The following is a 288,358-nucleotide window of genomic DNA, read 5'->3' on the forward strand; positions in this document are numbered from 1 at the left end:
AAAAAAAAAAAAAAAAAAAACGACTCAGAAATTGATTGAAGATACTCAAAAATAAATAAGGGTATATATACTTTTCCTACAATTATAGTACGTATTTCCAAACAAACCGCCAAATCTCAAACACAGATACCAACAGTAATCAAAATATCATATTTCAGAATTGTAACTCCATCCCATCACCAAATACCAAATATAGTACCATTTAAATTTTCGTAGAATTATAGTGCACATTTCCGAAGCCACATCCATACAGGGTGAGATGAAAAAATTGCCAAATTTGGTTTTCTCCGATGAGAGAAAATTCGTTGCCCAGCAGTTTGTTAACAAACAAACAGGTTAGATGATAATGTGCACCTTCGGTTGGCCATCAGAGCTCAAGCGCCTGCCATGGTGATGGTGTGGGCCGCCATTACAGCCGATGGTTGCTCTTCGCTCGTATTAATCGACCGTGGCGTCAAAATAAATGCCGAATATTATCGTAAAAATATTCTGGAGGTTGTATTAAAGCCTTGGGCATGCAAACATTTTGGCCGCAGACCTAGGAAATTCCTACAGGACTTTTAAGGCAAGGTTCCCCGCTTCATTTCCAGCACACAATGGCCACCAAAATCTCCGGATACCAATACTTTGGACTATTGTGTCTGGAGTATTTTGGAAAGCAAGGTTGGCACTAAAACTACCAAAGTGTCGATCACCTCAAGCAAACGCTTCGCCGGGAATGGGCCAAAATACTGCAGAGCAATATTCGGGCAGCGTGTGACGGTTTCATTGGCCGTTTGAAGGCCATAATTCGTGCCAAAGGTGACCAATTCGAAAAAATCTAAACTTATTCTAAAATTTGATGCTATTTTCGACAATTTTTGTTTTGATTCAATAAAATTTAAAAAAATGTAAAAATTATGGCATTTGACTTTGTTGCAGTTTTTTTATCTCACCCTGTATAGTCCAAATATGGCACGTCGCACAATTTATATCATATTTATTTAGATCCGATACGAAATGGACAATATTGCACCATTCCTACTCCATAGAGGTTCAAAATTTGGTATATTCATAACAGAAGTCAAAATATATTAAATTATCGAACATTGGCTGAGGATATACCTCCGTCGGAAAAATCGACTGATACTTTTTATACCCTCCACCATACTATGGAGGGTATATTAACTTTGTCATTCCGTTTGTAACTCCTCGAAATACTCATGTCAGACCCAACAAAGTATATATATTCTTGATCAGCGTAAAATTCTTAGTCGATTTAGCCCTGTCCGTCCGTCTGTCTGTCCGTCTGCCTGTTGTAATCACGCTATCTTTCGAACGAATTGAGATGGAAGGCTAAAATTTTGCACACATGTTTATTTTTCCAGTGGGCAGGTTAAGTTTGTAAATGGGCCATGTAGGTCCACGTTCTCATATAGCCCCCATATAACGGTACCTCCCGATATTCGGTATTTTGATGATTTTAGCGACATTATTCAACGGAATTGTTTAAATTTTGGTATGAACATTACAGCCTAAGACAGAAAATTGTCTGTCCAGGTCCACGTCTTCGTAGAGCCCCCATATAACGGTACCTCCCTGTATTCGGTATTTTGATGATTTTAGCTTCATTATTCTCCGGAATTGTTTCAAATTACGTATTAAGAGATCGTAATGGGATCTACAGTCTGTGACAGAAAATTGTCTATGTAGGTCCAGGTCTTCATATTGGCCCCACATACCAGTACCTATATTCGGTATTTTGACGAGTTTAGGTACAATACCCACCGAAATTGTTTGAGACGCGTATTTGTAGTTCGTAATGGATGCTACAGCCTATGGCAGAAAATTTTCTATGCTGTACTTTTATTACAACTATAATTTGAATTTCCAGGAGACAATTGGTAATTGCATCTGAATCCCCATCAGAGGCCCTCATTTCAAATTTCAGAATTCTAGGGATTATCCCTAACTCACTCATTATTGTACTCTTTTCTATGTATAGATTCAAAATTTTCTATAAAAATTGTCTTACTTCAAAATTTTATTCCTATTACATTTCACTTCAAATTGGCAACACTGCTTGTGATACATTCCAATGCTCTCTATTTTCTATATTAGAGATACAGAGCGAGAGAACAATATTGAGTAACCAGGAAAGAGAACAGAACAGTAACTGTATCGCAATGTAAGTAATGGGTATAACGGTAAATGTCAAAACCTCTCACAATCAGTTAAGTTTTTAACGTCGAGTAATAAAGTTGGCTTTTCTCTCTAAGGAAAAATTGCGGAAAACGGAAAAAATTTGTCTGCTATCTCAAAAAGAAAAATTTTTCTAAAATAAAAAAAATCAAATTTCTTTAAAGAAAAAGTTTTGCTGTGAGAGAAATTTTGTTTTAAAAACTTGTAAGTTTCTTCTCGCGTAGAATAAAAATTTCAAAAAAAGTTTTAAAGTGTTTTGTTTTTTGAAAAAAAAAAGAAAATTTTGAATATTTGTTTTTACGTTTTCATAATCAAATCGATAATAGGTCTGCCTGTCTATTTGTCTGTCTACCCACATTTTCATGAAAAAGAAGGAATTTTCCCTTCCCTTAAACCAGTTTGAACTACCCAAATAAAAAAGTAAAAGAATTTTATAGAGAAAGCCAAGCAATCGAGCAAGGAACTGTGTGTGACACCAACTGAACAAAGAAAAAAAAGAAGCAAAGAAACAAAAAAAAAAAGGAAAAATAAAATACGAAACAAATTCAAATCCAATTGAATCGGGTGTGTGGTGTTTTTCTTTTCTATACTCGCATCACGTATCACATAGCGACCCCACAACCACCGTTTGGGCAGAAGGCAAGAAGCAAAGAAATAAGAAACTCCTTGGTGTCCTGTTTGCGTGTTTGAGTGTGTGTGTGTGTGTGAATTTATGAATTTTGAGAGAGTGTGCAGAGAGTGATTTGCCGCAGTTGTAGCAGTGCGCATTTGATTGTCGTCCTCCTCGCCGCCATCGCCACCGTTATTGGAGTTGTGTTAAGAACATTTTTGTTCTTTCAACGTAGTCTGAGTATACACACGGATACAATCCTCCCCAAAGGATACCAATAAACCCCCTCGCTACTACTAACAACCGCCCCCCCACCTCTTCTCAAGCGAAATACGAGCTGAAGAAGAAGCAGCAGTAGTCTCATAATATATGTGTCACTGTGCTCCATTGAAATTTGTGCCGCTGTAGTAGAACACAAAAAAGAAGCGTAACTCCACAGCCGGACAAAGGGACACACACACAGAGGGTAAGCATTAGAAAAGGATTACTAGTTAACATTTGAGTTGCACAAGCATCATCCCCACCACCCCCAAACAGCGATTCGATTAAAAATACCTTCAACAGATACAAACCAAACCAAGCTAAGAAAAAAAAAAAAATAATGTTAATGGACTTTATGCTAAAATTATGCAAATATTTAAACAAGCGTGTGTGTGTGAATGTGTAATTGTCGGTGAGAGTGTTTGCATTTTGGACAAAAAGACGACAGACATGTGGTTCAACGACCGAACGTTGGTCGGTCGGGTCGTCATCCATACAGCGTCACCTGTAAACCATCTAAAGTCAACATCACAGCCATCACCACCATCAGCAGTAGCAGCAGCAGGAGCAGCCACCAGCCATAACTATCACATGATACAGATAGAGAAACACTCTCTCACACACAAACCCACATTGAGACACTTATATTTCTGTACCCAAAATACTTTACAAAAATATATATTTTTTATGTGTGTGTTCCGAAGGCATACACACATTTGGGCAACTCTTACTACCTGCCTCTTGGCATCCATTTCATTTCAATGGTTGGAGCCACAGCCACCAGCCATTGGGGATGGCATGGAAGGCATGAAAAGCTCACATTTGAAAGATAACAATCTTTCAAAAATTTCAAATAGCTCCCCGGAGACGAATTTTGTGTTAAATGAAAATCCGTTACTTTTGCCATTTTCGAAGGCTCAACACTCAGATTTTTTCGTTTTATTGCAAAAAAAAGGGAAGTAAAATATTTGCTTCGGCAAAAATAACACTTTGGTGTAACAATTTGAAACAAAAGCCTTTTAGGAGATTTGGGATATGCCACGTGTGTGTCTGATGCTTTAAATGAGATAATGGACATAAGTAACAACGTTTTCTATTAAGTTTCCAAAACCCCCTTTTTATTGATTTAATTACTAGCCCACATTCCAAAGGGAACTATTTAATATTCTCACTCCTATGCCTAAGGCCTAAAAACAAGCCAAAAACTAGTTAAGAAGTATCAGTCGATTTAACCGACCGATATATACCCTCAGCCAATGTTCGATTATGCATACTTACATATTTTGACTTCTGCTATGATTATTAAAATTGTTGACCCCCTATGGAGTAGGTTCCGAAGGAATGGGCCAATATTGACTATTTCGTATCGGACCTAAAAAAATATAATAAAAATATTGCAACGTGACTGAATTGGACTATTTCGGTTACTTCCTTCACTTAATATGAGATAAGCGATAATTTATAGAAAATCTTAAAATGAGGGTGACTATATCTGAAGTCACCCGAAGTATTCCATTTTCATACTTCATCTAATACAGATTAAAATATTGGCATGGGTAAAAATTACAAGAAAATCAAATCATATATTCTGTATTCATCTCAGGTTTCTGGTTGAAGGAAATATTTAGATCTAACAAGTCGTAAAGAATCGCTGACTTGTTATGACCGATCAATTTATTGAAGATTGTGACCCGATCTAGACCATATTTATAACAGATCTTGTTTTGATAGAAATATTGAGATGTGTCAAGTCCGAAATCGGATGTTAATTTCGCGTTTTATAATATCCATCCATAATATCCATAATCCATGATTTCCCCTTTTTGGCGGAGGTTGCAGAGGACGGATATATCCCATATTCACAGCAGATCTTTTGTTAGTAGAAATAATTGGATGTGTAATATGGAGATAACCGGATGCTTATTTCAACAAAGTCAAAGGCCATAATTTTTACATTTTTTTTCAAAATTTTATTGAATGAAAGCCAAAAATGTCGGAAATAACATCAAATTATAAAATACGTTTAGATTTGTTCGAATTGGTCACCTTTGGCACGAATTATGGCCTTCAAACAGCCAATGAAACCGTCACATGCTGCCCTAATGTTGCTCTGCTCTGGTATTTTTTAGTGCCAACCTTGCTTTGGGAGGGTCAACATTTTTATACCCTACAACACTATGTGTTGGGGGTATTATAAGTTTGATTGGGCCAAAAATTATGTAACACCACGAAATATTGATTTCCCACATAGGAAAATATATATGGATCTTCCTATCTCACCGAGCTGAGTCGATCTAGCTATGTATGTCCGTCCGTCCGTCTGTCCATGTTAATTTGTAATCAATGTACAGGTCGCAATTATGGTCCGATCTTCACGAAATTTAAAATGGAGGTGGGGCTAGGGTCAGAATAGAACCCTATTTCTTTTGGTGATGATCGCATAATAATTAGGGGTTGAAATGGACCAAAAACTGAAAAAATTCCTGATTTTGCACTTGCTCTATAGGTCGCAATTATAGACCAATCGACGCGGAATTTCGCATGTAGCTAGAGTTTAGGGCTGGCAAGAAGCCTACCCTTTTGGGTGGTCATCGGATAATATTTAGCGGGTAAAATAGACCATATCTTTTTTGTTGAAAAAATTCAAAATTTTTCATTAAACCGCGAATATTTTAAATCCCGGCGAAATCACAAAGCCATGACAAGGTTACTTCTGATCTTTACATTGATGTTAACATCCAACAAAACGGATATATAGCAAAATATGTGCGATATATATGTTTATCAAAGAAGATATGCTTGAAAAATCTCTTATATGAACTGATTTCGACAGTTCTCATTAATTCAGAATGGCCTATTGGCAGGAAAGAAAAAACGTCTAAAAAATCGCATAAAAATATCTCTCTAAAGATGAAAATATTGGATTTGTAACATATTCTCATATTTTTTCAATTTTGTCATATTTTTGGCATATTTTCATTTTGAATTAAACATTTGGTAATATTTCTACAGCTAACAAAACTAAGTAGTTAGGATATCAGGATATCATATACAGATCGCATTTATGGCCCGATCCTTAAGAAATTTTGCATGGAGATAAGATGAGGGTCAGAATAAAAGCCTATTCTTTTTGGAGATGATCGCAATATATTTAGGGGTTGAAATGGACCAAAAAACTGCAAAATTGTCAGCAGGTCGTAATTATGGGGGTTACCGGACATTGCAAAAGCCAAGCAGTTTTGGATGGCCATCCAAAAATATTCAATGTGTGAAATAGTTTGCCAACTTTTGTAGACAAAATACGAAAATGTCCATTCCAGCGACTTTTTGGAGAATTCACAAATACAGGAAAGACGCACTTCTGACTCTTTTTTTTAACGCTGATTTCGTTGAAGAATGTAGTCAAATGTCTGTATCTCATATAGATGCGTTTCAGTCAAAAACCAATAATAAATGTTAATCTTTTGCCACTTCTGAGAGATTATAGGTCTTTGGGAAATATTGGTTCCAGATCTTGGAAGACCATTTAAGTGCAACATCTACCAATAAATTGGAAATGAGCAAATTAGTTTAAGTTTTTTTATTATTATTCGAAAATTAGAGAACGAAATCTGATGGTTTTCTTTTATTATTTGTCACAATATCTTGTGGAATTCTTTCGAATATCTCGCCTATATAATCTGTATCGTTTATTATAGTGTTGTAGGGTATTCAAAGGTCGGCCCCGCTCGACTGTAGCCTTTGCTTACTTGTTTTTAAATAATTATAACTTTTATAAAATGTGATGTCAGAGACCGATTGTCTTCAAATAACACACATAACAATATTTTTATTAACCCAAGGTCTGGTGTGAAGATTGGATATATCGGTACACTCCTTCTGGTATGTTCCCTCACAAAGGGTCAACAGTTTGAATATCCATGAATCTCAGACTTGGCACATCTCGATATTCCTATCAACACAAGATCTGTTATAAAGAAATTGGATCATTCCTTCTGGTACCTACCCCTAAAAGCGTCAACGTTTTGAATAACCGAAACGATCATACAATCCGAAGTAAGCATCCCGTTCACTTCATATTTCATACATCCCATTATTTCTACTAACACAAGATCTGCTGTGAAGATAGAATATATCGATTCACTCCTTCTGATTTTTTGAATAGCATTTTCTAACATGAAGAAGGAAACAAGAGACCCATAGTTACTTGAATTTTTGCACAAATACATTTTTTTTGGTTCAAGGACGCACCCATTTGATTGGAGATAATCGGTTAATGTTTAGATATAGCTCCTTATCTTTAATTGGGCACCAAATTTGTAATATTAACCCGAATAAGATGGTTGCATAAGCAACTAAAGCCTAGAAGCCATGACGTCAAATTTGGTTAAAAATCGGTTGAGATATATCCGTCTTTTTATTTTTCTCATTCGATTTATTATGTTTGTCCTTCACAACCGCAATATGCAGGTACAAACTTACATACACAAAACAAGAACCGCAGCTTCTATCAGTAGTAAAATATTTAGAACTGCTTGTATCTTAAATTTGGAATTTCACAAAATATTTCAAAAATTTATAGTTATTTTAATACCGAAATAACAATTCTATACTATTCCAATTAGAATATTTATACCCTACAACACTATGTGTTGGGGGTATTATAAGTTTGATTGGGCCAAAAATTATGTAACACCACGAAATATTGGTTTCCCACATAGGAAAGTATATATGGATCTTCCTATCTCGCCGAGCTGAGTCGATCTAGCTATATATGTCCGTCCGTCCGTCTGTCCATGTTAATTTGTAATCACTCTACAGGTCGCAATTATGGCCCGATCTTCACGAAATTTAGAATGGAGGATTTTGCAGTTGCTCTACAGGTCGCAATTATAGACCAATCAAAGCGGAAGTTTGCATGGGGCTAGAGCTTAGGGATGGGCAGAAGCCTTCCAATTTGGATGGTCATGGGGTAATATTTAGTGGGTGAAATAGTCCACAGCAGTTGTGTTAAATAAAAGTCAAATTTTCCATTAACCGCGAATATTTTTAATCCCGGCGAAATCACAAATATACGAACAGGTCAACTCTGACCGTTACATAGATGCCGACAGTAAATATATCGGTTATATATAGCGAAATATATACAATGTGTATATACAAAGAAAGGGGAAGTTAGTTAGAATGCTTATATCTCAAGAATGGTTGGACCGATTTGGACAAATATTGTCAATTCAGAATGCCCTCCTGACATAAAAGTATAAAATCTAAAAAAATCGCAGAAAAATATGCTAATAAAGATGTTAATATAGAATTTGTAGTATATTGTGACATTTTTTATTTTTTTCATATTTTTTATCGCATGCGATTTTTTCAATTTGACTTATAATATTTTGTAATATTTTTTCACCTTACAACACAGGTTGGGAATATTATATAAGTATTGCAAATATCGTCCGATCCTCACGAAAATTTTCAGAAGGGTAGGGTTGGGCTCAGAAGGGCTAAGCCTATTGTTTTCAAAGATGTCCGCAATATATTAGGGGGTTGAAATGGACCAACATCTTAAAATTTTCCTGATTTTGCAGCCGTTATAAAGGTCACTAATAGAAACTAAAGGACTCGAAATCTCGCATAAAGTTAGAGTTAAGACGGCGGGTACAATGGACCACTAATTTTGTGTGAAAAAATACCATCATTACATACAGGCGATATCCGAAATACACAAAAGGCGAATTTCTGGCTTTTTTAATGCAGATTTCGTTGACGAATATAGCCAAATATCGTAGACAAGCAAATCATATAGATGAGTCTAAATTTTAAGATACAGAGGGGCTTCTTGCTTTTGGAGATGATTGCAAAATATTTAGAGGTTCAAATTATCCAAAAACAAATGTTTTTCCGATCACACAATTGAAGCCAATCGACACACCTGTGAAGAGAGTTAAGTACAGGGAAGAATTCTAGCATTTTGGATGACCATTGGATTATATTTAGCTGTAAAATGAACTACAACAACTAACAGCCCGACGGAGTGCATAAATATTGGGCAAATGTCCCTAGTCAAAATCCTAATTTCAAAAGCGAAATCTTCCAATATGGATTTGGAAATAAGGGAGCTTCTAACATATTGTAGTGTTGTAGGGTATAACACAGTCGGCCCCGCACATCTATAGCCTTTTCTTACTTGTTTTGGCATACGTTACAGTACTCATGTGCAAATTAAGAAGCTAAACACCTAATCCTAATACAAACAAGTTAAAAAATATCAGTAGGTTTTGCCGACATTCGATTATTTAAATATATTATGACCTCAGTTATGATTATTCGAATTGTCGACCCTCTAAGTACCAAGTTTGGACTAAATCGGATACCCTTCCCTTCGAGAGTTATCGTGCGCACCAGTCAGCCATACAGACGGACATCGCTAGATCGAGGCACGTTTCAAATGATATAAAAAAAAATTGTATTTTCAGCACTATTCCTGTTCTTTCCACCGGATTTAGTACTTTTCGTGCATTATATAACACGCATTTCCAAAAGCTGTTAATTGTCTAACTCATAACAAAATTTATAAGCTTAGCATTATTACATATACTAATATTTGCAATTATATATATTTTTTTTGGACTCTATATCAAATTTAGTACTTTTAACACACTATATCCCAAATTTGGTACCATTTAGTACATTTTGTGTACCTATTGCATCTATACTCAGATCGACCGCTTCCTATATTAAATTTCAACACTCCACGGTTATCCATTTACCCAAAAACCATGTTGTACCCAATTTAGTACCATTTAGTATAGCCTTACAAGTACTCATTTCCAGAAACACCCCCTCATATTAACCCCACCTTCTAAACTTGATTCTCCTATAAAGTTTAAAGATTTTATCGCTGTCCGTAATTCTATAATTCCTAATAGCAAATTAAATGCTGTTTAGTACTATTGTCCCTTTTTTATACGTATTTCGAAAACCACCACAGTAATATCAACCGTACATATCAACAGTGACCCTACAGAACAATTTCGGATTTCAAGCATTATCCGTTCACCCAATACTAAATGTGGTACCACTTAGTACTTTTCGTATAATTGTAGAATGCATTTCCACCTCTCACCAACTCTACCAAGCAACCAATGCCAACATTTCCAAATTCCAGCTACATCCGTTCAACCCAATGATATTGTACCAAATTTAGTACCATATAGCAGAGTTCTTACACACACACAAACATATCCCTATCATATCAGCCGTATTTCCCATTCCTTACCAAATGTCAAGATTATGCCTCTATCCGTTCACATAATTCCAAGTGGTACCAATTTTTTTTTGTATTTCAGTACTTTAGGCATTAGTCGAATTTCGAAAAAACATTGGTATATCCATCCCATACAAGCTCAAACAACCGAATTTAAAATTTCAGACTTCCACCTCTATCCAAATATCAAATTTAATAAAATTTAGTACTTTTCGTACTTTTTAGTAGATATTTACAATACCCCTACCATATCTCATTCCCCATCCCACGAACAGTGCCACAAATACCTATTTTTAGATTTCTAGCCCCATCCTTTCCTCATGTACTAAATTTAGTACCACTAAGTACCTTTTTCTACAACCATTTTAACCCAACAAACTAACTGTGACCCCTATATCAACATTGCAAAATTCCAGCATCCGTTTACCTAAATTAAAAACTTAGTACTTTTTTGTGCTAAAATTTCTAAAAATTAATCACTTCGGAACGTTTGTGGCCTAGTGCTTCTGCGCATTTCACATGGGCAGAATAATTTTCACGATTGTACTTCCAAAGCCCTTAAAATTTATTCTAAAAAATCAACACAAATACTTTAGGAGAAGAAACATGAATATAATTCAGAAGTCCTCGGAAAAATATTAACAAAAGACGGAATAAATGCATTTATTATACCCTCTACCATACATAGTAGGGTACATACATTTTGTCATTCCGTTTGTAACTCATTTTACAGTACGTTTATATATAAATGGGTTAACCGACTGGATTTGGATTAAAATTGTCATATCCATTACTTATACTTCAAATAAATCCTCTCAAAGTAGGTTAACCCTACAAAAAGTTCTAACGTAAACATGGCATTAGACCCAACAAGTTGCAGATATACATACTTTTTAAATGAAATTAAAATACGGGTGAGATAAAAAAAAACTGCAACAAAGTCAAACGTCATAATTTTTACATATTTTTTTTTTTAATTTTATTGAATGAAAGCAAAAAATGTCGGAAATAGCCTCAAATTTTAGAATAAGTTTAGATTTGTTCAAATTGGTTGCCTTTGGAATGAATTATGGCCTTCAAACGGCCAATGAAACCATCACACGCTGCCCGAATGTTGATCTGCGGTATTTTAGCCCATTTCCGGTGAAGCACTTGCTTGAGGTGATCGACACTTAGGTATTTGGTATTAGTACCAACCTTGCTCTCTAAAATACTCCAGACACTATAGTCCAACGGATTGGTATCCGGAGATTTTGGTGGCCATTGTGCGCTGGAAATGAAGCGAGTAACCCCATTTTGTAACCATTCTTGGATGGCGCGTGCCGAGTGCAATGGTACTGAGTCCTGTTAGAATGACCAATGTCTGAGGCCAAAATGTTTGCGTGCCCAAGGCTTTAATACACCCTTCAGAATATTTTCGTTATAATATTCGGCATTTATTCTGCCACGGTCGATTAATACGAACGGAGAACGACCATTACCATGACTGGCTCTTGAGTTCTGGTGGCCAATCGAAGGTGCAAATTTTCAACTGACCTATATGGCAAGTAAACACGATCAGTTGGTTTGTTTACAAACTGCAGGACAACGAATGTTTTCTCATCGTAGAAAACCACATTCGGCATTTCACCACTTTCGGCCAAGCAAAGCAACTCTTTAGCTCTTTTGAGTCTATTTTCTTTCTGTTGCGATCTAAGTTCTTGCACTTTTTGGAATTTCAATGGCAATGGAATATTGCAATATGTTCAACTCACGAGCCATTTTTCGGCCACTGTGACGCGGGTTTCGATCAAGTCGCTTCTTTTCTTTTGGAATCATTTCTGCTAATGTTGCTGTTTTCTTCCGTCCACTTCCTTGACGTCGGGCTACGCTACCAGTATCACGGTAACGAGCGATGGCAAGAGACACAAAAGATTTATTCACATTTAAATGCTAGAGTGCTCTAATGATAGCCACTTGTGGTTTTCCAGCCAAATATAAAGAAATCATTCTATCACGAATAACTTTTTTTTTGGAAAATTCTCATCAAAATGCTTTTGTACGCTTGTAAACTATATAATGAGCTGTCACTGGATTAATTTTAACAGCTGTCGGGTAGGTGGCGTAGAAATGACAGCAGTCTGAAGTTGGTTGCAGTTTTTTCATCTAACCCTTATAGTTGGTATGATTTAATTCTCACAAATTTTCCATTAAAACTTTTATTTTTTATGTGAAGCTCTACTATATATGCAAAGGGTGTGGGGTATCATAAAGTCGACCCCGCCCGAATTTTACATTTTCTTTACTGGTTTTAATAAAACGCGCTGTTAAAGAATTTTCAAAGGAATTATGTAATGTTTAATAAAATTATGAAGAGTTTTTGTCGTTAATATTATATTTTTATATCAATAATTTTATAAAGACAAAACGTCGTGGAATTTGTGAGCAGATTCTAAAACATCGAACAACATTTTTTATATTTGTTTAAGGATTTTACTTAAATTCTTATTCAAGTAAGAATCACTTTACTCTCCACTACACAGTTCCAAATTTCCTTATGAAACTCTTAAACTCTACGGAAGATGTCATTGGATAATCTATTCTATTATGACACCCTTTGAGTACTTAAGGGATATGTTCTAAAGTTATAGGGACACATCACTTCCATTGCAATTACAATCAATCAATTGCTGTCTACTATATATTCCACTACTCGACAAAATTAAAATAAATATTTATTGTTTATTATTTTACATTTCTAATCAATATCCTAGTTTTATCCAAGTCCTCCTCTGTTTTTTAGTGTCCTCAGCTGAAATCGAATCAACGCGTTTCTGTGCCGCCTCACTGTTGAATCCCTGCTAGAGCCGGAGACAAGTTAGCGACAGCTGAACAGCAACAGAGCGAGTGCTGTGTCAGCCCTCTTCCGCAGTCGGTCAATATAAGTGCAATAGCAACTGCTGGGTGCGGGCGAATTTGTGCCCCACCTCCGGTAAGCCATCACGTTATCCATGTTATTCCATGTCCATGTCAATGTCATTTTTGTGTTCTTCGTTTCGTTTCGACTTGTTTTTGTTTTGCCTTTACCACTTTTTTGTTGTGCCTCATTTGTGTGTGCGATTCATTTGTTTACTGAATTCAATCAAAGAATGAACTGAAAAAAAGCAACAACAACAAAACAACACACACGCGAGTAAATAATTTGCATACATGTTTTATTTGCACACACCACACACACACATGTACACATGTGTATATAGTATTTTCTAATTTGGTTTACATATGTACATATGTATGTGTGCATTGCACACACACATACACATGAGTGTGTGTGTGTTTGTAAAAACAAGCAAATTTTCCATTGTTTATCGACATACTTACGACGCTGTAAAACTACTAATGTGTGTCTGTAATATTTGTATTTACTTAAATTTTGATTTTTTTTATTTGAATTATTCATTTAATTATCTGCACCATACGAAACATAAAAAAAACCAAATCCATTTCAGAATCAAATAAATTATGAAAATATAAAAATTGTTTTTTTTTTTGGCCAACCCTGTGTTGCAACAATAACAAAAATAAACCACTGTAACACATGCGACCATCCCCCCAATAACCATTACAAATTGTTGGCCATCATCATTACCACCACCACCACCACCACAATCACCGTCGACCGCCACTAACAATTATCACTGTTACCAGTTACCTTTGACATTTGAGAGAAAAATTGGAGATGATGAGAGATGTGTGATGTAATTCAACCTACGCTACTGTTTTGGCTCCTTTGCCAATTTTCTGATGGAGAGAAAATTATGTGTGTATTAGGGTGGGGAGGAGACAGTTTTTGAGATAATCTCGTCTACTTTAGAAAATTTTAAGGTAGTCTACCATAGACGACTTTTGAGGTCGTCTATCATAGACGACTTTAAGGGTCGTCTACCATAGACGACTTTAAGGGTCGTCTACCATAGACGACATTAAGGGTCGTCTACCATAGACGATTTTAAGGGTCGTCCACCATAGACGACTTTAAGGTCGTCTAACATAGACGACTTTTGAGGTCGTCTAAAATAGACGACTTTTGAGGTCGTCTAACATAGACGACTTTTGAGGTCGTCTAACAAAGACGACTTTTGAGGTCGTCTAACATAGGCGACTTTAAGGTCGTCTGGCATAGACGACATTAAGGGTCGTCTACCATAGACGACTTTAAGGGTCGTCTACCATAGACGACTTTAAGGGTCGTCTACCATAGACGACTTTAAGGGTCGTCTACCATAGACGACTTTAAGGGTCGTCTACCCTAAACGACGTTAAGCGTCGTCTACCCTAGACGACTTCTGAGGTCGTCTACCATAGACGACTTTAAGGGTCGTCTACCATAGACGACTTTAAGGGTCGTCTACCATAGACGACTTTAAGGGTCGTCTACCATAGACAACTTTAAGGGTCGTCTACCATAGACGACTTTAAGGATCGTCTACCATAGACGACTTTAAGGGTCGTCTACCATAGACGACTTTAAGGGTCGTCTACCATAGACGACGTTAAGGTCGTCTACCATAGACGACATTAAGGTCGTCTACCATAGACGACATAGACGACTTTTGAGGTCGTCTGCTATAGACGACTTTTGAGGTCGTCTACCATAGACGATGTTAAGGTTGTCTACTTTAGACGACGTTAAGGTCGTCTACCACAGGCGACTTTAAGGGTCGTCTACCACAGGCGACTTTAAGGGTCGTCTGCCATAGACGACTTCTGAGGTCGTCTGCCATAGACGACTTCTGAGGTCGTCTAACATCGACGACTTTTGAGGTCGTCTAACATCGACGACTTTTGAGGTCGTCTATAGTAGACGACTTTAAGGGTCGTCTGCCATAGACGACTTCTGAGGTCGTCTAACATAGACGACTTTTGAGGTCGTCTAACATAGACGACGTTAAGCGTCGTCTACCATAGGCGACTTTAAGGGTCGTCTGCCATAGACGACTTTAAGGGTCGTCTACCATAGACGACTTTAAGGGTCGTCTACCATAGGCGACTTTTGGGGTCGTCTACCATAGACGACATTAAGGGTCGTCTACCATAGACGACATTAAGAATCGTCTACCATAGACGACATTAAGGGTCGTCTACCATAGACGACATTAAGAGTCGTCTACCATAGACGACATTAAGGGTCGTCTACCATAGACGACATTAAGGGTCGTCTACCATAGACGACATTAAGAATCGTCTACCATAGACGACATTAAGGGTCGTCTACCACAGACGACATTAAGGGTCGTCTACCACAGACGACATTAAGGGTCGTCTACCATAGACGACGTTAAGGTCGTCTACCATAGACGACGTTAAGGTCGTCTACCATAGACGACGTTAAGGTCGTCTAACATAGACGACTTTTGAGGTCGTCTACCATAGATGACTCGTCTACCATAGACGTCTTTAAGGGTCGTCTGTCATAGACGACCTTAAGGGTCGTCTACCATAGACGTCTTTAAGGTCGTTTGTAAGTACCATTTTGGGGTGTTCTAAAAATCCGTCTTCGTGCCATTTTCTCTATTTTTTTTTACACCTCTAGTAATATGACGTACCCTACTACAAATTAAGGCGTTTATGTTTATTTGTGTGCGTGACCAACAAATGACGATAGTTATATATTTATGTATGTAGTTACAATCGTCCTTGATGATTTCACTCAATTCTGAATTGCTTAATGGCATCGGATTCGTTGCCATCCCCTCTTGCCCCCCTTAGGCCCCTCCTTTTGCCATGAATGACAAGCTGTCTAAGTAAATGACTGAATAGAGATAGATGGCTGGCTGGCTGGCTCGGATCGTCTGTTTACAAATTCATAAGGTTTCACTAAATACTTAATTGAGGGAGGACTGACTGGTTTTCTTTTCAGTCGTCGTCTGGTTAACGCTTAACAACCGACCACAAAAATGTGGATTGTAACACAAAAGGAAGGAGATGACTGGATTATATTTCTTGCAATTCAGCAAGTAGGGGTTATTTTCTCTATTTTATTTTCATTTAATAGAATAAAATGAACAAAAGAACACCTAGATAGGAGGATTGCGTTTATTTAGTTGCATATAACCAAGGTAACGTTATAAGTTGGGGTTATGGTTTAGCACTTTAGGTGTCTTCACGCTTAGAGACTAAAGAGTATTTTGGAAATTAGTTCGACTTTAAGGTCGTATGTAAATCGAGTTTCAGTTCGTCTACAAATGCAACTATGAGTTTGACTTGAATACGACTTGAAGTCATGAAGCCTAGGGTAGAAGTAGTCCGTGGCATGAAAATATAATCAAAATAGCTATGAAACATTTGATCAAATAGAATTGATTTAGGAATGCTAGTTCCAAGTTTTGACAACTTCAAAGGGCAATTTGGCCAATGTTCGGCTAAACATAGTTCTGGGAGGATTATGAACTATATCGACCACAGGTCCTATAAGCTCCTTTTTTCCCTTAGCTTTTATTCTCCAGGAGATGTATGCAATGGGCCAACGCCAAAATGTGCCTTATCAAAATACCGGCGCCGCTGTGAACAAAATCCTTTCCAGAACACTTCGAGTTGATGTAGTCGTTAGTATATCTTTCTGACTAGCCGGCTGGTCTACACAAGAACTTTCCAAGGTATTATAAGATGTTATATTGTCTAAACTTTGTACTTGCCACACAAGTTCTTAATTTTGTAATTAGCTTCTGAATTTTTTGAAACTTTCATATTCCAATATATCGACTAATATTAGCGCTATACCACTAAATCAACTAGCTCTTGTACTTACCCCACAGGCTGTTAAATTTTGAAAAGTAATAAATCATATATAACGCGAATATATCCAGATTTTTCCTATCGAAATATTTGTATCAAACTAAGGCCAGGTGGGAAATGGGAAATATTAGTCCATTATATACCTACCCCACAATGGGTCATCATTTCGAATGATAATCACTCGCATAAATTGTGAAACTTTTTCATGATTTTCCCCATATTATGGGATATATAAGATTACTCCTTCCGTGGCCGTGGTATTACCCCATATTGTTAAGGAAGTATTCGCAATGATCCGAATTTCCAGCCTGATAATAAGTTTATCTAATTTATTTTCGGTTCCAAGATTATGTTCCAAAATGGATTGTACTAGACTCTCTCCCTAAGGATAACATTTTTTCAAAGGTCTCTTTTAACAGGTTATTAATCAATAGAAATCTTTAAATGATTTGCAATTTCGGAAATTTCTATATCTGGTAAAGATCCCAAGTGTAACCCTTTCCAATAGAGAAAGTTATAAATAATCCTTAAAATTCTTGAAGAATAAAGTTTGTACCTGGTAGAAGGGGTTCTAAACAAATTTGAAAGACTCTCCTATTTATTGTAGACTTAATATAACATAGAATATCATCAGAGGGTCTTATGTTATAACTTTGAAGATCATTTTTTTGAATATCTTCCAGTCTTAGACAACTGTAAAATCTTTGGAAAGTTCGCCATCCATAGAAGACGTTTATTGCCTCATTAAAATAAATTTTGCAAAGATCAGAGTTTCTTTGTTTTATAGAACGCTTTCAGTGGGTATTGACGATGTGATTTTTTTTTCCACAGGAGAAAATTTTTACTATCCATGTCGTGGAAAGCCTATAAAGGAACATAAGGAAGCCCTTTTATCAATCCTATATTAACATATATAAAAGTCTTATACTTTTATTACACCTTTGAAAAATGTTTTTACTACTTGCAGTAGATCTCTACAACCTCTCGGATTCATAACAGACCTCTAGGAGTATTGTGTCTACGAAACTAGAATAATCTCTTCTAACCATAGAATACCCTCTATCCATAAAAGGCCTTTTGGAAAGCCTTTTTATTTAGAAGCTCTTTAAAAGAAAATTTTTTAAAAATACTTCAATTCATCGAAGATCGTTTGTCCGTGGACTCCGGGCGTTGGTATGAAAACTCAGCGTTTATATTAAAATTTAAATAATCTTCTATCCATAGCAGACCAATAGTAGATGATTCAACCATTGAAGATGGAGTTGTGTCAATCTAGTTCATAGTTTAGTGCACCAATTCCTAAACGTATGAGTGATTTCATAAATTCCATATCACTCATACGCAGAACCAGAGGCGGAACTAGTTCGTTTGATCGAACTAGATTGGCCCAATTTGATGACCTCTAGAATGCCTTCTACCCGCAAAACCTCTTTAGAAGGTTTTTAGAAAACGGGTATACCTTTCAAAACGCCATTTATCATAACTCCGAAATGTTCAAATTGGTGCATGAAGTGAAATTAGCTCGAATATAGACATTGAGGACATCTACGAAGTGTCCATGTCAGTTGGAGAAAATCTCCAATTCTTCTCCTGTAGATCCCCGGGGAGTATTGTAGACATTCAAAAATTCATCTAGGTATTATAGACATATAAAAGACATATAAAGTCCCTTAAGTATCCTTCAAAATCTACTATGTCCTTCGGAAGGTTTTTGAAGGTATTTCATTCATGAAGGCTCTTTAGAATTTATTTTTATAAATATAAGACCTTTAAAACTCCTATGCGCATAGAAGACCTTTAATAAAGTTTTTTCAGGAGAAGCTCTATAAAATATCTCCACAAATTCATGTAGGCGTTGAATACATATATGAAGTCTCCATGTCAGTTGAAGAAAATCCCCAATTCTCCTCCATTAGATCTCTGGAGAGTGTTGCAAAAGACATTCAAAAATTCATCTAGGCATTGAGCACATATTATAAAGTCTCTAAATCAGTTGGAGAAAATCTCCTATTCTCCTTCTGTAGATCTCTGGGAGTATCGTAGAAGACATTCAAAATGTGTTCCTTCAAATGGGGACTTTTAGAAGGGTTTCCTTTCAATAAGAACCTTTAAAAAATGCTGCATCAAAAGGTCATTTGTAGATCTTCCCTTAACGAAATACCTTAAAACGGATACAGGACCAGCCATACTAGAACTTAGAAAGCTCATTTGTAATTAGAAGGCCTTTAGGAGAAAGAAGACTTGAAAGATCGAATTTTAGGAGGCGTTTAGGAGGTATTTTCAGTATAGAAGATCGTTAGACGGCTTTTTATACCCTCAGCCATATGGCTACAGAGGGTATATATCATTTGATACGGCCAAAACGTGCCTAGTCGAAATAACGGCTTTAGACCCTAGGTCTCTTTGGACCAAATCCGTTTCAGGACATTTGTAGTCGCTCAGGCGAGGTCCGTTCGTTCGTCCGTCTGTCTGGCTGGTGCGCACGATAAATCTCGAAGGGAGTATCCGATTTAACCAAACTTAGTACATCGTAATATTTTTGTCAAACTTAGATCGAGTTCCAAGATGGAGAATATATGGTCCACTCCTTCTCGAACCTCCCCCACAAAATGTCAATATTTTCAGAGGAAATAATTTACTGCACAGAAAGAGAAAGGATAATCCGATTATGCCCAAACTTTGCAAATTCTAATATTTGTACAGGTGCGAAAATGGGTAATATCGGTTCACTCCATCAAGTACCTCCCCACAAAGGGTCAACATTTTGAATAGTTATAACTCTTATAAAATGTGATGTAAGAGTTCGATTATCTTCAAATTACACACATCCCGATATTTTTATTAAACCAAGGTCTGGTGTGAACATGAAATATATCGGCCCACTCCTTCTGGCACCTCTCCCACAAAGGGTCAAAATTTCGAACGTTCATGAAGCACATAAAACGCGAAATTAACATCCGATTCCATTCAGGCTTGACAAATCTCAATATTTCTATCAACACAAGGTCTGTTACAAAGATGATAGAGATTGGACCATTTCTTCTCGTACCTCCACCACATAGGGTCAAATTTTTGAATAATCAAAACGATTATAAAGTCCGAAATAAGCATTCGCTTCTCTTCATATTTCACACATCACAAAATTTTTATTAACCCAAGTTCTGATGTAAAGATGGGATATATCGGCCTACTCCTTTTGGTACCTCCGTCACAAAGCTTCAAAATTTTGAATATCCATAAAGCTCATAAAATGTGAAATTAACATCAGATTCCATTCAGTCTTGGTACATCTCAATATTTCCATCAACGCAATATATGTTACAAAGATGGTAGATTTCGGATCATTTCTTTAGGTACCTCCCCCAGATAGGGTTCAAGGCTTTGAAGATTTTTCGAAGAAAGCGAAATAAGCATCCAGCTTTCTTCAAATTTCACCCACACAAACATTTTTGCTAACACAAGATCTGTTTTTGAAGATGATGTACATCTGCAAACCCCTTCTAGTACCTCACCCACAAAGGGTCACTATTTTCAATACTTTTACCTGTCATAAATTGTAGAAAAAATTAGCGATTTTTCTAAAAATAAAAGTAACCAATATAGTCGAAACCTGTCACATCGCAATATTTATATCATATTTTTTGAGGTCCGATACGAAATGGACAATTGTGGTCCATTCATTCGGAACCTACTCCTTGTTTGTTTGTTGCAGATCTTTGGGAGAACTGTTGCTCTTTCTCATTCTATATATAGAAAAACCTTTCAAACGTCTGCTGTTCGCAAAAGAAGTAGGTCCAATATGCATGCAAGGACTTTTGAAGGTTTTTCTCTACGAGAGACTTATAGAAGGTTTTATTCATACAAAACCTGGTCTATGTGTGAAAAGTCTTTAAAGGAGATTATATATGAGACCATTAGAAGCCATTCTCTGGAGTGTTTTGATGGGAATGTTAGATGGGTTTTAGAAGATTAGTAACCAATTCTAAGGAGATGCCAAATTAATTCTTAGAGTTTGGTCTTTCTATATTCTTTCTATATTCTTTCGTAGCCAACAATTTGAGCTATTCAATTGGTGAACAAATGTTTTGTCTAAAAATATGTACTATGCTCCAATTCTCAATGTTCCACATTATTTCTAAGTTATAACTTTATGCTCTCCATCTTCAATGGGTCATGCCAAATTTCATTACTCCTAATGAAGCCAACTCTTTTGGCTTTAAACCAAAAAAATCTCATTTGGCATACAAAAACAGCTTCTCCATTTGATTGTCCCATTACTAACCCCAAAAAGGAAAAGTATTTTAGCTAAATATCCTTTTGCAAAACAATGGGATTATGTTACGCTTTCTTGCATCTGTATGCCATTTCATTTATCATCACACAATCCTCATCATCCTTTAAGATTCCATATTTCTCTGTCAGTGTGTGTGTGTGTTTTTTTTGTATCACACCATGTGTTAATGTTTTTGGCGGATATTAAGAAAAACAATGAGGTTAAGTATTTTGTTTTTTTCTTTACATCTTTTCATCAAAACATTTGTATATTTCCATGTGTGTGTTTCTTTCCATTATGTATAAGTGTGTATGTGTATTTTAACATAAATTTAAATAAAAAAAAAATTTACACACTCACGCCAACATGCAAACGACAGGATATTCCTCTCTGTCTCTCTCTCTCTCTCCCCATCCTGGCTGTAGTTTGTTACTATAATATTTTATTCTCATATTGAAAGAAAATATGTACTAATCGCAATGTATGGGAATCCTAAGCATATGAAATTTTAAGTAAAAGAATCCGGTGGCACCTCCCCGGCCCCTGCCCAAAAATTTCTTTAAACGAAATTTGCCGGAAGGGTCCTTTTGAACTGTCCACAACGGAATCTGAGTTTTAATGTTTTTTACCATCTTTGCTGGTGTGAATTTTCATTTGAAGTATTCCGAAAATGAGGAAATATGAAAAAGAAGAAAAACAACAACAACAATAGCAACTACCTTTAACTAGAGATTAACAATAACTGCACCTTTCTTATCAAACAAATCTTTAGTTCTTCTTTATCATTATTTTGTGGCTTTTGTCTTGTGTTTTGTCTACTATATTTTCTTATTTTTTAATTATTAAAAAACAAAACGCTTTAAATGTTTAAAAAAATAATTCGAAAAGACAACAACAATTCTAACCAAAAAATATTTATTTTTTCCAACAACTTCTGTCTCTTCCCTCTCTCTGATTTTTTTACCATTCGAATTTGTTTTTTTTTTCTCTTGTGATTCTTCAAATCAAACAAACGATTTTGATTAAATGTCCTTTTAACAAATCGTTTGTTAATCCGTCGACCCAAAAAATTGTATTTTTTTTCTTCAAAAAATCCACCCATAGAAGGAAACTAAAACCGGCACCCTGAATTTCTCATCGTTCAAGAGCAGTTTTACTTCCAATGTTAATTTCCTGAAGAGAAGGTAAAAACGTTTAAAAGAATCTACGCTTTTCTCCCCCCAGAAATCAAGTCGTACTAATTTAAAATTTCATATGGTTTGGCTCTCTTTGTTCTCTTTCTTCTCCTTCTTTTTTTGTATTTTTCTACACTGTTTTTTTATCTCTCTCTCTCGTACGTATGTAATAAAATATGACACATTTTTCCCTACAAAAACAAAACAAAAAACTCATCTAAACACTCAACGTAACGGAAATCCCTCCCCCAACAACAACAAAAATTACACCCAACACTCTCACACACCCACAGATTCAGCTCGGGGGATTTATCTTCCGAGGCTGATGATATCGACCCCAATGATTTGCCACCGGCAGCGCGTCCCATCCAGGAACAGCCAACGAAACCACCGACAGCGGTTTCGTCGGGTGGCCCACCTAACATGCCACCACCGCCGGCACCGGGCACCGCCAACATACCGCCACAACCGACGGGCAATGCACCAGACTTCTCGTTAAGTTTTGGCAAGACAACAGCCAACAATCCAACGGCCACCGCAGCTCCGCCCCGTGGCGTTAGTGCGCCCACTAGTCCGGCTAAATCGCGTGAAAGTCTGTTGCAACGTGTTCAAAGCTTAACGGGAGCCGCACGAGATCAAGGCGCTTCAATTTTGGGTATAACCAATTTAAATTTTGAAAATTTGTTTCACTTGGAACGCTTATGATTTTGGAATGCTCAATCACATAAAAAAAAACAAACTAACGTACATTTTGCACGAAGTTAAAAAAAAACAACAACAAATACTACTAACACTTTTAGCTATATACTTAAATAATGCACTGTATAATAGGCTTTATACTACACACATATCTACACATACATATGGTACTCAAATAATTTCTGCGATAGAACGAGATATGCAACATTCAAATAAAGCGAGGCCTTCGAGACGTATGTTTTGGGATAATTATCGTTTACATTGGGGGACCCCCATACTCTATAAGCAATTTTCGAATTTCGACTTTCGCTTCATCCGAAAAATTCGGGTTTTGATCCAACATATTTTCAATCAGCCAAAGTCAATATTCGAGTTTTAACTTATCAAGCGAAAATCGATATCGATTTAAAAATTTTTATACCCTCCATCATAGTATGAAAAGCATATTAAGTTTGTCATTCCGTTTGTTACACCTCGAAATACACATTTTAAAGGCCACAAAGTATATATCCGTCCGTCCGTTGCTCCAACTTCCGAACGAATTGAAGTAGATTGATAAAATTTTACACAAACGTATATTATATCTGCAGGACTTTTGGTATTGAAAATGGGCCATTTCGGTTCACGTTTTGGTATAGCTCCCCTATAACGGCACCTCCCAATATTCGGTATTTTGATGATTTTAGGGAGATTATTCACCGGAATTGTTTCACATTTATTATTTGATGTTCGCAATGGAGACTACAGCCTAAGACGGAAAATTGTCTGTGCAGATCCACCTCATTCTATAGACTCTAATTTAACGGCTACTTTCGGTATTTTTAAGATTTTTACAGAATTGTTAACTGATTTTATTTTTTGAATATTCCTAAATTCGTTCCAAATGGTGGAGGGTATTCAAAGTTCGGCCCGGCCGAACGTACAGCTTTTTTAATTGTTAATATGTACTTTTATCACCTTGTGGCAGGATCAATTTTACCACTGACGATGGGCATTTTTTAAAGACTTTATATTTTTAGACGTCACATTTAAAAATGACAAACCTTTGAGTCGTTTATCCAATAATAGCGTGTTCCTACTATAAATCCGTTGTACTGAGAACAAAAGTCGACAGAAAGACATTTCGACTTTCGCTTGAAGACAACCCCAAAATCGACTTTTCGATTTGTCTATTTCCCCCTATAAGCCCAAAATCGATTTTAGATTATTTTTATTCAAAGTCAGAGTGGAGCAATTTAACTCCGATTTAATATTTTTTTCCTTAAGGATAGATTTGTCGAAAATTTGGCTAGGCTGTACAATGTTGTAAACACAATAAGACGATTTTCCAATCGATCTTCCACTTTCCACTGTGCAATCCTAAAAAAAATCCTACCCACCAATATCTGAAGATTCTGGCTTCAGCCGTATCCCCTGGACGTTGAAGAATTGGCCAGGCACTCATTTTGATATATTCTCCCAATTCTAACTCTATCCGTACAATTAATACAATTATAGTAGTTATTTCCAAAAATAATTCCAAATTTCAGGACTTCAGCTCTATAGGTTCACCCTTATCCATTTTGTACAAAATGTAGTATTATTTAGTACAAATTTGTACAAAGCTCTCTACATACCCCAATCCTATACTCCCACAGTAATCCCAATTCCAAATTCCAGGATTCAACCACTTTCGGTTCGCTCAAATACATGTTGTAGTAAATGTAGTACTATTAACTACGAGCCCATGCCCCAATCCTACACTTCATGAGTCATCCTAATTCCACATTTCAGGATCGCAGCCGGTTCCAAATTGTACCAAATGTATAGCACATTAGTACGAATTTCCAAACATCCTATATACCCTAATGCTACACTTAAAATTTCCAAAATTACTTCCATACCTCAATCATACATACAATCCAATAGAAATGTTATTATTTTTAAATCCTCCAACATTCGGAAGAACTTGAAAATTCTCAACAAAAAAAAAATCCGTCGAAAAATACCGCTCAAATGAAAAGCTTTATATGGGGGTTATACGAAGACGTGGTGCTGGATAAGTAATTTTTTGTCATAGGCTGTAGTGATGATTCCGAACTTCAAATACGAAACAATTCCGGTGAATAATGTCGCTAATATCATCAAAATGCCGTATAAAGGGAGGTACCGTTGTATGGGGGCTATACTAAGACGTGGAATAGCATAGTCTATTTTCCGTCATAGGTTGTACTAACCGCTACGAACTTCAAATACGAAATTTGATGCAATTCCGGTGAATAATGTCGCGAAAATACTGGAAATATCGAATATCTCGGCTAGCGTTATATGGATGCCATACTAAAAGAGACAATTCTCTTCCAGGGGGTAAAATAGGGAACTGCTTGTGTGGATTTTCAGACTATTCCATTGAAAAATGTGGCTAAAATTATCGTATTATGGAATATCGGGGGCACCATTGTATGGGGGCTATACGATATCGTGGACCTATGTAGACGATTTTCTTCTAGAATAGTAAAGTACTCAGAAGAGACTCCTTGGATGGAATTTCAGACAATTTCATCAAAAAAATGTGGCTACAATCATAAAAGTACAATCATACCGTTATATGCGGGACCGTGGACCTATACAGACAATTCTCTTCCAGAGATTAAAGTGCACAGAAGGAACTCCTTGTGTGGATTTTTAGACAATTTCATTGAAAAAATTAGCTGCAATCATCCACCGAATTTTGGGAGGTACCGTTATGTGGGGGATATACGATATCGTGTACCTATATAGACAATATCGTGGACCAGGGGGCGAAGTTCTCAGAAGGAACTCCTTGAGAGGATTTTCAGATAATTCCATTTAAAAATTTAGCTACAATCATTCGAATACCGAATATTGAGAGGTGCCGTTAAATGGGGGATATACGATATCGTGGACCTATATAGACAATTCTCTTCCAGGGGGCAAACTTCTCAGAAGAACTCCTTGTGAAGATTTTCGCACAATTCCATTGAAAAATGTGGCAATAATCATAAAAAACCGAATATAGGGAGGTGCCATTTCATACATATACGATATCGTGTACTGATGTAGCTCATCTTCGAAAAGACTGATCTGTACAAAATTTTAGCTTCCTATCTAAATTCGTTTTGACTCTAGCATGATTGCAACAGACGGTCGGACGAACGGACAGGGCTACATCGTCTTAGAATTTTACGCTGTTAGGTCTAAAATTATTATTTCGATGAGCTGCAAACGGAATGACGAACTTAATGTCACTTGAGCCTTTTTTTATGGCATTTCCCATCACTTGGATCAAAACTTCCGGCTATAGGTCCTCACATTCTTGACGGATATTGTCTTTAAGAGCAGAAAGAGTCTGAGGCTTGTTGACATAAACCCGCCACTTCAGAAAGCCCCACAAAAAGAAGTCTGGAGCGGTCAAATCAGGCGATTTTTCTAGCCAGTGCAAATAGCGGAAATGCATCCTTCAGCATATCGATTGTGGAACCACATGTTTTCCAAACCCAACTCATCAAGTTGCGACAAAAAGAAGGCGTTGATCATTGTTTTGTAGCGCCCAGCATTCACAGTAACCGTTTGGCCCGCGACGTCTTCGAAGAAAAAAGGTCTAATGACTCCTCAAGCGAAAACAGCACACAATACAGTGACCTTGAGCGGGTGTAATGCCTCTTCGGATTTTCAGTGTCCCAGAAGCGTGAATTTTGCCGCTATGATGGAAATGGGTGGAAATGGGCGATTGGCGGTCAGCAGCTAACAGCTAATGCACCTCTTGCACTTTGTATGGAAACATCTTCAAATCTTGTATTAAAATTTTTCTGTAAAGACCGCCGACTGAGACACATTTGAGCGTGGCACGTCGTCTGGTCGATGTCGACGGCGTTTCCATGACACCCTCGGCTACAGCAGCAATATTCTCTGCAGAATGGATGCTCCGGGGTATGCCACGCCTCTTGTTGCGCCACTCTCTTCGAGCCGAGCGGCTAAATGTCGCAGTGTTTTACCAGTAGGCGTTGAACGGCCAGGAAATCTGCGACGAAATTCACGCTGTGCCAAAGTCACCGACCGTTTATGGGTCAAATGAATAGTCACCAATATTCCGCATTCTGGAGCAGTGTAGCGAAACATTACTTATTAACGTGTATTTCCCATGTGTTTTTTACAAAAATGTCAAAACAGAATTGACATTAGTGGCCAATTAAATAAAATTTATAGGGTAGGAGTATCTGATAGGAGGATTACTTTTGCATACAGAAGAATTTAATTAATCCATATAAAATTTTTGGACATAAATACTTAAGACTTAGAAAACACATTTCTTATCTAAACCAGTAAGGAAAGCTCAAAAGATGGGCGGGACCGACTATATGACACCCTACACCACTATGCATATTTAGTAGAGCTCTCGAAAAAAAAGGTTTTTTTTGGACATTTCTGAGCTCTATGTGATATCTGGTACAAGTTATTTTTATGGTAGAGTGCAAATTTCGAAAGTTGGAGATTTAAACACCAAATTGGATGAAACATATATATGGAGCTAGAGCTATATTTGAACTGATTTTCACCAATTTTTTAATGTTAACTTCTAGAACGAATTCGCTCCGAAGTGTAACTCTTCACTCACTTTGTGCTGAAATTACCCATTTGGTGCACAAAAAACCTAAAGTCGTACGAAGATATATATATAGGGAAGCTTTATCCAAATCTGATCCGAACTTGATGAAATTTGAATTGTGTATTGCTAGGCTGAATCTAATATCTGGTACCAAATATCATTTTTATGGGGTGTATATTAAGAATGTAAGGGACTTAAACACCAAAATCGGATGAAACATATAGATATAGCTATATCTGAACCGATTTCCACCAAACTTTAATTATTAACTTCTAGAATGAATTCGCTCGGAAGTGCAACTTTTCACTCACTTTGGGCTGAAATTAACCATTTGGTGCACAAGAAACCTAAAATCGGACAAAGATATATACGAAAGCTTTATCCAAATCTGATCCGATCTTGATAAAATTTGAATCGTGTATTGCTAGGCTGAATCTAATATCTGGTATCAAATATAATTTTTATGGGGTGCATATTACGAATGTAAGGGACTTAAACACCAAAATCGGATGAAACATATATATGGGAGCTATAACTATATCTAAACCGATTTCCACCAAATCTAAAGTACTTATTTCTATACTAAATTCGGTCGAAAGTGACAAAATTCACAATCATTTGGACTGATATTAGCCATTTGGTGCACAATACACCTAAAAACGCATAAAGATATATATATATATATGAACCGAACTTCATAAAATTTGAATCATGTGTTGCTAGGCTGAATCTAATATCTGGTAAGTCGAATGTAAGGGACTTAAACACCAAAATCGAATGAAACATACATATGGTAGCTATAGCTGTATCTGAACCGATTTCCACCAAATTTAAAGTACATATTTTTATACTAAATTCGGTCGGAAGTGTCAAAATTCACTTCATTTGGACAGACATTAGCCATTTGGTGCACAAGAAACCTAAAATCGGATGAAGATATATATATATATATATATATATATATATATATATATATATATATATATATATATATATATATATATATATATATATATATATATATATATATATATATATATATATATATATATATCTAATATCTGGTATCAAATATCATTTTTATGGGGTGCATATTACGAATGTAAGGGACTTAAACACCAAAATCGGATGAAACATATATATGGGAGCTATAACTATATCTAAACCGATTTCCACCAAATCTAAAGTACTTATTTCTATACTAAATTCGGTCGAAAGTGACAAAATTCACAATCATTTGGACTGATATTAGCCATTTGGTGCACAATACACCTAAAAACGCATAAAGATATATAAATATATGAACCGAACTTCATAAAATTTGAATCATGTGTTGCTAGGCTGAATCTAATATCTGGTAAGTCGAATGTAAGGGACTTAAACACCAAAATCGAATGAAACATACATATGGTAGCTATAGCTGTATCTGAACCGATTTCCACCAAATTTAAAGTACATATTTTTATACTAAATTCGGTCGGAAGTGTCAAAATTCACTTCATTTGGACAGACATTAGCCATTTGGTGCACAAGAAACCTAAAATCGGATGAAGATATATATATATATATATATATATATATATATATATATATATATATATATATATATGGGAGTTATATCCAAATCTGAACCGAACTTCATAGAATTTGATCTATGAATTTCTAGGCTTGTAACTGATATCTGGTGCTAAATATCAGTCCTGTGGAGTGCATATAACGAATGTAAGGGACTTAAACACCAAAATCGGCTGAAGTGCATGTTACGGTTGTGAGTAACAAATATAACAAATCGGACGAACAATATATATGGGAGTTATAGCTATATCTGAACCTTTAACATACTAACTTCTAGACTCAATCCGGGCCTAATTGCTAAATTCCATCCCATTTGGTCAAATATTAGACGTTTGCACAATAAAAGGTAAATCGGACGAAGTTATATATGGGAGATATATTCAAATCTGAACCGATTAAATTTAGCAATAGTATTTCTGAGCTGTATTTGCTATGTTTCCCCAAATATTGTTGTTACAGAGTGCATATTACGGCTGCGGAGGACAAAAATAACAAATCGGATGAACAATATATATGGGAGCTATAGCTATATCTGAACCAATTTCGATCAAATTTGGCGTACTTATTTTCAGGCCTAATTTGGGTGTATATGCAAAATTCCATACAATTCGGGCTGATATGACACGTTTGGTGCACAATAAAATGAAAATCGGAAGAAGATATATATGGGAGCTATGTCTAAATTTTGACCGATTATCTCCAGTTTCAATAGGGTTCGTCCTTGGGCCAAACAAATGATCTGTGCAAAATTTCATCTGGATGGGGCAATAAATGCGACCTGTACTTTTTTTACAAAAATACATGGACAGACGTACGGATGGACAGACAGACGGACGGACGGACATGCATAAATCGTGAATGTGATTTTATGCAGATATCAAAAGGAACTATGGGTATATCTCGTTTCCTTTTACATGTTACAAACAAATGCAGAAAGGCATAATACCCTGACCACCTTATGGTGGAGGGTATAAAAATATTAGCTACAATCATCCAAGCGATAAAGTACTCGCTAAGAACTCCTTGTGTAGAATTTCAGATAATTCCATTAAGACAGGGGCATAAAATCATCAAAATACCGAATATCGGAGGGTACCGTCATATGGGGGCCATACGATATGGTGGACCGATGTGTTTATCTTCGATCTTGACCTGCCTGCACACAAAAGGGTGATCGGTGCAAAATTCTAGCTTCCTATTTTAATTCGTTTTCGTTTTTTCTCTGGCTTGATTACAACGGACGGAGAGATGGACATGGCTAAATTATCATAGAATTTTACACTTATCAAGAATATATATATATATAAATATATATGTATATATATATATATATATATATATATATATATATATATATACATATATATATATATATATATATATATATATATATATATATATATATATATATATATATATAGATTTTCACATGGTGGAGGGTGCGCACGATAACTCTTGAACGGAGTATCCGATTTAGTCCAAACTTGGTACATCGTAACATTATTATCAAAATTAGATCGAGTTCGTAGTAGGTCCTTCTGGTACCTCCCCCACAAAATGTCAACATTTTCAAAGAAAGTAATTTACTGCACAGAAGGAAAAGGATTATTCGATTTTGCTTCAACTTTGCAAATCGTAACATTGGCATCAGTCCTAGGTCAGGTGCGAAAATGGACAATATCGGCTCACTCCATCAAGTACCTCTCCAATAAAGGGTCAACATGTTGAATAATTATAAGTCTTATAAAATGTGATGTAAGTGTCGGATTGTCGTCAAATTACTCAGATCACAATATTTTTATTAAACCAAGCTCTGATGTGTTAATGTAATATATCGGTTATAAATATGGTACAAATCGGACCACTTCTTCTGGTACCTACTCCACATAGGGTTCAAGATTTTTGAAAAACAACAGCGAAATAGGTATCCAATTCTCTTCAAATTTCACACATACAAACATTTTTTCTAACGCAAGATCTGTTGTGAAGATGATATATATATCTACCAAACCCTTCTGGTACCTCACCCACAACGGGTCAAAATTTCCAATACTTATGTCAGTCACAACTGCAAAACAAGTCTGCGATTATTTACAACTTGCTATATTTAAATATTTCTCTTAACCAGAAATCTGATATGAATGTCCAATTTATCGGAATATCACATATTTCATATACGAGTGTAGGAAGTAGACGATGTAGTGAAAATTTGGCATGTTGTAATATTTTTATCAGTCTTAGGTCAGATACGAATTGGTCAATGTTGGCCAACTGCTTCGGAACGTCCCCCATAAAGAGTCAACAGTTTAAATAATCATAACTCAAGGCGGGGGGTATAAATCTGCCATCAAAACGGACTGATACAATTTTACTTGTTTCCACGAAACTATATCAGAAGTTTGTATCTTTTCTACTGTTATGAATTTGTTGGCTGAACGAAAAAAAAAATATTATAAAAATCTAGATATCGTATCTTATAATTGTGAATATGCGAACTAGTTCATAAGTCAATGTCCTTAAAAACTAATAGTTGTTATTCTTTTTAAGTTATTTACCCCCTATACCCCCTGACCTTATTTAGGTCTAATTCATATATATTTTCAAGTGTTATCAATATATATTTTACAAATATCAATTGTTACTTAACTTAAAAAAAAATTGTTCCCAAACATACACGCTCTACAAAAATGAAATTCAAAAGAAGGCCACTTATTTGAATGTTAAAATTTCTTTATTTTTTTTTTTTTTTTCTTTTTTGAGACAATAACTAAAACTGCAATGCATGTGATACGAGCCCAAGCCCGTTACCTTGGTGTAAAATCTTAATCGAAATTTATCACTAATCATAACTTTTCATGCATTTTACACGCGCACACACACAAACACGCACATCGATAAAGGTGCTGCGGTACAAAGTGCTACCCGTGCTCCGGCCTTCAATAAGGATAAATACTTTACGCTATTGGTGCTCGATGATCACAATACGGATTGGTCGAAATATTTCCGGGGAAAACGTTTGCATGGCGATTATGATATACGCGTGGAACAGGCGGAATTCAGGGTGAGTTGTATGACAAATAATGCAATTTAAAATATTTATAATTATTTTATTATTTTGTTTGTAGGACATAACCCTACATGCCAGTGCAGAATCTGGTCCAGTGGTAACAATGGAGGTACATCGTGGTGATTCGAGGGTGAGTGCATGAAAGCAATTTAAAATCAATATTTTACTAATTTCTAATTTGTTTTTGTTGACAGATTCCACGCATGTTCCGACCAGATTTTGTTCTCATACGCCAGCCACCACGCGATGGAGCCAATGATTATCGTTCAACAATTTTGGGCTTAAAATACGGCGGTGTTCCCAGCATTAATTCATTGCATTCGATTTACCAATTTCAGGTAAGACTTTCAACAATTTTTAATATTTGTCGAAGTTGTAATTTGTAGCTGTCAAACTGATGGGGTGGTCTTTACGATAAATATTGAAACATAATTTAAGAAATATATTTAAGAGTTATGTACGACACGTATAGCAATTTATGTGGGGGTTTTTTCATATGCAGTGCATCACAAATAAATGCCGAAAACTAAAAGACATGTGTCGCAGAGTATTTCCAACGTAATGTACTTTTTGTTTTATGGACCCCCAATATTCGGGGCCTCTTTGAAGTATCACAAGAAAAGTTGTAATTTTGTTAAATTCTGTGTGCCTAATTTTCAAAGAGGCAAAGAAAAAATGTTTAAATAAAAATTTCATGATTCGAACGTGTTTGACTTTAAGCTGCAAGTGCCAGTGACATCTTTTTGCGAAAGCAGTTGAAGCTTTCAAAGTACCATAGGGTGGGCATAACCCTTATATGGGTCTTACACCAAAACGTGAACCTATATATACAATCTTCTATTGTAACGGATACCTTTTGATTTGAGGTATTTAATAGGTTTCGATGCATTTTCAACGAAATTAACTTTAAATTTACCATTTAGGTTCCCACTGTAATTTGGTATAGCTGCTGCACAGCGATACCTACCGATATTCGGCAAATGTCAACACAATTTTGCTGTAACTTGGAATTCAAAATTTGACCTACGACAATTCCTAGTTTTTATACCTTCAGCCATGCCATATGGCTAGAGAGGGTATACAGGCGAGATAAAAAACTGCAACAAAGTCAAACGCCATAATTTTTACTTTTTTTTAAATTTTATTGAATGAAAACAAAACATGTCGGAAATAGCATCAAATTTTAGAATAAGTTTAGATTTGTTCGAATTATGGCCTTCAAACGGTCAATGAAACCGTCACACGCTTCCCGATTGTTGATCTGCGGTATTTTTCCCCATTTCCCGCGAAGAGCTTGCTTAAGGTGATCGACACTTTGGTATTTTTTAGTGCCAACCTTGCTTTCCAAAATACTCCAGACACAATAGTCCAACGGATTGGTATCCGGAGATTTGGTGGCCACTGTGCGCTGGAAATGAAGCGAGGGTGCTGAGTCCTGTTGGAATGTCCAAGGTCTGCTGCCAACATGTTTGCGTTCCCAAGGGTTTAATACACCCTCAAGAATATTTTCGCGACAATATTAAGCGTTTATTTTGATGCCACGGTCGATTAATACGAGCGGAGAGCGACCATCGGCGGTAATGATGGCCCATACCATCACCATGGCAGTCGCTTGAGTGGCCGGCTCTGGTCAACTGGTCTGGCCAATCAAAGGTGCACATTTTCAGCTGACCTCTTTGGCATGTAAACACGATCATTTTGTTTGTTTACAACCTGCTGGACAACGAACGTTTTCTCATCGGAGAAAACCAAATTCGGCAGTTCACCACTTTCGGCCAAGCGAAGCCACTCTTTAGCGCTTTAGCGTCTATTTTTGGAATTTCAATGGCTTTACCCCGAGCTCATTTTTCAATATTTGCCAAATGGAATATTGCGATACGTTCAGCTCACGAGCCATTTTTCAGCCACTGCGACGCGGGTTTCGATCAAGTCGCTTCTTTACTTTTCGAACCATTTCTGCTGATGTTGCTGTTTTCTTCCGTCCACTTCCTTGACGTCAGGCTACGCTACCAGTATCACGGTAACGAGCGATGGTACGAGACACAAAAGATCTGTTCACATTTAAATGCTGGATTGCTCTAACACTTGTGGTTTTCCAGCCAAATATAAAGAAATCACACTATCACGCTTGAATTCCATCACGAATAACTTTTATTCTGGAAAATTCTCACCAAAATGCTTTTGTACGCTTGTAAACAATATAATGAGCTGTCACTGGAACAATTTTAACGGCTATCGGACGAGTGACTTAGGAAAGACACCAATCTGAAGTTAGTTGCAGTTTTTTACATCTAACCTGTATGCCATTCCAATACCAAATTTACTTTAATTTAGTACTTTTCAATCAAATGTAGTACGCTCTTCCAAACCCCTCCTCGAAATCTCAACCTCACATAACAACAGTTATCTTAATATCAGATTTCAGAATCTTATTTATATCCCTTTAACCAATGCCCAATTCAGTACCATTCAGTAACTTTCGAACAGTTATAGTATGTATTTTCAAAATAATCTGCATATTCTCAACCTCACATACCAACTTTAACCGTGATATCAAATGTCAGTATTTCTCTTCTTTAATTTTCCACCATTGCCATATTTAGTACTACTTAGTACAGTTATAGTAGGCATATCGAAAGCCAACTTCTTCTCTCAACTACATACAATAATAGTGGTATCCAAAATCAATATCAAAATTCAGGACTTCAGCTTTATTGCTTCACCCCCACCAATTTTGTACTTTTCGTACAATTATGGTACATATTTCCATAACCACATCCATATGCACACGCTACAAATGATATCAACTTTTTGATTTCAAGCATTATATGTTCGCTCAATACCGAATTGTACAAAATTTAGTACCATTTAGTACAGTTCTCACACTTAGTAGACATTTCTAAAACCACCTTCATATACCAAACTTACTTTCCAACTTTAATTCTCATACCAAATTTCAAATTTTTAGCTCTATCCGTTCTCATAGTACCGAGTGGTACCCTTTTTGAAGTTTAGTACCATTTTAGAACTTTTCGTAACCTTAAAGTTGAAAAAATCCTATGGTATATCTATCCTGCACTCCATCAGTGACTCTCATTCCAAATTATAGAATTCTAGCTCACTTCGTTTTTCTAATACAAAGTATTCAATTCTTAAAATTTCCAATTCAGCTTCAAATCTGTCGTTATTTTGGTATTTACCGATTTTTCTACAAGTCATACGTTCACTCTTTATTCGCAAAGTACCTATTAATGTTTGGCATCTACAATTGACTATTGCATATTTAAAATACTAATACTTTTTTTTCATTATTTCAGGATAAACCATGGGTATTTGCCCATTTGCAGCAGCTGCAACGCCGTTTGGGTAAAGAGAATTTCCCCTTGATCGAGCAGACATTCTTCCCTTCACCAAAGTATCTGGTAAGTTCAATTCGAATATATTCCAAAACTATTTTAAGATGTATAGAGAGAAGTAGGGCAATTAGGGCCCTTGAGGATCTCAAAGAATAAACGCTTTAAGAGCCATTGTGAGTACGGATATTAAAAAAAGCTGTTTTGTCGATTATTACTGTCCTTAGTCATGATATTCGGATTTTGAAGCCGAATCAAAAAGCTACTAAAAAATAAAATAAAAGTATATTTCAATAAAAAATCAATAATGATTTAATTAAAGTACAGCCTATAGGGATACTTATGATACCACACCATGTCTCTTGACAATCTCCACAAAACTCAAGAGGCTGTGATATAGTGCGAATTCTGATGGTTAATATACTCTAAAACTCTCATATCCAAATGGTCTGTTTATTCCTTTTTGCACCATAATATCAAGCTTCCTTTTTATATCCTCCACCAATCTATGGAAGGTATATTGACTTTTGTAACTCCTCGAAATATTTATAATAGACCCTACAAAGTATACATATTCTGGATCAGCGTAAAATTCTAAGACGATCTTGCGATGTCCGTCTGTCTGTTGTAATCACGAATTGAGATATGAGGCTAACATTTTGTATACATGCATAGTTTACCAGTAGGTGGGTTAAGTTCGTAAATGGGCAATGTCGGTACACGTTTTCGTATAGCCCCCATATAACGGTACATCCCGATATTCGGTATTTCTATGATTTAAGCGACAGTATTTACCGGAATTATTTCAAATTTCGTATTTTAAGTTCGTAATGGGTGCTACGGCCTATGACAAAAATTTTTGTTCACGTCTTCGTATAGCTCCCATATGTCTTTACCACCCAATACTCGGTATTTTGATGGGTTTAGCGACAATTTTCACCGGAATTGTAACAAATTTCGTACTTAAAGTTGGTAATGGGTACTACACCCTATGACAAAAAATTTCGTAAGCAGGTCCACGTCTTCGTATAATAAGTGGTGGGGGATATTAAAAGTTCAGCCCGGCCGAACTTAGCTTCTTTTTTACTTGCTATACCCTCATCCATTTGGTTAGAGTGGGTATATATCGTTTGATACAGCCAAAACGTGTCTCATCGAAATAATGATTTTAGACCCATGGTCTCTATAAAGAACATTCGGAGCCGTTCTAGCGATGTACGCCCGTCTGTCTGGTGCCAGCGAAGCGAGTATTTGATTTGGTCCAAACTTGGTACATTGTAATATTTTCATCGAACTTAGATACAGTTCGGAAGGTCGAAATTTTCAAAAAAAAATATTTTCTACACAGAAAGAGGAGCAATAATCCGATATGGCTCGAACTTTACAAAGCCTAATATTTGCCTCAGTTCTTGGTCAGATGAAAAAATGGTTAATATCAGTCCACTCCATCAAGTACCTTCCCCCACAACGGATCAACATTTTTAAATAAATATTACTCTTATAAAATGTGATGTAAGAATCCGATTGTCTTAAAATTTCTCAAACCCCAATAGTTTTATAAACTCAAGATCTGGTGCTAAGATGAAATATATGGGTCCACTCCCTTTGGTACCTCCCCACAAAACGTCGAAATTTTGAATATCCATGAAGCTCATAGAACGCGAAATTAAGATCTTATTCCATTTAGACTTGGCTCATCTCAATATTTCCATCAACACAAGATCTGTTATAAAGATGGTACAGATCGGGTATCTCACCCACAAAGGGTCAAAGCTTTAAATAACCAAAGGGTTCATAAAATCTTAAATAAGCATCCGGTTCTCTTCATATTTCACACATCCAATAATTTCTACTAACACAATATCCGCTGTGAAAATGGGAGGTACCTCCCCCACAAAGGGTCAACATTTTTAATACCCCTGAAGTTCATAAAACGCAAAATGAACATATGATTTCATTCAGACTTGGTAAAACTTAATAGTCCTATCAACAAAAGATATGTTATAAAGATGGTAGAGATCGGACTATTTCTTCTGAAGGTACCAGAACCCACATACGGTTCAAGATTTTAAGAAACAAAACGTTAAAAGAAAACGAAATAAGAATCCAACTCTCTTTATATTCCACCCATACAGGGTGAGATGAAAAAACTGCAACCAACTTCAGACTGCTGTCATTTCTAAGCCACTCGTCCGACTGCTGTTACAATTATTCCAGTGACAGCTTATTATATTGTTTACAAGCGTACAAAAGCAATTTTGTGAGAATTTTCCAAAAAAAAGTTTATTCGTGATGGAATGCAAGCGTGATAGTGTGATTTCCTTATATTTGGCTGGAAAACTACAAGTGGCTATCATTAGAGCACTCCAGCATTCAAAGCGTAGCCCGACGTCAAGGAAGTGGACTGAAGAAAACAGCAACATCAGCAGAAATGGTTGGAAAAGTAAAAAAGCGACTTGATCGAAACCTGGGTCGCAGTGGCCGAAAAATGGCTCGTGAGCTGAACATTTCGCAATAATCCATTCGGCAAATATTGAAAAATGAGCTCGGGGTAAAACCATTGAAAATCCAAAAAGTGCAAGAACTTACACCGCAACAGAAAGAAAATAGACTCAAAAGAGCTAAAGACTGCCGAATTTAAAAAAAAAATTGGGTGCCCAGCATTTTGTAAACAAACAAAATGATCGTCTTTACTTGCCAAATAGGTCAGCTGAAAATGTGCACCTTCAGTTGACCACCAGAACTCAAGCGCCGGCCATGGTGATGGTGTGGGCCGCCATAACAACCGATAGTCACTATCCGCTACTAATAATCGACCCTGGCATCAAAATAAATGCCGAATATTATCGCGAAACTATTCTGGATGGTGTATTAAAGCCTTAGGCACGCAAACATTTGTGCCGCACTCCTTGGATATTCCAACAGGACTCTGCACCATCGCACTCAACACGCGCCATCCAAGAATGGTTACAAAATAGTGTTCCTCGCTTCATTTCCAGCGCACAATGACCACCAAAATCTTCGGATACCAATCCGTTGGACTATTGTCTCTGGAATATTTTGGAAAGCGAGATTGGCACTAAGAAATACCAAAGTGTCGATCACCTCAAGCAAGCGCTTCGCCGGGAATGGGACAAAATACCGCAGAGCAACATTTGACCAGGGTGTGATGGTTTCATTGGCCGTTTGAAGGCCATAATTCGTGCCAATGGTGACCAATTCGAACAAATCTAAATTAATTCTAAAATTTGATGCTATTTCAAACATTTTCGGCTTCATTTAATAAAATTAAAAAAAAAAACTAAAAACTATGTAAATTGACGTTGTTGCAATTTTTTATGGTTTCTAACGCACATTTTAGCATTTTCTACAAATCATCACATTTGTCACATAAAGTGAAGGAAGCAACCAATCTGGTCCAAACCTGACACGTCGCAATATTTATATCATATATATTTAGGTCCGATACGAAAGGGACAATATTGGTCCATTTCTTCGAAACCTTCTCCATAGGGGGTCAACAATTTGAATAATTATAACAGAAGTCAAAATACATTTAAATAATGAAATATTGGCTGAGGTTATACATCCGACGGCAATAGCGACTAATACTTTTTAACTCGTTTCACCTCAGTTTCGAAAATAAGAATGTTTTAAAATAGGGAATGGAAAAAATGGAAATTCGCGAACGATATGGAATAATGTTACGAAATATTCTATAAAAAATTATTAGATTAATGGAAAGTCAAATATCGCCACAAAGTCAAAACAAGAATCCGGAAAGATAATATACTCTTAGATCAATTTTTTTAGGCATAACATTTATTTCTCTTATTCGTGTTTTTTTTTTTTTTTTGGTTTTGGTTCTTTTTATGGACTTATACAACTAGAAAAAAATAAAACATTAAAAGATATATAGAACAGTGTGGCTTGTTTGTTCGGGATACCGTAGTATTTTGTTTTTGCAAAATGGTCTGGCTTTATCCCTTTATTGTTGTTTTTATAAAAACAACGTTTGTTTATTAGTGGAGAACGATGGTAATGTTTACCAGGGGGTAAGGCAGGGAATACCTAGGTTTCGGAAAGAGCCACCAATCCTCATCAGTTCCCTTGTTTTTGCCTGGGATATTCTCCCCAGAAGTCATTTTAAAAATAACTTCTATGACAAAAAACTTTTTTTACCCAAGTGACGAGATCGTAAGCTCAATAGAAGAGGAACCAAAGAATTAAATAAAACTAAAATTCTCTTGGAAAGTCTTCTAAATCTTACAACCGCACTTATAAACATTTACATCTTTCTCCACTTGTTATGCTTTCGTTCAGCCTGAACGAAGTAGCATAACCATGTAAGTTGGTTTTGTCTGTTACAACAAAAACGCCTTCGTCGACCGTGCCTTGTCTATTAATAGAACAGTGTGGCTTGTTTGTTCGGGATACCGTAGTATTTTGTTTTTGCAAAATGGTCTGGCTTTATCCCTTTATTGTTGTTTTTATAAAAACAACGTTTGTTTATTAGTGGAGAACGATGGTAATGTTTACCAGGGGGTAAGGCAGGGAATACCTAGGTTTCGGAAAGAGCCACCAATCCTCATCAGTTCCCTTGTTTTTGCCTGGGATATTCTCCCCAGAAGTCATTTTAAAAATAACTTCTATGACAAAAAACTTTTTTTACCCAAGTGACGAGATCGTAAGCTCAATAGAAGAGGAACCAAAGAATTAAATAAAACTAAAATTCTCTTGGAAAGTCTTCTAAATCTTACAACCGCACTTATAAACATTTACATCTTTCTCCACTTGTTATGCTTTCGTTCAGCCTGAACGAAGTAGCATAACCATGTAAGTTGGTTTTGTCTGTTACAACAAAAACGCCTTCGTCGACCGTGCCTTGTCTATTAATAGAACAGTGTGGCTTGTTTGTTCGGGATACCGTAGTATTTTGTTTTTGCAAAATGGTCTGGCTTTATCCCTTTATTGTTGTTTTTATAAAAACAACGTTTGTTTATTAGTGGAGAACGATGGTAATGTTTACCAGGGGGTAAGGCAGGGAATACCTAGGTTTCGGAAAGAGCCACCAATCCTCATCACGAAAGCATAACAAGTGGAGAAAGATGTAAATGTTTATAAGTGCGGTTGTAAGATTTAGAAGACTTTCCAAGAGAATTTTAGTTTTATTTAATTCTTTGGTTCCTCTTCTATTGAGCTTACGATCTCGTCACTTGGGTAAAAAAAGTTTTTTGTCATAGAAGTTATTTTTAAAATGACTTCTGGGGAGAATATCCCAGGCAAAAACAAGGGAACTGATGAGGATTGGTGGCTCTTTCCGAAACCTAGGTATTCCCTGCCTTACCCCCTGGTAAACATTACCATCGTTCTCCACTAATAAACAAACGTTGTTTTTATAAAAACAACAATAAAGGGATAAAGCCAGACCATTTTGCAAAAACAAAATACTACGGTATCCCGAACAAACAAGCCACACTGTTCTATTAATAGACAAGGCACGGTCGACGAAGGCGTTTTTGTTGTAACAGACAAAACCAACTTACATGGTTATGCTACTTCGTTCAGGCTGAACGAAAGCATAACAAGTGGAGAAAGATGTAAATGTTTATAAGTGCGGTTGTAAGATTTAGAAGACTTTCCAAGAGAATTTTAGTTTTATTTAATTCTTTGGTTCCTCTTCTATTGAGCTTACGATCTCGTCACTTGGGTAAAAAAAGTTTTTTGTCATAGAAGTTATTTTTAAAATGACTTCTGGGGAGAATATCCCAGGCAAAAACAAGGGAACTGATGAGGATTGGTGGCTCTTTCCGAAACCTAGGTATTCCCTGCCTTACCCCCTGGTAAACATTACCATCGTTCTCCACTAATAAACAAACGTTGTTTTTATAAAAACAACAATAAAGGGATAAAGCCAGACCATTTTAAAAGATATATATTAAATAAAATTTTACACAATATTTACGACTACAACTAATGGATAGACAAAACAAATTGTTTGTTTTTGTAAAACACATGGACACAACGGATGATGCGTGTTTTTGGCACATATTGAAGATTCGCATAGAAATCTCTCCCAATTCCCTTCCCACTCGGATAACCTTTTATGGATTCATTCTACATTCGTCATATTGGACGGTTCTTCGCCAGCGACACTTGATCGTGGGGTCGCCAATTGAGAATGGTGATCGCGTTTTCGTCGGCATACAGGCACTGTAATCGGTTTCACATTTGGCAAATGGTGACCATTGGCAGGAGTTGGGTTTGGTGGGGCCGTCGAGGCAACGATTACCGAAACAGGGCGATATCTGAAATGGAAAATAATTGGTTGTTATTATTAATATTTAACTATTATTGATGCTATTAGCAACTTTATTGATCTTCTATAGAAGATATATGTAGATACAAGACCCATATGCCCTCTTCTACATATAGAAGAACTACTCCAAGTCTAAGTTTATGGTCGGAAGACTACCCATGATTCTTTATGGATAAGAAGAAATATTCTCTGCATTAGCTCACCTCACATGCACATCCTTTCTTATAGGCTCCAGTGAATCCGGTCCTCTCAATAATGCTCATCTTCTTGTATTCCTTTGCATAATGACACAAATTCAATTGATCACCTCTGCCGGCAATTATATATAGGCGACCCAGTTGCAAATTCACGCCGCACATACTGTCATGGGCAGAGGTCATAATCCGACCATGTTTCAATGTCCTCTGACCTTCAGGGGTCATCTGGAAAAGAATAGAGAAAATTTCAATATATTGAATATTCTGCAGCAAATCTTTTAAATGCAGTTTTCGGGAGGGTCATCAAACTTACTTTATAGGATTTTTTCACTTCCACCTTGTATACGATTTTGCCAGCTACCAATTTGGAGGATTTGCGCATAACCCGAATGAGAGCAACTGCAAAAAGAGAAAAGAGAGAGAGAGAGAGAGAGAGTGAGAAATTAAAGTGTGACTAATGATGGAAAAAGGCTTGTTGGACCACCATTTACAGGCCCTCCAAAAATATATGTTCTATAGATCCTGTAAACATAGAAAAAGGAATAAAATCACCAAATTCGAACATTTTATACCCTCCACCATGGGAAAACTTGATTTATGGCCAAATCACAACCCCCCACACTTGAAAGTTCTGCTTAATGGAGGGTCATACAAATATTGCATATTTTTTGAGAGAAGAACTCAAATCACAGCATATGTGGATGGGAAACTTTTGCTAGTAGCGTTTCTACATAATCAGCACTCATTAAAACTACCAAAATTTGGCGAAATAGGAGGGTAAATATGGCTAAAACATAAAAAAAATATTTGAAATCCGGGCTTGCCCTGATATAGGGATTTTACCAAACAGTGGACCGACATGACCCATTTTTTAACCAATGGTTTTTGAAGTAATCTAAAGCCCTCTATAAATTTTTAGAGCTCTATATAAAATCCAGCGAAATATATCTCCAAATATTAGGAATGGTCGAGGCTATACAAACGCCTTCAATGAGTTTGGCCTAGACCCTAGGTCTCTTTGGACCAAATCCGTTTCACGACATTTGGAGTCGATCTAGCAATGTCCGTCCGTGCGCACGATAACTCCCGAAGTTGTTATCCGATTTGGTCCAAACTTGGTACATCGTAATATTATTATCAAACTAATGTCGAGTTCGGAGATGGACAATATCGGCCCACTCCTTCTGGTACCTCCCCCACAAAAGGTGGAAATTTTCAAAGAATATATTCTACTACAAAGAAGAGAAGGCAGAAGAGAGATCATCCAATTTAGCTCCAACTTTGCAAATCGTAGTATTTGCATTATGGCCAGGTCAGGTGCGAAAATAGACAATATCGGTCCACACCATGAAGTACCTCCCCCACAAAGGGTAAACATTTTGAATAATCATAACTCTTATTAAATATGATGTAAGAGTCCGACTGTCTTAAAATTACACACATAACAATATTTTTATTAACCTACGAACTAGTGTGAAGATGGAATATATAGGTCCACTATTCCTGGTACGTCCCCCACAAAGGGCCAAAATTTTGAATACCCATGAAGCTTATAAAACGCCAAATTAACATCCGATTTCATTGAGACTTCGAATATTTCTATCAACTCAAGATCTGCTATAAAGATGGTGGAGATCAGAAGCGGAATAAGCACACAACTCTCTTCAAATTTCACACACACACAAACATTTTTTCTAACACAAGGTCTGTTCTGAAGATAATATACAGGGTGAGATAAAAAAACAGCAAGCAACTTTAGACTGCTGTCATTTCTAAGCCACTCGTCCGGCAGCTCTTAAAATTATTCCAGTGACAGCTCATTATATTGTTTCCAAACGTACAAAAACATTTTGGTGAGAAAAAAGTTATTCGTGATGGAATTCAAGCGTGATAGTGTGATTTCTTTATATTTGGCTGGAAAACCACAAGTGGCCATCGTTAGAGCACTCCAACATTTAAATTTGAATAAATATTTTGTGTTTTGTACCATCGCTCGTTAGCGTGATAACAGCCGATGGTCGCTCTCCGCTCGTATTAATCGACCGTGGCATCAGAATAAATGCCGAATATTATCGCGAAAATATTCTGGAGAGTGTATTAAAGCCTTGGATACGCCAACATTTTGGCCGCAGACCTTGGACATTCCAACAGAACTCAGCACGCGTCACCCAAGAATGGTTAAAAAATGAGGTTCCTTGCTTTATTTCCAGCGCACAATGGCCACCAAAATCTCCGGATACCAATCCGTTGGACTATTATTGTGACTGGAGTATTTTGGAAAGCAAGGTTCGCACTAAAAAATACCAAAGTGTCGATCACCTCAAGCAAGCGCTTCGCCAGAAATGGGCCAAAACATCGCAGAACAACATTCGGGCAGCGTGTGACGGTTTCATTGGCCTTTTGAAGGCCATAATTCAAGCCCAAAGATGACCAATTCGAACAAATCTAAACTTAATCTAAAATCTGATGCTATTTCCGACATTTTTTGCTTTCATTCAATAAAATTTAAGAAAATAATGTAAAAATTATGTTGTTGGACTTTGTTGCAGTTTTTTTATCGTATAGTCCAAATTTGGCACGTCGCAACATTTATATCATATTTATTTAGCTCCGATACGAAATGGACAATATTGGTCCATTCCTTGGGGACCTACCCACAGAGGGTTAACATTTTTTCTCGGCTAGACTCGTATATTGAGTATCGAAATTTCTTTTTTTCAGAGATTCCCAATTAAATTTGATCTAGAATATTTCTTTTTTTTTGATTTTTTTCCAAGAAATTGAAATTTAAGGGGAAATTTCGACGTGGATCTGAAACTTGTAAAAAAATAATTTTCTCTGGTAACAAATAAGTAAACATCGAATGAAATTTTCTTAAAAACTTTTATACCTAAATGTATGGTTTATTCTTAGACAACGACATTTTATGTTACTTTCAGGCATTAAATGGGAATAAGGCCTAACCCTAAAATCTAAAACCTATAAAAAAATTTTATGACAAGTATTTTTTGTAGAATATTTGACTTGCCATTTTAAAGTTTTTTTTTTTAAATAATTTTTTGCAAAAAGTACCAAAATGACCCCTTTGGTGCCTTGCTGGAGGGTTAACATTTTTTTACAAAAATAATCCTCGTATTGTTATTAGCAATATTACCGAATCTGAATCTATACATTTCAATTAATGCTGAAGAAGGGAAAAATTGCTCCCATATTTAATTTATACTTTCAATATATAAATTTCGAATTTAATTTGTATTATTTATTCTGAAACTCATAGTGAAATTTTATGTAGAATATTTCCTCTTTTGAGAATTTCTGCCTAAAACAAAGTTTTATGCTACTTTCATACATCAACTCGAAAAAGGATGAAAAAAAACTTGATCAAAAACAAGAAAATATTTTCAATTTTTTTGGTAACATTGCAGCAGATATTTCCTTGATGTTCTTGTTCTAAAATTATGATTTGAAGCAGAAATCCGCATTAATTCTGGTGTATTTCTATAAAATTGGAAAACGGGTTATATTCCTACACTCATTTACAAAAAGCCAATCCAATTTTAATTTAAATTGCAACGCAGACCTTTCTCTATTTGGCAGGAGGCAGGCTGTTGCTGTTACACTAGCCTACAATATCGAAAGATTTCCTTAAAAAGCAAAATTGCACATAAGGGCGTTCCAGCTTGATCCAAAATCCTCGTATTGTAAATATTCCACCACACGTTGGTCAAATTAGAAAATAGACAATATTGGATAACTCTATCTGCTAATTTCAATAATTTTTTTTTCAACAATTAGGTCATAACTTACCATAATCTGCAGTACAGTAATGTGTCTGTGGATGGCTTGGTGCGCACATACATCCCTCAGCTGGTGTGGCATAGAACATTATGGTACCGATTGCCACAATACCCAGTAATGTAAGATATCTTGTAATTTCCATTTTGTATTTATTTCACACTCCACAACAAACAGGATCACTAGAAAAAAAAAAAGAAAAAATTGTGCCAAATTAAAAAAAAATGTACTACACCATATTTTTTTTTTTACAAAATTCAAAAAATTCTTCCGATCACCAAATTACATTTGTCACTGACACACAATACAACTAATTTGCAAATGAGATTCGCCAGAAATTATTATCGAAATTAAATTGAAAAATTTTCTTATCTTAAGAAAAAGTGTTTGTTCAAGCCAGCAGATAAAAGAGATAGTGTAAAACAGAATTGAGGGTAGAGACCCCTCTTCCAAATAATTAATTTTTCGTATTTGCAGTGTCGTTGTGGCCGGCAGGAATTATACAAAAAAAAGGGTAATTAATTAAGTTTTTTTTTTTGTGAAGAGAAAGCAATAAACCGGGTAGGGAAATTACTAGTATCATTGTTTGTTTTATTTAATTGCTTTGAGAAATTAGTCATATAGAAATAGTTTAGGGCCTACAGATAGATTAGGGCCTATTAGATAGCCTTTTTGGAATAAAATTACCACGGAAATTTCGCTCGAAGTCGTTTCTCTCCCCGTGACAATTCATTATGAAATAAAGAGGGTTTCAATAAGGGAAGTTATTTTGGAATTCAAAGAAAAATGTTATTTTTATATCGACTGTTGAATTCATATTTATGAGAAAGGTCTGCCGGTCATAATGAAATTGATTTGAAAGGAATTTGCAATTTCTTTAAAAAAATCAAAAATCATCAAAATACCGTATAGTCCCCAAGAAAGTACCCAAATACAAGGTGAGATAAAAAACTGCAACAAAGTCAAACGCCATAATTCTTACATTTTTTTTTTTTTTTTAATTTTATTGAATGAAAGCGTAAAATGTCGGAAATGGCATAAAATTTTAGAATAAGTTTAGATTTGTTCGAATTGGTCACATTTGGCCTTGAATTATGGCCTTCAAAGGCCAATGAAACCGTCACATGCTGCCCGAATGTTACTCTGCGGTATTTTGGCCCATTCCCGGCGAAGCGCTTGCATGAGGAGATCGACAATTTGGTATTTTTAGTGCCAACCTTGCTTTCCAAAATACTCTAGATACAATAGCCTAACGGATTGGTATACGGAGAGTTTGGTGGCCATTGTACGGTGGAAATGAAGCGAGGAACCTCATTTTTTGACCATTCTTGGGTGGGTGGCTGAGTGCAAAAAAGGAGCTTAGTCCTGTTGGAATGTCCAAGGTCTGTGGCCAAAATGTTTGCGTGCCCAAGGCTTTAATACACCCTCGAGAATATTTTCGCGATAATATTCGGCATTTAAGGAGTGATATGAAAAAACTGCAACAACTTCAGAGTGCTGTCATTTCTAAGCCACTCGTCCGTTAGAAAGAAAATAGAGCTAAAGAGTTGCTTCGCTTGGCCAAAAGTGGTGAACTGACGAATTTGATTTTCTCCGATGAGAAAACATTCGTTGTCCAGCAGTTTGTAAACAAACAAAATGATCGTGTTTACTTGCCAAAGAGGTCAGCTAAAAATGTGCACTTTCGGTTGGCCACCAGAACTCAAGCCCCGACCATAGTGATTCCGTGGGCCGTACTTTGCGATATATCCCACTTTTACAGCACATCTTGTGTTAGAGAATATAATAGCATGTGTGAAATTTGTAGAGAACAGGAGGCTTATTTCGGATTTTATGATCGTCAAATATTTGACACTTTGTGGGGGAGATACCGAAAATGGTCCGATCTCTACCATCCTTATAACAGATCTTGTGCTGATGGAAATATTGAGATGTGCCAAGTCTGAACGGAATTGCATGTTCATTTTGCGTTTTATGAACATCGTTGATATTCAAAATTTTTACTCTATGTGTGTGTGTGGGTGGAAGGGGGGTGGGGGTGTTTTATCTAAAAGGAGCAGATCTTGTACTAGTAGAAATAGTAGTATATGTGAAATATGAAGAGAACCGGATGCTTATTTCGGATTTTATAATAGTTTTGATTATTCAAAACATTGACCCTTTGTTGGGGAAGTACCAGAGGGAAATGATCCGATCTCTACCATCTTTATAACAGATCTTGTGTTGATGAAAATATTGAGATGTACCAAGTCTGAGTGGAATCGGGTGTTAATTTTGTGTTTTATGAGCTTAATGGATATTCAAAATTTTGACCCTTTGTGGGGGAGGTACCAGAAGGAATATACCATAATATATAACATCTTTACATCAGACCTTGGGTTAATAAAAATAATGCGATGTCTCTAATTTGGAGAAAAATCAGATTCTTACATCACATTTTATAAGATTTATAATTATTTAAAATGTTACCTTTTGTAGGGGAAGTATTTGAAGGTGTGGACCGATATTGGCCATTTTCGCGCTTGACGTAGAACTGGTGCAAATATTAGGATTTGCAAAACTGGATCAAAATTGGATTATTCTTTCTGTGCAGTAAAATATATATTTTTTTAAGTTCGACCTTTTTGTGTGGGAGATGTACCAGAAGGAGTGGACCGATGTTGCCCATCTCCGAACTCGATCTAAGTGTGATAATAATATTACGGTGTACAAAGTTTGGACCAAATCGGATACAGCCAGCCAGACAGACGGACAGACATCCTTAAATCGACTCCAAATGTTCTCAAACGGATTTGGTCCAAAGAGACCTAGGGTCTAAAACCGTTATTTCGATGAGGTACGTTTTACGCCGTATCAAATGATATATACCCTCTCTAGCCACATGGCTGAGGGTATAAAAATACAAATTCACAAGCGCAAAATTTTGAGATTAAGATATTTGTGTATCTAATGTGTGTGAACACCTATTTGAAAAAAATATCAATAAAGGATCATTAAAATACAATATATGTATCAGCTGTTCATATCCGTACTTTTTCTGGTGCATGCAAAGCACTTATCACACATTGCTGGATTTTAAAAATAAAATATTTATATTCCATATGATTTATGTGAAATCAATTTTCTATTCTAAAATCAATCAACTTTTTTCATGCTGTTGCAATAGCTTTTTAACCCATTTATATATCACAGCAACATTAAGTCCCCCGTGTGTGTCACAGATGATTTCCAAACATATCGCACTCTTTCTCTCTCTCTAGTTCCCGAATTCCCCACGGACTTTGATCATAATTTCATTTGTGCGAGTTAACTTCCGTACCGCCGACAAATAAGAAAACAAGAATTATTCTGTTTTAGATGCCAAATACAACTGATGCTTTATTCAAAAAATTCTTATATTTAAGCGATTTTACAATTATTGATTTTTCTTAGAGTTAACAAAGAACAAAGGAACATAAAATCTAGAGCTATCAAGAAAAATACTTAAGCTAAAAATTTGTATTGGGTACAGTAAAAGTAAACATTTCTTTTTGGGTTATTTCCGTCATAGTTTTATTACTAGTGTTGTTATTGTGATGTTGAAGTGGAGAATTATTGCTGACGAAATAATGTCAACAATATTGGTGTTAGCTCTTTGGTGCTTATGACAATGTTGTAACTAATAATGATGTTAATAATAATGATATTAATAATAATGATGTTAATAATAATGATGTTAATAATAATGGTGTTAACAATAATGATGTTTTTAATAAATGAGGTTGTGGTTGAAAATAATGAACTTAATAATAATGTTGTTTATTGGTGGCTGTAGGTAACTCCTCCCTCTCCAGAATGAAGTGAGGGCCAAAGGGGCTTCGGATCATTTGTGGCCAGAACTTCATTATTGTTGTGGGTTATGGAGTAGATTAATTTTATAGGCTTTCTTATTACTAATATTATTGATAATATTATGATTATAGAACTAATTATACCAAATGCGGAATAAGAAATTGTTTTGTAATTGTCAGAGTCTGTTTGAAGAAATTCGATATTTGCTTTATTTTGGAATCTGTATTGATCTAGTTTGGGTAATGTTAGTTCGTCTCTTATGGAGAGTGTTGTAATATTGTTTGAGAAGCTAGTTTGGAAGGTTATTGTGCTAATGTTTTCTTGGTGAATATTCGGTTTATCTGTATACCAGACATTATTAAATAAGATTTTGCATTCATTAAAATTAATAACAGAGGAAGACTTGATTGGTAGACTCTTAGTTACGTTGTTACATACTGTGGTTATGTTTCCTATTGGAGGGTTTATAAGCACTAGGTAATTTGGTTCTGGATATATTATGTCCGTAGTTAATCCTATGTCTCTAAGGTGACATGCCACCGTTTCTTCTCTAAGCAAAATTGATTTTAGGCAATCTCTATTTCTTTCGTATTGAGTTTCATAGTTGCAGTAAAATTTTTGTTCTATTTGTTTGCATCGGTTGTCGAAAAGATAAAGGTTATCATTGTTTATTAAAGCGTATTCACCGGTTATTATTTCTAAGGTGTTATTTATGGGGGTTTTGATTATGTGTAATAATTTAAATAGTTCATTAGAAATTATAGGAATTTGTATGTCAAATATTATGTTTGTGTCGTTATAATATGCTGTCAGTTGTAGTAATTCATATATATGTTCTGGTGATATAATGTCCGTTGCATTGTTAAGTATGTTGTGTATTTCATTCAGTTCGTCAGTAGTTAATATTAATTTTGGGACGGTGTTAAGCCTTGCTAATACTACTGATTCTGCGATATCATTAAGGTGGTCGGTAAGTATATCTATGTTAAAACTGATTTGAAGTAAATTTTGCATTTGGATTATTGCATTAACCGAGGGGTTTATGGCATTTCTTGTCTGGTTTTGAATCATCATTATAGAACGTTCTATTAGGTTTTGTTCTTCATTTATGTGATTGGTAATGTTTTCGAATCTTGTTATCATTTTGTTATTTAACATCATTTGGTTTTTAAGCGTTGTTTTTATTTGGGTATTTCCTCTAGTTAAATTGTCAATGTTTTTATTTAGTTCTTCTGCATCTTTGTAGTCCATATTTCCCGTTATGAATTTGATTGCTGATCCTAAGGCATTTACAAGTCCCCGTTTTTTCCTATAATTTGGGGTTAATATATCCAATTTGGCTGAGAGATTATTCAGTTTCAGTTTCGTAGTTCTAAGTTGTGATGCTGTAAATCTTGTCTCCTCTATTCGATCCAAAGTTTGCTTTATAGTGTTAATATTGTCGTTATATGTTTTAAGGTTAATAACATGGATTAGATGTTGAAAGTCTGTGATTAATTTAGCATCGCCTAGTTGTAGTGGTATAAGTCCCTGAGTCTGCGTTATGTTTGTTATTGTGACGTCGGATTGTACAGGTACGAGCCTAAAAGACAAATAGAAGTCAGTTTATGTAAGACGTTTTCTTTTAATTTTGGCTTTATGTAGTTTTTGGTTATTTGACGTTATCAGCGTCACTTTCTTGTTTTCCTTGACTACCCTCTTTGAGAAGCGAGGGGTCATTTTGTTCCTCCCTGATTCCCTTCTGTATATTGTCTGGTTTTCAGTTAAATCTTCTGGTTCTTCCCTATTTGCGTTTAGTTTTTTTATACGTTTGTCAGTGTCCATGGATAATTTATCTTTAATAATTTTGTGTAAGTCATTTTGAAATTCTTGTAGTCTATTTAAGTAGTCATGTTCAGAGTTATAGCTTAATGTCTTTTCGAAGTTATAAGTCCTACCATAGAAGAGTTCAAATGGGGTTAAATTTGTAGCACTATGGATTGCGTTGTTATAGGTAAAAATGACTTCTAATAGTATTTCGTCGTGATTTAGTGGTATTTCTGATGACTTATACTTTTCGTAAACTATTCTGTAGGTCTCGGTAATGGTTGAATGTAATCTTTCTACGGGAGAGTTTCCTGTACTTTGATGAAATGATGTATAATGTAAGGTTATCTGATGCATTTTACAAAAATCTTTTATAATGGATGCATTAAATTCAGCGCCCTGATCACAAACAATTTTCTTGGGTATGCCGTGTAGGCTTATGAAATGTTTGAAACTTTTCAGAATTGATAGGCTATTCCTAGAGTCTAAAGAGTAAGCGGCTGCAAATTTAGAAAATTTGTCTATGATGGTAAGTATATTACGCTTGTTTATACAATAGATATCTGTGTGGATAATATACAGTGGTTTTTCGGGAATTTCAGGTTTTTGAAATTTGGGTTTTGGTGGTTTCCTGTCATATTTTAAAGTTTGGCATGTATGACAATGATTAATACAATTTTGTATTTTGTTTTTCATGAAAGGGAAGTAGTACTCTCGTTTTAAGTGTGCATATGTCTCTTGAATACCTCTATGGTTATGGTTCATATGGTATTCATTAATTATTTTGTCTTGCTCATCAATGGTTCTTATGTCTTGTAGAATGTCCATGCATCGTACTAACTTAAATAGTTTGCTGTTTGCAAAGTATTTTGAGTAGGTGCTTTGAATTAATTTAAATGTATCGTCATCTGCCATAAGCGCAGAGACTTTATTTGGTGTTATATAAATTTGGAAAATGTTAGTCAATGTTTGTTCGTCGTACTTTTCTCTACGTATAGTCTTGCGTATTTTATTTTTAAATATTGTTTCTAAGGTTATTGGTGAGCCACCGATTTGAGTTTGAAATATAATTTGAATATTAAATTCGTTAATTGGTCTTTCTGATATCGGTATTCCATCGTCAACATTTTCGTCGGAGGAATGGATTGTTGTTCCTTGTGTACCATGGTTTGAGATGTTATCAACTGAATTAGTGTTTATATCGACATGTTCATTTACAGATAGATTGTCTAATTTAATACGACTTAGTGCGTCTGCGTTAGTATTTAATTTTCCTTTTTTGTAGATAATTTCATAGTCATATTCTTCTAGTTTTAATCTCCAGCGGATTAATTTTGAATTTGGTTCTTTTAGACTCATGATCCATGTAAGGGGCCTATGGTCGGTAATTATTTTAAATTTCCTTCCAAAAAGGTATGGCCTGAAATATTTTGTCGCCCATACGATAGCAAGTAATTCTTTTTCTATCGTCGAGTAATTTATTTCGCTATTCGATAATGTACGACTTGCGTAACATATAGGCTTGTCACTACCTATTGGTCCTTGGGAAAGTATTGCTCCTAAAGCAAAGTCGCTAGCGTCGGTGGTTAAATTAAATGGTTTTGAAAAGTCAGGATATTGGAGCAGTGGGTCGTTCATTAAAAGATTTTTGCAAGTAGCAAATGTGTTCAAATATCTCTCGTTTAATATTATTTTTCTCCCTTTCTTAAGACATTCTGTGAGGGGTTTCGTTAATTTCGAGAAATCTTGAATAAATTTCCTGTAATAACCTAGTAGTCCTAAAAATGATTTTATTTGTTTTTGTGTTTTTGGTACGGGGAAAGCTTTTATGGCATGAATTTTATCAGGGTTGGGTTTAATACCATCAGTGGAAATAACATGTCCGAGAAAAGAACATTCTTTCTTTAGGAATTCTGATTTGTCCAGTTGTATCTTAAGATTGGCTGTACGTAATTTACCGAGTACTTTTTTCAAGTGTTGTATGTGCTCCTCTAAGGAAGTTGAATATATAACTATGTCATCTAAATATACAAGGCAGACTGTCCCGATCAAGTCATTTAATACATTGTCCATTACCCTTTGGAAAGTGGATGGAGCATTTTTTAATCCAAAAGGCATCCTTACGAATTCATAGTGACCTCTATCGACAGAAAATGCTGTTTTACCAATATCTTTTGGGTGCATTTCGATCTGGTGAAAACCGCTAGCTAAATCTAAAGTTGTGAAGTAGAGACTTCTCCCCAATTTATCTAATATGTCAGTTATGTTGGGTATGGGATATTTATCAGAAACAGTTTTCTCGTTTAATTTGCGATAATCTATAACAAGTCTCCATTTTTGTATATTGCTCGAGTCTAATTTTTTTGGTACGATCCATATAGGAGCACTCCATGGTGAAAAACTTCTTCTAATTACACCTTGTTGCAACATTTTATCGATTTGTTTGCGTATTTCCTCTTTGTGTATGTAAGGGTACCTGTATGATTTTGTAAAAATGGGTTTGTCGTCAGTTGTCCTTATTTGGTGTTTGATTTGATTCGAGAATGTCAATTGTTCTCCCTCCTTGAAAAACACATCTTCAAAGCATTTGCAAACCTTCAGCAAAGCTTGTTTTTCCTCTTTATTAAGATGACCGGTCCTTATCGAATCTAAAATGTCATGATTATCATTCATACAGTTGTGTTCTAAACTGAAGTTATTAACTTCGATGTAATTCTGGTCGTTGTATGGTGTCGTCTTTATTGGTTGTTCAATGTATGCAATTTTATCATGTCCAGAAGTATTAACTATTTCCACAAGGCTGTACCACTTTTTAGAATGATACAGTCCCTCTGAAATAAAGAGGTCGGAACCCAAAAAAGTCCTTGGGAGAAAAAAGCTACCATTTTGTGTGTCTACCGGTACATTAATAACAACTCTGGAAGAGCTTGGAATAATGAATTTCTCAGAAGTAAAATTGGGTTTGAGATGAATAGGTATGATGGCTTGACTTGTTACTAGAGTTTTGTTACCTAGGTCTATTTTAGCTTTGAGAAAATCTAATATGTCCAATCCTATTAGTCCATCGAAATAGTTGTGAAATTTGAAGACAAAAAATTCTGTATCTCCTTTTTGTTTGAATTCCGTAAATAAGGGTAGTTTAATTTTTTTGTCCAGTGAGTGTTTAGTTAAAATTGTTGTGATTGTAATTGGTTTGCAAGTCATGCACTCTTCGTCATTTACAAATTCTGGGTTTATGAATGATGACGATGCTCCAGTATCTATTAAAAATTTCAGGGGTCTACCAAATGGGGAGGATATGTTAATATAGGGTAATGTGTGTCCATGTTTGTTAATATCTAAGTATCCCGTTGGTGTGGGTAGGCATTCATATGAAAATTTTCATTATCAACTATTACATTTTCGTATTCCGTTCTAATACCATTATTTTGTTGGTCTTTTAGATCGTTCATGTCATTATCATCATTTTGATGATAAGTGTAGTTTTGTTCGAAGTCATTGTCATGTGTTTGTCCGTGGTAATATCCGTCTAGATCATTATGGTAAGCTTGAGACACATTGACGTTGTTTAGGTACGATGTCTGTCTCGTTTGTGTAGTCATAGGTTTTCTTAAATGACTATAACCAGAACTAACATCCATTGGTTCTGGTGGTGGTAAGGGTTTGGTCGTAAGCTGTTGCTGCCTGAAGTTGCTGAATTTGCTCTGTCCGGACCCATTGTGAGAAAAGGTATTTCCATTAGGTGCTTGAGGTCCCTTTTGTGAAAATGCATTAGTTATTGGATTATATTGATTTCTTCCCTGAGTATTAACCGTGTTTTGGAATCTATTTATATTGTTTTGTGCGTAATGGTGAATTTGTCCGTGTGTAAATCTATGTGTGTTATTCATATTTGGTTGGTAATTACGAGCAGGGGCATAATTCCGTGTATTCTGTCTATACCTTGGTTGGTAGAATGGTTGGTTGTAAGTAAGTCTTCTTGAATATTGTATATTTTGTTCCTGAATGCAGAATGTTAATGCTTCATCTAATGAATCGGGTCTCATAGACCTAATCATTGAGCCAAGGGGTTCTCGGAGGCCTATTAAGAATGCATCTAAGCACATTTTAGCGTTAAATTCGCGCCTCGAGTTTATGACATGTTTGTTAGTTTCATGAATTGATATATTATTATTTATTGCTGCCTGTAGCTCTATAACTGAACCATAAAATTCTTGCACAGTCTGATTAGTTTGTCGTAAATTGTGGAGTTCACGCACAAGGGAGGTTTCACTCCTTTTATCCGAATATTTAAGTATTAGATTCGCTTTAATTACCTCCCAAACTAACGGAGTACCGGATGAATTAAGTACTTCATTAGCTTCTCCCACTATTTTGTTTCTGATGGCTCTAAGCACTACTGTTGCTTGGTTAGAACCATCGATATTCGCTAATATTCTTAAAATCTCTTCAACGTTTTCTAAAAAATCATTTAGTTGCCTTGGATTTCCATTAAATGTTGGTAAATCTTTTACGGCATCTGGAATTTTTAATGTTTCGTATGCTTGAGAGGATTGTGACGGTTGTTGAGATTGTAGCGCCTGAGGGGCACTAATGTCATTAACGGTAGTCATTTCTTGTTGTTCCGGTATTGCAGTTAAGTATCGAATAGAATATGGTCTTGGTCTTAGTCTTCGCATTTAATATAATTACCCTTTTTATTGATTTGAGATATTTTGATTAGCCTTTTTCTTTATAATTGAAATATTTCTTTGCTTATTTCTGTTTTATATTTTATAAAGTAATATAATAGTGATAAATATTATAATTTTCTTAAAATAATTACCCTAGTATTATCATTATAAATAATTTCATTGTAGATTTCCAAGGTTTTTTATCTGCTTCTTTCCTCCGATGTGACCTGTATAAGTTGCTTGTAGATATGGACTGCTTCAGGACTATTTCTTGTTCTTCACTTGTAGTTGTTGTTTGTTGTTTTAATTGTTGCTTGTTTTTGTTTTTTTTTTTTTTTTTTTTTTTAGTTTTTTTTTTTTTTTTTGTCGTTTTTGTTACGGTTGTTGTTATTGTTATATGTTATTAACTTTTTAATTGTTATTTTTAGTTGATTTTCCTTTTTTTTTTTGATCTTCACTGTATTGTTATTTGTTTTTGTTAGTTGGTTTTTTTTTCTTGTTTTATCTGATCTGATCCACTATGACCGTATTATTTGTTGATATTCCTTCAACGATTTTCATTAAATATTTATTCCAACCAAAAAGATATTCATTCTCTCTGGATGGTAATATTTGTTGATATTCCTTCAACAAAATATTATTTATGAATTTATATATATTTTTTATTTAAGATATAATTTGTTGATATTCCTTCAACAATTTTTATTAAATATTTATTCCAACCAAAAAGATATTAATTCTCTCTGGATGGTTATATTTGTTGATATTCCGTCAACAAAATATTATTTTTGATTTTAAATATATATTTTTATTTAAGAGATATTCCTTCTCTTCTTATAGTAAATTGTTGATATTCATTCAACAAAATACTATATTGTATTGGCACTTGATTTTCTCGGTTGTACGGACGTAGGTTCTTTTTTTTTTCCGATTGTTGGCGCACGATTTTTCTCCTTAAGGATTACTTGATATACCGTCAAGCCTAATTAATTTAATATATTTTTTTTCTTCACCAAATTTTTCTAAAAAAAAATTTTTATGTCCTTTAAAGGATAGTTCACTGTTTTTTCCACAATTAACTTGTCACTGTTTTTTTTTTGGGGTTTTTTTTTCTGTTTTAAGGATACATTTATTTAATTATATTTTTTTTTTCACTTGAGAAAGACCGCACCAACAATGGCCGTACGACTGCGCCAGTTAACTTCCGTACCGCCGACAAATAAGAAAACAAGAATTATTCTGTTTTAGATGCCAAATACAACTGATGCTTTATTCAAAAAATTCTTATATTTAAGCGATTTTACAATTATTGATTTTTCTTAGAGTTAACAAAGAACAAAGGAACATAAAATCTAGAGCTATCAAGAAAAATACTTAAGCTAAAAATTTGTATTGGGTACAGTAAAAGTAAACATTTCTTTTTGGGTTATTTCCGTCATAGTTTTATTACTAGTGTTGTTATTGTGATGTTGAAGTGGAGAATTATTGCTGACGAAATAATGTCAACAATATTGGTGTTAGCTCTTTGGTGCTTATGACAATGTTGTAACTAATAATGATGTTAATAATAATGATATTAATAATAATGATGTTAATAATAATGATGTTAATAATAATGGTGTTAACAATAATGATGTTTTTAATAAATGAGGTTGTGGTTGAAAATAATGAACTTAATAATAATGTTGTTTATTGGTGGCTGTAGGTAACTTGCGCCCACAATGGAGCATCGCCAGTTAATTTATTGTTTCAATCAATAATCCATGCCATTCAATTTATTATTATCGCCAACCGCGCAGCTAAGCGCCCGGCCGCTGTCCCCAGTATTCCCCATTTACGGCGGGAATGCCAGGCAGTCAATTTCCAAATAGAAATTTGTGGGTGTGGGTATTGCTGTTTGTGCGTAAAATTCAATGAGTGAATAGAAGCAAAACAAACGCACACACACACACACACAGTGATAAGTCAAATGATAAATGAACATTAAATATTTGTCTTGCTTAGCAAAGACATATAGGTGGAGGAGGGGTGTTTGGGGTGGCGGTGGGTGAAGGTGAACCATATGTTGTTTATTTTATAGTTGTTGTTGTTTAATATTTTGCATAAACATTTGAATGTTTTCAATTACAACAAAGTAGCAGAAAAACAATAAGAGCAACAACAACAGCAGCAGCACTAGAGAGCGAAAGAGAGGCAAACAAAACACACAAAACATGTGAATATTTATTTGTATCGAAATAAATTTAGTCTTGGACGCAACAGTGTCGCACGACTTTCAATGGAAAAGAATGCGAAGCCCCTACAGTGTGTGGAATGGTATTCTGGTGTTGTTATGGCATTGGGGAGAAGACGTGGGGGTAGAAATATGTGGTCTGCAAATGTGGTCTAACAAATAAAGGCTTTTATGGGGAATTCGTGAGAATTAAATCAAACCAACTTTGACTATAGTCATAATTTAAGGTCCAGAGGACTAAATTTGCCGAGGCATTTGTGTCTTTTCAATTCGGGCTTGTATTACCTATTTGGTGCTCAATTAACTTGAAATCGGATAAAGATATATATGGGAGCTATATCCAAATCTGAACCGTTTTCGATAAAATGTGCGAAGGCATTTCTAAGCTGTATTTGATAAATTTCCCTGAATATCGTTCTTACGGAGTGCATATTACGGCTGTGGAGAACAAATATAACAAATCGGATGAACAATATATATGGGAGCCATAGCTATATCTGAACCGATCTTCACGAAATTTGACGTACTAGCTTCTAGACCAAATTCTGTCGTAAGTGTCAAATTCCATCCCATTTGGTCTAATATTACACGTTTGGTACACACTAAAAGGCAAATCGGACGAAGTAATATATGGGAGCTATATCCAAATCTGAACCGATTTCGATCAAATTTGCGAAAGCATTTCCAAGCTGTATTTGATAAATTTCCCTGAATATCGTTCTTACGGAGTGCATATTACGGCTGTGGAGAACAAATATAACAAATCGGATGAACAATATATATTGGAGCCATAGCTATATCTGAAGCGATTTCGATCAAAATTGACATACTTCTTTTCGGGTCGTATGTGCAAAATTCCATTAAGCCTGATATTACACGTTTGGTGCACACTAAAAAGCAAATCGGATGAATATATATGGGAGATATATCTAAATTTTGACCGATTATCTCCAATTTCAATAGGTTTCGTCCTAGGGTCAACCAAATGATTTGTGCAAAATTTCAATTGGATCGGGCTCTTTGTCTAAAAAAGAGTTGAAATTGAATTTAAAAAATCCACCTAGATGATTTTTCGAGGGTATGGAGGGTATATTAAGTTTATCATTCCGTTTGTAACACCTCAAAATATACATTTTAGAACCCACAAAGTATAAATATTCTTGATCAGCATAAAACTCTATGTCGATTCAGCGATCCATCCGTCCGTCCGTCCATCCGTCTGTGACAATCACTCTAGCTTCCGATGTCACTTTGGTCTGCAGGACTCTTGGTATTTAAAATTTGTCACGTTTAGGTATAGCCCCCATATAACTTTACATCCCTATATTCGGTATTTCAGGACATTCTTCATCGGAATTGTTTCAAATTTCGTATTGGCAGTTCGTAACGAGTACTACAGCCTATGACAAAAAATTGTCTATGCAGGTCCAAGTCTTTGTATAGCCCCAGGTCTTCGTATAGCCCCTTATGTTTGGTATTTTGATAAGTTTAGCGACATTAATCGCCGGAATAGATTCAACTTTCGTATTTAAAGGTGGTAATAGGTACTACAGACCATGAGAAAAAAGTTGTCGATGCAGTTCCAGGTCTTAATATAGCCCCTAAATATCTGTACATCCCTATATTCGGTATTTTGATGATTTCGGCGACGTTATTCACCTGAATTGTTCCAAATTTGTCTATCCAGGTCCAGGTCTTCGCATAGCCCCCATTTAACGGTTTCTTCCTATTATCTGTATTTTGATGATTTTTGCGATATTATTCACCGGAATATATTCAACCTTTGTGTTTGAAGTTCCTAATGGATACTACAATTTATGACAAAATATTGTCTATGCAGGTCCAGGTCTTCGTATAGTCCCTAAATATCTGCACATGAGGACATTAATTCACAGGGTGAGCTTAAAAAAAACTGCAACAAAGTCAAACGCCATAATTTTTATTTATTTTTTTTTTTTTTAATTTTATTGAATGAAAGCAAAAAAGGTCGGAAATACCATCACATTTTAGAATAAGTTTAGATCTGTTCGAATTGGTCACCTTTGGCACGAATTATGGCTTTCAAACGACCAATGAAACCGTCACATGCTGTCCGAATGTTGCTCTGCGGTATTTTGGCCCATTCCCGGCGAAGCGCTTATTTAAGCTGATCGACACTTTGGTATTTTTTTACTGCCAACCTTGCTATCCAAAAAACTCCAGACACAAAAGTCCAACGGATTGGTATCCGGAGATTTTGGTGGCCATTGTGCGCTGGAAATGAAGCAAGGAACCTCATGTTGTAACCATTCGTGGATGACGCGTGCTGAATGCGATGGTGCTGAGTCCTGTTGGGATGTCCAAGGTCTGGGGTTAAAATGTTTGCGTACCCAAGGCTTTAATACACCCTCCAGAATATTTTCGCGATAATATTTTGCATTTATTTTAATGCCACGGTCGATTAATACGAGCGAAGAGCGACCATCGGCTGTTATGGCGGCCCACACCATCACAATGGCCCGCGCTTGAGTTCTGGTGGCTAACCGAAGGTGCACATTTTCAGCTGACCTCTTTGGCAAGTAAACACGATCATTTTGTTTGTTTACAAACTGCTAGACAACGAATGTTTTCTCATCGGAGAAAAAACAAATTCGGCAGTTCAAAACTTTCGGCTTAGCTAAGCAATTTTTAGCTCTTTTGAGTCTATTTTCTTTCTGTTGCGGTGTAAGTTCTTGTACTTTTTGGAAAATGGCTTTATCTCCAGCTCATTTTTCAATATTTGCCGAATGGAATATTGCGATATGTTTAGTACATGAGACATATTTCGGCCACTGCGACGCGGGTTTCGATCAAGTCGATTCTTTACTTTTCGAATCATTTCTGCTGATGTTGCTATTTCCTTCCGTCCACTTCCTTAACGTCGGGCTACGCTACCTACCAGTATCACGGTAACGAGCGATGGTACGAGACACAAAAGATTTATTCACATTTAAATGCTGGAGTGTTCTAATGATAGGCATTTTTGGTTTTCCAGCCAAATTTAATCACACTATCACGTTTGAATTCCATCATGAGTGGCTTAGAAATGACAGCAGTCTGAAGTTGGTTGCAGTTTTTTCATCTCACCCTGTATTTCCTATATGCTTCGTTATTTCGTTTCCCTTTCATCCTGCAGGTAATGCATTCGTAGCTTATTTACATTACCTTGTAATGGGTTATTCGGTTTATGTAGTTTCCAATTTGAGAGAGGGGAGAGAAATCTAAAATAAATATAATCTTCACTACATTCTCTTAAAGAAGTCTCTTGTCAGGTTCTGATTATAGCGGAGGATTCTGGAAGATTTTTGGTTACCTACTCGAAATACTCCTTCTAATGCTCTGAGAATTAATATATACCACCGTGTTCCTAACACTGCTCGTAACATAATCCCCTTCATTCGTATCAACAACAAAAATAGATGTACAGTTGCCTCAAAGCTCTTGTTTCCATTTACATCGTTGACACCACCTGTCTGTTCCAGCCTCAAAACGTGAGATCCTAAGCAATTTTACTCATTTTTTAATGAAAACGTGTAATTAAAAAACTGCCGGAAAACCAAATACCTGTGGTCACATTAAATATCTTTCATATACAAAAAGGGCATGTCTGATCCATATGTTTGTTTGATCGTTTGTTGCACATCGACGACATGTGACGGTCTAGAGTATCTTGCGGTCGACCACAACGACAGCGACGCTGATTTTGCCATTGATTGTGCGGTTGGAATTCATGTGATGTTGATGCGGTTCCCAGTCGTAGTCGATCGGCAGATTTTTATGGCGTTTCGCATTCGGTGTGGTGGAATTGGCGGTACGCACGTTTGTCGTTTATAAACAAATCGCCAACTAAAAATATCTCAAAAGCGGACATAAAATCGGTGACGATATGTGATTTTTTGCGTTAAGCGTACAGAGCGTACGTATCGGAGTAGAATGAATGAAAGAAATTGAAATTGTTTGTTTGGTTGATGGTTTGATGGCTTGTGAGCGCGCAAAATTTATCACCGTTTCGAGGTTGACGATTTTCCCCTCAAACAACCCGCATCAAACCCGCATACATTGGCAATCATGTAAACATTTGAAATGTATTAAAAATCGAATGGCTTGAAATATGTCAAATGCTTGAAATAGATTTAAATGAACATAACGACGATGTCAGAGGGAGAATGGGGGACCTTATACTCGTTGTTTTTGTGTGGGGGAGGGAAACTGTTGGGAGCAGTTCTTAGGTGTAAATGATGACCTCTGACACCAACGAAAACACTTGTTGTTTCTAAGAGCGAAGGCAGTTCTATCAAAATGCCTCGTTCACATCTCCTCAGGCTATTGCATGGCTTTGTTGGAAAGTATCAAAAGAGTGGACCCACATGGTGCATCTTTGATCTGAACAACAGTTCGGAAAGTTGTTGTCATTCTTTAAATTTAACCCATAACAATTTACAAAATGTTGTAAAAAATCGTAAATTTTCCTAGATTTTCAGAAAATAAAGATTTTTTTTAAATTTTGACCATTTTCTAAAAAAAGAGTGGACAATATCAATCAAAAACAAATCAATCCATGTAACGCACTTCTAATTCCTGAAAAAAATGAAAATTTGCTAATTTTGAACATGGATGGACACGTATCGTTTGAAATACAGATAAAAAATCTTCTAAAAATTTGTCTGGTAAAACATATGCCAAAAATTTGTTTTCGGGAAACACCTCAGAAAGACACAAAGAAGGCCTGGAGAAGATATCCAGAAAAGCTTTATACAGAAAATCCATCTATCTACAGAAAATCTAGAAACTGTCTTCAATATAGAGAAGATGTCAGGTGCCGGATGCCGGAAGATTTTTATGTTAGGAAAGACTTCTAGAAAGAAGAGTTGGGAAAAGTATTCTGTTTATTAAAAAGCTTTCAAAAATACCTCTGGTTTTTTAACTTCTAGGACTCTAGTTTTTAAACTTCTAGGACTAAAGGAGACTTCCAAAAGTTTTTCAAGCTTAAGAAGACCTCTTAAACAATTAAAATATTTTACTTATGATAGATCTTCTCATAAAAGAAGACTCTCGATGCGACTGGTTACAAAAGAAGTCTAACGACTATTGAAACCATCGAATTTCATTTGTAATTCGTGGCATTTTAATTATAATTGAAAAGTTCCCTTTGTAATTCGAATTATTCCATTTGAAGTTAGAATTATTTCATTTGAAATCCGAAACACAAAAATTTATTTTTTTTGTTGTATTTCAAATTCAAATTATATGATATGGAGAGTCTTCTGATAATTGTAGACCTATTGAACATAAATGACTTTAGATCACCGGCAGAAATTAGAAAATTTTACAAGTTGGCAGGCCAAGTTCGTAAATGGGCCATTTTGGCCAATATCGGGCATTTTGATGATTTCAGCGACACTTTTAACGGAATTGTTCCAAATTTCATATCTAAAGTTTCGAAGATCTTAATGGTTTCTACAACCTATTACAAAAAATTATGTAACGGCACCAACCCAGAATTGTTTCAAATTTGGCATTCAAAGTTCGTAATGCCTACAGCCTATAACAGCCTATAACAGCCTATAACAGAAAATTGTCTATGCAAGTCAACTTCTTCGTATATTTCCATATATAACGGTACCTCCCTTATTCAAAACGCCGATACACGTGTCTTATATTTTTAGCTCTTCCTTCATTGTTAAGTAACCTGCAATTGAGGTCACATGGTTAGAGAAAACGTGCCTCATCGTTTCAGTACATTTGGAGTCGATCTACCGATGTCCGCCCGTCTCTCCAAACTTGGTACATCGTAATAATATTATCAAACTTATATGGAGTTCGGAGATGAGCAACATCGGTCCACTTCTACTGCCACCTCCACCGAAATTAACAAAAAAAAAATATTCTACTGCACAGAAGGAGAAAGGATAGACTTCTCTCCAACTTTGCAAATCCTAATATTTGCATCAGTCCTAGGACAATATTGGTCCACTCCATCAAGCACCCCCTCAAAGGGTAAAAATTTTGAACAATTATAACTCTTATAAAATTTGAAGTCTGACGTCTGATTGTATTTAAATTATACACATTACAATATTTTTATTAACTCAAGCTCTGATATGAAGATGGAATATATCAGTCCACTCCTCCAAGTACCTCCCCCAGAAAAAAATTATAAATATCCACGAAGCTCATAAAACGCGAAATTAACATCTTATTCCATTTAGATTTTGTACATCTCAATATTTTCATCAACACAGGATCCGTTATAAATATGGTAGAGATCGGACCATATCTTCTGGTACATCCCCCCACAAAGAGTCAACGTTTTGAATAACCAAAACGTTTATAAAATCCGAAATAAGCATCCGGCTCTCTTCATATTTCACACATCCCATTTTTTCTACTAACACAAGATATGCTGTGAAGATGAGATATATTGATCCGCTCCTTCTGGTACCTCTCCCACCAAGGATCAAAATTTTGATCCACAAAGGATTAAATAAAACGCAAAATTAACATCCGATTCCATCCAGACCTGGCACATCTCAATATTCCATCAACACAACATCAGTTATAAATCGAATTATTTTTTCTGGTACCTCTAAGCGAAATAAGTAACCAACTCTCTTCAAATTTCACACACACAAACATTTTTGTTAACAGAAGATATATTCTGAAGATGGTAAATGTATATCTGCGAACCCTTTCTGGTACCTCACAATTACAATCTGGTACGATCACAATTTTCATAACTTGCGAAACAAGTCAGTATTACTTAACAACTCACAATATCCGAATATATCTCCCAACCAGAAATCTGAGGTGAATATGAAATTTATGATTTCGCATAACATTGGATATAAATGTTCGATTTTCTTGAAATTTTGCCCATACCAATATTTGTATCTGTAGTAGATGAAGTATGAAAATGGAATACTTCGGTCGAATATATCTGGTACCTCACACACATTTTAACATTTCCTAAAAATTATCACATATCTCATATAAAGTGACTTCCTTCACTTTCACCAGTATAGTTCAAACCTGGCGCGTTGCAACATTCATATCATACTTATTTAGGTCCGATACAAAGTGGTCAATAATGGCCCATTCCTTTGGAGCCTACGTCATAGAGGGTATGTATGATTTTTAGCTATGGTCTTTTGGGGAACACCGGCTTTAACCGCTCAGGCTTGTTTCGAGTTTTGTTTTATTGTGAAGAATCTTCAGTTTCGTCTATAATTTAACTATGAATCGTCTTAGAAACGAGCAACGTTTGGAAATCTTTTAATTTTACTATCAAAATTCGTGCCCTGCACATAAGCAGAATGCTTAATTTTGTAGTAAGGATCAGTCAATGGATCAAAAGAAAAAATCACAGTTCGGTTCGGTTTATGGGCTGGTGGCAACATTGGACGATACTTCTCCAAAGATGCTGCGAATCGAAACGTAACTGAGAATTGTGAGCGCACGACAAAATAAATGTAATACTGAGCCGCTCCAAGCTCAGATTATCCTCTTCCAGATTCCTAGCATTTCCTTCCAATGTATATTTAGTATTTGGTTCTTTTTTATATCCCTCCACAATTGTATGGAGGGTATATTAAGTTTGTCATTCCGTTTGTAACACCTCAAAATATACATTTTAGACCCGACAAAGTATATATATTCTTGATCAGCATAAAATTATCTGTCGATTTAGCAATGTCCGTCCGTCTGTGGAAATTACTCTAGCTTCCGAACAAAATGAGGTAGGTTGGTAAAATTTTACTCAAATAAATGTTATGTCTGCAGGACTTTTGGTATTGGAAATGGACCATGTATGTCCACATTTTGGTATAGTCCCCACATAGCGCTACCTCCCGACATTCGGTATTTTGATTATTTTAGCGACATTATTCACCGCAATCGTTTCTAATTTGGTATTTAAAGTTCACAATAGCTACTACAGCCTATGATAGAAAATTGTCTGTGCAGGTCCATGTCTTCGTAAAGCCCCCATATAACGGTACCTCCCGATATTCGGTACTTTGTTGATTTTAGCGACATTATTCACCGGAATTCCTTTAAATTTAGTATTTGATGTACGCAATGGATGCTACAGCCTATGACAGGAGATTGTCTGTTCAGGTCCACGTCTTCGTATAGCGCCTCCCGATATTCGGTATTTCGATGATTTTAGCGTCTTTATTCACAGGAAATGTTTGAAATTTGGTATTTGAAGTTCGTAAGATAGAAAATTGTCTGTGCAGGTCCATGACTTCATATAGTCCCATATAACGGTACCTCCCGATATTCGTTATTTTGATTATTTTAGCTTCATTATTAACGATTTTTTTAAGTTTCGCATTTGAATATTGTAATGGCTAATGACAAATATTACCTATGCAGGTCCATGTCGTCGTATAGACCCTGATATAACAGCTACATTCTGTATTTTAAAGATTTTAACAGAATTTTTAAATTTTACTGTTTTGAGAATTGTCAAATTCGTTCCTAATGGTGGAGGGTATTCAGCTTTTTTTATTTGTTTTTAATTATTGATTTGAAATTTAAGATCCAATCGAAGTTGACCCGTTTTTAAAATTGTAACAGAAGATTAACACAGAGAGTTTGAAAACTTCAAGATGTTGCAAATCTTATCCGTACAGTGATGTAGCGTATAAATAATATATATTTTCAAACAGAATATTGTTAAGAATTTGGGTCTCAAAATGGCATTGCCAGAACACAATCACACACACACAAATGTATCACTTTTTGCACCTAGAACATTTTCGAATGATGCGTAATCCATGATTTTTTTTTTTCATTACATTGTTTATCTTCGTATATGTCTCTCTGGTCCATTTAACTTACCACCATTAATTTAATTACAAATATCTGTTTTTGATTTGTGTGCCGCTCCGCTTTGCCTATACCAAAGTTTTGTTTTCAATTAGAACTGATTTATTTTCACTTCACAACTTTTTTATTTATTTTTGATGTTATTTTTATTTTCTTTAAAATTTGAAGAAAATGTTCTTTTTAAAAGAAAACTAAACCAATTTCAACGGCTACAACTCTTTTCGAAAAACTACGCGACAGATCAATTGAAAATGTAACGCAAACATACAAAATTCAAAACCAAAAAAAAAAAATCCAAATCCGAAAAACTTTCAAGGAGATCCGGACACTTGTGTTTGTGGCGCGACAAGCAGGTCGTTTCTGTATCGTTGTCTAAGAAATGCACGACTGAATGAAATTCAAAGTGTTTCAGTTGTTTTTAGAGAAATTCAAAAACGTTCATGAATCGCACAGAAATTACTCACTCGCACGCTCGTGGTCGGCACCGGCCCCAAATACGTTTCGAACACAACAAAATTATGCCGCCCTCATCAAGTGAGTGGTTCTGATTGGGAGGCGGGGGTGCGACGTTGTTCTGTGTACGAATCTGTTTTGTATTGCCAATGATGATCTGCCACTGCCAATCGGCGGTAGCAGTAAAGCTTGCTCATCATTTTCTATTTGCCGTTGTTGTAGTTGCCGATGTTTTTTTTTTCTTTTTTTTTTTGAGAAAACACCAGCGCAAATATTCTCATTTTGAGAATCATTTTCAAAAATTGAGAACTGACCAGAAATGCATTTTGCATTCCACTGGTTCTCTAAGCACTGCACTCTCAGTTATGCGAAATCCAAATAGAACCAAATATGAAAATGTATCGGTAATGTCAGGCACAGTGTTTGGGAAGTGGAAAAAAATGCCAAAAATTGAATTGAATTTTATTAAAACAAGTAAAAAGTATCGGTCAGCTTTGCCGACAGATGTATAACCTCAGCCGATGTTCGATTATTTAAAAATAGTTTCTAGGTCTATCTTTTAAACAAAGTCCATGATTCTGATAATGTTCTTACCATGTTCTGTAACTCTCCGACAGGATAGGCGACCTAGAATTTTTAAAACATTTTTTGATAGACTACCAGGTCGTGGGCATCTCTATGAATAATTTTTCATGGACTGTCAGAGTTATAGATAGTAATATATATTTGAAAAAAAATAGGTTCCGAAGGAATTAGCCAATATTGGCCATTTCTTATAGGACCTAAATAAATATGTATAAACATTGCGACATGCTAGGTTTGTACTGTGTTGTGTTAATGGAAATTTTGGGATGTACCAAGTCTTGAATAGAATCGGATGTCAATTTCGCTTTATATGAGCTTAATGGATAATTAAAAAATTTTGAGCCTTTGTGGAGGAGGTACCAGAAGGAGTGGACCGATATATTCCATCTTAACACCAAACCTTGCGTTAATATAAATATGGGGATGTGTGAAATTTGAAGACAATTTGACTCTTACATCACAATTTATGAGAGCTGTAACTACTCAAAATTCTGACCATTTGTGGGGGAGGTACTTGATGGAGTGGACCTAGATCGACTCCAAATGTTCTGAAACAGATTTGGTCTAAAGAAACCTAGGGTCTAAAACCGTTATTTCGACTAGTACCAAATTATATATACCCTCTGTAGCCATATGGCTGAGAATACCTTTAACCCGGCTTTCTCTTCTTAGAGGACAAAAACTTCACAAGTTCCTTAGTCTATAGATCAGGGACGGACAAAATCAGTTCCACATCACTGCAGTAACGTAATTCTCCCAACACTTCCAATCCGGCATGTGGCATTGGAATGGCTCTAAAACAGGGCTGGACAGAGAGTCACACATTTTTGTGCTGTCCTTTTTATCACTCTCTGTTTAAATTGTTTTCAAGTGGCCCTGCCTATAAAAGACTCTAAATGTCAAGAGAACATCCTAACAGGATTTTCAACTTATAGATGATCGGTGAAATTTATTTCTATTTCTATATATAGAAGGGCTTGAAAAACTATTAGCCTATAAAATAGTTTTGAAGAAAAAAATTGTTCACCCCATAGACGATCATTAGAAGCTCTTCTCCGATTCGGTTTTTTAATTAGGTCCTTGAAGAAATGAGAAAGGTTCCCTGTTTGGAGAAAGGCTGACAGATGCGTGCCCTCAGCCAATTATCGATTATTTAAATATATTTTGACTTATGTTATGATTATTCAAATTGTTGATCCTCTATGCAGTAGGTTCCGGTGGAATGGGTCACTATTGTCCATTTCGTGTCGGACCTAAATAAATATGATATAAATATTGCGACGGGCCAGGATTGGACTATATTGGTTACTTCCTTCACTTAATATGAGAAATGTGATAATTTTTAGAAAATGTTAAAATGTGCGTAAGGTACCAGATATAGTCGACCGAAGTATTCCATTCCCATACTTCATCAAATACAATTAAAAAGATTGTTCTAGGCAAAATTACAAGAAAATCGAACATTTTTATGCAATTTTATGTGAAATTCCATATTCATCTCAGGTTTCAGGTTGAGAGAAATATTAAATTTTTCTTAAAGAAATTTAAAAAAATATATACCGCCCTCCACTCCTTAGTTTTCTTTAAAGTTTTTTTTTTATAAAAATTAAGGTCCCCCAAATGTGTATATTTCTAAAGAATTTAAAGAAATATAAACCTGGACATGGATTTTTTGAAGAATATTAAAGGCCCATAGAACAGTGTGGCTTGTTTGTTCGGGATACCGTAGTATTTTGTTGTTGCAAAATGGTCAGGCTTTATCCCTTTATTGTTGTTTTTATAAAAACAACGTTTGTTTATTAGTGGAGAACGGAGAAGTATTTTAAAAAATATTATTGACCCTCCAAACTTGTTTTTTAAAGAATTTTAAAAAAATATATTAAACGCCCTCAGAACATGTTTTTGTGTGTGTTTTTTTTTAAGAATATTGAAGACCCCTTAGCATTCGTTTAACGAATCTTGAAAAATATATAGCGCCTTCCGTTATTTTTTTCTAAAGATTTAAAAAAAAACAAGTAAAACACATTAAGTTCGGCCGGGCCAAACTTTTAATACCCTCCACCTTAGGATAAAAGAAACATTACAAGAAATGTGGCAAAAACCATTAAAATTCCGAATATCGGGAGGTACCATTATATGGGGGCTACACCAAAACGTGGACCTATAATTACAATGTTTCGCCACACGAACTAGGACCCATTATAATCCACAAATACAAATTTTTAGACAAATCAGTGGAAAAATGTGGCAAAAACCATCAAAATACCGAATATCGGGAGGTACCGTTATATGGGGGCTATATCAAATCATGGACCCATGCATGCAATGTTTTGCCACCGGAGCTGGAACCCATTATGACCAACAAATACCAATTTTTAGACAAATCCATGAAAGAGTGTGGCAAAAATCATCAAATTGCCGAATATCGGGAGGTACCGTTATATGGGGGCTATACCAAAACGTGGACCCATACATGCAATGTTTCGCCACCGGAGGTGGAAACCATTATGACCTACAAATACCAATTTTTTGACAAATCCGTGAAAAAATGTAGCAATAATCATCAAATTGCCGAATATCGGGAGGTACCTTTATATGGGGGCTATACCAAAACGTGGACCTATACATGCAATGTTTTGCCACACGCACAGGGACCCGTTATGACCTACAAATACCAATTTTCAAACAAATCCGTGAAAAAATGTGGCATAAATCATCAAAATACCGAATATCGGGAGGTAACGTTATATGGGGACTATACCAGCACGTAGACCGATATATCTCATTTTCAATACCAACCATCCTAGACACAATGCGAATTGCTCTGCAAAATTTTGGCGCTCTACGTCAAATACTGTGGGCTGCATCGTGATTTCAACAGACAGACGGACAGACAGACAGACAGACGGACATCGTTAAATCGACTTAGAATTTTATGCTGATTATGAATATATATACTTTATGGGGTCTACGACGAATATTTAAGGATGTTACAAACGGAATGACAAAGTTAATATACCCTCCTTACCAAGGTGGAGGGTATAATTAAGGTCCTCCAAACGTGGGTTTTTTTTAAAGAATTTTAAAAATATTAAAGGACCTATAATAAGTGGATTTTTTACGACGCGTCGATTACTTAACAATTTTAAAAAATGTTAAAGGTCCTCGAAGCGTGGATTATTTAACAATTTTAAAAAATGTTAAAGGTCCTCGAAGCGTGGATTATTTAACAATTTTAAGAAATGTTAAAGGTCCTCCAAACATGCATTGTTTTAAAGAATTGTAAAAAGTATTAAAGCCCTCCAAACGTGGATTTTTTTTAAAGAATTGTAAAAAATATTGAAGACCCACCACGCATTAACTATCTTTTAAAAAATCTTAGAATATAGATAGCTTCCTCCAAGATTTTTTTAAAGAATTGTAAAAAAATATTGAAAACCCACAACACCCTTTACTTTTTTTTTTAAAAAATCTTAGAAAATATACAGCTCCCTCCAATTTTTTTTTTTTAAATTTAAATTTTAATTTAAAATTTAACGTCATCGAAGTGTGGATTATTTAAAAATTTTAAACAATATTAAAGGTTATCGAAGTGTAGATTATTTAAAAATTTTAAAAAATATTAAAGGTCCTCCAAATGAGGATTTTTTTTAAAAAAAAATTTAAAAAATATTTAGGGCCCTCCAAACGTGGATTGTTTTAAAGAAATGTACAAAGTATTAAAGACCCTCCAAACGTGGATTTTTTTAAAGAATTGTAAAAAATATTAAAGGCCCTACACGCAGTAAATTTTTAATTAATTTAAAAAACTATATCGCCCACCACCCCTTAATTTTTTTAAAAATTTAAAAAAGTAATGTCCTCCAAACGTGGATTTTTTTAAGCATTTTAAAATAATATTTAAAGCCCTCCAAACGTGGATGTTTTAAAGAGATAAAAAAGTAGGGTCCTACGTGGAGATATTTTTTTTAAAAAATTTTAAAAATTTGTAAAAAATATTGAAGACCTACCACGCTTTAAGTTTATTTTAAAAAAATCTTAGAAAATATATAGCTCTCTCCAAGATTTTTTTTAAGATTTAAAAACAAATTAAGGTAAGAATTTTAAACAATATTAAAGGTCATCGAAGTGTGGATTATTTAAAAATGTTAAAAAATATTAAGGTCCTCGAAGCGTAGATTATTTAACAATTTGAAAATAAATTAAAGGTCCTCCAAATGAGGATTTTTTTTAAAGAATTTTTAAAAATTATTAGGGCCCTCCAAACGTGGATTGTTTTAAAGAATTGTAAAAAGTATTAAAGCCCCTCCAAACGTGGATTTTTTTAAAGAATTGTAAAAAATATTAAAGGCCCTCCACGCCGTAGTTTTTTTTAAATAATTTTAAAAAATTATATCGCCCACCACGCCTTAAAATTTTTAAAGAGTTAAAAAAATAATTTCTTCCAAACGTGGGGTTTTGTTTATGAATTTTAAAATAATATTTAAAGCCCTCCAAACGTGGTTCTTTTAAAGAGTTAAAAAATTAGGGTCCTCCTTGGATATATATTTTTTTAAAAATTTGTACAAAATATTGAAGGCCCACCACGCCTTACCTTTTTTTTTAAATCTTAGAAAATATATAGCTTCCTCCAACATTTTTTTAAAGGTTTAAAAAAATTAAGGTAAGAATTTTAAACAATATTAAAGGTCATCGAAGTGTGGATTATTTAACAATTTTAAAAAATATTAAAGGTTCTCGAAGCGTAGATTATTTAACAATTTGAAAAAATATTAAAGGTCCTCCAAATGAGGATTTTTTTAACGAATTTTAAAAAATATTAAGGGCCCTCCAAACGTGGATTTTTTTAAAGAATTTTAAAAAATATTATAGGCCCTCCAAACGCGGATTTTTTAAAAGAATTTTAAAAAATATTATAGGCCCTCCAAACGCGGATTTTTTTAAAGAATTGTAAAAAATATTAAAGGCCCTCCACGCCGTAGTTTTTTTTAAATAATTTTAAAAAATTATATCGCCCACCACGCCTTAAAATTTTTAAAGAGTTAAAAAAATAATTTCTTCCAAACGTGGGGTTTTGTTTATGAATTTTAAAATAATATTTAAAGCCCTCCAAACGTGGTTCTTTTAAAGAGTTAAAAAATTAGGGTCCTCCTTGGATATATATTTTTTTAAAAATTTGTACAAAATATTGAAGGCCCACCACGCCTTACCTTTTTTTTAAATCTTAGAAAATATATAGCTTCCTCCAACATTTTTTTAAAGGTTTAAAAAAATTAAGGTAAGAATTTTAAACAATATTAAAGGTCATCGAAGTGTGGATTATTTAACAATTTTAAAAAATATTAAAGGTTCTCGAAGCGTAGATTATTTAACAATTTGAAAAAATATTAAAGGTCCTCCAAATGAGGATTTTTTTAAAGAATTTTCAAAAATTATAAGGGGCCTTCAAACGTGGATTTTTTAAAGAGTGAAAAAATTAAGGTCCTCCATTGATTTTTTAAAGAATTTAAAAAAAAATTAAAGGCCCTCCATACATTTTTTTCTAAAATATAAAAACAGAAAAGAATTGTTTAAATATTCTTAGACCACTCTATATAACGCGATAATAGGTTACAGAGACAGACACTTCAAGTATATTCTCCAAAATAATTTTCTTTCTTTAGTGGAATGCCTTCAAATGAGTTTCTAACTGAGGAAAACCTTTAATAAATTTTTCTCTCTGTGGAAAACCTATAAAATTCCGTTTTTATACCGTTTTTATTTGATTGGACCAAAAATTATGTAACACCTCGAAATATTGGTTTCCCACATAGGAAAATATATATGGATATTTCTATATCGCCGAGATGAGTCGATCTAGCAATGTATGTCCGTCTGTCCATGTTAATTTGTAATCATGCTACAGGTCGCAATTATGAACAGATCCTCACGAAATTAAAAATGGAGGTGGGGTTATGGTCAGAATAGAACCCTATTGTTTTTGGAGATGATCGCACGATATTTAGGGGTTGAAATGGACAAAAACAGAAAAAATGATGATTTTGCAGTTGCCCTATAGGCCACAATTATGAACCAATCGACGCGAAAATTTACATGGAGTTAGACTTTAGGAGTGGGCAGAAACCTACCAATTTGGGCGGCCATCGGACAATAATTAGCGGGTAAAATGGAGCCTAACTTTTATGTAAGAAAATAGGAAAATGTCCAATAAACCGCGAATATTTTCAATCCCAGCCAAATCACAAATACATTAAAAGATCACTTCTGATCATTAGATCTTATTTATTCTGCTTATAAATAAAGAACCGCTTGGCCGATTTTCACAATTCCCATCAATTCGGAATGGTCTCTTGCCAGAAAACGATAAAATCTATACCGATAAAAAAGTGAATATCTTTTGTAGATTTTTTTCAATTTTTATTATATTTTGTATCGCATGCGATTTTTTCAATTTGAATTACAATTTTGAATTGTAAATTTTCTAAATTGTTACACCCACCAACACTACGTTTTGAGAGTATTATATGTATATCGCAATTATCGTCCGATCCACACGAAATTTTGCATGGGGGTAGGGTCACAATTAAAGCCTATTGTTCTTAAGATGTGCATTTAGAGGTGCAAATAGACTAAAAAAAATATTTTTTTTTTTTTTTCAAATTTTGTAGTCGCTCTATAGGCCTCAATTGAAAGCTAATCGACACGGAATTTCGCATTAGAAGAGAGTTAAGGACAGGGAAGTAGTTTAGCATTTTGGATGACCATTGGATTAGATTTAGCTTTAAAATAAACCACAAATTTCGTGTGAAATTGTTTTGAATACTAACAACACTACGGAGTCCGTAAATATTGGCCAAATTCTCCGGGTCAAAAAACTAAGGGTAACCTCTGGGCGGGGCTCTTTGACATTATCTCAAAAACGAAATCTTCCAAAATGGATTTGGATATAAGGGGACTTCGAACATATTGTAGTGTTGTAGGGTATCACATGGTCGGCACCGCACGACTATAGCCTTTGCTTACTTGTTATATCTACTAAGTAGTATTTTATACTTAAAACCTGTGAAGCTCTAATTTACGAAACACTGTGCCGCTGAGCCACTTGAATTGCCAGTAGCTGTTTCTAATTACTTGCTTTTTTTTGCCAACTTCTGTCCACACCGTAAATGTGGTGTTGGTGGCCGAATAAACAGAAAAAATGTTTATTTCTTACAAAAAAAATAATGTAAATAATATTGATATATACACCGGGAGAAAAAACCGACAAACTGATTTAAATAAAAATTCAAATATAAACAAAAGTGCCACATAACTGCGTGTAGGTGGCAGGCAACTACAGTCATTATTTTGCTATGAAATTGATGACGCTTTTTTGCGGCGTCATCGTTTATCTTTTGTCTTTCGATTAATGAAAGCAAAAAATCGCCAATCAACGTTTCTACATTCTGTGCTCTCAGGCAACCAGGCTACCCGGCATTCCGTCATCATTATTCATAAAAATAAATGCAGACTATGACATCATTTAATGGCTGCAAAGATTTAATGCGAAACAGAAGTGTGTTGTAATGACGACGAACTTTTAATCTGCCGACAACGAGGCCGCTTAATACGTAATCTGGTAAGAGACAAACGGCTCTGCTCTGCTCTGCACTGCACTGCACTGGACTGCACTCTAATTATGAACGATATGCAACACTCAGTTTCGAGAATGTCAGTTATGTCAGTCACTTAGCCAGTAACACTGTAAGGCAATTAGTGCAAAGATGCCAAGTGATTGGATATTTGCATTTTGTGGTTTGTTTTTTTTTTTTTGTTCAGCTGTATTTAGGCCTGACTTGTTTCACACCCACACCCATGTTTTGTTTACATAAAACACTTGAATAATTAATTTTGAAAAACATTTAATTTTGTTTGTTTTGTCCATTTTTGTTTTCAATATAGGCCGAAATACAAGGATGTTATCAGTCAAATGGAATTTCATTGCCAAGATCAACAACAAATGTTGAGAACAAAAATAAAAAACAGGAAAATTATTGACAGCCATTAATTACGTGGGCAGGCAGAGTGTAAAAGGCTTACACTTGGACAAAATTGCAAATTAATTGAAATAATCCGCTTAGGTTGTTGCTTTCTGGTGATTTTTCATATAGCGCTTGACAACTTATCGGTTGATCGTCACCAATAACCTTAAATGGAAAGTTTTTTTTTTTTAATTTTTTGTTATACCCTCAGCCATATGGCTACAGAGGAGGCCAAAAAGTGCCTCATTGAAATAACGATTTTGGACCCCAGGTCTCTTTGGACCAAGTCTGTTCCAGGACATTTGCAGTCGATCTAGCGATGTCTCTCCGCCCGTCTGTTTGTCTGTCTGACTGGCATGCACGATAACTCTCGAAGTGAGTATCCGATTTGGCCCAAATTTGCTACTTCGCAATATTATTATCACACTTAGATCGAGTTCGGTGATCAGTCCACTCCTTCTGTAACATCCCGCACAAAATATCGAAATTTTCCAAAAAATATTTTACTGCACAGAAAGAGAAAGGATAATCCAATTTTGCTCATACTTTGCAAATCCTTATATATGCATCAGTGCTAGGTCGGTCCACTCCATCAAGTAACTCCCCCACAAAGGGTCAAAATTTGGAATAATTATAACACTTATAAAATCTGAATATTTTCAAATTACACCCATCACAATATTTTTATTAACCCAAGATCTGCTGTTAAGGTGGAATAAATTGGTCCACTCCTTCTGATACCACCCCCACAAAGGGTCAAAAATTTGAATATCCATAAACGGTCAAAATTTTGAATAATTTTACCACTTATAAAATTTGAAGTAATAGTCCGATTGTCTCCAAACTACACTTATTACAATATTTTTATTAACCCGAGATCTGGTGTTAAGGTGGAATACATTGGTCCACTCCTTCTGATACCACCCCCACAAGGGGTCAAAAATTTGAATATCCATAAAGCTTATAAAACGCGAAATTAAAATCCGATTCCATATCATAGACATATCAATATCTCAATATTTCAATCAACCCAAGATCATTTATAAGGATGGTAGAGATCGGACCATTCCTTCTGGTACCTCCTTCACAAAGGGTAAAATTTTAAATAAACAAAACCATCATAAAATCAGAAATAAGCAAGCGGTTCTCATCGTATTTCAGACATCCCATTATTTCTATTAATACAAGAGCTGCTGTGAAGATGGGATACATCGGTTCACTTCTTCTGGCACCCCACGGAGAGTCAAAATTTGGAATAAACATGAAGCTCGGAAAGCGCTAATTTAACATTCGATTCCATTCAGACTTAGCACATATCAATATTTCTATCAACAAAAGATCTGTTATTAAGATGGTAAAGATCGGACCATTCTTTCTGGTATCTCTCTCACAAAGGGTCAAAGTTTTGAATAACCAACACGATTAAAAAATCCGAAATAAGCATCCAGTTCGCTTCATATTTCACGCATCCCATTATTTCTACTAACTGATGATCTACTATGAAGATGGGTCAAAATTTTGAATATCCATGAAGCTCATAAGACGCGAAAATAATTGACTACTCTCTGCCTTCCAAAAGAATGCAAAAAATGTGGAAAATAGCATCAAATTCTAGAATAAGTTTAGATTTGTTCGAAATGGTCAACTTTGGCACGAAATATGGCTTTCAAACGGCCAATGAAACCGTCACACGCTGCCCAAATGTTGCTTTGCTGTATTTTGGCCCATTCCCGGCGAAGCGCTTGCTTGAGGTGATCGACACATTGGTAGTTTTCAGTGCTAACCTTGCTTCCCAAAATACACAATAGTTCAACGGATTGGTATCCGGAAATTATGGTGGCCATTTGGTGCGCTGGAAATGAAGCGAGTAACCCCATTTTGTAACCATTCTTGGGTGGCGCGTGCTGAGTCCTGTTGGAATGTCCAAGATCTGCGACCAAAATATTTGCGTGTCCAAGGCTTTAATACACCATCCAGAATATTTTCGCGATAATATTCAGCATTAATTCTGATGCCACGGTCGATTAATACGAGCGTAGAGCGGCCATCGGCTGTTATGGCGACCCCCACCATCACCATGGCTTGAGTTATGGTGTCCAACCGAAGGTGCACATTTTCAGCTGACCTCTTTGGCAAGTAAACACAATCATTTTGTTTGTTTTCTCATCGGGGAAAGCCAAATTCGACAGTTCACCACTTTCGGCCAAGCTAAGCAACTCCTTAGCTCTTTTGAGTATATTTTCTTTCTGTTGCGGTGTAAGTTCTAACACTTTTTAGACTTTCAATGGCTTCACCCCGAGCTCATTTTTCAATATTTTCCGAACGGAAGATTGCGGTATGTACAGCTCACGAGCCATTTTTCGGCCACTGCGACGCGGGTCGCTTCTTTACTTTTCGCACCATTTCCATCACGAACAACTTTTTTTCTGAAAAACAATATAATGAGCTGAATATAATGAGCTGTCACTGGAATAATTTTAACAGCTGTCGGACGAGTGGCTTTGAAATGACAGCAGTCTTAAGTTGGTTGCAGTTTTTTCATTCTTGATCAACGTTAAATTGTAAGGCGCTTTGGCCCTGTCCGTCTATCTGCCGTAATCAGGCTAGAGCTAAAACGAATAAAGATAGGAAGCTAAAATTTTACACAGATCATTTTTTTGTCAGTCCACGATATCATATAGTCCCCATATAACGGTACTCCAGATATTCGGTATTTTGATGATGGTAGCTAAATTTTTCAATGAAATTGTCTAAAAATCCACTCAAGGAGTTCCTTGTGAGTATTTTACCCCCTGGAAGAGTATTGTCTATATATCTCCACGATATCGTATATTCCCAATATACCTGTGCCTCCCTATATTCGGTATTTCGATGATTTTATCTACATTTTTCAATGGAATTGTCTGAAAATCCCCACAAGAAGTTCTTCTAAGCTTTTTACCCCCTGGAAAAGAATTGTCTATATAGGTCCACAATATCGTATAGCCCCTATATATAACAGTACCAAACCCCTCCACTCCAATATTCGGTATTTCGATGATTTTAGATGTAATATTCAGAGGAATTTGTTTCAAATTTCGTATTTGAAGTTATTTACGGGTACTACAGCCTTTGATAAAAAAAATTGCGTTTGCAGGCCCTTGTCTTTGTATGGCTCCCATATATTCGGTATTTTGACGATTTCAGGTCCAATATTCTCAGGAATTGTTTTAAATTTCGTATTTGAAGTTCCTAATGGGTACTACAGCCTGTGACAGAAAATTAAATTGTCTATGCGGGTACAATTCTTCGTATAGCCCCCCTATAACGGCACCTCCTTATATTCGGTGTTTTGATGATTTTAGCTACATTATTCACCGTTTTTTGTTTTCATATTTCGTATTTGAATATTGTAATGGTCGGCGTCTTCCTATATTTGGTATTTTTAAGATTTTAAAAGAAATTGTTAACGGATTTATTTTATTTATTTATTTAATTTTTTTTTGGAAAATTCGTTTTAAATGGCGGAGTGTATTCAAACTTCGGTCCCACCTAACTCACTGTTTTTTTTTTTTTTTTTTGGATTATATAGGAGTTGTTGAATTGGCGATCTTTGCATTAAGTTATTTTGCCTTGTAATTTTAGTTAGGAATAACTCATTATTTTTTAGCTTACTGGTAATGCAGAGGGTATGTAATTTGCGTTACTAGTAATGCTAAAAATGAGACTATGTTTTTTCTGAAATGTAAAACTATAGGAACATATTAAGGATTTAAATTTCGCCATAGTTGGCCAAGGGTCAAGCACCGAATATTCCTATATCTCAGAAGCATTGAACATTTACGTTTTATTAAATTCTTTTCATCATTTTTTGTCATTAATTTTATTTATTTTTAATTGGGGAACATTTCGAAAACATATTATTTTAGTCATAGCATATCTCAATGAATTTAAATCATTAGTCAAACATTTTGACAGTTTAAAAAATATGAAAAATTGCAAATAATTAAAAAAAGCATGTACCCTCCTTCTGATGACTCTAATATCGATCGGCTGATTCATTGTCAATTTCAATGGAAAAATAAAAAAATTGTATCAACATATTTTGAATGCCAAAAATAATATTTGGTCGTTGAGAAGAAATTGTGTGAAATTATTTATTTTCATGATTATCGTCCCCTTGCTTATTTTCTTGGACGATCTAAAGAATCTCGCTTGCCCCCAGGCTTAAGCAGTTTCCAATTGCTAACCAAATGGAGGACGTGAGGAATGTGTGAAATTTGTTTGGTGAGCGTTGTCTGTAATTAAAACATGATATGCAATAACGACAAGGCGCTAAAGGCAAACAAATTGTTTTTAGCTTTTTTTTGCAAATTTACAAAAGTAAACAATTAACAAATGAAACAAAACGAAACGAATATATACTTTTAACAGTTGAACTAATATTTAATCAATAAAAATGTATATTTTTACACTTGGCTTAGTTTTTGATCAATAAAAAGTTAATTGGGTAGACAAACTTAATCGTTGGAAACGATCTAAAGTCTTCAACGAATGTTTGTGGAATCTACTTGGACTTATCATTTAATTGACAAGATTTCTGGGTTTTTGTCAATACCCTTGAAAAATAAATTCATTCATATAAGTATGTAATAAAATAGCTCTATAAGTCACACACTTAGGTCATGGCTTTATACCTTCAACACTTCAGTGCCAAAGAATGTCATTTCATGTCATTCATAAAATTTTTGAAAAACAAAAACAATAAAAAAGCTAAAATTTCGGTCGGGCCGAACTTTGAATACCCTGTACAATTTGGAACGGATTTGGCAATTCTCAAAAACAATGAAATCCGTTTAAAAATTCTGTCAAAATCTTATAAAATACCAAATGTAGCTGTTATATTAGGGTCTATACGACGACATGGACCTGCATAGGTAAAATTTGTCATAAGCCTTTACAATATTCAAATGCGAAACTAAAAAAATCGGTGAATAATGTAGCTAAAATCATCAAAATACCGAATATCGGAAGGTTCCGTTATATGGGGGCTATACGAAGACGTGGACCTGCACAGTAATTTTTCTGTCTTAGGCTGTACTATCCCTTTGAAACTTCAAATACCAAATTTGAAATAATTAAGGTGGATAATTTCGCTAAAATCATCAAAATACCGAATATAGGGAGGTACAGTTATATGGGGGTTATACGAAGAAATGGACCTGCACAGACAATTTTCTGTTATAGGCTGAAGTATCCATCACGAACTTCAAATACCAAATTTGAAACAATTCCGGTGAATAATGTCGCTAAAATCATCAAACTACCGAATATCGGGAGGTACCGTTATATGGGGCCTATACAAAGATGTGGACCTGCACAGTATTTTTTCTGTCTTAGGCTGTACTATCCCGTTGGAACTTCAAATACCAAATTGGAAACAATTCCGGTGAATAATGTCGCTAAAGTAATCAAAATACCGAATATAGGGAGGTACAGTTATATGGGGGATATACGAAGAAGTGGACCTGCACAGACAATTTTCTGTCATAGGCTGTAGTATCCATTACGAACTTCAAATACCAAATTTGAAACAATTCCGGTAATTAATGTCGCTATCATCATTAAAAGTGCCGAATATCGGGAGGTACAGTTATTTGGGGGCTATACGAAGACATGGACCTACATAGCCCATTTTCAATACCAAAAGTCCTGCAGACATAATACACATTTGGGTAAACTTACTTCAACATACTTCATTTCTTTCGGAAGCTAGAGTGATTTCCACAGACGGACGGACATCGCTAAATCGACATAGAATTTTATGCTGATCAAGAATATATATACTTTGTGGGATCTAAAATTTATATTTCGAGGTTTTACCAACCAAGTGACATACTTAATATACCCTCCATACAATGGTGGAGGGTATAAAAACTTATCAATGGAAGTGAAACACACAAAGTTGTGATAAAGTTGACAGCTGTTTTATTGCTAATCTTTAAAAAAGTACTATTAGATAAAGTAGTTCTTTTCTTCAGAAATGGGTTCCAAGTACAAAGTTTCCAGTGGAAACAAAAAAAAACTTGATAAGAACCACTTGACTCAAACTATGTGCCAAGTGGTGCCAAAATGTCTCCAAATGACAAGACGAAAATGTGTCATATTTTTCCCACTGTCGCTAAAAATGTGTTGTTGGATTGGTTTTTTTTTGGCAATAAAATTTCAATTTTAAAACTGATTGTCAAAATAAATTGAAAATGTAAACAAAAAAAAATATGAAAAGATTAACATTCGAAACACTCTATGTAAAAAAGAACAATTAATGGACATATGTAGAAGAACTCTGGAAAGTCTTCTAAACTCTTTGTAGGTCAATAAAAAAGAGTCATAAACTAAATAACACTGTGCGACAAAATTAATTTTTATACCCTACACCACAAGTGGTATGGGTATTATGGCTTTGCACAGAAGGAAGCAAGATAGACTCACAATTACTTTTGACGATCTTCATAGAATCACTTTCTGAATCGATTTATGCATGTCAGTCGGTCTGTCCGTCCATGTATTTTTGTGAACAAAATGCAGGTCGTATTTACTATCCGATTGAGATAAAATTTTCCAAACAATATTTGTTTGGACGAAGGACAAAACCTGTTGAAATTGGTCCCATATATATCTTCAACCGATTTTGGGTTAATTGTGCACCGAATGGCCAATATCAGGCCAATTGATCTGAATTTTAGCACATCCGACCGAATTCCGTCCAGAAGCAAGTACATCAAATTTGGAGAAAATTGGTTCAAATATAGCTCACATATATATGTTTCATCCAAATTGGAGTTTTAAGTCCCTCACATGCGAATGTTTGGTGAAAATCGGTTCAGATATAGCTATAGCTCCCATATACATGTTTCATCCGATATGGTGTTAACGTCCCTCACATGCGTAATATGCACTCCATAACAATGATATTTGGTACAAGATGTCAGAAATATGTGCACAAAGTTGTGTCAAGATCGCTTCAGATTTGGATATAAAATATAATTATAATTGGTCTTCTACTTCTTAAATGTCTTTCGTCGATCTGTTTCTAGAAGGCTTTTAAAATCTTTTATGTCTCCAAAAGACACTTTCTCTGTACCAATAAAGACTGAAATATGTTCTGCCTCAACAAGGCCTTTAAAGGATTTTCTATTCAGTCACTTTTTGTGTCCTTTTCGCCCTGAAAAACTTCAGCGGGACCTTTATTGTTTGGGGATCGTCAATGCATCTTCTTTCTCTACAAGACCTTTAAATGGGCTTTTTTCTTCCGTGTCAAAAAGACAATCCGTCCCTAAAATATTTTTAAAGAAGATACTTAAAGGGCCTTCCGTCTTTAAAAGTCGTCAAAATGTGTGATCTCTCTCCAGAAGACCTATAAAGGGTCTTCCTTTGTTGAAGGCATTTTCGCTAGAATGGTTTTGAAGGTTATATTGTCTCTATGTAAATTTTATCTTTTTCTCATTTCTGTCCTTAGAAGTCCCTTAATGTCCTTGTCGCATAGAACCTTTAGAGGACCTCCATTTTTTTGAGGGCCTTTAAAGCGGTTGCTTTCTATGGAAGACCTTTAAATGGTCTTTTGTATTCAGAAAGGTTATAAAAAGCCTCCGTGTCATGAAGACGATCCGATCACTACAGGAACTTTAAAGGATACTCTGCCTCCAAAAAACCTTTAGTAGAACTTTCTGTCTAATTGACTTTTGAAGTGTCTTCTTCCCCCAAAAGTCCCTCAAAGGAATCTTTGGCCTCTAAATGGCCTCTTTAAAGACTCAAAATCGCTTTAAATATCATATTTCTCTCTCTCCCTATACATGGTGAGATAAAAAACTGCAACAAAGTCAAACGCCATAATTTTTACATTTTTTTATTGAATCAAAGCAAAAATTGTCGGAAACAGCATCAACTTTTAGATTAGATTTGTTTGAATTGGTCATCTTTGTCACGAATTATGACCTTCAAACGGCCAATGAAACCGCCACACGCTGCCCGAATGTTGCTCTGCGGTATTTTGGGCCGGGATTGGCTTAAGCTGATCGACCATTTGGTATTTTTTTGTGCCAACCTTGCTTTCCGAAATACTCCAGACACAATAGTCCAACGGATTGGTATCCGGAGATTTTGGTGGTCATTGTGCGCTGGGAATGAAGCAAGGAATCTCATTTTGTAACTATTCTTGGGTGGCGCGTGCTGAGTGCGATGGTTCTGTTGAATGTTTAAGGTCTGCGGCCAAAATGTTTGCGTGCCCAAAGCTTTAATATACCCTCCAGAATATTTTCGCGATAATATTAGGCATTTATTCTGATGCCACGGTCGATTAATACGAGCAGAAAGCGACCATCGGCTGTTATAGCGGCCCACACCATAACCATGGCCGGCGCTTGAGTTCTGATGGCCAACCGAAGGTCATTCCGGAAGTCATTCTGTCATTCTCTACAAGTCGTCAAAATGTATGTTCTTTCTCCAGAAGACCTTTAAAGGATCTTCCTTTGTAGAAGGTCTTTTCGCTACAATGCTTTTGAAGGTTAGATTGCCTATACGCATTTTTTTCTTTTTCTTCCATGTCTATCATTAGAAGTCCCTTTATGTCCTTGTCGACTAGAAGACCTTCAAAAAGACCTCAATTTTTTGGGAGGCTTTTAAAGCGGTTGCTTTCTATGGAAGACCTTTGAATGGGCTTTTGTCTTCAGGAAGGTTTTAAAAAGCCTCATTGTCATGAAAACGATTCCAATTTTAAAGGAACTTTGAAGGATAATCTGCCTCTAGAAAACCTTAAAAAATGGCATTTTTGTCTAATTGACCCTTGAAGTGTCTTTTTCGCCCAAAATGTCATCTAAAAGGTATTTGGCCCCTAGACGCTCTTTAAAGACTCAAATTGGCTTTCTCTCTCTCTCTCTCTCTCTCTCTCTATAGAGGGCTAGATTTGCAAACATTGGTTGTCCATGGAAGACCTTTTAAAGATCTTCTGCCAAATGAAGACTTTTGAAAGGTCCTCTGTTTATGGAAAACCATCTCTTTCTTCCCTCATGTTCGCATATTGTCTCTTTCTATCCCTATAGGAAAGGTCCTCTGTTTATGGAAAACTATCTCTTTCTTCCCTCATGTTCGCATATTGTCTCTCTCTATCCCTATAGGAGACTTAGAAAGGATCTTCCTATCGATTTGCAAATATTGGTTGTCCATGGAAGAGCTTTCAAAGGTCCTCTACCTACTGAAGACTTTTTGAAAGGTCCTCTATTTATGGAAAAACTTCTTTTTCCCCCCTCACTTCCGCATGTTGCAAATAAATGCACAAATAGCTAAAACGGAAACGGTTTATTTTAAAAACCAATTCCATTTAAACACTTAATGTGTAAAGAAATAAAAATAACTAAATTATCAACGGAACACAAAAAATTTTTAAGAAAATAAAAATTGATGTAAGCGGATTTGCCTAATTAGCTGATGAATAATTTTTATGAATAACGAAATCTTCTGCCAGGCATTAAATTCAATTCTATTGGCCAAGGTCTTTACAGGCGTAAAATGTACATAAATCCTCTTGGCAGCCGGCACATGCAACATCCACGGTGCTTCAAGAAGAGGGCAAAAGGTGGCGCCTCTTAATTTCTCGCTTTTGTTCCGCTCTCATGTGTTTCATAAAACAATAATAATAATAAACAAAATTTCTTAGAATTCACTTTGCTGCACTTAGACACTAATAAATAATTGGCCATTGGCCAAAATGTACTCGCATTTGTGAATAAGCGCCGTAAACGCTGGACGGCTAAGTGGTCACATATGTGCGGATATGAGGGGCAAATAAAACAAAAAAAAATAAATAAATAAAAACAAACTTTTGACTAATTGCCCTTCAATTCAATATGAATTGGAGGCTGGTCGCTCGACCTTTCATAGAAAATAAAAACAAAACAAAAAGAGATTTTGCACAAAAACAGAACCTCATTTCAGCGATATATATCAGCTTTGACATCTCGACCCCCTCGCAAGCATTGTCTCTACTTCTCTAAGGATATACAAAGTATTTAATTGTTTTTTGTTTTCACATTTTTCAATTTTCTTATTCTTTTTGTTTCTCCTCTTCTTTTTTTGCCATTGCAGCTTAATTGGACCAAGTTCCCCTGTGTACTAAAGGCTGGCCATTGTCATGGCGGCATGGCTACGGCCCGCTTTGATAACCAAATGGGTCTACAAGACGCTGCCGGTCTGGTGTCTGGCACTGGTTTTGAAGGACATTGTTACTGTACAATTGAACCGTACATCGATGCGAAATTCGATGTTCACATCCAAAAGATTGGCAGCAATTATAAGGCTTTCATGTAAGTATGTATGAACTGTGTGTGCCCCGAGAGGTGGGGGGCACAGGAGGCTATCATTTGTTTCCTAAAATAAAAAGTTATTGGTGTTTATGATGACTCCGAATGTGGCAATATTGATGACCATTATTTTAAATAGCCCTGAAGTTGAGAAACATTATTGCAAAATGTTCATGAAATTCATAGCTCGTGTCCCAAAAATTAATTTAAAATGATTTTGTGTTTTATTTTCGAGCCAAATATGTCACGAACTCCATTACAATGTGTCCCATTTCATTTTGGGGAGGACAATATTGTCGTCAGTTAAATTTGGTTTTGGGTTTTCATATATGCAGGCATATACCGGGCATGAGATCACCAAGCGTGTTATTAACTCCACTCTGGGACATGGGAATTCCGTGTCATACAAAAGCTATAATTTCACTGTGCGACAAATTTCAAATTTTTCAAGAATTACAAGAAAGAAAATAAAAGACACGTGTATCGTCGTTTTGAAAGTTTAATGTGGAGAATATAAAAAAAAACAACAAAAGGTCTTCTCATTAAAGGCCAGAAGGTATTGTCATTGAAGACCTGAAGGACTTCTAATAAAATACCCTTCTCTCAATAGACCAGAAGGTCTTCTCACAGAAGAGCAAAAAGTCTTCTCACAGAAGAGAAAAAATACTTCTCACAGAAGAGCAAAAAGACTTCTCATAGAAGAGCTGAAGATCTTCTCCTAGAAGAGCTGAAGATCTTCTCATAGAAGACCAGAAGGTCTTCCTCTCATAGAAGAGCTGAAGGTCTTCCTCTCATAGAAGAGCTGAAGGTCTTCCTCTCATAGAAGAGCTGAAGGTCTTCCTCTCATAGAAGAGCTGAAGGTCTTCCTCTCATAGAAGAGCTGAAGGTCTTCCTCTCATAGAAGAGCTGAAGGTCTTCCTCTCATAGAAGAGCTGAAGGTCTTCCTCTCATAGAAGAGCTGAAGGTCTTCTCATAGAAGAGCTGAAGGTCTTCTCATAGAAGAGCTGAAGGTCTTCTCATAGAAGAGCTGAAGGTCTTCTCATAGAAGAGCTGAAGGTCTTCTCATAGAAGAGCTGAAGGTCTTCTCATAGAAGAGCTGAAGGTCTTCTCATAGAAGAGCTGAAGGTCTTCTCATAGAAGAGCTGAAGGTCTTCTCATAGAAGAGCTGAAGGTCTTCTCATAGAAGAGCTGAAGGTCTTCTCATAGAAGAGCTGAAGGTCTTCTCATAGAAGGCCAGAAGGTCTTCTCATAGAAGGCCAGAAGGTCTTCTCATAGAAGACCACAAGGTCTTCGTTTAGAAGACAAGAAGGTCTTCGTTTAGAAGACCAGAAGGTCTTCTCATAGAAGGCCAGAAGGTCTTCTCATAGAAGGCCAGAAGGTCTTCTCATAGAAGGCCAGAAGGTCTTCTCATAGAAGGCCAGAAGGTCTTCTCATAGAAGGCCAGAAGGTCTTCTCATAGAAGGCCAGAAGGTCTTCTCATAGAAGGCCAGAAGGTCTTCTCATAAAAGGCCAGAAGGTCTTCTCATAGAAGGCCAGAAGGTCTTCTCATAGAAGGCCAGAAGGTCTTCTCATAAAAGGCCAGAAGGTCTTCTCATAGAAGGCCAGAAGGTCTTCTCATAGAAGGCCAGAAGGTCTTCTCATAGAAGGCCAGAAGGTCTTCTCATAGAAGGCCTGAAGGTCTTCTCATAGAAGGCCAGAAGGTCTTCTCATAGAAGGCCAGAAGGTCTTCTCATAGAAGGCCAGAAGGTCTTCTCATAGAAGGCCAGGAGGTTTTCTCATTGAATGCCAGAAGGTTTTCTCTCACTTGAAGGTCTTCTCAGAGAAGGCTTGAAGTTTTCTCAGAGACAACTTAATTGTCTTCTCAGAGAAAACTTGACGATCTTCTCAGAGAAAACTTGATGGTCTTCTCAGTAAAAACTTGAAGGACTTCTCAGAAAAGACTCGAAGACTTCTCAGAGAAGATTTGAAGGACTCCTCAGAAAAGTCTTCAAGGATTTCTCAGAGAAGACTTGAAGGTGTTCACGGAGAGAACCCGAAGATCATACGCCATACATACCATTAAATTATGCTGACTGCCGATTATGAATATAAGACAAGTAATTGAAGAGCATCTCCGTATTAAATGTCAACGAACTTCTGCGTAATCGCTTTATTCAGCATTAGAAAATAAATCGAAATGAAAACGTAATTTGAAAATTTATGCATCATATTTTTTTTTTTTTTTTTCGTTTATTTAGGCGTAAATCCATTACCGGCAATTGGAAAACAAATCAAGGTTCAGCTATGCTGGAACAAATTACCCTAACAGAGAAGTATAAGACATGGGTGGATGAGGTAAGTGAACTTTCGACGCGTAATTGGATATGAAAACGTAAGCGAATTTACATTCCTATTAATAACCTTTTCAAATGTTTGTAGATCTCCGAACTATTCGGTGGCATGGAAGTGTGTGGTGTATCTGTGGTGGTGGGAAAAGATGGTCGTGAACACATTATTAAGGCTTCGGATAGTACTTTTGCTCTGATGGGTGACTCCCAGGAGGATGATCGAAGACAAATTGCTGATTTGGTTACTTCTCGTATGCAGGTGGGTTTCCAACAGAGGAGATGATTTGGAAATAGCTATTAATTTGGTTGTTATTCTATTTTCAGAATGTCTGTCGCCCTGGCATGAATCAACAGCAATCTGTTGGTGGCCACCACAGCAAACTTCCATCGGTATCATCTCGTGGCCAAAGCCCCACTGATGAAATCGGTCATCCACCAACCGCTCCCACTGGCCCTCGTCCAGCTCCCATGGGTGGACCACCACCCATACCGGAACGCACTTCACCAGCTGTGGGTTCCATTGGACGGCTTAGTAGCCGCAGCAGCATTTCGGAAGTACCCGAAGAAGCTCCACCCTCAGCTGGCAGCGTTCCACGACGTGACTCTCAGACATCGCAGGCTTCGAGCATATCCTCGGCCTCCAGGACCCAACAACGTCCTCCGCAAACCCAGACCTCGGTGGTCGAGGATGCGGAGGACACCATGAAGAACTTGAGGAAGACCTTTGCGGGCATATTTGGTGACATGTAGGAATTAGCGAACAAAAAACGCGGAAGAACGGCGAGCGAGTCGGCCAATGGTATCGGTGGTGGTATCAGCAGCAGCAGCGGCGGTGGCGACAGCGGTCGCGGTAGTGTGGCTGGCATTAATGTCAGCGGCATTACAAGTGCCGGCAGCTCGTTTTTGGGTAAGCAATTTTCATTCGCCTCGGGTAAGACCAGTGCCTCGACATCTTCAGGACTTGGCGATTCGGTGATCTCCGCCCAGCCACAGCCGAAGACATCTGAGGGGGCTGCCGATGCCCGTTCGGACACTTCGTCCACCTCAACACTGACCGCCGGCAGTGTCAGTTCGAGCAGCAAACCCGCTTCCAGCGTTTTAGATGAATCCAAATACAAACCGGTCACCAACTTTGAGCCACAGGAACGTGTCAATCCCTTCGACAAGGGAGCGGTAAAGGCCAGTACCACCACAGCAACACTGGCTAGCACATCTTCCACCACATCATCATCGTCGATATCGGCCTCATCGATTTCATCGCGCATCAATGTTCGCACCGATAGCAACTTCAAGTCGCCACCACCACCCTCGAGGCCACCGCCTCCACCACCACAGCAGGCAGCCTCAGTGGCCACCAACTCCAGTCACACCTATCACAGTTCGACGGCCTCCAACAAGGATAAGTCCAGCTACATTTATGGCAGCTCAACCTCCATTGAGACCATAACACGCATGGACACAACCAATACCGCTAGCAACAGTAATCCCACAGCCACCACAAGTCTGGGACAAAGTAGCCAAAATACAGGCAATACAAAGATAAGGAATATTACAGATACCACGACCGGAGGTATGGGAGGAGTCCTTAACAATACCACCGCTGCGGCTGGCAATGAATGGACAACGGGACGCAGCACAGCGGCATCGGTATTGGGAACTCGATCAGCCAGCGTTTACAGTGCTCCCGCTGTGGTTAGCACTGCACCTGCTGCCACCGAGGATGCCCAATCTACAGCTGCAGCATCGAATGGTTACAATGCTGCCACCGACATGCCTTCCTACACTAGGCCCTCATATTCACGCTCCGAAAACAATGGTAATTATCTTGCCGTGGGTGTATTGCTGGTCAGCCTTACACTGCGTAAATCCTAACTCTCCAGAGAACCAAAACAAAATCGATTTTGAACATAGAAAACTTTCATCTAAACTTGAAACCTCTAACCTGGCGTCCTCTTCATAGCATCATCATCACAGCATTGAAAACTAGAATTCATACATCTTTTTCGTACTCCTACTAACATAGCATCATCCAATATTTTCTTCCTCTCATCACAACCCAGTATCACTGATCCAAACTTTGTAGTAACTATTCTCAAATTGTCATACCTTTCCCTCGAGGCGATGTTTTCTGCGCGACGAATTTCCACATTAAGCTCATTTTATATGTGTTGTTTTATAAGTTCTTACATCATTAAACAAACAATCAACCGAACACTCAGTCAGTCAGTCAGTCAATCATCATTATCATCACTACCGACCAACCATGCTCTCACGATCATCACTATCATCATTTTCAATGGGGTCCCAACTCGAGTGGCTACTGGATAAGTTTCGAATCCATTGTCAAGCAGCGTTTATTTTGACAAAAATTCGAATGACATTTTCTCACATTTTCAAAATATGCATGTTGTTTGTATGTGTGCGTGTGTGTGAGTGTTCGCCAGCTCGTTAATAGCGAATCTATATTTAGAAATATAGATAGAGAAGATGGCGGCTTTTGTAAGTTCATACCAATAATAATAGATCAAATTACAACAAGTTACAACAACAGCAAAAAATACATCATTATCAGCTACAAGTATATTGCATCTCAATACAACAACAACAACTGCTTTCATTTAAATAATTTGTACGTACCACAGTGCACTTTGCCATAACACAAAAACCAATGTGTGCATTGCAATAGCAGCGATTTTTAAAATAACAAAAATACAGAGAAAACTTTACGGAAGTATGAGAAGGAAAAAGACATTCGAAATTGACAGGAATATCGACTATGAAAATTAGCATACATTTAATGATATTTAGGACATTCAGATTATCCGTCTGTCGTTTTTCATTTACAGGAAACGGATGTAGAGAAGTTGACGTTAAACAAGTAAAAAAGCAGTAAGTTCGGCCGGGCCGAACTTTGAATACCCTCCACCATTTGGTACAAATTTAACAATTTTCAAAAAAAAAATAAAATCCCTTAAAAATCTTGAAAATACCTAATGTAGCCGTATATTAGAGTCTATACGACGATGTGGACCTGCATAGGCAACTTTTGTCACAAGCTATTACAATATTCAAATGCGAAACTTGAAAAAAAAATCTGTTTATAATGCACAGGCAATTTTCTGTCATAGGCTGTAATATCGAACTTCACGAACTTCAAATGCGAAAGTTGAAACAATTCCGGTAAATAATGTCGCTAAAATCATGAAAATACCGAAGATCGGGGGGTACAGTTATATGGGGGCTATACGAAGGCGTGGACCTGCACAGACAACTTTCTGTGATAGGCTGTAGCATCCATTATGAACTTCAAATGCAAAATGTGAAACAATTCCGGTAAATAATGCCGCTAAAATCATCAAACTACCGAATATCGGGAGGTACCGTTATATGGGGGCAATACGAAGACGTGGACCTACATGGCTCATTTTTTGTCTTAGGATGTAGTATTCATTACGAACTTCAAATACTAAAACTGAAACAACTCCGGTAAATAATGTCGCTAAAATGATAAAAATACCGAATATCGGGAGGTACCGTTACATGGGGGCTATACGAAGACGTGGACCTACATAGCCCATTCTCTGTCTTAAGCCGTAGCATCTATTATGAACTTTAAATATTAATTTTGAAACAATCCCAGTAACAAATGTCGCTAGAATCATCAAAATACCGCATATCGGGAGGTACCGTTATATGGGGGCTATACGAAGACGTGGACCTACATGGCCCATTTTCAATACCAAAAGTCCTGCAGATATAGTACACATTTGAGTAAAATTTTATCAATCTACCTTCATTTCGTTCGGAAGCTAGAGTGATTTCCACAGACGGACAGACGGACGGACATTGATAAATCGACATAGAATTGTATGCTGATCAAGAATATATATACTTTGTGGGGTCTAAAATGTATATTTCGAGGTGTTACAAACGGAATGACAAACTTAATATACCCTCCATACTATGGTGGAGGGTATAGAATAGCAAGTAAAAAACATTAAGTTCGGCCGGTTTTTTTTAAGTTTTTACATAAAATAATCTGAATTCAAACGTCTTTCAGTTTGAACTACAATGGTCGTTATACATATGCGGACCATACCAAAACGGGAAACAATATAGGCAGTTTTATACTTCAAGGAATGTCATCTAACAAATCTTCTTAAATACCAATGTGAGTAGGATTATCAAAATTTCGAATATCGGTGCGTATCGTAATATGTGCGCCATAGGAAAACGTAGATCTAAATATTCAATGTTCTTCCACCGAAACTAGAACCCATTATGAACTAAAAATGCCAATTTTTTTGCCAAATCCGTGGAAAAATGTGACAATAATCATCAAAATACCAAATATCGGTAGGTACCGTTATATGGCGACTATAAAAATACTTATTCTTTATACCAGATCTTGTGTTGGTACAAATATTTAGATGCTCCAATTTTGATGCAAATCGGACTCTTATTTCATATTTTATAATTCTTCAAAAATTTGACCTTTTGGGGGGAGGTACTTAATGTGGTGGGCCGACATTGTACATTTTCGCAACCAACCCAGTACTGTTACGGATATTAGGATTTGTAAAGTTTGAATGAAACTGGATGATTCTTTCTTGTTGCATGAATTAAATTATTTTCTATGAAAATGTTGACCTTTTATGGGGGAGGTACCACATGAAGTGGACCTATATTGCCCAGCATTGAACTCGATCTAAGTTTGGTATTTATGTTACGATGTACCAAGTTTGGATCAAATCGGATACTGTATTCCATAGTTATCGTGTGCACCAGCCAGACAGATAAATGTCCTGAAACGGATTTGATCCAAAGTGATCAAGGGTAGACCCTCTGCAACCATACAGTTAAAGGTATAGTAACGCTAATCGGTTCAATCAAAAATATTTTATCATGCAAAATTTCATAGGATATCAAAAATTCGGCACTGACCTACTTTAGAAATTTATTTACTTAATTAATTAATTATTTATAGAAAATTAATTTTCTATCTTCGCTCTAGAACATTGACGAAGTAATTGGGCGCCAGGTATAAATTTATCCCAATAAGCATAATTTCTTTGAATACCATTACCAAACACCCTCCTAGAGTACGATTTTATTTAACAACGTCAAAAATTTTCATAAATTTTTGGTATAACCGACTGATATCTAGTATTTCACATTTGGACATAAGACCCTTGTGGCGGTAAAGCAATGTCCTTCAGTCTGGCTGTCTATTTGTCTGTTATAATCCCGCTGTCTTTCGAACGTATTGAGATAGAAGGCTAAGAGTTTGTACAAATGTGTATTTTGCAGGTTTACATGCCTAATTTCTTAAATGGAAATTCGTACTAGAAGGGTACGAAAAGTACTAAAAGGTACTAAATATTGAACCATTTATATTTGACGGACGGATTAAGCTAGAATTCTCAAAATTTGGTATAAAGGGTCACTGGGGAATTGTAGCATAGATTTAGCAAAGGGTTCTTAGGAAACTTCTACACTTTTGAAAATTCTCAAAAGCTACAAATGTGGTACGATGATGTCCTTTTTATACCCTCCACCATACATAGTATGTAGGGTCTTGATCAGCGTAATATTCTTAGACCTGTCCCTCCGTCCGTCCGTCTGTTTTAATCACGCCAGAGTCAAAAGAATAAAGATAGGAAGCTAAAATTTTGCACCGATCTGTCTTTTGTCTGCAAGCAGGCTATATCAGTCCATGATATCGTATAGCCCCCATATAACGATACCCCTAAATTCGGTATTCTGATGATTTTAACCACATTTTCCAATGGAATTATCGGAAATTCTACACAAGGAGTTTACTGTGAGTACTTTACCCCCTGAAAGAGAATTGTCTATATAGGTCCACGATATAGTATAGCCCTCATACAAAGGTGCCCCCCGATATTGGGTATTTTGATGGTTTTAGCCACATTTTTCAATGGAATTGGCTTAAAATCCACACGAGGATTTAAGCACTGAGCCCTTTCAGTCTGAAAAAAATTGTTTATATAGTTTCACGATATATATCGTATATCCTCCATATAACTGTACCTCCCAACATTCGGAATTTTGATGAAATTGTCCGAAAGAAGTTCTCTGTGAGTACTATACCCCCTGAAAGAGATTTGTCTATATATGTTCACGATATTTTGATGATTTTAGTCACATTTTACAATGAAATCTCCGAAAAAAGTTCTCTGTGAGTACTTTACCCCCTGAAAGAAAATTGTTTATATAGCACGATATCGTATATCCCCCATATAACAGTACCTCCCAACATTCGGTATTTAAATGATTTTAGTCTCATTATCAATGAAATTTTCTGAAATTCTACACAAGGACTTCAGTGTGAGTACTTTACCCCCTGGAAGAGAATTGTCTATATAGGTCAACGTTTTACTATAGCACTCATATAAAGGTACACCGAGGTATTCGGTATTACTGGAATTGCGTCAAATTTCGTATTTGAAGTTCGTAATGGGTACTACAACCTACGACGAAAATTTGTCTATGCAGGTCCACGTCTTAGTATAGACCACATACAACGGTACCTCCATTTATTTGGTATTTTGATGAAATTAGAGACATTATTCACCGTATTTGCGTCAAATTTCGTATTTGAAGTTTGGAATCGTTACTACAGCCTAGGCCAAAAAATTATACGGCACCACGTTTTCGTATAGCCCCCATAAAAGGTTTTATTAGAGCAGTTTTCTGGATCTTTTTACGTTCCTTCCGAACGGTTAAGGGTAAACAAAGTTCGACCCGGCCGATCTTAACTACTTTTTTTACTTGTTTAGGAATAAAGCCAAAATCATGAAATTTTATATAGGAATGAAGCCTACCAATACCTACAATCAATACCAACATTTTTATACCGTACACCACAAAGTGGTCAGGGTATTATGTCTTTGTGCATTTGTTTGTAACAGGCAAAAGGAAACGAGATAGACCCATAGTTCCTTTTGATGATCTGCATAGAATCACATTCTGAGTCGATTTATGCATGTCCGTCCGTCCGTCCGTCCGTCTGGCCATATATTTTTGTAAACAAAGTAGAGGTCGCAGTTATTGTCCGATCCAGATGAAATTTTGCACAGATCATTTGTTTGGCCCAAGGACAGACCCTATTGAAATTGGAGATAATCGGTCAAAATTTAGATATAGCTCCCATATATATCTTCGTCCGATTTACCTTTTATTGTGCACCAAACGTGAAATATCAGCCCGAATTGGAATTTTGCATATACACCCAAATTAGGCTTGAAAATAAGTATGCCAAATTTGATCGAAATCGGTTCAGATATAGCTATATCCCCCATATATTTTGTTCATCCGATTTGTTATTTTTGTCCTCCGTAGCCGTAATATGCACTCAGCGACAACAATATTTGGGGAAATATATCAAATACAGCTCAGAAATACATTTGCCAAATTTTATCGATATCGGTTCAGATTTGGATATAGCTCTCATATATAACTTCGTCCGATTTACCCTATATTGTAAACCAAACGTTTAATATTTGTCTAAATAGGATGGAATTTGGCACTTACGGCCGAATTGAGGAAGTATGTCAAATTTGGCGAAGATCGGTTCATATATAGCTATAGCTTCCATATATATTGTTCATCCGATATGTTGTATTTGTTGCCCACAACCGTAATATGCACTCCGTAACAACGATATTCAGGGAAATATATCAAATACAGCTCAGAAATATCTTTGCCAAATTTTATCGAGATCGGTTCTGATTTGGATATATATTTTATCCGATATTAAATTATTTGTGCACCAAATGGGCAACACAAGTCCGAATTTAAAATATACAAATACTTCGGCATAACTTTAAATTATAATTATGATCAAAGCGCGTATGATTGAATTCTCCCAAAAAAACTTTTAATTGTTATGCGGAGTTCTACTAAATTAGCAAAGTGGTGTATGGTATCATAAAGTCGGCCCCTCCCGACTTTAAGACTTTCTTTACTGGTTAAAAATGGTAATGTGTGTCAGTTCACAGGGTGTAGGAAGAAAACTGGAACTATCAATTTTGATATTAGGATTCCTATGAGTATGTAGCTTTTATATAAAGAAGTGTAAAATGTTATAAGAAAAGTACTAAATTGAACTTTTCAATTTCCAGTCGCTATTGCTACACATTTTAGAGTATCCAGGCAGATCTATACGAGTAGTTGATAAACCTTTCAAAATGCCGAAAATCATGGAGTACCATACAGTGAGACAAGTGCCATACAGTTTTTCTGAGAGTCATAAGACTCATTATATGATGACTGTTCGGAACAATTACCGGAGTACGGTGTCACTTTAGAGTATACGAATTGTTGTCGCATAAAGCTTGTCTAGCATTCTTGTACTACCTTAACATCAGCTGTCGTTTAATTCCATTGAGTTTGACTCTCATTGAAATAGCTTAGCGTTCAATACTCTTACGTAGTTGATTTTACTGCTCCAGTTTTATGTTATTGAAAACGTGATAGGCATTGACAATTTCGATTCTAGATATTTGGAAAAACAAATTACGTAGGCCATACCAAGTCAATAACACTACGAGACCGCTATTGCAATGTACAACGCTGTGTTACTCACCGCAAGCTAAGCTAAAAGTAAAACAAACCGCAACAACAACAGCAAAAGTAAATGAATGAACGGCTGCACCGCTTTTATTTGTGAATGTCTAAAAAAAATCTACTACAATAACAACAAGACAAATTTCAATTCAAACCTGTGAGTAATTCGAGTTGTGGGTTTTTCATGGAATATCAGCAAACTATTTTTAACAAAGGCGGCGGGAATGTGTGGATTTTTTGAAAAATAAATTAAAAAAAAAACATTGATTTTATGATAAGGAATTTTGGTGTTGGAAAAAAGGCTGAAATAGAACATTATGTCACTCTCAGAGTGATTTATAGTTTCAGTATTTTCTTGTCGAATTTAGAAAATGGTAACAAATGGTGTGTATGATTTTTTCCTTGTCATAAAACGTTCTGAAGCAAACTTAATAGCCACACATTTGCCAAGAGTTCTAAAAATATCCAATTTTGGCTTTGTTGCTAAAGCCCGGCTATTTAAATATACAGGGTGGGATAAAAAAAACTGCAACAAAGTCAAACGCCATAATTTAATTTTTTTTAAATTTTATTGAATGAAAGCAAAAAATTTCGGAAATAGCATCAAATTTTAGAATAAGTTTACAGGGTTGCCCATATTCGACGGACCCATGACTCTTTGGACCCATTCCAATTGACGAGGCTTGTCCGCAGGCAACATTCTTTGCGTCAATTTAATTTTGTACGGGAACAAATGCAAATCAATGCGAATAATCCTTTGTAAAGTGGACCGAGCCATGCCCAACTGCTGAGAACGGCGTTTTTGGGATGTTCTTGGAGACCTCTCAACACTGGCTCGTACGACAGTGATATTCTCGGCCGATCGCCTTGGTCGACTTTCATATGGCCTCTTCGGATTAGAAAGAGCCTTACCAGCCGAAAATTCTTCGTATAAACGCTTAATGGTGTTCTTAGAAGGCGCACTTCTCACATTTTTTAATGTTTTAAAAGCACGTTGAGTTTTCACAATTGACTTCTTGTAAATTTCAACTATTTCAGAGAGCTCGCGTGGCGTGTATTGGTTCATGGTAAAAATCTGCTTGGACTGACGCTTCAAACGCGGTATGTCATTAAGCGATGTGACATCTCTGTCAAAAGTTATAGCGTTGCCAGATGGGTCCGTCGAATATGGACAACCCTATAGATTTGTTTGAATTGGTCACTTTTGGCAAGGATTATGGCCTTCAAACCGCCAATGAAAACGTCACACGCTGCCCGAAAGTTGCTCTGCGGTATTTTGGCCCATTCCCGGCGAAGCGCCTGCATGAGGTGATCGATACTTTGGTATTTTTTAGTGCCAACCTTGTTTCCAAAATACTCCAGACACAATAGTCCATCGGATTGGTATCCGGAGATTTTGGTGGCCATTGTGCGCTCGAAATGAAGCAAGGAACCTCATTCTGCAACCATTCTTGGGTGGCGCGTTCTGAGTGTGATGATGCTGAGTTCTGTTGGAATATCCAAGGTTTGCGGCCAAAATGTTTGCGTGTCCAAGGCTTTAATACACCCTCCAGAATATTTTCGCGATAATATTCGGCATTTATTCTGATGCCACGGTCGATTAAAACAAGCGTAGAGCGACTATCGGCTGTTATGGGCACACCAACACCATGGCCGGCGCTTGAGTTCTGATGGCCAACCGAAGGTTTACATTTTCAGCTGACCTCTGGGCGAGTAAACACCATCATTTTGTTTGTTTACACTGCTGCTGGACATCGAATATTTTCTCATCGGAGAAAACCAAATTTGGCAGTTCATCACTTCCGGCCAAGCGAAACAACACTTTAGCTCTTTTGAGCCTATTTTCTTTCTGTTGCGGTGTAAGTTCTTGCATTTTTTGGATTTTCAATGGCTTTACCCCGAGCTCATTTTTCAATATTTGCCGAATGGAATATTGCGATATGTTCAGCTCACGAGCCATTTTTCGGCAACTACGATGCGGGTTTCGATCAAGTCGCTTCTTTACTTTTCAAACCATTTCTGCTGATGTTGCTGTTTACTTCCGTCCACTTCCTTGACGGGCTGACGGGCTACGCTACCAGTATCACGATAACGAGTGAAGGTACGAGATTTATTCACATTTAAATGCTGGAGCGCTCTAACGAAAGCCACTTGTGGTTTTCCAGCCAAATATAAGGAAATCACACTATCACGCTTGAATTCCATCACGAATAACTTTTTGTCTGGAAAATTCTAACCAAAATGCTTTTGTACGCTTGCAAACAATATAATGAGCTGTCACTGGAATACATTTAACAGCTGTTGGACGAGTGGCTTAGAAATGACAGCAGTCTGAAATTGCTTGCAGTTTTTTTCATCTCACCCTGTATATATTCAATATGACTGCCTTTTGCATCAGATATGGAGCATTTATTTTATGGCAGCAGAATTGCAGCCATTATTCCAGGGAAATTTATGAAGCCATCCACTTAGTAGGGATTTATGTGTCTATCTAATGTCTAATCATCGCATCCATTAAAGAACATCACATATCGCCTTTATTTCTTTTATTTCATGTTCTCTCTCTCTCTCTCTTTTGATTTAAATGTCAAATCTTATCTCACGGCTATCATCGTTCAAATCATTGCACACGCGCTGCACCTTTGATTTTTTCTTCTTTTTTTTTTCAGTTCTTTTTTTAAATTCAAAATCTGTTTTAGTTGTACATCATGTTATGATGCTGTTAATATTCAGGTAATGAATCAATGCATATACACACAAACTCCTCCAATGGAAGAATATCAATGACCACCATTATTTGGCAATTTTTTTGTTTTTGCGTCAACGGTATTGAACAATTACAATTATTTCATTCATAAAACAAAACTAAAAAAAAAAGAGAAAAACACTCAATTAAAACAACATATGTACATATGTCGGACAAGAGAAGTGACGTGCTGGAAATTGTTATTCAAAATATGTTATGGACTTATAAATTATTGATGTATTCATAAATGGTGTGAAACGGATACTGTTCGGTGTGGTGTGAAATTTTGGGGTGGGTGTGAATTGCTAATAGTTTGGATTTTTTTCCTTCTAGAAACTCTAAAATTTGTTACCAACATTCCTTTTGGATGAGATATGGCCGTACATAGAGTTTGTACATAAATATTCAATTGTCTTTATGAAAAATTGATGATGTTCAATTAGTTTTGACGATTTCGGTTCAATGCACAGTGGTCCCAAACCTGAGTGCAAAAAATTCTAGCAAATGCTCTCATAACATCTGAAATGTTCATTTTCCAACAGTATTTTCTAATTTTAATGATTTGGAAGAAACTTGAGGTGATCTGTAGTTCAAAAATTAAGCCAGTTCAAATTAATTAAGAAAGTACAAAAATTAAGCTACAGGGTTGCCCATATTCGACGGACCCATCTGGCAACGCCATAACTTTTGACAGAGATGTCACATCGCTTAATGACATACCGCGTTTGAAGCGTCAGTCCAAGCAGATTTTTATCATGAAGCAATACACGCCACGCGAGGGCTCTGAAATAGTTGAAATTTACAAGAAGTCAATTGTGAAAACTCAACGTGCTTTTAAAACCTTAAAAAATGTGAAGTGCGCCTTCTAAGAACACCATTAAGCGTTTATACGAAAAATTTTCGACTGGTAAGGCTCTTTCTAATCCGAAGAGGCCATATAAAAGTCGACCAAGGCGATCGGCCGAGAATATCGCTGCCGTACGAGCCAGTGTTGAGAGGTCCCCAAGAACATCCGAAAAACGCCGTTCTCAGCAGTTGAGCATGACTCGGTCCACTTTACAACGGATTATTCGCATTGATTTGCATTTGTTTCCGTACAAAATTCAATTGACCCAAAAAATGTTGCCTGCGGACAAGCCTGGTCGATTGGAATGGGCCCAAATAGTCATGGGTCCGTCGAATATGGGCAACCCTGTACAACATATGTTAGTGTTTTATCTATCAGTATACCCTACACCACATATTTGTAAGGGTATTATGTCTTTGAATATTTGTTTGTAACATGGAGGAGGAAGTGAGGATTTTCATAGAATCACTTTCGGTGTCGATTTATGCATGTCAATCCATTCGTCCGTCTGTCCATGTATTTTTGTGAACAAATGCAGGTCGAATTTATTATCCGATTGAGATGAAATTTTCCAAAAAATTTTTGTTTGGCCCAAGGACGAACTCTATTGAAATTGGTAAGAATCTGCTCAAAATTTATAAATAGTTCCCATATAAATCTTCAACCGATTTCGAGTTAATTGTGCACCAAATTGCCAATATTAGTGCAAATGACCTGAATTTTGGCACATCCGACTGAATTCATTCTAGAAGCAAGTACATCAAATTCGGAGATCTGTTCAAATATAGCTATAGCTCAGATATAGCTATGTTGCATCGCATTTGGTGTTTTAAGTCCCTCACATGCGTAATATGCACTCCACAACAATGATCTTCACTATCAGATATCTGAAGCAGCTCAGAAATAAGTGCCTAAAATTTTGTCAAGATCGGTTCCGATTTTGAACATAGCTCCCATGCACATATTTATCCGATATCAGGTTTATTCTGCACCAAATTTCTAATATCAGACCAAATGATCTGAATTTTGGCACATCCAACCGAATTCATCCTAGAAACAAGTACTTCAAATTTGGTGAAAATCGGTTCAGTTATAGTTATAGTTCCCACATATAAGTTTCATCCGATTTGGTATTATAAGTCCCTCACATGAGTAATACGCACTCCACAACAATGATCTTTACTACCAGATATCAGATGCAATTCAGAAATAAGTGCCTAATATTTTGTCAAGATCCGTTCGGATTTGGACATAGCTCCCATATATATCTTTATTCGATATCAGATTCATCTGTGGCTAATATCAGGCCAAATGGACTGAATCTTGGCTAAATTCATCCTAGAAACAAATATTTCAAATTTGGTGAACATCGGTTCATATATAGCTATAGCTACCAGGTATATGTTTCATCCGATTTGGTATTTAAATCCCTCACATTTCTAAAATGCAATCTACAACAATGATTTTTGGTATCAGATATCTCACTTGCCAAATCTTATCGAGATCGGTGTTCAGATTAGAATACAGCATTCATATATATCTTCGTCCGATTTCAATTTTATTGTGTGCCAAACACCTAATATTCGTCCAAATAAGACGTATTTCGTCACACCGAACGAATTCAGCCTAGAAGCGAGTATATTCAATTTTATGAAAATCGGTTTAGTCACAAATGCCTACCTGTAAATTTACAGTAGGATATACGTTTCACTCTAAACTGCTCTAAAGTCAAAATATCCATTCAAAAACGATCATAGTTGTAGGAGGAGCTTAGTCAAACCCTTGCACAATGGACCCTCATCCATTTAGTACGCGTACCAAAACAATCTACATCTCCGCATCCTAGACACCAACAGTGATCCAAAATTACTACCATTTACCACTTTTCGTACAATTATAGTACGCTTTTGCAAAACCACTTCCATTTCTCAATCACAGATATTTAAAGAGATCTTAATATCAAATATCAGTAGATTCAGTTATTGTATACATATACAAAAGCCAATTTCAGGATTTATGTCCAATCCCAAATTGAGTACAATATATTACTTTTCGTACAATTATAGTACGCATTTCATATCTTAATCCCAGATACCAACAGAGAAGTCAATATGAAATGGTGGGATTCCAGCTCTATCTTTTCATCCAATTCCAAAACTAGTTCAATTTTGTATTTTTCGAACAATTATGGTACACATTTCCGAAATCAGCTCCTTTTCTCAATCCCAGGTATGAACGAAGACCTCAACATCAAATTTCAGGATTTCAGTTCTATCCCTTCACCCAATACTCAATTTAGTACCCCTTAGTAGTTTTCGATTCAGATACCAACAGAGGAATCAATATCAAATTTCTGGATTCCAGCTCCATCCCTTCACCAAATACCAAATTTAGTACTTTTTTATTTTTAAGTACTTTCCGAACAATTATAGTACGAATTTTCAAAATAGTTTCCATATTTCAACCTCACATACTAACAGCCTATTCCTTCACCCAAAACCAAATTTTGTAACATTTAGTACGCATTTTCAACCTCAGATACCAAAAGTGACCTCAATATCAAATATCAGAATTTTAGCTCTATCCCTTAGCCCAATACCAAATACGGTACCATTCGTTACTTTTCGTACAATTGTAGTACATATTTCCGAAACCAACTCCATGTATCCAGGCTACTCATGAACAGCAGCCCTAATGCCAAATTTCTAATTTCAAGCACTGTTTACCCAATACCAATTGCAACTAATATAGTACGATTTACAACATTTCGAGCACTTCTAGCACATATTTACAATTCCACCTATATTTCACAAATCTACCACAGGGATACCAATAGAAAATTTTAAAATTTCAGCTTCTTCCCCTCACTAACTGTTCCAAATTTAGTATCATTTGGGACAGTTCACACACTTAGTACTCATTTCCAAAACCATATCTCAACCTCAGATACTAACAGCCTACGCCTTCACCCAATACCAAATTTAGTATCATTTAGTACGCATTTTCAAAAAAATCTCCATATATCAACCTCAGATACCAAAAGTGACCTCAATATGAAAATTTCTGAATTTTAGCTCTATACCTTAGCCCAATAACAAATATAGTACCATTCGTTACTTTTCGTACAATTATAGTACATATTTTCGAAACCAACTCCATATATCCAGGCTACACATGACCAAATTTCAGATTTCAGGCACTATCTGTTTACCCAATACCAAATATAGTACGATGTAGAACTTTTCGAGCACTTCTAGTACAAATTTTCAAAACCACCTATGTTTCACAAACTTACAATAGAAAATTTCAAAATTTCAGCTTCATCCACTCACTAACTGTTCATTTAGGACAGTTCACACACTTAGTACTCATTTCCAAAACCAGCTTCAAACTTTCTTTCCCACCTTGATTGGCATACCAAAATATCAAGTTTTTTAGCTCTATCCGTTCACATAATTCCAAACGGTACCATTTCAGAAGTTTAGTATCATTTTAGAACTTTCGTAACCTTAAAGTTGGAATTTCTAAAAACACGTTGGTTCATCTGTACTGCACTCCATCAGTGACTTTCATTCCAAATTTCAGATTTCCAGGTCATTCCGTTTGTCCAGTTAAAAGTATTATTTTAGAGTACGAAATGAACCTTTTGCTACGAATTTCCAGACTTATCACGTCAACGCACCAAAACTAATCATTGTGCAAAATTTCAAGTCTAATCGGCCAGTCAGTTACTTCGCTACCAATTTATATATAGACTATTTTTGATAAATATTGAGATGCACGAAGTTTGATCGGAGAATCGCTGACTTGTTTTGCATGTTACAATTATTCAAAATCTTGACCACTTCTGGGGGAGGTACCATATTTACAAGACATATTTTGGAGGTAAAAACATTGGGATAAGCCAAGTTTGAGAAGAGTCATATTTTAATTTTCCATTGAGGTTCAAGAATTGCAAAACATTTTTGAATATCTGCATAGGCACTGATTCAAATTTCCATCATAAACGTTTGATATTTTCTTGTTTTATTTCATTTTATTTAATTTCATTTCATTCCATATCACATATTTCATATCATTGTTCACCTCACCGTCTACGCTCATGCACCGCCAGCTATTGCGCTCAGTTCAGTGTAAATGCAAAAAAAAGCTCCACTTGCACCACTATAACCTTCACAATACCAATCTACTAATAACACCCCCCTCAAAAAAATGCAGATGGCTGTAAAATGCATGAAAGATAAACAAACACACCCTACCTCACCTGGCTAATACTAACCTCTTGTTTTCTCTTTTATTTTCTTTTTTTCTTACTCTCCACGCTCATCACAACAGGTTCACAGAGTAAAGTTTCCGATTTGGATATAATATTCGGAGATAGCAGTAATATGCCACCCTACACAGGGGTTGGAGGTGGTGGTAAATTTTCACGTTCTGGCGGCTCGCTGTCCGATGCGGAATTGATTTTCGGCACATCCTCATCAACGGCCAGTTATAAAACCGATCGTTTTGGTTCCTCCAAGAGTATGAGTGTAACATCGGATCGCCATTCTAGTGGTGGAGGTGGTGGACCGGCACCCTATAAAATCTATGAGGGTATACAGAATGCCGGCTTCAGTGATTATGGCGATGCCAAAAAGTCAATGGGCAGTACCAGCAGTGTGAACACTTCATCATATTCCAGCTGGAGAAATACCAAAAATCAGGATACCGATGATGATGATTTAGATTTAAAATAAATTTCTCCCCCCAGAAGAAGAAAACTCTGCAACAACAACAACAACACGAATATAGTTAAACCTCAAGCAGTTAATTAGAGTTAGTGTTAAACAAATACCACCACCATTAACCACCATAAAAATGAATGTGAAAGTGAAAAATTTTGTTGATTTGCTGAATGGGCAAACTGGAATGCCGAAACATAACCTCAAACGAAAAACCAAAATAAAAATGAAGGCATCTATGTTATGTGCTTTGGTCCTACTGCTCCTATTTGCTGCTACTGGTAAACCTAGATATCGCCTCTAAAGTTTCCTGGTTTCATACAAAGAAAATCCCCACATTTCATTACACAACTATAACAACAACAACTTACCCAGAAAATGGCGGCAAACAAAACTACACTCTCATACAACTCTGTGTTTCTTTTAGGGTTATAGGTTAATTGTTCTTATTATGTTTGAGTTAGAGCAACTTGCTGTGCACTCGCGCTCTCTCTCTTTCTCTTTTGCAATTGCAAGCGAATAATTGTTATATGATCACCAAGTAAAACAAAAATAATTAATTAATTGTTGAAATTTAGTTCTATAAAAAATCAGCAGATATCATTGATAAAGAGAGAATACAGGATCCCCTCTCTTTCTTTCTCTCTCTGGAAGATCTTTGATAGCAAATCAAACGCACGCACTCGCAGCACGCATTTCACAATGGCGCACAATTCAAATGAGACAACAAAAAGAAGTGGAAATACATACAAACATATACATACATAGACAAATTTCATAGCTTAATTGTTTTTGTTTAAACAAAAAAATCCAAACAATACTACTTATCTCAATTTGTTTTCCTCCCTAAAATTCGTTTAAGACAAATGTTGAATTATATTTAAAATAAAAAATATTCCAAAGAAAAGTTAAAATAAAATGGATTTATACATATACATTATATACATTGATACAATACAAATATTATATACATATTAACTTATATATATACTAAACAAAACAAAAACAAACATTATACATACATATACAAATAAACAAATGAATTAATTAAATACTCCAACATGAGACACTATATGAAAATACAATGACAATATTATGCAAAAGGATGCTAACAAAGAGGATACTCCAAAAAGATAAAAGAAACAACAAATAAAAGAGATTTAATGAAAAAATACAAAAATTAAGAAAATACTCTATAACAAAAGGCAAATTGATAAGGTTAATGCAAAAAGCAAAAGAACGTTAATGAACGCAAAACAATGGAAAACACAAACAAAACAATGTTATTATTCCACAAAACAAAACTCATAAAATTAAATAATTTTATTTCAAAAAAAAATATATATATGAAATATATTAACAAAAATTATAACTCAAAGCCATATTCATATTCATAATAAGTTATAAATTTAAATGTTTACATGGAAACAAACAAACAAACACTCACATTATGTTCACACGGCTCAATAATTGGGGTCCTTCTATAGAGAAGTCGAGCAGGTATAATTTTCCTACAACAGAAGGAGAGATAACAATAATGGAATATCCTCAATGTATAGAAGACCTAGAAAGGTCTCGGTATAAAAAACCTACAAAAATATGTTTATCATTGGAATATTTTCTGCCATATTTCTAAAAGACCTGTATAAGGCCGTCTACATTAACGAACGAACGAACCACGATATATAAAAGACCAAGAAAGGCCTCGGTATAAAAGACCTACAAAAATATGTTTACCATCAGAATATTTTCAGCTGTATTTCGAAAGACCTGTACCTCTACATTAACGAACGAGATTTTGAAGTCTATAAAAAACATTTAAGGCCTTCTCATATTGAAGATCTATAGAAGGACTTCAGTCTATTCAAGGACTGTAAAAGGTCCACTACCTCTACAAAATCTACAGTTATTTAAAGTCGTGCTGGGTGAGATAAAAAACTGCAACAAAATCAAACGCTTTAATATTTATTTTTTTTTTTTTTTTAAATTTTATTGAATGAAAGCAAAAAATGTCGGTAGTAGCATCAAATTTTAGAATAACTTTAGATTTGTTCGAATTGGTCACCTTTGGCACGAATTATGGCCTTCAAACGACCAATGAAACCATTACACGCTGCCCAAATGTTGCTCTGCCCATATTTTGGCCCATTCCCGGTGAAGCGCTTGCTTGAGGTGATCGACACATTGATATTTTTTAGTGCTAACTTTGCTTTCCAAAATACTCCAGACACAATAGTCTAACGGATTGGTATCCGGAAATTTTGGTGGACATTGTGTGCTGGAAATTAAGAGAGGAACCTCATTTGTAACCACATTCTTAGGTGTTGCGTGCGAAGTGCAATGGTGCTGAGTCCTGTTGGAATGTCCAGAATATTTTCGCGATAATATTCGGTATTTATTCTGATGACACGGTCGATTAATACGAGCAGAAAGCGACCATCGGCTGTTATGGCGGCCCACACCATCACCATGGCCGGCGCTTGACTTCTGGTGGCCAACCGAACACGATAATTTTGTTTGTTTTCTCATCGGAGAAAACCAAATTCGGCAGTTCACAACTTTCGCCCAAGCGAAGCAACTCTTTAGCTCTTTTGAGTCCATTTTCTTTCTGTTGAGGTGTAAGTTCTTGCACTTTTTGGAATTTCAATGGCTTTACCACCGAACTCATTTTTCAATATTTGCCGAATGGCCGAATATTGCATAAATGTTCAGCTCTTGAGCCATTTTTCGGGCACTGCGACGCGTGTTTCGATCAAGTCGCTTCTTTCCATTTCTGCTGATGATGCTGATTTCCTCCTTCCTCTTCCTTCACGTCGGGCTACGCTACCAGTATCCCGGTAACGAGCGATGGTACGAGAAACAAACGATTCTTCTAGAACCCGGAGAAGGAGTGGGTAAATCAAAGAGTACTAATGGTCACAAACTTTTTCTGGTTGATGTTACATCTGCCTAGAATGCTGTACACAAATTTTCCGAATTTAAAAACAATTACCACATAAAAACTATGGGTCTTGTAGATATAGAAGAGACTTTTTGGCTTAGTTACTTTATATACTTCAGGACATGGACAACCTTCTACAGACTTCCAGACACAGGAGTGCTTTAATAGGTCTTCTATATGGACCCTCTAGAGATTTTTAGATATCGAGGGTTTATACAAACAAAATGCTTGCTAAGGTCACATAGACATGGAAGCCTCTTAGTGGGGTCCGCTGAAGACCTTTAAGACATAAAAGTATTTTTCTCCTGATTGGTCAATAAACATAGAAAATCTCCTATAGGTTTTCCAGACATGAAATACATTCCTAAGGTACCCTGGATATAGAAAATCTTTTGAAAGTACTCAAGACATAAAATACCTTCTGCAAGAGGTCTACGCATATACAACTTTCTGTAGGGAAATTTTTAATAAAATACCTTGTAAAGGTTCCTTAAACCTGGAGGACTTCATATAGAACTTAGAGACAGATACAATGTTCTTATGTGTCTATAACTGTTTTGGAAAAGTTTTCCACACCGAGACGAAGTGAACTAACACAAATTTACCACATAAAGAGTCCAACAGAGTGCCACTATTTATTTTAGAAATTAAATATTTCTCAATATTTTGTTGCATTGTGTTGGGAAAACATATATCACACACACACACTCACACACACGGCTCACATCAACTACATGCATGACAAAGCAAAACACTCTTCCAAGACATAACTCAAGAATTTCATTAAATGTAAATTATAATAATTAATTAAAAAATTAAAACAAAACCAACAATAATAATCAATATAAATAAACTATTAATTAAAAATGTTAAGAATATTTGTTTTGTTTTGTTGTTAGATATTTTTCCTTAAATGAAACCCAATTCCCAGACAACAGCTTTTAGTAACAAAAAAAATCTTAGCTAATCGGATATTAAACTATGTTGCTGAAATATTATCGTAAACTAGACCTCTCCATGGCGGAGAGATCAGTGGGCCCCATTATTTAGGGTCCATGACAAAAAAAAAAAACAACACACACTAACCCAGTAGAGCTACACACTGACAACGAATGCTTCTCACAAATGATAAAAACAAAAACGATGCAATGTTAATGTAAAGAAGCCGTGCAAACGACAACAACAGCAAATAATAGAAATTATTATAAAAAGTACTAATACTCCAAGGATATGTGTTGTACACCAATACCTACTATATATATACATTTGTATGTGTCATATATTAAATAAGAATATTATGTGTATATCCTCCTAGATTAAAGGACATTAAATATTTCTATTTTTCTCTTTTCACTGACTATCAAATTGAATTTGTTTCTTTTTTTTCGGGAATTGTTGTGGAGAGAACAACTTTAAGTTATTTTTTAAAAGAAAACCAAGGTAGCATTATGATATGCGGTTTGTTTTCTTTATTAATAATGTGTCTTTATATTGGAAGTTCTACGTGTCATCTTATGGAAAGAATTATAGGAAGCCTCCTAAAACTTCGCATCTAAACAGTAGTATGTTCAGGTTGTAAAAGTAATATCATAACCTCAAAGCCATTACTTATTCTTAAATACAAAGGAAAAAATGGCAGCAATATTTGTGAAATAAGGTCCCATTTTTAAAAGAATATCAAAAAATCCTCTTCTAACTTTAAAGGTTATGTTTAGAGTATTAGAAGCTCTACCCATAAATGACTTCATAAAAAATTATTTTTCTATATGACTATTTGTATCTACGGAAGAATGTATCCGATGGTCTTCTTTTTGGTATGGAAGTATTCTACACATACAAATGTGGATTGATACTGTTCTTAGAAAGAATTAAAAATTAAATATATATAGGACCACGTTCATGATCTTGGATATGTTGGTATCTTTTTCCACAAATTCCTCCCAATTCAGTTTTAACTTGATATATCGGTTTATTTGTCGAAAAATGTAAAGGATTTTGAATGTAGCAGATATGGCCATAAATCAACAGAATATTAATAAGTATATCTTCACAAGAGAACAACAAGGGGTCTTCTAGGCTTCGGGCAAACATTTTAGCCATCTGCCTTGATCCGTGGAAGTAGTAATCGGTGGAAAAAAAAACAGGTGTAGGTCGTTTTGGAATGTTAATGTTAATCTGGCCCAGAATATTCATAATATAAAAGTTCGTTAAACGATTGTTACGATGGATGAAAACGAAACGGAATGAAAAAAGATATAATGAATCCAATACAAAGCAAAGGGGAAATAACGTTTTGGATCCCGTTTGAAGATAGTCTCATTTACTTTAGATTCTTTCTTGTTTCAGGAATGTTGTTCTCTTATATAAATTTGCAAACTAAACTAAAGAAATATTAAATTAATGTTGTGTCCGCATTGGGAGGCCAATTCACCTCTACCTTTGGTACTTCCGACAAAAATGACCGAAAACTTAATAAAATTTCCAAATTCAGAATAAGGTATTACTTTTGTAGCTTTAGGAGAGACCATTATGTGAAACTGATTTTCGGAATGACCTTTCCTTCACACCTGCTCAGCCTATATATATATCCCCCAAACCAAACTAATCGGTCTTCCCATGGCTCAATAAGAAAGGTTGCTCAACTTCAAAGAAACTAGAAAAATGCAACTCTGTAACGGAGTCTTATAGTGTCAAATAGATTTTTAAATATTCAATAATTGGTTTTGTTTATTTTAATTTTTTTTACAAAATTTTTATATTGGGGAAAATCCGCGAAACTAGAATAGTATTTTGGGATTTTTCCACAGGATTAAATCTAAAATAATACAACAATACAGTTATTTCCCAAAATTTTACAATGTCTTGGGCATTAACGTCGAAAATATGCATTTAATTTGCAGCCGAATTCCAAATATTTTCAAATTGTTGTATTTTTTATTTAAAACAATAAACACAAAAATGTGTGTATGTTTTGACAGAATAAGGGCACCAAAAGAAAAAAAATTGTCTTTAGGATATAGCTTTGTTCTACCTTTGTAATTATGCCATGGGTCTTCCTAGTTGAAAGAGAAAAGACATATTTTTTTCATAGTTTTTCGATGCAGTTCGTCCGAAAGAAAATCTTCTCTCCACAATTAACTCCCATTAACTTCCCTTCCTTTGACTTTCCACAGCAAATATTTAATGCCCTTACAATTTTTAAGCTTCTTCTAGAGCTAAAATCCTATATTTTCAAAACAATTTTTTTACTCTCCACTTAAAGTACAATATTTTGAACTAACATTACATATTTACAAATTTTACATCTATCAATATTATTTAAAAAAAATACACCACAATTGAACATCATTATCATCTTTACAAATCAAACACAATCATTAGCCATCTACCACATTGTCATCATAATCATTACTCTCTTTGTTGTTGGCACAGAGAGCATTTTACATGCAAGCATTAAAACAAATATATATCAGCAACTCTACATTAACCACAAAATGATGATCAATCGACAACATATTCACACATCTATATACATATATCAAATTTATTACAAATATACATACATTAGAAAATTCATAACAAAAAATAAAAAAAAATAATAATTAAAAATAAAAATAAACAAAACCAAAAAAAAAAACTACAACTAAATCAGGTGTTTGGAAATCGATATACACATAGCTATAGCTGTATATCAATTTGAAAATCGATCCCTCTCTCTCCCACTTTTTGACCTATGTTTAGGCTGAGAATTTGCGTACTTACCGGGTAACTGGTAACTGTGAGCGCGGTATTGAATTTCCAAATGCTTAATGACAAATGAATGATTGTTTTGAACATTTTTTTCTGATAAATACATAAATACAAACAAAACAAAAAAATAAAATGATTATATATAACTATATTATATATTACAATAAACAAACAGATATAAAAATTATATAATTATGTATGTACTGTTACAGTGTTGCAGTTTTTTTTTTAAATAAACAAAAAATGAAAAGCAAAATCCAACAAATTAAATTGAATACAAATCCCAGAATATAAATACAACAACCACATTGGAATACTCAAATTTAAGTATTATACAAACAACAAAAACAACAAACAAACAAAAATATGTACTAACCGAAGATATTAAATAAATAAAGTGTTATAAAAGAATTAAAATTAAAGAATTTTCATTTTTGGAAGGGTTGGATGTGGATTGGAATAGGGCCTATACAGGGTGAGATAAAAAAAAAACTGCAACAAAATCAAACGCCATCATTTTTACATTTTTATTTATGTTTTTCGACCTCTTTGTGTTTTATGAATGATCTAAGACTTTGTCTTAAAGGGCTTTTTATGTCTGGGTTTTATTTAATGAAAATATAAACTATTTATTTCATTTTCCATCCGACGTTTCCTTGGGATTTTCCATCTTCTTCAGGAATATTTTTATTAAATAAATAATTTTTTCGTCAAGTTTCTACATTTGTATTTCGTTAAGCGAAGGTTTTTTTCACAAACAAAACAATTAAACTAATAAATAAATGTAAAAATAATTAAAATTATTATAAATATCACAGGTGTTGCTTAGGTGCTAAGAATCACAGGTTGTTGTTATAATTTTATTGAAGAAAGCAAAAAATGTAGGAAGTGGCATAAAATTTTAGAATAAGTTTAGATTTGTTCGAATTGGTCACATTTGGCACGAATTATGCCTCAAACGACCAATGAAACCGTCATACGCTGCCCGAATGTTGCTCTGCGGTATTTTAGCTCATTCACGGCGAAGCGCTTGCTTGAGGTGATCGACCCTTTGTTATTTTTTAGGCACAATAGTCTAACGGATTGGTATCCGGTGATTTTGGTGGCCATTGTGAGCTTGATATGAAGCGAGGAACTTCATTTTGCAACCATTTTTGGTTGGTGCATGCTGAGTGCAACGGGATGTCCAAGGTCTGTGGCTAAAATATTTGCATGTCCAAGGCCTCAATACACACTCCAGAATATTTTCGCAATAACATACGAGCGGAGAGCGACCATCGGCTGTTATGGCGACCCACATCATCACCATGGCCGGCGCTTGAATTCTGATGGCCAACCGAAGGTACACATTTTCAGATGACCTCTTTGGCAAGTAAACACGATCGTTTGGTTTGTTTACAAACTGCTGGACAACGAATGTTTTCTCATCGGAGAAAACCAAATTCGGCAGTTCACCACTTTCGGCCAAGCGAAACAGCTTTTTAGCTCTTTTGAGTCTATTTTCTTTCTGTTGCGCTGTAAGTTCTTGCACTTTTTGGAATTTCAATGGTTTTACACCGAACTAATTTTTCAATATTTGCCGAATGGAATGCGATATGTTCACGAGCCATTTTTCGGCCACTGCGATGCGGATTTCGATCAAGTTGCTTCATTACTTTTCGAACCATTTCTGCTAATGTTGCTGTTTTCTTCCGTCTACTTCCTTGACGTCGGGCTACGCTACCAGTATCACGATAACGAGCGATGGTACGAGACACAAAAGATACTATGGAGGGTATATTAAGTTTGTTTTGGAACACCTCAAAATATACATTTTAGACCCCACAAAGTATATATATTCTTGATCAGCATAAAATTCTATATCCATTTATGTCGGTCCGTATGTACGCATATCCGTCTGTGGAAATCACTCTAGCTTCCGAACGAATTGAAGTAGATTTATTAAATTTTTTCTCAAATGTATATTATGTCTGCAGGACTTTTGTTATTGAAAATGAGCCATGTAGGTCTACGTTTTGGTATAGCCTCCTTATAACGGTACCTTCCGATATTCGATATTTTTATGATTTTAGCGACAATAAATAAAAATGTTTTAAATTTGGTATTTGAAGATCGAAATTGATACTACTGCCTAAGACAGAAAATTGTCTGTAGAGGTCCACGTCTTCGTATAGCGCCAATATAACAGTACCTCCCGATATCCGGTACTTTGTTGATTTTAGCGACATTATTCACCGGAATTGTTTCAAATTTGGTATTTGATGTTCGTGATGGATGCTTCAGCCTATGACTGGGGATTGTCTGTGCATTTTCACGTCTTCGTATAGCGCCAATATAACAGTACCTCCCGATATCCGGTACTTTGTTGATTTTAGCGACATTAATTCTGTGCAGGTCCACGTATTTGTATAGACCCGATATAACGGTACCTCCCGATATTCGGTATTTTGATGATTTTAGCTATATTATTCACCGGTTTTTTCTTAAGTTTCGCATTTGAATATTGTAATGGCTTATGACAAAATTTACCTATGCAGGTCCATGTCATCGGATAGACCCTAATATAACAGCTACATTCGGTATTTTTAAGATTTTAACCGAATTTTTAACGGATATTATTTTTTTTTTTTTTTGAGAATTGCAAAATTCGTTCCAAATGGTGATGGCTTGCTCTTTTTAAAATTGTGCTACAAGCATTATGACAAAGGAGTCGGACAGCAACTATTCTTAGAGCAGTTCTGGCTTTAAAAGTTCTTCTTTGCTTCAAAACACAATGTAGAGGATTTCTATTTGGCTTCAAAAATATTTTAACCCATACTAAATCGTTACCACTTCTTCTTCTTCCCTGAAATTGCACCTTTACTTTTCCCCGAAATATTTAACTCTTTTATTGAGCAACTAATCTGCAAGATTAAATAATCATTTCTAGGTATGCCGCAAAAAGGTAAAACAAACCTGACGCATTGTATTACAATTTCAAGCATTTGGTGGTATTATGGGCTAATGACTTTGAATTCGATGCAATGTAACGTCATTAGATCTTACCGAACATAATGACGCACATGCTTGTTTACAAAATGCAGCAATCATACCTAAGTTATGATGTGCGCATGCGCCTCCCCTAAAAATACCCATAATCGCAGGTAGCAGAAGTGCCTCATCATAATTTGCCACAATTTGTTGTCAAATGCAACTGCATTTCCTTCACTCAGATACGATGGCGATAAAAACCCTCATCACTCACCCGGGCAAGTTTAGTTTCGCATGCAACGTGCAACGGTGACATTGAAAGTGACAGTGAAGTGAAAAAGAAAAACAAAAATAAACTTTAAAACTGAATCCAATTTCCGCATTAAAAATGTTTTCATCTAGGCAATTTGTCATATTATCCGTGTTATGTATTTCGCTTCAAATGGTTCGCGCGGGCACTGTTGTCAGCTATGAGGAGCCGCAGGTGAATGAAGTCGAACCTGAACCCAGCAAACCCTTTAAATGGCTGAAGGGTATGCAGGACATGGTCTCCAGTCCAACGGGTAATGTTGTTGTCCAGGTGGCCAAGGAATTGCTAAATCGCTCCACTGGAAATAGTCAAGTAGGTGGACAAAGCGTGGTATTAAGTGAAAAATTGTAAAGTCTTTGGAATCCATTACAGGTCTTAAGTTTGAATTTGACCAATTTGATTATAATTCTGCTGCTGAAGGTGTTGATATTCTCAGCTGGCCTATTGGGTGCTGGCCATTGGAGTAATTATGGTTATGCCCGATCAAATGATAATGGTAAGAAAAATAATTTCGTTATAAGGCTTTAAATTTGTAAAAATAATTTAGAAATCTGTAAAATATTTCGTATTTTATTGAAGCCATATAATGATTTTGGAGACATTTTTGAACATTTTTTTAAATTAGGTTTTTTTAATTCCTAATGAATTACCTATGGTAGCATACTGTCCATATTTCCGTATATTCCCCCATATAAGGTAACACTCCGACACACAGAATTTATATCATACCAGGTTATCACCACATAGCGGTAAGGGTATTATGTCTTTGTGCATTTGTTTGTAACATGGAAAACGAGATAATTACTTTTGAGGATCTTCATAGAAACACTTTCTCCGTCTGTCCATGTATGTTTGTAATGCGGGTCGCATTTATTATCCGATTGAGATGAAAATTAAATTAACAATATTCGTTTGGCCCAAGGACGTACCCTATTGAAATTGGTGAGAATCGGTTCAAATTTTATATAGGTTCCAGGTATATCTTCAACCGATTTCGGATTAATTGTGAATTTTTGCACATCCGACCGAATTCAGTCTAGAAGCAAGTACATCATATTTGCTGAAAATCGGTACAAATAAAGCCATAGGTCCTATATATATGTTTGATCCTATTTAGTTTTTAAGTCCCTCACAATCGTAATATGTACTTCAAAAAAAAATTATATTTGGTACCACATATCAGATACAACCCAGCCTAGCAATAACAATAAATCAGTTCAGATTTGCATATTGCTAGCAAGTTTATATTCGACCGATTTCACGTTTGTTGTGCACCAGATGGTTAATATTAGCCCAAATGGAATGGATTTTGGCACTTCCGAACGAATTCAGTAAGTACTAAGAAGTAAGTACTTGATGAAAAAACTGCATCTAACTTCAGACTACTATCATTTCTAAGCCACTCATCCGACAGCTGTTAAAATTATTCCAGTGACAGCTCATTGTATTCTTTACAAGCGTACAAAAGCATTTTGGTGAGAATTTCCCAGAAAAAAAGTTATTCGCAATGGAATTCAAGCGTGATAGTGTGATATCTTTATAATTGGCTGAAAAACCACAAGTGGCTATCGTTAGAGCACTCCAGTATTTAAATGTGAATAAATCTTTTGTGTCTCGTACCATCACTCGCTCGGACTTAAGAAAACTGCAACATCAGATAAAAAAGATCGAAAAGTCAAGAGGCGACTTGATCGAAACCCGCGTCGCAGTGGCCGAAAAATGGCTGGTGCGCTGAACATATCGAAATATTCCATTCGGCAAATATTGAAAAATGAGCTCGAGGTAAAGCCATTGAAATTCCAAAAAGTTCAAAAACTTACACCGCAACAGAAAGAAAATAGACTCAAAAGAGCTAAATACTTACTTTGCTTGGCCGAAAGTGGTGAACTGCCGAATTTGGTTTTCTACGATGAGAAAACATTCGTTGTCCAGCAGTTTGTAAACAAACAAAATGATCGTGTTTAGTTGCCAAAGAGGTCAGCTGAAAATGTGCACCTTCGGTTGGCCACCAAAATTCAAGCGCCGGCCATGGTGATGGTGTGGGCCGCCATAACAGCCAAAGGTCGCTCTCCGCTCGTATAATCGACCGTGGCATCAGAATAAATGCCGTATATTGTCGCGAAAATATTCTGGAGGGTGTATTAAAGCCTTGAGCACGCAAACATTTTGGTCGCATACCTTGGACATTCCAACAGGACTCAGCACCATCGCACTCAGCACACCCCACCCAAGAATGTTTACAAAATGAGGTTTCTCGGCCACCAAAATCTCGGATACCAATCCGTTGGACTATTGTGTCTGAAGTATTTTGGAAAGCAAGGTTGGCACTAAAAAATACCAAAGCGTCGATCACCTTAAGCAAGCGCTTCGCCAGGAATGGGCCAAAATGCCGCAGAGCAACATTCGACCAGCGTGTGACGGTTTCATTGGCCGTTTGAAGGCCATAATTCGTGCCAAAGGTGACCAATTCGAACAAATCGAAACACCAAACGATTTCACTAGCATTTGCACCTAAAGTGGAACTTATTTCAATAGTAAATTCCTGCACTATTTTCCTCCTACTTTCCTCATGAGGGTAAAAAAAAAATTGGTCCGGCCGAACTTAAGCTATTTTAATTAATAACGTAAATTAGTTTGTTTCGATGGCCGGAATAATATATACTTAATTAGGTCAATTTCTTGCACATGCTAATAGCTTCCAGGGAATTCCCGCCACGCGTTGGGCGCCTCTCTTTGTAGGAGCTGGTATATTTCATAATTGATCGTCCAAGGAATCATTTTCATCTTATATTTGAGGCTAATTCTCACATAGCATGAGATTAAATCTTCACTGGGTACCAAACCCCAAATGCTGGAAATGTAGACCCCCCCCCCTTGGGCGCCACTCTTTTTAAGAACCAGTATATTTTTTATTGGTTGAATTGACTTCCAAAGAACCATTAGTCGTTTTACATTTCAGGGGTATGCCTTATATAGCACGCCATTGAAACTTCACTAGGTACCTAACCCCAAATAATGTATGGAAATTAGTTAATTTTTCGAAGGAATCCTTTTGGTCAACTGCTTAAAATTTAAGCTGCTAAGTTTAGATTTAGTACGCATTTTGTTTGGTGAATATTCATAAAAAATCAGTTTGGATTTTTCTGAAAGACGAACAGTAATCATTGTTATATCTGAAGTCAAAAAAGGCAAATCACGTTGGGCGCCATTCATTGCAATAGTTATTTCCTGAACTTACCCATATACAAAAATTATGTGCTGGACTGCATTTTGGAACACCTAAGAAATATGTAATTGGTCAAAAAAAGTTGCTAAAATTGAGGCGTACATATATGAGGTCTTCCCAACATATAGACACATTTCTAAGATTAATACCTTTTAGTCCTATATTGTTATAGTTTGTCAAAAATTTTTTCTTATTTTCAGATTACTTTTTGGGTGTCACAAAAGGGGAGGATTACCTAATAACTGGCTTCTTGGCAGCCCAAAATGGTTTCGATGAATGTTTATTTGCTGCCGCCTGTGAATCGCCACAAATCGCCTACGAATATGCCAAAGCCGCAAAGGCTCTGATCGAGGGCATAGAGAAGTTTCAAGGGTAACATAATTTTGAGTTTATAACTAAAATTATAAGAATATATAACAATTATATATAAATTTAATATTTAATATAATTAAATAATCATAATTTAAAAAAAATAAATTATAATTTATTATGAAATTTAATGTTTTTTTTATCCTTTTCGCAGAGAACCCTTTCAAAATATCCGTTATATGGAACTAGCCGTCTTGGTAGAAGAGGCTGCATACAGGGGTCTACGCGGCCTTCCCTGCAATGCAACGCAAAAATGTGAAAAAATATTTTAAATTATAATTTCCCTCTATTAAAAAACATTATTGTTAATTGTTTATTTTATCTTTACTTCCTAGTTTTTTTTTATTATTTTAAATTGAGCATTAAATGTAAATTGTTTCCATAGAAATCAATAAATAACAGTAGCAGTAACAAAATTTTTGAAGAGAATTCATTGTTATTCTCAAATTATTGTGTTAAAGATGGAGAGGGGGGGGCTAAATGCCATTTTTCATTTATTTGCCGTACGGCGATTGTATAATCAAGTGTTGTAAAAAGTGATAAATGCAGTAGTTGCGATATTACGCCCTATATTATTAGTTTGCCGTACCCGTAACCGCCTGGACATATTCGTTGTAGTGCAGGAATCCATCTTTATTGGCATCGGCAATTAACAAGAATTCATCAATGACATCTGAAATGAGGTAACAATTAAAACAATGATTGAAAAAGGGTTTCAATAAAAATTCTGATTTTTGACGAGGTTTCTTTTTGAAAGCGTCATTGTTACTTTTTTTATTTACCGTAAGATTGTATTTCTTAGAAATTTCAAAATCATTTCTCTCATATTAGAGACCACATTACATTCATCTCCACCAACTTACCTATTATGTGATTCAGTTCATCATTGGCATTTTGTATGAAATTATCCCGATCGATTTTCTTAAAATGATCATCCTGATGCATTGCTGCCTGCAGTAGTTCCAAGCCATCCAAGGCATTGTTATTGTCACCATCGTGGATCTGTTAAAACGAAAATTTAATTAACTCGAGAAGAACAGCAAGGCATGAATTAAATAATTCTAAATCTATGGATTGTACCACAATTTCGAATAGAAAAGGTCGAATAGAGGAAAAAATTGAAATTTGGTATGAGAATCAATGTTGAAAGCTATATTTGATATATGAAGGTGGTTTTGGAAATGTGTACTAAGTATACGAATTGTACTAAATTAGGAATGAAGCTGGAATGTTGAAATGTATTGTGTTGGGATGACTGAATGGAATTCCTGTTGGTGGTAAGTTTGTGATAAAAAAGGTGATTTTGGAAATGTGCACTACAAGGGCAAGAAAAGTTCTTAGTAGTACTATTTTTGGTACTGGGTGAACAGATAGTGCTTAAAATCTGAAAATTAGTATTGGATCGCGGTTCATATGCAGCCCAGGCATATGGAGGTGTTTCCGAAAATGTGTTCTATTGTACTAGTATTTAGTTTATTGATGGTATCTGTCTTTCAGATTTTAGGTTGGTGTGGAAGTGTGTACTACAAGGTGAGATGAAAAAACTGCTACCAACTTCAGACTGCTGTCATTTCTAAGCCACTCGTCCGACACTTGTTAAAATCATTCCAGTGATAGCTCATTATATTATTTACAAGCATACAAAAGCATTTGATTTTCCAGAAAAAAGTTATTCGTGATGGAATTCGAGCGTGATAGTGTTATTTCTTTATATTCGGCTGGAAAACCACAAGTGGCTATCGTGAATTAATCTTTTGTGTCTCGTACCTTCGCTCGTTACTGTGGTACTGGTAGCGTAGCCCGACGTCAAGGAAGTGAACGGAAGAAAACAGCAACATCAGCAGAAATGTTTCGAAAAGTAACGAAGCGAATTGATCGAAACCCCCGTCGCAGTGGCCCCAAAATGGCTCGTGAGCTGAACATATCACAATATTCCATTCGGCAAATATTAAAAAATAAGCTCGGGATAATGCCATTTAAATTCCAAAAAGTGCAAGAACTTACACCGCAACAGAAAGAAAATAGACTCAAAAGAGTTAAAGAGCTACTTCGCTTGGCCGAAAGTGGTGATCTGCCGAATTTGGTTTTCTCCGATGAGAAAACATTCGTTGTCCAGCAGTATGTAACAAAATGATCATGTTTACTTGCCAAAGAGACAAGCTGAAAATTTGCACCTTCGGCCACTTAAGCGCCGGCCATAGTGATGGTGTGGGCCACCAAAACAGCCGATGGTCGCTCTCCGCTCGTATTAATCGGCATCAGATTAAAGGCCGAATATTATCCCGAAAATATTCTGGAGGGTGTATTAAAGCCTTGGGCACGCAAACATTTTGGCCGCAGACCTTGGACATTCCAACAAGACTCAGCACCATCGCACTCAGCACGCGCCACCTAAGAATGGTTACAAAATGAGGTTCCTCGCTTCATTTCCAGCGCACAATTGCCACCAAATCACCGGATATCAATCCGTTGAACTATTGTGACTGGAGTATTTTGGAAAGCAAGGTTGGCACTAAAAATACCAAAGTGTCGATCACCTCAAGCAAGCGCTTCCCCGGGAATAGGCCAAAATACCGCAGAGCAACATTCGGGCAGCGTGTGACGGTTTCATTGGCAACAAATCTAAACTTATTCTTAAATTTGATGCTATTTCCGACATTTAAAATTATGGCGTTTTACTTTGTTTTAGTTTTTTTATCTCACCCTGTATGTCCTATTTTTGTACGAAATGTACTAAATTTAGTTTTGGGTGAAGGGTTAGGGCTGGCTACCTCTCTGTTGGTATCTAGAATTGAGATGTGGAGGTGGTTTGGAAAACATGTACCATAATTGTTCGAAAAGTACTTATGAGTTTGAGGCTCCTGTTGGTATCTGGGATAGAAATATGGAGGTGGTTTTAGAAATGTGTGCTATAATTGTACTAAAAGTACTAAACTTAGTATTGGCAAGTCCAAATCATCAGTTTTTTTAATAGAGTTGTGTTATGATTATGCAAAGTGTTGACTCTCTATGGTGAAGGTTTCGAAAGAGTGGGTCAGTATAGTATATTTTGTATTGCCATAAGTCTGTTATAAATAATACAATGTGCAAGATTTGGACTATATCGATTACTTCCCTCACTTTTTATGTAATATTTAAAATTTCATAAAATACTATGAAAAACATTAGGATGTGAAAATGTTATAGAAAATCGAACAATTATTCCCAATTTTATGCTAATAATTTTTAGTCAACATCTTTACGTTTTGTAAGGAAGGACCAGACGGGCCCATAAATCACATCACATCAGATCTCTGGTTGTGAGAAGTTTTTAGAAATACCATGTTCGCTGACTTATTTTGCAAGTTAAGAACTATCGAAAATTGTGACCTATTGTCCCACAATTCCACCTGATCTTGTATTCCACCTGATAATGGGATGTGTGAAATTTGAATAGACTTGGATGATTATTTCGTGTTTTATGGGTATCATATTTAATCAAAATGTTGACCAGTTGTGGGGAAGGTACCAGAATGAGTGTTCCGATATATTCCATCTTCATACCAGATGTTGTGTTGATAGAAATATTGATATGTGCGCAATTTGAAGACAATAGTATTCGCATTCCACATTTTATAGGAATTATAATTACTCAAAATGTTGACCCGTTGTGGGTTGAATGAGTCGACCGATAACCTCCATTTTCGCACCCGATATAGCACTTATGCAAATATCGGATGATTATTTCTTTTTCAAGGAAGTAAAATATTTTCATTGAAATTTTTGGCCTTTAGTGGGGGAGGTACCAGAAGGAGCGCACCGATATTTTCCATCTCTCCGAACTCTCTGTAAGTTTGATAATAATATTCAGGATTCAGCTTAAATTTCGTGTACTATTCAAATCTCTTGGACCTGACTTTGTTAGGCACATTTTGCCCAATAATCCCCATATTTTGCTTAACCCGGCGATTTCAGTTGGGCATTGGAAGTATTAGATTCCTCGTTAGTTTAGTATTGGCTTTATTGTCATACATGTTGATGATAATAAGTACGCGACATTTTTTTTCTTACCTTAAAATAATAGAAATTCTTCTCCTCCTCCGACATATTTTCCACAGACGCCTTTATGCCCATTTCCTTTAGGTCGTCTTCGATGCGACTAAAATGGCATTGAAAATAAAAATTCATTCATAATTACAATAAAAGGACCTACTGTTCTTCATGGGTTAAATGTTGATCCACTTTACGCTCACTACGCGGATGATGGGGACCACGTTTGACAGCCAGTCCATAATCGAATGTTTGACAGATTGTAACAACTAATATTAACAGATTCCGGAACTTCAGTACATCCTTCATAGTATCAAATGCTTTCAGGATAATTTTATATAATTCAAGTTTTTATTTTTAATAATATTTTAATTCATTAAAATCTTAGCACTTGTAAAGCTTCAGCTGATTTTACACAAACAAAAAAATCGCAAAGAAGACAAACAAAAAATCTCTGTCACCTCAATGCGCATGTTCGGAAAAAGGATGTACATATGTAATGGGAAACCGCAATTGGGGTGGCAACTCATTGCACTGGCTGTATTACTGGTTGCTATGCCACAACAGATGGCGCTATATACACTTTTTATACATTTTAAATTTTTATAAAAATAAATAAGAATTTATTTCCCTACTTCGTCAGCGAAAAGTCCACTTTAAAATTTTATATTCATTTCGTTTTCGTTTTAGGCCTTGCTTGTACTAAAAATACACAATTTTTCAGTTTGAAAAAAAAAATTAATTAAAACTTCAGACTTTCAAGGTTTTATTCATTTTTTATACCCTCCACCATACATAGTATGGAGGGTATATTAAGTTCGCCATTCCTTTGTATATTTGTGTATATATTCTTGATCAGCGTATAACTCTAAGACGATTTAGCCCTGTCCCTCCGGCCGTCCGTCTGTTGTTATCACGCTAGAGTCAAAACGAATAAAGATAGGAAGCTAAAATGTTACACAGATCCATTTTTTGTCTGCAGGCAGGTCAAGATCGAAGATGGGCTATATCGTTCCAGGATATCGTATAGCCCAGGTCCATGTCTTCGAATAGTTCCCATATATCAGTACCTCCATACATTCGATATTTTGAATGTATATTCAAAGTACCGCCCGGCCGGACTTACTGTTTTTTTTACTTGTTAAAGTTGCCTTTTTCGAGAGAATGTTAGGAAAATGTCTACCTTTTACACCAAAAAGTCTCAAAATCAATCATTTGAAGTTTACCTAGGATTAAAGAAGGTGAGATAAAAAAACTCCAACAAAGTCAAACGCCATAATTTTTACATTTTTTTTTAATTTTATTGAATGAAAGCAAAAAATGTCGGAAGTAGCATCAAATTTTAGAATAAGTTTAGATTTGTTCCAATTGGTCACTTTTGGCACGAATTATGGCCTTCAAACGGGCAATGAAAACGTCACACGCTGCCCGAATGTTGCTCTGCGGTATTTAAGCCCATTCCTGGCGAAGCGCTTCATTGAGGTAATCGACACTTTGGTATTTTTTTGTGCCAAACCGGCTTTCCAAAATACTCCAGACTCAAAAGTCCAAGGGATTGGTATCCGGAGATTTTGGTGACCATTGTGCGTTGGAAATGAAGCGAGAAACCTCATTTTGTAACCAACCTTTGGGGGAGGGCGCGTGCTGAATGCGATGGTGCTGTTAGAATGTTCAAGGTCTGCGGCCAAAATGTTTGAGTGCGCAAGGCTTTAATACACCCGAATATTTTTGCGATAATATTCGGCATTTATTCTGATGCCACGGTCCATTAATAGGAGCGGAGAGCGACCATCTGCTGTTATGGCGGCCCACACCATCACCATGGCCGGCGTTTGAGTTCTGGTGGCCAACCGAAGGTGCACATTTTCAGCTGACCTCTGTGGCAAGTAAACACGATCATTTTGTTTGTTTGCAAACAGCTGGACAACGAATGTTTTCTCATCGGAGAAAACCAAATTCGGCAGTTCACCACTTTCGGCCAAGCGAAGCAACTCTTTAGCTCTTTTGAGTCTATTTTCTTTCTGTTGCGGTGTAAGTTCTTGAACTTTTTGGAATTTCAATGGCTTTACCCCGAGCTAATTTTTCAATATTTGCCGAATTGAATATTGCGATATGTTCAGCTCATGAGACATGTTTCGGCCACTGCGACGCTGGTTTCGATCAAGTCGCTTTTTTACTTTTCGAACCATTTCTGCTGATGTTGCTGTTTTCTTCCGTCCACTTCCTTGACGTCGGGCTACGCTACCAGTATCACGGTAACGAGCCATTTATTCACATTTAAATGCTGGAGTGCTCTAACGATAGCCACTTGTGGTTTTCCAGCCAAATATAAAGAAATCACACTATCACGCTTGAATTCCATCACGAAAAACTTTTTTATGGAAAATTCTCACCAAAATGCTTTTGTAAGCTTGTAAACAATATAATGAGTTGTCACTGCAATAATTTTAACAGCTGTCGGACGAGTGGCTTAGAAATGACAAAAAGTAAATTTCTTCTCAATTGTTTCATATTTTTGAAATACCATACTCTTCGTTACACCCTTATACCCCAACATAAAATATGACTATTCGGTTGTCAAGTCAACATTTGATTATTTATTTTTCTAAACAAATTGCAACTCGGAAACAATTCACAAAACCTAACCCTTTCGTCAGTCTACGCTTAGCTTCGTGAAGAGTCGAAACATTGTGTCATCCAAACAATGTGCGATAATCAGTGTAATTTAATTGAAACATTTAATCCCGAAGTTGAATATCAAAAATTTCTAAAACGTAAACCCATTGTTCAAACGGCCAGACTCTATGAGGAATTGAAGACCCATGAAGATGTGAACCGATGTCCATGTAAGTAATGGAATTCTTCATCCTTAGCTCAATAATTTAAATATTTTTTTCTTTTAGATAATTTCAAGGGATACGGTGTGGAAACGGATCAGAATACCATGTATCGTACCTACAATTCGGAATATGGTTATTTTGCCCCAAATCCGTACACCATTCCGTCCCGTTACTATCCATTGTCACAGAAATTCTCCAATGAATTGCATCGTTGTGGCATGTATCGAAATTTCTCTTTGAACACCCATATGGATAGAAGTTTCTACTGAAATATTGAAACTGTTAGATTGATTTTTTATAATAAGAAGATTTTTTATAATAAAAATTTTAGTTGGAATTATTAAAGCAGTTTTATTTTCTTATAAAATTAAAAAAAATCAACGATTAAGTCTCTGAAAATCAAGGAAAATTATTTTTAAAAATTCAAAATTATGGTTTAAAATCCTCTGGAAATAATCTGCTTAAAGTCGATAGATAATACCTAAGAAGTGTTCACAAAAACATTTTCATGATTCTGAAATGCCTCTGAAAAATTGTTCCTAAAATTGAAAAATTTAACCCCGATTACGGTCATAAAGTCGTCACAAGAAACTTTAACAATCTACAATTAAAAAAATATTCTTAGTAAAATCCACGATTATAAATACAAATATTACAAATATATAATCTTGAAAATCTTACAAGATATATTTTTTCAAATCCACATTAATAGCTCTGAAGTCCATGAAAATATTAATAAAAAATAAAAAAAAACACTTGTTTAGCACGGGTAGTGCTTGAAAAACATTTAATAAATTCCCCTTTTGCAGTTTTTTGTACTGAACCTTGTTAAAAAAAAAACCTTAAAAATCTATTAAAAAACATCGTTTAAGTCCTTAAAAATATAAAAATAAAAATTCTTCGACACAACTTCCTGAAATTGCACGTTTGTATCTCAGATAGTCTTTGATCAAAATTCCACGTTTGGATGGATAATGAATTTTTTTAACAATTTTAGAAAAATAGTTTTAAAACAAATTCACGTGAAAAACTCTTTTTTAATCCACCTTGAAAAAAAAAAAAATTTGCAATATTTAAAACTATTGCAATATTTAAAAATAAGGGCTGTACCAAAAGTTTTACCTACGGGATAATTTTTTTAAATAGCGTTTCAAGGTAATATGAACTCAAAATGCCAAAATCTTGGCGAAATAAAATGGAAAACATGCCAAAAATGCTACAAAAAACTTGAAATCGGAGTTGTTCTCACCTGATGGCTTTACCAAAACGTGGACCGATATGATCCTTTTCCATGGTTCTGGATGTAATACAAAGATGTTTATAAATTTCAAAGCTTTATTCTATATGTGGCGAAATATATAAGGGTGAGATAAAAAACTGCAACAAACGACATTCTTTTTAATTTTTTTTTTTAATTTTTTTGGAAAACAAAAAATGTCGGAAATAGCATCAAATTTTCGAATAAATTTAGATTTGTTCGAATTGGTCACTTTTAGCACGAATTATGGACTTCAAACGGCCAATGAAACCGTCACACGATGCTCGAATGTTCTCTCTGCGGTATTTTGCTTGAGGTGATCAACACTTTGGTATATTTTAGTGCCAACCTTTCATTCCAAAATACTCCAAACACAATAGTCCATCGGGTTGGTATCCGGAGATTTTGGTGGCCATTGTGCGCTGGAAATGAAACGAGGAACCTCATTTTGTAACCATTCTTGGGTGGAGCGTTCTGAGTGCGATGGTGCTGAATCCTGTTAGAATGTCCAAGGTCTGGAGGCAAAATGTTTGCGTGCCCAAGGCTTTAATACACCCTCCAGAATATTTTCGCGATAATATTCGACATTTATTCTGATGTCACGGTCGATTACTACGAGCGGAGAGCGACCATCGGTTGTTATGGCGGCCCACACCATCACCATGGCCGGCGCTTGAGTTCTGATGGCAAACCGAAGGTACACATTTTCAGCTGACCTCTTTGGCAAGTAAACACGATCATTTTGTTTGTTTACAAACTGCTGAACAACGAATGTATTCTCATCGGAGCGGAGAAAACCAAATTCGGCAGTTCATCACTTTCGACCAAGCGAAGCAACTTCTTAGCTCTTTTGAGTCTATTTTCTTTCTGTTGTGGTGTAAGTTCTTGCACTTCTTGGAATTTCAATGGCTTTACCCCGAGCTTATTTTTCAATATTGGCCTATTTTCATTCCGTTGCGGTCTAAGTTCTTGCACTTTTTGGAATTTGGAATATCAATGACTTTACCCCGAGCTCATTTTTCAATATTTGTCGAATTGAATATTGCGATATGTTCAGCTCACGAGCCATTTTTGTACGCTTGTAAAGAATATAATGAGCTGTCACTGGAATAATTTTAACAGCTGTCGGTCCAGTGGCTTAGAAATGATATCCGTCTGAAGTTGGTTGCAGTGTTTGCAGCTCACCTTGTATGTTTTATTCTGAGATTTATGGAGAAAATGTGTAGAATATTTCTTCTTTTGACACTTTCCGCCGAAAATGGAATTTTATGTTACTTTCAAACGCCAATATTAAGAATTTGTTTCCGTGTTTTTTTATACCCTCCACCATAGTATGGAAGGTATATTAAGTTTGTCATTCCGTTTGTAACACCTCGAAATACACATTTTAGACCCCACAAAGTATATATATTCTTGATCAGCATAAAATTCTATATCGATTTAGCGATGTCCGTCCGTCTGCTCGTCTGTGGAAATCACTCTAGCTTCCGAACGAATTGAAGTAGATTGATAAAATTTTGCTCAATTGTATGTTATGTCTGCAGGATTTTTGGTATTTAAAATGGACCATGTAGGTCCACGTATTGGTAAAGCCCCCATATAACGGTACCTCCCGATATTCGGTATTTTGATTTTATCGACATAATAACCGATTTTTTTTTAAGTTTTGCATTTGAATATTGTAATGGGTTATGACAAATGTTACCTACGCAGGTTCATGTCGTCGTATAGACCCTAATATAATAGCTACATTCGGTATTTTTAAGATTTTAACAGAATTTTTAACGGATTTTATTGTTTTCGAGAGTTGCCAAATTCGTTTCAAATGGTGGAGGGGATGCTAAGTTCGGCCCGGCCAAACTTACAGCTTTTTTACTTGTTTTTTTTTTTTTTTTTTTTTTTTTTTGATAATTTCATTAATATTTTTAGGATCTAAAGTGGAAATAGAGAATTCTTTTCTTTATTGATTTTCAGTAAAAATAGATAAAGAATATTTTTGTCTTTGACGTCATCCTTTTAAAATTAAGATTTGTTTGAGATTTTTGCACAAACTCAAACAAAGTATGGCTTTAACACTAAAATGTGTTTAAAATGCCTTTGGATTTGTGGCGTTTAGGTTAGGCTTTTGATGTATTCTAGGACCTATAGTAGAATTTTATAGCAAATAATTGTGTAGAATATTTTGACCTGCCAAAACCACGTTTAAATGCAGTTTTAAAACATATTTTAAGAAGAGGATTAATGTAAAATGTAAGGATTCCAAGGAATCTTAAACTGAAAAGGCCCATAATTGTGAAAGAGGGGGGAACTTGCCCCCTATATTTACGTGTCTTCTTTTTAAGCTCTACTTTCATAATCTGCTGGCTTTTCTCCGCAATTATCAAAAAAAAAAAAATAAATAAATAAATAGATATGTCGCACAGTATTATAGACGAAAAATTAACGATTGGACTTCAATAAATATTCATGGAAGGGGTACGATTTATTTTGCTCCACAGTGTAAATTATATTTTTTACGTCAAACATCACTCTATTTTTTTTGTTCTATTTTATTTCTTTCAATTTTTTCCGAATATGAGGTATAGAAAGAAAATCGATTCCAAAAACCCTCCCCCACTAATCTTTTTTAACTCGTTTCATAGCTCTGTCAAATCCCTTCTCGACGCCTTGCTCTGGGACATCTATGGCCGCCAAAAACAGCATTCCAGACTACGAAGAAAACGCTCCAGCCGCTACAAATTATTCCAGCTGCGCTCGATTGCATTTTTACAAAATGACATTCGAAAATTACGCGACATGGCGTCAATGCTCCGCGATGAGATCCGATTAATGTCAAGCTTTCTGCAACAGGCTCTGGCGGAACGAGAACAACAACGTTGGCAACAATGGCGATTGTGTGATTATTTAAATGCGTTGTTACACCATCTGGTACAGGGTGAGTAAATAACGAATGTAATTTGCTTCTGGCGTTAGTGCGCAAACGCCGAACGAATGTCAGCTGTCAAAAACAGCCACCATGGGGAAATTTCTTTACTAGACCAGAGCGTAGAAATTTTCATTCAGTCGTCGTGGACATTCGAAACGTTGAGGAGTTACCAAACCAAAAACACACACAACAGCGATTTAGGGTAAACTTAGCAAAAATTCCTCTAAGCAAACAACCAACCAACCACCACCAACAACAACAAAACCAACACTTGAGAAGACTTTTTTCTTTGCCTATTTTATCCTTGAAAATCTGAAAATTTCTTTGGTGTTTCACAAAAAAATAAGTAAAAGAAAAGCCATGGAAAATATATGGCTTTGAGGGAAAAATAATGATTTGAAATATGGCAAAGATATTCCATGGAAAATCTGAAAAAGTGGCCTAATTGTGTTGGCATTTAAAATTCTGCAGACCCCTTGGGGTCTGCCTGGCAAAGGCATATACCACGGAAAAACCAATCGATATGAAAAGTGCGTGTTGAAAGCAATGATTTTCTTTGTGAAAATTTTAATTAAAACAAAGTAATTTTAATGTGATGAAAAAAATAGTAGTTATGCGTATCTGTGTGTGTGCGTGTCTTGCATGAGTTATATAAAGAAAATTTGGAAGCAACTAGCAAACATATGTATGTAATAAATATGCATAGTATATACGTGCATACATATGTAATACAATGCTCTAAAAATGCCAGCATTGTCCATTGAAAAAGAGTGCGTCTGAGTTGTGTCTGTGTGTGTGTAATATGCATTTTCTTAATAGACTACTACTACCACCACTACAAGCGACACCTCAAAATCAATGAAGAAAACTAAAACCATCTAACTATCCAACCAACCAACCAAACTATCCGTCCATCCGTCTGTCATCTGCCCAACCGAACACATTGTGGATCCATTCAAAAAGGGTCAAGGTTGGCACACTTGCACAAAAATAACGCAAACACGCTAACCAAACCAAAGCTCAACACTAACAACAACGTTGACGACGATGATGATAATAATAATGTATAAAATATGTATGTAATATAGTTAGATATGCGTGTTTGATGATGATGACGAACTGGCTGGCTGGCAGGCTATCAGGCTGAATGCTTCCACTTCCGTGAAAATCGGTTTTAGTGCCAGAAAAAAAAAAAACCTAATATGAAAGATAATAATGTCTACAATGCGTATACGCCACTTGAAATAAAACGCTGTCATGCATAAGTGTAGCCAACTACAAACACACACCGACTGACACACCAACACAAGACACACAACCCCACCAACACAACAACACCTAACAGCCAAACCAACCACTCACCCAGCAAGCCAACAAAACCTGTTTAACCAACAATTTCTTTCAAATTTCTTTTCATATTTTTTAAAACCTCCCTCACTCTCTCTTTCTCTGTGTGTGTCTCTTTGAAACAACAAAAACAACGACAACAAAAATTAAAAACAAATAATAAAATAAATAAACAACTACCCACAGTGCATTAATGTTAATCTCAACAACAACAACAAAATGTAAAGAGGCAAATTCCAACACACTCTCCGCCTAAAAAAGCAAAAGCTCAAAAAAAAGGAAGAGAGAACACCCACAACAACACCCCACCACAACCAACCAACCACCCACTCACACACAACCGGAAAACGGCATTGGTGGTGTTGTTGTTTTTGTCGTCACTGCAAATAAATAGAGTGAACGAAACAAAAAAACACAGCTCAGCTTAGTTTTTTAGACGGCTTGGCTCGTCCATAATTCAAAACCAGGTGGAACATGGGTAAATATATAGAAAAAACAAAACAAAACTAGATCTACTTGTTTCCCCCCTTTACTATATTCTTCGCTATTCGTTTCCCCTTCATTTTCAAGCGAAATCTTGCATCTTAAGAAAATCGGATGTTCATGAAATATCTCAACAACCATATCCTCTTTGAAGCATTATCTCCCTCTTATTCACCGATTCTCTCATATCAGTTATCAAACTCAAACTTCATTTTACATGACTCGGGATCAATCATTCCTCTCAGCTCACGGTCTCATTTATAAAAGCCGAAATCTTCTAATATACTCATTTGGCACAAGTTCTCAGAAAAAAACGAGACATTTTTATAGAGAATATTACTCTTTCATAAAGATTATTGAAGGTGCTATACAGGACCCTAATAGCTATTTCATGGGTTATCAAAAATATGGGTTATAAAAAATGGTACGCTCCATAGTGTATAGTCCTTATAATCCTTAAAAGGTTTTAAAACTTATTACAATACATATATATTTGAGTCCTCCAAAGAATATTCTTTTACAATTTCATTATGGCTCTGACAGATTGTCATGAGTTTAGCTATGAGATTCCTTGGGAAAAAATATCCTTCAAAAAATGCAGGTATCCTTAGAAAAGGAATATTTTTCAAAAAAACACTTTTGGAATAGTCCTTGGAAAAAAGTAGACTTCAAAAATAAAAATTTTCAATTTAAACCTTTAACAAATACATAATTCCTTTCCCTGATAATAGTCCCTCAAATTTACTACAGGATGAAATAAAAAAACTACAACAAAGTCAAATGCCATAATTTTTATTTATTTATTTTTTTTTTAATTTTATTGAATGAAAGCAAAAATTTCGGAAATAGCATCAAATTTAAGAATAAGTTTAGATTTGCCCGAATTGGTCACCTTTGGCACGAATTATGGCCTTCAAACGGCCAATGAAACCGTCACACGCTGTCCGAATGCTGCTCTGCGGTATTTTTGACCATTCCCGGCGAAGCGCTTGCTTGAGGTGATCGACACTGTAGTATTTTCCAGACACAATAGTCCAACGGATTGGTATCACGGCGATTTTGATGGTCATTGTGCGATGGAAGTCCTGTTGAAATGTACAAGGTCTGCGGCCAAAATGTTTACGTGCCCTCCAGAATATTTTCGCAATAATATTCGGCATTTATTCTGATGCCACGGTCGATTAATACAAGCGGAGAATGACCGTCGGCTGTTATGACGGCCCACACCATCATCATGACCAGCTCTTGAGTTCTGCCAATCGAAGGTGCACATTTTCAGCAGACCTCTTTGGCAAGTAAACACGATCACTTTTGTTTGTTTTCTCATCGGAGAAACCCAAATTCGGCAGTTTACCACCTTCGGCCAAGCGAAGCAACTCTTTAGCTCTTTTGGGTCTATTTTCTTTCTGTTGCGGTATAAGTTCTTGCACTTTTTGGAATTTCAATGACTCATTTCGAGCTCATTTTTCAATATTTGCCGAATGAGCCTTTTTTCGGCCACTGCGTCGCGGGTTTCGATCAAGTCGCTTCTTTACTTTTCGAACCATTTCTGCTGATGTTGCTGTTTTCTTCGGACTACGCTACCAGTATCACGGTAACGAGCGATGGTACGCGACACAAAAGATTTATTCACATTTAAGTGCTGGAGTGCTCTGACGATAACCACTTGTGGTTTTCCAGCCAAATATAAAGAGAGTTGTGTAAAAATACAGAATCTAAAAATCCATGGAAAGTCTTTGGTATTTTTTAAAGTCCCACTATTTCTGACCCATAACCCGTGCTCTAATGAGTCCTTGGATAAGTCGTCGACCGTTTTCCTGGCCCTAGTCATTCTCCATTTTCCTATTATTAAAAGTATATGTAGCTCTGATCTTCTATGGGGACAATGTTCTTAAAAGTCCGCGTTTGAAGCTCTGGTGGTCTCCGAAAAATAGTCTCAAAAATAAGCGTTGACAACTCCTATATTCCGGAAAAAAAAACAACATAAGAAGTTGTGATACTACTTGGAGAACATTCTCGAAAAGCTTCGATAGTCCCGTAAAAAAATTCTGGATAGTCCAGGGAAGAAGTACAGAGTATTCGATATTTTTTTTTAAAGTCCCAGTATTTCTGATCCATAAACCGTGCTCTAATTAGTCCTTAGATAAGTCGTCGGTCATTTGCCTAGCCCTTAGAAAAATCCTCATTCCTCTTATTTATAGTATTTTCCAGGATCGCTCCACCAAAAGATCCTTCAAAAAAATCTACGATTATTCCTCTAATAACCTTTTGATAAAATCCTGAAAAAACTCACAATTATAGCTCTGATATTAATTGAAGAAAATTCTTGACAACCCTGGAAAATATATATGATAGACCGTGGCAGTATTAATACATGAAAAAATCCACAACCTTTTCAGGATTGGTGCTCCAAAAGTCCTTGGAAACACTTTACGAATTCTGCTTTAATATCCCTTTGATAGAATCCTGAAAAAACCCTGCATTTTATAGTAATCCAAAAAAATTATCTTGTAGCCATTTAAAATAATCTTAAAGTTCTAATAATCCTTCATAGTCCGTGGACAATATCGTCTGATAATCCTGGGAAAAGTCGTCTATGATTTATCTGAAACGACTGAAAGACCTTATTAAATTTGCAATTTTTGTTCCGATAGTCCCTTCCAGGATTTCTGCTTCAACATTCGAATAACCCTTGGATAAATCCTGAAAAATCCTCAATTATAAATCAGATTGTAGAAAAAGATACAGTATAACGCTTAAAGTCTTGGAACAATCGTCGATAGCTTCTCTGATCGTCCTTGGAAAAATCCCTTAGAAAAAGATGTCCTTTGAAAATCTACGATATATTCTTTAATATCCCTCTTGAAAATATTACACCTATACTCTTAGTTCCACTTCCACTTTTAAAACTCTGATAGTCCTTCGAAAATTACTTCTAATAGTCCATGATTGATAGGCTAATAAAAAAATGATTTTGAATACAAAGTTTAAAGATCTGATTGTCCTTTAAAAATATATTGTTAAAAGTCCACATTTGAGAGTATCATAGTCCTTGGAACAATAAAGCTTATCGGTTGGAAAATTATTTATCCTCGAGAAAAATATTTAAAATCCCCGTTTAGAGCTGATACTCCTTTGGAAAAATATTTTGTGAAAATGGATTTTCGATCTGTGAAAAAATTCTATTGAAAATGCTTTGGAAAATTATGAAAACCATGGAGTGTGTATAAAGTCAATCGGTGCAGCTCTAATGGTCCTTAAGAAAAAACACAAGTCTATATCTAAATAATTTTTGGAAAATTTTTAAAAAACCTTGAAAATTCCTTGGAAAAAATATTTAAAAAAGATCTGCAGGAGACCTCTAAAGGGCTTTAAATATATAGAATTCTACTTTAAATATATAATCTATCAAAAGGAGATATTTAAAGATTTATGGTTTCATATTTATGGAAAACCTGTAAAGGTTTTGGCCTATGAACGACCTCTCAATGTATAGAAGATATACAAAGGATATTGTGTAACCGGAAACCCTTCATAAAAAGTTTTCCCCCATAGGAACAACCTCTTTTATGTTAAAAGATGACCTGTTATCTCTAAAATCTCTAAATTATCGTTCTGGAGCTGTGTTACCTGTTCCTTTTATAGACAACTTCTGTAATGTGGTTTATCAACGAAGGAGCTTTAGAAGCACTAATACAAATATTAGGATTTGAAATGTTCGAACAACATCGAATGATTCGTTCTCTTTCTATAAGGCAAATTATATTCTTCCACCATTTTGACCGAAGGAGTGGACCGATATTATTCATCTTCGAACTCGATCAAAGTTTGATAAAAATATTACGATGTACCAAGTCTGGATGAGATCGGATATTACCTTTGAAAGTTAGACACCCAGACAGAAGGACAGGAACAACCCCGAAATCTCATGACTTCATCCAAACAACTATTGTATAAAACCGTTATTTCGATGAGGCACTTTTTTGCCACATTTGAGAGTGTTAATTCTTGAATGCTTGAAGTTATTTTGTTACATAATAGCAATATATAATAATGCTTAATCGTCCTGAGACACACGTTCAATTTGGTGTCATTTAAGGGGGTTCGGCAAATTTATAATACATTTTAACCATGATTTTGTATCTGGGTATCTCCTGGAAACTTTGATCCTTAATTTGGTGTTGTCAAGAGAAAATCCGGAATTTGTCTCATTTCAAAGAACATAAGTGGTCTGGACTTGGGGTTAAATGCTCGGTTTACTTAATTTCTCACAGTAAAAATTCAATATTCTAATGCATACTTTTAGGAGAAAGTCGTTAGCGTACAGAATTAATTTAGCCAAGTGTTTATAGGTCAGTTTAGTTTAACCCGTAACACTTAATACTTCAGTAAATTTTGCGCCTTGGGGCCAATATTTGTGCTAAATAATAATATTTTCACAACATGTAACGTCACGTGACAAACAGAACGTCATTAAACGTCATTTGACCACCATTATCACCCCCCTCCAATTGGTATCATTATGTTCCTCACTCTCTCTCTCTCTCCCTCCGTACATCTCTAAATCATTCTGAATTACTCATTCAGCTTTGAAATTAAAACACTCAGTTCAAAGGGTTTTCCATTTGTCTGTCTACCTAAATAATATGCATATATAGCCTATAACTCTTTTGTACCACATGAATGTTAGTGTGAATGTAGGTGTGTGTGTGTGTAGAAGTGTGTTTGTGCACTCGTTTGCATTGTTGCCTACATACATTCATAAGTATCTGGTCTGTCATCACTTCATGTCGTCGTTCATACATACACACATACATACATTTGTCGTACTTCACACATACACATAGCAAGGAATAGTTGAAATGTGCCGCTTTTTTTTTCCACCCTTACAAATGTATTTGTGTTTATGTATGTATGTAGTTAGGCATTTGACTGTGTGGGTATCAAATGATTCGAATTGTAAGAAACGTTTTGCTTTTTTCTGCTGCTGCTGCTGCCGCTGCACATGCAATTTTAGCCTTGACCAAAATTCAAAGAAGTAAAACAACCAACAACAGCAGCAACAAATAACTACAACTACACAGAGCAGTACGACAAACGACAGCAGAAAAAAAACAACATAAAATAAATGGCAAATTAAAGTGAAAAGTCGGTCAAGACCGATTACGTGTTACGCTATACTAATACCAAACTACTGGGCGGATTAGGTTGAATGCGGTTAACTAAGTTAAATATTCAGAGGTTGTTTTTTTGTAAAACGACAAGAATAGTAATTTACGAAAACTATAATTAGAAATTAATGAAGGGGTTGCATTTTCATATTTAAATATGTACATGTAATCCTGATTGCTATCATCATGAGAGTGATTGTTAAACATTCAAGTGACATGGATAGGCAAACGAGCGTATTAGTAATATTGATTATTTATATTATTGATACGACCTGAATAGCTAATTTCTTAAAGGTGAATACCATTTGGACGGGAAGCTTCAATTCACCTTCACCTCGTGTCTTTTGATGATTGGTAGAGAATCAATATGGGGAGAAAATGTAAATAAATACAAAAAAAATATATAGCGAGTCTAATAGCGAAGCGAGCCTTAGAACCCAAAATTACAAGAAAATCGAACATTTATATCCAATTTTATGCGAAGTTATAAATGTGTTGAGAATTATTTAGTTATAGCAAGTTGTAAAGAATCGCAGACTTTTTTCGCAAGTTATGACAGAATTGTGAACTTGGGGGTGAGGTACCAGAAGGTGTTTTCAGATATCTATTTATTATATCCAAAACTTTTAACTTAACTTTTTGTGGCTGAGGTACCAGAAGGAATGGTGAGTTCTATACCATCTTTTTAATAGACCTTGTTTGGAGAGAAAGTGTGAATTGAATCGAATGTTAGTTTCGCCTTTTATGAGCTTCAAGGATTTTCAATATGTTGACCATTTGTGGGGGAGGTACCAGAAGGAGTAGACCCATATACCTTATCTTCACAGCAGATCTTAGGTTAATAGAAATAATGGGATGTGAGAAATATGAAAAGAATCAGGTGCTTGTTTCGGATTTTATAATCGTTTTTGTATTCACAATTTTGACCCTTTGTGGTAGTGATACCAGAAGTAATGGACCGACATATTCCATATACACACTATACCTTGAGGTGGTCGACACTTTGGTATTTTTATACCCTCCACCTTGGAAAGGAGGGTATATTAACTTTGTCATTCCGTTTGTAACATCCTTAAATATTCGTCGTAGACCCCATAAAGTATTTATATTCATAATCAGCATAAAATTCTAAATCGATTTAACAATGTTCGCCAGTCTGTCCGTCTGTCTGTTGAAATCACGATACAGCCCACATTATTTGACGTAGAGCGCCAAAATTTAGCAGAGCTATTTGTATTGTGTCTAGGATGGTTGGTATTGAAAATGAGATATATCGGTCCACGTTCTGGTATAGTCCCCATATAACGGTACCTCCCAATATTCGGTATTTTGATTATGTATGCCACATTTTTTCACGGATTTGTCTGAAAATTGGTACTTGTAGGTCATAATGGATCCCTGTGCGAGTGGCACAACATTGCATGTATGGGTCCACGTGTTGGTATAGCCCTCATGTAAAGGTACCTACCGATATTCGCTATTTTAATTTTTTTTTTGCCACATTTTTCACGGATTTGTCTAAAAATTGGTATTTGTTGGTCATAATGGGTTCCAGCTCCAGTGGCGAAACATTGTATATATAGGTCAACGTTTTGATATAGACCCCATATAACGGTACCTCCCAATATTCGGTATTTTGATGATTTTTGACATATTTTTTCAAAAATTAATCTGAAAATTGGTAGTTGTAGATCATAATGGGTCCCAGTTGGTGTGGCGAGTCATTGTAATTATAGGTCCACGTTTTGGTATAGCCCCCTATAACGGTACCTCCAGACATTCGGTAATTTGGTGATTTTTGCCACATTTTTCACGGATTTGTCTGAAAATTGGTATTTGTAGTCATAATGGGTTCTAGCTCCGTTGGCGAAACATTGTATGTATAGGTCCATGATTTGATATAGCCCCCATATAACGGTACCTCCCGATATTCGGTATTTTGATGGTTTTTGCCACATCTCTTCTAATGCTTCCTTTACCCTAAGGTGTAGGGTATTAAAAGTTTGGCCCGGCCGAACTTAATGTTTGTTTACTTGTCGCTTCTTTACTTTTCGAACCATTTCTGCTGATGTTACTTATTCTTCAGTTAATTTCCTTGACGTCGGCCTACGCTACCAGTATCATGGTAACGAGCGATGGTACGAGACACAAAAGATTTATTCAAATTTATATGCTGGAGTGCCCTAAGGATAGCCATTTGCGGTTTTCCAGCCAAATATAAAGAAATCACGAATAACTTTTTTTCTGAAAAATTATTTCCTATGTACCACCTCAAGCATCTACATGGTTTTCAGTAAAGAATATACATATGTAATCAAAATTGGTGCCCACTGGTCTGTAGAGCCTGTTATTTTGTCTTGAGATTACCTTTGTCAATACTTAATCTTCTTTAGGACTTCAATGAGCCGACGACCTATAAAAAGGCTCTTAAATTTCTGTTATGATTATATGACCTTTGGATAAGATAATATATCATCTTTAACGTATTTAAGTCCCAAAAAAGTATCGCTTCGATTTTTAATAAAAACTATTAGAAAAGCAGTAACTTTGCCCGGGCCGAACTTTAAATACCCTCCATCAAATAGAACAAATTTTGGCAATTTTCAAAAAACAAACCGTTAACAATTCTATTAAAATCTTAAGAAAGCTGAATATTGGGAGTTACCGCAAATACGAAACATGAAACAATTCCGTTGAATAATGGCGCAAAAACATAAAAACACCGAATATAGGGAGGTACCGTTATATGGGGGGATATACGAAGACCAGGACCTGCAAGGAAATTTTCTGCCACAGGTTGTAGTACTCGTTACTTAGTGCAAATACGAAATTTGAAACAATTGCGGTGAATATCGTCGCTGAAGTCATCAAAATACCGAATACAGGGAAGCATCGTTATATGGGGGCCATACGAAGACCTGCACTAGAATATCCAATTTTCAGTTAAAGGCTGTAGTACCTATTAGGAATTTCAAATACGGAATTTGAAAAAATTCTGGTTGTGATTGTAGCTGAAAACATCATAATACCGAATATAATAGGGTGGTGCCGATGTATGGGGGCTATACGAAGATCTGGACCTGCACAGGCAATTTTCTGTCGCAGATTGTTTTACTCGTTACTTAGTGCAAATACGAAATTTTAAACAATTGCGGCAAAAAATGTCGCTGAAATCAGCGCAAACTACCGAATACAGGGAAGCACCGTTATATGGTGGCTATACGAAAACCTGGACCTGCACAGCCAATTTTCCGTCATAGGTTGTAGTACTCGTTACTTAGTGCAAATACGAAATTTGAAAACATTCAAGTGAATAATGTCCCATATATCCTCAAAATACTGATTATAGGGAGGTACAGTTTTATGGAGGCTACACCTAAACTTGCTCCTATATGGCTTCTTTTCAATACGAAAAGTCCTGCATACCAAATATACATCTGAGTAAAATTTTATCAACCTACTTCAATTCGTTCCGAAGCTACAGTGATCGCTAAATCGACATAGAATTTTATCCTAGTCATGAATATATATATACCTGAGGTCTAAAATCTATGTTTCGAGTTGTTACAAACGAAATGACAAACTTAATATACCCCCTCCATACTATGGTGGAGAGTATAATACACTATGTTTAATTCACATTAAAGATTCAATTGTTTGGCAAACCCCAACCTACCACAATTTGAGTGTCAAGTAGAAGACCCCATTTGAAACTACATCTAACCTTTCACATTTCACTTTGCAAAAGGCTACATTTCTATATATATATTTAAGTTTTCTTTTTTGGGTCACACAAATGCCCAAATATTTTCAAAGTTTTCAAGCTGATATCCTTAGAGGCGTTTTTTTTTTTGTTTGTTCTTATTTTAACTTACAAGGACATTTCTTACAATTCGCTAGCACAAGATACTCCTCTCTACATTCATACAGACATACATACGTATTCACTAACACAGAAAGACATTACGTAAATGTCTTTATAGGCAAAAAATCCCAAAATCGGTGCCTTTCATTTTTCTACAACAGAAAAATAAATATTTGCAAATCCCAATGCCAACATGTGTTTGTGTGTGTGTGTCTGTGTGTGCGACAACTCTATGCGAATAAGTGTCTCCGTTTTGTCTCAAACATTTCCGCACTATTTACATTCCTTCATGCATATTTACCATTTGTAAACATTGACTTTCTCACACATTGATTCATACTGTCATAGCAATTACATACATACATGTGAATTTACATGCCATATCCCTACATTCATATGTAATATATATATATATACTATGACTTTTACTAAATGTTATATCTCTCTCTATATATATGTATGTATGTGTGTGCGTGCGCGTTGTTTGTTTATATTTCTATTTTATTTGGTTTTTCCTCTTGACTTGAAAATGTGTTTTTTTTTCTTTGTATTTTCTCTCTTCTCTTTCTGTTTCTTCCACCTTTGTTTTATAACGTATTCTTGTTCTTCATCTTTACCACTTTGTGTAACGCAAAAAAAAAAACACAACAACATTAATAATAAATGTAATGAAATAATAATAACAACAACAACAAAACCACAACATGACAAATGAAAATCAACAACATTCAACAAATATGCAAAAACTACAACAACAACCGATATCTCTCTTGAAATATCTTTGTCTTTCTCTCTCTCTCTCTATTCTCTATATTTCTCCGTTTCTCTCTCTGTATTTTTCGAAAACACACACAAAACCTAATTTCAAGTTTGCATACTGCACGGATACTGTAAGTTATGTATGATTTCTTAGATATGATTTGAAATGTACTATAACATACATTAACTTCAAAACTGAAATATTTTAACTAAATCTTTTTTTTTACACTTTAATTTTGGAACTTTTACAAAAATTCTGGATAAAATTAAAGACTATTTCCTAATCGTTTATGAATATAGGTTCAAATCGTGGCCAAGAGAGAATCCGTAGTAACTGTTTGGGAGACTGCAAATGGGAGTGAAAGATATGTTTTAGAGGAGTATTTTTAGATTATAGCCCCAGAGGCTACATAAAAAGGGGACTCCATAGGCGGATTGAAAGAAGACTTTATAGGCAATTTGAAAGCCGCATTTATACGCAATATTGAAGAGTGAAAGACGGCATGAAGGAGTAATTGGGGGCGATTTGAATGGGTTCTGAAGGCTACTTTGGAGGAGTCTAAATTGAAATTGAAAGAAATCTACATTGGCGACTTCAAAAGTTTCCTGTAGTTGACTTTAGAAGGTATCTCTAAGCGATATAAAAGGAGTCGTAATTGGCAAATCCAAAGAGACATTCATAGACGTCTTGAAAGGAGTCTTTATATGCCACTTGAAACATTCACCCCTATTACATAATAAATGAGAGTTCCCATTCAAAAAGGTAATGCGAATTCGCATTCACAAAATAATATTCCGGGGGAATTCCCATTCACATTAATTTGCTATTACCAAATTATGGGAACAAACAAAATCAGCTGATATTTTCGAACATTAAATTATATTTACTGATAACTGTGAAATAGTTTTCGTATGTCATTTTTCTCTTGTCTGTGAGTATATTTATAGCCTACACCGCATAGTGGCAAGGGTATTATGTATTTGTGCATTTGTTTGTAATAGGGAGAAGGAAGCGAGATGGACCCATAGTTATTTTTGAGGATCTTCATAGAATCACTTTCTGAGTCGATTTATGCATATCAGTCCGTCTGTCCGTTGGTCCATGTATTTTTGCGAACAAAATGCAGGTCGCATTTATTATCCGATTGAGATGAAATTTTGCAAACAATATTTGTTTGACACAAGGACGAACCCGAAGACATAGCTCCCATATATCTGCAACCGATTTTGGATTAGTTGTGCACGAAATGGCCAATACAAGCAAAGACCTAAAATGGTAAAGACTAGACAAAATGCATTCTGAGCAAATGGTTTGTGGCCATACTACCTTGAATAACAGCTCATTGCAGAGGCATGTTAATATAAAAAAACACAGTTATAGGCAAAAATGGCAAATAAAAGTTTGGATAATCCAAAATATTTGGTTTCAAAATTCTGCATACTGCCTTAGCGGTTTAAATTGCTCAACATTGGTAGCTATGTTGTTACTATATCATAACAACAGAGGTATTTTTCAAAGGGTTGCCATATTTGACTCTGTCTTGTCCTATCTTTATGCGTCTATGTCTTTGATAGAAGTGTAAAGATGGAACAAGACAAGGTCAAAATATGACAACCCTGTGAAAATACCTCTGTTGTTACGATGTCATAACAACATAGCTACCAACTGATTTTAATCGCTAAGGCAATATGCAAATGTTTGGAAAGGTCTATGGAATAAAATTTTGAAACTAAAATTTTGGATTTTTAAAATTTTTATTTGTTATTTGTTTCTGTAATTATGTTTTTTATATTAACATGTCACTGCCATGGGCTGTTACTCTATGTTATGTAGACACAAACCATTTGCTCAAAATGCATTTTGTCTAGTCTTTACCATTTTAGGTCTTTGATATGAACTCTACAAGAATGATATTTAGTACCGGCCATCAGATTCTGCTCGAAAATACTTCAGTCAAATTTTATCGATATCGGCTCAGATTTGGATATAGCTTCCATATATATTTTCCACCGATTTCGGGTTAATTGTGCAGCAGATGGCTAATATCAGACCAAATGTACTGAGTTTTGGCAATTACGACTGAATTCATCCTAGAAACTAGCACTTCATATTTGGTGTAAATCGGTTCAGATATAGCTATAGCTCCCATATATATGTTTTATAGCTCCCATATATATGTTTCAGTCCACAACAATGATCTTTGGTATCAGAAATCAGATATAGACCAGAAAAAAAAACTGTCAAATTTTATGAAGATCGTTTTGGATTTGGATATAGCTCCCATATAAATCTTCAACCGATTTCGCGTTAATTGTCCACCAAGTGGCCAATATCAGTCCGAATGACCTGAATTTTTGCCACATTATCGGAAATACATTTGCCAAATTTTATCGAGGACGGCTAAGATTTGGATATATCCTTAATCCGATTTCAGGTTTATTGTGCAAATAATGTATGATATCAGCACAAATGGAGCGAATTTCGGGTCGTACGTTTCCATTTTGGGGAATTCGTCTCCGATATATATCCTCCTCGAAGTGATATCATGTACTCGTTAGCAATGTTATTTGGCATAAAAAATTAAAATGGCTCCGTCGAATTTAGTGAAAATCGATTCATTGAATATGCCTCCCATATATTAGCTCCCTCTGAAACCAAACTATAACTGCTCTAAAGCCAAATGTTGATAGGTGGTATGATCTACTTCAAAACAAGTTAAAAACAATAAGTTCGGCCGGGCCGAACTTTGAATACCCTCCCCCATTTGGAATGAATTTGGAAATTTTCAAAAAAAAATAAAATCCTTAAAAATTATGTTTAAATTTTAAAAATACTACAAAAGCATTGTTTGTCATAAGCCATTACCATATTCTAATTCGATAACTTGAAATATACGGCAAATGTAGCTAAAATCATCAAGATATCGTATATAGGGAGGTACCGTTATATCGGAGCTGTGTGAAGGCCTTAACCAGCCAGATAATTTTCTGTCAGAGGCTGTAGCATCCATTGCGAAGTTTAAATACGACATCTCAAACAATATCGGTGGGTATTGTACCTAAACTCGTCAAAATACCGAATATAGGGAGGTACCGATATATGGGGCCTATACGAAGACGTGGACCTGCACATAAAATTTTCTGTCTTAGGCTGTTGCATCTATTACGAACTTCAAATACCGAATTTTTAACAATTCCTGTTATTAATGTCGCTAAAATCATCAAAATAGCGAATATAAGGAGGTACTGTTATATGGGGGCCATACGAAGACGTGGACCTGCACAGACAATTTTTTGTTTTAGACTGTAGTATCCATTACGGACTTCAAATACCAAATTTGAAACAATTCCGTTAAATATTGACGCTAAAATCATCAAAAAACCGAATATAGGGAGGCCCCGTTATATGGGGGCCATACGAAGACGTGGACCCGCACAGACAATTTTCTGTCTTAGGCTGTAGTATCAATTTAGAACTTCAAATACCTAATTTAAAACAATTCTGGTGAATAATGTCGCTAAAATCATCAAAATACCGAATATAGGGAGGTACCGTTATATGGGGGCCATACGAAGACGTGGACCTGCATAGACAATTTTCTGTCTTAGGCTGTAGTATCCATTACGAGCTTCAAATACCAAATTTGAAACAATTCCGGTGAATAATGTCGCTGAAATCATCAAAATACCGAATATCGGGAGGTACCTTTATATGGGGGCTATATGAAAACGTGGACCTACATGGTCCATTTACAAACTAAACCTGCCTACGGGAATAATAAACATGTGTGCAAAATTTTAGCTTTCTATCTCAATTCGTTTGAAAGATAGCGTGATTACAACAGATAGACGGACATCGCTAAATCGACTTGTGTTGTTGGGTCTGACATGAGTATTTCGAGGAGTTACAAACGGAGTGACAAAGTTAATATACCCTCCATAGTTTGGTGGAGGGTATAAAAATTCTTTTGTTATGGGAGCACTTTTAAATATGCATAGTGGTGTAGGGTATCATATAGTCGGCCCCGTCAGATATTTGACTTTTCCTTACTGGTCAATGTTAGGTTAGTTCTCAATAAATGATTTATCGTTATTAAAACACTTCCGATCTTCACCAAATTTGACATACTAGCTTCTAGACTCAATTCGGTCTTAAGTGCCAAATGTCATCCAATTTGGGAAAATATTAGACGTTTGGTGCACAATCAAAGGTAAATCGGACGAAGTTATATATGAGAGCTATATCCAAATCTGAACCGATCTCGATAAAATTTACCAAATTTATTTCTGAGCTGTATTTGATATATTTCCCCAAATATTGTTGTTACAGAGTGCATATTATGGCTGCGGAGGACAAAAATAAAAAATCGGATGAACAATATATATGGGAGCTATAGCTATATCTGAACCGATTTCGATAAAATTTGGCATACTTATTTTGAGGTCCAATTTTATCGTATGTGCAAAATTCCATACTATTCGGACTGATATGACACGTTTGGTGCACAATAAAAGGCAAATCGGACGAAGATATATATGGGAGCTATATCTAAATTTTGACCGATTATCTCCAATTTCAATAGAGTTCGTCCTTGGGCCAAACAAATGATTTGTGCAAAATTGCATCTGGATAGGGTAATAAATGCGACCTGTACTTTGTTTACAAAAATACATGGACAGACGGACATGCATAAATCGACTCAGAATGTGATTCTATGCAGATCATCAATAGGAACTATGGCTCTATCTCGTTTCCTTTTGCCTGTTACAAACAAATGCACAAAGACATAATACCCTGACCACCTTGTGGTGTAGGGTATAATGAGCCATGTAGGTCCACGGTACCCCCCGATATTCGGTATTTTGATGATTTTAGCGACATTATTTAACGGGATTGTTTCAAATTTCGCATGTGAAGTTCGTAATGGATACTTCAGCCCATGCCAGAAAATTGTCTGTGCAGGTCCACGTCTTCGTATAGCCCCCATATAACGGTACCCCCCATATTCGATATTTTAATGATTTTAGCTACATTATAAACAGATTTTTCTTCAAGTTTCGCATTTAATTGTTGTAATAACTTATGACAAAAGTTGCCTATGCAGGTTCACGTCGTCGTATAAGCATTCGGTATTTTTAAGATTTTAACAGAATTTTTAACGGATTTTATTTATTTATTTATTTTTATTTATTTATTATTTTTTTTTTTTTTTTGGAAATTGCCAAATTTGTACCAAATTGTGGAGGGTAATAAAAGTTCGGCCCGGCCGAACTTATACATTTTTTACTTGTTATATATTTCAAGTAGTTGAAAACCTTGAATAGGACCACGAAAGCTGTTTACTCAATATATATACTCACAGCGACGCAATATGGTCAACTTTTTGCTAAGAACTGTTGAATGGATTTCGTTCAACATGAGATGGTGCATAATTTGGGAGGAATCTTAGAATCACAAACAAAGCCCAAATAATATGTTATCCATGGAATTTATAAGATCAAAATTATATTTATGTTGGTTATTTAGAATAGGGTTCAATTTGTGACGATAGATGAAAAAAACTTTACACATTAAGGCTACACGAACCAAACCCACTAACAAATACTACACTAATTTCTAGAAAATATATTTTTATAATTTCTTATACAAAATCCCTACATATATAATAATGTAACATATTAGTTTAAACAACTATTTTATACTAGTGCAAGCGGAAAGTGGTGTTAGACAACAAAACCATTAGAAAAAAAAAATATATAAGCATCCTACACACAGGTGTTCAATAGGGCTATGCTGTAATACACCTGTATAACAGCCCAACTAATTACACCAACTAAATATCAAAAATCAAGAAAACTAGTTGTCAATTAATTTTTTTTTTTTTTGGTTTCATTTCTATATCACTTCTTATTTGTGTGTCTGTATGTAATTTCATATATCTCTGAACACACAGACGATGTTCATCCAAAGATGCGTTTCAGTCTCACACCACCTCCACCGAAAGCGTTACACTCATCGACCATAACAACGACGGCAACGTCACAACTCAAATGGAATAATAGGAACGGTAGTAGTGCGGCAATAAATAATTACAACAATAACAACTACAACAACGACAACAGGAGCAGTAGCAGTAGCAACGGAAGCATCAACCGCAGCAACAGCAACAACTGTGATAAGTACAGCAACAAAATGCAACGTCAGGAAGATACAACCAACTCGAATAAAGTCAATGTCAACCAACCGGAAGATGATGAGTCCACCTCTGATTATAAGCAATGGCTGCACGCCATGAAACTGGTGGCACGGCTACCGGGTGGTATACCACCGGAATTTCGCAGAAAGGTAAGATGCATCAATGATTTGTAACTTTTTTTATTGCTTACAGAAAGAAATCTAAGGTGGGAGGTTGTAATTTTAAGACAATAAAATACGAGAGAATCAGATGATCTACTACTTCCCTCTCCGTTGAATGACATTTGTTTGGAATGTACTCAAACTTGATCTAAGTTCGAAAAAAAACAAGTTAAAAAGTACCAGTTGGTTTAACCGACAGATGTATACCCTCTGCCAATGTTCGAAGATTTAAATATATTTTGTCATCTGTTATGATTATTCAAATTGTTGACCCTCTGTGGAGTAGGTTTCGAAAGAATGGGCCGATATTGTCCATTTCGTATCGGACCTAAATAAATATGATATAAATACTGCGCCGTGTCAGATTTGGACTGTATTGACTGTTTCCTTCACTTTATATGATATAACGGTACCCCCCGATATTCGGTATTTTGATGATTTTAACGACATTATTTACCGGAATCGTTTCAAAATTGGTATTTGAAGTTCGTAATGATACTACATTCTAAGTCTAAAATGAGTCATGTAGGTCCACGTCTTCATATAGCCCCATATAACGGTACCCCCCGATATTCGGTATTTTGATGATTTTAGCGACATTATTCAACGGAATCGTTACAAATTTGGTATTTGAAGTTCGTAATAGATACTTCCGCATAAAACAGAAAATGGGCCATGTAGGTCCACGTCTTCGTATAGCCTCCATATACCGTACCCCCCGATATTCGGTATTTTGATGATTTTAGCGACATTATTTACCGGGATTGTTTCAAATTTCGCATGTGAAGTTCGTAATGAATACTTCAGCCCATGCCAGAAAATTGTCTGTGCAGGTCCACGTCTTCGCATAGCCCCCATATAACAGTACCCCCCATATTCGGTATTTTGATGATTTTAGCTACATTATAAACAGATTTTTCTTCAAGTTTCGCATTTAAATATTGTAATAACTTATGCCTATGCAGGTCTACGTCGTCGTATAAGCTTTCGATATTTTTAAGATTTTAACAGAATTTTAAACGGATTTTTTTTTTTTTTTTGGAAATTGCCAAATTTGTACCAATTGGTGAAGGGTATTAAAAGTTCGGTCGGGCCGACCTTACAGCTTTTTTACTTGTTTTTTTAATTTTATTGAATTGAATAAAAGCAAAAATGTCGGAAATAGCATCAAATTTTACAATAAGTTTAGATTTGTTCGAATTGGTCACATTCGGCATAAATTATTGCCTTCAAACGGCCAATGAAACCGCCACATGCTGCCCGAATGTTGCTCTGCGGTATTTTGGCCCATTCCCCAGCGAAGCCCTTGCTTGAGGTGATCGACACTTTGGTATTTTTATACCCACCACCTTGAAAAGGGGGGTATATTAACTTTGTCATTCCGTTTGTAACATCCCTAAATATTCGTCGTAGACCCCATAATGTATATATATATATATATATTCATAATCGGCATAAAATTCTAAATCGATTTAACGATGTCCGTCCGTCTGTCTGTCTGTTGAAATCACGATACATTATTTGACATAGAGCGTCAAAATTTAGCAGAATAATTTGTATTGTGTCTAGGATGGTTGGTATTGAAAATGAGACATATCGGTCCACGTTTTGGTATAGTCCCTACATAACGGTACCTCCCAATATTCGGTATTTTGATGATTTTTGCCACACTCTTTCACGAATTTGTCTGAAAATTGGTATTTGTAGTTCATAATGGGTCCTAGTTCATATGGCGAAACATTGTATATATAGCGGTTTCTGCCGACATTCGGTATTTTGATGATTTTTGTCACATTTTACCACGACTATGTCCAAAAATTGGTATTTGTGGGTCATAATTGGTGCTGATATTTCCATTGCCCTAAGGTGGAGGGTATTAAATGTTAATGTTTTTTTACCTGTTTAGTGCCAACATTGCTTTCCAAAATGAAAATGAAGTGAAAGACCTCATTTTCTAACCATTCTTGGGTGGCGCATGCTGAGAGCGGTGGTGCTGAGTCCTGTTGGAATGTCCAAGGTCTGCGGTCAAAATGTTTACGTGACCAAGGCTTTAGTACACCCGCACAGAATATTTTCGCGATAATATTTGGCATTTATTCTGATGCCACGATCGATTAATACGAGCGGTGAGCGACCATCGACTGTTAGGGCGGCCCACACCATCACCATGGGCGGCGCTTGAATTCTGGTGGCCAACCGAATGTGCACATTTTCAGCCGACCTCTGTTGGACAACGAATGTTTTCTCAACGGAGAAAAACAAATTCGTCAGTTCACCATTTTCGGTCAAGCGAAGCAGCTTTTTAGCTCGTTTAAGTCTTTTTTCTTTCTGTTGTGGTGTAAGTTCTTGCACTTTCTGGAATTTCCATGGCTTTACCGCGAGCTCATTTTTCAATATTTGCCGAATGGAATATTGCAATATGATCAGCTCACGAGCCATGTTTCGGCCACCGCGACACGGGTTTCGATCAATTCGCTTATTTACTATTCGAAGCATTTTTGCAGATGTTGCTGTTTTCTTCCGGCCACTTCCTTGACGTCGGGCTACGCTTGACGGTAACTAGTAACTAACAACGGTAGTATTGTTCTCTCTCTCCCTATCTTTCTCTCTTTGTTTCTTCGATCTCTCCCACTCTCGTCGTTAGCTTTCTAAATCGATTTCTCTTTTCTTCCATTATTTCCAGCTCTGGCTTTCTTTGGCCGATAAATATTTAAAATCGAAAAATGTTGACTGGTCCAAGGAGGAGGAAAAATGTTTTTGTGAAAAATGGCGTGAAGATGACGAGGAGCTGGGCATACAAATTGTCAAGGTACCGTAATTTCCAAAAAACACCAATATCTCAAAATCAATTAAAATTCCTAAATATTTCTAGGATCTACACCGTACCGGCTCCACTCTGTGTACTGGGCCGGCTGGTGATATCAATCAGGCGAAGTTGAAGCGTATATTGCTTGGCTATGCTCGCTACAATCCAGAAGTGGGTTATTGTCAGGTAAGTTCCTTAAAAATGTTTCCACAGCTTCTTTGCCAATAATATTCTTTGATTTTTAGGGTTTCAACATGTTGGGCGCCTTGATACTCCAAGTAATGGACAAAGATGAAACGGAATCCATGAAGGTTATGATCTATTTGGTTGAGGGTATTTTACCGCCTGGTTATTTCTGCGGGTCCATGGGTGGTCTGCAGGCCGATATGGCGGTGTTTCGTGAGCTAATGCAAACGAAGTTACCCAAATTGGCCAGACATTTGCAAAAGTTGCAGGGTCCCGTGGAGAATGCCTACGAACCGCCATTGACAAATGTTTTTACCATGCAATGGTTCCTAACCATGTTCTGTACATGTCTGCCCATGTCGTGTGTGCTGCGGGTCTGGGATTTGGTCTTAATTGAGGGTAGTGATGTCCTGCTGCGTACTGCATTGGCCTTGTGGAGTCTCTTGGAAGAGTGAGTGCCAGAAACTTTTATTTAAATCAGTTAAAATCAATTAATTTTCTTTTTCGTGTAGCCGAGTCCTGAGCACCCGCAGTGCCGATGACTTTTATGGCAAAATGGGTTCATTTTCAAGTGAGCTCTTAAATGGCCATCTCATTGATTCGAATGGCTTGATTGAAAAGGTGGTCCAATTGGGTCCCATTCAGGACATTCAAAAGCTAAGGGATAAACATTTGTACAGTGTTTCGCCGCTAAAGAACAAACAGGGGTTGAAGTAAGTTGTGGCAGATCATTAGATGAAGATGTATTTCATATGAATTTCCTTTCAGCCTTTATTACGATGACGAGGAACCCGATATGGATGAAGACTCCCGCCTGGCGGTGGCAACGGTTTGGGGTATTCCTTGGGGTCGCCGGGGTTCCCAGGGCCAAACTTCAGCCAAACAGGCCGCAGAGAGCAAGGATCGAATTGCTCTCGACATTTCTCTGCTGAAAAAGCAATACGACCGTTTAAGGGAACGCCAAAAGCAGGCTCACATTATTCTCACCACTGCCTGTTCAACTGCCCGTCAGACCACAACCAATAGTGCAGCTACCATACCCGTCAATCAATTGCTATCTGGTCGACCTGCCATTGTCACAAATCGGGGACGCCGCACTGGTCCCCCACCGGGTGCCATACCACCGGCCAGAAAACCCTCGTTGCCGGCTGTTTTGCAGGACAACAAACCAATTGGGCGCCAGCTGAGACGTGGTGAAACCCTGCAATGGCGGGATAATGTCACAGATCCCAAACGGCGACGTGACAGTTTGACATGGAAAGAAATTCGAGCCGAGCGAGCGGCCATGTTGAGCTCGGGTAGCATTGATGGGCTCAAGTCGCAAAAAATACGCACAAAACGTTTGGGCAAAAGTGACTCCTCATCCTACAGTGAGGAGAGTGAGGATGATGATAAGGCTGCCTCTAGCTCAGACACCAGTCTGTGTGATGATGACAATCCTCCCTCAAAGTCTGCCCGTAAATATGCCTCCAAAGCGGCATTGATAAAACAAAGGAGATTGACAGCAGAATCAGCGGATACCGCCAATCGACAAAGACCCAAATCCTGGGCCCCCTCGAACAGTGAAATACCCTTTGTCCTAATGACCACTGATTCGCCCAGTCACAGTGCCGATGAAGAAATGGCCAAGAAAGCAAGTCTTCCGGAATCGTATTTGGAGCTTTCCAAAAAACTAGATGAGGAGGATGAGGGCGAAGAAGAAGAAGCCGAAAATAGTGCCACAGAAAGTGATCAGCTGCAAATGGGCAAAATTAATGGTGCGCCCTATTCGCCTTTGGCAAATGAAGACTTGGCCGATGTGGCTTCCAAAGTACAACCATTGCTCATTGAATCGGAGAGCATAGCTCCTCCCAGCTCAACGGATATTCGACATATTCCGGCAGTACCCATTACCGATGTGGTGGATATTTTGGCAATATCAAAAGTTTTGGCAAATCCTACGGAATTCAGCAATGAACCCATGAACTCATTAGGCAGTAATGAGGGAGAGGCAGAGGAAACCAGATCTTTTGGCGTTAGCGATGAAGGAGTTACAAATCAGTATTTCGAAAGAGTCAACAGCAGCGAGAGACCCACAAAATTGGAGCTCATGTATTCCCTGAATGAGGAGGATTCCATTCGGGATGCCTACAAGGATGAAAGCAAGGATGTGTCAAGAGATGATGTTGTAAGGAAAGAGGAAGATCCCTTGGAAAAAGAAAACCAAAGTCGACGTATGGATATTTTGGTAGATTATTCGGAAAAATCCTCGGCCGCTTGCATTGCCGAGGCCAAAACGGAAATCTCCAGCACTTTACAAAAGAGTGAGGTCACCCAGGAGCCGGTTAAGCCTCCAGCCTATGTTAGCTCAGCGGCCACAAAGCGTAGAGACCCCAGAAGACTTACTCTCACCCGTTCCACAACCATGGAAATCGAAGAACGTTATCAGGCTCTAGAGAAACGTATGAGCATGGAAGCCACTTCTAAATATGGTTCAGTAACCAAAAAAGAAGACGAGAACCTCGGGGAGGAAGGGAAACATCATACCTATGCCATGAATGGTCGAATTCCTAGTGAAAAACTTGATGTTGAAACAAAGTCAATTAAACGAGAGCAAGGAGAAGGTATACAAAGGGAGCATTTCCATTTGCCCAGCTTTCCTAAGTACCCGATGGAACATGGTGAAGATATTACAAAAAATAGGCCCATCTCTGGATCGTATGCGAACGGAGATGGAACTTATCACAGATATCACATGCCAAGTACCGAACAAAAGAGCATGGATTTAGAAGAGTATGCCACCTATCATTCAAGAGAAACTCTGTCTAAGAGAAGAGAAGATGAAGTGAAAAATAAAAACCATGATCTGGAAGAGTATCGATCTATTCATTCAAGAGATCATCTTTCCCAGAGAGAAGAGGTGAAATATGGTAGGCATGAACCCGAAGAGTATCGCAGTTATCACTCAATGACAAATGCTCCCAAGAGAGAAGAAGATATTAAATGCAAGAGCTCTAATGCAGAAGAGTATAAATCTCATCGCCTAATAGAAAATCCCTCTCGGAGAAAAGAGCAAGGAGAGGAAGTATCCAAATACAAATCTCAACACCATGAAACGTACAAATATCGACCATACTCCAAGGAAGACTACTCTCGCTCACGTTACTCATTTTCCTCTGCAGAACTGCTCAAAGATCCCAAAATCTCACGATCGTATCACAGCAATCGCATCTCTCTCGATGAAGAGAAACTCTCTTCCTTCTTCGAGGATGCGGAAAATCATCGACCTTATCCCATTGAATCGAATCGACTTTCACGACTTGAGAGCCATTACAAAACTCAGTCGAAGTCGTATGATAAAACACCACCATCCAGTAAAAAGCCTGATCTTCTCAGCGATGTACAACGAAAACCTGTTATACCCTCAACTGCCGATTTAGAAGAGCGTTTCGAAAATATGATAAGAGATCGTAGTAAACAAGCCTCGGAGGAAGTTAGTGATTCGGAAAAAGGTCACAGCTCACGTAAATCACCACCATCAGCCAGGGAAAATCCACAACGTGATTCAAAGAGAGAGGGCAACAAACCCTCACAATCAAGCAATAAAAATGGCGATGTAGGGTCCCGTGAAGATATCACTTCCCAGGGCAAACAATCGGATCGGGAAAGTGAATATGGGGAAGAAGAGGATAATCCCGAGGCCGAGGAAGAGGCCGAAGGTGAAGAGGAATATGGGGAGGAGGAAGAAGACATTCCGGATGGCAGAGCCAGTAGGGCATTCAGCAGTGTTCCTAAATCAAGCACCCGACAAAGAAAAAAGGAGCCACCCGATAGCGAAGAAAACGAACTCAGCGAAAGGGGATCAGAGGTGCCGGATAAGTCACAAAGCCAAGATCCACTCTCCGATGAGGAGGATAGATCGGTGACTGTTTCAGGGCATGATTCTCCAGTAGAAGATTCAGAACCTGAGCTAGGAGAGGAAGAAGAGGAGGAGGAAGAAGAACCCCAACCTACTCAATCGAGAAGACAATCAGATCTCAAGATCTCTCGCAGGCCTTCCGAACAGGCCGCAGCCCATACCACCTCTGCTTCCTCCCGAAGACAATCCCAATTATCAGTTTACTCTCGCCGACAGTCGCATAGCACAGATGACCGGGAAATCGATGATCGCCGTTCATCAAGGGCATCGCGAAAATCCCCACCCTCAACGGAGGAGCTGGAAAAACGTTTTGAGGCTTTGGAAAAACAAATGAGCATTACTCGATCCGAGGCAAGTGAAGATGCACTAGAGGAACACCCTCACCGCTATAGAGCTGTGGAATATGATGATCGTCAAAGTCCCGATGGCTATTCCGAACTGGATCAACAACAGCAGCAGCAACAACAGCTTGAAGATGATTCTCAGAGATCTGCTAATGAAAGCGAGACAGCCGAAGATGAAGATGCGGTTCGTGCCAATCGTATCAAGGCCAATGTCATAGAGGCCATAGAGGCTTCAGATGATGATGAAGCTTCGGATACGGGAAGGCAACAACGTATGGCCGCCAATGTCAGGGAAGCAATGCGTAAATCTAAAGCCACAACCAAGGGAGATGAGGAGGAGGAGGAGGCTTCGGAGCAAGAGGAACGTACACGCCGTTCAAATAAACTCAAGTTGGATGTTTTGGAGGCCATGAAGTCTGCTCTGCCCTCTCCCGAAGAAGATTCCCACAGCATGGCAGCCCAAGTGAAAAAGGCCATGAAATCCTCCGCAACACGTCACACCGAGGGCCGAGAGGAGCCCATGGAGAGGCAACCACGTAGCACCAAGGACGATTCCAGTAAAATGGCTTCCAGTGTTATGGATGCCATGAAATCGGCCGGTGCCAAGCAACAACGTTCCGACAAAATCAAAGCAAATATTATTTCGGCAATGAAATCCTCTGGAGATCTGGAATCTCCTCATAAAGAGGAAAATCCCGATGAGGGAGAGGATGAAAAATCCAGCAGCAAAATGGCTAGCAATGTTATGGCAGCCATGAAATCTTCCAGCAGATCGGATAAAATCAAAGCTGGTATTATTGCCTCCATGAAAGCGGCCACAACACCCGATGAGCCGGCTGCCGAAACTCCAACAGAGGAACCAACAAGAAAACTAAGTAGATCGGAGAAAATTCGCGCTGGCATAATTGCCTCAATGAAATCGGCAGCAACAACACCCGATGAGCCAGCCCAAACACCAACCGAGGAAATGGGCAGAAAGCTGAGCAGATCGGAAAAAATAAAGGCGGGAATTATTGCCTCTATGAAATCCGGTGGTCCGGCAGATGAACCGGAAGCAGCAACACCCACAGAGGAAACGAATCAAAAACTTAGCAAATCGGATAGGATTAAGGCGGGAATTATTGCCTCAATGAAAACGGCCACAACACCCGAGGAGCCGGCGCAAACACCCACGGAAGAGATGGGCAGGAAACAAAGCAGATCGGACAAAATCAAAGCAGGCATAATTGCCTCAATGAAGTCGGCTACAACACCCGACGAGCCGGCACAAACTCCCACGGAGGAAATGGGTCGAAAACTAAGCAGATCGGAAAAAATCAAGGCTGGGATTATTGCCTCAATGAAATCTGGCAGCACTCCCGATGAACCGGAAGCAGAAACTCCCACAGAGGAGGCTAGTAAAAAGTCTAGCCGTTCGGATAAAATCAAGGCTGGAATCATTGCTTCCATGAAATCTGGTAGCACTCCCGATGAACCAAAAGCGGAAACTCCTAGCGAGGACTCCGCAAAAAAAATCAGCAGATCGGACAGAATCAAGGCGGGTATTATTGCCTCCATGAAATCTGCCACAACTCCCGAAGAACCGGAGGCAGAAACTCCCACAGAGGAGGCGAATAAAAAGTCTAGCCGCTCCGATAAAATCAAAGCAGGAATCATTGCTTCCATGAAGTCTGGCAGCACTCCGGATGAACCCAAAGAAGAAACCCCCACAGAGGAATCGGCTAAAAAACTTAGCAGATCTGATAAAATTAAAGCTGGCATCATTGCTTCCATGAAATCTGGCACGACACCCGAAGAGCCAACACCCGAAACTTCCAGTAAATCTCAAAGAACCCTGGCGTCTCAACCATCCGAAGACGGTGAGAAAAAGAAACGTTCCAACAAAATCAAGGCTGATGTCATTTCGGCCATGAAACCGTCATCGGATCCTGCGGAGGGAAAGATGGCCACAAATGTCATGGCTGCCATGAAATCCTCAGCCCAACACTCGCAGGAGAAGGTTAAGCGGGCCAATAAAATTAAAGCTGATGTCATTGAGGCAATGAAACCCCCGGAAGAGACGCAAAAGCAACGCTCCCACAAAATGGCCACCAATGTCATGGAGACCATGAAATCGTCGGTCAAACGCAAGGAGGAGTCGGGTGATAAACCAACCAAACATCGTCAATCCCCAGGCGACGAGGAATCCACGGCCAAACAAAAGAGGTCCCAGAAAATCAAGGCAGATGTTATTGATGCCATGAAATCCTCCACCCAAACACCTGAGGAACGTTCCACCAAAATGGCCACTAATGTCATGGAAACCATGAAATCTCGCCGCACCGCTGCCGAAACAAGTTCGAAGCAAAAAACAAAGACTGCCGAGGTGGCGGAGAAAAAAGCGGCAACAAAAATCTCACCAACATCTTCTGCAGCCAGCAGTCGTCGCTCCTCGGAACCTCCTTCCACGGAGGATTTGGAAAAACGTTATGAAGTTCTGAAACGACGCATGAGCTCACGCAAGGATTCCCTGCATGAGTCACAGTCGCAGGTGAAACCCAAAACCTCGCCACCCTCAACCGACTCTCTGGAGAGGCGCTTTGAAAAGTTGCAAAGCAACAAAACAATCTCTGCCGACAGCAAAGAGAAGAAATCGAAAGTCAGCGAAAGCCCCAAGGCCATACCCAGCCCTCCAACTCCACCCAAAGACTGGTCCGAGACGGAGCAATCAAGTCCCAGTCAAGAACCCAGTACTCGTTCAGCTCTCATCGAAGAACTCCAGGCGAAAATGGGTCCCACACCCAATGGCGAGAATATCAAGCCCAGCTCCATTAATCCCAATCGGAAAACGCCAGCCTTGCTGCGCAAATCCAAAACCGATGAAACTTCGGAAACACATGCGAACGCCCACGCCAATAGTCCATCGGGAAAACGCTACGAACCGTTGCTCTACACCAACCGAAAGATGGTTCGTCGTTTTTCCGATCTACCCTCAAGAGCCGATCTTGAGAATCGTTTACAATTCTTGGAAGAGCAATTGAATAGAACTCTATTGAAGCAACGTCGAGCAAGTGATTCCGAAGTGGCATCGACCAGCCACCGCCATCAACGTCTGCAACCCATTAAGCCGCTGTCGGCTACCAACCGGCATGTGGGCAAGTTGGAGTCACGTGTCTTGGAATTGGAACGACAATTGGGCGCCAGTGCAAAATTCAAATCCACCCTTTCGACAGAGTCACAAGACCAACGTTCGGGACCACTCGAGAACTCCGCTGAACTGAGTTCTTCACAAATGGACTTGGAGATAAGGGCTGATTCGGTCAATGTTACGGGCAAGGAGTTGGTGCGTTACAACAACTATGGCGAGCTGCAGGAGCAGGACTTTCAAAGTCCCATCAATATAAGCATAAATATTCATATGACTCTAAGCAAAGAGGAGTTGGGGAAGGCGGCCACTCAATCGCTTACCCGGGCCGAGGAGTTGAGTCGGCGGCTATTGATTTTGGAGGAGCAGTTAAAGAATTCTCAGAGAATTATTGCCTCTGCCGTGACGCCTATTGATGCCCAAGTCCAGTTGTCTAGGGAGTTGGGTGCACCAAGTGCTCAAAACGAAGCTGAGATTGTGGTGGAACAATTGCCTCCGGAATCGGGCCAACATAACGATGAGGGTGAGGATGAAATTGTAATCAACGAAGAAAGCAAAGCAAGTGAGGAAGTAATAAAGGAAGTACCAAAAGAAACGGAAGAGGTAAGAGAAACACCCAAGGAGGTTGAGGCTGAGGAAGTTATGCCACCACCAAAAGAGGTAGAAAAATTGGAAAGCAAAAAGGAAGATTTGCAATGCCCAGATTTGGCTAAGGAAGCCAAGCAGGAAGACCTGCCTACGGAAAAGCCAAGAGAAAAGGAAATGCCTACTGAACCCCTGGATAAACCAATTGCAGATAAATCGGAAAGGCCTAGCAAGGAGGATGACTTCGATAGACGTCTACAAATTTTGGAGGAACACATCAAACATTCCAAGCCCATAAAAGCCCCTGAAACACATGAGCCTAAAATGGAAAAGGATAAAGACAAAATCGAAGCAAAAACTGAAAAGGTAGAAAGGGAAGAAGAAAAGAAAGAGGAAAAGAGTACGGAAAAGGCGGAAGAAAGCAAGGTAGAAAAAGAAAATGTAAAGGCAAAGGAAAAGGAAAAAGAAACCAAGGAACTATCCGAAGAAAACCGAAAAGACTCCTCAAATAAAACAGACAAACCCGAAATTAAGGATTCTTCGACCTCCGCTAAACCCAAAGATGAAATCCCAAAGACGGAAGAAACTCCTAAACACACAGAAGAAAACAAAGCACAAATTCCCGAGAAGGCCATTGGAAACTTGCACGGCACCCAAATGGTGCCCGTCGAGGTGAATAAGAAAACCCTAGTCCTCCTACTAGACAATGAACCCAAAGCTGTTAAAGTACGACGCCTAACTCGTGCCAATACCGAAGAGTTGGAAGATCTATTCCAGGCTCTCGAAAAACAGCTACTCGAACGTGGCCAAATCAAACCCGAAGATGTGGGAGCAAAAGATCAAAAATCTGCCCAAGAAATGGCCGATTTAACCAAGGAAATAATGCAGTTCTCCAAAACGGCCAAAGAAGAGGCAGCCACAGCCGAAACATCGCCCAAAAAGAAAGCAATCTCGAAGCCTCCCGAAGAAGACTTCGATTGGGGCAAGGATCCCGTGAAACATCATTTGCGCAAGAAAACTGTCTATCTACCCTCGACAAGGGAATTGGAGTCGCGTTTTCGTTCCTTGGAGCGGCAGATCAAAATGCTCGAAGATGTCGAGAAAATCGATGTGGAGCAACGTCTTACGGAGATTGAAAGGAAAATCAAGTTGCAGTATTCGTTGTCACATGAAAAGGATTTGAATCGTTTCCTTGATCTGTGTGAGGGTAAGGGTCTGGATGACATACCTCCGGTGGGTAGTGGAGAAACACCCGGATCCGAGCGTTGTTCCTCCTCACAGAGTCAACACCAACAGCAGCAGCAACATTCTTGTACAACTCACACCAAGAAACATCAATCCCCCGTTCGTTTTGCCGAACCCGAATGCTGTGATCATCATTGCCATTGCACTGCCACTGCGGTGGCCAAGAAAAAAGAACATCAATCCCCAGTCAGGAGTGGTGGAAGCCCCCAGCATAGCGCCAGCAAACCAACAACCGAAGATTTGGAATATCGTTTTCGTGCCCTGGATTTGAATCGAAAATCCAGGCCTCGAACCAAGGCCGAACCCAAACGGGAACCCATACACCCCCTGGAAATGCTACTCGATCCCAGCCCCGAGGATATACCAACCACCGGAGAACTGGAGCATCGCATGAAAATGTTGGAGGAGGGACGCACACCCTCCCCCGCTGCCCTAAAATCCCATTCCAAATCACCCGTAGCCAGCCAGCGGGAAGCCAGTGGCCAGCAGCAGCAGGTAAATGAACAACCCAGCAGCCCAAGCGGTCTACCAACTGCCCAACAGTTGGAAGCCCGTTTAGAGGCTCTCGAAAGGGAACAACGATTCGATTTCAAAATGCAGAAAAACTACAAAGAATTCAATCAGAAATTGAAAGACATTATATCGCCCTCGCTGTCGTTTGAAGAATTTCGCGCTACTCGTTCATCATCGGCAGAATCGGCCAAACGCAATCTGAGCAGCCATCGTTCGCCATCGCCCAAAGTTGCAGTAGCTCAGTGTACCGGAGATGCTGCAACTTGCCCCAACAAAACCATACGATTTCATGATGATGATGAGCAGCCGTCGGCGTCACAGCATCATCAATCGCAGGCGAGGACACGAGGTCACGACAGTGAATCCATGGTTAGCACAAACAGTAGTGATGTGATTCAAATATTAGAAGAAAATTCTAATATTATACAACGTATTTTAAAGAAAACCATTACAGATACGCTTGGCGCAACGACAACACTACCATCGGTGCCACCGCATTTAGCCAGTTCGGTGCAGGAAGGCCTAGGTGTCATGGGAATTCGTTTGATGAGGGTGAGTAAAAAATGGGAATCCTTTGAAAAAATCCTTATTTTTTCTCCTTCGATTTTTTTTTGTAGGAAACATCACCTCTACGCCGCAAGGGAACCCACACCGGTGTACCTTTGCGCACCGGCGAAAACATCAATGACCAGCTGACATCGATCAGGTCAACCATTAAATCCATCGACAGCCTGTGTGAAGAGAAGCCGTATCGCACCGAACGATGCCTACAGTATATCGATTCCTTGTGTTCAGATTCCAACTATTTCGCCAGTAAAAAATCATCCTACGACGATTTGAGATCACGCCACAGCAGCCGTTCCCGTTCTCGAGATCCCTATGGCGGACCCTCAATACGAATTTCCGATCAAAGTTCAGCCTATATGCGCACCATGGGATCCGCTGACTCCATACGTTCTTCCAGTCCCCTCAGGGCCACCAGTCCGTCACTGCAATACCATTCGAATCGTGATCTGAGACGGGAAATATCACCGCGTCGCCGACGCACCGACGAGGATCGTGAAGAGAACGAGAGTAGGGTAAGACGTGATAATCTATTGCCAAATTCATTATATTATCCATATAATCATAGCTCACTAAGTCCAAGTAGCCATAGTTTAACTAAGTTTCATAAAGTAGATAGCCAACTAATTGCAACTAATGACGATGTCGATTGTATCGATGTCGAGATCCAACAAATTTACGGACAAGCGACAACGACGACCGCCACAAGCACAGCAGCAATGTCAATTCAGGACACAAATAACACAAATACCTCCTCTTCCACAAACGCCAACAACCACACACAACTGAACACCACAACACCGGGGGCCACCTTCGGTTTGGATCGGCCCATATCAGCGTACCGCCAGTTAGGTATTTCGCGGTCCAATACACCCGTCTACACCCCGGCCAAACTAGAGATACGCCACACCACAGTGACATCGACATTTTACGATCGCGTTCTAACCGAAAAACAATTAGAAAAGAAACATTCCCAGAACAGCATTACGGCCACGAGTAACGGCACGACCACAACCGCTAATGGCAGCACAACTGCAACAACTATAGCCCCAACAACAACAAGTGCCCAAAGATCACCAATGCTTGAACAACCACCTGTGCTTGTAAAACCCTTGGATATTTTAAGTCCAGCTAAGTTTTCCGTTTCTGAAACAACGACATCCGTTACGGTAACAGGGACAGTAGCAGCAGCAGCAACATCCGAAGCTGCTCCTGCTCTGCCACCATATGCTGCTTTTGTTGGTATTGACTCCACTTCTCTGACTGATTCTCTTCCCACTATCAGCTCTCTGCCACCTGCTGCTGTCATTACAACAGGTAATTATGGTAGTTTCCCTTCAATAGCAACAACAACAACACCAGTGCCTGCGGCAACAACCATTTCTCTTCCGCCACTGCCTGTGTTGCCCGCTGCTTCTGTCTCCGACAGCACCCCCTCTGCTATGTCCTTCATAACATCATATCAACCGAATGTGTAAATAAATGTCGTTGGGTCGCCTCCTATCAATCTCCCTCCGAGCATCATCTTTACATATGCTTTCAGTGGTGGATTAAAAGGAATGTTGCCTTGCTTGCTTTTGGGAAGTCATTTTCACTCGGGGAAAAACAGACATTACTCATCTCGAGGGTATCTCGATGGGTAGCGAATTCAATTTAAGCAATATGTATAGGAGAGGAATTTAGAGACATTCCAAAGAAGACATTCCAAAGGTACTCTGACTATAGAAGGCTAGTAAATTCTATCCTACATGTAAAAGATCTTTCTGAATATAATTTGACAGAGGACCTCTTGCAACCTTCAAAAATCCTCTATCTAGAGAGAAATGTTTAAAGATAACTTGCAAAACGTCCTCATATAAAAGGACCTTTAACGAGTCCCCTGTCCATGGACGACCTGTCTCTAGAGAATCTGTTAAAGGTAGAGGACCAGTTAAAAGTCTTCTTTATATAAGGGACCTGTAGATAGCCTGTTAAGAGCCCTCTCTCTTTAGAGATCATGTAAAAGGTCCGCTGCTTTTTTGTGGACCTGTTAAAGATCTATAGAGTAGTTACCAAAAGTCCTTTGTCTACAGAGAAATCGCCTAAGGTCCTGCTAAAGGTCCACTGCTTGTGTAAAAAGTAGGCCCCCTGTCTGTAAAGAGCCTTTTAAAGTTCCTCTGTCCGCAGACGACCTGTTAAAGGTCCTCTGTCAATGGCGGACCTGTTAAAAAGTCATTTGTCTGTAGAGGATCCATAAAAGGGCCTCTGTCTGAAGAAGACTTGTTAAAGTTACTCCATCCACACAGAGCCTGCTAAAGGTCATCTGTTTGCAGAGAACCTGTTAAAGGCCATCTGACTGTAGAGGACCTGTTAAAGGTCATTTGTCTATGGAGGACTTTTAAAAGGCCCTTTGTCAATTGAGGGCAGATTAAAAGCCCTCTGGCTGTAGAGGACCGGTTAAAGGTCCTCTGTCTGTAAAGGACCTGTTAAAGGTATTCTGTCTATAGAGCACCTGCTGAAGGTCCTATGTCTGGAGTTGAGGACCTGTTAAAAACCCTCTGTCTGTAGAGAATCTATTCAAGGTTCACTGTTCGTGGAGGACCTGTTTAAGGATCCGCTATCTATAGAGGACCTGTTAAAGATCCTCTGTGCGTAGAGGTCCATTTAAAGGTTCTCTCTCTCTGTCGAGAAGCTGTTAAAGGTCCGACTTCTTTAGAGGGTTCTTTCAATGTCCTATGTCTGTAGAGAACCAATTAAAGATCCTCTGTCTGTAGAGTAGCTTTTAAAAGTACTCTGTCTTTCAGAGGACTTGTCCTCCATCCAATGAGGATCTGTTAATGGTCCTGTATTTGCAGAGAATCCGTTAAAGGTCCTCATTATGTAGAGGGTCTGTCTGTAGATGATCCGTTCAAGATCTTCAATCTATAGCAAATTGTTCAACCTTCTTTGTCCATAGAGGCTCTATTATGGAGCCTCTGTAAATAAAGGATCTACTAAGGGCCTTAAGGGTTCTCTGTCTATGGAGAGTGTATTAACCGTTATCCGTCCCTGGGGAACCTGTCGAAGGTCCTCAGTCTATAGAGGACTTTTTAAAATTATTTTGTCTATAAAGGACATTTTAAATGCTACCTATGTTTGGAGGACTTGTTGAAGGTTCTTCGTCGGTAGAGAACCTGTTAAAGGTCTTCCATCTATAGAAAACTTGCTAAAGGTCCACTATCCTGTTGAAGGACCTTTGCTCTCAGAGTCCCCCCTATTTTTAGAAAATCTTCCATCTACAAAAATCTTTTTAAAGAGTCCTCTATCTATAGAGAACCAGTTAAAGGTCCTCTGCCTACAGAATAACGGTTCAAGATCCTTATTTTTTCAAAGAAACTTTTAAAGGTCCTCTGTCGATGGAGGTTCTCTTAAAAACTTTTCTGTCAATGAAGAACCTGGAAAGATAATCTTTAAAAGATCCTTTGTCAGAGATGACCTGTTAAAGGTCTTTAGAAGATCGTCCTTATATAGAGGACCTATTAAATATCCTCCTTCTAAAGAGGACCTTTTAAAGGATGTCGTTATGTAAAGGGCTTATTAAATGTAATCCATCTGTAGAGAACATATGAAAGGTTTTCTGTCCATGGGGGATCCATTGATAGTCCATGGAGGACACATAGAGACTTAAGGTTGTCTTAAGTGACCTTTTAAAGATTATCTTCAGCGGTCTTCTAAGAAACCTGTGAAAGATATTCTATATATATTTTTTTTCTTATATAGAAGATTCCTTAGAGATCCCTAATTCACCGAAGACCTGCCACAGAGTAAAAGATTTTGGATATCTTCTATCTGTAGAAGGGCATCCATAGGGGTTTTATCTTTAGAAGTCCTCGGGATGTATTATATGTTTGAACGATTGTTAGAGGTTTTCTACCAATGGAACATCTTTCTGAAATCGCCTTTCTATTTGAAGAGCCTTCTTTGTCAAAAACAATATCTCTAGAATGTATTTTCTCTTTCGAAAACTGTCAACTATCTTCTTTCCATAGAAGAACTGTGTTAGGTCTTCTCTTAGAGCTCTCGGAGAAAGTCTGCTACAAATGAAAGATATATCAGAGATTTTCTTTTTATCCATTGGTCTTTGCATTTGTAGAAGACCTGTTAAAGGCCTCTCCTCAGAATATATTGCTTGAAAGAATAATGTTATCCCTGCAAATACAAACTGACACATACAACATTACAAATAATATATATTTAACCTCAAACCGATATTATTTTATGAAAATATTTAACCTCTACTGCACCACCTATCCTTGAGAAAAAAAATTCAACTTCACTTCACCGACTACGTCTATGGCATCGTTCGTTCGTTAACTCTTAACTAGGCCTCTAAATACTAGGATATCGTACCAAAAACATAAAAAGCTCTAGGAACATTTTTCAACTTGCACTGCTAACGATGGGGGTGGCAATGGCATCCGCCATTGGGAACCTCAACTGCACCTCATATCTCACAATAAAACCAAAAAAAAAGAAGAACCTTTTGAAGCTTTCGTTCGTTTGTTGATCGTTACACTCAATATTTGATAATTGCAAAAACAAAACAGAAAAGAAAGAACTTAATCCTCTCTTTTACATTTTGTTGTGATCTCTTTTTTTCTTTCTCTCTCTTGAAAAAAAAAAACTCTATTTAAACTCCTCCTTTACAAAACACAAATTAAAAAAAAAAAAAACAAACAATCAACCTCAACTAGACATTGGCTCGCTCCCAGTAAAAGAAAAGTAGAAACCAAGTAGCTAAACATAGAAAGCAACCACAAAATATAAACGCAAAGACGAAACGCAAATGATGGATGAAAATTTACAAAACCAAAATATAAAACAAAATGTGCTTTAATTCGACAAAAATTCGATAATGAAATGGAAACCAAAGAAATTTGATTTTAAAATCAAAGCAAAACTTAAAACCAAAAAAAAAAAATTGTAAATTGTAATTTTTATCCCAAAACAGAAAAAAAAAGAAATTAAAACTATGTTCAATTAAAAAAAAATAAAAAAAACAAAGTTTTAGAATCTGCAAAATTTCACTATGTGCAGGATGTTTCAAAATGAGTGATGAAAACAGAGAAACTGGAGGAAGAACCTGTCTCTTCTCACCCTAAAAGATCTGTAGAATGTCTTTTATCCATTGAAGACTTTTGGATAAAAGACTTGTATCCGTAGAAGGCCTTCTTTTAATTGAAGGCCTATAGAAGTTTTTTTTATTCATAGAAGTCATAAAGAAGGTCTTCTATCCCTCTGAAGACCCTTTTATAGGTCTTCTATGGATAGAAGACCCGTTTATAGATCTTCCATGAAAAGAAGACCACTTGTAGAATACATATTAAAAGACTTCTATCCATACAAGAGCTATAGGAGGTACTTCTATAAGAAGAGGATAAAAGCGCTCCTACCGTTCTGACATTTATAGAAAATCTTCTATAGATAGAGGACATTCCATAGGTCTTCTATGGATAGATGACCTTCTATAGGTCTTCTATGAAAAATATAGAAAATCTACTATCCATACAAAAACCCATATACGGATAGAAGACCTTCTATAAATCTTCTATGGATTGGAGACCTTCTATAGGTATTCTAGGGATAGAAACTCTTTCTATAGTTCTTCAATGAATAGAACACCTTTAAAAGATATTTTATTAGTAGATGACCTTTTATAGGGTTTCTGTTGATCTTCTATAAGTCTTCTATGGATTGAAGATAAAAGACCTTCTATAGGGGTTCTATGGGTGAAAGACCTTTTATAGACCTTCTATGGAGGATATAAAAGATCTTATATCCATAGAAGACCTACAGGAGATCTTCTATTCATAGAAAGTCTTCTACACATAGAAGACCACTAGAAAGTCTTCTTTTCATGCAATACCTATAGAAGGTCTTCACTCCATAGAGTGAAAGGCTTTTGTCCATAGAAAACATTGCATGAACAGCAGAACGGTAGGGGGTCCTCTATCCATAGAAGACCTATATAAAATCAGCTTTCAACTAAAAGCATCTAAAAGGACTCTTATCTACAGATAGATAGAAGATAGAAGACCTAGGGGTTCTATGGGTGAAAGGCATTCTATAGACCTTCTTTGGAAGATATAAAAGATCTTCTATCCATAGAAGACCAACAGAAGGTCTATTCATAGAAGGTCTCCTACACATACAATACCTATAAAAGGTCTTCACTCCATAGAGTGAAAGGCTTTTGTCCATAGAAAACCTTGCATGAACAGCAAAACGGTAGGGTGTCTTCTATCCATAGAAGACCTATATAAGATCAGCTTTCAACTAAAAGCATCTTAAAGATCTCTTATCTACAGAATTTCTATAGGAGGACCTACTATCCATAGAAGATCTACTATCCATAGAAGACCTATCTTTTGGTAAAAGACCAACTATAAGTCTTCTATGGATAGAAGACCCTCCATAGATATTCTAAGGATAGAAGACCTTTAAGTGGTAGAGGACATTGTATGGGGTTTCTATTGATAGATGACCTTCTATAGGTCTTCTATGGATAGAGGACCTCCTATAGGTTGGTATTTTTTTTTTTTCTATGGAAGATACAGAAGATCTACTATCCATAGAAGATTTATTTATGTATAGAATACCTTCTATAAGTCCTCTATGGATAGAAGACTTTTAAGGGTCTTTTAATGGTAGATGATCTTATATAGGTTTTCTATTGATAGAGGACCTTCAATAGGTCTTCTATGGATAGAGGAACATCTATAGGTCTTCTATGGATAGATGACCTATAGGTGTTCTATGGAAGATAGGGAAAGATTTTCTATCCACAGAAAACCAACAGAAGGTCTTCTATACATGGAAGATCTATAAAAGGTCGCCACCAAATAAATACCTATAGGAAGGCTTCTATCCATAGAAGACCTTCCATGAACCGCAGATCGATAGGAGTTCTTCTATCCTTAGTAGACCTATATAAAATCTGCTTTCAATTAAAAACATCTTAAAGATATCTTATCTACAGAGGACCTTGTATGGGATTTCTATTGATAGAGGACCTTCTATAGGTCGGTCTTTTATGGGTGAAAAGACTTCTATAGACCTTCTATGGAAGATCTACTATGCATAAAAGATTTATTTATATATAGAATACCTTATATAAGTCCTCTATTGATAGAAGACTTCTAAGGGTCTTTTATTGGTAGATTATCTTATATAGGGTTTCTATTGATAGAGGACCTTCTATAGGTCTTCTATGGATAGATGACTTTCTATAGGTCTTCTGTGGATAGAAGAACATCTATAGGTCTTCTATGGATAGAGGAACTTCTAAAGGTCTTCAATGGATAGATGACCTTATATAGGTCTTCTATGGAAGATAGAGAAATTTTCTATCCATAGGAGACCAACAGAAGGTCTTCTATAAATGGAAAACCTATAGAAGATATTTACTCCATAGAAAACCTATTGGAAGGCTTCCATAGAAGACATTCCATGAACAGTAGGAGGTCTATTTTCTTAGAAGACCTATATAAGATCTGCTTTCAACTAAAAACATCTTAAAGGTCTCTTAACTACAGAATCTCTATGGGAGGTCCTTTCCACAAAAAAAAAAAACTTTTCATTTCAAACTTGAAATTTTCTTCAAACTCCGAATTCATTTTGAAACACCCTGTATATACCCCTCATATATATACTAATATATACTCTACATTCTAGACAATTTTTTAGTTAAATTCTAACTCCCCAATACCCTTCAACTTTACAGTATTTAATTTTATTTATTATTAAAGACATGCAAGATATATGACTTAAATTATTGTATTTATTAATAATTTTTATTAAGATTAATTATTGCAGTTGTTACAAAAAAAAAAAAAAATACAGAAAATTCTAATAGAAAAAAATGAAACTGAAAAGAAATTTAATTTAAATGTTATACTCTCTTAATGATATATATTATATATACAAACAAACAAATGAAAAAATGCAATTGCAAAAATATATAGCTAAAAAATTATATTATTATAATTAAAACAAAATAACATGAAAAAAAAATTATAACAAAATATTATATATATACTGTATACTATATTTCGAATGCCTAATGTTCAATGTATTTACAATACCCCCACCCACACACTTGACTCCCAGAAATTCCACTCAAATAATACATCTGCATATGTATGAGACAATACATATACAGATTGTATAAAATGTAACCATGCGATATTAATTTCCCACTCCCCTAAAATATTTAATTTCCCCTCCCCACTCCCCCCATAACCACAACAACAACAACGTCAAATATGTTATATAAATGTTACTTTACATTGATTGTTATTATATAATACCAATAATGCAAAAAGAAATATTGAAAAAATAAATTAAAAACAAATTAATAATAATAATGCGCATACTTATGGTCGTGTGTGTGTACACCCACAGACATTCGTACACACACGCAAGAGCAAAAGCATATATAGTTATATATATTTCTGAAATCTAAATAAATTCCAAATGAAAAAAAAATGAAATTATGTGATAACAATTGAGTTTTTATTTATGGTGTTGGTAATGGGGTAATAAGATGATGGCCAAAGACTTGTTTTGGAAAATGGTAAGTACAATTAGATATTAAGGACCCGTAGAAGTGTTTTTACTGTTTTGAAAACCTTTAGAGAACACCTAAAAAGAAAGTACCATTACGTGGGCTAACTACAAAACAAAACTTGACCCATGTTTTTTATACCCTCAGGCATATGGCTAGAGAGGGTACAGGGTTGTCCATATTCGACGGACCCATCTGGCAACACCATAACTTTTAACAAAGATGTCACATCGCTTAATGACATACCGCGTTTGAAGCGTCAGTCCAAGCAGAATTTTACCATGAACCAATACACGCCACGCGAGCGCTCTGAAATAGTTGAAATTTACAAGAAGTCAATTGTGAAAACTCAACGTGCTTTTAAAACATTAAAAAATGTGAGAAGTGCGCCTTCTAAGAACACCATTAAGCGTTTATACGAAAAATTTTCGACTGGTAAGGCTCTTTTTAATCCGAAGAGGCCATATAAAAGTCGACCAAGGCGATCGGCCGAGAATATCGCTGCCGTACGAGCCAGTGTTGAGAGGTCCCCAAGAACATCCCAAAAACGCCGTTCTCAGCAGTTGGGCATGGCTCGGTCCATTTTACACCGGATTATTCGCATTGATTTGCATTTGTTCCCGTACAAAATTCAATTGACGCAAAGAATGTTGCCTGCGGACAAGCCTCGTCGATTGGAATGGGCCCAAAGGGCCCAAAGGTCCGTCGAATATGGGCAACCCGTATATATCATTTGATACGGCCAAAACGTGTCACATCGAAATGAAGGTTTTAGATCTTAGGTCTGTTTGGACCAAATCCGTTTCGGGATATTTGAAGTCGATCTAGCCATGTCCGTCTGTCCTTTCATTTGGTCCAAGCCAAGTACATCGTAATATTATTATCAAATATAGATCGAATTCGGTGATGGGTAATATCAGTCTACTCCTTCTGGTACCTCCCCCACAAAAGTTCTCAAAAAAATATATTTTACTGCACAGAAAGAGAAAGGATAATCCGATTTTTCCCCCAACTTTGCAAATCCTAATATTTACAGATCAGGTGCGAAAATGGTCAATATCGGTTCACTCCATCAAGTACCTCCCCACAAACTTTTCAAACTTTTGAATAATTATAACTTTTATAAAATGTGATTTAACGAGTCCGATTATCTTCAAATTACACATATTCCAATATAGGGTGAGATAAAAAACTGCAACAAAGTCAAACGCCATAATTTTAACATTTTTTTTTAATTTTATTGACTGAAAGCAAAAAATGTCGGAAAAAGCAGCAAATTTTAGAATAAGTTTAGATTTCTTCGAATTGGTCACCTTTGGCACGAATTATGGCATTTAAACGTCCAATGAAACCGTCACACGCTGCCCGAGTGTAGCTCTGCGGTATTTTGGGCCATTCCCGGCGAAGTACTTGCTTGAGGTGATCGACATTTTGGTATTTTTTAGTGTCAACCTTGCTTTCCAAAATACTCCAGAGATTTTGTGCGCTGGAAATTAAGCGACGAATCTCATTTTGTAGCCATTCTTGGGTGGCGCGTGCTGAGTCCAATGGTGCTGAGTTCTGTTGGAATGTCCAAGATCTGCGGCCAGAATGTTTGCGTGCTTCCAGAATTATTTCGTGATAATATTTGGCATTTATTCTAATTAACACGAGCGGAGAACGACCATCGGCTGTTATGGCGGCCAACACAATCATCATGGCAGGCGCTTGAGTTCTGGTGGCCAACCGAAGGTGCACATTTTCAGATGACCTCTTTGGCAAGGAAACACGATCATTTTGTTTGTTTACAAACTGCTGGACAACGAATGTTTTCTCCTCGGAGAAGATCAAATTTGGCAGTTCACCACTTTCGACCAAGCGAAGGAACTCTTTACCTCTTTTGAGTCTATTTTCTTTCTTTCACCAATAACGTTTTTTCTGGAAAATTCTTACCAAAATGCTTTTGTACGCTTGTAATCAATGAGCTGTCACTGGAATAATTTTAACAGCTGTCGGACGAGTGGCTTAAAAATGACAGCAGTCTGAAGTTGATTGCATTTTTTTTATCTCATCCTGTTATTATTATTAACACAAGATCTGCTATGAAGATGGGATCTATCGGCCCACAAAGGGTCAAAATTTTGAGTATCCATGAAGTTCCTAAAACGCGAAATTAACAACCGATTCCATTCAGACTTGGTACATCTCAATATTTCCACCAACACAAGATCTGTTATAAAGATGGTAGTGATCGGACCATTTCTTTTGCTACCTCCCCACATAAGGTTTAAGATTTTAAAAACAAAACTCTCTTCAAATTTCACACAAACAAACATTTTTGCTAAGACATGATCTGTAGTGAAGATGATATATATCTGTGAACCACCTCTGGTACCTCATTAACAAAGGGTCACAATTTTCGATAATTTTATCTGTCATAACTTGTGAAACAAGTCAGCGATTCTTTTTCACTTGCTATATCTAAACATTTCTCTCAAGCAGAAACCTGAGATGAATACGAAAATTTATGATTTCGCAAAAAATTGGATATAAATGTCCGATTTTCTTGTAATTTTGCCCATACCAATATATTTATCTGTATTAGATGAAGTATGAAAATGGAATACTTCGGTAGACTAGAGAATGTTAAAATATGCGTGAGATATTTTAACATTCTCAAAAAATTATCAAATATCTCATACAAAGTGAAAGAAGTAGTTCATGTAGTGCAAACCTGTCACGTCGCAATATTTATATCATATTTATTTAGGACCGATACGAAATGGAAAATATTGGCCCATTTCTTTGGGACCTACTCCATAGAGGATCAAAAATTTGAATAATCATAACACAAGTCAACATATATTTAAAATATCGAACATTGACTGAGGGTATACATATTTTGGCTAAACCGACTGATTCTTTTTAACTTGTTTATAGTCATAAATGACGACAAATTACAAAATCTAGAAATGTGACTCAGTAGCATAAATAGTACGATTGACAGCTTCTAATTGACTGAAATGTAGATTTTGACATTTTTATTGGTCTTCCATTCCCGTACTTTCTTGGCAGAGTTATTCTCTCAGGGTGAATTTACCATTTCTCCCTTCTGCTATTTTTACCACTAGAAAATTAATTTATTCTAGGAAAGGAAATTCCGAATTTATCCACCGATAGTTATGTTTTAACGTGGGTTCCCAATTCATATGAAGGAATTTTTCCGTAAAGAAGAGTGAAATTGGTGAAATTTACCGTTTTTCAACTCCATTCGAAATGTTTTAAGCTAGAATGTATGCCCGGTTGGACTCAGGTAATTTGTTTATGTCAATCGGCCTCCAAGCGAATGTTTTAAACATTTTTTTCTGAGCCTCATACAATAATTTATTGAACACAGATGAAGATGTATTCATCTATTATCAGAAGAATTAACATGAACAAGAACAAGTAAAAAAGCAGCTTTATACCCTCCACCATTCGGAAGGAACTTAAAATTTTTCAAAAAAAAAAATCCGTCAAAAAATACCGCTCAAATGAAAACCTTTTATGGGGGCTATACGAAGATGTGGTGCTGCATAAGTAATTTTTTGTCATAAGCTGTAGTAATTATTCCGAACTTCGAAACGAAATTTGAAACAATTCCGATTTCCGATTTCGCTAATATCATTAAATACCGAATAAAGAAAGGCACCGTGTATGGAGCTATACAAAGACGTGAACCTGCATAGACAATTTTCTTTCATAGGTTGTAGTACCCATTACGAACTTAAAATACGAAATTTGAAACCGTTCCAATGAATAATGTCGCTAAAATCATGGAAATACCGAATATTTGGGGTACCGTTATCTGGATGCTATACTAAAACGTGGACCTATGTGGACAATTTTCTTCCAGGGGAAAAAGTACGCCTTGTGTGAATTTTCTGACAATTCTACACCACTTTGCTATTTAGTTGAGCTCCACTTAATAAATAAAAGTTTTTATGGGAGAATTCAATTATACACGCTATGATTATAATTATAATTTAAAATTCAAAGGACTAAATATGCCGAAGCATATGTATTTTTTAACTTCGGACTTGTATTGTCCATTTGGTGCGAAATTAATTTGAAATCGGATAAAAATATATATGGGAACTATATCCAAATCTTAACCGATCTCGATAAAATTTGGCAAAGATATTTCTGAGCTGTATTTGATATATTTCCCTGAATATCGTTGTTACGGAGCGCATATTACGGCTGTGGGTAACAAATACAATAAATCGGATGAACAATATATATGGGAGCTATAACTATATCTGAACCGATCTTCACCAAAATACTACCTTCTAGACTAAATTCGGTCGTATATGCCAAATTCCATCCCATTTGGACAAATATTAGACGTTTGGTGCACAATAAATGGTAAATCGGATGAAGTTATATATGGGAGCTATATCCAAATCTGAACCGATCTCGATAAAATTAGCAAAGGTATTTCTGAGCTGCTTTTGATATATTTCCCCAAATATTGTTATTACAGAGTGCATATTACGGCTGCGGAGGACAAAAATAACAAATCGGATGAACAATATATATGGGAGCTATAGCTATATCTGAACCGATTTCGATAAAATTTGGCATACTTATTTTCAGGCCTAATTTGATTGTATGTGCAAAATTCCATACTATTCGGGCTGATATTACACGTTTGGTGCACAATAAAAGGCAAATCGGACGAAGATATATATGGGAGGTATATCTAAATGTTTACCGATTATCTCCAATTTCAATAGGGTTCGTCCTTGGACCAAACAAATATTGTTTGCAAAATTTCATCTCAATCGGATAATAAATGCGACCTGCATTTTGTTCACAAGAATACATGGACAGCGGACGGACGGACGGACTGACATGCATAAATCAACTCAGAAAGTGATTCTATGCAGATCATCAAAATGAACTATGGGTCTATCTCGTTTCCTTTTGCCTGTTACAAACAAATGCACAAAGACATAATACCCTGACCACCTTGTGGTGTAGGGTATAAATATGGCTAAAATCATCAAAAAACCGAATATAGAGGGTAGCATTGTATGAGGGCTATACGATATCGTGGACCTATATGGACAATTCTTTCAGGAGGTTAAGTTATCCTTCTGTTGAATTTCAGACAATGCCATTGGAAAATCATCAAAATACCGAATGTCGGGATGTATCGTTATATGGGGGCTATACGATATCTTGGACCGATACAGCCCATCTTCGAACTTGACCTGCCAATAAATTATTGTATGCGGCTTAGAAAAAAATTTGGAGACCGAATGACGTAAACAAATTACCTGTGCCCAACAGAGCATACATTCTAGCTTAAAACGTTTCGAATGGAGTTGAAAAACGGTAAATTTCACCATTTGGTAGCGCCTTCTTCCAGACAAAGTTTTAGCTTCCTATCTTTATTCGTTTTATCTCTAGCGTGATTACAACAGACGGACAGACAGAACGATGGACAGGGCAAAATCGTTTAGAATTTTACGCTTGTTTTTTAAAAAGAACAATAATGGGATTAAGTCTGACCATTTTGCAACAACAAAATGCTAAGGTATCCCGAACGAACAAACCAACACTGTTCTATAATCAATAATATATATATACTTTGTTAGATCTAATATTATTATTATTATTTATATGAGTTACAAACGGAATGACGAAATGAATATACCATCCATACTATGTATAATGGAGGGTATGATAAATTCACTTAAGTGCCGTTGAAAACTATACATTAATATCGTGTCAATATTTTATAAATATATTTAGGTGTACTATTTATTTTTTCGCGGAATATTGGGATTTTTCCACAGTGCAGCGCCTTTACACATTTTACATTTCACAATTGAGTTTTCAGTGTACTTACTTACCAAACTGTATAAGAGATAATGAGACTTCAAAATTCTCCTCTCTCATTTAAGTTTCCTCTCATTGCGTAGTTTTTGTTAATCCTCTCTTTGTGACACAGACTAAGTGACATCTTCACATGTTATTTGTTATGAACTGAAAGAAAAAAACAAATTTGAAGAAGATAAGACACGCGAAATTTTCTTTATAACATTCAACATAAAATTTCCATTTAACTAATTCCAAACATTTAACAAAATTTTCCATATGCAATTTTAAGGAAAATGCATGGCCCAGGTAGGCATAATAAACCAATTCCGCGAATTTTAATACGAAAATTGGCAGGTATATTAGATGTCACTTTCTCGTGAAAATCCCAGCCTATGTTTCCAAGATTATGCTCGTTTTAAAAGCCTAGCGACATTGATGCCGGAGGCTGGTTGGTAGTCAGTCGCTGGATGGTGATAAGACACGAAACACACTCTCGGATTATTGGTGATAAGCCACACATAGATCGGAATTATTATTATTATTGAATATCAACGCAATTTTTGGATTTTGAAATTCAGTCAGCATTCGACTCTCGCCGACAACGGTCTTGGGGACTTGGGAGTCTAGTTTAAGATTTTGTTGGATTTTATTTTTTCTGGATTAAGTGGATTTGTGAAGTGAAGTGAAGAAAATGTATCGTCTCTCTATTAAGTGTACACGCAATGCCCTCTCATCCGTGACACTGACCAAATTCAGTGTCAGATGTTTGGCCACCACCACCTCCGTGGATGGGGTTTTGTTCCCAACCAAATCGGATTTCCCCAGCCGTCATATTGGACCACGCAAAACTGATGTGGTTTCCATGTTGGATACTTTGGGATATAAGGTAGGTCTCGAGTCCTTGAAATTAGGAGATTTGGATAGGGATTAAGGACCTGCATGAGAAATTAATTATCCGGTTTTTGTTTTTTCAGTCTCTGGGCGAGCTGACCGAGAAAGCTGTACCTAAACCCATACAATTGCAACGTGATTTGAATTTGGATAAGCCTCTGAGTAAGTATTCAAAAATTGTGGAATAAATGAAAAGTGGACGTATGGGATTTAATTAATCGGTAAATCGCAGAATAAGATCGCTTTCTTCCTTCAAATTGAAACCCATTAATTTTAAAGAATATTTCGTAGGAATTATCAGATCCGTTTTTAAATTTTGTTTAAGGATTTCCACATCACAGGAGTGAGTTTTAAGTATGATTTCGAAAGACTCACAGAGCACAATCGTGTATTTTCAAAAATAAATTTTCGAAGGATTTCCAGATTTACCGCCGTGATTTTTATATTTTTCACAGACCTCCAGTGTTACAATTGTGGATTATTTTTTAAATATTTATTCGAAGGAATTGGCTTCAGAGATTTTTGAAGGGACTTTCAAAATAAACGCCGTGGATTTAAGAACGCTTTTAAAAGACTCTCAAATTGAAACACTGTTAATTTTGAGAATATTTCTTAGGAATTATCAGATCCGTCCTTTATTTTTTTAAAACCACAAGAGTGATTTTAAAGTATACCTTCGAAGGACTCGCAGAGCACAATCGTGCATTTTCAAAAAAAATATTTCCTAAAGATTTCCAGATTTACCGCCGAGATTTTTTATATTTTTCACATGACCTCCAGTTTTACAATTGTGGATTTTTTTTAAAATATTTATTTGAAGGAATTGACTTTTTGAAAATTGTTTTTTGATTGACTTTCACGGTCACAATAGAGATTTTTGGAAGGACTTCCAAAATAAACGCCGTCAGATCTGTCCTTTATTTTTTTTTTTAAATCACAAGAGTGATTTTAAAGTATATCTTCGAAGGACTCGCAGAGCACAATCGTGCAGTTTCAAAAATATTTTTCCGAAGGATTAGCAGATTCACCGCCGTGATTTTTTATATTTTTCACAGGACCTCCAGTGTTACAATTGTAGATTTTTTTAAATATTTATGCGAAGGAATTGACTTTTTGAAAATATTTTTTTGATTGACATTCACGGTTACAATAGATTTTTGGGAGGACTTCAAAACAACTGCCGTGGATTTATTAAAAATTATTTTCTGTGTTTTTCTAAGAAATTTTTTTAAAGGACCCTTTACATTTTCGAAGGACATTCATATATACAAACATGGTTTTTAGGGGAACAATCGTGACGTGACGTGACTTCTAGGGGAACAATCGTGAATTTTAAGAACATTTTTCCAGTGACTTGCAGGATCACAATCGTGGATCTTTAAGAGAAATGTGTATGGATTTTCAGAGCCATCACCCTGAAATAAAAATCGTGGATTTTCAAAAATATTTTTATCGATGGATTTCCCCCCGCTTAACCGTGATTTTTTCCAAGGACATCCGGAGTTACATTTGTGGCTTTTTTAATAAATATTTTTCAATGAACTTCCAGAACAGCAATCGTGGACTTTTTTCATTTTTTTCGAAGAATTTTAAAAGTTGCATTCGTGATTTTTTCCAAATATTTCCGGAATATTTACGGACTTGTATTGTCCATTTGGTGCGAAATTAATTTGAAATCGGATAAAAATATATATGGGAACTATATCCAAATCTTAACCGATCTCGATAAAATTTGGCAAAGATATTTCTGAGCTGTATTTGATATATTTCCCTGAATATCGTTGTTACGGAGCGCATATTACGGCTGTGGGTAACAAATACAATAAATCGGATGAACAATATATATGGGAGCTATAACTATATCTGAACCGATCTTCACCAAAATACTACCTTCTAGACTAAATTCGGTCGTATATGCCAAATTCCATCCCATTTGGACAAATATTAGACGTTTGGTGCACAATAAATGGTAAATCGGATGAAGTTATATATGGGAGCTATATCCAAATCTGAACCGATCTCGATAAAATTAGCAAAGGTATTTCTGAGCTGCTTTTGATATATTTCCCCAAATATTGTTATTACAGAGTGCATATTACGGCTGCGGAGGACAAAAATAACAAATCGGATGAACAATATATATGGGAGCTATAGCTATATCTGAACCGATTTCGATAAAATTTGGCATACTTATTTTCAGGCCTAATTTGATTGTATGTGCAAAATTCCATACTATTCGGGCTGATATTACACGTTTGGTGCACAATAAAAGGCAAATCGGACGAAGATATATATGGGAGGTATATCTAAATGTTTACCGATTATCTCCAATTTCAATAGGGTTCGTCCTTGGACCAAACAAATGTTGTTTGCAAAATTTCATCTCAATCGGATAATAAATGCGACCTGCATTTTGTTCACAAGAATACATGGACAGCGGACGGACGGACGGACTGACATGCATAAATCAACTCAGAAAGTGATTCTATGCAGATCATCAAAATGAACTATGGGTCTATCTCGTTTCCTTTTGCCTGTTACAAACAAATGCACAAAGACATAATACCCTGACCACCTTGTGGTGTAGGGTATAAATATGGCTAAAATCATCAAAAAACCGAATATAGAGGGTAGCATTGTATGAGGGCTATACGATATCGTGGACCTATATAGACAATTCTTTCAGGAGGTTAAGTTATCCTTCTGTTGAATTTCAGACAATGCCATTGGAAAATCATCAAAATACCGAATGTCGGGATGTATCGTTATATGGGGGCTATACGATATCTTGGACCGATACAGCCCATCTTCGAACTTGACCTGCCAATAAATTATTGTATGCGGCTTAGAAAAAAATTTGGAGACCGAATGACGTAAACAAATTACCTGTGCCCAACAGAGCATACATTCTAGCTTAAAACGTTTCGAATGGAGTTGAAAAACGGTAAATTTCACCATTTGGTAGCGCCTTCTTCCAGACAAAGTTTTAGCTTCCTATCTTTATTCGTTTTATCTCTAGCGTGATTACAACAGACGGACAGACAGAACGATGGACAGGGCAAAATCGTTTAGAATTTTACGCTTGTTTTTTAAAAAGAACAATAATGGGATTAAGTCTGACCATTTTGCAACAACAAAATGCTAAGGTATCCCGAACGAACAAACCAACACTGTTCTATAATCAATAATATATATATACTTTGTTAGATCTAATATTATTATTATTATTTATATGAGTTACAAACGGAATGACGAAATGAATATACCATCCATACTATGTATAATGGAGGGTATGATAAATTCACTTAAGTGCCGTTGAAAACTATACATTAATATCGTGTCAATATTTTATAAATATATTTAGGTGTACTATTTATTTTTTCGCGGAATATTGGGATTTTTCCACAGTGCAGCGCCTTTACACATTTTACATTTCACAATTGAGTTTTCAGTGTACTTACTTACCAAACTGTATAAGAGATAATGAGACTTCAAAATTCTCCTCTCTCATTTAAGTTTCCTCTCATTGCGTAGTTTTTGTTAATCCTCTCTTTGTGACACAGACTAAGTGACATCTTCACATGTTATTTGTTATGAACTGAAAGAAAAAAACAAATTTGAAGAAGATAAGACACGCGAAATTTTCTTTATAACATTCAACATAAAATTTCCATTTAACTAATTCCAAACATTTAACAAAATTTTCCATATGCAATTTTAAGGAAAATGCATGGCCCAGGTAGGCATAATAAACCAATTCCGCGAATTTTAATACGAAAATTGGCAGGTATATTAGATGTCACTTTCTCGTGAAAATCCCAGCCTATGTTTCCAAGATTATGCTCGTTTTAAAAGCCTAGCGACATTGATGCCGGAGGCTGGTTGGTAGTCAGTCGCTGGATGGTGATAAGACACGAAACACACTCTCGGATTATTGGTGATAAGCCACACATAGATCGGAATTATTATTATTATTGAATATCAACGCAATTTTTGGATTTTGAAATTCAGTCAGCATTCGACTCTCGCCGACAACGGTCTTGGGGACTTGGGAGTCTAGTTTAAGATTTTGTTGGATTTTATTTTTTCTGGATTAAGTGGATTTGTGAAGTGAAGTGAAGAAAATGTATCGTCTCTCTATTAAGTGTACACGCAATGCCCTCTCATCCGTGACACTGACCAAATTCAGTGTCAGATGTTTGGCCACCACCACCTCCGTGGATGGGGTTTTGTTCCCAACCAAATCGGATTTCCCCAGCCGTCATATTGGACCACGCAAAACTGATGTGGTTTCCATGTTGGATACTTTGGGATATAAGGTAGGTCTCGAGTCCTTGAAATTAGGAGATTTGGATAGGGATTAAGGACCTGCATGAGAAATTAATTATCCGGTTTTTGTTTTTTCAGTCTCTGGGCGAGCTGACCGAGAAAGCTGTACCTAAACCCATACAATTGCAACGTGATTTGAATTTGGATAAGCCTCTGAGTAAGTATTCAAAAATTGTGGAATAAATGAAAAGTGGACGTATGGGATTTAATTAATCGGTAAATCGCAGAATAAGATCGCTTTCTTCCTTCAAATTGAAACCCATTAATTTTAAAGAATATTTCGTAGGAATTATCAGATCCGTTTTTTAATTTTGTTTAAGGATTTCCACATCACAGGAGTGAGTTTTAAGTATGATTTCGAAAGACTCACAGAGCACAATCGTGTATTTTCAAAAATAAATTTTCGAAGGATTTCCAGATTTACCGCCGTGATTTTTATATTTTTCACAGACCTCCAGTGTTACAATTGTGGATTATTTTTTAAATATTTATTCGAAGGAATTGGCTTCAGAGATTTTTGAAGGGACTTTCAAAATAAACGCCGTGGATTTAAGAACGCTTTTAAAAGACTCTCAAATTGAAACACTGTTAATTTTGAGAATATTTCTTAGGAATTATCAGATCCGTCCTTTATTTTTTTAAAACCACAAGAGTGATTTTAAAGTATACCTTCGAAGGACTCGCAGAGCACAATCGTGCATTTTCAAAAAAAATATTTCCTAAAGATTTCCAGATTTACCGCCGAGATTTTTTATATTTTTCACATGACCTCCAGTTTTACAATTGTGGATTTTTTTTAAAATATTTATTTGAAGGAATTGACTTTTTGAAAATTGTTTTTTGATTGACTTTCACGGTCACAATAGAGATTTTTGGAAGGACTTCCAAAATAAACGCCGTCAGATCTGTCCTTTATTTTTTTTTTAAATCACAAGAGTGATTTTAAAGTATATCTTCGAAGGACTCGCAGAGCACAATCGTGCAGTTTCAAAAATATTTTTCCGAAGGATTAGCAGATTCACCGCCGTGATTTTTTATATTTTTCACAGGACCTCCAGTGTTACAATTGTAGATTTTTTAAATATTTATGCGAAGGAATTGACTTTTTGAAAATATTTTTTTGATTGACATTCACGGTTACAATAGATTTTTGGGAGGACTTCAAAACAACTGCCGTGGATTTATTAAAAATTATTTTCTGTGTTTTTCTAAGAAATTTTTTTAAAGGACCCTTTACATTTTCGAAGGACATTCATATTTACAAACATGGTTTTTAGGGGAACAATCGTGACGTGACGTGACTTCTAGGGGAACAATCGTGAATTTTAAGAACATTTTTCCAGTGACTTGCAGGATCACAATCGTGGATCTTTAAGAGAAATGTGTATGGATTTTCAGAGCCATCACCCTGAAATAAAAATCGTGGATTTTCAAAAATATTTTTATCGATGGATTTCCCCCCGCTTAACCATGATTTTTTCCAAGGACATCCGGAGTTACATTTGTGGCTTTTTTAATAAATATTTTTCAATGAACTTCCAGAACAGCAATCGTGGACATTTTTTATTTTTTTTTTTTTTCGAAGAATTTTAAAAGTTGCATTCTTGATTTTTTTTTCCAAAAATTTCCGGAACCACAAACGTGATTTCGAAGGACCTCCAGAGTTAAAATGGTGGATTTTTTTAAAACCTCGCCTTGTTGTTGGGGTAAGCTCTCCGGGGACCAAGATCTGCCACAGAAATTTGTACAAGTGATCGAGAGAGTGATAACACAAATTATTTTTAAACACATTTTTAATGGGTTTATTTGAAATTGAGTGTTTGGTGAAGGTTATATTGAAAATCTATAAATGGGAACGGCAAACAGGTTTCAAATTATCGTGGTACCCGGATAAGTACACCTTAAACCCGGCCTTCTGCCTTGACCTCATCATGTTGGGAGACCTTACAAAATACTCTCCAAAAATATATAACCTCCAAGAAAAACTGGATAAGTATTTCTAGTTGGCCGTCCTCTTTGCTGAATTCAATGGAGACCTGAAAAAGTAATTCTGGGTGGAAGGCTAGTTGAATAGATCACGGTCCCAGGGGTTACGGACACTCTGGGATCCAAGGTTACGGACACATCAGTAAGTTAACACGACGTATACATTACTGAAACCCAAGGGGTACGGACACCCCAAAGGGTAAAGCTCGTTGACACAAAGGCTACGGACACCTCAGAGGTCAAAACAGGCGATATTGACTATGTGGACCCAATGGTTATGAAAGCCTCATAGGGTTGACTGTGTGGATCCAAACTATACGGAACCCTCAAAGGTCAAAACGCCCGATAGTGGCTATGTGGACCTGCATAAGTAATTCTGGGAGAAAGGCTAGTTAAAAAGGTCAAAACGCCTGATACTGGCTATGTGGATGCAAGGGTTACGAACACACCATTACGCATGGACCTAAGAGTTACGGACACCTCAGAACTCCACACACGAGGTGCTGGCTATGGGGACCCAAGGGTTACGAACATCTCAAAGGTTACACACTAACACATTACATTTGCTTAGTAAGTCTATAAAACCGATCTGAATCAACTCAATATTCTGACCTTTGTACTGGGTACTTGATTGGGTTTCTATCTATAGCTTTCCCTTTTAAACCATGGTCACCTATCCTGTAACAAGCAACAATCTTCAAATTTTAAAAGACATTTTTTTCAAGGACTATGTTGTATATTTATACTACTTTTCCAAGGACTTACAATGACCAACAGCAGATAGTGCAATTTTTAAACCTATTTCTTTCAAATATCTACAGATAGATATTTAAAAAATATTTTATTAATGGACACAAATATGTGGACCTGTTTTCAATATCCAACAGATTTTTTAAAAATATTTTTGGAAATATTATTTTTGTAATGGCCAAAAAATCGTATATTTTCTGAATATTTTCCGCCCTGTGGCAGAAGCTACTTTCTCTTTTTTTTTTTTTTTTTTTTGTTTAATTTAGACTTAAATCTTTGATCCGAGAACAAAATTTAGAATTCCGTATCAAAATAACAACATGTTTTCAATTTCCGAGTGTTATACTTGTTGTTGTTATTCTTGTGCATGGTATGATGTGTTTGGAAGTCATAAAAATATTTATAATAAATAATTCCAAGACCCCCTAGTGAGGTGTCGTCAGCTCCGCAGATGATAACACGCGACTGATAATACGAATAAAGTTCAAAATATTGATCCTCTCTGGTCAAATGCCTAGACATAACATCACCAACAACACGAGATAATGCAAACGACTTGTGTATTTTTTGATTTTAATTTCAATTTTCAAATCTGAATTCTAAAACTTTTTTTCTGTTACAGACGAACACGAATTGATTGTCCGCATCCGTAATATTGCCAAAAAGAATCAAATATGGCGTTCCTATATCGGCATGGGCTATCACAATTGCCATGTGCCCCATACCATTTTGCGGAATATCTTTGAAAATCCCGGCTGGACAACACAATATACCCCATATCAACCGGAAATTGCCCAGGGTCGTCTGGAATCCCTGTTGAATTATCAGACTTTAGTCTCGGAAATGACTGGTCTCGATGTGGCCAATGCTTCGTTGTTGGATGAAGGCACGGCAGCGGCAGAGGCAATGTGTTTGTGTACACGGTAAGTGATAAGGGGGCTTGTATATTTCGCTAAGGTGGGGAGGTCAGACATGTCATCAAAATGTTATAACATTGGTGGTATATTTCGAAATGATTTGCAATTTTCACTTCAATTTTAATTTGTTGTAATTTTGGCTAGTATATTCTCTGTATAGGTTTTTTGAGTACACAAGACCTTCTACAGGTCTTCTGGGGTTTTCAGATCTTTGTTTATTTTCCTTCCTGCCTCATGAAAAAAATAAAATATTTCCATTCTAGCCACAACAAACGCAAGAAGATCTTCTTGTCCAACAAAATTCATCCCCAAACTTTGTCGGTTGTCAAGACCCGAGCCGAGGCCTTGGAGTTGGAAGTTGAGGTGGGCTCAATTGAAAGTGCTGACTTGACAAGTCGGGAAATTTCCGGTATTCTCTTACAATATCCCGACACTTATGGTGATGTTAAGGACTTTGAGAGCATTGCTGAGACTGCCCGGAAAAATGGAGTAAGTTCCAAAAATTAGATGAAATAATTTTAAAAATTAATTTGAATTACTTTCCTTGCCACAGACCCTTGTTGTGGTGGCCACTGACCTTTTGGCCTTGACCATGTTGCGTCCCCCAGCCGAATTTGGTGCCGACATTGCTGTGGGTACATCTCAACGTTTGGGTGTGCCATTGGGTTATGGTGGTCCTCATGCTGGCTTTTTTGCCTGCAAACAAAATTTGGTTCGCCTCATGCCGGGTCGTATGATTGGTGTTACCCGTGATATGGATGGCAATGATGCCTATCGGTTGGCCTTGCAGACACGTGAGCAGCATATACGTCGCGACAAGGCCACCAGTAATATTTGTACAGCCCAGGCGTTGCTGGCCAATATGTCTGCCATGTATGCCATTTATCATGGACCGGAGGGTCTTAAGGCCATAGCAAATCGTATTCATCATTTCACACTGGCCCTGCAGGCAGGACTAAAAGGAGCTGGCCACACAGTTAACAACAAGCATTTCTTTGATACCTTACATGTCACTCTGGGAGCGGACATGACCGTGGAGGAACTGAAGGGACGGGCTGAATTGAAACAAATCAATTTCCGTTACTTCCCTGATGGCAGTGTCGGTGTGGCCCTCGATGAAACTGTGGGCCCCAAGGATTTGGATGATTTGTTGTGGGTCTTTAAGGGCAAGACATTGGAACAAGTTTTGGCCACGAACGACATTCTCGGTACCTCGATTGAAAAGACACCATTCTATCGTACCTCCTCGTATTTGACTCATCCCATTTTCAATGCCTATCACAGTGAATCGCGTATGGTGCGTTACATGAAGAAATTGGAGAATAAAGACATCTCGTTGGTCCATTCCATGATCCCCTTGGGTTCATGTACCATGAAGCTGAATGCCACCACAGAAATGATGCCCTGCTCATTCCGTCACTTCACGGACATACATCCGTTTGCTCCTGTCGAACAGGCCCAGGGTTATCATCAAATGTTCAAAGAATTGGAAGATGATTTGTGTGAAATTACGGGTTATGATAAAATCTCTTTCCAACCCAACTCTGGAGCCCAGGGAGAATATGCTGGTTTGAGGGCCATTCGTTCATACCATGAGCAACGCAATGAGGGTCATCGCAATATCTGTCTTATTCCCATTTCGGCTCATGGCACCAATCCTGCCTCGGCACAAATGGCTGGCATGAAAGTTGAACCCATTCGCATTCTTAGCGATGGCAGTATCGACATGGCCCATCTGAAGGATAAGGCAGCGGAGCATGCCAACAATTTGTCATGTCTTATGATCACCTATCCCTCAACTATGGGTGTGTTTGAAAGTACCGTGGCCGATATCTGCAGCCTTATACACAAATATGGTGGTCAGGTTTATTTGGATGGTGCCAACATGAATGCCCAGGTGGGTCTTTGCCGCCCCGGTGATTATGGCAGTGATGTGTCCCATTTGAATCTGCACAAGACTTTCTGTATTCCTCATGGTGGTGGTGGTCCTGGCATGGGTCCCATTGGTGTCAAGGCCCATTTGGCTCCCTTCTTGCCTGGACATCCGGTTATTAGTCCCTCCGATAATGAGGCTACCAGTTTTGGTGTCGTCTCTGCCGCTCCATTTGGCAGTTCGGCCATTTTGCCCATCTCCTGGTCATACATTAAACTAATGGGTAGCCGTGGCTTGAAACGTGCCACCCAGGTTGCCATTCTCAATGCCAATTACATGTCGAAACGTTTGGAACAGCACTACAAGACCCTGTACAAAGATCCACAAAATGGTTTGGTGGCACATGAATTTATTCTGGACATTAGAGATTTGAAGAAATCGGCCAATATTGAGGCAGTCGATATCGCCAAACGTTTGATGGATTATGGTTTCCATGCACCCACAATGTCATGGCCTGTGGCTGGTACTTTGATGATTGAACCCACCGAATCGGAGGATAAAGAGGAATTGGATCGTTTCTGTGATGCTCTGATATCGATTCGTGAAGAAATTGCTCAAATCGAAAATGGCACAATGGATAAGCAAGTAAATCCTTTAAAGATGGCACCACACACACAGTCGCAAGTTATTTCCGATAACTGGAATAGACCATATAGTCGGGAAATGGCCGCCTTCCCAGCTGTAAGTAGAAAACTCATTTTTATGGTAACTTATTTGATTACATATCAACAATTATATCATACCTGTGAACATCCATGCATCTCTAAATTTAATTTTTTCCCTTTTTCAGATATTCATCAAACCCGAATCCAAGATCTGGCCCACAGTGGGTCGCATTGATGACGCCTATGGTGATAAGCATCTTGTCTGCACCTGTCCCCCAATTTTACCTGATTTGTAAAACAAATGTTTCCCGTGCCTTGTGAATCTTTTTCTTTCTTAATTATTTGTATATTTTCGTATATTTAAATAAAAAAAACATTTTAAATTTAAGGTTTTAAATTTTGTTGTTTTAATCAAAAGACTTTTATAAATAGATTTTTAAAAACTTGCGATAAATAAAAAATCACTCCATATATAGAATTAATCCCTTTAAAAAAAATTAAATTGATTTGATTTGATGAATTGATTGATTGATTTAGAACTTATCTTTCTTTGATACTTTTTAAAAAAAAAATTAAATGTCATGGAAGATTTTGACTTAAAATGGACGTGTAAATTTAGCAGTAAAATCTTTAAAACATTATTTTCACTTTAATAAATAATTTTCGAATGTAATTCTATTAAAAACAATATCGTTTAGAACATTTCTTCCTTTGACACATTCTGCCTTAAATGAAATTTCATGTTGCGCTTTCAGGCGTCAAATCTAAAATAATGCCTAAGAAAAATTGATCAAAGAACCAGTAAGGAAAAATCGAAAATGGGGCGGGGCCGACTATATGATACTCTACACCACTATGCATATTTAGTAGATCTCCCGTAACAAAAGAATTTATTTCAAGTGGATCATACCACCTATCAACATTTGGCTTTAGAGAAGTTATAATTTGGTTTCAAACAGAACTAATATATGGGAGGCATATCCAATTCGGAATAGATTTTCACTAAATTTGACATTTTTTTATCTTTTATACCGAATAACATTGCTATAGAATACATCATATCACATTGAGAAGGATTATATTAAAATATACATGTGAGATAAAAAAAAACACAACAAATGTTTACATTTTTTTTTAATTTTATTGAATGAAAGCAAAAAATGTCGGAAATATCATCAAAATTTAGAATAAGTTTAGATTTGTTCGAATTGGTGACTTTTGGCGCGAATTATGGCCTTCAAACAGCTAATCAAACCCTCACACGCTGCCCGAATGCTGCTCTGCGGTATTTTGGCCCATTCCCGTCGAAGCACTTGCTTGAGGTAATCGACACTTTGGTATTTTTAGTGCCAACCTTGCTTTTCAAAATACTCCAGACACAATAATCCAACGGATTGGGGATTGAGGTTTTAGTGGCCATTGTGCGCTGGAAACGAAGCGAGGAACCTCATTTTGTAAGCATTCTTGGGTGGCGCGTGCTGAGTGCGATGGTGCTGAGTCCTGTTGGAATGTCCAAGGTCTGCGGCCAAAATGTTTGCCTGCCCAAGGCTTTAATACACCCTCCATAATATTTCCGCGATAATATTCGGCATTTATTCTGATGCCACGGTCGATAAATACGATCGGAGAGTTATCATCGGCTGTTATGGCGGCCCACATCATCACCATGGCATTTATTCTGATGCCACGGTCGATTATGGCGGCCCACACCATCACAATGGCCGGCGCTTGAGTTCTGGTAGCCAACCGAAGGTACATGTTTTCAGCTGACCTCTTTGACAAGTATACACGATCATTTTGTTTGTTTACAAACTGCTGGTCAACGAATATTTTCTCATTGGAGAAAACCGAATTCGGCAGTTCACAACTTTCGGCCAAGCGAAGCAAGTGTTTAGCTATTTTGAGTCTATTTTCTTTCTGTTGCGGTGTAAGTTTTGGCACTTTTTGGAATTTCAATGGCTTTACACCGAGCATATTTCTCAATATTTGCCGAATGGAATATTGCGATATGTTCAGCTCATTAACCATTTTTCGGCCACTACGATGCGGGTTTCGATTTTTTTTATTTTTGTATTTGTAGTTCCTAATGGGTTCTACAACCGGTGTCAAAACATTGTCCAAATTGGCCCACTGTTTCCACATAAAGGTACCCGCCTATATCCGGTATTTTTATAATCCAATTCGCACTTACCCACGGAATTGTTTCAAATTTAGTATTTAATATAATAGATAAAAATCCTTGAAATATTAAATTGTCTATAGGGGTTCCCATTTCGGGTAGACTTTTTTAACGGCTCTACCTATTTTACTCCTTTTTGAAAACTTTATCGCATTTACTGTTACTTGAAGTTTAAAGTGGAATACATTCGAATCCAGATACTTTCATATAAAGTGTTTACTTTATCTAATGGTGGAGTGTACTTAAGTACGGCCTGGCCGAACTTAATGTTTTTCTTTTACTTGTTAACGTTAATATAAGGTTTGAATACCTTGTGAAATATGGTATTCCCTTTTTTCAAATTACACCTTTTAATATTTGAGACAAGTTGTTGTAAAAGAAGCCATTAGCCACTAAACCAACCCAATTTCACTTTCACTATTTTGAACCATAAATAATGAAAGATTAACTAACAAATATTTCTATTTGTTTACAATTACAATTTTCTGGAATAATATTTATATTTGTCGATAATTTCTTACGCCATTACGCAGCGTCAGTAATTAGATGCCCCAACTCTCTTATTGTCAACATTTAGCAGTGTAAATACGGCCTTTGTTGTTTGCATGCTCTCCGTAGTAAGTAATGCCAACTCCTCAAGTAAAATGAGATTATAATTCGCACATATATCAAATTATTAACAAAAGACTTGATATTTTTTACGTAATTCCAATAAATAACTAAGATTTCTCACAATTTATCACCTAAAATAAAATATAACAACACCCCATTGCAAGAAATGTCAAAAGAGAAAAAACAAAAACCGCAATGTTAGGCGCTTTTAACATGCCACCAAGTTGGCAACATTGTGGCGGCAAAAAAACACAATAAATGTGATTGTTGAATTTAACTCAGTTGCCGTGGAAATAACAAACATCGTTTTTGCAGTCAACGGGAAATTCTAGAAAAAAGTTAATAATTAAAACAGTTCATTTCAGACTTTGTGTTTCTCCTCGCCTTGATCGCTGATATATTATGAAAATCGAAGAAGTTAAAAGCACCGTCCGTACCCAACGCATTTCTGCCCATAGCCACATTAAAGGTTTGGGCTTAAATGCCGAGGGTGTCCCTTTGCCCATGGCCGCTGGTTTGGTGGGGCAAAAGGCTGCCCGAGAAGCTGCTGGTATTGTTGTAGACTTGATTAAAACCAAGAAAATGGCTGGTCGTGCCTTACTGCTGGCCGGACCACCCGGCACCGGCAAAACTGCAATTGCCCTGGCCATTGCCCAGGAATTGGGTAATAAGGTACCATTTTGTCCCATGGTGGGCTCGGAAGTGTTCAGCAGTGAAATTAAAAAGACCGAGGTTCTCATGGAAAACTTTAGACGTTCCATTGGCTTGAGAATACGTGAAACCAAGGAAGTCTATGAGGGTGAAGTGACCGAACTGACACCGGTGGAGACAGAAAATCCCATGGGTGGCTATGGCAAAACAATAAGTAACGTTGTGATTGGTTTGAAAACAGCCAAGGGCACCAAACAATTGAAATTGGATCCCAGTATTTTTGAGGCTTTGCAAAAAGAAAAAGTGGAGGTGGGTGATGTCATTTACATCGAGGCCAATAGTGGTGCCGTCAAGCGTCAGGGACGTAGTGACACTTTTGCCACAGAATTTGATTTGGAAACAGAGGAATATGTACCGCTACCCAAGGGTGATGTACACAAGAAAAAGGAGGTAATTCAAGATGTGACATTGCATGATCTGGATGTGGCCAATGCGAGACCTCAAGGTGGCCAAGATGTTCTCTCAATGATGGGTCAGCTGATGAAACCAAAAAAGACTGAAATTACCGACAAATTGCGCATGGAAATCAACAAGGTGGTTAACAAATATATTGATCAAGGTATTGCGGAATTGGTACCCGGTGTGCTGTTCATTGATGAAATTCACATGCTGGACCTGGAGACCTTTACCTACTTGCACAAGTCTTTGGAGTCGCCCATTGCACCAATTGTCATTTTTGCCACCAATCGTGGCCGATGTGTTATACGGTAAGAAAACATTACGAATTTTGTTGTTCCTTTGTTAACATCTCCTTTCTTTTTCTTACAGTGGCACCACCGACATTGTTTCACCTCATGGCATCCCCTTGGATTTGCTTGACCGTTTACTGATCATACGCACCTTACCCTACCATTCCAGTGAAATGGAACAAATCATAAAGCTGCGTGCTCAAACAGAGGGCCTACAATTGGAAGAGCCCGCCTTCACACGTCTCAGTGAAATTGGCAGCACATCGACTTTGCGTTATGCTGTCCAGCTATTAACACCAGCCCATCAAATGGCCAAGGTTAATGGCCGTACCCAAATCTCCAAGGAAGATATCGATGATGTACATGCTTTGTTCTTGGATGCAAAGCGATCATCGAAGCATCTATCGGAGAAAAATAATAAATTTATGATGTAAAAACTGTAGAATTGACGCCCAGTGACATAATTGTTTGCTATATTCCTTAATAGATTTAGAAATAAGAAATTCTATACCACAAACATTTTTGTTTACTTATTTATCCTAAAGATTCAGTTGAATGATGACCACATTATAATTTTGAAAAGCGCTTTCGAATGTGGGAGTCACTGATAGGATGACTTCCAAAACATCTAAACAATGTAGATGTCTAGAACTACAAATACTAAAACATCGATTTTGAAGCTGATGGTATATTTGGTACATTTGGGTGAAGGGATAGGACTGGAATCCTCAAATTTGATATTGAGATCTCTGTTGGAATCTGGAATTGAGATATGGAGATGGGTTTGAAAATGCGTACTACAAATGCATAAAAATGATTAAATAGTACTATATTTGGTATTGCGTGACCAGACACTTCTTCAAATATGAAATTTGGTACTAGGTTCGCTGTTCATGTGTAGTCTGGATATATGGAGGTGTTTTCGGAATATATGTACTACTATACTACAATTGTACGAAAAGTACTGAATGGTGCTATATTTGGTATTGGGTGAAGGGAGAGAGATACATTTATGAAATTTGATATTTAGATTATTTATGGTGTCTATGTTTGACATTAGGTATTTAAGAATGCGTCCTATATTTGTACTATATAGTAATTAATTTGGTATTGGGTGAAGGAATAGATCTGAAATTTGTTTATAGATGTTACAGTTGGTATCTGTGGTTAAGATACGGAGGTGGTTTTGGAAATGTGTTGTATAATTGGTACTAGGTGGTACTAAATTTGGCTTTAGGTGAACAATAGAGCTGTAATTCCGATATTTGACATTGAGGTCTCTATTGTTATCTGAGATGGAGATATGGAGGTGGTTTTGGGAAGTATATTTGTTCGAAAATACTAAATTTGAATCACCGTTGGTTCCTAGGAAGGAGATGTAGATTGTTCTGGATATGAATTCTAAATGTTACTAAATTTTGGGTGAAGCGATGGAGCAGAAATTTTAATTAGGGGCACTTTGGGTCCATTGTATAATGGTTTTACACATCTTCGACAAGCTTCAAAATTAAAGATTTTGAAGACATTTTGGTGTACATGGTAATGATTTTCCTATTAGTTTTTTTTTTCTGAAAAAGGAAAAAACATATAAGATATGAAACATTTACTCTGTTCCAATACCTTCAAGAATCTACTACTTTTGCCATTTTATCATAAAGGGAAAATCGATTATCGCAGTAAAACCTTTTACATTTTTGCAGTTCTGGAACAGACCAACTATAAGTCTGAAAATTTAGTACGATGTATGAACTTTTGGTTAAAAAATTGTCAGACTGAAGAAATTGTGCATTTTGAGGCCTAACACGCAATGTTGGAACGATTTTAAGGTGGACTTTTCGCTGACGAAGTAGCTGGAACCTGCAATAAATGAGATCAACTCTTGCATTCAATTTTGAATAAGACAGCAGATAGCAGAAGAGTTTCAAACAGCTTTTTTTCTGGAACTTACATTCCAGCCAACATTTCGTTATCCTTTTATCCTATATTTATTTTAAAAAGTTTGAAAACAATTTCCACAATGCGTAAAACAAAGCAATTCAAGTAAAATGAAGCAAAAAGTGTATTTAAAAGTGTTATAAGTACAATACGAATAAAAACTTACCAATTTTCTACGGCATAGCACCAAGACGATTCTTTACAAGGTGTTGCTATTGGAGTTAAGTTTCACTGTTAAAATATTTTTAAAAAACATATTTAGTTCTATAATATTTTTTAATGATAGAACGCAGTTTTGTACTGTTATTTTTTAGTAAATTTTACAATATTTTAACTAAAAATTTAATTTCCGTTACACTTTAATATAAAATCAGCTGTTTTCATTTTGTGTTTGGAGATACCCCGTTTGGAATGAAAGAGTTATCAATTCAAAGTGAATGATAAGTAGGGATATATAGATCAAATGAGAAATAAAATTGATATGCCATATTAGTCTTCCTCCACACACTAATCAATGCTCTATCCAGAACAGCTACCAATGCATTCAGAACAAAATATTAGGGCTATATATGATTCCACGATTCCGCAGGCACTGTACGACAAATTTAAAGCATATATTCGCGAGATACGCCAAAATTGGACCAATCGGATGAATTATTTGAGACTATATATGAGAATATTTACACGAGTAAATCTTCATACTTCAAATTATATTGTGCTATCAAATATGTTTAAAATTTCTTTATAACTTTTTTTTCAAAATGTAGACCTTTTTTTGGTATTAATCACTCGCACACAAAGAACGCACCACACGATTTCGTTTAAAATTTCAAATCAAATAAAAATTTCATTTTTTTTTTTTTAATTTCTCTATAGCTCTTAAAAACAAACACCCTTTTGAACATCTTTTTGGGAAAATTTTTATTTACAGTTCCATTGTATATACTCAAATCAAAGATCGCAATTTGTTTACAATTAAAGAAAATTCGATCAAGCAACTTGTGCTATGTTATTTCACCAAATCTTTTCTGGCAGTCAACAACTAATAATCGATTATTCGATTTCTGTTGCCAACCTTCCCCAAACATCGACTTTGACATTTCTTTTTTTCTGCTTACCAAAGTCGATAAGTCAAAAGTCGACTTATAAATCCCTAGTTCATAACATCTTCTCATTCGAATAAGACAGCAGCAGCACCAATCACAGAAATTGTTAATTTTTGTTAATTTAAATTTTTAATTAATCCAATAAGAGTGTGTGCAAGGCAAAACAATAATAAACCGAAACAACAACAAAAAATTAACGACAACGGATAATAATAATACTAAAATATAAGCAAAACAAAAAAGAAGGCGAAAAACACGAAAAAGAGTCTTAAAAAGCAATCAATTTAAACGAAATTGTGTGGTGCGTTCTGTGTGTGCGAGTGATTAATACCAAAAAAAGATCTACATTTTGAAAAAAAAGTTATAAAGAAATTTGAAACATATATATGTGCATGCAACTTGTGCTAATCGATTGTGGAATTATGTATGATTTATAAAATGATAAATGATGGAAGTGTGCAGCAGCAGCAGTGCAGGCAAGCAGACAAAAGCAAGAGGATTGTGTAATTTTGCCAAGAATTTTTGTCAAAAAGAAATTTTTTATTGTTTGGTGTTGAGTGAGTAGAGTAGGTGGAACGGAGCAGCAGCAGCGGTAGCGGTAGCAGTGACAACAAAAACAAGCAGCAGGGTCGAGGAGGAGCAGACCATCAGCAAATCAGCGGCCAACAACAAACAAAGGCATTGGTGACGACAACTACGCCGAAAAGTGAGTATGATTTCCCAAAAAAAAATAAATGAAAAAAACGAACATCGCCGCGCCCGCCTTTGACATAAAAACCCGACCGAAAATGAATAAAAGACATTCTACGACGAGAGCATTATAAAATTCGTAATTCGTGTTGATTTTTCTTACTTTTTATTTTTGTTGTTGTTATTATTTTTTGGTGACTGCCGGCGCCGCTGAACCCACCCACACACAAAATAAAACTTGTCAAGGGAGACAACAACCAACAACACCCGTCAGCTCTGCTGCTGAGGCCTTTGCTGCAGCAACTGCGAAAAACTATTTTGCAGTTTGCGGCGACAGCGCCTGCAGCAGCAGCATTGCTTTGTTGTTTTGTTGAGTATGAATGACATTGCAAGCAATCACAGTTAGAGTGTTGTCAACTCTCTTCTTTTTTTTTTGTCAATAAACAAAGTGAAAAGAGAAAGAGCACAAATGGCATGGACTTTTGATTAAATTTTTTTTTGTGAAAGAAAGTCAAGGAATTTCTTAGAAAAGATAAAGTGTTTGAAAGAAAAAAAATATTTATATTAATTTTCTTTTTTTTCTGTTCCTTTAGACCTTCTACCACTTTTCATTTGACTAAAGTGTGTTGAGTGTATTCATTGGTCTGTTATGAAGTGCCTTTCATTCCATAATAAGCCACTTGCTTCTATGTACCTACCTACTTCCTTCATCTTGATGATGAATTGCTGCAGCTAGCTACTGTTTGTTAATGCTTGTTTGCTTTTATGCACCTTCAACTTCATCATGCTAACCAACCAGCCAGCCAGCCAGCCAGTCAGCCATCCTGCCTGCCTGCTTGCCAACTAGCAACGACTACAACGAGTAGGCAAGGCAGCCAGCCAGCCAGCATCACCAAGGTGAATACTAAATTTTTGCGTCCTTGTGACCTAAAACAGCTGGGCAAAAACAAAACCTTGACGATTTCTATTCGTTTTACAGTTATGTAGGTCAACACACATTCATACGCCTGTAATCCTGTGTTTATGCTGATGTTGATGTGGTTGCCTTGCCAGTGGTGTATGTCCGTGTCCGTGTTGGTGTGGTCGTGATGATGGCCGCCTTTTCTTTTGTACATCAAATGTCATTTATATTTCTGGAACATTTACGGATGTATGAATGTCTCCGGTGGTGGCATTTGATGATTGTATGGCAAGGTGTCAATACATTGATTATGTTAAATATGCAAATTTTATATCCGTTTATTGATATTTATGATGCAATATAATGCATGCTTGCTTGTCGTCTGCCTGTTCAGTTATGATAGAAGCACTGCCACATTATGCATGCCATTGTTGTTTTTGTGGTGGTTTCCATTGTTGTTTTATACTCCAAGCTGGCATTGTGAAGTAGCTAGCTGTATGCCACAAATGTATATATGGATATTATTGATTTTTTATTATTTGTTTTTGTTGTTGCGGGTAATAAGATTTTTTATATCATGGCAGTAGTAGCTATGAACAAAAAAAAAAAAAAAAACAAAGGAGGAAAGGAGGTTAACATTTTAATCAATGTTCTTGAAGAATGGTTATTTCTTTCATTTTCCTTCTTTTTCTCATTTTTTTTCCTTTGAAAGCTCTAGTTTTTGTTTATGGCCCAAGCACATAGTTGTGAAAAAAGAATGTTCAAAGTGCCTTTGAAACATAAATTTTACTAATAAAAAGGCAATGTTGTGTTGTTTTTTTTTTCTGGCCTGAACTTTGCCACTTAACATTGGCTGGCTAGGACTTGGTGTGTTTATGTGCTATGGCGCTATGACAACGTGATGATATTTTGGGTAAATTGGCAAATAATTGGCTCAAATGTGAATTGAGTGTGCAGAGGCACCATTTGGATTACTTTGAGATGCTGTAATGTAATTGGCACTCGAGTGTGTCCTGATTATGAAAATGTCAAGCGACTTTTTTTGGTGCAAAGCCATTAAGTAAGGAATTACATTCGAGTGGCGCACGACTTTACGACTCCTTTGGGTATTCGAAAAAGGTGTCTTTATTTAGGAATACATTTAGATATTGGAGTACTGATGTATCGTGATGAAACTTCTTGGAAAGGACTATGGACACTGGGAATGCGGATTTTTTGAAATCCTTCGCTATAAGATTGAGGATTAATTAATGTTGTCCTTTTGTTTGTAAAACCTCGACGTTTTCGTATTTATATTCCTATACTTTTGATTCATATATATTCTTGTACGTCCATTGTGATAGGTATAGGGTGATCCTTTAAGAGCTATAGGGAAGTTTCCAAATAATACAAAAAAAAAAAAAAAAAACAAATAAAGCCAGAAGAGTGCATGAAATTTTTATTCGAATTGATAGCACAACCCAACAAAATTTAATTCTTGAAAATAGTTTCATGTAAATGTTGAACGCGATTGCGTCTTAAATAAACTTACTCACTTAGTCTAATTTTGGGATGCTCTTTGCAATCTCAGGAATAAATGCTTCAATCTTGTCTTACATGCGTCCATTGAAGCGACCTGGGATGTATGGACATAGGCCTTAACATAGCCCCACAACAAATCGCACGATCTAAGTAGCCAATTGACCGGTTCCCAACGTGAAATAAAATTTTCACCGAAATCGCCTCTCAATAAATCCATTGTTACGTGTGCTGTGTGGCATGTGGTACCATCTCGTTGTACCTGCTTGTCATGCATAGCGGTCACCATTCACAGTTACCTTACGCAGCATCTTGGAGGAAATACACCATAAATTGCATAAAAATGTGACTTTTTCTGGATGCTGATCCGGCTGATCTTCTGAACTCAATTTTAATGAATAATGAACTTTCTTAACAGGACACTCATTTTTATATTCACACACGTCACACGCTGCCCGAATGTTGCTCTGCGGTATTTTGGCCCATTCCCGACGAAGCGCTTGCTTAAGCTGATCAACACTTTGGTATTTTTTAGTGCCAACCTTGCTTTCCAAAATACTCCAGACACAATAGTCCAACGGATTGGCTATTGTGCGCTGGAAATGAAGCTTTGACCCTTTGTGGGGGAGGTACTTGATAGGGTAGACCGATACTGTCCATTTTCGCACCTGACCTAACACTGACGCAAATATTAGGATTTACAAAGTTGGATTATCCTTTCTCTTTCTTTGCAGATTTTTTTTTTTAATTTTGATCTCTTGTTGGGAAGTACTGGAAAGAGTGGACAGATATTGTCCATCTCCGAACTTGATCTAAGTTTGGTAATAATATTACGATGTACCAAGTTTGGACCAAATCGGATACACTCTTCAAGAATTATTGTGGGCAACAGCCAGACAGACACACGAACGGACATCGCTAGATCGACTCCAAATGTCCAGAAACGGATTTGGTCCAAAGAGACCTAGGGTCTAAAACCGTTATTTCGATGAGACACGCTTTGGCCGTATCAAATGATGCTATATGTCTGAGGGAATGAAAACGGACACAGGCATAGGGAGGGTATAAATGAAGTTGAAGCAAGCGTTGTTGGTTTGTAAGGCGAGCGATATAATATCTTATAGGCCAAACAGAAGATGTATGACAACACTGTTTAAACCAGTGTTGACAAAACGTAATGCTAAAAATCACCCTTAATAAACCGTCATAGCAGATCTTCCAACTAATAGTTTAAATTTTCAAAATGTAGACCTACAGAAAATTTCAGCTGCTATTTTCCACTTTTTCTGCAAGGCAATTTTTCTCCTCTATACAATTTAAAGCATTTTTTAATTTGTCAGACAATTGTCTACCACCGCTTGTAACACAAAACCCAAACACAAAAACAATGGAATTAATCTATATTTGACTAATGACTAGCTACCCAATCAGTGATACCAATTCTATATTAAGTGACGTGTTTAACTCGTATATTGCTTCCCATCCGCCCCCTGCCTCCACTATTTTCAAGTGCGTGCCTTCTAATTGTGTGTGTGTGTGTGGTAAATTTAACTAAAAAAAACTAAATATTAGTGGGTGGTTTTATTCAATTCTACATTGTTCTTTAGCTGGTAGTTCTTTTGTTTTTGATTTCATTTTTCTCGCTTTCATTGTTTTTGTTGCTGTCGCCGCTGCTATTCTCCAACACCGAAACCCATTAAATATTTTTAAACAATCATACCTATAGGAATTATAAACATAGCTCATTTAAACATTAATCATCAGCTTTTTTATTCGGCAAACTAGCGCGAAACAAAACAAAAGCGTAAGCGACAAAAATACCAATGCCTTGGCTAGCTCGCACACTCGCTATCTATTGGAGCGGCTAATTTGATATGTAAGCATAAATAAATAAGTTTATTGAAAATAATTCATTCTTCTTTGTTTTGTGAAATCGAAGAATGTTGGAGTAGCCAAAAGTTGAAAGGAAATTGGATTGAATTGAAAATAAAATTTAAAGAAATTTAAATTTGTTTGAGAACAAATCGAAAAAAACTTTAAACATGGAACTACTCCAGACATTTTGGAGTCGTTATGATATCTATGTTCTTTACCATCCAGACTGAGACCAGATGTAAAGATAATATCTATTGCACACACACACACACAATATGGCATGCAGGGAAGAAAAATCCATGATCGATTTAACCGTTTCAGCAATGCAGGTGAACAAATACAAGGCAACTGGAAGTAGGGACGGAAGCTTATTGTTTTTGCTGGAAAATTACTGAAGATTGGGCTGGAAGGGACCACAATTTTGTTGCAGAGCACAGATTTGCTCGCTTTCTCTCAGGAGCTGACCTACGGAAAACTCGCTCGCATTTGAGTAAAGAATAAAAAATAGGAGAAAAACAAACAAAACGAACAAATTCTTTCCTTCGGTTTCCCTCGAATAATTACGGACATGCTTTGCTCGTTTTAGAGTGGAATCAAAATTCGTTTGAAAACGAGCAGATTTTATGCTTGCCAAAAAAAAAAAAAATACCTTTGTGACTCATATGCATTGAAAACATTGTTGCTAATCTGTATCAAGAAAAAAATATGTTGTTTTTGTAGCAACGGTCCCTTGCTTCCGTTTTTTATACCCTACACCACAAGGTGGTCAGGGTATTATGTCTTTGTGCATTTGTTTGTAACAGGCAAAAAGCAAAGTATTTTTATAAACAAAGTACAGGTCGCATTTATTGCCCGATTCAGATGAAATTTTGCACAGATCATTTGTTTGGCCCAAGGATGAACCTTATTGAAATTGGAGATAATCGGTAAAAATTTAGATACAGCTCCCATATATATCTTCGTCCGATTTGCCTTTTATTGTGCGCCAAACGTGTAATATCAGCCCGAATTGTATGGAATTTTGCACATACAACCAAATTAGGCCTGAAAATAAGTATGCCAAATTTGGTCGAAATCGGTTCAGATATAGCTATAGCTCCCATATATATTGTTCATCCGATTTGTCATTTTTGTCCTCCGCAGCCGTAATATGCACTCTGCAACAACAATATTTGGGGAAATATATCAAATACAGCTCAGAAATACATTTGCTAAATTTTATCGAGATCGGTTCAGATTTGGATGTAGCTCCCATATACAATTGCGTCCGATTTACATTTTATTGTGTACCAAACGTCTAATATTTGCCCAAATTGAATGAAATTTGGCACTTACGACCGAATTGAGTCTAGAAGTTAATATGTCAAATTTGGTGAAGATCGGTTCGGATATAGCTATAGCTTCCATATATATTGTTCATGCGATTTGTTATATTTGTTACCCACAGCCGTAATATGTACTCCGTGACAACGATATTCAGGGAAATATATCAAATACAGCTCAGAAATATCTTAGCCAAATTTTATCGAGATCGGTTCCGATTTGGATATAGCTCCCATATATATTTTTATTCGATTTCAAATTAATTGTGCACCAAATGGGCAACACAAGTCCGAATTCAACTAATACAAATGCTTCGGCATATTTAACTTTAAATTATAATTATAATCAAAGCTTGTATGATTGAATTCTCCCATAAAAACTTTTAATTGTTATGTGGAGCTCTACTAAATTAGCAAAGAGGTGTAGAGTATCAAAAAGTCGACCCCGGCCGACTTTAAGACTTTCTTTACTGGTTTTCTGTTGTTTTTATGCCTTCTATTTTGTACACGATCAATCCCTCTGAAATCAGAAAAAAATGTTTTTTCCACTCGATTTCTAACACTCAATCTATTTCGAGCGCTTCACTACTACCCGAGTCACTACTGTTAAAAAAATAGGGTGGGAGACGAATTTGTTTGCAGTTTCTTCTGTCCCCAAGAGTGTACTCACTCCAATTTGATCGAGTTTCAATCATTTCTCGAAATGACCCAGTTTTTCCGAGGCCTGATTGTTTGAGGTTTAAGATTCGGGGAACAGTTTATTTTAGGGGAGGAAGGAAAAGGACGAGATCTTGGTGCACGAAGATATTTGGGGTAGTTGTTCTAAGTTGATGTGCAGTTTCATTGAGAAGTTCTTCCACGGTGGACTCCTCAGCTAGGTCTGGTGCGAATATTTAAAGTAGTATTTAATATCAGGGCGGATAAGGGCTCTTCCTAAGGCATCAAAAAATATGCTCATAATTGACTAGAGGGTCTTTTCGTAGTGGTCTAGTAGGTCTTCTCATGGAAGACTAGAAGTCCTATCCTTGCTCACCAAAAGTTCTGCTCATTGTGGACTAGAAGTTCGTCTCATAGTAGACCAGAAGGTCCTCTCTTTGTAGACCAGAATCCCTACTCATTGTAGACCAAAAGGTCTTACATCGTAGAACAGCAGATTTTGTCAGAGCAAAGCAGAAGGTAGACTCATATTGGATCAGAAGGTATGTTCTTTGTCGACCAAAAGGTGTTCTCGTTGAAGATTGGAAGTTCTCATCGCAAGTGTTCTTATAGTAAACCAGAAGCACTTATCATAGTTGATGAGAAGTTCTTCCCTTCGCAGACCAAAAGGTCATCTTATTGTAGACTAGAAGTTCTCATCGCAAATCAGAAGGTCTTCTTATAGTGGACGAGAGGTTCTTCTCATAGTGGGCCAGGAGGTCTTTTAATAGTAGAACAGAAGGTCTTTTTATTGTAGACCTAATGGTCTTCTCATTGTAGAACAGAATGTTGTAGTAGACTGGAAGCTCTTCCAGGTCTTCTCATTATAGGCCAGAAGATTGCGTTATAGTAGACTGGAAGCCCTTTTTTAGTCTTCTCATAGTGGTCCAAAAGGTCTTCTCATAGTAGACCAAAAGGTCGAAAACATCTTCTCTCTTAGTGGTACTAAAGGTCTTCTCATTATAGACTAGAAGATCTTCTCATAGTGGTCCAAAGGACTTCCTAGACCAGAGGGTCGTTTTATATCAGACTGGAAGCTCTTTTTATAGTAGACAAGAAGATCCTCTCATAATGGTCTAAAAAGTCTTCTCATTGTAGACCAGCAGATCTCCTCATAGTACAACAGAAGGTCTCCTCATGGCATAACAGAAGGTCTTCTTATAGTAGACCAGAAAGTCTTCCCTTTGTGGCCAAAAAGGTCAACTCAATGAGTAGGCCAGAAGAAAACTATCTGTGTAACTCCTAATGCTTCACCAGCCCCGGACTTTAGAAATTCAAACTGGTTAAAATTTAAATCTGCACCAGGGGTGGCATATCTTTGTATCTATACAGGGTGAGATGAAAAAACTGCAACCAACTTCAGACTGCTGTCATTTCTAAGCCATTCATCCGACAGCTGTTAAAATTTTTCCAGTGACAGCTCATTTGGTGAGAATTTTCCAGAAAAAAATTATTCGTGATGGAATACAAGCGTGATAGTGTGATTTCTTTATATTTGGCTAGAAAACCACAGGTGGCTATCGTTAGAGCACTCCAGCATTTAAATGTGAATAAATCTTTTGTGTCTCTTATCATCGCTCGATATCGTGATACTGGTATCGTAGCCCGACGTCAAGGAAGTGGACGGAAGGAAACAGCAACATCAGCAGAAATGGTTCGAAAAGTAAAGAAGCGACTTGATCGAAACCCGCGTCGAAGTGGCCGAAAAATGGCTCGTGAGTTGAACGTATCGCAATATTCCATTCGACAAATATTGAAAAATGAGCTCGGGGTCATGCCATTGAAATTCCAAAGGGTGCAAGAACTTACACCGCAACAGAAACAAAATAGACTCAAAAGAGCTAAAGAGTTGTTTCGCTTGGCCGAAAGTGGTGAACTGCCGAATATGGTTTTCTCCGACGAGAAAACATTCGTTGTCCAGCAGTTTATAAACAAACAAAATGATCGTGTTTACTTGCCAAAGAGGTCAGCTGAAAATGTGCACTTTCGGTTGACCATTAGAACTCCGCTCGTATTAATCGTCCGTGCCATCAGAATAAATGCCGAATATTATCGTGAAAATATTCTGGAGGGTGTATTAAAACGTTGGGCACGCAAACATTTTGGCCGTAGATCTTGGACATTCCAACAGGACTTAGCACTATCGCACTCAGCACGCGCCACCCAATAATAGTTAGGTTCCTCGCTCCATTTCCAGCGCACAATGGCCACCAAAATCTCCGGACACCAATCCGTTGGACTATTGTGTCTGGAGTATTTAGGAAAGCAAGGTTGGCACTAAAAAATACCAAAGTATCGATCACCTCAAGCAAGCGCTTCGCCGAGAATGGGCCAAAATACCGCAGAGAACATTCGGGCACCGTGTGACGGTTTCATTGGCCGTTTGAAGGTCATAATTCGTGCCAAAGATGACCAATTCGAACAAATCTAAACTTATTCTTAAATTTGATACAATTTCCGACATTTATTGCTTTCATTCAATAAAATTAAAAAAATTTAAAAATTATGGCGTTTGACTTTGTTGCAGTTTTTTTATCTCACCCTGTACTTACAGTTGGTGTGGGTCCCTGTTTAGAATACAGATAATGTTCCGGTTTGATTGTGGAGTAGCTCCACTTTTACCCATGGAGGATATGAGAAAATTATTTTAAACTTAAAGAACCGAAAGTAGTTTGGGTCAAAACCAATCAAGTGCATATGTTTCTAATACCGTGTTCCCCATTTCGAAACATGTCTATCACTTTGTGCTACACCCTTTCACAAATACATGTCCACAATTCAAGTTCAAGTCCATATTGGAATGTCATTAAGAAGCTTTTGTTTCGATTTTTTTTATCCTAGCGTCGGTGAAAACATTTTCTAACTTGTTAAAGCCATAAAACAAATATAGGCAGGTGGGTATTCGATTGAACCACCGACCAGCCGCCGGACGACCACCCGGTTAAAATACCAATAAATTCGCGACACGTATAACGGCAAACAAACAGAGCAACATAACGATGACGATTGCAAGTCAGCAAAGAGTAACAGCAACATCGACGACAACAACGAAATAGCGATAATGGTATCCCCAACATATATGGTAGGAACAAGTCTTGCACGATTCTAACATGATTGTCTCTGTGGAATGTATTGGCGTACGGATATTGGAACTGGTTGCTCGATTGGTTGGGGGCAGCTTGTTCTCAGGAGTCTAAAGCTCCAGTGTGGTCGCAAAAACACACATTCCACGGTATGTCTCTTTTGGGCAATTAACCAAACCAATTTCAGCAAACACACGCTACGTTTGATACATTTGTTTGCCAAAGCCGATTACAATCGTTCTCTCTCAAACAGACGACACCCGCTCAACATTTTTGCACCATAATTGTCAGAAAGTTGCTGCTTCGGCAGTTTTTGCTGTTGTTGTCGTTGCTATTACTGATTCATTTCATGAGAATTGTAAGCCATAAAAGACATTTAAATTAATAATACTTATTTGTTATTACTGTGCCGTTGTTGTTGCTGCTAAACATGCTGCCGGATCGCCCCTGTTTTGTGTGACTTGCTTTGCAAACGCATTCTAAGACTCATCGGAATTTCAAAGAAAAAAAGAAAACAAAATAAATAATGTCCACACAAGTAGGTATTTGATCGTAGGCTGTTATCAGATTAGAAATTTTTAAGTGTGAATAAACTGGGAAACATATTCATATCTGTAAGGTCAGGGGCAGCAGACCAGAAAAAATGAATAAGTAAATAAGTAAGAATAAACTTACTAACATTGATGACCGTCAAGATAAATTTAAATTTAATTAGCAAAGATACAAACCAAGGTGATTTTTTCTTCGGCTCGCAAAGGGTTAATAAAGAGAGAGGGAGATCTTTCATTTGTGCCCTGCCTCGACACCGCTTCATTTTTAGTTTCTGTTCTGTGGACTCTATTATCTGCAATTTCCCTAAAATTGAGCGATAATTCTTCAGAAAATTCAAAAAATTCCTAAGTATGAAATTCTTTTTGACCATAAGGTCCATATATTCGGAAAGTACTCCTCGAGACCTTTCATTTGTGCGCAGCCTCGACACCGCTTCATTCTTAGTTTCTGTTCTGTGGACCTTATTATCTGCAATTTCCCTAAAATTGAGCGATAATTCTTCAGAAAATTCCAAAAATTTCTAAGTTTGAAATTCTTTTTGACCATAAAGTCCATATATTCGGAAAGTACTCCTCGAGACCTTTCATTGGTGCCCAGCCTTGACACCGCTTCATTTTTAAATATTTTATTCTCGGTTTAAATGTTGAATTAAGGGTTTCAAAGTTTTTCAACGTAAATTTTAATTAGGTTTTTATTTAGCGATTTCATTTTAAATTTGTACGGAAAATTATGAAATTTGATGAAAACTGATATAATTTAATTTACCTTTAATTTTTCTCTGGTTTACTACTCCCTCTCTCTATCTCTCCCCTCTCTATTTCTCTCTCTCTCTCTTTATTAACCCTTTGCGAACCGGAGAAAAAATCGACTTGGTTTGCATCTTTGCTAATTAAATTTATCTTGACGGACATCTAACATTGTCCATGTCCACTAGCAAAGTTACAAACAACCGGGTTTTCTCGAGTTTTGAAAGGCTTAATAAAAGAGAGAGATAGAGAGAGAGAGTAAATTTAGGGCCTTGAATTTTCCTCCCGGTGCCTGATCTTTCTTCTACTCCCAGGAGATCTCCGGTTTCGATTCGGGCGAGTTTAACTCTTTGCTCAAACTAGATCGGGATTTTCGGAGTTCTGGTTAAAATGCCCTAAATTTTCCACCCGTTTATGGACAATATGTAAGAGTCCGATTGTCTTCAAATTTCACAAATCCCAATATTTTTATGAACCCAAGATCTGGTATTAAGACGGAATATATATGTCCACTCCTTCTGGTACCTCCCCCACAAAAGGTCAACATTTTGAATATAAATTAGGCTCATAAAACGAAGTTTTGATCGCAAATCAGAAGGTCTTCTCATAGTGAGCGAGAAGGTCTTCTCAAAGTGGGCCAAGTAGACCATAATTTCGCCTTGTAGTAGACTGGAAGCTTTTATAATAGACCAGAAGGTCTTCTCTTAATGGACCTCATAGTGGTCCAAAAGGTCTTTTCATAGTAGACCAGAAGGTCTTCCTTTTGTGGTCCAAAACATCTCCTCATAGAGCAGAAGCTCTTATCTTTGAATTCCATAAGTTCTTCTCATTGTATATCGCCATTTCTTCACATTATAGACAAGGAGGTTTTCTCATATTAGACCAGAAGGTCGTCTTATAGTAGACCAGAAGGTCTTCTCATAGTGGTCCAAAAGGTCTTCTCATAGTAGAATCTAGCGGTAGCCACATATATATTATTAACATATATTAACATCCGATTCCATTAGACCTGGCACTGAATATTTTTATGAACACAGGATCTGTTATAACGACGGTAGAGATCGGACCATGATTATAAAATCCGAAATTAGCACACCGATCTCTTCAAATTTCACACATCCCATTATTATTTCTACAAACACAAGATCTGCTGTGAAGATGGGATACATCGGTCCACTCCTTCTGGTACCTCTTCCACAAAGGGTCAACATTTTGAGTATTCATGAAACTCATAAAACGCGAAACTAACATCCGATTCAATTCAAACTTGGCACATCTTAATATTTCTTTAAACACAAGATGTATTATAAAGATGGTAGAGACCGGACCCTTCCTTCTGGTACCTCCCCACAAAGAGTCAATTATTTAAATAACCAAAACGATTATAAAATCCGAAATAAGCATCCGATTCTCTTCATATTTAACACATCCCATAATTTCTACTAACACAAGATCTGCTGTGAAGATGGGATACATCGGTCCACTCCTGGTACCTCCCCCCATTTTGAATATCCATGAAGCTCCTAAAACGCGAAATTAACATCCGATACCATTCTGACTTGGTAAATCTCAATATTTTTCATCAACATAAGATCTGTAAAAATGATGGTAGAGATCGGACCACTCCTTCTGGTACCTCGCCCACAAAGGGTCAACATTTTAAATATCCATGAAGCTCATAAAAAGCGAAATCAACATCCGATTCCATTCCAGTCTTGGTACTTCTCAATATTTCCATCAACACAAGATCTGTTATAAAGATCAGATCTCTACCATATCTGACCATTTCCTATGCTACCTGCCCCACAAAAGGTTGAAGATTTTGAAAAACAAAACGCTCAAAGAAAGCGAAATAAGCATCCAAATCTCTTCAAATTTCACACACACAAACATTTTTGCTAGCACAAGAACTGTTGTGAAGATGCTATATATCTGCGAACCCCTTCTGGCATCTGTCATAAATTGCGAAACAACTCAGCGATGCTTTACAATTTTTATATCTAAATATATGTCTCTCAAACAGAAACCTGAGATGAATATGAAATTTATGATTTCCCATAAATTGGATATAAATGTTCGATTTTCTTATAATTTTGGCTGTACCAATATTTTTATCTGTATTAGATGAATCATACAAATGGAATACTTCGGTCGACTATATATCTGATACCTCACGCATATGTTAACATTTTCCAAAAATTACCACATATTTCATGTAAAGGGAAGGAAGTTACCAATATACAGCATGGGATAAAAAATCTGCAACAAAATCAAACGCCATAATTTTTACAGTTTTTTTAACTTAGATTTGTTCGAATTTGTCACCTTTGGAACGAATTATGGGCTTCAAACGGCCAATGAAATTGTCACACGCTGCCCGAATGTGGCTCTGCGGTATTTTGGCCCATTCCCGGGGAACCGCTTGCTTGAGGTGATCGACACTTTGGTATTTTTTAGTGTCAATATTGCTTTCCAAAATACTCCAGACACAATAGTCCCGTGGATTGGTATCCGGAGATTTTGGTGGCCATTGTGAGCTGGAAATGAAGCGAGGAACCAGTATATATTTGATCGTAGGCTGTTATCAGAAAAGTTCGGGGGCAGCAGACACAATAGCCCCACGGATTGGTATCCGGAGATTTTGGTGGCCATTATGCGCTGGAAACGAATCGAGGAATATCATTTTGTAACCATTCTTGGGTGGCGCGTGCTGCGTGCGATGTTGCTGAGTCCTGTTCGAATGTTTGCGTGCACAAAATGTTTGCCTGCCCAAGGCTTTAATACACCCTCCAGAATATTTTCGCGATAATATTCGGAATTTATTCTGATGTCACGGTCGATTAATACGAGTGGAGAGCGACCATCGGCTGTTATGGCTGCCCACACCATCAACATGGCCGGCGCTTGAGTTCTGGTGGCCAACCAAAGGTGCACATTTTCAGCTGACCTCTTTGGCAAGTAATCACGATCATTTGTTTTTTTACAAACTGCTGGACAACGAATGTTTTCTCATCCAAGAAATCCAAATTCGGCAGTTCCCCACTTTCGGTCAAGCGAAGCAATTCATTAGCCCTTTTGAGTCTATTTTCTTTCTGTTGTGGTGTAAGTTCTTACACTTTTTGGAATTTCAATGGCTTTACCCCAAGCTCATTTTTCAATATTTGCCGAATGAAATATTGCGATATGTTCAGTTCACGAGCCATTTTTCGGCCCCTGCGACGCGGGTTTTGATCAAGTCGCTTCTTTACTTTTCGAACAATTTTTGCAGATGTTGCTGTTTTCTTCCGTCCACTTCCTTGACGTAGGGCTACGTTGCCAGTGTCACGGTAACGAGCGATGGTACGAGACACAAGAGATTTATTCAGATTTAAATGCTGGAGCGCTCTTGCGATAGCTACTTGTGGTTTTCCAGCCAAATATAAAGAAATCACACTATCACGCATGAATTCCATCACGAAAAACTTTTTTTCTGAAAAATTCTCACCAAAATGCTTTGGTACGCTTGTAAACAATATAATGAGCTGTCAGTGGAATAACTTTAACAGCTGTCGGACGAGTGGCTTAAAAATTATAGCAGTCTAAAGTTGGTTGTAGTATTTTTATCTCACCTTGTATTCTTTGATCAGAGAAAAATTCTGACACGATTTTGCCCTGTTTGTCTGTCCGTCATAATCATGTACCGATCAGTCTTTTGCCTGTATGCAGGTCAAGTTCGAAGATGAGCTATATCGGTACATGATATCGTATATTCTCTATACAACGGTATTGTCTGAAAATTTACACAAGGTGTTCATTGTGAGTATCTTACCCTCTGAAAGAGAATTGTCTATATTAGTCAATATCTACGATATTGGGGATATACCCCAATGTAACGGGGTTTGATGATTTTAGTGACATTTTTGTCCGAAATTCGTATTTAATGTTCGTAATGAGTACTACAGCCTATGACAAAAAATTGCGTATGCAGGTCCCCGTCTTCGGTTTTCGGTATTTGGATGATTTTAGCGACATTATTTACCGAAATTGTTTCAAATTTGGCGGAAAAATGCATATGTAGGTCCATGTCTTTACATATGTAGCTTACAAATAATAACATCTCAATTTATTTGGTATTTTGATGATGTTAGCGACATTTTTTACCGGAATTGTTTCAAATTTTGTAATTAAAGTTCGCATTGGGTACTAATCTTGAGCGGCATTTTTCGACGAAATTTTTTGGTCACTTTTAATTATATCATAAGATTAGATTACCCAACCTTTTAATTCTTTAAGACTATTTTTAAGGTCTAGAATGTTCACCCCAAAGGAGGATGTCTTAGGATCAGAGGATGTCTTATTCACCCCTGGATTAGGATTTTAAAGATTTTTTTTTATCTAAATACTAGACTGCATCAAACCTGGAATTTTTTTTTAAAAATATCACAATCTTAAATGAATTTAAAGAATATTTGAAGGCCTGTGATATCTGCATTGGGGTTAATATTTATATGTTTGTGTGTGTGTGTTTTTTTTTTGATTTTATTGAAAATAAAAGAGAACAATGGCAAAATTTATTAATTTTTCTGTTGTGCTCAAAAATGTGCTACTGTCGGCATCTTCCACGCTTCGCTGCCATCCATCCATGTTCATGTCGATTGGGTGTTAAATGCAGCTAATTAAAGATGTATATCTTTGCGAATGATTAAAATCTTTAACAAGAAACCAAAAACGTTTTTTGTTTTTTTGTGTTTTTTTTTTTTTCAAATCTGATCGACAACAGCTATAGCTAGCTACAGCAACATCCACATCAAAATGATGAGTCACATCTGTCTGTGTTGTTAACTCGACGCCACCACCAAAAGCCAACACTCAAAGTGTTTAATGCCTCCAAATTAAGGCCCTCCCCGAGTCAGAGGAAAATTATTTCTTATCTATTTTGAGAATGTTGTGTTGGGTTTATTGTTATCTATCTTCTAGTTTTGGTTATTAACTATTTTAAAGTTAAGCAAAAAACTAAATGAATGGAGAAGAAATAGAAGAATGGAAGCAAATGTTCGTTGGCTGGTATGTCGCCGCACCTTAAGACACCGGAAGCGTGTATTTAATTTGTTCGTTGTCGTCAATAATGGGTGTTACAATGTTGATTTTTGGTCATACAACTTGATCAGCTTCGTTCGTCTGCTACCACCAAGAATAACTGGCAAGTATTGTTTGATGGCTGGCTCACAAAACGCTGACTTAGGCGGAGGTAGGCGCCGCTGCCACCGTTGCCGCCGCTACTACGGCCACTGTCACTGCTCCGTTACTAATGTGACCACACATAATGTTATTTGACGTTTAATTACTTTAACTAGCGGCATCTAGCCAGACATTAAGCGTTTTATTCGATACGCATGCTTAACTCGTTTCAAGTTGCTGAGCTTTAGTAGGTTGATGGAACAACATACACCTTTGAGAATTCGTATAGGCAGTAAAACTCCCTATGTACCAATCATATTTTCCATCCAGCTGACAAGAACTATACAAGCCATAATCTAGGATCCAAAGAGACATATTCTTCAAAGGACTCTTAGAATCAATAACAAGGATTTTTTGGAATATTTTTTTGAAGAACTAGAAGTTCTATAAACGTCGATTTTTCAAGAAAAATATTTCCAGAGACTTGAATGTTAAAGAATATATTCCAAGGGAGATATTTATTTTTTCCTAGAGCTATCAGACTCCGAAGCTTGGATTTTTTACATTTTTTCCAAGGACAAGCAATACCCAAAAGCGGATTTTTAAATTAAACTTTGTCCAAGGCCTGAATAGTTTCATAAGTAGTTTGTAACTATTACTTGTTGCAAGTACCGAATTGCTGCCTAAGTGGATTTTTAGAGAATATTCTTTCAGAAAAGCGATCGTGCATTTTTATACCCTTCACCATACATAGTATGTAGGGTATATTTAGTTCGTCATTTCGTTTGTATCTCGTCGAAATAATAATTTTGGACTTAACAAAATATATTCCTGATCAGCGTAAAATTCTAAGACGATTTAGCACTGTCCGTCTGTCTGTCCCTCTGATGTAATTACCCTCGAGTCAAAACGAATAAATATAGGAAGCTAAAATTTTGCACAGATCAGTATTTTGTCTGCAGGCATGTTAAGGTCGAAGATGGACGATATCGGTCCATGATATGTGTAGCCTCCATATAACGATTCCCCTGAAATTCGTATTTTAATGATTGTAGACAATTTTTTCAATATACTTGTCTGCAAATCTACAAAAGGAGTTCCTTCTGAGTACTTTACCCCCTGGAAGAGTATTGTCTGTATAGGTCCACGATATTGTATATCTCTCATATAACGCTACCTTCCTATATTCGGATTTTGCTGGTTTTAGCTACATTTTCAATGGAATTGCCTAAAAATCCACACTACAAGTTATTTCTAAGCATTTTACCCCGACATCGTATAGCGCCCATATAATGGTACCTCCCAATATTCGGTATTTTCATGATTCTAGCGACATTATTTACCGGAATTATTTCAAATTTCGTGTTTGAAGTTCGTAATGCGTACTACAGCCACCAACAATGTTTTTTGTATGCAGGTCCACATCTTCGTATACAACCATATAACGGTCCTCCCCGATTGTCGGTATTTTGATGATTTAAGCAACATTATTTACCGGAATAGTTTTAGATTTCGTATTGTAAGATCTTCATGGGTACTGCAATCTATGGCAAACAATTTCGTATGCAGGTCCACGTCTTCGTATAGACCCTTTGTAACAGTACCTCCCGATAGTCGGTATTTTGATGATTTCAGCAACATTATTCACCGGAATTGTTTCAAATTTCGTATTGGAAGATCTTAATGGGTACTACAACCTATGGAAAAAATTTTCGTATGCAGGTCCACGTCTTTGTATAGCGCGCATATGACGGTACCTCCCGATACTCGGTATTTTCATGATTTTTGCGACATTACTTACCGGAATTTTAACAGATTTCGTATTTAAAGTTCGCAATACAGCCTATGACAACAAGTTTTGTATGCAGGTTTACGTTTTCTTAGCCGCCATATAACGGCACTTCTCGATATTCGATATTTTTATGATTTAAGCGACATTATTCGCTGGAACTGTTTCAAATTTCGTATTCGAAGTTCGTAATGGGTACTACAGCATATGACCCAAAATTTCGTAAGCAGGTTCACGTCCTTGTAGAGTGGTAGTGGTAGTTTTCGGATTTTTTTTTTTGAAAATTTTCAAGTTCCTTCCAAATGGTAAAGGCTATTAAAAGTTCGGACCGGCCGAACTTAGCTGCTTTTTTTGGCTTGTTCTTCATACCAATTTTTTCCAAGAGTGTTAATTACAAATTCAAAGTCCTTTGAGGCGTCTTTACAATAATTGATTATATGACAAAGAAAATTTATGAGCAGTTCGAAAAATTCTTCCCCCAAATAAAATTTCATCAAATAACCAAATTTTGTAATTTTGCAATATTTCATTAATTGAAATGTTAAAAGAATGAATGGAAGAAGAAGAATAAGTCCCACTATAAATTACAAGAAAATACCTTCGAATCGCTTTATGAATTTGCATAAATTTCTTATGTTGTTGTTGCAAAATCGTCAGGCGAAATCCCATTATTGTTGTTTTTATAAAAACAACGTTTGTTTATGAGTGGAGAACGATGGTAATGTTTACCAGGGGTAAGGCAGGGAATACCTAGGTTTCGGAAAGAGCCACCAATCCTCATCAGTTCCCTTGTTTCTTGTCTGGGATATTCTCCCCAGAAGTTATTTAAAAAATAACTTCTATGACAAAAAACATTTTTTACCCAAGTGACGAGATCGTAAGCTCAATAGAAGAGGAACAAAAGAATTACAGAAAACTAAAATTCTTTTGGAAAATCTTCTAAATCTTACAACCGCACTTATAAACATTTACATCTTTCTCCACTTTGTTATGCTTTCGTTCAACCTGAACGAAGTAACATAACCATGTAAGTTTGTTTTGTCTGTTGTTTTTATAAAAACAACAATAATGGGATTTCGCCTGACGATTTTGCAACAACAAAATACTATGGTATCCCAAACAAGCAAGCCAAACTCTGTTCTATTAATAGACACAGGCACGGTCGACGAAGGGGTTTTTGTTGTAACAGACAAAACAAACTTACATGGTTATGTTACTTCGTTCAGGTTGAACGAAAGCATAACAAAGTGGAGAAAGATGTAAATGTTTATAAGTGCGGTTGTAAGATTTAGAAGATTTTCCAAAAGAATTTTAGTTTTCTGTAATTCTTTTGTTCCTCTTCTATTGAGCTTACGATCTCGTCACTTGGGTAAAAAATGTTTTTTGTCATAGAAGTTATTTTTTAAATAACTTCTGGGGAGAATATCCCAGACAAGAAACAAGGGAACTGATGAGGATTGGTGGCTCTTTCCGAAACCTAGGTATTCCCTGCCTTACCCCTGGTAAACATTACCATCGTTCTCCACTCATAAACAAACGTTGTTTTTATAAAAACAACAATAATGGGATTTCGCCTGACGATTTTGCAACAACAAAATACTATGGTATCCCAAACAAGCAAGCCAAACTCTGTTCTAAATTTCTTATGGCTGGGCGACTATGACGACGACGGCGGCGAGAACCTCTTTCATACAACAGATGTCACATGCTTTAAATATGTCGTCGGCCAAAAAGAAGCAGGGAGAGGAGCAGGTGGAATGAAATGCAGGTCGCTCGATTGGCCGATTGCATATCGTATAAATTTATCAATGCCATTGCAAAGTGTTTTCACCTTTTTATTGCATTCGACGGCGACGGCGATGGCTATGGCAACAGCAACGACGACGACGACGATACTCTCGATAACAACACCCCAACAATTTATCAGGCCAAATATGTTGGCTCCCAGTGATAAGGATGAAGGGGGTAAGGGGGGCGGGGGGCAATAGGACATTTGTGCAAAAATGCTTAAAAAGCGATGAAATATTTCTGTGACATTTATTGAAAAGGTAATGGCTTTTCTCATCACTTTCTAAAAATGATATGTCCCCATAATCCCCATTTTTGGTTGCAATTTTAAGGAGTGAATCCGAAGGGCCACATTACAACAAATTTGAATAGATTCATGGTTAAATTATGGACATAGACTGAGGATCTGAAGAAATATAATAAATAAAACATTTTTGGTTGCAATTTTAGGCAGTGAATCCGAAGGGCCACATCACAGCAAATTTGAATGGATTCATGGTTAAATTATGGACATAGACTTAGGATGTTTGACAGTAAGAGAAAACACGAAACGTGCGTGAGCTGTTTAAACTAGTGTTGCCAAAAAATCCTATACTACAACCAAAGCGGTAAGGAAATGCAAAAGTCGGGCGGGGCCGACCATATGATGCATATGCATGTTTAGTAGAGCTTCCGTAACAAAAGAATTTATTTGAAGTAGATCATACCAACCTATGGCTTTGGAGCAATTATAATTTGGTTTCAGAGGGTACTAATATATGGGAGGCATATCCAATTCTGAATCGATTTTTACTAAGTTTGACGGAAACATTTTTATTTTTTATACCAAACATCATTATATAAAAAATATATACAGGGTGAGATTAAAAACTGCAACAAAGTCAAACGCCATAATTTGTACAATTTTTTTTAAATTTTATTGAATGAAAACAAAAAATAGCATCAAATTTTAAAATAACTTTGGCCGGCGCTTGAGTTCTGGTAGCCAAAGGTGCACATTTTTAACTGACCTCTTTGGCATTAAACACGATCATTTTGTTTGTTTACAAACTGCTGGACAAGGAATGTTTTCTCATTGGAGAAAACCAAATTCGGCAGTTCATTACTTTAGGCCATTGCGGTGTAAGTTCTTGCACTTTTTGGAATTTCAATTTCTGCTGATGTTGCTGTTTTCTTCCGTCCATTTTCTTGACGTCGGGCAACGCTACCAGTATCACGGTATCGAGCGATGGTACGAGAAATAAAATATTTATTCACATTTAAATGCTGGAGTATTCTAACGATAGCCATTTGCGGTTTTCCAGCCAAATATAAAGAAATCACACTATCACTCTTGAATTCCATCACGAATAACTTTTTTCTGGAAAATTCTCATCAAAATGCTTTTGTACGCTTGTAAACAATATAATGTGCTGTCACTGGAGATATATCGGTCAACGTTTTGGTATAGCCGTCATATAACGGTACCTCCCGATATTCTGTATTTTGATAATGAACCTGGAATCGGATTAAGAATATATAAAATTTGGGAAAGGTTTTTTTGAGCTCTATAAGATATCTGATAAGAGCTAAAGCTAGAGATATACCTACATCTGAAGCGATTTTCACCAAATTTGAAGTACTTGCTTCTTGACTGAATTCGGTCGGATGTGCCAAAATTCTGGTCATTAGGACTGATATTAGCCATTTGGTGCACAATTAACCTGATTTTGCATAAATATATACATATGGGAGCTCTATCCAAATCTGTACCGATCTCGATAAAATTTGACACAGGTATGTCTGGGATGTATCTGATATATAGTACCAGACTTGTGGACTGCATATTACGAATATGAGGAACTTAAACACCAAGTCGGATGAAACATATATATGCGAGCTATAGCTATATCCAAAATAATTTTCACCAAATTTGATATTCTTGCTTCTAGACTGAATTCGATCGGATGTGCCAAAATTCAGGACATTTAAACTGATACTGGTCATTCGGTCAACAATAAACCCGAAATCAGTTGAAGATATATATGGGTTCGTCCTTGGACTAAACATCTCAATCGGATAATAAATGTGACCTGTCTGTCTGTTGAAATCACGATACAGCCCAAATTATTTGATGTAGAGCTTCAAAATTTGGGAGAATAATTTGTATTGTGTTTAGGATGTTTGGTATTGAAAATGAGACATATCGGTGCACGTTTTGGACAGTACGTCTCGATATTCAGTATTTTGTTTATTTTGGGCATATTTGTTCATGGATTTGTCCAAAAATTGGTATTTGTGGGTCATAATGGATTCTAGCCTTGGCGGCAAAACATTATACGTATAGGTCCACGTTTTTGTATAGCCCCCATATAACAGTACCTCCCGACATTCGGTATTTTAATGATTTTTGCCACATTTTTTCACGGATTTGATTTTGGGCACATTTGTTCATGGATTTGTCTAAAAATTGGTATTTGCGGGCCATAATGGATTCTAGCTCCGGCGGCGAAACATTGTATGTATAGGTCCTCGTTTTGGTATAGCCCTCATATAATGGAACCTCCCGATATTCGGTATTTTGATGATTTTCGTCACATTTTTCACGGATTTGTCTAAAAATTGATATTTGTGGGTCATAATGGATTCTAGTTCCGGTGTCGAAACATTGTATATATATGTCCAATTGTTGGTATAGCCCCCATATAACGGAACCTCTAAATATTCGGTATATTGCTGGTTTTTGTCACTTTTTTACATGAATTTATCTAAAAATTGGTATTTGTGGGTCATAATGGATTCTAGCTTTGGTGGCGAAACATTGTATATATAGGTCCACACCTCCCGATATTCGGTATTTTGAAGTTTTTTGCTACATTTTTTTACGGATTTGTCTAAAAATTGGTATTTGTAGGTCATAGTAGATTCTAGCATTGGTGGTGAAACATTGTATGCATAGGTCCACGTTTTGGTATAGCTCCTTATAACGGAACCTCCCGATATTCGGTATTTTGATAATCCCAGTCACCCTTGAAATTTGGCATTTAAGAAAATTTTGTAGATGAAAATCCTTGAAGTATAAAATTGTCTATGCAGGTTCGTTTTGGTATGGTGAAAAGTTTAACAACATTGTCCCATACTGATACTTGTAGTTTTAAGTATAACCCGTTTGAATTCAGATACTCTTACATGAAAATGTGGAGGGTATTAAAAATTCGACCCGGACGAACTTAATGTTTTTTTTTCTTGTTTAATATTTCCACCAAAATCTAATATTAACGTTTCCCTGAATAAAGACATACTATATCCAAAATTCTTTTTAAAATTTATAATTTATAGTACTACATTGTCCAACTTCCCGAATATGACGCAAAATATCAAAAAAATCATTAGTGCATGCAAATAGCCTAACTAAAATCGCAATACGCCTCCCGGCAATCAACCACATCTTCACAGAAACGCAACAACATTGTTGCATTCATTTTTAGTTTTTGTATTTTCAAATTATATTATTACAATAATTCATTAAATAACATTAGCAATTGAGCATTAAACCATTTCGGAATTGTTCTATAGAGGCCAAATAACCGGTCATCTGTACTCCATCTCTTTCTCCCTCTCGTTCTCCCACTCTCTCAAAAATCTTCGGCCATTTCGGCTCTTTGCACGTAGCCGGCATAACGAAATACTCAAAACTATAGATTTCCTCTGAAAAGCAAACAAACATCACAACGTCAATTAAACGTAGCCAACTAGGCATTCATCTTCTTCCTTCGTTTTCTTCAGCAATCTCCGCCTAGCTATTGTCCGAACATAAAATCTAGGTACACCACCCACCCGCCGCACTACACAACATTCTGACATTTCAGTCATTGTCAGACCGTCAATAGTAAATATCAGGGATAGAATTTGACAAGTGCAAATGGGTCAATACTAACGGAACGAATGCGAACGCAGGCTATGTGTGCGACCTTTAGAATTGGTGGACGCAACAAACAACCAGTGAGAGAGAGGTACAGACAGACCTAAAGACGATTTTTGCGACTGTTTAGTTCGCTGGCAGTCAGTCAGTCGTCTAGTGCTGCTGCTGCGGCATCTTCTTCATTTTCGTTTTTGTTTTTCAAAAAAAAAAAAAAAAAAAATAACAATAGTGTTCTATGTACATACGCGTACATACGTATAGGTACATTTTGAAGTACACTCGAAGAATTTATGTTATAAAACCCTGCGAGAGGTTTTGAAAGCCTTTAGAAGGCTCTCAATACATACAGGGTGAGATAAAAAAAATGCAACAAAAACAAACGCCATAATTTTTAATTACCACAAGGTGGTGCACTTGTTTGTAACAGGCAAAAGGAAACGAGATAGACCCATAGTTCCTGTTGATGATCTGCATAGAATCACATTCTGAGTCGCTTTATGCATGTCTGTCCGTCCGTCTGTCCATGTATGTTTGTGAACAAAGTACAGTTCGCATTTATTACCCGATCCAGATGAAATTTTGCACAAATCATTTGTTTGACCGAAGGACGAACCCCATTGAAATTGGAGATAATGGGTACAAATTTAGATATAACTCCCATATATATATTCGTCCGATTTGCCTTTTATTGTGCACCAAACGTGTAATATCAGTCCGAATAGTATGGAATTTTGCACACACAACCAAATTAGGACTGAAAATAAGCATGCCAAATTTGATTGAAGTCGGTTCAGATATAGCCATAGCTCCAATGTATATTGTTCATCCGATTTGTTTTTTTAGTACTCCGCAACCGTAATATGCACTCTGTAACAACAATATTTGGGGAAATATATCAAATACAGCTCAGAAATACCTTTGCTAAATTTAATAGAGATCAGTTCCGATTTGGATAGATCTCCCATATATAACTTCGACCGATTTACCTTTTATTGTGCACCAAACGTCTAATATTTGCCCAAATGGGACCGAATTTTGGTGAAGATCGATTCAGATATAGCATTAGCTCCCCTATATATTGCTCATCCGATTTGTTATATTTGTTATCCACAGCCGTAATATATGAAATACAGCTCAGAAATATCTTTGTCAAATTGTATTAAGATCGGTTCAGATTTGGATATAGCTCCCATATATATCAAATGGGCAATACAAGTCCGAATTTAAAAGATACAAATGCTTCGGCATATTTAGTCTTTTGAACTTTAAATTATAATTATATTTATAGCGTGTATGATTGAATTCTCCCATAAAAACTTTTAGTTGCTATGTGGAGCTCTACTAAATTAGCAAAGTGGTGTAGGGTACCATAAAGTCGGCCCGCCCGTTTTTAGCACTTTCTTTACTGGATTTTTTATTTAAATTTTATTGAATGAAAGCAAAAATATCGGAAATAGCATCAAATTTTAGAATAAGTTTAGATTTGTTCGAATTGGTCACCTTTGGCACGAATTCTGGCCTTCAAACGGCCAATGAAACCGTCACACGCTGCCCAAATATTTCTCTGTGGAATTTTGCCCCATTCCTGGCGAAGCGCTTGCTTGAAGTGATCGACACTTTGGTATTTTTTAGTGCCAACCTTGCTTTCCAAAATACTCCAGACACAATAGTCCAGATATTTTGGTGCCATTGTGCGCTGGAAATGAAGCAAGGAACATCATTTTGTAACCATTCTTGGGTGGTGCGTGCTGAGTGCGAGTCCTGTTGGAAAGTCCAAAGTCTGCGGCCAAAATGTTTGCGTTATCAAGGCTTTAATACACCCTCTAGAATATTTTCGCGATAATATTCTGCATTAATACAAGCGATGAGCGACCATCGGCTGTTATGGCGGCCCACACCATCACCATGGCCGGCGCTTGAATTCTGGTGGCCAACCGAAGGTGCACATTTTCAGCTGACTTCTTTGGCAAGTAAACACGATCATTTTGTTTGTTTACAAACTGCCGGACAACGAATGTTTTCATATCGGAGAAAACCAAGTCGGCAGTTCACCACTTTCGGCCAAGCAAATCAACTCTTTAGCTCTTTTAAGTCTATTTTGTTTCTGTTGCGGTGTAAGTTCTTGCACTTTTTGGAATTTCAATGTTTTTTTCCGAGCTTATTTTTCAATATTTGCCGAATGGAATATTGCGATATGTTCAGCTCACGAGCCATTTTTCGGACACTGCGAAGCGCGTTTCGATCAAGTCGCTTCTTTACTTTTCGAACCATTTCTACTGATGTTGCTGTTTTTTTTTCGTCCACTTCCTTGACGACGGACTACGCTACCAGTATCACGGTAACGAGCGATGTTACGAGACACAAATGATTTATTCCCATTCAAATGCTGGAGTGCTCTATCGATAGCAACTTGTGGTATTCCAGCCAACTTTTTTTCTGGAAAATTCAAACCAAAATGCTTTTGTACGCTTGTAAACAATATAATGAGCTGTCACTGGAATAATTTTAACAGCTGCCGGACGAGTGGCTTAGAAATGAAAACAGTCTGAAGTTGGTTGCAGTTGTAGGTCCAGAAACCTGAGATGAATATGGAATTCATGAGTTCGCATAAAATTGGACATAAATTTTCAATTTTCTTGAATTTTGCCCATACCAATATTTTTCATCTTTATTAGGTGAAATGTGAAAATTGAATCTGCAGCATTAAATTTTTACATTTCACATTTTAACATCTTCGAAAAATTATCGCCTATCTCATGAAAAGTGACGGAAGTAGTCGATAAAGTCCATACTTGGCATGTCGCAATATGAAATTGACAATATTGGCCCATACCTTCGGAACCTACTCCATAGACGGCCAACTGTTTGAATAAATACAACAGAAGTCAAAATATATTTAAATAATCGAACATTTTTTAGTTCTGCGAAGAATTCTTTGGGTATTGCGAATTATAATTATACCCTTAATTTCTTGGGACGAGGCTTAAAAGTCTTCTCTGGAAAGAATCTACCAAAGAGAATATGCATCCAATGACATTTCTAACTGTGGATAGAAGACCTCAAGGGTCTCCTGCAGATCGAAAGGTGCTGGAGGTATTTTATTGATTTTCCATGAAAAATAACCTACTACGTTTTTATTACTAATAGCATAACTTTTTTATTACAATACTTCTTGCCCGTTGTCTATGCACGCTTTTGGCGTAATCCAATTTTTTCCCTCCGTGTATTCAAATTATTTCGTTAAGCATCAAGAAATCTCAAAAATAAAAATGTCGAAAAGATCTCTCTTTCTTTTGTCAGCTGTGTCAGTCAATTGGTGAATTCGTTTTCTTCTGGCGGCTGTTGTTCATTATTTTTTTGCTGTTGTTGTTTTATTTTTCATAGTTTAGTTTCGATTTTTGTTTGAATGTTGTTTTCTTAATCGCCATCAACGTCAGCGTTGTCATTTTCTTCGTTGAGTTTTCCGTTTCAATTGTTGTTGTTGTTTTATTGTGGAAGAAAAGCTGGCGAGAGCAGCCAAGAGACCATGGATGTGAGTGCGCCGCCTGTTGCATTCCCATCCCTGTTTTACTTTTTTTTGTTGTTTTTTTGAAAATACGCTTTGCTAATGGATTCTCGCTCGTGCCATGACCAACGAAAACGACTCTTTCTCGTCTCCCATTCTAATTTATTTTTAGGATATTTTTCGTGTTTGTTGCCTGAGATGAGGAGATGAAGATGCCAACCCAAAAAAAAATTCAAGAAAATAGAATGAAATTATTCAGTCGATTTTCAAATTTTCTTTCGTTTCGTTCGTTTTACGCACAAGTAGAATTGCGGCACAATATTCTACCCTACCGCCACCAAAAAAATAAGTTCTCAAATCGGCGATATAAAACTCATTTTGGTTGTCGGTTCGTTGGGTCGGTCGGTTGGATATCGCGAGTGTTGTACATTCTCTGAAGAAGATAAAAAAAAATAATTCCCATTTTATTGGTGATTTTGAAATAGAAAGAAGAAAATTGAAATATTAATTTTGAAATATTTTGAAAAGAGAAAATTTGGTTGGAAAAAATATTAAAAGTGAAGGGTGAAAAAATAAAATTGAATCTAAAAATCATGAAATCCCTAAGTGATGAGGTGTTGAAAGAAATAAAATTCGCTTGAATAACCAGACGACGAAAAAGCAAGATCGCCAACGACCACAGTTTTTATTGGTGGATTTCCACGAAAAATATTTGCCTAATATAATTTTTGAATTGAAATCGAGAAAATCTTGAGCCCTCGCCAAACCATCCAAAGGGAATTGAACCAAAAAAGTAATAATTTTTTTTTAAAAAAAAATTCATTAAAAAAAAAATAAAATGTGTTGCATTTTTATTTCAAAATATTTTGAAAAATGAAAAAATTCTCTAAAATTCTTGAAAAAAATAAAACGATGAAAAATAATTGTGTATCTATAATAGATTTTCCTTTTCCTTATAGTTTTTTTTCGGTTATATCTTTCAACTTTTATACATTTTTCTCGTTACTTTTTTTCGTCGTCGCCTCTTGTGTTTTGTCGATCGCTTTAAAAGAAAGCGATTTTTATGAAAAATTCTTGTTGCGTGTTTAGCTAAAAGCTATTTATAAATCTTAAAAAAAAAACATCCAACGAAAACAGAACAAAAGTAAATAAATGCCGAAAAAAAACTAACAAAGAAGGAAGAAAGAAGATTTTTCAACACTACACTATTGAGAAGTGGCAGAGAAAGTGAAAGAAGTAGAAGAAGAAGAAATGAAAAATAAAGTTTAAAACCAACAAAAAACAAATTGTATATATATTAATACTCATTATACAGTGTTCTGCCAGTTGTTCTGCCACACATTTTATAATAAAACGCTTTGGAGTAATGCATTTTAACGGAAAACCAACAACAAAAACATAAAGTTCCACACGCAAGCAAGCCAGCCAACAACGGCAACGAGGAGCACCCATCCATCGATCGTCGAGAAAATCCCAACCCATCCATCCAAAAATCATTCATTCCTCCCTTCCGTGTGTACACAAAAATTTTATATATAACAAATTCGAAAGAAACAACAACGACGACGAATTTTTGTAGACAAAAATTCCGAACAACAGCCGGACAATTGGACGGACAGACAGACAGATATTGTGCACATCATCACACATTACGAAAAGTAATTGAACTCAAATCCTCCCAAAAAAAAAACACCATACACACCGAACAAATCAGTGATACATACTCAGACACACACACGCATACATACACACATATATCACCACTACGTGTTTATATAAATATATATATATATTTCGAACCAAAATGAACAAAAAAAAAATCAACATTCCTACTAAATGATGATCGACCCAACCGGCTGCAGATTTATATGACGTCCCATATAGGGGGGAAATAATTTTCAAAAAAAAAAAAAAAAAAAGAAAGAAAAGATTTCATAAAATAATTTATAACCAAAAAACCAGTGACCTGAAATTCTTTTAAAAAATACTAATATCCATCCATAAATTGCCCCAAAGTGAGATTGGTAATTGCAATACAATTTTTTTTTGGCCTAGCCGTGAACTAAATATCATTAACAATAAAATTCGAAAATAAAAAAATAATATATTTTAATTAATACATTTTTGTTCATTCAATGCCATCAAGTGGGATAATTGCAGACGAAATATGATTTCAACATTGATACATACATTGGAAGATATAAAATCGGCCACAACATATATCTTAACAGATATAGTGGAAATAGCTTTGAATATAATCTAAAATTACCTTATTAAATTTTTTAAATCCCAGACATTGGTTTTCATATTCGGCTAGCCTTGGATGGAAGGAAATAAGTACAACTAATCTACATTTGTTATACCCTCAGCCATATGGCTAGAGAGGGTATACAGGGTGAGACAAAAAAAAACTGCAACAAAGTCAAACGCCATAATTTTCACATTTTTTTTTAAATTTTATTCAATGAAAGCAAGAAATGTCGGAAATAGCATCACATTTTAGAATAAGTTTAGATTTGTTCGAATTGGTCAACTTTGGCACGAATTATGGCCTTCAAACTGCCAATGAAACTGTCACACGCTGCCCGAATGTTGCGTTGCGGTATTTTGACTCATTCCCGTCGAAGCGCTTGCTTGAGGTGATGGACATTTTTTTATTTTTTAGTGCCAAACTTGCTTTCCAAAATACTACAGACACAATAGTTCAACGGATTGGTATCCGGAGATTTGTGTGAAGCGAGGAACCTCATTTTGTAACCATTCTTGGGTGGCGCGTGCTGAGTGCAATGGTGCTGTTCTGTTGGAATGTCCAAGGTCTGCGGCCAAAATGTTTGCGTGCCTTTAATACAGCCTCCAGAATATATTCGTGATAATATTCGGCATTTATTTTGATGCCGATAAATACCAGCGGAGAGCGACCATCGGCTGTTATGGCGGCTCACACCATCACCATGGCTGGCGCTTGAATTGGGTTGGCCAACCGACGGTGCACATTCTCAGCTGATCTCTTTGGCAAGTAAACACTATCATTTTGTTTGTTTACAAACTGCTGGACAACGAATGTTTTCTCATGGGAGAAAACGAAATTCGGCAGTTCACCACCTTCGGCCAAGTGAAGCAACTTTTTAGCTCTTTTGAGTCTATTTTTTTTCTGTTGCGGTGCAAGTTCTTGCAGTTTTTGGAATTTCGAAGCATTTCTGCTGATGTTTCTGTTTTCTTCCGTCCACTTCCTTGACTACGGGCTACGCTACCAGTATCACGGTAACGAGCGATGGTACGAGACACAAAAGATTTATTCACATTTAAATGCTGGAGTGCTCTAACGATAATCACTTCTGGTTTTGCGGCCAAATATTAAGAAATCACACTATCACGCTTGAATTCCATTACGAATAACTTTTTATCTGGAAAATTTTCACCAAAATTCTCACTTTTTGTACGCTCCAAAAAAATATAATGAGCTGTCACTGGAATAATGTTAACAACTGTCGGACGAGTGGCTTAGAAATGACAGCCGTCTAAAGACCCTAGCTCTCTTTGGACCAAATCCGTATCAGGACATTTGGAGTCGATTTAACGATATTCGTCCGTCCGTCTGTCTGGCTTGCTTGTGCGCACGATAACTTTCGAAGTTAGTATCCGATTTGGCCCAAACTTGGTACATCGTAATATTATTGTCAAACTTAGATCGAATTTGGAGATTGTCCATCCCCAAATCGGTCAACTTTTTCTGATAACTCCCCCACGGAAGCTCGAAATTTTCTACAAATATATTTTCTGCACAGAAAACGAAAGGATAATCCGATTTTGATCCAACTTTGGAAATCCTAATATTTGCGTCAGTTCAAGGTCAGGTGTGAAAATGGACAATATCGATCTACTTCATTCTCCACAAAGTGTCAAAATTTTGAATAATTATAATTCTCATAAAATGTGATGCCAAAGTCCGATTATCTCCAAATTAGACACATCACAATATTTTTAATAACCCAATGTCTGGTGTGAATATGGAATATAACGGACCATTCCTTCTGGTACCTCACCCATAAAGGGTAAAAATTTTGAATATCCAAGTCGCTTATAAAACGTGAAATTAACATCCGATTCCATTCAGACTTGGTACATATCAATATTTCTATCAACACGAGTTCTGTTATAAAGATGGTAGAGATCGGACCATTCCTTTTGGTACCTCCCCTTCAAAGGGTCAACATTTTGAATATCCATGAAGCTCATAAAATCCGAAATAAGCATCCTCATGAAGCTCATAAAATCCGAAATAACATCCGATTCCATTCAGACTTGGTACATATCAATATTTCTATCAACACGAGTTCTGTTATAAAGATGGTAGAGATCGGACCATTCCTTTTGGTACCTCCCCTTCAAAGGGTCAACATTTTGAATATCCATGAAGCTCATAAAATCCGAAATAAGCATCCTGTTCTCTTCATATTTCACACATCCCATTATTTCCTCTAAACCAAGATCTAGTGTGAAGATGGGATATATCGGTCTACTCCTTCTGATACCTCCCCCAACAAAATGTCAGAATTTTGAACATCCAAGTCGCTTATAAAACGTGAAATTAACATCCGATTCCATTCAGACTTGGTACATCTCCATATATCTATCACTGCAAGTTCTGTTATAAAGATGGTAGAGATCGGACCATTCCTTCTGCTAACTCTCCCACATAGTGTTCAAGATTTTGAAAAACCAAACGCTCAAAAAAGCGAAATAAGCATCCAACTCTCTTCAAATTTCACACATATAAACACTTTTTTCTAACACAAGATCTGTTGTAAAGGTGATATATATCTGCGAACCCCTTCTGGTACCTCGCCAACAAAGGGTCACAATTTTCAATACGATTATCTATCATAACTTACGAAACAAGTCAGCGATTCTTTACAACTTGTTATAACTCAATACCAGAAAGCTGAAATGTATATGGAATTTATTATTTCGCATAAAATTGGATATAAATGTTCGATTTTCTTGTAATTTTGTTCATACCAATATTTCTTTTTGTATTAGATGAAGTATGTGAAAGGCACATTTCGGTCGACTATATCTGGTAATTCAACTTTCTAAAAATTATCACATATCTCATAACGGGTGTTTTTTAAGCCCGATAGAACTTGAAATTGTAAAAAATAACACAAAAAATTAAGTTTTAATCAATCTTTTTTATTTGAAAGATCAATACGTGACATTAACATTTGAAAATGATTTGTTGAAACCACATCTCCTCCGGATCAATGTCATCCATATTTTTAAACAAAAAATCATTGATCATGCCTCATTTTTGAAGAAATAAGGTCCGATGATGCCACCGGCGTGAAAACCGCACCATACGGTGCATTTTTCTGAATGGAAATGGAGTCTGTAGTGTCTCTTGTGGATTGGTCTCACTCCATATGCGGCAATTTTGCTTATTAACAAACCCGTTAAGCCAAAAATGCGCCTCATCGCTCAACACAATTTTGCGATAAAACAACGGGTCATTTGCCAACTGCTGTAGAGCCCAATCGGCGAAAGAACGACGCATATAAATGGTCTCTTATGATGATTTGTCAGGGTACACTGAAACAAATAAAAAAATCATAAACATTTAATTTTTTGTGTTACTTTTTACAATTTAAAGTTCTATCTCGCTTAAAAAACACCCTTTATAAAGTAAAGCAAATAGTCGAAATAGTCCAAACCTGGAATGTCGCAATATCTATATCATATTTATTTAGGTCCGACAATATTAGCCAATTCCTTCGGAACCTACTCTAGACAGGGTCAAAAATTTGAATAATCATAACCCAAATCAAAATATATATTAAAATTATCGAAGATTGGTTGAGGGTATACATCTGTCGGCAAAAACTGATTGATTTTTTTTTGACTTGTTTTGTTAATATGTTACTTCGTTAAGGATTCAATCACAATGTGAAGTATATTATTTTAGTTTATAAAAACAGTTAGTTAATGCCGCAATGGCAACTTATTTTGAGGGAAAAGCCTTTGTGCAAATAATAGGTCAATAATTTGATTTGCAATGAGTTTTTTTTTTTTTTTTTTGGTCTCTGCAAAAGAAAATTGAATTGTTTCAGAATTAGATAGTACTATCTGTGTATTTTGAAACAGACCACAATCATAACTCCTTTCACCCAATCCCTTGATCTATTGATTGGCCTATGTTGTTGCCATTAAATTTTAGCGGTTTATCATTCGCGAAAAAATCGGTTCATATAAACAAAATATTTTTGATTAGAAATTTGATTACAAATTACGTATTTGGTTTTATTAGAAAGAGTGATTTGTTAAGAGATATAAAACAAAAAATAAAAAAATAACATTCTGAAAAAGGTATGAAATCTATTTGAGTTAATAGTACAGAATGCTTGACAATTACTTCAAGCAAATGTTGACCGCTGCGACTACGTCTCAAATGATCCATCCGCTTAGTCCAATTTTGGAGTACCATTTCCAACATTTCGGCCGATATCTCACCAATAAAGGTTTATCTTCCAATGCGTCAGTTGGAGCGGGTTAGTCTGTATAGACATGAGCGTTAACATAGTCCTACAAAAATACTCTAAAATCTTACGATCTAGGCTGCTAATTGCAGGCCGTCAACGTGAAATAAAATGTTCACTGAGCTCGTCTAGCCAATAAGTCCATTGTTACGGGTGCTGTGTGGCATCTGGCAACATAATTGTCAGTATTCTGAATGTTTCAGAAAGTTATAGAAACCTGCGTAGCTTTTTATCTCACGTAACATTGTCAATATAAGTCCAATGCTGGTTATAGCCTCCATTTAATGCAACCTACTAATTCCACTGGTATATTTAACGATTCAAAAGAATTTCGTAAAGGATATAATTCAGACCTGCTAAAGCGTATTACATTTTTTGTAATCCTCGCATCTGCATTTTCAACGGAATTAACAAATTCGAAACGCCTTCACGATTTCGTATAGCTTCTTTATAAAAGTCTCCTCTGATTTTAGGCCTTTTGAAGGATTTGACTCTGTTTTCCAACAGAGTTGGCATCATCATTCGTGCAATGGAGCGATATCGGTTTACGTTGCTGGAATTAACAAATATAGTTTAATAATAATAATAATTTTTGTTTGTTTACAAACTGCTGGACAACGAATGTTTTTTTTTGGCAGTTCACCACTTTCGGCCAAGCGAAGCAACTCTTTAGCTCTTTTGAGTGTATTTTCTTTCCGTTGCGGTGTAAGTTCTTGCACTTTTTGGAATTTTAATGGCTTTACACCGAGCTCATTTTTTAATATTTGCCGAATGCAATATTGCGATATGTTCGGCTCACGAGCCATTTTTCGGCCACTGCGACGCGGGTTTCGATCAAATTGCTTCTTTACTTTTCGAACCATTTCTGCTGATGTTGCTGTTTTTTTCCGTTCACTTCATTGAAGTCGGGCTATGGTACCAGCTTCACGGTAACGAGCGATGGTACGAGACACAAATGATTTATTAACATTTAAATGCTGGAGTGCTCTAACGATAACCACTTGTGGTTTTCCAGCCAAATATAAAGAAATCCCACTATCACGCTTGAATTCCATCACGAATAACTTTTTTTCTGGAAAATTTTCACCAAAATGGTTTTGTACGCTTGTAAACAATATAATGATCTGTCACTGGATTAATTTTTACAGCTGTCATATGAGGGGGTTAGAAATGACAACAGTCTGATGTTGGTTACAGTTTTTTCATCTCACCCTGTATATATATATTCTGGATCAGCGTAAAATTCTTCGATTTAGCGAAGTCCATTTGTCCGTCTGTTGTTATCACACTACCTTTCGCACAAATAGAAACTATTTCTATAGTCTTTATATACTACTTTAATATACTACTTAAGTAATGACTGTAGCGTAGGGTTATTCTAAATACTAAATGACTTGCCAAATCTCTCTATTTACCCATGAAGCTATCCCGTCCATTGTTTTGACACATTTGATAAAAATCACATCATATACAATATTTATGCCGCAATTATTAAAGTTATTTGGTATAAGTATACAAAATATGTTTAAATTTGATATAATTTCCAAATATACCTGAACTGATTTTTAAACCGTCCTTTCCTAAGAGCTTTATCTTCATGGTGGAGGTTTTAAAATGCAACGCGCGATCAAACTTACCACATTTTTTTAAAATAAGAGGGAATTAAACCGTCATATATATCATTCATATGGTCAAACATATTTTTTCAATTCTGTTCAGGATATGTGGAAATCATAACATGGTATTATTTTAGGTTCGAAATACGGCATAACATAATTATTTGAAATATTTTCCTGTCTTAAAAAAACTACTTACTATTCAGTACAACTCATATAGAACAAGTAAACAAAGGCTATGGTGGTACTGGGCCGACCATCTTATACCCTAAAACACTACAATATGTTGGAAGCCCCTTATGTCCAAATCCATTTTGGAAGATTTCGTTTTTTTAAATAATGGTATAGAACCCTACCCAGATGTTACCCTTAGATTTTTGACCGCGATATTTGCCCATTATTTAAGCAGTGCGTCGCATTGTTAGGTATTCAAAACAATTAAACACGAAAGTTGTGGTCCATTTTACAGCTGAATATAATTCATGCTCATCCAAAATGCTGGACTTTTTCTCATGCGAAATTCCGTGTCGATTGGTTTTCAATTGTGGTCTATAGAACGACTGCAAAATCAGGAATATGTTATTTTTTTGGTCAATTTGAACTACTAAATATACATCTCCATAACAATAGGCCTTAAAAAATGTCGTGAGGATCGGACTGTCATATTTTTCGAGATTTTCTTACATTTTATATTTTTCTGGCAAGATACCATTCCGATTAGCTGAGAATTGTGAAAATCAGTACAGTGATTCTTGATATATAAGCCGAATAACTAGCATCAATTTCTTTTACATAAAGATTTTAACAAATTATCGTATTTTTGTAACATAAAAGTATTGGCTTATTTTACCTCCTAAATATTGTCCGATGACCATCCAAATTTGTAGGCTTCTGCCCAGCCCTAACTCTAACTCCATGTCGAATGGTCTATAATTGTGACCTGCAGAGCAACAGTAAAATCACGATTATTTCTTGTTTTTGGTCCATTTCAACCTCTAAATATTTTGCGATCATTTGAATATCAATAGGCTTCTATTCTGACCCTAATCCCTCTATTTCAATTTATTTTCAATTTCGTGAGGATCGGGCTATAATTGCGACAGACGGGCGGACATGTATAGCTAAATCGACTCTGTTCGGCGAGATAGGAAGATCCATATATAGCTTCCTATGTCGGGGACCAATATTTCGAGATGTTCCATTATTTTTGGCCAATCAAACTTATAATTTGTTTTCTTAAAAGTCAAAGTTGCTCAATTTTGCTGGGAGAAATTTCTCCAATAAGATCTATCAACCTAAATCAACTGTAGTTCTCAAATTTTGGTATTTTTCATTGTACTGACAATATTTAATCCACCAAATATTTGCCTTATTAAATAATTACATACAAGATGCATGTATTTGCAGGAACGACCGATTTTCTGCACATTCGATTTGCTCGAAAGATAACCAAACAAACAAAAACCGGCTTTAAATTCGACTGGACCGAACCAATTCATTCGCATTTTGAATAACCTTGAAATTTCTCAAGAGACAACAACGTAAATGAAAACCGTTATATGGTGGCAATACGAAGACGTGAACCCATAAAAACAATTCTCAGAAGGTACTTCAGGTATGAATTTTCAGACAATTCCATTGACAAAATTGGCTACAATCATGAAATTATCTAATACAGTGGAGAGAGGATATGGGAGATATACGATATCGTGGACCAAAATAGTGATGTGTGCAAAAATTAGCTTCCTATCTTAATTCGTTTTGACTCTAGAGTGATTACAACAGACGGACAGTGCTAAATCGTCTTAGAATTTTACGCTGATCAATAGTATATATACTTTGTTGTGTCTGAAATTATTATTTCGATTAGTAACAAATGATGTCGAACTTAATAGACCCTTGATACTATGTATGGTGGTGGGTATAATAATTTTATATTATAGTACCTGGTAATACCTCAGCCTCAGTATTGAGGGTATATTAAGTTTGTCATTCCGTTTGTAACACCTCGAAATATACACTTTAGATCCCACAATATACGTTGCATTCTTGATCAGCATAAAAATATATGTCCGTCTGCCCGTCTGTGGAAATCACTCTAGTTTCCGAACGAAATGAAGTAGGTTGATAATATTTTACTCAAATGTATATTATATCTGCAGGACTTTTGGTATTGAAATTGCGGCATGTTGGTCCACGTTTTGGTATAGCCCCCATATAATGGTACCTCCCTTTATTCGGTATTTTGATGATATTAGCGATGTTCTTCACTAGAACTGTTTCGAATTTCGTATTTAAAGTTCGGAATCGTTACTACAGCCTATGACAAAAAATTACTTATGCAGCACCACGTCTTCGCATAGTTTCCATACAAAGGTTTTTCATTTAAGCGGATTTTTTTTTGGAAAAATTCAAGTTCCTTCCGAATGGTGGAGGGTATAAAAAGTTCGGTCCGGCCGAACTTAGTTGCTTTTTTACTTGTTATTCCTTAGAAAGTACCAGTAGTGATAAAAACTCTCTCTACGTAAAATGTCCCATGATTCTCTGATTTGATGCTTCGAACGATTGACCTAGGTGACGAAGTTTTTCGACCATTCGTACGCCTACGACCCGTATGCACACAATTAGCGTTCTATCCCTTTGATTCACTCACACAGTCATTAATTAATCATTAATATTTCCTTCTAATACAGGGTTGCCCAAAAAAATCGAACTAGTGTGAATTTCTTATAACTTTTTATTTAAGATATATTTTTTTAATTTTCTGTTTTTTTTTTAATACAGGGAATATTTTTAGGAAATAATTTTATATTATATATTATATTCCGCAAGTGTTGGCCATTTTCTGCTTCACACAAATGTGCTCTTTTTAACATATATTCCATTACCTTTCGCAAAACTTCCGGTGATATGTTGTTAATGGTTTTTAATTCCTCGGTAGTTCTAGGCTTATTAACATAAACTTTTCCTTTGAAATAACCCCAAAATAAATCTAGGGAAATCGGAGGCCATTAAAAATTGCTTCTACCCGAAATAATTTTTTCAACAAAAATGTAACGTAAAAGAGGCATTGTGGCCCTCGAGGTGGCTCCATCCTGTTGGAACCAGCCTTACAAAAAAAAAAAAAGAAATACCACACCATATTTCCCGATGGTTTTTCACGCCTGGCCGTTTTCCGTTCATTTTCGAAAAAAATATGGGCCAATGATCCTTTATGATGAAACACCGCTCCAAACAGTACGCCTAATTGGGTGTAATTTTTGTCGATGAAGTACTCTCGGGCTTTCCATAGACCATATCCTACAGTTTTCGCTTTATAGCGAACCCATTTAATTGGAAATGGGCTTCATCATAACTAAGTTATAAATAAAATTAGGATTTTCTTATGCTTTTTGTTGGAACTAAATTGCATATTCGTTGCAATTCTTTGAAAAGTTGAATTTTGTATGGAAACATTTCGCTGCAGTGATCCTCTTGAGCGGCCAAGTTGTGTCGATGTCTCTGCAACCCACACATTGAATTGACGACGATATGCACGCTAAGTAAACAAAATGGACCGTTGATTTGAAGAGGGCATTCCAACGGTTTAGGCACGTTGTTCAGTTGTTTTGTTGCTCCATTTTTAATTGTCCAAGTCTTCTTTATAAAATACTGAAAAGAAAAAAAAAAAGAAACAAATTATAATAGGCAAGTTATAAGAAATTCACAGCAATTCGGTATTTCTGGGCCACACTGTGGTAATATTTGCCTGATCTAATTCCTATGGGATTAACATCGATAAATGGACCTATGTAAAAATTTGTTGAAAGTAAAAACTAATAGTCTTATATAAATAAAACAAACCACGAACCCAAAATTTAATATAACTTCACACTTTCTAATATTTGCTTCAACTTTGACAAGACATTTATTTAGAAAGTGTTAGCTCACTCGATTTTTATACCCTCTTCCATACACAGTATGGAATGTATATTAAGTTCGTAATTCTGTTTGTAACTCATCGAAATAATAACTTTAGACCTAACAAAGTATACTTATTTTTGATCAGCGCAAAATTCTAATACTATTTAGCCCTGTCAGTCTGTCTGTCCGTCTTTTGTAATCACGCTAGTGTCAAAGGTATTCAAAATCCGGCCGAACTTACTGCGTTTTTAATTGTTTTTTTTTTTTTAAATTCGCATATTCCAGTTTTTTTAATATTAGATTTATTTTAAAGTTTAAAGCTACAGAGGCGTATATAACATTTGATACGGCCAAAATGTGGTTCATCAATATTAAGGTTTTAGATCTTACGTCCCTTTCGAAATGCGAACTACAGTGTGAGATAAAAAACTGCGACAAAGTCAAACTCCATAATTTTTTTACATTTTCTTAATTTAATTTAATGAAAGCAAAAAATGTCGGAAATGGCATCAAATCTTAGAATAGGTTTAGATTTGTTCGAATTGGTCACCTTTGGCACTAATTATGGCCTTCAAACGGCCTATGAAACCGTCACACGCTGCCCGAATGTTGCTCTGCGGTATTTTGGCCCATTTCCGGCAAAGCGTTTGCTTGAGGTGATCGACACTTTGGTATTTTTTAGTGCCAACCTTGCTTTCCAATATACTCCAGACACAATAGTCCAACGGATTGGTATCTCGAGATTTTGGTGGCCATTGTACGCTGGAAATGAAGCGAGGAACCTCATTTTGTAACCATTTTTTGGGTGGCGCGTGCTGAGTGCGATGGTCCGCTGAATCCTGTTGGAATGTCCAAGGTCTGCGGCCAAAATGTTTGCGTTTTTCGCCATAGTTTCGCCATAATATTTGGAATTTATTCTGATGCTACGGTCGATTAATACGAGCGAAGAACGACCACTAGCTGTTATGGCGGTCCACACCATCACCATGGCCGGTGCTTGAGTTCTGGTGTCCAACCGAAGGTGGTGCACATTTTCAGCTGAACTCTTTGGCAAGTAAACACGATCATTTTGTTTGTTTGCTGGACAACGAATGTTTTCTCATCGGAGAGAACCAAATTCGGTAGTTCACCACTTTCGGCCAAGCGCAGCAACTCTTTATCTCTTTTAAGTCTATTTTCTTTTCGTTGCAGTGTAAGTTCTTGCACTTTTTGGAATTTCAATGGCTGTACCCCGAGCTCATTTTTCAATACTTGCCGAAAATTACGATATATTCAGCTCACGAGCCATTTTTCGGCCACTGCGAGGCGGGTTTCAATCGAGTCGCTTCTTTAATTTTCGAATCATTTCTGCTGATGTTGCTGTTTTCTTCCGTTCACTTCCTTGACGTCGGGCTACGCTACCAGTATCACAGTAACGATCGATTCTACGAAACACAAAATATTTATTCACATTTAAATGCTGCAGTGCTCTAACGATAGCCACTTGTGGTTTTCCAGCCAAATATTAAGAAATCACACTATCACGCTTGAATTCCATCACGAACAACTTCTTTTACTGGAAAACTCGCCAAAATGCTTCTGTACGTTTGTAAATAATATAATGAGTCACTGGAATAATTTTAACAACTGTGGGACGAGTGGCTTAGAAATGACCGCAGTCTGAAATTGTTTGCAGTTTTTTCATCTCATCCTGTATTGGTATAGGGATCACTCTGAGAATTTTTTTTTAAAGGTGAACTATGTAGACCCCTCTTTCGGCCCATCTCGATAAATATCATATAACGATCATCAGCGGAAAGAAGCCATATATCTTGTTAAATATTGGTTTAAGAAACAGACATTAGCCTAAACTTCGATTTTTCGAATATGCACAAGCCGAAGCACCAGCCAATTTTTACCAATATCAACTAAATAAAAATGCGACACATTAAAATGTTATTATATAATATTTATATATTCTCTCTCAACAAGTTTTAATAAATCTCTTTTCTCTTCTCGTTACAGTTTCAGCATTAGTTAAACCGCACAAAAATGGTTATAGGTAATCAAGATACGGGGGGCACAAATAGTGTGCCCCATCCTTCGGGAATTCCACAAGATAAAATCGACAATATAATGAGTGGCATTGCCAATACTGGCGATGTCAAAATGAATAATCACAGAAAAAAGTTGAGACAGAGGTAAGTAAATCCCACACCTACAATTTTGACATTAAAAGACAATCTAATTTTTATCCGCATTTTCAGATTCGATATAATTAAGAAATTAGGTCAGGGTACCTATGGCAAGGTGCAATTGGGTATTAACAAAGAGACTGGACAAGAGGTTGCTATTAAGACCATTAAGAAATGTAAAATAGAAGCTGAATCGGATTTAGTGAGAATACGAAGAGAGGTACAGATTATGAGCTCTGTACAGCATCCAAATATAATACATATTTATGAAGGTGAGTTTGTCGCATAGCCCCCGTGAATAATTTGGGTTAAACTAAAATATTTGTATTTTTCTCGTTTTGGTATTTTTTTAGTATTTGAAAATCGTGAAAAAATGGTTCTGGTTATGGAATTCGCCGCTGGCGGTGAACTTTATGATTATTTGTCGGAACGCAAGGTGCTAAGCGAAGAAGAGGCCCGACGAATATTTCGCCAAGTGGCCACTGCTGTTTACTACTGTCACAAGCATAAAATTTGCCATCGAGATTTGAAATTAGAAAATATTTTATTAGATGAACATGGTAATGCAAAGGTGAGTGCCATACCATAACCTCTTTTCCCTCTTGCTTTCTTTAAACAATTGATTAAATTGTTATTCAATTTATTTTGCAGATTGCCGATTTTGGTCTGTCAAATGTCTTTGACGACCAACGCTTACTGGCCACATTTTGTGGCTCACCTCTCTACGCTTCGCCAGAAATTGTCGAAGGTACACCCTATCATGGCCCCGAGGTGGATTGCTGGTCCCTGGGTGTACTGCTCTATACTCTAGTCTATGGTTCGATGCCATTCGATGGTTCCAATTTTAAAAGACTTGTCAAACAAATTAGCCAAGGCGATTACTATGAACCAAAGAAGCCTTCGCGTGCCTCTTCACTGATACGTGAAATGTTAACTGTGTGTCCCCGCAAACGTGCCAACATTGAACAGATCTGCTCCCATTGGTGGGTAAATGAAAATGACAATGTGTCGTGTTTAGAACTGGCCGAGGATTTGGCCAACCAGACTCCGGTACGTTTAGATGTTTTGCTGTCGTTAACACCGGCAGCTGTGACGGCGGAACAATTGGTTGTGCCCTCAGCAGCTGATGCTGCGGCAGCTGTCAAAGGTGGTGCCATACCACGTAGTCATTCTGTGGGTTCAATACGTGAAATTGGACCACCTACAACTACTACTGAAGCGGAGCGTAGAATATTGGATATGGTAGCTGGTAAGTTGTCGGAAAGATTTAACATGGGATGTTTATGGTGTTGTTGTTGTTCCGTTCCCATGTCATTTTTAGATGTCAAAGAGATGCAGGTTATTAAAAACAAGCGTTAGAACCCTTCATTTTCTGTACAGAAATAAGGTTTCCTTAGATCTATAGAATACAGATCTTCAGATCTTTTACAAATAACAAATTTTTTAAAGATATGTGATCTTTCTCAGATCTTTTACCCAGCTTCTTTGAAAGGTGGAATATATTGGTGGTGGATATTTTCTAATGATATCAGACAAACAGCTAATGTGAAGAATCTTTTATTTTTATAAAAACATTCTCTCCATCCTTAGATAAAAATTAATTAGCTTTCATTTTATAGAGAAAAATGTTCATTAGATCTTCGGTATTCAAAAGGCCGTTTAGAGACGCATTAAAATTTATCTATTTTTGGAAGTCAGGTTAGGTCAAGTCAGCCAGGTCTTTCATTTATTAAAGACCGCGTAACAGTTTTTAAGGTCTCTGGACGGTTTGTTTATGGAAGATGTCGACATTGTATTCTGTCTTTAAAAGTTTTCTAATTGTAGAGGACCTCGGAAAGTTGTCGCAATCATAAAATCCTCTGGCATATCTTCTGTGAATTGAGGTCCTTTAATTCGTTTATTAAAGAATATTTTAGGAGGCTTTTTTATTGAAAGTACTCTGGAATTTTCTGTTGAATACCTCTTTTAAGGTCTTCTACTTCTCTAAAAAACTTTCTGCTAATAGAAGATTTCCGGAACACCTTCTTTCAATGAAACAATTCTAAGGACCTTTTATCCTCTGAATTGTTTTGAGTGTTCGATTTGTGAAAGGCCTTGGGAAGTTGTGCCAATCATAGAACATCTTCCAGGATGTCCTCTGTGAAACTAGGACCCCAGGATGTTTTCTTTTCTTTTACGGTTTATGCCTTAGAAGCCTTAATAATGATTCTTTAGAATTATTTAAGGCCTCTGGAAGTTATCTGTATATGAAGCCTATAGAAAATGTCTTCACTTCTTCATAAAATTTTCTGCCAAAAGAAGACTTTTGGAAAACCTTCTTTCCATAGAAAATTTTTAAATGGTCTGGTACCCAATTGTTCCAATCACAAACCCCTTCCAGGATGTTTTCTGTAAAACTAGGACACTCAAGTCTCCTTTATAAAGAATGGCTATTTTTAGAGGGCTTCTTGTATGGAAGTTCTCTTGAGGATATTCTATGAAACCTATATAAGTTATCTGTAGAATACTTCTAAGAAAATGTCTGTCTCTTCTTTAACAAGTTTTCTCGGAATAGAAGACCTCTCGAAAGCCTTCGTTACATAGACAAATTCTTGAGGGTTTCCATCCACAGTGCATATTTGAAAAGTGTTCTGTGTGTGAAAGATCCATAGAAAATTTCCAGAAGATTTTTATCCTGAAACCCCCTCCAAGATCTTCTGGACTGCCCAACTCTTATTTTTTTAGCATACCTTTGGGAATTTCTTTCATGAGAACCCTCTGAAAGATGGTCTATACATTTAGCGCCTCAACAGCGTTTCTTTAGGACTCTAGAAAATATGCTTTGGATAGAAGCCTCTACAGCACTCTTTAAAATACCTCTATGAGAATATCTGGAAGACTCTTGAGGATATTCTATGAAACCTATATAAGTTATCTGTAGAATAACTCTAAGAAATTGTCTGTCCCTTCTTTAAAAAGTTTGTTCGCAATAGAAGACGCCTCAAAAGTCTTTTTCTGTGTGTGAAAAATCCATAGACAATTTCCAGAGGATTTCCAACCTGAAACCCCAACTCTTATTTTTTAAGCATATCTTTGGGAATTTCTTTAATGGGGACCCTCTTAAAAATATTCTATGGATTTAGCGCCTCTACAGCGTTTCTTAGGACTCTAGAAAATATTCTTTGGATAGAAGCCTCTACAGCACTCTCTAATATACCTCTATGAAAATATCTGGAAGATCTTTTAACTGACCAGAAAATATAAATACTAATTCTGCAACATCTGAAAATGACATGGGGCATTTGTATTTCCACCCCTTTCCTTATTGTAAATTATCTCTCTATATTTGTTGTTATTATTGTCATACAAACCCATACATACATAATGTACTTCAAATTGACTATTTCTCTAAATTTGGTTTTGATGTTATTTTTTGTGTTTCTAATTCCACACCACCCAACAAAATTAAAAAAAAAAAAAAACACCAAACCCCCAAAACGCCTCGTAAACTCAACGTACTTTCCTTGATTATCCTCTCCTTGTTTCATTTCCTTACCGGCCCCCCTCCCCCACACACACTCTCTGTATAACTACGTTATTAATTATTCTACTTGTATCTTATCCAACCACCCAAAAAAAAAACATTTAAGTGAACTAAACTCACGATAATCCTACATTTTAACATAACTCATTTGACCCCCCGTTTTATTTTGCCCACTCTTTTAGCCGGTGGTGAGGCAGCGCTTATGCCATCTCCTACACGTACCATTACACCTGCACAAAGTCCTATACAGACAAAACGTAAACTTGAAAATACCGTTTCGACAGAAAATGCCACCGGTGTGGCCCTAAAGAAAAAGGAAAAGCCGGGCAGCACCCACACTCTGGGCGGTGCGGCTGGTGACCAGACAACGACAACGTCCACCATTGTCGAAGAAGAACCTACACCAATGGAAACAGAGGAAAGTGCCGAACCAACATCAACCGAACCATTACCGCCATCAGCGGCTGGCGACGTTAAAACCAATGCCACACGCAATTTCTCCGTGAAGGACATACAAGCGGTCGGTGACATATGTGAACAGTTGATACAACAAGAACCAGCAGCACCAGCCACCTCCACCATACCAGCCGAAAGATACTCAGAAAAGGAACTAGTTCGTCAATTGACCAGCACAAAATTGGATGCGACCAGTGTTGAAGAGGATCCCGATAAGACTAAAGGTGCCACCAAAGTCATTAAGAAATTCGTCAACAAACACAAGACAGCCGATTTAGTTAATGTCATTGGTAAAATAGATGCCGAAGAAAGTGCCAAAGCCTCAGAGACTGCAAAACCAAAGGCGGGTGGCGTAGAACCGGCCACCAAACCATTTGTGCGTAAATGCAGTTTACAGGACGAATCTCCACTCAACAAGTTCAACAATGAACGCCGCAAGTCACGCATTATGGAAACTGCAGAAAAATTCCAAGCCATGAATGCCGCCACAGGACAGGCATCGGACAAACCAAAGAAATTGGTTATACCCGGTGTCAGTGTGGGTAGTTATAAAAAAGAATATGAACGCAAAGCCTCCACCCCAGCTGCGGGTGCCGGACAACAACAGCTAACAGCCGGAGAACGTCGAGCCCTCGAAGAAGTTGCTGCTGCAGCGGCGGCAGCAGCAGCAGAGGCTGAACAAAACGAAGAACTGATGGAACCTAGCGAAGAAACATCAAATGTTGAAGCTAGTGATTCTAAGGCTTCCGTATCATCATTTTCTCTCGAGGATGCCCGCAAATCAATGGAAAATTCAATAGCCTTGATACGTCAAGCCCAGTCGGAGTCATCGAAAGAAGTCAATAATTTATGTGCCAAACCGGAGTATGAAATGCCCCAGGTTGCTGGCGGCGGTGAACGTGAGCAGAAACTAAAGAATGCTCGCACCATTATCGGAAATGCTATACAGCCAGGTAAGAAATTGCGATAATTATATAATTTCTTTTTAATTTCAAATTATATTATGTTTGGAAATCCCCTATCCAATTGTTAGTGTAGTGTAACCTCTCCTTCTACCTTTGCACCAAACATGATTTTATTTATTTTTTTTTTCATATTCCATGGCAAATTGTTGGATATGTACGAGAGGAGTATTAATTTGAAATTTTGTTATATCGTAATTCGTAAAATATTCTTCAAAAATTTAAATTAGTATATGTTCATAATATTATTAAGAATCCCCCAAAAAAAAAAAGACATGTTTGTCTTTCGTTTGTTATGATAAAATTATTTCAGTGGGTAAAGATATGTTGGAAAATTTTTAAAATTTCTATAGGAATATATTTTAAATGGGCCCTCTATCGTTGTGACAGTCTATCATTTGCAGCTTCGGTAGTCCCTTACAAAAAAAATCGTAATGCTACGATTTTCTAGGAGTTGTTGAAATGAGACTTTGTAATTCCAGATTACACGATACGATGTATAATAATGGCTTCGGGAGTATGTTATGTTTGGCGAGCATTTAAAAAAAAATGCAGTGTAGCATGCTGGACAGAAGTTTTCCACATTATTAAAATTTTAAATTATCACTTCACTTCACTTTATTTTTATGTTTTGAGGTGAATGTACCAGAATAGGGTGATATTTCGATTAGATCTATGGATAATGTTAACCTTTTGTCGGGCAGGTACCAAATGGCATGGACCGATAAGTTTTTTATATTCACATTAGATATAAAGTCGGCGAGGGTATTTCGTTGTGTGAAGATAGAAGAAACATTGAATGATTATTTTGTATTTTATAAAACTTGCAATTATTTTTACCCATTGTGGATAGGAGTGGGTCGAAAAAATCGTACTTTCACAACAGACCTCTGATTGAGAAAAACATTGAAATATACTTAGTTTAAGAGAATATATTAAAAATTTTGACCCTATATATTTGTCTACTTCCCCTAGATCTTGTGATTGTAGATTTTTTGGGTGTGCGAAGTTTAAAAATAACCGGATGCTTAATTTTGTGAGCATTATAATTATTCAAAATTTTGTTCCTTTGTGTGGGAGGTGACTGAAGGACAGGAGCGAAATTTCCCATTTCCGAACTCGATCCAAGTTTGATAATAATATTACGAATTTGATTTGGTCCAAAGAAACCTAAGGTCAAAACCCCTTATTTCGATGAGACACGTTTGGTTATATATACTACCCGTTTGGTTATATACCCTACCCTAAGGGTATAATAGAAGACACTTATACTCGTATAGGGACAAAGCTCCCTTCTTTCCCACATTTTTGACATTTTCTGACTAAGATTCCTGGGAATCCTTGCATTTTAGGTATATAGTGTCTTTGGCAAGACTATTTTTAACCCTAATGTGGGTCACCAAAGCGTCTTTTTTTGTCTTTTAAAAAAATGGTTACCAGCTGCCTTTTATCGGAATCGAACAAATCAAAATGTTCTACAAAATAATTCGTGATTAATTTCTGTTATAGTAAGTTGTTTAGGGTGCTTTATATAGCCTTAATTATACACAATATTTCGACAAATTATATGTGATAAATACCCTTGGATTGCTTCTGGAATAATTGCTTTAAGGATCATATCGGTCCATTTTTTGTATATCCCAATGTATTCCGTACAAAATTGTAATTTTTTTAATTCAATTTTTTCATTCAAAATTTATCATTTTAAGTCCACGTTTTGGCATAGCCCTCATTTAATGACGGTATAACTCATTTCGAGCGCCTTGGCTCAATTTTCCAATCGATTTGGCTTTTACTTGTTATTTGACTTTCTCAGGGCATTGAACATCTTTTCGCAATTAATTTCCAGTGTAGGTGCCTGTGTCGGAGTGGCGCCCATATAAATGTAGATACCTCCAGATTTCGAAGCCGTCATTACAAAATTGGTATAGAAAGCCTTTTGGAGTTTTACTCTTCTGACCTAATACTAATATCTTCACATACAAGACCTCATATTAGATCGGTTCGGAAAGTGGATACCAACACCTTTACATAGAATGTGTCATATCCCAACCTATATCTGATGGGATAGTGGACTTGAGAGGTATTAATTCTGTGGGAAGGTTTTCCAGTCTCGGAAGAAAATGCTAAATTTCGTGACAAATTTAACAAGGTAAAGTAATTTTTTGCAAATAGGACACCACGAATTAGATTCGGAATGTATTCCTGCGTACCTCCCTGGTAAACGGTACCGTTATATTAGAGCTACATAATTTGATAATTTTTCGTAACGAGATTTTTTCACTCCTAAAAACACTATGTTGTGCTATCAAATATTTAGTCAATTGATTTTGTAGATAAAATTCTGAAAATACATAAATCTTCGTGGTACGTATACTGGGTGTCTTGGATACCGGGGGTTGGGGCTATTTAGAAAAAAGCCTGTTTGTATTGTCGAACCCGAAGGCAACATTCCATTCCTTAGGGATATCTGTTGTCTGTATACATTGCATCAGAATATCGCCCCTATAAAGTATTAGTCTGCTCCAGAACTTCAAGAATGTAAACATTTTCACAACGACAGCCGATTGTCCCTTTATGATATCGAAAAGAATGCAAAACTTGTAGATTTTTGTAGGTACTGAAATAGAGCATATATTTGTATGTTGAAATCAAAAACAAGTTAGAATGTATTGTTCCGTTTGCAGACAGTCTTATTTTGGCAGACATATTGGAATATCAGAAGTTTGGAAGAAATCGTATTACATTTTTTTAAAATATTATTTTCTTCTTTTGTGGGAAAGGTACCCATCGCAGTGTTCGGATATATTCTATATTTGCTCTAGGAATAATGCTGACAGAAATATTTGAGTGTCCAAAGTATAGAGACAATAGGTGATCATTTCACATTTCTTAGCAATTATGTGTATTCAATATGTCGACCATTTTTGGAAAAAGTAGCAAAGGGGTATTGTCTTTATACGAATATTACTTTGTTTTCGAAAAAATTGCAGTTTTGTTACTAAATTTTCGCATCATTTTTGATGCCCTTGAATATTGTGCTATTTTCGGTAATTCGGAATTTCTTTTGGTAAGTGAAGTACTATTGTAGCATTGCTCTATGGCACGGTCTGTTCTTGTCAATGAGTATAATCCGATTGACAACACACCATCAAAATCTTGTTATCATTATATGGCTACGGAGGGTATATATCATTTTTGATTACCTTCGAGTGCCTGAATCAGAGATCAGTAGATTTGAACCGATACATTTTCCGTCATCAAGAATATCAATATCCAAAAGTTCTCACCCTTTCTGGGGATTCTTAAGGATTCTTAATTTTAAATTAATTTCGTATTCAACATTTGCCATGGAATATTTCTACATATCGAAAAAAAAGAAAAAATTGTTTTGACTAAGTATTTTAGGCGCCCCATTTAGTAAATCCAAATAAGCCATTCATACATATTTCTATTTTCTAATTGTACATCCATACCACCATACCCTATGCATCATTATTGTGTATATATATCATCCTAACCATACTATATATATGAACGTGTATTGCTGCGGTATTATGTTTATTTGTTTTTTTTTTTTCTTATCCTTGTTTCTTGCTATTGTTGTTTCAATGAGATAGTTATGGTCCTAACGTTCTACGTTTTAGCTGACAGGCAAGAATATAATTCCTTATAATCCGCTGTAGTACCCTAATTATTATATAGATATATACAAATAGAGTGGTGTATAAGATATGTATTTACTTTTCCCCCCGTTTCACAAATACCATATGCACACACATACACATTAAATCTCTATGAAAGAATAAAAACCGAAAAACAGAACATTTCTGTGTTTTTGTTACTATTTGTATTTGTGTTTGTGTTGTGTGTGTGTGTATTAACATCTTGTAGCAAATAATATCATCATCTCATCATCTTCTTCTTGGTATCATCATCTGTATATTTTAGTTTTACGTCACAGGCCACAGTCAACACAGCCATTAGCATGTTCTTCATCGTATTTCGGCAACGGCGGCGGGGGCTATGATCAAATGCGTGCCAACAGTGGAAGTTATATAGGATTTGGTGGTAATAGTATCAATGCCGGCAAATCGTTGACTGGAAACGAACCGATGATGACCAGAGGTAACAAGATTGGTTACAATGATACAATTGCAACACCCATACCAACACCCCAATCCATGACAATGCGTAGTCGGCCGGCTGTAGTACAGCACAGTACAACACTGCCAGCAAATGCAAACGCTGCCGCCCTCGCCGCTGCACGGCAAACATTAATGGGGCGTTTGGCTGCTGGCGGTATTGGCAGTTTCCCACCAACGACCACACCAATGGGCGGCAATGATCAACACTATAATCACCCGCAGCACCATAACCATCATCATCATCATCAGCAACAACAAACGAAATCACTGCACAGCATGCATGCACCATCATTCTATGCATCGGCCGTTAATTCGCCATCGTCATCATTGCACACACCGCCAACATCAATACCACCACCACAACCACCACTATCCTCCTCCTATACACAACACCCACTGTTGGCCACGTCATTTGGTCCAAATGCAGCCACCGCCACCAACGCCATCAGTCCAAATGCCAAAGCCACCAAAGTCTCCAACCAACAACAGCAACAACAACAACAGACCACAAACAATAAAACCAACACCACCTCCTCCACAATCACCTCGAATTCCTCGAATGTCATAAATACAAACAGTACGCCAAAACCGTTTTACAATGCATCTTCTTCGCAGCCATTGTGGAAAAGTAAGTTTTAGACGTCCTTTCTCTCACACACACACGCACACACACTGTCTCTCTTTCGTTAGCTAGTTGTTAGCTCGTTCGTTCGATCGTTCGTTGGCTTTCGTAATGAAAGGTTTTTTTTGAAAATAACACCCAGACCAGGCTATGTTACTTTTTATTTTTTTTTATTTTTATTAATTTCTTTGCTGCTGTTGTTGTTGTTCTTATTAAACCCCGACTCTTATCTCATTGTAGAAATACCAACAATTTCAATGAACCCCAATTTTAGATATCCTCTATGAAATCTAAATTTTAATTCAATTCTATATTTCTGTTGGAGAAAGGATCTTAAATTTTGAATACGTCATGGTTTTAACGTTTCTATATCTTTGGCATTCCAATGACAGCCTTTTCGATATGTTTTAAAAACAACTCCCATTCCCAGAAAAAAACAAAAGAGAAATGAAAATGTTTGTATTTGTACAATGGTATTACGTTTGCGCATTGCGTTTGTTGCACCTTTATTTTAGAAGCGTATTTTGCACAATTTCCAGCTATATGCATTTTATTCCAATGCCGGATGCTAATAAAAAAACCTTAAATGTTTAAATTATGCGAGTTAATGCAGGGCTGTTGTTAGGTATAGTAAATTTAAATACATACCTCGACTCCGGCAAAAGCTTTTCACCGACTATTTCTCCAAAATCCATATTCTATTCAATGAAGATCTCTGTTGTTTTACATAAATATAAATACCTCCACTATATTAATTTAGGCATATGTATATATCTTTGATAAGCATGAGGTTCAAGTCCGTCTGTTGCGATCCTTGTCACATAATTTTATGTAGATTTTTTAAATTAGAAAAATTATATGAGCTAAGGTAAAGGCCCCATATAAAGTTTCGACACAAGTGCTAGATCATCAAATATGTTCCTCTCGACTTTAAAGGTGTCAAAAGCATTTAACACGTAAATTTGACGAATCTGGTTTTCAGCGGATACAGAATCTTCTATCCAACCGACGATCGACGTTAATTTGACATTTTATGTTATTGTTGAACTGGAATTCGAAGTGCAAACCTTTTTTAAAATCGACTTTTGGTGTAAAACGAGTAAAAAAGCTGCAAGTTCGGCTCAGCCGAACCCTTCACCATTTGGAACGAATTTGGCTATTCTCAAAAACAATAAAATCCGTTAAAAATTCTGTTAAAATCTTAAAAATACCCAATGTAGCTGTTATATTAGGGTCTATACGACGCCATGGATCTGCATAGGTAACTTTTGTCATAAGCCATAACAATATTCAAATGCGAAACTTAAAAAAAATCGGTGAATAATGTAGCTAAAATCATTAAAATACCGAATATCGGGAGATATCGTTATATGGGGGCAGTACGAAGACGTGGAGCTGCACAGACAATTTTCTGTCTTAGGCTTTAGTATCCATTACGAACTTCATATACCAAATTTGAAACAATTTCGGGGAATAATGTCGCTAAAATCATCAAACTACCGAATATGGGAAGGTATCGTTGTATGGGGGCTATACTAAGACGTGGACCTGCACAGACAATTTTCCGTCTTAGGCTGTAGTAACGATTCCAAATTTCAAATATAAAATTCGAAATAATTCCTGTGAATAATGTGGCAAAAATGCTGGAAATACCGAATATCTCGAGGTAGCGTTATATGAGTGATATACTAGGAGGTAAAGTACTCACAGAGAACTCCATGTGTAGAATTTCAGACAATGTCATTGAAAAATGTGAAGAACTCCTTGTGTAGAATTTCAGACAATTCCAGTGAAAAATGTGCCTAAAGAGGGGTACCGTTATATGGCAGCCATTCGATATTGTAGACCGATATAGGTCATCTTCGAAATTAACCTGCCCGCACACAAAGGACTGATCTGTGCAAAATTTTAGCTTCCCATCTTTGTTCGTTTTGACTCTAGCGTGATTACAATAGACGGACTGACGGACAGGGCCAAATCATCTTAGAATTTAACGCCGATCAAGAATATATATACTTTGTTATGTCTAAAATTATTATTTCGATGAGTTACAAGCGGAATGACGAACTTAAAATACCCTCCATACCATGTATGGTCGAGGGTAGAATGAAAAGTATAAGGTGATTTTGCCGACAAATGCATATCTTAAATATATGTCCGTTATTTAAATAGGGTTTGACTTGCGTTATGATTATTCGAAATGTTAACCTTTTATGGGTGAGGTACCAGAAGGAGTGGGTGTAGTCAGATATAAATTTTGTACTTCTCTGGAGGTAGGTGCCAGTAGTGGAATTCTCTTACCCTTTTTTTTGAGTTATCGACAAAAGTCGGTAAGATTGAAATGCTTATAATTTCGGTAATTAACAAAATTTGTCGGTAATTTAGCGACGAAATCAAAGTAGTCGCTAGGACCTACCGATAGATACCAATGTTGTCAACCTTAACTTTTTTATTATATCAAAATTTTGGGGTCTTAAAGTTACCGAATTTTGTAGGTAACTCAAAAAATGAGTTAGAAAATCGCACTACATAAAGAGTAAACCGATGACGATGCGATAATGAACGAATACTCTCCTCGCCTTTATTGGATTTAACTTTTGTCTCTTGTGGGGGGAGGGGGAGGTGTGAAGAGACAAAGTGCATTGATTTCTTCCATTTCTCCCATCTGACTTTCGCTTGAAACAGATATTATCATGGATACAGTTTTGATTGAGTCGTAGAATCCTTTCCCATTTTTTCCCCATATTTCCACTTGATTGATGTCTCATACATCCAAATCGGATGCTCTCTTCGCGTTTTATGATACGTATATAAGTTGTCCCATCTTCACTCTATATCAAATGCTGGCAAAACATTCATTGAATTTATAATTATTCAAAATTTCGATATTTTGTTGGTGATGTATTAGATAAACTTAGCCGATATGGTCACATCTAGTTTATGCCTTATAGAAACATTTCATTCGTTTATTACGAGTATATAATTTTTTAATGGTTCAACCGTGGGAGTTTCCAGAAGAATACGATCATAACATAAGGTAAAAAAGCCCATCCTTCGAATCAGTTCCATTTTAAGCTAAAACGTTGAAATCGGTTGGAGAGTGCAGTTAAGGGTATATCTATACAATTTGCGGAACTGTCATGGGTGCTATTCCGAAGCATGAACCTACATAGACAATTTCTGCTAAAGGGGTTGTCAATTCAATGGAAATACATTCCAAAAGAAAATGGTGAGCCCACTAGTTAAAATTTTATTTTTCGATGTAAAAAGAAACAGAAACATAAAAAAGTAAGAAAAACAGCTTAGTTCGGCCGGGCCGAACTTTTAATACCCTCCACCATTTGGAAGGTATTTGAAAAACTAATAACTAATAAAATCATGAAAATACCGAATATCGTGAGGTACTATTATATGGGACCTATACGAAAACGTGGGCCGACATTGCCCATTTCCGAACTTAACCTGTCTACTAGTAAGCTAAGCATGTAGGCAAAATGTTTGCCTTCTATCTCAATTCGTTCGAAAGATAGCGTGATTAAAACAGACAGACGGACATCGCTCGATCGTCTTAGAATTTTACGCTGATCCAGAGTATATATACTTTGTAGGGTCTATTATAAATATTTTAAGGAGTTACAAACGGAATGACAAATTTAATATACTCTCCATAGAATGATGGAGGGTTGGTTTAAGTGGAAATGGCGAAAATGACTTAAAACAGTTCAGGTTTCTCTCGTCACATAAAACATGCTGTCAAAACTACCAATTTCCATGGAAATTTGTATATGAGTTGTTCAAGTAATTATTTTTAGAGAATTTCTCACAGAGGTATTCTGAACTTTCCATCTCTACTCCTTAAGCTTTGTATAATAATTCCACAGTGTCTTACAAGCAATAGTTAGTTTTAGCAAGCCCTTTTCCCTCAGTTGGAATGAAAGCAAGTTTAAGGGAAAGATTCAACATTTTTTGTACCTTACTTTTTCAACAGCTGCATAGGGAACTTGGTCATTAATTTTGCATAATTTAATTTTCTTGATCTCTTGTTTCGTCAATTTTCGGCATGTTATATTATCAAGTGTCTTTCCATGAACATTTCAGTGTAGGCTATATTATCATGATTTGTATTTATAGCTTATGGTATATCTGAATCAGTTTTCTTCATCAACGAAACACCAAAACAATCGAAGAAAATAAAAGGGAATACATTCTACTAACCCCAAGCTTGCCAACAAATATTATAAGTGAATGCACATAAGAAAAAAATACTTCAATGGCCCTTTAACGGTGGACCCACTGCTTATATTTCGGCATATTTCTCTTAAGGCTATGCAGTATAGTTAATGCTTGATTTATTTAAATTATTTTTTCTTTAATCTATTATTACTGAATATCATGCATTTTATCATACATCATTTTCAGATCATTTTCCCTTTATTTTTCCAATTTTCCCAGATTTTAAATAAGCTTTAAAAAAAATAATGCTTTTAATGTTAATTGCCAATTAAAGGACTGAATAAAAAATTGTAAAACTAATATATTTTATTTTTACCGTTCTCCCTCATTTTAGCAGCATCGGCGTCACAAGGTATTAGTGACAACGTATCCAATGCTCCAGCCCCAGCCGGTACAATGAAAACATCAACGGCCTCCATTACCTTGAAATCCGCAACCCTGCCCAGACGTAAGGTCGGAGCTAGATCAGAAATTCAATTGGACATTAAGCCACCACCACCCATTGTCGAGCAATCAAATATGCGTTTCACCACCGAAATGCAACATCCCATTGCCGATTTGCGCAGTGCTCCACCACGTGAGGGTCCAGTTCCTTATAGTCCCATTAAAAATATGGCAAGTGGACGTGCCTCTAGCCTAGAACCCAAAGAACACATTATCCATATACAAAAGCCACCATCAACCTATATGAGGACCACCTCAAATACCACAACAAGGTGAGGGAGAGAAAACTTTCGAAAATCAAAAATTTTACTAATAACTGTGTGTGTGTTTTTTTATTGTCAGATCTGGCTCCCTGTCACGCCAATCTACCAATGACTCAGAGTCCGATACCACATCCACCGCTAATATGTCACAATCCACAATTACCGGTTCTTCGCAACCCATCAAAAAGAGTCCCCGTGAATTCATTATACCCATTGCCGTTGAGGGTGGCGGTTTTATAACACCACGTGAAGGTAGCATAGAACCATCAGATTCAAGTCACACCGCAGCCACTAGCACATCAAGTCGTTCGACATTTACACGTCTTAAACCAACACGTCGTATTGGGTATGTTAACATTTCGACTCTATATATGTGTATTTATAATCAATACATTCCGTTGTATTTTGCCCTTTTCAGATCACTACTTAGCGAGACTGGTGTTGATGACAGTTCGCCATTCCAAAAATTGCGCACCTCATCAACGAATCGCGATAACGATGATGATACACGCTTTACGCTGCACAAATTAAGGTGAGTATTATCTCATTTCAATTAGTCTTAGGCATAGGGGCTGGGTTTAAGGCGACTATAGGGATCCCCATCGAAAGGGACTGTAAATGAAGCAATTTTCTAAGACAGTCAGGTATTTATTTTTGTCCGCTCTCTGTAGCGTAACTTTGCCCTGTCCACCTATTGTTTAATCACTTTTTCCTTTTTTTTTTTTTGGCAGAATCGATTTCGAGTGCCTTGACTTCCTCTTCTTTCTTGCAGAAGTCGTTCGTCGTCTTCCCTTGTGTGGAGTGTGGTGCCTCCGGCTCTGGCACATCAGAGGCCTTTTTTGAAGGCTTCTTTGTTACAGTTTCTTCGTTTTTACCTTTCCAGGCAAGCTGGGTCTTCCCGCAATATTTGCCTCTTTTAAGACCTCGACTGGTATCACCACTGTTCTGTATATAAGGATCCTTAAAGTTGCGTTAGGATACGTCCTCTCGAACTTTCTGACGAACTTCAGGTTCGTTCTAATAAGCTACAGCTTATTATCAGTGAGCTTAGATGGATCACCATCGACATATTAACTACAGTAGTTAACTGTTCGCCGATATGCTTTTTTATCCTTTATCTCCTTGGATTTGGCGCTCTTAGTGTCGGGAAAGCTGAGTGGCACTTCAAATTTAACAATCCTCCTACCTCCATATCCTGCTGCCTTGATGAGAGTGTGGACTTGTCGATATTTACCGACGAGTTAATATTGGGCCCGCAAGTACTGTTCAGGTCGACTTTCTTGGGAGTCAATACCAGACTAGAGGAAGAGGTCTGGACTACCTTGGATTTCCTTTCCAGACAAGCTGGGTCTTCCTGCATTATTCGCCTCTTTTGAGACCTTGACTGGTATCACCACTGTTCTGCATGTGGGGATCCTGTTTATTAGGAGTTTCCTTAAAGTTGCGTTAGGATACGTCCTCTCGAACCTTCTAACGAACTTGAAGTTCGTTCTGATAAGCTACAGTTCATTATCAGTGAACTTAGATGGATCACCATCGACATATCGACTACTGTAGTTAACTTCTCGTCGATATGCCTATTTATCTTTCATCTCCTTGGATTTGGCGCTCTTGGTTTCGGGAGAGCTCAGCGGCACTTCAATTTTATCAATGGAGACGTCCTCTCTGTCCTCCTACCTGTATACCCTGCTGCCTTAAGAGTGTGAACTTGTCGATATTTACCGACGAGTTGATATTGGACCCGCTAGTACTATTCGAGTCGATTTTCTTGGGAGTCAAACCCTGACTAGAGGAAGAGGCCTGGACTACCGTAATATTCATATCCTCGTCAGACAGGGGCCTTTCTCAGAAGTCTGCAGGGATACTGTTCTGACTCGCCCTTTACGGTCCAATATCGGCAATGATCTGGCGGACTCCCTGCTGTCGTCTTTTAATGTTCTCATCACCAAGGTCAAGGGTCAGATCAACGAAGCTCGGTTATAATACAGTTAGCAAACCAGTAGCACTGATGGGTTCGTGGTCGCTTAACATTCCAGCGCAAGGGGACCCTCGTAGTGTGGGTGGTACCAGCACAGCGGTTTGACTGTTTTAGGAACGCCGAAACATCGTCTCGCCAGTGTAATGACATTGGCACTCGGGTATTTAAGTATTTCTGCAATTTGTGTCGAATCAGTTAAACTACTGGGTTTCCACTATCCGCAAACTGTGGACCAGATATGCACCTCGATGGTGGAGCGAGTGTAAAGGTCATTGAAACCGCCGTTTGAAGTTTTTTAACCTCCATCATAGTATGGAGGGTATATTAAGTTTGTCATTCCGTTTGTAACACCTCGAAATATAAATTTTAGACCCCACAAAGTATATATATTCTTGATCCGCATAAAATTCTATATCGACTTAGCGGTATCCGTCCGTCTATCCGTTTGAGGAAATCACTCTAGCTTCCGAACCAAAATGAAGAAGGTTGACAATGTTTTACTCTAATGTGTATTATGTCTGCAGGACTCTTGGTATTGAAAATGGGTGATGTAGGTACACGTTTTGGTATAGCCCCCATATTATGGTACCTCTCGATCTTCGGTGTTTTGGCGATTTTAACGACATTATTCACCGGAATTGTTTCAAATTTGGTGTTTGAAGTTCGTAATGGATACTACAGCCTATGACATAAAATTGTCTGTGCAGGTCCACGTCTTCGTGTAGCCCCAATATAACGGTACCTCCCTATTTTCGGAATTTTTAAGATTTTAGCTACATTATTCACCGAATTTTTTATTCAAATTTCGCATTTAAATATTGTAACGGTTTATGACGCGAGTTGTCTTTGCAGGTCCACGTCGTCGTATAGACCCTACTATAATATTTTAGTATTTTTAGCTTTCAACAGAATTTTTAAGGGATTTAATTTTTTTGAAAATTGCCAAAATCGTTCCAAATGGTGGAGGATATTCAAAGATCGGCCCGGGCGAACTTACAGCCTTTTTACTTGTTTTCAATAACGTCAAGGTTTTTTGGACTGTACTCTAGTTAACATAACTGGGGACTTGCCTTTACTCTGGGTCTGAACATTCTTTGGTTATGGCCCTTCACAACTTTCTTAGAACTTTCATCAAGGTGGTCATTTTTTAGCTACGCAGGTGGCTATTCCCCCTCGGTTCGGCAGTAGTCAGTTACTGCAACTGGCATTCTGAAATATTTTTTCTCCACTTGAGTTAAACGTTTGGTTCACCCTAGTTCCTTTGATTTTTTTACTATAATAGGTTGTTCCAGATATTTATCTGGAGCTTTTTTTTCTGCTTTAGCGGTTTAAGGTGTGGAGTTTCTGCCTCCAACCATTCAGTCATTATATTTGGTATTGTTCCAGTGATCGTCAAAAGAGATGTCTTGTAGATCCTCTAATACGACTTATGAAAGATAGGTTTTTTCTGGGAACTTCTACGACATAGGGGTGCCTTCTTTTTTATATAGTCGTAAATAAGCAATTACTTTTTTATCATATAAATAAACTCTTTGAACTTTCAATATTTTTTTTTTCTTTCAGGAGTTCTCGGCCAGTGAAGAAATTGAGTCAAGACAATGACTCGCAAAGTTCCGGCGAAGAGGACGATGATGATGGTTTTGAAATTTTAACAGCTGAAAATCTATTCTCCACACTTTTGCAGCGTGTAAGTTTGAAATGATTTTCATACACAGAAATAAAACCTTGACTAATCTCCCCAATTCCCCCACTCCACATTTCTTTTACAGGTGCGTGCCTTGACAAATCGCATGAACGTTAATAATGATCTTACCTCCGCTTTTCCAAGCTCAAGTCGTTTACTAAGCAATATGAGACAGACACAAAGTCCATTCTGGAATCAGGATCCATTTGGCAGGTGAGTGTGTGTTTAGCATATAACCATATGATATTCTATTATATTTATTTTCTATAACATTTTGTTAAGTACTATCATTGTTCATTGTTGTTGTTTTTGCTTTATATTTTGATTTGATTAAACCAAAAAAAAAAATATTTTTTTCACTAACTGCATTCACTTTAAAATGCTAATCGAATATTATCAATTTTCTTTTACATTTTATTTCCATGCTGCGCTTTTTAACCAAAAAACAAAAAATATAAAATTAAAATAATATGACCTTCAAATAATCAACAAAAAACCAATACCATTCGTGTGTGTGTCCAATTATGAAACAAACCCCAAAAAAAACTGACCATCATTTTTGCACACCAAAAATCAATCAAATCATCACCAACCAACCAACTCGAAAACATCATGTTTAACATGTTGTTGTTGTTTTTATTGTTACACTGTTGTCGTTGTTGTTGTTGTTATTATTAATATATTATTATGGCAAAAAACAAATTGGCTTTTAAACATTTTGACCAAAAACCAAAATAACTACGCTTGATATATATGTGGCTGTGTTTCTCTCGCTGTGCGTGTGTGTCTGATGCACTTACCACATGTTTGTCCTTTCACCATGGATAAAAAAAAAACCAATTGCCCCACCCCATTTTTTGTCCACCCACTACCCACTACCCTTCACCGATATGTAGAACTAAAGTTAGTTATACATACAGTGAAACAATCGAAAAGAAACAAGTGTAAGTAGACCAAGAAAAAATACAGAAACAATCAATAAAATGCTCTCAAATTTGTCTGTGTCCTACTCCTCCTTGCATGAAGTGTCCCAACAATTTTTGTTTTATGTAGTTTGTTCTTAGATAAGATAAAAATATGTAGTATATATTTCGTCCCCCCTTACTTTACCTGTGCACCTATATATTAATGACTAAAATCACTGTTTTTGAGACCCCCCCTTCCTTTTCTTTCTTTAGTTTCATAGTTGCAATTTTAATTTATATTTTATCAAAATTGAATATCAACCAAAAAACCCCCCATAATTGTAGGTCCAAATCTATGCAGCCCACCCCAATTCGGAATAGGAATTCAAATGATAGTTTCTTCTGTCGCTTGTGTAGATTTTTACTTTGCCTAAAACCAAACACTTGTTGCCTGTAAGTTTTACATCCAACCAACCAATCAACCATGTCGCATGTGATTTGTGGTCTGTGTTTTTGTTGCCTCCTTGTTCGTTGTTGGTTTTCCCATAAATCTTGGTGAGAAATAGCTGTTTGGAGAACAAAAGGAAAATTTTGAATATAAATTCTAATGGAATGTTATTCCCCGAATATTTTTATACCCTCCACCATAGTATGGTGGGTATATTAAGTTTGCCATTCTGTTTGTAACACCTCGAAATATTTAGACCCCACAAAGTATCAGCATAAAATTCTCTGTCGATTTAGCGATGTCCGTCCGTCTATGGAAATCACTCTAGCTTCCGAACGAAATGAAGTAGATTAAAAAAATTTTACTCAAATGTATATTATGTCTGCAGGACTTTTGATATGGAAAATTGGCCATGTAGGTCCACGTTTTGCTATAGCCCCCATATAACGGTGCCTCTCGATACTCGGCACTTTTTTGATTTTAGCGACATTATTCACCGGAATTTTTTCAAATTTGGTATTTGAAGTTCATAATAGATACTACAGCCTAAGACAGGAAATTATCTGTGCAGGTCAACGTCTTCATATAGCCCCCACATAACGGTACCTCCCAAAAATCGGTATTTAGATGATTTTAGCGACATTCTTCACCCGAAATTGTTTTAAATTTGGTATTTGATGTTCGTAATGGATACTACAGCCTATGACAGGAGATTGTCTTTGCAGGTCCACGTCTTCGTATAGCCCCCATATAACGGTACCTCCCGATATTCGGTTTTTTAATAATTTTAATGATTTTTTTAAGTTTCGCATTTGTATATTGTAATGGCTTATGACAAAAGTTACCTATGCAGGTCCATGTCGTCGTATAGACCCTAATATAACAGCTACATTCGGTATTTTTAAGATTTTAACAGCAATTTTAACGGATCTTACTGTTTTTGAGAATTGCCAAATTTGTTCCAAATGGTGAAGGGTATTCAAAGTTCGGCCCGGCAGAACTTCCAGCTTCTTTACTTGTTTAAATTTATTTGTATTCTGGTTCCAAACGACCCTCCCTCTGGGAGCACTGCGGTTACCCTTTTTATAACCTCTATCTCGATAATGAAACGCAAAATGAGCTTCTTGACCTCAGTGTATGTCCCTCTTTTTATGGTGGCTTATAATGAAGTTTTTGAAGTTTTCTCGGGTTCCACAAATTTAGGCGTAAAAGGTAAACCTGACTAAATCTTCCTTGTTTATGCCAGTTCAGCATTATAGTGGCACTTTCTGGCTGTTTAAAGAGGAAATAAATTGCTGTTATCCTCCAGGTGTGATTTTTCATGAAACACGATCATTTTGTTTGTTTACAAACTGTTGGACAACGAATGTTTTCTCATCGAAGAAAACCAAATTCGGCAGTTTACCACTTTCGGAAAAGCGAAGCTACTATTTAGTTCTTTTGAGTCTATTTTCTTTCTGTTGCGATGTAAGTTCTTGGACTTTTTGGAATTTACCCCGAGCTCATTTTGCAATATTTGCCGAATGGTCTATTGCGATATGTTCAACTTACGAGCCATTTTTCGGCCACTTCGACGCGGGTTTCAATCGAACTATTTTTCTGGAAAATTCTGACCAAAATGCTTTTGTACGCTTGTAAACAATATAATGAGCTGTCACTGGAATAATTTTAAAAGCTTTCGGACGAGTGGCTTAGAAATGACAGCAGTCTAAAGTCGGTTACAGTTTTTTCATCTCACCCTGTATATTAATTTAATTGGCCACCAGTGCGTATAGGTTTTGGCAACACTTATACGCAGCACTGTCTGAGTTAAATTCGGCTTTATTACATGCGACATGGATCAAATGGTTGTAAACTGACCAATTAAGGTCCAACATTTTGTCATTCGATATCGAGAAAAAAATTCGATTGAAATAAATGTGAATTTGACATTTTGAATTAACTTAACTGAAAAATTCGATCGGTTTATATATTCCAGATGTTCAAAAAATTTTACTCAATCTAAAGAATTAATTTCGATCGGATTAAGTTTGGTATCGAATATGAGAATTTGACCATTTATTGAAAGTAGAGTTTAGATAATATATATAAAAATTTCCAGCAACAATAATTCATGATTGTTTCTTTTTTTGTTTCGTTGTCCTCTCTCACCATTTGTTATTAACCCCCCCAAAAAACAATAAGGCAAATGCTTTTCTTTTTCAAATACTAATAATAATAATTATAACAATAGCATTTAAATTTATAAATAAATACGAAAAAAAAAAACATTCAAAAAACTAATTTCAACTTAAAATTGTTATATTTTTTCCTCAATTCCAAATCAACGTTTAGCCGACTAAACACCGCCGCCAATAGCATGGGTGTGCCATGGCGTCACAGTATGTCTCGGGATTTAGGCAGTGACATGGAATCCATGTTCTCACGTACCGGTGCCACACTGCCAAGAGGTGAATATCACAGATTAAAGAGTAGATTTTTAGATCATTGAAAAAAAAACAATAATAAATCTATCAATCAATTCTATTTAAATTAAATCTAAATCTGAAACTAAAAAAACTCCAAACAAAAACAATCAAACACACACAAGCAATTATTGTTGTTATTTATACGTTTCTTATTATTTTTTACATTACATACATACAAACATATTATCTAAACACATGAAAGTGAACTACTACTACCTACATACATTTTTATTATTATTATTACGTTTATTAATTATTATTAATACTATTACAACAAATTACTCTTATAATTCATTATTCTCTATTCGATCACTACTACTACCACCACCATTTCAAATTTTAATTTTATTTCTGTTTTACTCAAAAAAAAAAGATGATGCTCTTCATTCAATATTTGTATTTCAATTCCATTTCATTTTGGTTTTCATTTTCTTTATGTTTCTTTATCATTTGTTTTCTTTTCTTCATTTTGTTTATGTCTTGTTATATATTAGTTCAAACCGGAATAGTGAAGGGGAAAAAACGTATAGATATTCCAAAAAAATATAACTTTATTGGATCGTGTCTCACACACAAGTTATTTTAGAAAAAAGGACATTTTGGAGGTGTGGAGAACATTTCTTATGCCTCACTAAAATCCTTTGTGTTTGAATTTCCTGTAGATTTCCTATATCCCAACAATGGACTCAGGGTACCAACTTACCGTGTTACAAATAAACACTTTTAGGTCGTCAAAATGTGAGGCTCGTCTATGGAGACAAGTTGGAACACCAATTCGTTTATAAAGACTCTTCGTTGGTCCCCCAACTCGTCTATAAAGACTCGTCGTTGATCCAACAGCTCGTCTATAAAGACTCGTTGTTGGCCCACCTACTCGTCTTTTAAGACTCGCCGTTGGTCCAGCAACTCGTCTATAAAGACTCGTCGTTAGTCCAACAGCCCGTCTATAAAGACTCGTCGTTGGTCCAGCAGCTCGTCTATAGAGACTCGTCGTTGGTCCAACAGTCCTTGGTCCACCAACTCGTCTATAAAGACTACTTGGTCCACCAACTCGTCTATAAAGACTACTTGGTTCAACAACTCGTCTAAAAAGACTCCTTGGTTCAACAACTCGTCTAAAAAGACTCCTTGGTTCAACAACTCGTCTAAAAAGACTCCTTGGTTCACCAACTCGTCTATAAAGGCTCCTTGGTTCACCAACTCGTCTATAAAGACTATTTGGTCCACTAACCTGTCTATAAAGACTCCCTGGACCACCAACCTGTCTATAAAGACTCCTTGGTCCACCAACTCGTCTATAAAGACTCCTTGGTCCACCAACTCGTCTATAAAGACTCCTTGGTCCGCCAACTCGTCTATAAAGACTCCTTGGTCCGCCAACTCGTCTATAAAGACTCCTTGGTTCCTAATTGGTCTATAAAGACTAATTAACCCCGATTTTGCCCGTATGGCAATTCTTTCGGTAAGGTGTGTTTTGATTTTTAACACTACGAAGTCCAATGGGATGTTAATACCGATTCTACTTTGCATAACCTCACATGTCTCATTATAGAAAACATAAATCTTCATAAAATGTGTGCCATATTATTTGTACTTTCTCAGCCCTAACTTCTTCCCCTTCGCTCTTACGGTTTGAACCCATACATTGTCGCGCGTGAAAACCAACAAACCAAACAAAGCTTCATTTAAAACTTAACCTATTTTTTTCTGGAATATCCTTTTTTTCTTACATTTTTATTTGATTTATTTTATTTTTTTCATTAGCTAATCTTAAAAAAGAAAAGATGAACAATTTTAAATGATGAATGAAAAAAAGAAATCTTTTTTTACCAAGCAAATCTCTTCCCAAATAAAAACAACCAACCAACAACAAAAAAGCAATCCTAGCGCAAAGCAAAAAAAGTAAACACACACACACACACAAACCTCGTATTCAAAGTTGTGGAACTTATTTTATTAATTCAAAAAAAAAAAAAAAAATAATACATTAAAAAAGAAAATAAATAAATCTGTGTATTATGGATATTAGTAACACAAAAACAACAAAACTAGAAGAAAATGCTTTTTTATTAGGAAACAATTTTATCAAGTGTTTTTTTAAATATTTATAAAACGTTAAAAAAAGAATTTAGAACAAAAAGTTTTTTTAAACCCATCGTGTGTTGTATTATGTAGACGATAATAGGTCAACATCAAAGAAGAAAAAAAAAGATAAATTGTTAAATAAAATTTTATATCACCACTGTTTACAAAAACAAAAGGAAAAGTTTTTCTTTAAAATTAAACAAAGAAACCTCCGATTTTTGTTCTAGCGAAAAATAGAGACATATATTTTATTGCATACAAGGTGTCACGAAATTGCTGGAAATTTGGCAAGGTTTGCAAAAGAAGTTTTTAAAATATACAAATCATGTGATTTTAAAATTTTCCAAAAATTATTTTTATATTTATATGATTTTAAAATAATAGCAATTAAAACATAAAGGTCGGTCTAAAATTGAAAAAAAAAGAACTAGTTAAAAAGTAATATTCGTTTTATCCACCAGATGTATACCTTCAGCCAGTGTTTTATTATTTAAACATATTTTGTCTTGTGTTATGATTATTCAAATTGTTGACCCTCTATGGAGTAGGTTCCCAAGGAATGACCCAAATATTGTCCATTTCGTATCGGTCCTGAATAAATATGATATAAATACGGGGTAAGACAAAAAAAAACTACAACAAAGTCAAACGCCATAATTTATGAATTTATACATTTTTTTCAATTTTATTGAATGAAAGCAAAAAATTTCGGAAATAGCATCAAATTTTAGAATATGTTTAGATTTGTTCGAATTGGTCGCCTTTGGCATGAATTATGGCCTTCAAAAAGACAATAAAACCGTTACACCCTGCCCGAATGTTGTTCTGCGGTATTTTGGCCCATTACCGGCGAAGCGCTTGCTTGAGGAGATCTACACTTTGATATTTTATAGTGCCAACCTTGCTTTCTAAAATACTCCAGACACAATAGTCCAACGGATTGGTATCCGAAGATTTTCGTGGCCATTGTGCGCTGGAAATGAAGCGAGGAATCTCAGTTTGTAACCATTCTTGGGTGGCGCGTGCTGAGTGCGATGGTGGTGAGTTCTGTTGGAATGTCCAAGGTCTGCGGCCAAAATGTTTGCGTGCCTATTGCTTTAATCCACCCTCCAGAATATTTTCGCTCGGTATTTATTCTGATGCCACGGTCGATTAATTCGAGCGGAGAGCGACCATCGGCTGTTATGGCGGCCCACACCATCACCATGGCCGGCGCTTGAGTTCAGGTGGCCAACCGAAGGTGTACATTTTCTGCTGACCTCTTTGGCAAGTAAACACGATCATTTTGTTTGTTTACAAACGGCTGGATAACGTATGTTTTCCCATCGGAGAAAACCAAATTCGGCAGTTCACCACTTTCGGCCAAGCGAAGCAACTCTTTAGCTCTTTTGAGTCTATTCTCTTTTATTATCTGTTGCGGTGTAAGTTCTTGCACTTTTTCGAATTTCAATGGCTGTAGCCCGAACTCATTTTTCAATATTTGCCGAATGGAATATTGCGAAATGTTCAGTTCACAAGCCATTTTTCAGCCAATGCGACGCGGGTTTCGATCAAGTCGCTTCTTTACTTTTCAAACCATTTTTGCTGATGTTGCTGTTTTATTCCGTCCACTTCCTTTACGTCGGGCTACGCTATCAGTATCACGGTAACGAGCGATGATTCGAGACACAAAAGACTTATTCCCATTTAAATGCTGGAGTGCTCTAACCATAGCCACCTGTGGTTTTCCAGCCAAATATAAAGAAATCACACTATCACGCTTGAATTCCGTCACGAATAACTTTTTTTTCTGGAAAATTCTCACCAAAATGCTTTTGTACGCTTGTAAACAATATAATGAGCAGTTGGTGGAATAATTTTAACAGCTGTCGGACGAGTGGCTTAGGAATGACAGCAGTCTGAAGGTGGCTGCAGTTTTTTCATCTCACCCTGTATATACTTTGTGGGGTCTAAAATGTACATTTCGTGGTGTAACACGAAGTTATACTCCATATAACTCAAACATGATGTGTAAACCTGTCTTAACATTTAGCACGTCTGTATAGCTAAGTTCTGAACCACTCTCAATGTAGCTATAAACTTAATTGTCTATATTGTCTTCGAAGAGATCCTTAAGATCCTAGATTTAGGTGCGGATCCGCACATTCATTTTTTTTTTCTTTTTTGTATGCCGACCAGATTTTTTGTGACACCCTGTATATAATTAAATCAGACATACCCACAAAACAATAATTTACCAGAAAAAAAGTAATAATCTTAAAAAGAAAGCAAAAATAGAAACTCAAACTTGATTTCTATATTTCCACCCCCCGTCGAACATTTTCTACTCTTCAGACACAACAAATGTAAAAGTGTATGCAGAATCAACTTTATTTTTTTTTTAATTTAGCTACCTACAAACCTATAAATAAAAAAATGGTTTTGTTCGTTTTTCATTTTCAAAAAAAAAAATAAAAAAATACAAAACAAGAATAATAAAATATAATATGTAAGGACATATAACAATAATAATTTTTAAATATATTTACATTTAAAAGAAAATTACAAACAAAAAAAAAGATAATAAAGTATGAAATTGTGATTTTTTGCAAATCAAACAAAAAAACTATTTGAAACTGTTTTATTTTGCTCATGTTTTGTAATCAAGCAGCCAAGCCCCCTCACTATCTATCTCTCTCTATCTCGAAAAAAAAATACCACACACACAACTGTAAATATATTTTTTTAAAATCAAATCAACAACAAAAAATCATTATTAACTAAATTTTAAATTTTCATCATCAACATTTTTTTAATCACGCGGTTTTTCTCTATTCTATCACCATTTTGTTTAAGTTTTTTTTTTCTTTCGCAAAAATTACGGCCCGCCTGTCTTTTATATGAAAATAAATATCTATTCTTGTTTAAATTTGTTTATATTGTTTATATAAAAAAAAAAAAACATATTTATTAAAGCTCTAACACTGTTAGTATTTCTCTATTGTTTTTTTATTTTTTCTTTAACTTTATTTAATATTTATCTCTTAAGATATTGAAATTTTTGTTGTTTTTGTTGGCGTTTTCATAAATAAATATCGTTTGGAACTAATCTCACTATTTTTAGAAAATTTGTTCGCATACACACTATGTAACAAGATTTTTTTTTTGTTTTTATCTAAAATTATAGATAAAGTAATTTTGAGTTAAAAATTGTAAAAAAAATAAATAATAATATTAAAATTTATTGTAGAAATAAAAAAATTATAGTATCTCGAATCGGAAAAAAATTTTATATGTTTCACAATTTTGTATATATGTGGGTTGCTAATGTAAAAAAGAAAATATTTAACATATTTTCAATCTTACCAACTCAAGGCACCTGAAATCGAATTTACTAAACATTTAAACACCCGCAAATAAAGAGCATATTTAATTGCTGCCCTGGGACCATGAAATCATAAATTTTTCGAACAATTATGGATTATATTTTCAGATAATTATATATGCACTCTTCTAATCTGGTCCATAATATGGCGAAATACGATATTATTCAGAAATGTCGCCAGCATTCTTAAATGATTTTTTCATCCGTAAAAATGAGTCGGGCATTGAAAATTATTTCATCCGACAACTCTATTTTCCCTTCCGAATTTCTCAAGTATATCATTGGGAGTTCTGTCCTACCTCGGTTCGAAAGACGAGAAAAACTTGAGCCTTTTCATCGGACAATGAAGGAATTTGAATTTTCACTCCCAAATAAGTTTAATTCAAATTAAAAAATTGAATGAAAGCAAAAATGTCGGAAATAGCATCAAAATATAGAATAAATTTAGATTTGATCGAATTGGTCACCTTTGGCACGAATATTGGCTTTTAAACGGCCATTCCCGGCGAAGCGCTTGTTTGAGGTGCTCGACACTTTGGTATCGACACTTTGGTATTTAGCTTCCCAAATACTCCATACACAATAGCCCAAAGGATTGGTGGCCATTGTGGGCTGGAAATGAAGCGAGGAACCTCATTTTGTAACCATTTTTGTGTGGCGTGTGCTGAGTCCTGTTGGAATGTCCAAGGTCTGTGGCCAAAATATTTGCGTACCCAAAGCTTTTATACACCCTCCAGAATATTTTCGTGATAATATTCGGCATTTATTCCGATAAATACGAGCGGAGAGCGACCATCGGCTGTTATGGCAGCCCACACCATCACCATGGCCGGCGCTTGAGTTCTGGTGGCCAACCGAAGGTGCACATTTTCAGATGACCTCTTTGGCAAGTAAACACGATCATTTTGTTTGTTTACAAACTGCTGGACAACGAATGTTTTCTCAACGGAGAGAACCAAATTCGTCAGTTCACCACTTTCGGCCAAACGAAGCAACTTTTTAGCTCTTTTGAGTCTATTTTATTTCTGTTGCGGTGTAAGTTCTTGCATTTTTTGGAATTTCAATGGCTTTACCCCGAGCTCATTTTTCAATATTTGCCGAATGGAATATTGCGATATATTCATCTCGGCCACTGCGATCAAGTCGCTTCTTTCCTTTTCGAACCATTTCTGCTGATGTGATGATGTTTTCTTCCGTCCACTCCTTGATGTCGAGCTACGCGGTAACGAGCGTAACCGTAATATGTACAATGTAACAACGGTATTTGGGGAAATATATCAGATACAGCTCAGAAATACCTTTGCTAAATTTAATCGAGATCGGTTCAAATTTGGATATAGCTCCCATATATATCTTCGTCCGACTTACTTTTTTTTGTGCACCAAAGGTGGAATATTAGCCCAAATGGAATGAAATTTGGTGAAAATAGGTTCAGATATAGCTATAGCTCTCATATATATAGTTCAACCGATTTATTATATTTGTTATCCGCCGTAATATGCACTCCGTGATATCGATATTCGGGGAAATATATCGAATTGTGCAAATTTTATCGAGATCGGTTCTGATTTGTAATAGCTCCCATTTATATTTATCCGATTTCAAGTTAATTGAGAACCAAATAGGTAATATAAACCCGAATTGAAAAGGCAAAAATGTCAGCAAATTCCACCCATATATTAGTTCCTTTAGCCTTTAAATTATAACTATAATCATAGTTGGTATGATTTAATTCTCACAAATCTCCGATAAAAAAACTTTTAACTGTTATGTGAAGCTCTACTAAATATGAAAAGGGGTGGGACTTTAGCCATTCTCTACTGGTTTTTCTTGAAATTTTAATTTTGAAATATGAATATTTTGGGGTTGTAAATCATAACATTTTTCTTTAAAATTTACTTTTCACTATTATCATTTGAAAATTTCTAGAATTTTTACGTTTATAGTTCGAAAAAAAATTAATAAAAAATGTATTCATTCTATTAAAAATTTAAATATTGAATATGAAGCAACGGAAGCCCCCATTTCAAAAAAGTTATTCAAAATTTGAGAAAACACCTTTCAAATGATGTTACCATTCTTTCGTCTAAATGTTCACATGTTAAGTTTGGTCTTCCAAATGGAAGTTTCAAAAAGATTTAATTCGAATTATAATAAATTTATTTTTAATAATAAATTTTAATAAATTTATAAATGTAAATAAATATTCACAACTAATAATTTGCCAATACAAATTCTTGTTACATAGTGTTATACGACAAATTTTCCGACAAAGAAAGAAAAATTAAAAGAAGAAGAAGAACTAATTTAATATATACTTCAAATTGTATTGCGAATATTATATATAAATATAAATAATATATATAATATATATAAATATAAAGCAAATGTAAATATTAGCTAAAGATAAATTATTATAAATATGTGTAAACACTAAAAAACAGCTAAACATAAAATATAAAAATACTTAAAGTTTGGAAATTTGCGGTTTCAAAATTGCAAAGAATCCATTTAATATAAAATTCCAAAAATTCAACAATAACAAAACAAATTAAATAAAAAATTCCTTTAAAGCTTTGTCACAACTTTTACAGCGTGCTACAAAAAAGGTTCATTCGATTTGAACTTTGACCCACCATCAGATCAAGGATATGTTAAATTTGCCATTTTTTATGTTTAGGCCCCATAAGTTCCAGGCATTCCTCTTCAGCGAAATTCAGCCTTATCCGTCGTTCTCTTGCAATAAAAAAAATTTTGGAATTTGACCCTTAGATGATTTTGGGCATTCCACATTTTTAAAACGGTTTTTTATTAAAAAATTTGTTTTTTTTTAGGCGAAGGTCATTTGTTAATGGATATTTGATAATTTTCTCCTTCGATATGAGCTCTAAATGACCTAAGGAAATTACATTGAAAATTGGAATTTATCGAAGTCCAACGCATCAAGCAGGCGCATATTATATGCTGTTTATTTTAGAGGCTAGACGAGGATGAAATTTTATTATACCCTCCATCATAGTATTGATTCCCTTTGAAATATACATTTTAGACCCCACAAAGTATATATATTCTTGATCAGCATAAAATTCCGTCCGTCTATCCGTTTGTGGCAATCACTCTAGTTTCCTAACGAAATGAAATAGGTTGATTAAAGTTTACTCAAATGTATATTATGTTTGCAGGACTTTTTGTATTGAAAATGGGCCATGTAGGTCCACGTTTTGTTATAGCCCCCATATAATAGTACCTCCCTATTTTCGGTACTTTGGTGATTTCAGCGACATTATTCACCGGAAATGTTTCAAATTTGGTATTTTAAGTTCATAATGGATGCGACAGCCTATGACTGGATATTTTCTGTGCAGGTCCAGGCCTTCGTATAGCCCCCATATAACGGCAACTCCCGATATTCGGTATTTTAATGATTTTAGCGACATTATTCACCGGAAATGTTTCAAATTTGGTATTTGAAGTTCATAATGGATATTACAGTCAATGACAGAACATTGTTTCTGCAAGTCGACGCCTACGTATAGCCCTCATATAACGGTACCTCCAATATTCGGTATTTTGATGATTTTAGCGGCATTATTCACCGGAATTGTTTCAAATTTGGTATTTGAAGTTCGTAATGGATACTACAGCCGATGACAGAAAATTGTTTGTGCAGGTCCACGTCTTTGTATAGCCCCCATATAACGGCAAATCCCGATATACGGCGTTTTGATGATTTTAGCGACATTATTCACCGGAAATGTTTCAAATTTGGTATTTTAAGTTCAAAATAGACACTACAGCCTAAGACAGAAAGTTGTTTGTGCAGGTCCACGTATTGGTATAGTCCCCATATAACGGTACCTCCCGATATTCGGTAATTTGTTGATTTTAGCTACATTATTCACCGAATAATTGGTATTTGAAGTTCGTAATGGATGCGACAGCCTATGACTGGATATTTTCTGTGCAGGTCCACGTCTTGGTATAGCCCTTATATAAAAGGTACCTCCCGATATTTGGTATTTTGACGATTTTAGCCGCATTATTCATCGAAATTGTTTCAAATTTGGTATTTCATGTTCGTAATCGATACTACAGCCTAAGACAGAAAATTTTTTGTGCAAGTCCACGTCTTTGTATAGCCCCCATATAACGGTACCTCCCGATATTCGGCACTTTGATGACATTATTCACCGAAATTGTTTCAAATTTGGTATTTGAAGTTACATTCGGTATTTTTAACATTTTACGAGAATTTTTAACGGATTTTATTTTTTGGAGGGTTGGGTGGAGGTTTTTTAAAGTTCGATCCGGTCGAGCTTACAGCTTTTTTACTTGTTTTTATATTGAGTTTTCCCCAAAATTTTTCCCTATACACATTTGTATTTTTTATAACCTCACTATTTAAACTCAGTAAGCCATTGCATAAGGACATTTTAAGGACTTTATATCTAATGTAGCACCGTCTGTAAATATAAAAATTAAGCAGAGCAAATTTTATGTTTAGCTTGTTTTTAGTCTTTACTATTTTGCAAAACAAAAAAAAAACAAAACTTGAGAAAAAATCGAAACAAAAGCAAAACAAAAAGGATAAAAAATAAAGTTATTTTGCATACATCACATTAATTTTTTGTTGTTCTAGTTTTTTTTATATTACTTTTTTTATAATTGACATAATGCTATAATACATAAATATTTATTTCTTTAAAACATAATCTTATTTTTTTACTTTTAACAATTTTTTTTGAAAAGAATTGCTTATACAATACCAATAAAATTAAGATAAACAAATCACTAAGAATGGAAATAAAACCAAACAAAAAATAAAAATGGAAAGTGTCCAAAAAAACTTTGAATACGATGCAAGTGAAAAACGCTAATAAATGAACACCAAAAATATTAAAAAAAATCTAAAATTTAAAACGAAAACATTATTTAAATTTGTACTTCTTTTAGTTTTTCTTTCTTACTTTCGTTTCAATGTTGTTGTAATTAAGCCAAAACAAAACAAAAAAAAGAGAAACCAACAATTTGCTTTTATATCGATTTTTTATGAAATAAGTTTTGTTAATGTTTGTTTTTTATTATTATTGTTATTGTTATTATTAATTAATAATAATGTGTTTGCTAAATTGTTATTGTTTTTCTATTAATAACTAACCATAAGCAATTGTTTTTGTTAAAAATTATTTTTTTTTATTTTGCTTTTTTTGATTTCCTTTACAATTTACACCATTTTCTTTGTGCTTTTTACAGCCGGCTTTACCATTGCCACTTCCAAATCGCATGACCCAAATAGTTTAAGAAGTTCCTCCTCTACATGTTCCAATACCAATACCACAACAGTACCCAAGAACAGCAACAACACTACCACAATTACCACTACTACTACCACTAGCAACACATCTAATCCGACTGGTCCCAAAATCAAAACAATACCAACAACAATAGTCACAACAACAGAAACAATTACAACAACTAAACCTAAATTATTATTAACAAATAATCCATTAAATACGACTAGTAGATTATTTAACACAAAACTTTAATAATATTAATAGTAATACATATATTAATTATATTTTTTTATTTAATAAAAAAAACAATAATTGAAAATTTTATACAAAAACTAAAAATAATTAACCTAAAAACAAAACAAAAAAAAAAAACATTTGCTAATCAGAATATCGGAAACAATCAACAATTTACCCGCTCGAATACAATAGACTTATACTGTAGGAATTTCTGGTTTGACCTTTGTGAGATAGTGAGTGTTTATGCTATTCAAAATTTAGTGGACCTCAACTTCCAATGGCCCATAAAGACCAGTTTAAAGATTTTTTTTTATACGGATTCAATAATTTCCTTTTTTAAACATTTCCAAAGTCATCTCAAATAATAAGGGTTGAGGGCATTAAAAGTTATATTTATTCCCTACATCACACTGTCGGCAGGGTATTAGTCTTTGTGCATTTGTCTGTAGCATAGAGAAGGAAACGAGTTAGACCCATAGTTCCTTTTTATGATCTGCCTAGAATCATTTTCTCAGTCGATTTGCGAATGTCCGTCCGTCTGTTCATTTATTTTTGTTAACAAAGAACAGATCACATTTATTACCCGATCAAGATGAAACTTTCCACAAAACATTTGTTTGGTCCAAGGACGAACCCACTTGAAATTGGAGATAATCGTTTAAAATTTAGATATAGGTCCCATATACAAGGTGACGCAAAAGTAAACTTTGAATCTTTTTTTGTGGATTATTTTTATTTGGTCTTTTATTTTTTTTTACGTCAAGTCGAGAATATGATGTCATGTAAATGGAAACCGCCACAGTTTTGTGGTCATATGAGCCCTTTTTATGGCCAAACTTCCGGCGATAGGTCCTCACATTCGTGACTGATGTTGTCTTTAAGAGCTGAAAGAGTCTGAGGCATGTTGATATATATCCGCGACTTCAAAATGCCCCACAAAAGCGGTCAAATCAGGCTATCTGGCTTGCCAGTGCAAATCGCCAAAACGGGAGATTATGATCCCGGGATATACTTCCTCCAGCATATCGATTATGGCACGTGAAGTGTGTGCCGAAGGACCGTCCTGTTAGAACCACAGGTTTTCCAATCCCAACTCATGAAGTTGCAGCAAAAAGAAGTCGTTGATCATAGCTTTGGCCGCGTCCCCTTCGAAGAAAAAATGTCCGATGACTCCTCAAGCGAAACGAGCACACCATGCTGTGACTTTGGGCGGGTGTAATGGCCTTCGTGGATTACACGCGGATTTTCAGTACCCCAAAGCGTATGGAAATGGGCCTCATCACTCATGATTATTTTTGACGAAAAATCTTGGTGGTGATTAAGGATGGCTTGAGCGTATGTTATGGCGGTCAGCGGCTAACAGCTGATGCACCATCTTGTACCAAAAATCGCTGTAAAGACCGTCGACTGATACCAATTTGTGCGCGGCACGTCGTCTGGTCGATGTCGACGGTACTTCCATGACATTATTGGCTACAGTAGCAATATTCTCTGCAGAACACATACTCCGGGGTCTGCCACGCCTGGCAGCATCTTTTGTTGTGCCAGTTTATTAACGTGTATTTCGCATGTGTTTACTATAAAAATGTCAAAATAGAACTGATATTAGGGGCCAATCGTAAAATGTATAGCATTTTCTGATAGGAGGATTACTCTTGCGCCACCCTGTATACCTTCGCCCTATTTGCCTTTTACTGTGCACCAAATGTGTAATATTAGTCCAAATAGAATGGAATTTGGTACATATAATACAAATTGAGCCTAGAAACAAGAATATGTCAAATTTGGTGAAAATCGGTTCACTTATAGCTATAACACCCATATATACTACCCATCCGATTTGTAAAATTTCTCCTCCATATCTGTAATATGACTCCCTAACAACGATATTCGGACAAATATATCAAATACAGCTCAGAAATACATTTGCCAAATTCGCGATCGGTTCAGATCTGGGTATAGCTCCCATATATATCCTTTCTCGATTTCAAGTATATTGTGCACCAAATGGTTAATATAAGCCCGAATTGAATGGATTTTGGCATATACGAACGAATTTAGCCTAGGAGAAAGTGTATCAAATTTTGTCAAAATCGGTTAAGATATAGCTACAGGATTTAAGAATTTAGTTTTGATTTGTTCTAATTGCTCACCTTTTGCACGAATTATGGCCTTCAAACGGACAATGAAACCGTCACACGCTGCCCGAATGTTGCTCTGCGGTATTTCGGCCCATTCCCGACGAAGCGCTTGCTAGAGATGATCGACACTTTGGTATTTTTTAGTATCAACCTTACTTTTCAACGGATTGATATCCGGAGATTTTGGTGGCCATTGTTCGCTGGATATGAAGTAAGACACCTCATTTTGTAACCTTTCTTGGGAGGCGCTTGCTGAGTCCTGTTAGAATGTCCAAGCTCTGTGGCCGAAATGTTGGCGTGCCCAAGGCTTTAATGCTCCCTTCAGAATATTTTCGTTATAATATTCGGCATTAATTCTGACGCCACGACCGATTAATACGAGCGAAGAGCGACCATCGACTGTTATGGTGGTCCACACCATCACCATGGCCAACCCAAAGTGCACATTTTCAGCTAACCTCTTTGGCAAGTAAACACGATCATTTTGTTTGTTTACAAACTACTGGACAACAAATGTTTTCTCATCGGAGAAAACCAAATTCGGCAGTTCACCACTTTCGGCCAAGCGAAACAACACTGTAGCTCTTTTGAGTCTATTTTCTTTTTGGAATTTCAATGCCTTTACCCCAGCTAATTTTTCAATATTTGCCGAATGGAATGTTGTTCAGCTCACGAGCCAATTTTCCGCCACTGCGATGCGGGTTTCGATCAAGTCGCTTCTTTACTTTTCGAACCATTTCTGCTGATGTTGCTGTTTTCTTCCGTCCACTTGCCTGAAGTCCGGCTACGCTACCAGTACCACGGTAACGAGCGATGGTACGAGACAAAATGCTGGAGTACTCTAACGATAGCCACTTGTGGTTTTGTATTTTACTCGATATTTGGTGCCATCTATCAGATGTAGTATTGAAATACCTAAATTTTATCGAGATCGCTTCAGATTTAGATATAGCACCCACATATATCTCTACTCAATTTCATGTTTATTATGAATTGAATAGATTTTGGCACATACGAAAGAATTGAGCTTGGAAGAAAGTGTATCCAATTTGGTGCCAATCCGTAAAGATATCGCTACAGGTCCCATATATATCCGATTTTGTATTTAACTTCCTAACACCCACAGAACACTCTCCACAACAGCGATATTTGGTTCCAACAAATTCGTCAAATTTAGTAGGATATGATAGAAGCCTGTCATATATTAGTTCTTTTCGGCTTTAAAATATTACTTCTCATAAATTCCCCATGAATACGTTTATTTGTTGGGTGTAGCTCTTCCATATATGCAAGGTTGTGTAGGGTATTATATACTCTACTGGTTTTCGTATAGCCTTTCCCAGGCCTTCTATACAAACTGTAAAACAAATATATAAGATGGCACTTTTGTACAGATATAAATTTCGTATATCCTATACTTTGAAAAAAAAAAAAATGGCGCCCAATAAAACCAAAAAAAAAAAAAAATATTGCGCGTGCCATCATTCATTTAGCATCGTTTAAGTAGCCTCCTTTCAATGCCGAGAAATATTTCTTTCGACATTTTTGTTTTTTTTTTTTTTTTGTTCTTTTCATGTTTCGTATTCTCGGTACTTTTTTTTGAAATGTTTTCTAAAAAGAAATCACATTACGACATACTAATGAGCTAATTAATTGTTGTTTCTCAAATTTGCATACATATTCAAGTACATATGTTTGTACATATTTTCATACATCTGTTCCGAACCGGGGGGGAAACCATGCATACCACATAAAATTCGCATAATTATGAACGTCGCCCGACAACAAAAAAAAAAATACTTTCAATGCTATGAACTACGTCAAATAGAAATAATTGTTTTTCATTTTTCCTGGGGTTTTTCATATCTTTTTCCGACACATGTGCTCTATAAATCTACATTCAATTAGATAGACATGATTTTGGCCGGCGACTGGGACAAAGAAAATAAACAGTTTTTCCGGGGTGACATAAAAACAAATTAATGGACTTTGTCTCGCCTAATGCGGATTTGAGGAATTTGAAGAGTTTTTCTTTTCTTCTTTTGTTTCTGTTTGAGGGAAAATGTAAACAAAAATATGGATTTTATTTTTTTTTTTTTGGAAATATTTGGATCTTGCAAAACGGAATGTAGCAAAAACATTTTTTTGGGGGCTAACTATGAATTTTACGTATATCACAAATGTTGGTTATGAATTTAGGTTAATATTATGGTAATTTTAAACGTTCCTTATAATCTCAAAAAGCCTATATCTTAATCTGAACCAATATTTTTCAAAATTTATATTTTTGCCAATTCCTCCTACAAATAAAAAAATCCGCAAAATTTCCATAAAATTTAAAAGAACGAGTTGAAGAATAAAATAATATATGGGACAAAATAAGGACACTCTTTTTTGTCAACATTTTTATACCCTACAACACGATTTATGCATGTCCGTCCGTCCGTCTGTCCATGTATTTTTGTAAAGAAAGTACAGGTCACATTTATTGCCCGATCCAGATGAAATTTTGCACAGATCATTTGTTTGGCCCAAGGACGAACCCTATTGAAATTGGAGATAATCGGTCAAAATTTAGATATAGCTCTCATATATATCTTCGTCCGATTTGCCTTTTATTGTGCACCAAACGTGTAATATTTGTCCAAATGGGATGGAATTTGGCACTTACGACCGAATTGAGTCTAAAAGCTAGTATGTCAAATTTGGTGAAGATCGGTTCAGATATAGCTATAGCTTCCATATATATTGTTCATCCGATTTGTTATTTTTGTCCTCCGCAGCCGTAATATGCACTCCGTAACAACGATATTCAGGGAAACATATCAAATACAGCTCAGAAATATCTTTGCCAAATTTTATCGAGATCGGTTCCGATCTTTATCCGATTTCAAATTAATTGTGCACCAAATGGGCACTACAAGTCCGAATTTAAAAGATACAAATGCTTCGGCATATTTAGTCCTTTGAACTTTAAATTATAATTATAATCATAGCGTGTATGATTGAATTCTACCATAAAAACTTTTAATTGTTATGTGGAGCTCTACTAAATTAGCAAAGTGGTGTAGGGTATCATAAAGTCGGCCCCGCCCAACTTTAAGACTTTCTTTACTGGTTTTTAGGTCTACTAAATCTAAAATAATTTTTGACATGTAAACGCTAAATTAATTTCTTTTATCGTTTATTTTTCTACGAAGAAAAAATTAAATCTTGTATCGACTATAGTCCCCGGGAATTTTCTAATCCATCTTTCAAAATTGTAGAAAAATCACATAATTTCCAAATCAAGAAAAAAAAAGTCGCGAAGCACGTCACATCCTTAGAATTTTCTAATCCATCTTTCAAAATTGTAGAAAACACACATAATTTCCATATCAAGAAAAAAAATAGTCGCGGAAGCACGTCACATCCTCATATTTTGACCCAATTTGTTGATTACCATATTTTTAATCCGAAATGCCTGCTCGAATTCAAGTAGAGAGTGGGACTCGCTCGTATTCGAGCGGGAGTACTCCTGCTTTTTTCTTCTGTACTCAAAAGCTCTCCTCGGTTTACAGCAACCTCAACAACTATTTGTGTGGTATTTATACCCTACACCACAGAGTGGTAAAGGTATTATGTCTTTGTGCATTTGTTTGTAACATGGAGAAGGAAGCGAGAATAGAATCACTTTCTAAGTCGATTTATGCATGTCAGTTCGTCCGTCCGTCCATGTATTCTTGTGAACAAAATGCAGGTCGCATTTATTATCCGATTGAGTTGAAATTTTGCAAATAATATTTGTTTGGACCAAGGACGAACCCTATTGAAATTGGTAATAATCGGATCAGATTTAGATATAGCTCCCATTTATCTTCAACCGATTTCGGGTTAATTGTGGCTAATATAAGTCAAAAATGACCTGTACTTTGGTACATCCCATCGAATTCAGTCTACAAGCAAATAAATCAAATTTGGAGAAAATCGGTTCAGATATAGCTTTAGTTTCCATATATATGTTTTATCCGATTTGGGCATTAAAGTCTCTCACAAGCGTAATATGCATTCCATAACAATGATCTTTGGTACCCGTTATCAGATACATCTCTGAAATAAGTGTACCAAGTCTTGTCAAGATCGGTTCAAATTTGGATATAGCTCCCATATATGTATATCCTCAACCGATTTCGGGTTAATTGTGCACCAAGTAGTCAATATCAGTCCAAATGCCCCGAATTTTCGCATATCCGACAAAATTCAGTTTAGAAGCAAGTACATTAAATTTGGTGAAAATCAGTTCAGATATAGCTATAGCTCTCATATATATGTTTCATCTGATTTGGTGTTTAAGCCCCTCACATTCGTAATATGCATGCGACAACAATGATATTTGGTACCAGATATCGTATAGAGCTAGGAAATACCTCTGCCAAATGTTGTCAAGATCTGTTCAGATTTAGCTATAGCTCCCATATATATCCTCAACCGATTTCGGGTTAATTAATTGTGCACCAAATGGCCAATATCTGTCGAAAAGTCCTGAATTTTGGTACATCCCACCAAATTCAGTCTAAAAGCAAGTGCTTAAAATTTGGAGAAAATCTGTTTAGGTAAATAGCTATGGCCCACATATATGTTCCATCTGATTTGGTGTTTAAGTCCCTCACAAGCGTAATATGACAACAATGATTTGTGGTACCTCTTGAAAAACTCATTCGAGTACTCTGGCAAATCCAGGCTCTGGTTTTAATATGTCTGCTAACGAATTTCATCAATAGTTTGGACATTAACATGAGGTTTTTGTCTCTGTGCAGAGCTATTGGATAATTAGCACAACTTTTGGAATATGGTCCAAATTAATTGGTATTGAAAGTGGGATATATCAGTCCACGGTACCTCTTGATTTTCCACTTTTTAAAGGCTGAATCAGATATTATTTGACATTTCCGATTTTAGATGGGGTAAGTTTTCTCCCCGCTATTTTGGTATAGTCCCCCATTTTGGTATAGGTCCCATATAAGTGTACATAGGTTTTCCGTTATTGATTTGCAATTCAGGTCCTCAAAGGATATATTGGGTGCAGAAATTTTTAAGCAGCCTCTTCTATTTTATCGGTAGATTAAAGGAAATTTTAAACGATTCCGGTGAATAATGTCGCTGAAATCATCAAAATATCGAATATGGGGATGTACCGTTAAATGCGGGCTATACCAAAACGTGGACCTATATAGCCCTGCATAGACAATTTTATGCTGTAGTACCCATTACGAAGTACAAGTACCAAATTTGAAACAATTCCTGTGAATAATGTAGCTTAAATCATCAAAACACCGAACATCCCTATAGTATAGTTATAATGGGGCTATACCTAAACGTGGACCTATATAGCCCTTTTTATACCCTACACCACAAGGTGGTCAGGGTATTATGTCTTTGTGCATTTGTTGGTAACAGGCAAAAGAAAAAGAGATAGACCCATAGTTCCTTTTGATGATCTGCATAGAATCACATTCTGAGTCGATTTATGCATGTCCGTCCGTCCGTCCGGCCGTCTGTTCATGTATTTTTGTAAACAAAGTACAGTTCGCATTTATTGCCCTATCCAGATGAAATTTTGCACAAATCATTTGTTTGGCCCAAGGACGAACCCTATTGAAATTGGAGATAACCGGTCAAAATTTAGATATAGCTCCCATATATATCCTCGTCCGATTTGCCTTTTATTGTGCACCAAACGTGTAATATCAGTCCGAATAGTATGGAATTTTGCAGGTACGATCAGATTGGACCTGAAAATAAGTATGCCAAATTTGATCGAAATCGGTTCAGATATAGCTATAGCTCCCATATATAATGTTCATCCGATTTGTCATATTTGTTACCCACAGCCGTAATATGCACTCTGTAACAACAATATTTGGGGAAATATATCAAATACAGCTCAGAAATACATTTGCTAAATTTTATCGAGATCGGTTCAGATTTGGTTATAGCTCCCATATATAACTTCGTCCGATTTACCTTTGATTGTGCACCAAACCCAAATGGAATGAAATTTGGCACTTACGATTGAATTGAGCCTAGAAGCTAGTATGTCAAATTTGGTGAAGATCGGTTCAGATATAGCTATAGCTCCCATATATACTGTTCATCCGATTTGTTACCCACAGCCGTAATATGCACTCCGTAACAACGATATTCAGGGAAATATATCAAATACAACTCAGAAATATCTTTGCCAAATTTTACCGAGATCGGTACAGATTTGGATATAGCTCCCATATATATTTTATCCGATCAAATTATTTGTGCACCAAATGGGCAACACATGTCCGAATTTAAAAGATACAAATGCTTCGGCATATTTAGTCCTTTGAACTTTAAATTATAATCATAGCATGTATGATTGAATCCTGCCATAAACACTTTTAATTGTTATGCGGAGCTCTACTGAATTAGCAATGTGGTGTAGGGTATCATAAAGTCGGCCCCGCCCGACTTTAAGACTTTCTTTACTGGTTTAAAAGACCTACAGACCAAAATCACATCTGACTAAAATTTTATCAACCTACTTATATTCGTTCGTAAGTAAGAGTGATTTCCACAGACGGACGGACGGTCATCACTGAATCGACATAGAATTTTATGCCGATCAGGAATATATATACTTTATGGGATCTAAAATGTGCATTTCGAGGTGTTACAAACGAAATGACAAACTTAATATACCCTTCATACTATGGTGGAGGGTATAACAATCGCAGAAGAATAACCATTTCGGAGTTGGACGGCACAGCATCCCCCTGCGCACGTCTCTTGTCGATACATTTTTGATATTTAAATAGACAGAATACAACCTTGCAAAAATAGTTTTTCTGTGCTTCCTAACTTTCGCTATTTTCATGATTAGGGCTAAATGTCATGCCTAATTGTCTGTAATTTGGCATTTTGGAATCTCATTTGAAGACATTCCGTCTTCAAAAAATGATAGATTTTTACGGATCTGACATTGATGTCAGTGTCGAAAGTTTAATGGGCAATATACACTCGGAAAAAATTGATCTTGTAGGTCCAGGTGTTAAAATAGTTTCCGGTAAAGGTGTCTCCTATTTATTGGCACTTTGAAAGGCCTAGATACAATGTTTATCTGAACGGGTGATCATTTGATATTCTGATTCTCAGAAACTGCCAGTATTGACAGGTATTTTCACATGGCCTATGTTAAGGCGTCGCCAACATTCTAGGGATTTTTAGAACAAACTCTTAAGACGTAATCTAATTTCAGGCCTTGGGAAAGGTATAAAAAAATTGCCCAGTCGACCCTAACTTCGTATCGGGTCAACTATTTTACGAAATTGTAATTTCCGAGAATATTTAAACACATATCCTCTATAGTTGATGCTACTTCTATTATCTTTATCATTGAAGGTTAATTAATTTTTTTCGATTGCCACAAATGAGCTGTTATTTTATATTTCACTATTTTTAATACAAATTATTTTTTTTTAATTTTTAATAATGTTTCATTTTTCTTATATCTATATACTTTAGTTCTTTTTATTTAATAACCGTTAATATTATTAACTATTTGTTTTTGTAGACAAAAAATAAACAAACCATAACACACATACATACACACACATATATATTTATTCATATGCCTACATACCATTTATATATAAACTATTTTATTTATTATTATTATTATTATTGTTGTTACTTTGTCTTCCAAAATGCAAAAAAAAAAAACAAAAAAAAAATAAAGCTAATTAATTCATTTTATTAAACATTAATTATGCAACAAGAAATTAATAATATTATTAATTCAATAATTAAAATAAAAATTAAAGCAAAAAAAAATAAAGTTATTTTTTTTTCTAATTTACCCAAAACAAAAAACTAGTTCTTATTTGTATTCCTGTTTGTCGTTGTTTGCATGTCGTTACAGTTTTTTGCTAAAATTACAGAAAACCCCCCGCCGATAACCGAAATGCGCGCAATGTTCAAATGTTTGCTATGCTCAGTGTTTTGCTATGATTTCTTTTTCTTTTTTTATTTTTCTTGTTCTCAACACCGTGGCCGTCATGCGTTCATTTCATTTCTAGGAATATGTTTTTCTAATTGGCAATACACACTCATAATTATTGTTGTAAAGTTTAGATTTTTACATTAGACCTGAAGGCAAGAGAGAGAAAGAGAGGGGGCATAGTCTTTTTAGAAGTTGTGTGTGTGACAGTCGGAGTGTAAGTTTTTAAGGCAAATGTAAGATGTGAAAACGGTAAGTAAATTCTGTGATAATAGCTCTAATATAAAAAATAACGCATTGCTCTGATAGTCCTTTAAAAAGCAACTTTTTAGTTCCGATAATTTACGAGACATATAATTTTTTAGTAAAAAAAAAACAGATAATTTTCGTCTGAACAGTTCCTGAAAATATGTGGTCTTGAAAAAAGGTGTTACAGCCATTGAATAAAACCCAACAATGTTTCGATTCCTCGGTCGGGCCAAACTTTTAATACCCTCCACCTTAGGGTAAAAGAAACATTAGAAGAAATGTGGCAAAAAACCATTAAAATGCCGAATATCGGGAGGTGCCGTTATATGGGGGCTATACCAAATCGTGAACCTACACATGCAATGTTTCGCCAAAGGAGCTAGAACTCATTATGATCTACAACTACCAATTTTCAGAGAAATTCGTGAAAAAATGTGTTAAAAATTATCAAAACACCGAATATCGGGAGCTACCAATATATGGGGGCTATGCCAAAACGTGGACCTATAATTTCAATGACTCGCCGCACGAACTGGGACCCATTATGATCAACAACTACCAATTTTCAGAGAAATTCGTAAAAAAATGTGGCAAAAACCATCAAAATACCGAGGATCGGAAGGTACCGTTATATGGAAGCTATACCAAAACGTGGACTTATACATACAATGTTTCGCCACCGCAGCCAGAACCCATTATGACCAACAAATACAAATTTTAGACAAATCCGTGAAAAAATGTGGCAAAAAAATTAAAATGCCGAATATCGGGAGGTACCTTTATATGGGGACTATACCAAAACGTGGACCTATAAATGCCATGTTTTGCCACACGTACAGGGACCCATTATGACCAACAAATACCAATTTTTAGACAAATCCGTGAAAAATGTGGCAAAAAAAAATTAAAATACCGAATATCGGGAGGTACCTTTATATGGGGGCTATACCACAACGTGGACCTATACATGCCATGTTTTTCCACACGTACAGGGACCCGTTATGACCTACAAATACCAATTTTCAAACAAATCAGTGAAAAAATGTGGCATAAATCATCAAAATACCGAATCTCGGGAGGTGCCGTTATATGGGGACTATACCAGAACGTGGACCGATATATCTCATTTTCAATACCAACCATCCTAGACACAACACAAATTGCTCTGCTAAATTTTGGCGCTCTACGTCAAATAATGTGGGCAGTTTCGTGATTTCAACAGACAGACAGACGGACGTCGTTAAATCGACTTAGAATTTTATGCTGATTATGATATTACTTTATTGGGTCTACGACGAATATTTAAGGATGTTACAAACGGAATGACAAAGTTAATATACCCTCCTTTCCAAGGTGGAGGTTATAACAACGTTTTAATTCCAACAGTTTCTGAGACATATAATTTGAGATAAGTCTACAATAACATATCTAAGATCCTTTAACAAAAAATATTTAAACAACAATTTTTAGTCCTGAAAAAAAAAACCAAATAATTTTCGTCTGAACAGTTCCTGAAAATAAGTGGCCTTGAAAAAAACCCACTTTAGAGGTGTTAAAGTCATTGAATAAAAACCAACAATTTTTCGATATCTTAGTGTCCAAGAAAAAAAATGGAGTTTGTGGTGCCTGATAGTAGTCCTTTGGAAATTTATTCTAAAAAATTCACGATAAAAGGTCTAAAAGTCTTTGGAAAAATACTGAAAAAAATATTGTCCAGGTACATTCCCTGAAAAAACAAGTAAGCAAAGACTATAGTAGTGCGGCGCCGACCATGTTATACCCTGCAACACTACAATATATTGCAGGCCCCGTTATGTCCAAATACATTTTGGAATAGTTCGTTTTTGGATTAATGTCATAGAGCCCTGCCCAGATGTTACCCTTAGCTGTTTGACCCGGGGCATTTACTCAATATTTACGCGCTCCATCGTGTTGTTAGGTATTTAAGCAATTTCATACGAAAGTTTTGATCCATTTTACAACTAAACATAATCCAATCGACATCCAAAATGCTAGACTTTCCCTGTCCTTAACGCTCTTGTCATGCAAAATTCCATGTCGATTGGATTTCAATTGTGCCTGTAGGGGTTTCAATTGTTACCCTAAATGTACATCCTCAAAAACTATAGTCTTTTCTGGATTGAACGATAATTGCGACCTGTACAAGGTGAGATAAAAACTGCAATAAAGTCAAACGCCATAATTTTTACATTTCTTTAACTTTATTGAATGAAAGCAAAAAATGTCGGAAACAGCATCAAATTTTAAAATAAGTTTAGGTTTATTTGAATTGGTCACCTTTGGCACGAATTATGGCCTTCAAATGGCCAATGAAACCGTCACACGCTGCCCGAATGTTGCTCTGCGGGATTTTGGCCCATACCAGGCGAAGCACTTGCTTGAGGTGATCAACACTTTGGTATTTTTAGCGCCAACCTTGCTTTCCAAAATACTCCAGACACAATAGTCCAACAGATTGGTATCCGGAGAATTTGGTTGCCATTGTGTGCTGGAAATGAAGCGAGGAACGTCATTTTGTAACCATTTTCGGGTGGCGCGTGCTGTGTCCTGTTGGAATGTCCAAGGTCTACGGCCAATATGTTTGCGTGCCCTAGGCTTTAATACATCCTCCAAAATATTCGGCATTTATTCTGATGCCACGGTCGATTAATACGAGCGGTGGCCCACACCACCACCATGGCCGGCGCTTGAGTCCTCTTTGGCAAGTAAACACGATCATTTTGTTCGTTTACAAACTGCTGGACAACGAATGTTTTCTCATCGGAGAAAACCAAATTCAGCAGTTTACCACTTTCGGCCAAGCGAAGCAAATCTTTAGCTCTTTTGAGTCTAATAACTTTTTTTTCTAGAAAATTTTCAACAAAATGCTTTTGTACGCTTGTAAACAATATAATGAAAAAAATTAACAGCTGTCGATCGAGTGGCTTGGAAATGACAGCAGTCTGAAGTTGATTGCAATTTTTTCATCTCACCGTGTATATCTAAGAGCATTTAAGACAAATATTCAGACAAAAAAAAAATAGTCCCAAAAAAACCGAAATAATATTCGTCTGAAAAGTTTCAGAAAATAAGTGGTCCTAAAAAAATCCTACTTTATATGTGGTGTAGTCATAAACAGTATTTCGATCCTTGAAAATTGAGCTTTTGGTGTTTGATAGTAATCCTTCAAGCTTGAAGTACCTGCAAAGTCAACGTTTGGAGCTCTTTATATCGTTAAAACTATTCCCAATAAATCGACTTTTAAGTTCTTAGCTTACTTCAAAAAAACTTTTAAAAGCGCAAATAATTCTCGAAAAACGTCCACATATGGAGCATATAAAAGGCCAAAATAATATTAAGATCCTTGAAAATCAAAGAGACTTTGTTTTAAAAAATATTATTAAAAAACATAGTTTGGAGCTCTTTCAGTCCAAGGAAATAATGCACGCTTAGGGCTCTTAGTGTCCTTAATAAATATTCTGAACATGTTCACGTTTAGAGCTCTTGGTACCATTCAAATCCTCGTTTGGAGTTCTTAGTCTACCTCAAATATTTTTATAAAAATTTTACGTTTTGAACTCTAATAGTGCTTGGAAATAACCCCGCTAGGAGCTTTGATAATCCCTGGGAAAAGTTCGCATTATGTTTTAGTGTCTATAAAAAAAAATACCCAATGGTGAGATAGTCCATGAAATGAGTCTTTGGAAAGTATTCAGGTATTCTGGAGCCATGATAGTTTCTGGCATCGAAGGTAGTCCTGTGATAATCCCTGAAAAGGTTCACATTTAGATTTTCATTAATTGGAAATCCTAATTGAAGGTAATAGTCCTTTAAAAACCAAAGTGTTGAGGTGTTAGTGTCCACTTAAAGCTATTATTGGAGCCTTTATAGTCCTTGGAAAAATCCATTTTTGAAGCAATGGTTGTTCTTCGACTAAACTACATGTTTGCTACTCATTTAGTCCTTAAAAATAATATTCCTAAAAATCAAAGTTTTGACCCTGGAGGTCCTTGTAAACAGCTATACGTTTGGATCTCTGCTAGCCTTTTCAGAAATATTCATAAAAATTACCAAACAAGGTCATGCTTCACATGTAGACATTCCTTATAAAATGGGACTGAGTTTGAGTAGTCGGAAAATGTCCGTGTTATGTCCGGTTAACGGTCCCTTTCTTCGGGATTTATTTTGTTAGAGGATCTTGGCTTGGCCTCAGCCTGTTGCTCAGCAATGCTGATCGTTCGCTTGGGTTTCGTTTCATTAAAACGACAATAGAAACTATGTCGTTGGATACGATCCACAATACTTTCATTGGGATCGGAACTTTCACCTAGGATTCAACTCTCCCGTCGGGTGGACGACGAAACCTGGGATATATGTGAAAGTCTGCAAACTGTGGGTGATGTGACCCCACAACCATGTATGCGATAATTGTCCTCCGAAAAGGCGGAATTTGAATAGATTTCTTTGTCATTAATGCAGGAGTATTTCATATAGTTCCTCCCTTCCACTGCAACATCTACTGTTGAGGGTGTTGAAAGGTTGGAAGATTAGAAAAGGTCCAGGATTTCTAGGTGACTTGCGATTAAGGGTCCCCGGCATTTTTTATTTAACTTCTAGCATTTTAGACCACTCACTTTGAGCAGATTATTGTTGGGATTCTTTTCTTTCTTGCTCGTGGTTTCCTTGGTATAGGGAGCTGCAAAACTTTCTTGGAATATTCACCCATCCTGGAAATGGTGTTACTCGCGAAAATTGTGAAACTAATAGTTGTGGGTGGTGAGAGGTTGGATTTTTTCGTATTTTTTATTACCTTTTTGGGTGCCAGGGAGACTTCTGGTAATCTGATAGTCGTTAAATAAAAAAAAAAAAAAAAATTGAGATTTTTTTTAAATCTTTGTGAAATCCACTTGAAAATATATTCTTAAAAATCTAGTATTGAAGCTATGATAGTCCTTAAAAACTAGTCTTTAAAATCCACATTTATAGTTCTGATAGTCCTTGGAAAAGTATTCTCTTTAAAATCTACGTTTATGGTTCTGATAGTCCTTGGTATTAAAAAAAGAACAAAAAATATAGGTTTATGAATTTGGTAGTCGCTGAAAGTATTCTTAAAAATCAATATTTTAATCTTCAAAAATAATTGAAGAAAATATTCTAAAAATCTTAATTGTACCACTGATAATCCTTGAAGGATATATTTTAAAATCTTCTTCTTAGCTGTGATAGTCCTTGAAAAACTATTAGCCGTTTTTATTTGGTTTAGTCCTTGAAAAAATATTCTTAAAACTGCACGTTCATAGCCATGATACTTCTCGGAAAGAACATTCTTCGAAGCTGCAATAGTTCTTTAAAAAAAAACTATTAAAAATCCACCTCCAATAGTCCTAGGAATTTTTTTTTCTTTAAGTCCTTTATCATTGTGATAAAATTATTTAGAAATCCTTTAAGGATTTAAAAAAACCCATGAATATATAAAGCTCTGGTAAGTACAGCTTTGCCAAGTTCTTCCAGTGGCGGTCATTGGAGCATGTATTAATAACACGCCTTAAGCCGAATCCTGCTCCCTTACAAAAGTCTAATTTGGTAAGTTTTGTAAAAGTATTCAAGGAAAAAATCTCTTAAACCATTCTAGATATCGTCTCTACAAATTATTGGAATAGAAATGATCAAAAAATGTTATTTTTTATGCTTCTCTCTTCCAGGCAAGTCTAGCAATGCCGATAAAAAATCAAAGTCCATAGACGATGGCAGTCAGCTTCCTGACGAACCCTTAGATCTGGCCGATTTAGATTTATCACGTTTACGTTTGAGTAAAACTGATCTGGAGACTTTATCCAGCATTGCTCCAGGACTGCCGAAATGTTTTCAGGAACAGCTTTTGGCCAAATTGCCACCGACACAGGCAAGAAAGCTCTCACGCACACTAAGTGTGCAGGCTGGCCAATGTCCTCCCACACGGATCTATAAACGTAGCCAAAGTAGTGGTAGACCTGGGTCCACTTTGCCGGTAACGAAAACGGAGGAAGAACGCAAGGAATTAAGTGTGGCCAAGGACAAGGTGGAAAATGTAAATGGAATACGAGATGATTTTGCAACAAAAGAGGAAACCAAACTGGAATCCACAAATCAGGAATGCAGTGGCAAGGATCCATGTCCTTTGTACAGCAGTGAGGTGAATGAAAAATACAAATACTACTCACCCTATGTGAAAAAGTCCAGCAAGGATATATTGGGTAACACAGAAATCCCCTCCATGTTGGGTAGGCCACCAAGTGGTAGGATTTCACCCTCAGCCTCCATGGAAAGTACTGGGGCAGTAGCCAAAAGGCCTTCTCAAAGAAGGATTTCACGTTTATTGCGCCCTGATTTTATGGAGCAGCCGCTGGAAGAGTCGCCCGTTGAGGCTAGTGGTATGACTCCCGAGGAACCTGTAAAGCCTGGCATTGAATCTCTCGACGCCGGTAGTAAATTGAAACACACACGACATGTTCGCAACAAGAGCTTGGATTTGTTCTCGGAAAAATCAGAGGGAATTGGATCCCAGCAAGATACCCTGAAGAGAAATCGTCGAAGCCTGTCCCGGCCCAGAGAATTTGATGAAAGTGAAAAACTGGCAAAACATGAATTGGCTGATAAGATTCTACAGGAACTACAATTACTGTCCACCATTCGATCCCAGCAGGAGCGACTGGTGGAGGAGGAGAGTAGTGGAGACATAACCGAGCCCACCCTGGTGGAGAACAAAGAAAAGACTGTTGCGGGTACCTCGACCCTGAAGAAGGTAAAGAAGGTCAAACCCAAAGAAAAATCCACAGAATCTTCCACAGATGCCGATAAGACCATTACCAACACCAGCAACACCACGACGACGGTAGTGAAGAAGGTGAAAAAGGTGGTGGTGAAAAAATCCGAAACACCCAAAACCTCGGCTGGCGATAACATTCCAGGGAGTGACACCACGGCTCCCAAGTCTCTGATAACCGATTTGTATTCCCCCAAAAATGTTTCCAAACTGAAAAGGCCAAAATCCTATCCAACCAAGGACTCGAATGCGACAGAAAATTCAGGTCAAATGGATATGGTTTCCACTAAAATTGGGCCAGCCATTGTAGAAACTCCAACGGAAAACTCAACCTCCAGTGGCCAGGAAATCAATGCCATTGGTGGCTCATCAACTCTGCAAAGGGAAAGTCGTTTGTTGAGGCCCAAGAGTTATCCTACCTCAAAGTTAATGGCGCCCAAGGAGCTGAAGAAGCCCTCAAAACCCAGACTTGCCAACATGGAGGGAGGCGGAAGTCCTGAAGAAAGCAACACCCCACCCACTGCCATGGTATTAAAACCCAGTGCCACCACCCCCAGCTCTTCAGCGAACCCTGAAAGTGTGGCCATGTTACCAGAAGTTTCTCCAGCACCCAAGAAGGTCTTAAAAATTACCAAAAAATCCAAACTCTCACCACCCACAGCCATTAGTTCCACGAGCTCTGCGAGTAACACCAATTCCAGTGTGGGTGATGATTCCAAGGAATCAAGTCCTGCAGCTCCCAGTACCAAAGAAACACCGAGCAACAAATTGGTGGAAAAGAAACCCAACAAGGGTCTACTCTATGCCATTGGCCAAAAATTCGAAAAGTTAAGAGCTTCCGCAACCAGTAACTCATGTGCCAATATACCCACCACCCAGAAGAAGGCCATTGGCCAGAGCAATGATAACTCTCAGAGTACTTCACCGGAAAAGACTAGCGGTAAATATTCCTTTGTTAAGAAAACTAAATCTCTCGGCAGTTCGGTAACGAAAAAGAGCGGTACACCCACGGCAGGGGAGGGCGATGGCGCCGGGTCCAAGGAAACCAAAACCCCTGGCACTGGAGATACAACGAAGCCCATCAAAGCGGATAAACGATCCCGCATTGATGCCATGATAAGGAATTTGAGGGAACGTTCCGTGCCCCGTTCCCAGCCCATAATACACTCCGAATCGA

General features: G+C 36.5%; 10 protein-coding genes across 20 annotated transcripts in view; 8 read left to right on the top strand and 2 right to left on the bottom strand.

Moving 5' to 3' along the window:
* The first annotated feature begins 2,234 nt into the window (after positions 1-2,234).
* LOC101893487 (synapsin) lies at positions 2,235-113,092 on the top strand. Its single transcript, XM_059119710.1, is given in 13 exon segments — positions 2,235-2,385; positions 2,508-3,257; positions 13,102-13,290; positions 22,835-23,196; positions 32,322-32,482; positions 32,547-32,618; positions 32,683-32,826; positions 35,806-35,910; positions 86,724-86,941; positions 89,176-89,272; positions 89,357-89,524; positions 89,590-91,081; positions 105,786-113,092. Coding segments are annotated over 10 exon segments (3,093 nt in total). The 5' UTR covers positions 2,235-2,385; positions 2,508-3,257; positions 13,102-13,290; positions 22,835-22,964; the 3' UTR covers positions 106,190-113,092.
* Positions 41,785-67,951, bottom strand: LOC101893317 (tissue inhibitor of metalloproteinase). The gene is made up of 5 exons (XM_005186080.4): positions 67,558-67,951; positions 46,165-46,334; positions 42,671-42,756; positions 42,364-42,582; positions 41,785-42,149 (listed from the first exon to the last, which is right to left on the bottom strand). The coding sequence occupies exons 2-5, from the start codon at positions 46,295-46,297 to the stop codon at positions 41,946-41,948; spliced, it is 642 nt and encodes a 213-aa protein (XP_005186137.1). The 5' UTR covers positions 46,298-46,334; positions 67,558-67,951; the 3' UTR covers positions 41,785-41,945.
* A 3,044-nt stretch (positions 113,093-116,136) lies between the features above and the next one.
* LOC101898333 (uncharacterized) lies at positions 116,137-120,099 on the top strand. Its single transcript, XM_011295983.3, has 4 exons — positions 116,137-116,457; positions 116,518-116,641; positions 119,572-119,743; positions 119,895-120,099. Exons 1-4 carry the CDS (start codon positions 116,224-116,226, stop codon positions 120,010-120,012), a joined length of 648 nt encoding a protein of 215 aa, XP_011294285.3. The 5' UTR covers positions 116,137-116,223; the 3' UTR covers positions 120,013-120,099.
* Positions 120,100-120,208: 109 nt separating this feature from the next.
* Positions 120,209-124,164, bottom strand: LOC101898158 (multiple coagulation factor deficiency protein 2 homolog). The gene is made up of 4 exons (XM_005187783.4): positions 123,933-124,164; positions 123,791-123,878; positions 120,604-120,742; positions 120,209-120,413 (listed from the first exon to the last, which is right to left on the bottom strand). Exons 1-4 carry the CDS (start codon positions 124,076-124,078, stop codon positions 120,316-120,318), a joined length of 471 nt encoding a protein of 156 aa, XP_005187840.2. The 5' UTR covers positions 124,079-124,164; the 3' UTR covers positions 120,209-120,315.
* Positions 124,165-126,385: 2,221 nt separating this feature from the next.
* LOC101892418 (piercer of microtubule wall 1 protein) lies at positions 126,386-126,890 on the top strand. Its single transcript, XM_005190553.4, has 2 exons — positions 126,386-126,615; positions 126,673-126,890. Exons 1-2 carry the CDS (start codon positions 126,474-126,476, stop codon positions 126,876-126,878), a joined length of 348 nt encoding a protein of 115 aa, XP_005190610.1. The 5' UTR covers positions 126,386-126,473; the 3' UTR covers positions 126,879-126,890.
* A 4,025-nt stretch (positions 126,891-130,915) lies between these two features.
* On the top strand, positions 130,916-170,072 carry LOC101897982 (titin). 5 transcript variants are annotated; one of them, XR_009341756.1, is made up of 13 exons: positions 130,916-130,995; positions 132,327-132,618; positions 142,529-142,549; positions 148,373-148,764; positions 151,460-151,585; positions 151,649-151,768; positions 151,828-152,219; positions 152,281-152,481; positions 152,537-161,846; positions 161,919-162,029; positions 162,095-162,556; positions 162,610-163,358; positions 166,754-170,072. XR_009341756.1 is itself a non-coding variant. In XM_059119737.1 (12 exons), exons 2-12 carry the CDS (start codon positions 132,615-132,617, stop codon positions 166,772-166,774), a joined length of 11,160 nt encoding a protein of 3,719 aa, XP_058975720.1. In that variant the 5' UTR covers positions 130,916-130,995; positions 132,327-132,614; the 3' UTR covers positions 166,775-170,072. The 5 variants fall into 5 exon arrangements, 1 of the variants encoding a protein (XP_058975720.1); XR_009341758.1 differs by having other exon boundaries at positions 162,654-163,358; XR_009341757.1 differs by having other exon boundaries at positions 162,657-163,358.
* A 6,776-nt stretch (positions 170,073-176,848) lies between these two features.
* Positions 176,849-177,591, top strand: LOC131802763 (glycine dehydrogenase (decarboxylating)-like). The gene is made up of 2 exons (XM_059123337.1): positions 176,849-177,361; positions 177,450-177,591. Exons 1-2 carry the CDS (start codon positions 177,167-177,169, stop codon positions 177,552-177,554), a joined length of 300 nt encoding a protein of 99 aa, XP_058979320.1. The 5' UTR covers positions 176,849-177,166; the 3' UTR covers positions 177,555-177,591.
* Positions 177,592-181,211: 3,620 nt separating this feature from the next.
* Positions 181,212-188,283, top strand: LOC101897647 (glycine dehydrogenase (decarboxylating), mitochondrial). Its single transcript, XM_020038290.2, has 6 exons — positions 181,212-181,685; positions 181,774-181,852; positions 185,054-185,354; positions 185,612-185,837; positions 185,902-187,962; positions 188,072-188,283. Exons 1-6 carry the CDS (start codon positions 181,491-181,493, stop codon positions 188,180-188,182), a joined length of 2,973 nt encoding a protein of 990 aa, XP_019893849.2. The 5' UTR covers positions 181,212-181,490; the 3' UTR covers positions 188,183-188,283.
* Positions 188,284-190,800: 2,517 nt separating this feature from the next.
* Positions 190,801-192,594, top strand: LOC101897305 (ruvB-like helicase 1). Its single transcript, XM_005187778.4, has 2 exons — positions 190,801-192,095; positions 192,157-192,594. The coding sequence occupies exons 1-2, from the start codon at positions 191,080-191,082 to the stop codon at positions 192,509-192,511; spliced, it is 1,371 nt and encodes a 456-aa protein (XP_005187835.1). The 5' UTR covers positions 190,801-191,079; the 3' UTR covers positions 192,512-192,594.
* A 2,568-nt stretch (positions 192,595-195,162) lies between these two features.
* Positions 195,163-288,358, top strand: part of LOC101897320 (mucin-12) — a 98,602-nt gene continuing 5,406 nt past the window's right edge. Inside the window, exons 1-15 of one of the 7 annotated variants that reach the window (XM_059119750.1) lie at positions 195,163-195,824; positions 236,698-236,873; positions 236,940-237,139; positions 237,221-237,438; positions 237,519-238,116; positions 240,573-241,799; positions 245,760-246,584; positions 251,146-251,527; positions 251,598-251,864; positions 251,937-252,050; positions 255,060-255,183; positions 255,266-255,393; positions 256,077-256,124; positions 258,868-258,983; positions 286,082-288,358. The exon at positions 286,082-288,358 is cut by the window's right edge and continues 1,882 nt beyond it. In XM_059119750.1, the coding sequence (XP_058975733.1) occupies positions 236,725-236,873; positions 236,940-237,139; positions 237,221-237,438; positions 237,519-238,116; positions 240,573-241,799; positions 245,760-246,584; positions 251,146-251,527; positions 251,598-251,864; positions 251,937-252,050; positions 255,060-255,183; positions 255,266-255,393; positions 256,077-256,124; positions 258,868-258,983; positions 286,082-288,358 (6,673 nt within the window). In that variant the 5' untranslated portion in view covers positions 195,163-195,824; positions 236,698-236,724. Of the gene's footprint in view, positions 195,825-222,849; positions 223,435-236,697; positions 236,874-236,939; positions 237,140-237,220; positions 237,439-237,518; positions 238,117-240,572; positions 241,800-245,759; positions 246,585-251,145; positions 251,528-251,597; positions 251,865-251,936; positions 252,051-255,059; positions 255,184-255,265; positions 255,394-256,076; positions 256,125-258,867; positions 258,984-286,081 lie in introns of those variants that run through there. The other 6 variants (XM_059119759.1, XM_059119757.1, XM_059119762.1 and 3 more) reach the window with 6 other exon arrangements.

This window comes from Musca domestica, unplaced genomic scaffold (assembly GCF_030504385.1).
Source record: "Musca domestica strain aabys unplaced genomic scaffold, Musca_domestica.polishedcontigs.V.1.1 1, whole genome shotgun sequence".
NCBI classification, from domain to species: Eukaryota; Metazoa; Arthropoda; class Insecta; order Diptera; family Muscidae; genus Musca; species Musca domestica.

What these genes read in the sequence shown, in the direction of transcription:
- LOC101893317 (XM_005186080.4), bottom strand. Translation starts at nt 46,297, where the DNA reads ATGGAAATTACAAGATATCTTACATTACTGGGTATTGTGGCAATCGGT. An exon ending in TTACTGTACTGCAGATTATG is followed by an intron (nt 42,757 to 46,164) that starts GTAAGTTATGAC and finishes CTCTTTTTGCAG; the next exon opens with TTGCTCTCATTCGGGTTATG. An exon ending in AGAAAGGATGTGCATGTGAG is followed by an intron (nt 42,150 to 42,363) that starts GTGAGCTAATGC and finishes TTTCCATTTCAG; the next exon opens with ATATCGCCCTGTTTCGGTAA.
- LOC101898333 (XM_011295983.3), top strand. Translation starts at nt 116,224, where the DNA reads ATGTTTTCATCTAGGCAATTTGTCATATTATCCGTGTTATGTATTTCG. An exon ending in TGCCCGATCAAATGATAATG is followed by an intron (nt 116,642 to 119,571) that starts GTAAGAAAAATA and finishes TCTTATTTTCAG; the next exon opens with ATTACTTTTTGGGTGTCACA. An exon ending in GGCATAGAGAAGTTTCAAGG is followed by an intron (nt 119,744 to 119,894) that starts GTAACATAATTT and finishes TCCTTTTCGCAG; the next exon opens with AGAACCCTTTCAAAATATCC.
- LOC101898158 (XM_005187783.4), bottom strand. Translation starts at nt 124,078, where the DNA reads ATGAAGGATGTACTGAAGTTCCGGAATCTGTTAATATTAGTTGTTACA. An exon ending in CATTTAACCCATGAAGAACA is followed by an intron (nt 123,879 to 123,932) that starts GTAGGTCCTTTT and finishes ATGCCATTTTAG; the next exon opens with TCGCATCGAAGACGACCTAA. An exon ending in TGAACTGAATCACATAATAG is followed by an intron (nt 120,414 to 120,603) that starts GTAAGTTGGTGG and finishes ACCTCATTTCAG; the next exon opens with ATGTCATTGATGAATTCTTG.
- LOC101892418 (XM_005190553.4), top strand. Translation starts at nt 126,474, where the DNA reads ATGTGCGATAATCAGTGTAATTTAATTGAAACATTTAATCCCGAAGTT. An exon ending in AGATGTGAACCGATGTCCAT is followed by an intron (nt 126,616 to 126,672) that starts GTAAGTAATGGA and finishes TTTTTCTTTTAG; the next exon opens with ATAATTTCAAGGGATACGGT.
- LOC101897982 (XM_059119737.1), top strand. An exon ending in AAGAACAAACAGGGGTTGAA is followed by an intron (nt 152,482 to 152,536) that starts GTAAGTTGTGGC and finishes ATTTCCTTTCAG; the next exon opens with CCTTTATTACGATGACGAGG. An exon ending in GTGAAGAGAACGAGAGTAGG is followed by an intron (nt 162,557 to 166,753) that starts GTAAGACGTGAT and finishes AACCTCAACTAG; the next exon opens with ACATTGGCTCGCTCCCAGTA.
- LOC131802763 (XM_059123337.1), top strand. Translation starts at nt 177,167, where the DNA reads ATGTATCGTCTCTCTATTAAGTGTACACGCAATGCCCTCTCATCCGTG. An exon ending in TGGATACTTTGGGATATAAG is followed by an intron (nt 177,362 to 177,449) that starts GTAGGTCTCGAG and finishes TTGTTTTTTCAG; the next exon opens with TCTCTGGGCGAGCTGACCGA.
- LOC101897647 (XM_020038290.2), top strand. Translation starts at nt 181,491, where the DNA reads ATGTATCGTCTCTCTATTAAGTGTACACGCAATGCCCTCTCATCCGTG. An exon ending in GCAATGTGTTTGTGTACACG is followed by an intron (nt 185,355 to 185,611) that starts GTAAGTGATAAG and finishes TTTCCATTCTAG; the next exon opens with CCACAACAAACGCAAGAAGA. An exon ending in AAATGGCCGCCTTCCCAGCT is followed by an intron (nt 187,963 to 188,071) that starts GTAAGTAGAAAA and finishes TCCCTTTTTCAG; the next exon opens with ATATTCATCAAACCCGAATC.
- LOC101897305 (XM_005187778.4), top strand. Translation starts at nt 191,080, where the DNA reads ATGAAAATCGAAGAAGTTAAAAGCACCGTCCGTACCCAACGCATTTCT. An exon ending in CGTGGCCGATGTGTTATACG is followed by an intron (nt 192,096 to 192,156) that starts GTAAGAAAACAT and finishes TTTTTCTTACAG; the next exon opens with TGGCACCACCGACATTGTTT.